The sequence below is a fragment of the Miniopterus natalensis genome, chromosome 21 (assembly GCF_054644295.1).
Source record: "Miniopterus natalensis isolate mMinNat1 chromosome 21, mMinNat1.hap1, whole genome shotgun sequence".
In the NCBI taxonomy this organism is placed as follows: Eukaryota; Metazoa; Chordata; class Mammalia; order Chiroptera; family Miniopteridae; genus Miniopterus; species Miniopterus natalensis.
Genome location: NC_142101.1, coordinates 4342422 through 4562173, shown reverse-complemented (window position 1 = coordinate 4562173; position 219752 = coordinate 4342422). Strand labels below are relative to the sequence as shown.

At 45.4% G+C, this 219752-nt stretch overlaps 3 protein-coding genes across 9 annotated transcripts; 2 read left to right on the top strand and 1 right to left on the bottom strand.

Annotated features, from left to right (window-relative positions):
* Window positions 1-66626: 66626 nt before the first annotated feature.
* EDARADD (EDAR associated via death domain) lies at window positions 66627-116695 on the top strand. Its single transcript, XM_087828893.1, has 6 exons — window positions 66627-66664; window positions 74389-74447; window positions 76366-76405; window positions 81965-82023; window positions 102226-102271; window positions 114129-116695. The coding sequence occupies exons 1-6, from the start codon at window positions 66634-66636 to the stop codon at window positions 114509-114511; spliced, it is 618 nt and encodes a 205-aa protein (XP_087685019.1). The 5' UTR covers window positions 66627-66633; the 3' UTR covers window positions 114512-116695.
* A 10361-nt stretch (window positions 116696-127056) lies between these two features.
* LGALS8 (galectin 8) lies at window positions 127057-158556 on the top strand. 7 transcript variants are annotated; one of them, XM_087829005.1, is made up of 11 exons: window positions 127057-127093; window positions 128485-128634; window positions 135816-135904; window positions 136879-137089; window positions 138526-138645; window positions 144391-144447; window positions 145347-145373; window positions 146077-146165; window positions 147129-147294; window positions 154032-154166; window positions 154626-158556. In XM_087829005.1, exons 2-11 carry the CDS (start codon window positions 128593-128595, stop codon window positions 154752-154754), a joined length of 1065 nt encoding a protein of 354 aa, XP_087685131.1. In that variant the 5' UTR covers window positions 127057-127093; window positions 128485-128592; the 3' UTR covers window positions 154755-158556. The 7 variants fall into 7 exon arrangements, with proteins under 7 accessions (XP_087685131.1, XP_087685132.1, XP_016055355.2 ...); XM_087829006.1 differs by lacking the exon at window positions 127057-127093 and adding an exon at window positions 127140-127157; XM_016199867.2 differs by lacking the exon at window positions 127057-127093 and adding an exon at window positions 127996-128084.
* HEATR1 (HEAT repeat containing 1) lies at window positions 156644-202178 on the bottom strand. Its single transcript, XM_016199866.2, has 44 exons — window positions 202025-202178; window positions 201320-201536; window positions 199411-199552; window positions 197573-197674; window positions 196510-196650; window positions 195072-195283; window positions 194810-194943; window positions 192639-192741; window positions 191599-191709; window positions 191096-191213; window positions 190018-190125; window positions 187716-187811; window positions 187203-187291; window positions 186127-186338; window positions 185688-185809; window positions 184899-185090; window positions 183321-183504; window positions 183040-183176; window positions 182099-182291; window positions 177875-178044; window positions 177399-177557; window positions 175855-176097; window positions 175454-175585; window positions 174543-174646; window positions 174239-174382; window positions 173537-173655; window positions 173316-173437; window positions 171708-171836; window positions 170057-170287; window positions 169184-169310; window positions 167864-168021; window positions 164945-164991; window positions 164715-164838; window positions 163965-164105; window positions 163195-163481; window positions 162243-162393; window positions 161226-161384; window positions 160977-161111; window positions 160742-160846; window positions 160492-160660; window positions 159841-159995; window positions 159192-159350; window positions 157745-157853; window positions 156644-156935 (listed from the first exon to the last, which is right to left on the bottom strand). The coding sequence occupies exons 1-44, from the start codon at window positions 202164-202166 to the stop codon at window positions 156847-156849; spliced, it is 6423 nt and encodes a 2140-aa protein (XP_016055352.2). The 5' UTR covers window positions 202167-202178; the 3' UTR covers window positions 156644-156846.
* Between the last annotated feature and the right edge of the window lie 17574 nt (window positions 202179-219752).

Genomic DNA, 219752 nt, shown 5'->3' with positions numbered 1-219752 from the left:
CCGCGCTCCGGCCTGCGGGGGGTCCTGGCCAAGCCCGGGCACCCCCCCAGCCCCCGCGCTCCGGCCTGCGGGGGGTCCTGGCCGAGCCCGGGCACCCCCCCAGCCCCCGCGCTCCGACCTGCGGGGGGTCCTGGCCGAGCCCGGGCACCCCCCCAGCCCCCGCGCTCCGGCCTGCGGGGGGTCCTGGCCGAGCCCGGGCACCCCCCCCAGGCCCCGCGCTCCGGCCTGCGGGGGGTCCTGGCCGAGCCCGGGCACCCCCCCAGCCCCCGCGCTCCGGCCTGCGGGGGGTCCTGGCCGAGCCCGGGCACCCCCCCAGCCCCCGCGCTCCGGCCTGCGGGGGGGTCCCAGCCGAGGCGCGAGCCGGGCGCCTGTCCCGCGGGCGGTGCCGTGATGCCCCCCCCCCCCCCGGGTAGTCCCCGTGCCAAGACTGCCCCGCGGCGGAGCGCTCGGTGCCCGGCCCCGCGGGGGTCTCACCAAGAGCCTCACCTCTAGAGCCCTCGAAACAGCACCTTCTAGCGTGTATTCTGCACCCACCGCGTCTATAATAAATTGCCACGAGTTTAGCGCTGACACTTACCCCCTTACCCTCCCGGAGGCGGGAGGCCCGGACCGGCGGGCGGGCCGCTCCCTCCAGCCCCTCGCCCTGCTGAAGCCTCTCCCCCCAAGCCCAGCGGCCCCCTCCAGGCCCCTCTCGCGCCGCCCTGGCTGTTCCTGGTGACCCGCGCCTCCCGGGGTATGTTCTGAGCCACCCTGGGCGTTTCCTGCCGTTGTTAAAAGCGGATTATAAATTTTCTTATAAAAACCTCAGGTCCTCGGACGGACCTTTACCCTCAGGCCCCCTCCTGCTGGTGGTGTCAGGTGCAGAATCTGTGGCCTGTAGGCAGAGCCCTGCTGGGGTTGTCACCGAGCGGTCAGTTTGCGCGGTCAGCTGCTGGGAAGGAGACAGCAGGCCCAGAGCCCAGTGCAGGGCTCAGGCAGCTTTTGTCACTGGTTACCTAACCCGGAAAATAAGGCAACAAGGGTACCCTCCCCCGTTTATTTTCAGCTCGCAAGCCTGGCACACACATTTGGAGACGAGTTTTTTCCTTGGTGAGTGAAATTGGAAGTCACAGGTGTTTATCAGCAGATACTGTGTCCCCAGGTTGGTTGGCGATGACGTCTGTGGGGATGTTTCAGTGTGCACGGCTAGACGAGAGCGAGGAGGGGTGGCTCCTTAGGGAGCCCACTGCAGCCCTCCTTGTTCTCTCACCCCGGCCTCCGTGGTCACTGTCCCAGCCCCTAAAACCAGCTGCAGGGGAAGCAGCACTGGGCGGCATCGCGATGTCACCTTCCCATCCCGAATTCTGTGGTTGGGAGTTGTCACAGAGGAAGGAAAGTGTATACTTTAATCTCCTTTGGTTGCAAGTCACAAAAAAATCACCTCTAGCTAAATTCTTTTAAAAAGAATAGCAACTTGTCCTGGCCGGTGTCTCAGTGGTTAGAGCATCAGACTGTGCGCCCAAGGGCGGCGGGTTTGATTCCTGGCCAAGGGCAGGTACCTGGGTTTCAGATTTGATCCTCGGCTCCGGTCAGGGCACGTGCAGGAGGCAACCAACCGATGTCTCTCTCACATCAATGTTTCTCTCCCTCCCTCCCACTCTCTCTGCAAATCAATGGAAAGAATATCCTCAGATGAGAATTAACAACAAACAAATAAATAAAAAAGAATAGCAACTGAGAAAATTGGATAGCTCACAGCAGCGAGGAAGACTGCACCACTCACTCGGGGAAGAACAGTGCCCGGGACAGCATCCGAGGACACTAAGCTGAGTCTTTTCAGGACACTGCCCTGACTGATCAGTTCCAGTCTCTTCTAGTCCTTTGTCCCTTTCTCTCAAAATTCAAGTTCCTTTCAGAGCTCGGCTTGAGGGGAGAGAGCAAGCGTGCAGGGAGCTGAGCAAGAGGTAGACGAGTGAGCGGTGAGCGCTCCACCCTCAGCCATCAGGAGGGGTGCTGCTCAGACAGCAACAGCAGTGCCCGCCAGGAAGCCGCGTGTCCTCCAGAACCCCGCTCGGCTCACTTCTTCTCCACCTCAGCTTGCAGTCACACGTTCATTGACTCATCACGGATGTCCCGAGTATGGACCCGGGAAGCACATGTCAGGACACTGGCAGCCCCTGCAGCGCAGCAGCCTGCCCATCGAGTTGTGTGATTTATGACTTACTGACACCGCCTCGTTGGATGAGCCTTGGAACTGAGGTATAGAAAAATCTGCTGCAATTTTCAAATGAAGAATTTATGGGCCTCCCAGATCAGTTCACCTGAGCAGGGTCAGGGCCAGCTGTGAGGTCCAGCTGTTGATGTGGATGGGACAGGTTACGGGGAGGGGTTAACCCGGAGGAACAATCTTAGCACCGACGGAAATTCCGCTGGGGCCAGCTGCCACTGTACTTCCCGTGATTCTTGATGGAGCCAAACAGCGAGCTGTGGATGACCTCGGTGTGCTTCCTCTCTTCCAGTGAGCAGTGTCCAGTGCGCTTAAGTCAAAGTCAGCCTCATTCGTACTTGGAATGCAGTCGCACTGACCATGCACAAAAACATGTTGATATTCATCGCAGATTCATTCACTTCCTTTCCCTCTCAAACACAAATGATCTCCCCACCCCTCATCCCTTAGTCCCCTACCCCCCTTTCCAGGCCTCTCCCTCTCATCTAAGAGGGCGGCTTCCCTCTCTCAACCTTGTCTCCATGGGGACTTGTCCAGAGTCAGATGGAGCACTAGCAGTCTGCTTCCTGTTAGGAGTCAGCATTCCCTGTACATGTGAGTGTGAGTGTGAGTGCATGTGTGTGTGTGAGTGTGCGTGTGAATGCGTGTGTATGTGTGTGCATGTGTTAGTGCATGTGTGTGAATGTGTGTGTGCATGTGTGAGTGTGCATGTATGTGTGAGTGCATGTGTGTGTGAGAGAAACATCCAGAGTGCGAAGTTTTAAGGGACTCCGTCGTCACCTTCTACAAAATTCTCATTAGTGGGCATTCAATTCAATGAACAGTCAATAACTATTTGTTAATTGACTGTCGTTCATTTGTTAATGCTACTTAGGGCCTGTTTATCTTGAAGACCTCTCTCTCAGAACCAACCCTGCACGTGGCTGCTTGCACAGGAGCATTCTTGGAGCAGCAAGACGGGACTGTGACAAAGGCAGGAGATCACAGCTCCTCAGACAGAGGCGTGTTTGGGGACTATCAAGAAGACGGGGTAACACACTCGTCAAGGGACTGGTTAAGACCATTAACTGGAAACCCGTTACTTCAGGAGTTTGGGGTTTTATCCTCAAGCACAGTTTGAAACGTCTGTAGTTAATGGTTTTGAATCAAAGGCTTGAGAATGGTCTTGAGTAGGTGACTGGGGCGCTTCAGAGACTTGGTGAAGCCGCAGAACTGAACTAAGGATTCACATCTTCACGATCCCATCGAAGCACTGCGCTTCCGCGAGTCTATGGCTTGGTTAGCTTGTGACTTCTCACAAAGGAGGAACTCGCTGGTGAACGGCCCTAAATAAAAGCCAAGGTAATGGGGTGGAAATTTAATAACCCCAGTAATTTTCACGCTGACTTGTGACTAATGAACCTGCTGGGTACTGGCAGTCTGTTGTGTTTAAACAACTGTATTTGTAGACCGTACTGGCGTGCCAACCACTGGCCACGGCAACTTTTTAAAAGTGGATTTCTATTTCTTAGTTACAAAGGGAATTTTTGCTTGATGGCAGGATTTCTGAATTTCCTGAGGGAAGTTCTTCCCCTTTTCTTTTGACAAGTAATAGGGATTAAAATTAATGAATCCAAAGAACTTGGCTGGCCTGTGGCTTGTTATTAGTTATCTTCCTAGAGTATCTGTGTTTTTTGTTAATATTTACTCAGCTGTGACACTCTCAAGCATTCTCACTTAACAGCATTACAGCTGATAAACTTGAGTATTTTAATTTATTTCCATTTCTAAAGGAGTTTACACAGTGACGTGCAGTTTGGATAAACCTCCTTTTGTATAACAAATATATTGTGACCTGCTAGAAGTTAACATATAATATGGTCAGGGGAAATCTATTAAACCTAAATAATTGGGAAAACTGGAATCATAATTCTGCCTATTTCTTCCTCCCTCCTAATTTCTACAAAGCAAAAGACTTCACCGAATCACCAAGTTCTATGTAACCACCTGCATGTTGGGGCGTCTGATGACCCACTGCCCTCCCCCCGCCCACTCCACACGGGGTCCAAGGCACATCACAGTGAGGGCGACACCGAGAACAACAGAAAAACAAACTTCAGGGGAAGTAGAGAGGAACAAGGTTATGGGCACGGTGACTGCAGGTAGGGAAAGCACAGGTCACAGGTGGCCATAAGTGGCTGCTAGCATCCGTGTGGCACCAACTTCCTCCTCCTGCCAGTCTGTACCCACAGTCGCTGGGCTCAGGTGAGCATGTATCCTGCGTCCAGCCAGCTGCTTTGTGCTGCTGTGTCTTCTCCAAGGGTCACACCCACACCTCCTCCCGCTACTGTCCCCTCCTCCCCACCCCCCGGAGCGTGGGGTGTCCTGTGCACACTCCGTGAGCAGCCCCCGGCCCCGGTGCATCGTCCTCTCCGACTTGTCAAATCTTGACTCAGCTTTGGGCTCCGTCTGACCGTCGCAGAATCACACGCTTGCTGGTTTCCATTCTGTGTCATCTCCTTTGTTCTCTTTAGGGTCCTGTCTTCTTGAACTCGAGCAGGACGGCTGTACTGCACTTAGCATGTTACATAAACACCCTGCGTTCTTCTCTGGAGGGACACGCAGAGTGCACACACTGCCAGCCCTGTGGGGCCTCTGACCTAATGGTCCTAGGATTGGGATCCCGGTGCAGTCCTCCTGTCTCTTACTGTCCCCAGTCCCCCCTCCCGAGCAGGACAGCCACCACAGTAAGCATCATTCGGGGGGTTCTTCTAGTCCCCCAGGAACAGAACGGGTGGTTTACACCTCTCCTCTCTTCCTTGATCCCAGGGATCTACTTTCTGTTCTGTTGGACAGTAAAATCAACTTGCTATTTCTTACAAAACACGACCTATTTTCACCAGTCTGCGATTGCCACCAGTTTATAGAACAATCAGAAAACCCAGAGAAAATATTCAGTTTTTCAGATTACTTTACAGTTATCCTAGAGAATCTTTTTCCCCAATTTCCAGGGTTTGTTTCCAAAAATGTCTTAAAATCTGATGCTCCTCATCTGTGGTACTTTTTTCAGACATCCCTGGACTAATTAGAGGGACACTTATGTACAATAATTTATCAAAGAATGCCATCATGGTTTTTAATTGCCAGGTATAAAATTTTACTAATTTATCAAAACATTGCTCTAAGCTTATTAATAAAAAGACCATTTTGGAAACTAGTAGTTATACTTATTTAAAAACTTGTGTTTATATCTGAAAGCTTTGTGGGGTCATTTTTAATAGACTATTTTTTAGAGAATTTTTAGGTTCACAGCAAAAGTGAACAGAAAATACAGTTCCCAGGTACCCCTGCACATGCCAGCCACCCCGTGATCAACGTCCCCCAGCAGAGTGGGACATTATTAGTCAGTGACCCTACACGGACACATCACGGTCACCCAGAGTCCATCGTTTACATTAGGTTCACTCTTGGTGTTATACAATCTATGGGTTTTGACAACGTATAACTGACAATGTATCCACCATTATACTAGCATATAGACTAGTTTCTCCGACCTTAAAATGTCCTGTACTCCGCCTTTCCTCCCTCCCTCCCCAGTGAAATCATTGTTTAGTAAACTTCCTACCCTGAGGTTTATGTCACAAATGGAAAAGTCTGTATCAGCTGGAATGAATTCTAACCGTGAAACATTGAGTTCATTCACCTGAAATGGGTTCACTTCACTCTTTCTGCACGATGTGCTTTTAAGGGAAAAAAAACTGATGAGTAGTTGTGTCAGTTACCTTATTAAACATGAAAGATTGTTAACTTAGTCTTCCAACCAGAATTATGAACCAGAGGGCAAGCTTTGAAACTGCAGCAATCAGGTGCCTGGAGCTAAGTCAGCGACAAGGCAAGTGTCTGCAGCACTGTCAAGGTTGGAAGAAAATGACAGTGACCTTCCTTGGGCGGCTTTGGGGTAGCATCCTAGAACTTCCACTTCCCGCGTCACTCTGTGGCCTCGCCTGGGTAGTGACCAGTGCTTCAGACCAGAATTAGCCTGGGAGTCTCTGTACCTCGAGCTGCTGCACAAGGTATTCACGGCACCTGCACATCCCCATTCTGCATCTATACAGAAAGCATAACTCTGATTTATATTTTTTGAGTAACAACTGAAAAATCTCTTGACTGTCCTGACAAGTTACATGCAATTTATAATAATTTAAAATGGAAACCTACCAACGTGTCCTTGATGGATAATTTCTATGCTATGGAGACATGAAGCAGACACTTCCCTGGACTGGAGCTAAGCAAAGAGCAGATGGCTCTTAGCAAGAATGTTAAAGGGGAGTCTGAACATCAAATGGATGAATGGGCCAGATGATTTTTATGAGTTTTTCAATCCTGACTTTCAATAACCCCACTAAAAACTGGAGAGCTGTACCAAGCCTCTTTTCAACCAGCCAACAGCAAGTCTTTTTCTAATGTATTAAAACATTTAAAAATTATCCCTTCCCATTTTCAGGATGAGCATCAATGTCAGCAAGTCATAAGTGGTCTATTACTCTGTGTTCCCACAGGTAATAGTTGGAACTGGAAAGTAGCTGTAAATGGCAAGTTGAGTGAGTGGAGCCATTGGTAGTCATATTTTACCCATTTCTGAAATAGACTAGACCACACATAATAATGCCCAGGGAACAGGAATGTAGTAAACTTTGAGAAACAAAATCACAAGAAGAGCTTTCTGACTCAAAGATCCAAACTAACAAATAGCTAGTGTTTAATGAAGGGAACTAATTATTGTAAGGTTATTTTAATAGAATTGATTATTAAGGAAACACTTTAAAACATCCGAGTGGCAGTGTCGGGAAGAACTGTTTGGAGAAGCCAGCAGGCGCTCTGGGAGTATTAGCATGCCATTTCTCTCAGTGTCCACAGCGGCAGCCTCAGCAACGTGAGCACTTTCTGATTTTAAAGAAAACCTTTCATCCCAAAGCGAGTAACTCGGCCATCACTATTGTTAACACTTAAAATATAAGTATGCTAACCAAAAACCTTATTTCATTTGCAAAAAGCATATAGAAACCAAAGTATAGCCCTAGGTCTCCCACTACCACATCAACCCACCTGCACCTGTGCCAACCCCCGATTCCCGTTGCCAATCCACGGGCATTTCTAACAATTCTTTCACCTCTTTCCTACATGATCAGTTTCCCACTCTCCAGACTTACTCCATCAATATATAAAAGCATGTTGTAGCTACTCCCATCCTTTGCAAGCACCCTCCCTGCCATGCCTCTTCACAGCACACCCCTGGCGTGGTCACCCGGATTTGCCTCGCTCAGGCCTGCTCCCGGGTCTCTCCTGAACCCACTCTAATCAAGTGTCCGCCTCGCTGCCCTTACCAAGCTCCCCGCTGACTTCTGACAGTGCTGCTGTATCCCAAGGCCAAGTCTCAGGTCTCCTTTACGTGACCCAAAGCAGCACTTGGCACAGCTGGTCACCCTCCCCTTCCAGAATCTGCTTCCCTGCTTCTCCCACCTTAGGGTCGTCCATCTCCTTTGCCGGCTGCTTCTCATCTCCAGGCCTCTAATGGGATCTTCTGTTTTGCCGCTTACTATCGCTCCCGCGGTGACTTCTCCCAGTTACTTTAAATGCCACCCTGTTAGTGACTCCCAAATCTGTATCTCCAGCCTAGAGCTCTGCATTCGACTCCAGACACATGTCCACCTGCCTCCTTCACATGTTCACTTTGGTGACACAGCTCCCGCCTCCGACACGCTCCTCTTGCCATGTTCCCAGTTCAACAAATGGTAACTCCCTTTTCCTCGTTATTTAGGCCCAAATCCTTGGTCTTTTATTGTCTCTTCTCCCTCTCTCTCACCCCAATCTGATCCAACGCTGCTGGCTCTTTCTCACCCCCCTAGATCCTAACTGCTCAGCGAGTCCATGACCCCAGTTCAAGCCCCATCTTTCTCACTGGTCTTCCCGCTGCTCTCCTCACCTGTCTTTAATTTTTTCTCAACAAAACAACCATAGAGCTCTTGTGAAAACAGGCATTAAGTCGTGTCCTTCACCTGCTCATGGCCCTTCAGCGGCTGCCGCCTTGCTCATCGTAAAAGGTAAAAGCCCAGTTTTCACAGTGACCGCGAGGCCTCCTGGAATCTGAGCCCGGGATCCCCTAACCTCGTCTCCATTTGCTCTCCCCTTGGCTCTCCCCCTTCGGCCACACTCCCCTCCTGCTGTTCTTCAGACACACTGAGCAGCCTCCCCTGGGCCTGTGTGTCGCTCTCTGCCTGGCACACCCTCCTCCAAATACCTGCGGGGCCAGCTCCTCTGCATGCAGGTTCCATGGGGTGAGGACAGTAGTTTGACTTGTCCTCTGCTATGTCCTCAGCACACAGAATAGCACCTGACACACAGCGGTCACTCAATAACCGTCCGCTGAATAAATGAGCAACAGTGAAGACTTTATGCCAACCGCTTTCTCACCCACGACGCATAAAGGTCCTGCAGTCCTCAGCTGCACAAGTGGCCCTGTGAGCGGAGAGGATAATAGAGGTGCCCCGGCTCAGAATAAGATCGGGGTTAGAACCTACGTTCCATTAGAACCTACATTCTAATGGAAAAGAAAGGAAAGAAGCAGGATAAGTAAAATATATTGTGTGTCTAAATGGTGCCAAGGAGAAAATAAAGCCGAGAAAAGAGACAGGAAGTGCCAGGCAAGGGGGATTACAAGTCTAGCAGGAGGGGCTCCTGCTCAGAACAGCTAGAACCATGTACCAGAGACAAACAATGAGAGGAACCCACGTGGCTTTCCTGGCACTCATGTAGCAGGAGTCCTGAGGGGAAGTCCTCCCTGAGACACTGACATTCTCCTGCTCAAACTCAAGGCATACAATGTAATGCTGTGGCAGGCGGTTAGACAGACATGAGCAGAGCAAGGACAACGGGCCAGGTACAGAAGGTCATCAGGGTGGAAAGCCCTGGATGTACAGCAAAGGACAATTGTAGAGTGGGGCCTTATCCCCAGGGTAGCCTTTCCTCCTAACATACCGCTGGTCATGCACTGACCTTTCCCCCCTAGAGGTAACATCAAGGCCTCAGTTGTATCTCAGCTCCAGGCCCAGAAAAGCAATAAAACCAGCCACAGCTGACCTCAGGACCAGCTGCATTGGATAATGACCCCCTGCCCTGGTGCCGACTAGCCAATCAGTGGAGATCACAACCCTGAAAGGACACACCTGCAAGCTGCTGAATATTATAATGAGGTCTTCCCCTGGGTCCTCCCCTAAAATCTCCACCCTTAAAAGCCTTAGGACAGAGGACCTAGGGCCCTCTCCCTCCAGAGAGCACACCGGCCTCTTTTCCCTTCCCTTCCTCCCCCAACCCCAGGATAGTTACCATTACCTTCCTCACTCCCAAGCTCCAAGCCCCTCACCCCCTCCTTGCCCCTATAACTTGTTTCCTAAGTCCATTTCTTTTAGGAATTACTTTTTCTATCTCTGTGATTTACCAAATAAATGTTCTCTTACAGTTTGGGTCTTGGCTCTGAATTCTTTCCTAGCCAAAACCCAATTCCGAGGTTGCTGAACCCAGGTCTGGTCTGATCCCATTGGCCTAACACCCTGTGCTGTTCCCACTGCCTACAACAGTACCACATTGTAAGTATAATTAACCCAAAGTTGTCCTTTGTTATCCAATAAATGATGAATGATTCCCTACTGTACTTCTCCAAGTTCTCTCAAAATAGGGACATACAAATTGACCCATGAAACATAGTGACTTTTGCCCAAACTACTAAGCCTGCTAATGGTCCTTAGAAAGCCTCTAAGCATATTTACCTATTCCAATTTTAAAAATATATATTTTTATTGATTTTTAGAGAGAGAAGGGAAGAGAGGGAGAGAGGAAAGAGAGAGAAACATCAATGTGCGAGGGAAAACATTGATTGGCTGCCTCTTGCATGCCCCCTACTGGGGATCGAGTCTGCAACCAGGGTATGTGCCCTGACCAGGAATCGAACTGGCCACCTTTCGGTACATGGGATGACACCCAACCAACTGAGCCACACTGGTCAGGGCACCTATTCCAACTTTATGTCTTAGTGCAAAATTAATGGAAATCTACCTGAACTAGTTTAAGCAGAAAGGGCATGTCAGGCAGAGACATGTCTGCTTGTTGACCAAAGGTGCAGAGAGGCAGCCGGGCTGCAGACTGAACTGGAAGCAGGGACTCAGTTCCTCAGAAACCTCAGGGTTTCTAGTCTTGCTGCTCTTTTCAGACTGTCAGCTTTCCTTTCCCACTGCACAGCAGCTTTCTCTGCTTATCAGTTCACATGCACAGAACATGCAGCCCTTTCTCTAAGAGTTCAGTCTCTTTCTAGAATGGGAATATAATCTCTTGGTCCTGAATCCAGATCCTCAGGATCTGCGGGAGCCTGGTACCCACCCCAAATCACCACATCCGTATAAACATGGGTGCTTTTCCCAGAACTGTGAAGGGCATGTGGATTGGGGTGCAGATCGGCCAAGACAACCCAGCAGATATCTACTGTACTCAGGTCATGGAAATTCATGATAAATGTCCTATTTGCAATACTACCTTTTCTCCTATGCCTGGATCCAGGGCCAGTCTTTGATTTCTCAAGCAAGGCAGCATTTTACAGTAAGATTGCAGCAACCTAGTGAGGTTAAACAAGGAAGAGAGTGGGACTGTCAGGCAGAGACATGCCTGCTTGTTCACCACTAGCTCCCTATCAGAGTGTCAGGCCTAATGCTCTGCTAGTGTTAGCTGCTACTATTACAGTAAAGACTCAGCAAAACTCATTGAATACTGCTGATGAGGAGGGGAAAGGGTTATAAGAGAGGAGAGCACAGGGCCCTCAACAAAAGCCTTAAATAACACAGAAATGCCAGTTGGAAAGGGGACCTGGCCCTGAGGCTGTGTGCTTAGGGCTGGCCGGCACTGTACGGGTTTTGTTGTTATTTTTTTTTAATTGATCTGAGAGAGAGGAAGGGAGAGAGAAAGACAAAAACATCGATGTGAGAGAGGAACACTAATTGGTTGCCTCCCGCACAGACAGGGAATAGAACCCGCCACCTCTTGGTGTCCGGGATAATGCTCCAACCAACTGAGCCACACTGGCCAGGGCATGTGTGGGTTCTTGACTCATGCAGGAAAGATTTCACAAATGAGTCCAGGTGAACTTTAGAGGGTGTTTATTAAAGCTGGGGACAGTGAAACAAGGAAGGGCCTAGGATAACAGGAGAGGGACTAGGTGGGTAAATGAGCCTAGGCTGGGCTGCTTTGGCTCACTAAGAAGTCAGAGAAAAGGGACCTTGGGGAGAGGGTCAAGGGGTTCACCTGGGACTAGCTGCTGCTGCCCATTGCTCGCTGGTTGCAAGTCTCAAGCGGTCCCTTAGAGTTTAAGAGGTGCACGCCTGTGGGGAAGGAAAGAGGGAGGGGAAAGTCCTGGGCATGCTTCTGGGAGGGAGAGCCTCGGGTGGGACCTTCGTTTTTAAGGGGTTGTAAAGGCTGGGAGTTTAGGGGGGTCTTAGGGGAGGATCTCAATAGAATATTCACGAGTTTTATGCTGATGTGCCAAAATCAGGTTTATTCCCTTACCCTCATCTGTTCTTGCGTGTGGCTGGCAAACGGCACTGATTGGATTTCTGTATCTGTCTCCCTGAGCTGGGTGATTTAAGCTATTTACCCTCTGGTTGGGGAGGGGAAGTGCGAACCATTTACTCTTAAGTGTCCCTGGTTACAGGAGATAGGTGTTTACAATTTACTAGATGGCCGTAAACTGCTTGGCCATTTAACTATGTCTCAGTTTCCCTATTCTGGCCACTAGCCTGTCTCATTGTTATAGAACTAAACATGTGGTGACAGCAGTGACAATACCCAGGAGGACTTACTATTACCAGGATCAGTAGGAATAAGAGAAGTTAAGACAAACAAGTATAAATAAAAAGCCAGATAAAGAGGATCCCTATTACCTTAGCTACAGTGTATTTCAACAATCGTAAATAAACTTGTCAGCTCCCAGTCCCTCGCGTCCATTAAACCGTATCTCCAGAGACCACCGGGGTGTCAGTTTCTTTCAGCTCTTCCAGCCAGTTTGTGGTCTGAGATGGGATTTTCGTTTCCCGAAATCTTGTAGCGCCCTTATCACAACAGACAGGCGTCTGAAACAGCAGATCCAGTATCACTGGCGGCTGCCTTGGCTCAGTTCCCCTCTCACGTTGCCACATTGACAGAAACAGAAACAAAACGATCCACTGTTGTTTCACTTGGGGACAGGAGCCCTTACCAGGAATTCACAGTGAACCTATTGCCGCTGCGTCACCACCCTGTCCCCCGGCTCAGCAGAGGCTGGGTTGTGACCAGCCGAGGTGCTTCTGCCTCGCTCCGCTTTGAGATTCTCTATCAACATACTCTCTCCACGTGCCTGCTTTCGGGCCCTGCTTAACCTTTCCTCAACACCCCCCTCCCTCCCGTCCCCCCTCCGCACAGGAAAGGGAAAGCGGCTTCTCTAAAATCCAAGGTTGGAGAACTCTCATGTACTCGAAACAAAACAAGACGAGGTCCTGTGCTCTGAGGAAGAGGGAGGGTCCTGTGCTTTAGATTGTGAGGAAGTTATTTCAGCCCATAGACTGGGAACCAAGTGCTAGGTTTGGACAAAAGCCTAATGTTCCTGAGGGCTCCCCCCGCCCCATGTTCTGTTCGTTATGCTTGACAACTTTCACTCCCTGCAGGAGAGGGGATCTCAAGTCACAGTGTGTTCCTCACACTCAATAGCTTTCTACTCCCGCTCACAAAAACCGCACCGGAGCCAAAAAGTTCCCTCCCCACACCCTACAAAGAGATTTCCTCCCAGCCACGGGGCTGATGCCGCTTGGAGCTCAGCCCATCCGAGTGCAGGTGCTTTAACCATCTGTATCCAGATGCCCTGATAAAGTTGCCTTTGCCTCTCATCTGGCCTCGTGTGTTCCTCCTCAGCAAGCCTGACACCAACAAAAATGAAGATATTAAAAGGGCGAGCGCCCTGGCCGGTGTGGCTCAGCTGGCTCAGTGTTGACCCTGCACCGAAAGTTCGCCAAAGGTCGCTGGTTTGATTCCACGTCAGGGCACATGCCCGGTTTCGGGGTCGATCCCTGGTAGGGGGTGTGCAGGAGGCAGCTATCAATTTCTCTCTCATCAATGTGTCTCTCCGTCTACCTCTCCCCTCCTCTGTCTCTCTCAAGTCAATAAAAACATATTTTTAAAATAATAATAAAAATAAATAAAAGGGCTAGTGAGTTGAAAGCTGGCTGATGACAACAGAGCAAAACAGAAGTTGTGCTTTCCCTGGGCAACTGCAGGTAACTTTGCTGTGGTTCGCAGGCGAAGCCCCAGGCCGGCGAGTGATGCAGTTCAGTCGAGTGCAGCTCAGTTCTGAGAAACTCGTCCTTAGGTCATTTTGTCCACGTGCGAACATCACGGAGCGCACTCACCCCCCCACACGGTGCGGCCTGCTGCGCGCCTGGGCTATATGGTGTATCTGCTGCTCGCAGGCTGCGAACCTGTGCAGCGTGTTGCTCTACTGAATGCTGGAGGCAACTGTAACACCATGGAAAGTACCTGTGTATCTGAACATATCTAAACAAAGAAGCAGTTAACTTCCACTATAATCGTACGGGCCCACCGTCCTGCACATGGTCATCAGTACACGGTGCGTGACTGAGGTCCAATCGAAGGCTCCGCAGTTAGCCAAGACCCTCAAATGGGACCAAAGTGACAGCGTGTGGTAGTATCTCCTGCTCCTGGTAGAAACAAACTCGAAGGCTCACTTGGACGAAAACCGCTCCGCTTTAGGCATTCTGATTCCCACAGCTTACCCACAGTCAGGCAAGAACTCACAATTTAAAAAAATCAGCAGTCGGGAATCTGATATTAGTAAAAGTCAGCAGAAACAACAAATAACAGATTTAAGCCTCCGAGGACTCCAAGTATGGGAATTGCCAGATTCTGATGTGCAGCAGCTACGTAAGACATGGGGAACGCGTGATCAGATTTAAGGAAGACCGAAAGTTTAAGACGAGCAAACAAGGGACGATCAAAACTAATGTAAAAAAAGAAAATAACATTTAAGAACGAACAAATATAATCATGGATATTTCAAACTCAACAGATAGATTAGCAAGTAAACTAGATTCAGGTGAGAGAATCAGTTAACTGGAAGATAATTCTGAAGAAACCACCAGGTTTCAGCATAGAAACTAGAACATGAAAAAGGGGTAAGAGACATGAAACCTGGAGGGAAGAGGCCCAGCAGACACCGAATCAGAATCCCAAAGGGAGAGAGAAGAGAAAATGAAAGAAAGGCCATGTTCAAGTAGCGAAAGGGCAAGAATTTCCAAGAAATGATGAACGACATCCACCCATCCACCGATTCAAGAACCCAGCGAATGTCACAGGATGGGTAAAGGGACATCCTCACAGACGCCGCAGTGAAATTGCAGGATAGAAAGTTAAAAAAATAACCTTAAAAGCAGCCGCAGGGAAAAGGCAGATCGCTTCGGAAGGAAAGACAATTACATATGCAGACTTCTCGTAGCAGCAGTGTGAGTGAGATGACAGCGGGGTGAACGCTTCAGCGTCTGAGAGAAATAAGCGGCAGCCTGGAACGAGGTCCCATCAAACCCATCTTTCAACAAAGGGCAAAATAAAGACATTTTCATATTAACTAAAAAGATGATCTCTTACTGATACTAAAAGAACTCAAACAATATACTTTCAAAGGAAGAAAAAGTCTCACACACAAGAATTAATGATGAGGAAAGAAATCGGTAAATACAAATTAGGGTGAACACACTGCATTTTTGTGAGCATCAAGGTACACAGCTATGTGTTTCCCACTTCTTAGGCATATGTAATGCTTCAGGAAACGTACACACTTACATGCATACGAATAGATATCTATTTTTCTTTTATACATTTTTATTTTTAAAGAAAAGGAATACTCCTACATCTGGCCAGTTGAAAAGCAAGTTCTACCCAACTGGAAAGGAACAGATCATTCCAAACTTCTAAAGCCTCTTCTAGAAAATAAAGACATTCTGTTTACCGTAAAGCATTAATAGTGGCCCTGGCCAGGTGGCTCCGTGGGGTGGAGAGTCATCCCGATGCACCAAGGCTGAGGGTTTGATCCCTGGCCTGGTCAGGGCACATACAAGAGTCAACCAATGATGCATAAATAAGTGGAACAAATCAATCTCTCTCTAAAAATCAATAAATAAAATTTAAAAAACACATTAATAGTAAAACTAGACAAGGGCATCAGGAATATGACAGGCCAGTCCCACTCATAAATAAGGTGTCCAACATCTCAAACCAAATAGTAGCAAACTGAATTAGAACCAACACCATATAAAGAAGACGACATAACTGAATTTATTCCAGGTATATAAACGTGGAATAACACTGGACAACCGATTAATGCAGTTCAGTGTATCATCAGAGTAGAGAGAACCTGTGTGATCAATAGATGCAGAGAGTATTAAAGCTCGATAGCTATTTATGATGAAGGGGGGAAAACTCTTAGCAAATTAAGAATAAAAGGGGCCATACTTTATTCAACACATTTTACAAACCAAAAATACTGCAAACATTGTACTCAGAGAATATTTACTTCCCCCCTTTAGAATAGTAAGACAAGAAGACAGTTGAAGGCGGCTGCTGTTCAACACAGTGTCCTGAGGTCCTAACCAACGTTACCTGGCAAGGAAAGAGATAAAGGATGTCCACTTAAATAGAAGATGGTCCAAGGAGGGGGGGAGGGAAGGAAAGATATCCCATGATTTTGGATAAAAAAATATCAATTATTTCCAAATTAATCTCTAAATCTAGTTCCATCCCAAACGAAATTCCAGTTGGATTTTTTTTCTTGAAAAACTTGTTCTAAATTTTACATATGTACATAAATAGGGGTCCATCAATAATGAAGTCAATCTTTAAAAAGAAAAGTCAGGGAACTTACCCAGAATTTATTGACATACTTTGAAGCCACTTAAATAAATTTTAAAATGGGGATAGTGGCCAAAGAACAGATAAATAGCCCAATGGAGCAGAAGAGGGAACTTGGAGTAGACTGTGTCCAGAGGGGAACCGGCTATACCACAGAAGCGGCTCCACAGATCGGTGGAGAAAGGACAGACTGCTTACTACATGCTGCTGGAAAAACTGGTCTAGTGATGGAGAAAAATTAAATTATTTCTATACAAATCCATACAAAAGTGTTTGGGATGAATTAAATATCTACATGTGAAAGACGGAACTATAAAATTCATAGAAAATGATATAGAAAAACATCTTTGGAACTAAGAGCTAGGAAAGGAATTATTAAACAGAACTTCAAAAACACAAACCGAGTTGATAAGTTTTGTCACAACAAAACTAAGGGCTTCTGTTCCTTGAAGGAAACCATGGGCAAGGTCATGGACTCAACAGCACGGTGGTTACATGTCACAGGGCGAGGCCATGCTCCTAGCAACAGCCCGGGGCCTGTTCACTGGAAGGTCCACGAAGACATTTCCTAATGCCAAGCACAGCAGGCACTGGTCTGGCTCAGCCTCCCAGGGGAACAAAGACTGAAGACAAGACCCAACCCTTGGTCAAGGAGAGGCGTGCGACGTAAGCCCACTTGCTCATGCTCCTGTCGGGCTCTGGCACAGACTCAGGTGGTTATCGATGGCATCACCTGCCAGCTAGGAAGTGCCTCAGAGCCACCACGCTTGGGCCAGCGTTCCCGACAGGAGGGATGGTGGCGAGGAAAATGGGACTTAGCGCACTTGTGACTTAGGCCACTGTTAAACGGAATGATCGCCTTATACAAAGTTAATGTGAGGCAGCTGGAGACTAAAATTAAAACTGCTGGGAAAGGAGTCTCTCAACCCACACACTGCATAAGAAGGGGCCTGGGGCCTGGAACGCTTCCTTACGGAGAGAGTAAAGAGTCTCCGCCTGCGCTAGGCTTGTCCCCTGTGCTGGGCTTGTCCCCTGGGTGGGCGGATCGGCTCCCTTTCAGACTCAGTGTGTACCTTCCTTTGTTGTGCCTCGTATGGCACTGGCCCACCCACTGCTGTGTCTATCCAGGGTGGGGTACGGGTCCCTCTGCTGCAGCCCCAGAGGGTGCCTGAGAGCCAGGGGCACGGACGCCAACCGCCCATTAAAGCTGGTCTTGCTCGGCCTTGTCTCTGTGTGAGCAAAGCTCCTCCATCCGGTGCCTGACTTGTGTTTTCTTTGGCGACTCCGAGAACAGTGGGCAGAAGTGCTCAGGCTTCTGGTAATAAGCAGCTGAGGACACTTGCTCAACAAAAACAAACCAACCACAGGCAAGTACAGGTTGTCCCCCCAAAATGTGTATACACTGTAACAGCTGATAGCTCAATTTTGAAAATAAAATCTATTTTAATAAATACTGCCTTCATGATTATTCAAAGTGTGTGTATTCATTTTGGGGGGACACCTTGTATATTAGACAAATCAGTGCTCTCCAGACTGCTGCCTGGAAACTCTCAACTATCATCACTATCAGATTAGGAGCTATTATCTTATTATTTATTGTCAAGTCAGGCGAACGTTGGCCCCCTATTTTTAATTTTCTCTAAATACGGACTGAGATGAGAATATACTGTGTGCCAAGAAATCCCTCACTCGTGTGTATCTTTCAGAAGGGAAAATCAAGGAGAGATCCCGCCATGGGATCTGGGAGCTACTGACATAAAGTTGCCAATGAGTGAATCCCAAGGCACTGCGAAGTGTTTTAGCCTCCGGCTTCTCATACTCCATGAGCGTGGTCACTGGGGAGTCGTTATAGTGGGGCCAGGACGCAGGAGGTCTGCTCTGGGCCTGAGAATCTGCATTTCTAACCAGCTGCCGGCCCCTGACTGCTCTCTGGAGCCAGGTCCTAGCCAGTCCTGCAGTTCTGGTTTGGCCAGTTGTGGTCTCCAGCGGCCTGAAGGCCTGTGAGAGGCTCAGCATGTAATGTTAACATTCAGTCTTTTTGAGGAACAAATCTGAAATCTTGTGGTGCCCTTGAGACTACAGTAAGGGCGAGCTGAGGTGACATCTCCGGGACCCTCTTCTCGCCACATGACATGCTCCTTGGGGAAGGCAGACCGGGGCTCAGGGCACACGCTTTGTGAACACCAAGCTGTGCTGACTTCTTAAATATACACCTTTTGTGCTTTAAAAATAATTTTTGTAACTGAGGTGTAATTGACTTCTACCATTACATCAGTTTCAAGTGTGCAACATAAAGATTCGATACTGTTTACATGGTGAAGTGGTCAGCACAAGGCTAGTTAACACTAGGCCCGTGGATTTACATCCTGAAGGAATGAATGGCCATCTGAAACTGGAGGCCCTGGTGACAACAATGGATTGTGGCATCGCTGGCACACCGGGTCCTGGTGTCCTCTCATGCTGAACGTGCCTTTCCTATTAAAATGGCTATTTTCCATCACGGAGCTACGTAGGTAATTTATTACAAGACCACAAATGTTCAAAAGTATATATTCTGATGAAAACAACAGCTCTACTGTTTTTGCCACTTTTATAGGACTATCAGTGTTGTACGAGAGCATTTAAATCAATCTTTCCTTTAAAAAAAAAAATCTTTAGGCTAGTTTTAATGGTCATTTATTGCCTCCCTTCCCCAAGTGCTTTTTCCTTGCCCTCCTTCCTCACGTAACCTCACCTCCAGGTACTTCCCACGTCTACACGTGGAACGGTGACCACCTGTCTCCCATGGCCTCTGGCCCACAAAGGAAGGAATTTCTCACAAAGACTTCACTCTTCAGTTCATGGTTCAAGTACAGAGCAATGGCCTTTGATTTCCCTTCCTTTAGATCAATCTTAAATCTTTTAAGGAAATAAAGTGAGTGGTTAAGCCAGCTAGGGTATTATTTACATACATTTAAAAAAACAAAGGTTAAGTCATGATTTAAAATGGCATATGGCATTTGTACACATTCGGGTGAGATCTGGACAGAAAACATAAAAATGAAAGCAGTTTGATATGCTTGCAAGAATGTAAGTACACTTAAAATTTTTATTTAAATTTATTTACCTTATATAGAAAATAAATCTGTAAAAACAATGATGTTAGTAATGACACTCAAGATCTACTGGGGAGGGAGGAGGGGATGGGGGTAGGTGGGTGTGCAACCTACTGGGAGTCTCAGGCGACAGGACTGTAGAATCAGTATTTTGATCATTTAAATGGGCCAGAGAAACCTTTCTCCAGCTTCTAGTACCCACTGTGAAAGCTGAAAATCAGCACCTTCACTTCTCCTTCAGCCATGCCCTGTGGGGTGGGAGTTTTTCTCAGGATCTCCAGGTCCCCAGCACAGCAGGAGATTTGCGGTGAGAGGGAGCCGGCTGGGAAGCCGTCTGGGGAGCCCGGGCAGGGAATCCAGAGGAAGAGGCACCACCGCTGCTGCTCTTGGTGGGTTCTCTCCCCTCTGCCTCCAAAGATAGAAATTTACCTGTGCACACAGTCAGGCTACCCACTGAACCCCTATTTGCCACCCACTCTTCATGGACGTGGGACCCCTGAGTGAGCCTGTCCCACCATCCAGGCAGCCCAGGCGACACCCAGCAGGTGGGACTCCCCAGCTTCCCTGGATGCTCTGAGCTGATGTGAGGCGATGAAGAAAAGTCTGGAAGTTCCTGTCTTTCTGTGTCAGCCCAATAAAACAGTCTACTCGAGCCATCTCTTTACTAAGTGGCCAGTATGTGACTGTACAGCCAATAGCGTCACCAGGTGCCAGGCTTTCCGAGAACTGCGTCTGAGACCAGCCATGTGAGGCCAGCGCTCCTCTTTCTCCTATTCATGAAATGAGGAAACGGAAGCTCAGAAATCGTCCTTAACTCCCCAAAGTCATAGAGTGATGAAGAGGTGAGGCGGGACTTGGCTCTGGCGCTGAGTCCAGAGCCACGGTCCTAACCACGGACACAGGCTCCTGGAGTCCAGTTGTCACTCGCCACAGCTCACTGTGTGACCTTGTGCAGGCCGCTCATCTGTGTGGGTCTAGCTTCCTATTTGCTTTTAAGCTGCTTTTGAGCCGAATTTCTATTATCTGAGCACTCGCTGTTTGGAGGGATGGCAGACAGGACTGGGTGAGTGAACTTCTGGTGTACATGCACATTAATTTTGCAAGGCCACTTAGTCAGGAGGCTGCTTTACTGCCCAGCTCACTGCGCACCCTGAATTGATCTACTACATCCCCAAACAAGTCCTGGAGATAAGCTTTTTGTTTTCTCTACCTTTGGCCGAACCTTTTTATTTGGAGTCCACTGCTTCTGGGAGACTTTTCTCCTCTGCCCTCTGGGTTACAGGACCCATACCAGCTCTGCCTTGTGAAACTTCCCTTATTGCCTCGAACTCAAACTTAATCATTTAGAAGTCTACTCACCTAGAAGTGTCATCAACTCATGAACATACTGAACTCTAATGCAACCAGGAATTGCTGTAAAACCTGGTTATTTACAAATCCCTTGTATTAACCAATCAGACAACCCAACGTCATGATGAGAAAATGTGGGGTTGGGTAAATAGACCAGAATACTGTAGTTAGAATTAGGGAGACTGGAGGTCAAACCCCAGCACCTTTTTTTTTTAAATTAGTGTGACTTCAGAAAAGCCTACTGGCTTGTCTGAGCCCCCGTTTCCTGTGCTTCCAAAATAACATTTTTTCCTATAATAGCAAAAACCGTACGGCACGCTAAGTATTCATTTATTAAATCTTCATAGCACCCTCACAGGCAGGTATTTTATTACCCCCCTTTCACAGGTGGGTTAGGCTCTTAGGAAGTCCTCGTGGGTCAGGCTTTGAGCCAGCGGTGGGCTCCCGCGCTCAGGCCCTCTAACCACAGCTGACCCTACAGCGACTTATCGGGGTGCAGACTCCAGTTCCCGGCTCTCGGGCCGATCCCCCCTGCTCCCCGAGACCAGTCACAGAAAGCAGGACCAAGGGTGGAGCAGGCTCTGGGCAAGGGACTCCGCTGGCTTTAGAAACGTGGACGGTGCCGGCGAGGGGCCCAGCCCAGGAACACGCGGGGTGCAGAGCCCAGAGCGGGGTCCACAGGCTCTGCTGTGAGGGCTTCAAACCCGGGGCCCAGGCCTCACATGGCCCCAGAATTCACCGCTTGACTCGCAAACTGCTGACCTACAGGTTTTCTAATGTAATTAGTTGTCCACACTTAGCAGTGACAAGCATTCACATTTATGACTGAGAACAAACAGTCGCTGCCGCCTTGGAGGGGCACATGCACCCCTTCCCTGCAGCCCCCCCACCCCCACCGCCCTGCAGCCCATTTCACTAATGTCAGACCTCCCGGACTCTAACAGCAGCTGAAGCAGCAGCCCCTAAGCCAGCGCCCTGGGGCCTTTCCCTGACATCAGCCCCTTTCTGGGTGCAGGCTGCCTGTGTCAGCGGACTGGGGACTATTTCCAGGTTAAAACATAACTTAGTCCTGCTCCTTAGAGGAAACAGGATTAATAATGAGGATTTCAGGCATCCAGAAAACCCATTTTATCAAATGGCCTCTTGGCAGGGCTTGCTTGAGAATAAATCATCTTCAGAGCATAAAATATATATATTTTAAGACTATAGTTTTTTTAAAGTTTTCATTTCACAAATGAGCCTTTTGAAAAACGAGCAAGTCAAAATGCCAGAATTACATCGTTAACATGCTCCAAAGGTCACGTCTGCAGAAAGGCTGCAGCTAACTTACAAAGGAACCGGTTCTTAAAAACCCTACACATAATATGTACATCAGTGAGTAAGACAGAACCTTTCATCGAGGGCATTCTCTTCATGATAACTTTCCATGAGAAAATTTTCAAACCTCCAAATTAGGATATGTGGTGTGAGCTTCTTTTATGAATCGGCACTTCCTCAGAGACGATCCTACTCTGGATTACTTTTAGACGTACTTTACAGCTCGTTCCGCTGAGTCAAGATCTCTGGGAAAATAACTATAGTCCCATGTGTAACGAAAGCCCATTCAGATGTAAGTGGATGCGAACCAACATAGCAGTACCAGCAAAGCCACCGTTGGGAATATCGCTCCTCCAATAATTAGTAATTACAGATTTATGTCCCATTCAGCGCCTCTTAGAGCACACAGTGCAGTGCACAGAATAAGAAGCACTATGAGTTATCATTCCCCCAGTAGGAGGAGAAAACAGTGCTGGCAAGAAAGAACAGAAGTGCCCACGGTAGTGTGAAGTCTTGCACTTTCCATTCTAGTCCATGTTGTTCCACATTTGACACAGTTAAAACTAGTTTCTGTCCTTTAAATATTTATAAAACAACTCATGGTCTTTGTTTACCTTTAACTTTTACAAAATACTTTAACTATAGTACATCTGAAAAAAAGAGGGGGAGGTCTGCTTATAGGACACCCAGAGCTCTCTGCAACTTGGCATCACTAGGCTGAGAGTCCCTGAAGTTACAGCTGTAGGAGAGACACAATGCCACCTCTCTTATCTTGGTGTCATTTCAATTCATAATATAACTTCTCTGAAAAATATAACATCCATTCATGATAAAAACTCTCAATAAGGTGGGGATATAGAGAATATATCTCAACATAATAAAGGCTATAGATGAAAATCCACAGCTACTATCACACTCAATGGTAGAAAGCTGAAAGTTTTTCCTCTAAGATCAGGAACAAGACAGGTATGTCCACTCTCACCATTCTATTCAACATAGTATCAGAAGTCCTAGCCATAGCAATCAGACAAGAAAAGGAAATAAAAGGCATCCAAATTGAAAAGAAAGAAGTAAAACTCTCATTATTTGCAAATGACATGATACTATATAGAGATAATCCTAAAGACTCCACCAAAAACTATTAAACTAATATAGGAATTCAGTACAGTTGCAGGCTACAAATCAAAATACAGGAATCAGTGGTGTTCTATACACTAATAACAAATTATCAGAAAGAGAAATTAATAAAACAATCCCATTTAAAATTCACCAAAGGACCCTAGGAATCCATTTAACCAAAGAAGTAAAAGACCTATACTAAAAAAACTGTGACATCGATGGAAGAAATTGAAGAAGACACAGGTAAATGGAAGGCTCCATTGTATTCATGGGCAGGAAGAATTAACACCATTAAAATGTCCATAGCACCCTACAGATTCAGTGCAATTCCTATCAAAATTCCAATGACATTTTTCACAGAATGAGCACAAATAATCCAAAAACTTATATGGAACCACAAAAGACCCTGAATATTGAGAAGCAAAAGACTCAAAGCAATATTAAGAAAGAAGAACAAAGTTAGAGGTATCATGCTCCCTGATTACAAACTATACTACAAGGCTACAGTAATCAAAACAGCATGGTACTGGCATAAAAATAGACTCATAGATCAACAGAACAGAATAGAGAGCCCAGAAATAAACCCACACTTACACGTCAATTAATATATGATAAAAGAGGCTGGAATATATAATGCGGTAAAGACAATCTTTTCAATAAATGGTCTTAGGAAAACTGGACAAATACAAAGCAGAGAACACCTGGAAGAAATCATAGGCAGTAAACTCTGATATCAGTCTTAGCAATACTTTTTTTTTTATAAGTCTCCTTAGGCAAGGGTAACAAAAGCAAAAATAAACAAATGGGACTATATCAAACTAAAAAACTTTTGCACAGTGAGGGAAACCATCAACAAAACGAAAAGACAACTTACTGAATGGGAGAAGTTCACTGCAGCACTATGTAGCCAAGATATAGAGGCAACCTAAGTGCTCATCAGTAAATGAATGGATAAAAAAAGTGCTCTAGCCCTGGCTGGTGTGGCTTAGTTGGTTGGAGCGCTGTCTCATGCACCAGTGGGTTGAGGGTTCAATTCCTAGTCAGGACACATACCCAGGTTTCAGGTTCCATCCCAGATGGGGCTCATGTGGGAGGCAACTGATTGATGTTTGTCTCTCACATTGATGTTTATCTCTCTCTCTCTCTCCCCCTCTCCCTTCCTCTCTCTTTAAAAAAAAAAAAAAGAAAATGTGTTACATATATACAATAGAATATTACTCGGCCATAAAAAAAGAATGAAATTTGCCATTTGCAACAACATAGATGGACCCAGAGGGTATTATGCTCAGTGAAATAAGTCAGAAAGAGAAAGATAAAAATCACATGATTTGCTTGTATTAGGGATCTTAAACAACAACAACACACCCAAGAAAGGAACAAATTAAACAAAACAGAAACAGATTCATAGATACAGAGAATAAACTTATGGCTGACGGAGGTGAGGGGTGGGGAGTTGGTGAAAAAGATGAGGGGATTAATTAAGTATAAATTCTGGTTTTAAAATATATAAGTGATAGGTTTGTAATGTATAGCATAGGGAATATAGTCAATAATATCTTAATAACTGCACGGTGATGGATGGTTACTAGACTTATTCTAGTGATCGCATTGTAAGGTATGTAAATGTCTAATCACTATGTTGTACACCTGAAATTACTATGATATTGTGTGTCAACTATAATAAATAATTTTTTTTTTTAATCTGCAGACACTGCCACATTGACAACCACTGTCATGTTAAGTGATTTCTTATCGATTTATATAATTTAACACGGCACCATTAGGTCCAAGCTAGCAATAACTAACTAACCCAGAAAACTGTTGACATATTAGGATTAGCTTACTAAATGCAGACTGCGGTGACAATACTGATAGCTGTTCATTTACCTGGACTCAAAAATATGGTCCTCCTGGTAAAACACCTTCAAAATCCAAGTCCTACAGATATCCCCCCAATTTCTGAGAAGTAAATTAGGGAATTCTTACAGTCTCTTTTTTCCTGCTCCTACTCCGTACTCTTGCAAACCTTCCCCACGCCACGCCACGCGGAGACTGAAACCGGCTTACGCGGCGAGCGCCACTTCAGCTGCCGCAGCTGCCGCTGGCTCTGCCACGTGCCAGGCGCTGTTCTGGTCACTTTATAAGTATCAACACACTTCATTCTCCCAACACCCCAAGGGGCTAGTCCGACATACCAGGAAATTAAGCAAGTCGCCCCAAATCGCACCACAAACGGGTGACAATGCAGTGAGCGGGGCACCATTTGCCTCGTCTGGTAAAAAAGCAACTGCTTGGCCAGCAAACCGTGTGGGTGACAGGAAAGTGATGTCTCCCTCCTGAGTCCTCAACAACGAGGGGCGGTGAGGTGTGTGTCCGGCAGAGTTTGTGCAATGCTTCCCAGAATCCTTTAATTGGATGATTTTACTTCTGGAACCTTAAATACTCTTTGTTCCAATCATGGCTGATACAATCGTGGCTGAAGTCTGAGCCTGCAGATCTCTAATTAGCAGTTAAGGAAATTTTTTGGAGTAAAAATGATCATTGACCCAGGTAGTGTTAAGAAGACGAAGCTCTGAGCAGTGCTGCAATTTATAGGACAGTTAAGCAGGTGAAGGCTAGGGATTTTTTATAAGACTTGGTGAGAGGAAGATCATCAATCCTAATGTACATTGAAGCAAAGCACCGGATGTGGGGGAGGGTTCAGCTTGGACGTCTGGGACAGGAAGGAGGCTGGGGGTGGGGTGACTCGACTCTGGCCACAGACATTGCCCTGTGGCTCTGGATGGGGCCAAGAGATCAACCACATATGCTTCACTTTTCTTTCTCTCTCTTTTTTTTAAATCCTCACCTGAGGATCTATACTTATAATTTTAGAGAGAGAGGAATGGAGAGGGGGGGAGAAAGAGAGAGAGAAACATTGATGTGACTGGGGATCAAACCGGCGACCTGGGTATATGCCCTGCCAGGGAATCGAGCCTGCACCCTTTTTGGTGTACGTGACGACACTCCAACCGAGCCCCCCAGCCCGGGCTATGCTGCACCTTTCAAATCCAGCTTCCAACCTGCTAAACATACTCCAGTTCACTGAAGATCATTTCTCTGGGACTCTCTCCCTTTCTCCCCCTTCAACATTTGGGGTTCCCTTCCCTCCCTGGCCCTTGAACCCTGGTGCTGCAAAGCCCAGCTCACATGCACCTTTACCTGAAGGCATAGCCAACCTCTGGGCCGGGGCCAAGCAGTCTCTCTCCCTCCCTCCCTTGAAGTCCAGGGGCACAGGAGTGCACAGCATTCATCCAGCACTCACCAGCACTGCTCAGGATTGTGTGTGTGAGTGTGAGTGTGAGAGTGTGTGTGTCACAGCCCACTGAGACTGCGACGTCCTTGAAGAGAGAATCCCTCACTCACGGAAGAGCTCCTGATGGCCTCCTGCAGTAGGTACACACAGGAGCCAACAAACATTGGTTGACTGAATCGTTGATGTTTGAACTTTCCATCTGATCCCAAAGGATATCCCAAATGACCAGACCAGAATTGGTGCCCCTTTTGGAAAGAGAAAATTATAAACTCTAAATACTTGATTTTGCTCTTATTAAATTGAAGCCATAGGCAAAAAAAATAAAAGTGAGTATGATATTTCCTTGAGAGGATAAGAGGAGCAATGATGCAGCACTTATGAGAAACAACACGGAACCTGTCATCACCACTGGCCAGAGAAAAAGGAGAAGACTGGGAATATTTACCCATCAGTCGCCATCGCGACACAAAAACAGAAGAGCACGAGCAAGGGGGCGAAGGGGGGCCGTGTTCTGATTTTGAGCATTTCGGAGTTCAGTTCTTGGCTAATTTTTTTCTGTGAAAGGCAAAACATTCTCCTGTAAGAATCTATTTTTAAGTGCATGTTTTTTTGCCCTCTCTCTAGAATTAACCCTTAACCTTGAGTTTAGAGTTACAAGTTTGTTGTAAGAAATGTACTTATTATGTGTTTATTATTAAAAAATAGAATTTAAAATTTGTCATAGAGATTTAATGATCTCGCCCAAGCTTTGTGTACATGACTCAGATGGTCAGTTTGTTCCGTAACTTTGCCAGTGTATGTCGCATAACTAGGATGCTTTGTCTTGACATCCTTTCTCAGGCCTGTTCCAGAAAAACACATTTTATGCTTTTAACAGACTTATTGAAGTAAAACGTGAATCTTGTTTCTCCAAATCCTGAATAGTTCTTTGAAATGCCTTAAATATGGCATTCCTTGAAAAGGCAGTAAGATGGAAAGTGATCTTTCGTGAACAAAGGATATTATAGCTTCTTCCAAAAAGGTCATCAGAGTCAAATGTCTAAGCGATTGTCCTATATGTTGGTAGCAGTGCCTGGCATGCTGCCAGCTCCAGGCTCCCTCGGGAGCATGATTTTAAATGGCTTACGGGTGTTTTCATAACCAAGGCTTTGTTGCTCCTCGTGAGATTGCTACAGTGATAAGAGGTGGCGTGAATTAGGCTGACTGTTTGCATTTCCATGACGCCAGCAAATGTCCTGCCACTCTACCGTGACTGTTTCGGTTGACTTGCCGTTTTAATAAATGAGGAAACAGTTGATGAACAATCATATGTCAACCTAAGGAGGTGGGAAATGCAACAACGTACTTTGTATTTTTAATGGCAGGATGCACTTGTGTTAATGAGCCAGCTGGGTAGTGGTGCTTCCAGCTCTGCGCTTTGTTTCTTAGACTTCTATCCGTGTCTTATGTCAGTGACCTGGGGCTGGACATTAGGTTTCCTGGCCTTTTCTGAAGGTATTTCTCTTTCTTTTGAAAAGGAATCAGAATAAAAAGTTACAAAGAGAAGAAAAGGAAACCCTTTCCCTCCCGAAACATTTCTTGAGTGTTTTTTTCTTTATCATATAACATAGAAACATGTGAAATAGCTCAGAATCAATAATAACGCTGAGATTTTATATAATGAAAAATGTCATGGGGAAAAAGATATTTTTTGAAATAACCAAGTTATTGTGCTTGGCTAGAGTTCAATGTGCTAGATACGTTCAGAAGTTGGAGTTAAAAAACCTGGCAAAACTCATACCACCAGCGTCTGCCCCATTTTTTCACACATTAACTTCTACAATGCAGATCTTAGTGAGGTTAACAGGCACCAAAGAGTAATGTAACAGAACCAGCATATTAGGACACCTTTCTTGTCTTTTTCTTTTTAATATGTTTATTTTTTAATTGATTTCAGAGAAAGGACGGGAAAGGGGGAGAGCAATAGAAACATCAGTGATGAGAGAGAAACATTGATCGGCTGCCTCCTGCACGCCCCCCACTGGGGATTGAGCCTGCAACCCAGGCATGTGCCCTGACTGGGAATTGAATCGTGACCTCCTGGTTCATAGGTCAGTGCTCAACCCTGAGCCACGCTGGCCAGGCTAGGACCCCTTTCTTAACTCCTACGAGGACCCTGGGAAGCCACAGTGAGGGCTATGCCACTAACATTTAGACAGCGTGAAATGAGTGTCATGGGAGTGGCTGGGGAAGGGGTCGTGGAGATGGTGCCTGCAGACAGCCATGCAGTCAGAGGAGGAGATTTTGTGTTGGGACTGAGTCTCTGCCTCCTGTCCATCTCCCCCAGGCACTGGGAACCTCGCAAGGCTGGGTTCTGCACTAGCCTGTTAGTTCAGTGCCTTTTCCCTGAAGGCACTTGGCTCATTCACAGCCACCGTTACTGATTCCACATGGGTCCCCCTTTTGCTTTGTGCTCCTCTTCTCCAAGGGTCAGGTCCATCGCCCCTGCAGAGTCTGGTGCCTCCTGTACGGTTCAGGCTCAGTGGGCAGGTTTCTGTCCCCAGACACCCATGCGTACCCCTCACTCGGGGTCAGCGTCCCTCGGCCCCTGCACAATCCTCCATCACTGGTTTCCATCCTCTGACTCCCTTTAAGGACTCCCACCTTTCCTTAAGAAGAGCGTAGTTTACATTTCATGGTGCGCAAATCCTATGTCACGTCTGGAAGGAAAGATAGCAGAGAGCGTGTGCTGCACGTCTCTGAGATAGTCCCCTCCACCTGGTCCTAGCAGGGCGCTCAACAGGGTTTCCCTCCTTCACATCACTAATGAGTGTGGCTCCCAGGCTGGCCCAAGTGCCGGGCCCGGCATGTCCCCCAGTGTGAAAGCAGTCCTCTATGTCACCCCTCTCCTCCCAGGCTCTCCGAACATCAGTCATCTAGCACAATCAATGGATGATTTCTAATCTCATTATCTGGCTCTTTAGCATATTTAAAGCATGAATTTTTAAAACAAAAATGTTAGTCTATTAAAAAATGCATATACAGCCCTGGCCAGTTGGCTCTGTGGGTTGGAGCATCCTCCTGTGCACCAAAGGGCCGTGGGTTCGATTCCTAGTCAGGGCACATAGCTAGGTGGAAGGTTCGATCCCCGGTATGGGGTAAGTAAGGGAGGCCACCGATCGATGTTTCTCTCTCTCTCCCTTCCCCTCTATAAAATCAATAAACATATCCCTGGTGAGGATTAAGTTTTTTTTAAAAGATTTAAAAAATAAAATAAATATACAGAAAACAAAGTATCATGGTCATGTATTACACCATTAAACTATATGTAACACTATGTATAATTGTTATATATTATGTGTAGCTCTGAGAATTATCACATCCAGTTCTGTACATTGTGATTTCGCACACGTACAATCAGAGTGAATGCCCTGTACGCTCGGCGATGGAAGCAGCCTCCTGGGAAGTCAGTGCAGGACGGGCCATGGGGAGGACCCACTTTCAAGGTGCTTCCAACACTGCTGGTTCTGACTGCGACGGAGCTCACAGGAGAGCCGGCCCGTCCCCGGCCGATCTCGGAAAGGCCCCGTGCGTGGAGCCGTGGTGGGGAGGGCAAGTGGCACAGACGGCCCCTCGCCCCCCCTCTGGGCGGTAAGGCTGGGGGATCACTGGCAACGACGGCTCTCAGCGTTTCCCGTGTGCCAGGCACTGCTCTTAGCGCGTTACATGCACTGAAAAACTTAATCCTAGTGACCCCAAGGCTTCTCCTTCCTTGGAAGAGTTGACTTGCCCAAGGTCACGTTCCGAGTGAGTGGCGGGCCTGGGTTTGTACCAGGGAGTCTGGCCCCGGTGTGCCTGAGCTTTCACGTGGCGAATCTCGGTCATCGCACCTCCACGCTGTCACTTTCCCCCCAGGGAGTGGTGGAGAGAAGGTGCTTAATTCCCCAGCTTGGGTGACGCACGGGTTGACCAGCCCTGACTGAGAATCAAAGCCTTCCCACTGTTTCCTCTTCAGTGTCCAGCACTCCTCCTGCGCTCCAAACCTGTCCCCTCACCTCTCGCCTCGGATCAGCCCTTTCTGCCCCCAGTCTGCAGGCAGGACCCAGACGCCCCCAGGCTGCTCTCGCCTCCCTTCTGAAACCCACCTGTGGGGGCACTGCTTGGCATCATTCCAGGTGCTCAGCGAAGCGACTCTGACGGGCTCAGGCGGCCGGGTGTCAGCTTCTGCAGAGCTGGGCCGGAGGCAAGGCTGAGGGACCAGCAGGCTGCTCCCTCAGCAGACCGGAGCTGTGAGTGGGCAGTGTTCTGAGAGGGGACAGAGGTGGGGTGGCAGTGGACGGGAGAAGCCGACAGTCCAGCAGGTGTCCACTCCACTTGGATTTCGCTGACACTCCAGTGAGAAACCATTTGCAGACCCCATGTCCCCCTGGGCCCGTCGGCTTGGGCCTGGCTTCGAGTTCACAGGGTCGGCAGTGGTTTTTCCAGTGCGCTCATTTTACCCCGAGGGCCTCGGTGGCGTAACCTAGCCAGTGAAAAGCGAAGGGACCCCGGCGAGCACAGCGAGCTTCATTAGGTTTCCTTAAGTGGGAGGTGACAGTCTGGTTCCCTTAGAAGCCCGGCTCCCAGAGCCTCCCTGACACGCAGTGAACAGTCAGTGAAGACGTTTTCATCTGCGCGAAAGGCACGACCTGAACGTACGAAATGTTGTTGAAGTGGCTGCACTGGGGTGGCTGCTGGGGCCTCAGTTTTCTCAGCACTTTTCTAGACCAAGGGCCGTTACAGACCTAACAGCTGAGCACACTCAGTGAAACTCAGTATTATAAAGAACTAGTTCATCAGAATAAGAAAAATTAAAACAAGGAGGCAGCTATAAAAGTCCAAGATGCCATAAACCATGTTTTATGTTAACATTAAACTCATAGTAGCCTCTTTAACTACGGAGTGCTTCCTTCTAGTAATCTGACATCTTTTTACATTCAGCATGTCAATCTTTTTAGTATTTTAACATCTATTTATATGAATTCCATAAAATTCTTATTATTTGATGAGATCTTGAAGCATTAATGTCACAAACAGTTACTATCTAAAATTTAAAAGTGAATATTAGTTTAAAATATTTTGAGTCTCTTGCACATTAATTCAAATAAGTTGCAAACAGTTCCCAGGGCAGTTGTCTTATGAACAGCAGGCCGAGGCCTATCGCTGTCATCCTTGCCTTCTCCCAACCCTGCTCTGTGTTTGGTACGGATTCTGATCAAAGTCCAGGTTACAACTAATGGTGGCACCTTCCGCCCTCCACCACTCGGGGACAATGACCTCGTCCTCCCTGAGACCAGGCATTCCGCCCCCTCTCTCCGGGTGAGAGAAGCACAGCTCTTCCTTAGCAGTGAGCTCTGCTGAGGTGAAAGGCTGCTGAGCTCCTGTCTGCCACACATGGAGGAAGCCACTCCGACTAATCGATAAGAACCAAGGGATGTGGGTACTGGGCACGGCTGCCATAAACGAATAAATCACAAATTACGGACAGGCCAAGGTCACGAAACCAGTTAGAGGAACTTCTCAGGATGCAGTTGACTCCAAATGTCCTCTTAAGCCCACCTTCTATAATTTTTTGGGCCCCTGGCCTTCTGTTAATTATTCAATTAAAAATTGCCCTAAGTTGCCAACAATTACTTGGGCTTCCCCTAGCCTAGCCTCCTAAACTTCCCTATCCTGTTCATAGCCTTCCCAGCTACCCTTGCCGAAAATTAAAAATTTTCAAAACCAAATGACAGGCCAGCCAGTGTTGCTCAGTGGTCGAGTGTGCACCCATGAACCAGGAGATCACGGTTCGATTCCCGGTCAGGGCACAAGCCTGGATAGCAGGCTCGATCCCCAGATCCCCGGGGGGGGGGGGGGGATGCAGGAGGCAGCCGATTAATGACTCTCTCTGATCATTGATGTTTGTATTTTCTCTCCCTCCCTCTTCCTCTCCCTGAAATAAAAAACACATTTTAAAAAATGACAGCAAGATAGGTATATTAGTTTTCAGATGGGGACAGTGGCACAGCTCAGATCTCACTCAGGCCAGAAGCAGCTCTGGAGTGCGGTGTGGGCACCTCGGCGCAGGAAAGCTGCAGGGAGACTGCAGACCCATGGGTGCTGGGGCAGGAGATACAGGGCAGAGGAGCACAACCAACTGTCTAAGGCCCTGAGGCGAAGGTGGGGTGAGACTCTTGGGGAAATCAAGACATTTAAAAGTAACTACATACACAGAGGAAATTAAAAAAACACAACAACCAACACAGGCCCAGTCAGAATGCATGTCCAAAAAAGACCTGAGAATTCATTAAGCTTTCACACTGGGTGGACCCCAAGGCTCAGAACCTGCCCTGCTCATCAGTAAAGGTCTCCCCTGGCTCAGAGCCGGGCTGCAAAGATTGGGACAGGCGGCTATTTTCTCAAATGCCCAATTCTCAACAGAAAAATTACAAGGTATACAAAGAAACAGAAAGACATGGCCCACTGAAATGGAAAAAAGACTAGAATCTGCCATTGAGGAAGCACAGCATTGAATTTCTAGCTAAAGACTCAGACCAATTGTCTTAAATATGCTGAAAAAACTAAAGAAAAATGGACAGAGTCTAAAGGAAATCAGCAAAACAATATACGAACAAAATGAGAATAGCAACGAAGAGACAGAAACTATTTTTTTAAAGGAGCAAACAAATTCTGGAGCTGAAAGATCCAATAACTGATTTGAAAAATTCACCAGAGGGGTTCACCAGCAGGCTTGAAACACAAAACAACGCATCGGCAAATACGGAGACAGGCCGTCAGGAATTACTGAGCCTGAGGAGCAAATGAAGATAAAAGAATAGCCAATTGAACAGAGCCCGGGACCTGAGTTCCCGTCTCCCCAGGACTGCAGTCCGTGTTGCTTTCACACAGTTCCTGGGAATTACTGCCTCATATATTTTGTCCAGTTTTATAGGATTTCCTCTTGTTGGAAGAAAATAAAATTTTTTAAAATTCTGTTTTTAAAATCTTGGTGAGGTCTAATCCTGTCATGGGCTGTCCTTGAAATAAGCCCACAATTCTGGGGATATTACAAAAGAAAACAATCCACTTGAAGTACAGTAAAATAAAATGGAAATATAACATCCCAGCCTGCTGGTTGGAGCCTTACATGCCCTCCTCACGTGGTGCTTTCCCACAGGACAAGGCCTGAGCCGCGGGGAGCTCTGCACGCCCCTGGCTGTCTACTTGAGGAAGCCCCACTCAAGAGGTACGAGCAGACTGAAGAACTCTGACCTCAAAAAAATCTCAATTGTATGTGGATTTGGAGAGTCGTGGTACTGATAGGACTTAGACTAATAATTGCATTTCATCAGTGTTCGGATATTTTCATTTTAAGGGTTGGTGTTACAAAAGCTTTGACTAAAACCTGGGAAGATGGATGACCCTCTCATTGCTGGTTTAAGTATCAGATTGAAAATAGGAAAGAATATTACATATAATTATCTAAAGGCTACTCTTATATCTAAAAGATGATTTGCCCCAGCCGGTTTTGCTCAGTGGTTAGAGCATTGGCCCACAGACTGCAGGGTCCCAGGTTCGATTCTAGCCAAGGGCACATACCTTGGTTGCAGGCTTGGCCCTGGTCAGGGCGCATGCAGGAGGCAACCAATTGATGCCTCTCTCTCACATCTATGTTTCTTTCTCTTTCTTTCTCTTTCTCTCCCTTCTACTCTTTCTGAAAAGCAATGGAAAAAATATCCTCAGGTGAGTACTGAAAAAAATATTAAAAGATGATTTAAAAGAAATCAGGGTTTTTTTGTTTGTTCTTTTGTTTTTTTTGTTAATATTCACCAAAGAATATTTTTTCCATTGATTTTTAGAGAGAGTAGAAAGGAGGGAGAGAGGGGGAGAGACAGAGAGAGAGACACATCCATGTGAGAGAGACACATCAATTGGTTGCCTCCCGCATGCACCCTGACAGAGGCCAGGGATCGAACCTGCAACCCAGGTATGTGTCCTTGACCCAGAATCAAACCCGTGACCATTTGGCGTACAGCCCGGTGCTCTAACCACTGAACACATTGGCCAGGGCAAGAAATCAATTCTTTATATTTGACGAAACAATCATTTTTGCATGATAGTGTCTATAAAAAAGAAAGTCCAGCTTAATATTTTTATGCTCTTCTTTGACGTTCCCAGAACATACACCTGTTTGCTTCTCAGTCATGAAGAAGAGACAGTGAAAATTTGTTTTTTCAGGCACATCAGATGATCTGTTATCAGCACGACACAAAAGCAGGGAGCGTGCACCAGTCATGCTTTGTGCCTCACTCTGAGCTGGGCAGCGTCACGGGGGGTCTGTCTTCAGGCAGCTGTTCCCACACCACCCTCAGGGGTGTAGAGACGAAGGCGTCTGGCTATCAGGGACTCTCAAGCTCAGATTTGTTAGTAACCAACCATCACAAACACCTGAGGAAAACCAGCATCATGAGAGACAGCAATCTCTTTAATACAGAGTCTTTTTTAAAAAAGCAGAGAAAATATAAAACTAAAAATAAAAACAAAGAAAAAAATTAATAAAATAAAAAAGCAGAAGGAGCTCTGAAATGACGATAGCTAATGCTTTTATAGGGCCTAGAGACAATGGCGCCTGCGGGAAATAACCGGGTGTTGAGAAAAGATCTTACAAGAGAAAAATGGCTTTTAAAGAATGCACCGGACAGGCTAACTGGCAGGAAAGACACAGCTCACGAGCAAACCAGTGGGCGGGAATACCAAGCTAAGGGCTTCTTTGAGAACACAAGGCACAGAGAGGGAAGCTGTGAAGAGAAGTTAAGAGACATGAAGGACAAACTCTAAAGTTCCAGCGCCATTCCCGGTTGTTTTATTTATGTTGCCGTCACCTCCTTCCTGTCTTCCTTCCTACTGCCGCATAAATCACCTTAGCCAGGCCCTCCCGCCAGTCTGAGGCACCGCACAGCACACCGCCGGGGCGCAGGAGCTGAGGCCACACCGGAGGGGGTGCCCTCCTGTGCCCCACGGCCTGTGGCAGTCCCTGCCTCGGGATCCCGGTCAGCTTCCTCCTTCCAGAGCCCAGGTCTCACGCTAAAGATTGCTCCTGGAAGAGCACAAGGAAAGGAGACTCGGGAGAGTTGCCCTGCAGGGCATCTCCAAAATTTCCCACCTAAAATCCAGCCTGTCCTGCGAGCCTGCAGTCCTGGTATTTGGCCCACACTTTCAAAAAACAGGGAGGGAGGTGGATTCCCGCTCTCTCTTCCTCTCTTTCTATCCTCATACCGACTGGGAGTTCGTCGAAGTTTCATCAGTGACTTCCAGGTGTAGCCTCTGCACCATTTTCACTGGAAACCCAATTAAGGACTTTCATAATCACCACCATTCAAACACACACGTGAGCAATTAAAACTTAAATAAACAAGCTGATGTCCCTGAACCCTTTGGCGGCAGCACAGGGTGTGAGAAACACTGGAGCTCCCTCCCCTGCCAAATCTTGACAGGGGCCGGGGTTCAGACCTGGGATGCTGGACCTTAGGCAGTTTCCATGACTGCAAATACAAATGTGCCAAAAATCTGAGGGGCAACAAACTACCTCTGAAAGAGTGGAAATTTGTCAGGGCTGAGAAGGCAGCCCTGTGAAAATCAGGCTGGGGGGCAGACTCAGAGAAGGGGCCTGCACAGGCACGGGAATCGTTCCTCTGGTTGCTCACACTGCAGCTGGACACGCCAGGACGCCTTCTTTAACTACTGCCTCCTTGACGACGACACCCGGACCTGCTTTGCTCTCCCCATTGTTACTGGGGATACCCAGCTGCTAAGCCGCCCTGTCCTCGGGACAGCACCTGTTATGGGCTGAAGGTTTGTGTCACTTAAAACTCAATGTGAAATCCTAACCCCCGATGTGACAGGATTAGGAGGTGTCACCTTTGGGAGGGGATTAAGTCCTGAGGATGGAGCCCTCATGAATGGGATCAGTGCCCTTCGAGGGAGAGGCGCGGAGCTTGCTCGCTCCACTGTCTGCCGCGTGAAGTTGCAGAGGAGGTGGCCGTCTGCAGAGCAGGAAGCAGGCCCTCGCCAGACATCCGACCTGCCAGCCCCTGGACCTCAGCTTCCCAGCTTCCAGAGCCATGAGTCATAAGTGCTTGTTGCTTAAGCCACCGGTCTGTGGTCATTTGTTAGCAGCTGAATTGACCAAGAGGGCACCAGGTCCTGACGAATCTCTGCTTCTACGAATCCGCCTGGGAAACAGCCCCCAACCAGCACTGACCTGGGTGTCCCTCAGCCCTGCCTCAGACTCCTGGGGACCGAACCTCCCAACAGACGCTTTCTCCTCCCACCTGGCCAGCAGCATCCTAGGGCTCCTGCGGAATGTCCTCCGCTGTACAGAGCCAACAAGTCGGACGCTAACAGACCGCAGGCTCCGGGAGGCTGGGCTTTGGCACCTCCGAGAGGGCCGGCCAGTGGCCTCACGAAGCGCTGAACTGCTCCCCCGGCTCCTGTTCCGCCCCCTCTAATCCTGGCTGTGCAGCCAAGACAGCCCTCCCAGGTGCGGGTTCTCACTGCGCTCACTGTTTGGCTTAGAAGTTCCCCATATGACAACTCTGCTCTTATCAGTTCTCGGCAAAGGCAATGAGTGCAAAGTGCACCGATAAGCAGTGAGAGGGAGCAGGTTTTGAGCACCAAGTGTCTGTGTGTGTTTGCTAAGCCTAGTGGTACATGACAAGGCCTGAAACATTCAGGGCCCAGAACAAGCCCTGATGACGGGTACTGCTATTACCTCCATTGCCTAAATTATGAAACAGGGGCGGAGAACAAGCAGCAGAAAGAACCGAGAGCTGAGTCCCTGTGCCAGCCTGACACCACAGCCAGGCTCAGCCAGTCGGCACAGGGCCCCGGCTCTGGTTTCAGCTCTGCTGTCACCTGGTCACAGCCATGGAGAGCTGCTCATCTCTAAGGCTCAGGCTCTGAGTTACGGATGCTTCAGGACACAGCGCTCCCAGACCACTCCTGTGAGCTCCTTACCTCTACAGTCACCTGCCTACTGGGCTTTTTATCCAGAACTGTGAAGGGTCTGAAGTTTTACCCCAACTGCAAGCTGAGAAGCCTGCCATAGTCTCATGATGCTGGCAGAAAACATAAGGTATTTAGGTCAGAAACAAGAACATTATTACTGCCCTGGCCTGTGTGCTAAGTGGTTAGAGCTCAGGGCTGTGCACCGAAAGGGTCACTGGTTCAATTCCCAGTCAAGGGCATGTACCTGGGTTACAAGTACCCTCCCCAGCCCCAGTTGGGTCATTTGTGGGAGGCAATCAGTTGATGTCTCTCTCTCTCTCTCCCTCTCCCCCCTTCCTCCTCCCTTCCACTCTCTGAAAAACAGTGAAAAAAATGCCACGTGAGGATTAACAACAACAAAAACCGTTATTACTCATGGAGCAGCAAGTAGCATGAGCTCATGTCCATGGGTGCCGCGGGCATGAACGGAGCAGGCCAGGCAGATGCTGCACACACAGTAGGTTTGCATCACAGCTGAGGAACCCTGAGCATAGGGACCCAGATCCTTTATAGTAAGCTTGGCTCATCTTCCCTAGACGGCGCCATTATCTTTATTATACCAGACAGTAAGCAGGCCTGCCCTCTGCTCTGGAAAGAAACACTCCCTCTATATTTCAGGAATGTTCTCCACATACCCATCCTTGAACAGACAATCTGGAACCAGGTCCTTGAGTCCTGTGCAGAAATAAAGGATGCAGAACTGTCTCCCAACAACACTCATCCTCACCGCTGAACTCGCTGGCTTCCTGGGAATTTTCTAACAAGTCAGGCACTCTGATGACTGACCAACCCATTCATTTTTGGGCCATAAAGCACTTAAAATTACTGCTGACCAGACCCAAGCAGCAGGACAGGGCCAACCTGAGCTCCACCATGCCCTCCAGGGTCCCAGACCCAGGCAGCTGAGGGAATCTGCAGTTAATGTTCTGTACTGACCTTCCCATGTGACACAAGGCATGACCCCAGGTGCATCAGGGAGATGTCACAAGTGTGACATACAGCACAATCCCAGCCAGTGGGCTGAGCTGACCTGACTGCCTCCTGGGCCAAACTGGTGACCACTGCATTAAGTTAGGGACACACCTTTTCTAACTGGATGACTCCCATTGCAGGAAAAACTGCCTGCGAGGTGCACAAAGAATGAGTCTGTCACCCCCTTGGAAGTTTCCCGAGTAACGAAAATATGCTCACTTTGCAGAGATCTCTATGATCACCTTAGGGCCACATGCCCTCCTACGGTGTTCCCTGCAACACCTGGAGGTCTCCTGGGCCCAGCCCTGAAGAACAAGGCTGTGTGTTTTTGGAAAGAAGCAGCATCAGGGGTAAGGGTGGGAGTGGGGGTTCTGACTCCCCAACTGGACAGGGTTATTGCCGAAGGCAGACCTGGGTGATCAGATATGGAGGGTGTGGGATAAGGAATTTGATCAGATATCAAGGGTGGGGACTTTCTGATGAACTGACTCAGCAGGATTGTTGCTAAAACTGAACTAAAGGACAGAGGCCAAGGTTAGCACCTGTCAGAATGAGTACTCATGACCTGAGTCTTTGTCACAACCCATGCTACCTTTTATCAAACATAGTGAACGAAAAGCACTGAAACACTAATAACCACTAGTGTAAGCTCTCTGGCAGAGCAGGGGCAGGGCTGGGATGTGCCTCGCCAGGCTGAATGCATGATTCTGCAAATGACTTACCACTTGACTAGTTATTGAAATCAAGATCGCCAGGCTGGGCATGGCTCAGCGGTTGAGCATCGCCCTAGGATCCAGGAGCTGGTGGTTCGATTCCTGGTCGGGGCACATGCCTGGGTTGCAGGCTCGATCCTCGGTCTGGGGCGTGCAGGAGGCAGCTGATCCATGACTCTCTCGTCACTGATCTTTCTATCTCTCTCCCTCCCTCTCCCTTCCTCTCTCTGAAACCAACAAAGATATATTTTTTAAAAAGTAGCATAACTTACAATATGTGTGAACTTTCTAGACCTGCACCACCCAAATACTGTGGCCAGTAACCACATGTGGCTATGACCCCTTAGAATTTGGCTCATCCAAACTGAGAAATACTGTAAGTGTAGAATTTACACTGGCTTCAAAAACTTCGTATGACCCAAAGTCAGACAGATGCAACTCCAAGGTCGCAGACATTGCGAGTCATAGATACGGATGGGAGTGGGACCGAGTGTAGGAGAGGTCATGACATCAGGAAGGCCAGGGGATGCACTTATAATCCTGGAGGCAGTGGGCTGAGGCCAGTCAGGACGACTTTGTTGTGTGATTCTGTAGATGGATAAAGAGAATTCATTATGGACCACATGTGTGTACCTTACATTTTCAAAGGAAAATTATCAAAATGTGTACAGAGCACAGCCATAGAGTAAAAATGTTTAAAAATGTATTTAGATTTAGACCCACCCTGACCCAGTGAACTGCATCCTTCACAGTTTAGCAGCTAATTTTGCTGATTGGCTCTTCCAGTTCTTAAAATCCCAGCACAAATCCTACCCCTTGCCTGAGGACCAGGAACTACCTACCTCGCTATCAAAAGCCAAAGTGATTTGCTCAAGACAAATTCATTTTGAGTGGCTACAGTGTGCCAGCTGCTGTTGGGGGTGCTGCTGGCACAACAGGGACTAAAACAGGCAAAAACGTTGCTTTCACAAAGCCTAACATCAGTGCAACATCAGTGCTCTCGTCCTCTGAATTTATTTTTTTAGAGAGAGAGAGGAAAGGAGAGGGAGAGAGAAACATCGATGTGAGAGCAAAATTTTGATCAGCTGCCTGCTGCACACCCCCTACCAGGGATGGAGCCCACAACCTGGGCATGTGCCCTGACCGAGAATTGAACCAGCAACCTTTCAGTGCACAGGATGGTGTCCAGCCAACTGAGCCACACTGGCCAGGGCTCCTCTGAATTTTTATGTTTATACTTTCCTCTGTTCCCCAGTTGTTCTGTTTTGTTTTGGTTTTTAATTATCTCTCCTGATATGTGTGTGTGTAGTGTTATGGTATTAAGGGGAAAACCCTTTCCTTATCAGTATTAATAGACTTACTATGGACGTTGTTTAGAATTTCCATTTTATCTTGGGGGTATCTCAGGTGATCACATTGGAGGTGGTTTTCCTAAAAATTCCCATGGAGAATTGGTTCAGCCTCCTGTGCCAGGGGCTTTTCTGAGGACAGTAACATGAGGGGTGACAAAACTGACATTGTCTCCTGAAGAAAAGGTTGATGATGCCTTGAACACAGAAATGCTGTTGAGCTGTCAAAAAGTCCACAGGCTGCCAAAGGTGTGTGGCCAGCTCACGGAGACTGCCGTCCCAAAGAGCATGGGAAATTTCTCTAGTTAATGACTCTCCTGGACCGAAGCTTGACAATGGCCTTGATTCATTTACTGTGATGTTTAAGTAATTGTACAAATTAAGAAAATTGCACTGGGCACTTACATTTCCACAATACAATCAAGGATATTGTTTTTCTATTAAAATTTTGTGGTTCCTTAGTTAGAATTCAGTTTATGAACAATTCTACATCAGTGTCAAGGTAGTGGAATAGAAATATAACAATTATCTGTCTTCTGGGAGTAAGATGAACTGTGATTAATAAGCCAGCTGGGCTCTGATAACTACTTCTATTTATAGGACATGATAGAGACATGAGAAGGTGGGTAAAGGCTTCTAAGGAAGCTGGTGATTTATTTACTGAAGAGCATCCTGACTTAGGTACAAATTGCAGTTTGTGTTTAGTGATAAGGTTTCTGATATTTACTTTCTCCTTTCTTCAGCAAGTCATCCATGGGTCACAAGATAAGAGAGGCCCTAAGGAACATACAGTTTAAAATTACTGGATCTTCATGGGGTGCTTGAAATTCTTCTACCTCAGCGAGAGTGGGTCCTTGGGAGAGTAGTAAGCAGGGACTCACTCACCCATCCTCTCTGGATGGAAGATTCTGGGTCCACAAACCTGAACTCCGGAACTGACCAACAGCATCTAGGCTGTTGGCAAGTTCAGACAGGAATCTGACCTTTTTCTTATAATCTCACTTCTAAAATGAGAGTAGAAACACTAGTTCTCTTTAACCCACACAAAGCTACTACTTCAAGAGTAAAAGAATGTAAGATAAACAAACGTGAAAAGTTATTAGCACTATTATTGATGACGTAGTGATACTGACCTACTGGCCTTTTGCTCACAACTCCTTTTGTGATAATAATTTTTACAATGATCATTTGTATCATATGGCACTTGCTGAAACAAAATCATAAGACATGTAAGAACAGGAGACAGCGTGCAACATGGAAAACCGTCTTCACCTGGCCTTGATCACAACAGTATCCCAGCACCTAACCCAATTCCTGGCACTTAGCAAGCATCTAATGAGGACTTGTTGGGGGCATGATTGAATGAAAGAATGGACATGGAGGTGGTCTGATATTTTTGTGCGAAATAAAACTGACACTGAAGGTCTGAATACAAGACTGTTCTGCCTGAAGTGGAGGGCAAGTTAATATGAAGAAATCCTGTCTGCTACTTATAGGTCCAGAATCTATGTGCAATGCTTTAACACAGAAGCCATATCATGCCTACATATGACAAGGAAATGGCTACCTTGACTTCACCTGGAATTTAATTCAAAGAGAATTATGCAGAATTAAGAATGGTGGCTCCTAAAGCCATTGAAGGTGTTACTCTTTAGTCTTTTCAACTATATCAACGCACAATGGAGGAAACATCCCTGTCTCCAGTGCAGACTGGCAATGTTTCTGCTTCACTCCACCACTGGGCTGCGGGGGAAAAAAAAGGCCATGGTAAAGTCTGAGCTAAATACACCTCTCCATCAATTATGTTCTTCTAGCTATTAGTATCAATAATACTAATTAGTAGTAATTAGCTATTAATATTTTTTTATATCTTTTATGAGTTGGTCAAAAACCCAAGTTTTGCTGGGCATAGTTGCCTTACCTGTTAAAAGAGATGGGGAAAGTGGGAACCACAAAATAATTAAATTTTGAAGTGGATGAAGTCTGTTCTGTACTGTACTGAGCTGAGCCTGGCAGAACTTCCTACCTCAGGTGACGAGAGCAGATGCACAGGTGTCAGAGTGAGGGTGGTGCGTGTTACGCGTATGCACACGCGTCCATCTGAGCGGGCCGTACTTCAGGATGGGAACGCAGCATGCCACCCCGGGTGTGCAGCAGCCTTTATATGCCGTAATCATTTAATTATTTTTTGCCTAAAACTAAAAATAATCCTTATTTTTGTGCCCAAGGGATGCTGGGAATCACAGTTGTCAATGAAGGGATTAAATGCTGAAAACAACGACCCTCTAATTTCTTGATTAGAAAAGTAAATATTCAAATTTAAAAGTATGCTCATTAAGCGCAGGAGTTCAGGGCACAGACAGGAGTTAACCTAATAGTTGCACTCGATCGGCGTTCTGGTTTTACCTTATTTTTTTAATGGATGGCATTTCCTTATATGGGATATGGATAACCAGCGTGGCTCTGTAGTGTACAAACATCAATGTTCAAATGATTGCCCCCAGCAAATTCTTTTGTTTAACATAATGTTGATTTTGAAATCTTTTTAATATGCAAAGAATGGATATTTTGTCATTTCTGTGGTAAAGTTATTGCTGGTATTGTTGTTCATTCATCCTTGAGAGTCCTGGTGAAGATGTTTGGTTCCCTTCTAAGTACTGAAAGAGAGATGCTAAGTACTCTTAGGAAGGTCTCCTACCATCCCCATTTGCACATGAGGAAAGGGGGCCGACAACCTGGAGGGTGCGGTCCGGGGACATTTGAGGGGTCACTGGCTGAGCGGCTGGAACAGGAAGCTTCACAAAAACAGCATCGTTCAGGAGACGGAAAACGGGGTCTCCGCTCCAGCTGTCAGGGGAGGGCACGCGAGCGTGGGCCGCGCGAACACGCACACACACTGATGATCGGGCTCCGGCGGGGTGGCCCCCAGGCCACAAATCTTGCCTCTTGCCACCTTCGTTAAAAAAAAAAAAAGAAAAAGGTCCTGCAGCGCCCTTCTCCTTGTGGCCCTTCCCCTGCAGAGGGTGAAAAACGGAATCTCAGGCACAGAAGGATGCGTGGACATACGCCCGCAATCACAACCACTTAGGAAAACCAAACCAAGAAAACACACACACAAAACTCAACAACTCTAAATTTTCTTTCTTTCTTTTAAGAGAGAATTTGTACCTGAGGGAACTTTAAAAAACTGATCAGAACATTAAAATCGGTGTAATTAAAATAATCGTAGGGATAAGCAAGCCTATCAGGTCATGAAATGGGAGCAGGCAGTTATGAGAGCAGGCACTGAAATAAAAAGGCGCCGTGGAGAGCGGGCTGAGAACCAGCCCCGGGGCCCCCGGGGCCGCGCGCGGCGCCGACCACGGGCGCTGCGAACCCCGGCCCGGCCCGCGGCGCGTCCCGCCGGCTCCCGGATCAAAGCCCGACCCTCGGCCCCGCCCCGGCGCAGGTCTGGACCGGGTCTGCCCCGCCCGGGCCCCCTCCCGGGCCGCAGGCAGGCTCCCCGGGGAGCGCGGGGCCCCAGCGCCAGGGCCTGGGGACCAGAGGCCCGGACCCCAGCCCCGCGGGGACCCCCGCCTGGCCCCGCCCCGGCCCCTGGCCCCGCCCCGGCACCCTGGCCCCGCCCCCGCCCCCAGGCCCCGCCCCGAGCGCGCGGCCTTGTGGGAATTGTAGTCCCGGCCGACGGCGCGGCCGCGACGGGCCCACCCGCGATCACTTCCCGCGGGGCCGCTCCGCCCCCAGGCGCGCGCTCCGTGGCGGCCGAGGAGTCGGGGCCCCGCGGGCACCGGAACACCCGGGGGGGCGAGGAGGGGCGCCGCCCGGCCTCCCGCGGCCCCGTCCCAGGCCGACCTCGCGCAGCCCCGAGGCCAGTTTGGCCCATTTTGGGACAGGGTGGCCCCGCCGTCGTCTCCCCGCGGCTGCTCGCCGAGGGGTCGCCCAGATTACACCCGCTCGCGGACTCTGCTTGGGCGCAAGTAGGCGGGTGCGTTCGGGCGCCGGGCCCCGCGTGCCCCGCGTGCCCCGCGTGCCCCGCGTGCCAACAGCCGCCGGCCTGCAGGGTCCCGCTCGCCCGCCCGGGAGCCCGCGCCGAGGCGGCGCCCTCCCGGCCCCTCCCGCACCTGCTCGGCTCAGCGTCTGCCGACCGGGCGGAGAACGAAGTGGCCCGGGAACCGCCTGCCGCCCCCTCGCCCCCGGCCCGGCCCCGAGGGCTCGCGGTGCGGGGCAGCGCCTGCGGCCCCAGAGCTGCGCGGGGGCGGGGACGCTGCGGGGCCTCCACCCTCCACGGCACTGGGCCTGGACCCTCCGTGAACGGCCGCCCGCGGAGGAACCGCCCGAGGCGGGTGGAGGCGCGCGGGGGTCTCCCGCACCCGCGCCGAGGCGGGCGCGCCTTCCTGTCGCGTGTCTCCCGCCAGGCTGCCGGCGGCGCGGGGTCAGCTTCGCTCCGGACGCTCGGGGCAGCCAGGTCCGCGTGGGGTCCGAGAACGACCCCACAGCCCCACGGCCCCGAGAGGCCGGCCCGCGAGACCGCCTGGGCCACGGGACGCGGTGCGGGCGGAGCGGGACGCGGTCCCAGCCGGCGGTGCGAGGCCCGGAGACGGGGCGCAGGGAGACCAAGTGGGCAACGGGCGTCGCCCAGCTCCCCGAACCCCGAGCCGAGCGGGTCAGCCGCAGGCAGTCCGGCCTGACCCGCCTGGCCGGGCCTTGGGCTGCTGGCCGCGCAGCCTTGCGGCGGAGGCGCCCCCGTGGGGCCGGGCGAGGCGTCTGGGCTCCTGGCACAGCCCAGCCAGGCACTTGCACGGCGAGACCAGAAGGTGGTCTGTCACCACCGTCTCTGGGCACATGACCTTCAGCAGCAGTGAGCCCGTGGAGATGGAGGCCCTGGTGGACACCGACCCCTTGCTGGACGACGCGCAGAGGCCCTGCGGGCCGCCAGTGCCTTCCTCGCCGCCGTGCCCCTGAGCCAGGCGGGCAAGGTGCCGCCCGTGCCTGGCTCCTGCCCAAGACTGAGGAGAAGCCTTTGGGGAAGGGAAAGGGCAGAGCCTGCAGGTGAAGGTGAAAGGACAGGGCCAAGGGGAGCCGCAGCCCTGGACGCCCGCTCCTGCCGCTGAGCCTAAAGCAGCCCCAGCGACTGATCACTTAGAAGTTAATCCCTTGCCCTGGCTGGTGTGGCTCAGTGTGGGAGAGTCCCCCCTTACACCAACGGCGGTGGGTCCGGTTCTGGTCAGCGCACAACCCAGGTTGCTGGTTCAGTCCCTGGTCCTGGTGCATGCAGGAGGCAACCAATCGATGTTTCTCACGTCCATGTTTCTCTCTCTCTCTCCCACTCTCTTTCACCCTCCCCTCCCTTTCCTCTCTCAAAAATAAAAAGAACTTAGAAAAATTAGAAGTTACCCCCTTGGTCAAAAACCAAATCCACATTGAGAGCTGGTGTTGTGTGCAGTGCTGGTCTGGCAGTGTTACCTTGTCTTCCCGAAAACCTGTACCCCAAAGCTTTATATCATTCCAGTGTAAGTGTTACACAGTATTGTTCACGGCGCACAGAGGCATTCCCTGGGCCCTGGGCAATATTCCACACGCACTGTACTGCCTGTGAAGACTCCAGCATCACTAATAAAGCTGCTGTTTGGCTGGAAGAAAAAAAAGCTCAGAAGTTTCTCCTGTATCATCCCAATAAACAATCGATTTTAATCAGATTGTAGGGGGCAAAAACACCTTTTCCTTCTACCCAACTAGGGTCTCCAGCTGGAGGTCTTGGAAATAAAGCGGACAGAAGACATTAAGACATGGAAATCCCACTGTGAAATGTACTCGGGTGGCACCAGTGATGGAGGCTTACACAGCTCAGCCATCGCTTCCCATATTTCTTCTTCTTCTGATATTCCCTTAGACATGTGTTAAACCTTTTGCAGTTATTTCATGGTTCTTGGGTATTTGGTGTCGACCCCCCCCCCCCCCCCCGTTTTCTTTCCCGTTGCTTTTCCATTTTGGAAGTTGCTAATGACGTATCCTCAAGCTCAGAGATCCCTTCCTCAGTTGTGTCTAGCCTACTCAAAGGCATTCTTCATTGCTCTTACAATGCTTTTGATCTCTAGCATTTGTTTTCTGTTCTTTCTGAAAGTTCCCACCCCTCTGTTTACATTGCCCATCTGTTCTTGCATGCTGTATATCCGTTGGAGCCCTTAGGATATTAATCATAGTTATAAATTCCCTGTCTCATAATTCCAACATCTCTGCCATCCCTGGTTTTGATACTTGCTCTGTCTCCAAGTTGTGCTATTTGCCTTTTGCTACGCCTTGTAATTTTTTCTTGATAGTGGGTGACTGAGCTGCAGTAAAGGCGCCTGCAGTGATGTGGTGGTGTGGTGGGGGGGAGGGGGCCTTCTACACTTCTGTGATTAGGTCCTTGTGTTTCGGTGAGCGGGTGACCCTGGACTGAGCTTTACAAATGCTTCTCAGCCCCCTCTCCCTCCTAGGAGGGACGGGATTGCTATAGCCACCTGCAGTTGGGTGTTTCCTTCCTCCAGTTTGGTTAGGCTCTGATAAAACCCCAGTAGTTTAGGCTCTGGTAAAATAGTTTCTCTGGAGGGCAGGCCGTAAGAAAAACACAATGCTCTGGGTCTTTCAAAATGGTTCCTTTCCCCCTCCCCCTACTGGTAGTCCCTGTGAGAACCTGGTCCAGCTCCTCGAGGTGAAACTCCAGGAGTGTGGAGGGTTTCTCTCAGTCTTGTCCACACGGAGCCTTCAGTTTGTCAGTTACAGCACTGGTTTCCCTGCCCTGTACTGGTTCCCAGAGAGGTTTTTGCTTGTGGGTTTCTGCCCTGGGACGTTGCGATTCTCTGTATCCGCCTGCTGGGCTCTAATTTTGAGGGCAGCAGTTTGCCCTATGACATCACTTCTCTGGTGGGTCTAAGAAGAGCTGTTCTTTTTCAGCTTGCTGAGCGCTTTACTTGTTAGGAAGGAGTGACGACTCCGAGCTCTTACATGCTTGCCATTCTAAAGTTTTTAGTTGTTGGAAGCAAAGTAACTTTTATTGTTGTAGGAATATACTTTTGTGATCATCATTAGTGTACCATAACTCAGCCATGCACCATTGGTGCTACCACTTCCTTATTTCTTATTTATACTTTATTACTTAAAATGATTCTTTCTGCACTTAAACTTATTCTTCTTTGGGGTTATTTTCTTATGTCCAAAATTCACATCCATAATCCTCAATCGCAAACTCCATTTAAAAAAAAGTGACGTAGTGTTCATAACTGATTGAACCCTTTGGTGGAGAGAGGGAGGGTTGGGAAGGAGAGAGATGGGGGTTGGTCCTCTCTCCAGTGATTGAAATGGACGCTGAGCATCATAGGAAGTTGCCTGTTGAGACAACTAAAGTCACAATGCCCTTTCTCTACAAAAGAAATAAGTAGCCCTGACACTGAGAGAGCATTTATTGAGATACAAGTTGTGGGCATTTCTAAAGTTCAAGTTCTTATTTGACCACAAAAATAAAGGTCAATTAACCTTTGAGAAAGGTTAACCTATGAGAAATTATATCCTACAATGTGCAATTTAAAATTTCCCTTGTTTCACCTGAATTAAACTTTTCTCCGTGCTAATGGTGCCAAGTGTAACTTACTGACAAAAAAGTACAGGTTTCTTCCCCGTCACTGCTGTTACAGGTTTTGGCTTCAGCTTGTTCCATCGCAAGCCTCCACTCCGTGTGCCTTTGGCGCCCCCTACCTCCCTCTCCGCGTACTTCCCTCCCTCCCTCATCTTTCAGAATGTTCCCCGTTCCCCCAAGAAAACCTGAGTGATGGAAATAATTATAATAGTATAAGATTTGAATTTTAAAAGGGATCAAAATAGTGTGACACAAAGGAGTGAAATGCTAATGATGTATATCAGATAGGAAAAGCCTCGAATCATTTGAAATATGCTAACCACAGTTTATTCTGTAAAATGGAAAAAATCAACTATTACTTTCATATTTAATTGAACATTGTATAGTCTAGAAATCTGCAGACAGAACAGTCTGTGAAACAATGTGTGGGTGGGGTAAGCAGGTCAATACTGATTTTATGAAGCTGGCAGCTTTGTGAAAATAACTTATAAATTTTCTATTTAAAATTATTTTAAATTAAATAAGATATAAATAAATAACTATTCATATGTAAAATTAGAGCATTAAAGACAAAGCTGAAGTCTCTTTAAGCATTACCCTCTCCTAGTCCTGGCTCTTCCTTCATTGCCTAGAGAGAGCCATTATCAGACATGGTTATGAGTTTAGCATGTATCCATTCTTTTAAAAAACTGCTTTACTAAGGTATAATTGTCATAGAAACAACTGCACATACTTAAGTGTACAATTTAAGTTTTGACATATGTGTAAACCTATGAAATCATCATCACAAGCTCTGTATGGTGAACGTATCCTTCATCCCCCTAAGTTCACCCCTGTCCCTTTGGGGTCATTCTTCTCTCCCAATCAGCAGCTCAGGCACCCAATGATCTATCACTGTAGATTAGTTTGCTTTTCAATAGGTTTATGTAAATGGAGTCACACAGTATGTTACTTTTTTTCTGGCCTCTCTCAGCAAAACCGTTTTGCGATTCATTCACATTGCTGTGTGGATCCACAGTTCCCTCCTTTCATTGCTGAGTCACATTCGTTGTAGAGGCTTCCCACCGCCTTTACCCACTCACCTGCTGGTGGACATTTGGGTTGTTTCCAGTTGGCAGTAGTGCAGATAAAGCTGCAGTGAACGTTTGTGTATGAGTTTTTGTACTAACATGTGCTTTTCAAAAACGCATGTTTGGGTAAAAACATGGGATAGCAAGATCATGTGGTAGGTATAGATTTGAATTTTTAAGAAACTGCCAAATGGTTTTCCAAAGAGGTTATACCATTTAACCTTGCACCCGCCGGGTGTGGGCGTTCCAGCTCCTCCTCATCCTTGCTACACTTGATGTGGTCAGTCTTTTAAATTTCAGCCATTCTGTGGCGGGCAGTTAGCTGACATGAGCAGAGCAAGGACAGGAGATCAGGTACAGAAGGTCACCAGGGTGGGAAGCCCCTCCCATTCTCATGCCTAGCAATGGACCTTACCCCCAGGGTTACCTTTCCTTCGCTAGCATATCGCTAGTCATGCAGTTTAGACCCTCTTGAAACCACTGTAATTAGCTAATTAATAATAGGAAAGGAGCAAAAGGATGGCTAGATATAGGCATGTTATTTGGACAGCTTCACCAGGAAGCTGCAATTTCACACTCCCCGGGAACCACCAGCCCATCCCTTGTAGATTACTGGGGGAAGTGACTGCACAAAGGGGACAATGGGTGCCTGTGCAGTGAGTTTGAGTGACATCAGGAATCAAACCTGGGAACAGGGATCACTTGCCCGGGGGGGTGGAGCTGCTACCAGCCCACAAAAACTTGGGAATACATAACCCCGTAGACAAAGGAATTCTCTCTCTCTGGGTGCTCTTGGCGTTTGGCTCTCTGGTTCCTTTGGCTTTGCTCCTGCCCCTGTTCTCTCCACAGCCATGTGGCCCCTTGGACGCCACATACAATGGACTGATGGACTGCCACTGATGCTGGACTGGACATTGCTCCAACATGGACACTGGCTTTGATCCTAGCTTTGCTGAAGCCACAGCTATACTTCTTCCTTGGTGGAACAAAGGGAAATGGGACCTTGGAAATTCAGGGGTGTAATTCCACAAAAGTAAAGCTTAACACAATATCTCATCTTCCTGTGGTGGCCTCTGGAAATTCTTATTTCAGCAGCACCCCAAGAACCCCACATTCCCCAGCAACAGGTGGGGATGAAGAGTTCTCCCCACCAGTAACACCCTGGCCTTTCATATCACTGGTCACATGGTTTAGAGCCCATGACTTTCATATTTCTGCTCATGTTGTTCGGACCCTCCCCTGGCATGTTGCTAATCATGGGGGTTAGACTTCCTTAGAGGGGGAACCAAGGAGGTCAGAGACTAGCCCTTAAGCATTAGGCCCCCAGGACAACAATAAGGCTCTGACCTGCATCAAATACATCTAGGCCTTGTATAAACCTATGTTTTAGTTCCAGGCCCAGAAAATCAACAAAACCAGACAAGTAACAACATGACTGACATCAGGACCAGCTGCAATGACTAATGACCCCCTATCCTGGTGCTGGCCAATCAGTAGAGACCATGACCCTGAAAGGACACACCTGGAAAGCTGATGAATATTTTACTGGGATCCTCCCCTGAGACCTCCAGATAAATACTCTCAAGACAGAGGACCCAGTGTCACTGTCTCTATGGAGCATTTGACTTTCCCCACCCCTTTCCTCCAGGCATGTTTTCCTTGCCTCTCTCTCCTGAACTCCAAAGGCCCATCTTTTGCCTCTGTAACTTGTTTCCTGAGCCCATTTCTTCTAGGGCTCACCTCTTCTACCTCTGTGACTTTCTAAATAAACTTTCTCTTATAGTTTTTTTAAAAATTAATTTAAAAATTTTATTTTTGTTTAAAATATTACAGATGTCCCTTTTTCTCCCCAATGACCCGTTCCACCCCATCCCATCCCCCTCCCCAGTCCCTCTCCCCACCATTGTCCTTGTCCTTGGGTTGTGCATATATGCATATAAATTCTTTGGTTACTCTCTCCCCCTCCACCCACCTGCCCTCCTCCATCCCTCTACACTCGTCAGTCTGGTCTGTGCTCCATGTCATTGAATCTATTCTGTTCATCAGTTTATTAAGTTCTATAGATTCCATGTATAAGCGAGATCATGTGATGTTTGTCTTTCTCTGCCTGGCTTATTTCACTTAGCATAATATTCTCCAGGTCCATCCATACTGTCCCAAAGGGTACGAGATTCTTCTTTTTTATAGCTGCGTAGTATCCATGGTGTGAATGTCCCACAGCTTTTTTATCCACTCATCTACTGATGGTCACTTGGGCTGTTTCCAGATTTTAGTTATTGTAAATTGTGATGCTATGAACATCGGGGTACATATATTCTTTCTGATTAATTTTCAGGATTCTTAGGGTACATTCCTAGGAGTGGAATCACTGGGTCAAATGGCAGCTCCATTTCTAATTTTTTGAGGAACCTCCATCCTGTTTCCCACAGTCGCTGCACCAGTCTGCATTCCCACCAGCAGTGTACTAGGGTTCCCCTTTCTCCACACCCTCGCCAGCACATGTCGTTTGTTGATGGAGCCATTCTGACAGGTGTGAAGTGATACCTCATTGTGGTTTTAATTTGCATCTCTGATGATTAGCGAGGTTGAGCATTTTCTCATGTGTCTCTTGGCCATCCCTATGTCCTCTTTGGAGAAGTGTCTATTCAAGTCCTTTGCCCATTTCTTAATTGGGTTGTTTGTCTTCCTCTTGCTGAGTAGTCTGAGTTCTTTGTACACTTTGGAAATTAGTCCCTTATCAGATGCATCCTTGGAAAATATGTTTTCCCAGATTGTGGGGTTCCTTTGTATTTTGAGGCTGTTTTCTTTTGCTGTGCAGAAGCCTTTCAGTTTGATGTAGTTCCAAATGTTTATTTTTTTCTTTTGTTTCTCTTGCCCTAGGAGATGTATCACTGAAAAATCCACTACGTGGGATGTCTGTGACTTTACTGCCTATGTTTTCATCCAGGATTTTTATGGTTTCGTGACTTACATTTAAGTCTTTTATCCATTTTGAGTTTATTTTTGTGTATGGTGAAAGTTGGTGGTCTAGTTTCACTTTTTTGCAGGTATCTGTCCAATTTTCCCAGCACCACTTATTGAAGAGACTGTCTTTACTCCACTGGATACTCTTGCCTCCTTTGTCAAATATTAACTGACCATAATAAAGTGAGTCTATTTCTGGGGTTTCTGTTCTGTTCCATTGATCTACATGCCTGTTGTTGTACCAATACCAGGTTGTTTTGATTACAGTGGCTTTGTAATACAGTTTGAAGTCTGGTAATGTGATCTCTCCCACTCTGTTCTTTTTTCTCAAGATGGCTGCAGCTATTCAGGGTCTTTTTTGGTTCCATATAAATTTTCAAAATGTTTGTTCTAGGTCTGTGAAATATGCTGTTGGTATTTTAATAGGAATTGCATTGAATTTGTAAATTGCTTTGGGTAGTATGGACATTTTAATGATATTAATTCTTCCAATGCATGAGCATGGTATCTTCTTCCACTTGTTTATATTTCCCTCTATTTCTTTTTTCAGTGTCCCATAGTTTTCTGAGTACAGGTCTTTTACATCCTTGGTTAAGTTTATTCCTAGGTACCTTAGTTTTTTAGTTGCAATGGTAAATGGTATTGCTTTTTTAGTTTCTCTCTCTGAAAGTTCATTGTTGGTGTATAAGAATGCCATTGATTTCTGGATGTTGATTTTGTATCCAGCTACCTTTCCAAATTTGTTTATCAAATTTAGTAGTACTTTGATGGAGTCTTTAGGGTTTTCTATGTACAATATCATGTCATCTGCAAATAATGACAGTTTTACTTCCTCCTTTCCAATTTGGATACCTTTTATGTTTTCTTCCTGTCTGATGGCTATGGTGAGGACTTCCAGTACTATGTTGAATAAGAGTGGTGAAAGTGGACATCCCTGACTTGTTCCGGTTTTTAATGGAAATGGTTTTAGTTTTTGCCCATTGAGTATGATGATGGCTGTAGGTCTCTCATATATGGCCTTTATTATGTTGAGATATGATCCCTCTATTCCCACTTTGCTGAGAGTTTTTATCAGAAATGGGTGCTGGATTTTGTTGAATGCTTTTTCTGCATCTATTGATATGATCATATGATTTTTGTCCTTCATTTTGTTTATGTGTTGTATCACATTTATTGATTTGGGGATGTCGTTTCAGCCTTGCATCCCTGGAATAAATCCCACTTGGTGATGATGTATGATCTTTTTAATGTATTGCTGGATCCGGTTTGCTAGTATTTTAGCGAGGATTTTAGCATCTATGTTCATCAGGGATATTGGCCTGTAATTTTATTTCTTTGTAGTGTCTTTATCTGGTTTTGGGATTAGGATGATGCTGGCCTCATAAAAAGAGTTTGGGAGTTTTCCCTCCTCTTGAATTTTCTGGAATAGTTTGAATAAAATAGGTGTTAATTCTTCTTTGAATGTTTGGTAAAACTCGCCTGTAAATCCATCTGGTCCAGGACTTTTGTTTGCAGGGAGTTTTTTTAATTACTGCTTCAATTTCATTAGTTGTTATTGGCCTATTCAGGTTTTCTGCCTCTTCTTGATTCAGCTTTGGAAGGTTGTATGTTTCTAGGAATTTGTCCATTTCCCCCATGTTGTCCAATTTGTTGGCATATAGTTGCTCATAATATTTTCTTACAATCCTTTGTATTTCTGTTGGGTCAGTTGTTACATCACTCTTTGATTTCTGATTTTATTTATTTGGGTCCTCTCTCTTTGTTTCTTAGTGAGTCTGGCTAAAGGTGCATCAATCTTATTTACTTTTTCAAAGAACCAGCCCTTGGGTTCATTGATTTTTTGTATTGTTTTTTTAGTCTCTATGTCATTAATTTCTGCTCTGATTTTTATTATTTCCTTCCTTCTATTTCCTCTGGGCTTTTCTTGCTGTTCTCATTCTAGTTCTTTTAGTTGTTGTGTTAGATGATTCATTAGATCTTTTTCTTGTTTCTTGAGATAGGTCTGTAATGCTATGAATTTTCCTCTCAGGGCTGCTTTCGCCTTGTCCGATAGATTTTGGGTTGTTGTCTGTTCATTTTCGGTACTTTCCATGAAGTGTTTGATTTTTTCCTTGATCTCATTGGTAACCCATTCATTGTTTAATAACATGCTATTTAGCCTCCATGTGCTTGAATATTTTTGAGTTCTTTTATAGTGGTTGATTTCTAGTTTCATGGCATTGTGATCTGAGAAGATGCTTGATATGATTTCAATCTTCTTATATTTGTAGAGACTTGCCTTGTGCCCTAACATGTGGTCTATTTTTGAGAATGTTCCATGTGCACTTGTGAAGAATGTGTATTCTGCTGCTTTGGGGTGAAATGTTCTGTAAATGTCAATTAAATCCATTAGGTCTAGTGAGTCATTTAAGGTCTGCAATTCCCTCTTGATTTTTTGTCTTGATGATCTGTCCAGTGCTGACAGTGGGGTGTTAAAGTCCCCCACTATGATTGTATTGCTGTCAATCTCCCCTTTAAAGTCCCCAAGAAATTTTTTGTATATTTAGGTGCTCCTATATTGGGTGCATAAATGTTTATAAGGGTTATTTCCTCCTGTTGGATTGATCCCTTTAGTAATATGTAGTGACCATCTTTGTCTCTTGTTATGGTTTTTATTTTGAAGTCTGTTTTGTCAGAAATAAGAATTGCTACTCCAACTTTCTTTTCCTTTCCATTTGCATGAAATATTTTACTCCATCCCTTCACTTTTAGCCTGTGTGAGTCTTTTGCTTTCAGGTGGGTCTCTTGTAGACGGCATATATTTGGGTCCTGTTTTCTTATCCATTCAGCTATCCTATGTCTTTTGATTGGACCACTTATTCCATTTACATTTAAGGTTACTATTGATATCAACTTATTTAATGCCATTTTCCCCCTTTATGCTGATGTACCTTTCTCTCACTATTCCTTCTTTTTCTTAAAGCAGCCCTTTTAGCATTTCTTGCAATGCTGGTTTGGTGGTACTGAACTCCTTTCACCTTTTTTTGTCTGGGAAGCTCTTTATTTCACCTTCAATTTTAAATGATAGCCTTGCTGGATAAAGCAATCATGGTTGCATGTTCTTGCTTTTCATTACTTGTAGAACTTCATGCCACTCCCTTCTGGCCTGAAGGGTCTCTGTTGAGAAATCAGCTCTCAGCCTTATGGGGGTTCCCTTGTAGGTCACTGCTTATCTCTCTCTTGCAGCCCTTAATATTTTCTCTTTGTCCTTGACATTTGCCATTTTAATTATGATGTGTCTTGGAGTGGGTCTCTTTGGGTCCCTCTTGTTTGGAACCCTCTGTGCTTCCTGAACTTGTGTGGCTTTCTCCTTCACCAGCCTAGGGAAGTTTTCTATCATTTCCTCCACCAAGTTCTCTATCTCTTGCTCTCTTTCCTACCCCTCTGGTTCTCCTATAATGTGAATGTTGTTTTGCTTCATGTTGTCCCAAAGCTCCCTTAGACTGTCCTCATGCTTTTTAAGTGTTTTTTCTTTTTGCTGCTCTGATTGTGTGATTTTTTTCTACCCTGTTTTCTAAGTCACTTATTCTATCCTCTGCTTCACTGAGCCTGCTTTTAATTCCTTCCAGTGCATTCTTGATATCAGATACAGCATTCTTTATCTCTGTCTGAGTTTTGTTTGTTATGTATCACTTTCTTCATGTTTTCACTAAGGTCCTCGAGCTTATCATCTAGAGTCTTCTTAAGTTCTTTGAACATCTTCATCATCAATACTCTGAACTTCCATTTCTGATAACTTGCTTAACTCCATCTCATCAAAGTCTTTTTCTGGTGATTTTTTCTTTTCTTTAAGTTGGGGGTTTTTTCTTTGTCTCTCCATTTTGGTAGGTCTTAGTGTTTGTATCTATATGTTAGATATATTTGCTGTCTCCCAGTCTTGTGGGTTGGGATTTTGTCTTGTGGGTCCAGTGGAGCCCAGAGGTGTGTTTTCCTTATACTTCTGAGCTCTTTGCTCTAGGCATGTCCCTCTTGTGGGTGTCCCTTTTGTGGTTTCTTTATGTTCTCCTGTTGTGGTTGGGTGACCAGTCCTTGGGAGGACCCTCCTCTCAGGTTGGCTAACTGTGTCTCAGCCCCAACCTCGTCATGTAAGCTGTTGTACGGGTGCTGGCAAGGCAGGACAATACACAATTAAACTTCCAGGAAACAAGAGGTATCTTACAAAATATCTTGACAGTCACAATGAAAACAACCCACATGAAAATAGAACTGGGAGAGTGAAGGGAGAACACACACAAAAAAAAAATGCTTAAAAAAAACAAAGAGAGAAAGAAAAAGTAAAGCTTAGAGAGAGAGAGAGAGATGTATATTGTTGTTAATACTGGTGAAAATTTAGAAAATAATTATAAACTAAAATGTAAAAAATAGAGAAGCCACTGGGAGATAACAGAAGCAGAGAAAAGACTCTGAAAGAAGGGCCAGCAAAAAATTAAGGGAGAGAATAGGAATAGGGGAATAGTTGAAAATGAGAAAACAAAAATACAATAAAGAGAATAAGAGAAACTAACAATCAAACAAAAAGACAGGAAGACAGAAGGGAGGATAACAAAAGAATGAAAGAAAAGTAGAAAAAGAAAAAAGAATAAGAAAAAAAACTTATGCCAATGGATCGAGAGGAGTGAGAGAGATATAGCCCAGGCAGGGAGGGAGTCCGGTAAGAGATTTGGTGGACACTATAGAGGAAAGCTGTAAACTTGGTTATAATGATAAAGTCCCAGTCGTTAAGCAGGGATATCAAGAAAGTCTTGATAGTAGAAGCAAGGATAAAATAAAACAAAGCAAATAACCAAAACAAAACTAAAAACAAGCTAAGCAAGACAAAGTTCTTTTATAAGAAAGAGAAAAAATTTAGTTAAAAAATGTTAAAAAAAATTATTATAAAATTTAAAAAAGAAAAAACAAATTTTCTCCCCTTCCTAAGGAAAAAAGGGAAAAAACAAATAAATACACAAACAAAAAACCAAATCCAAAAAAACCCAAAACCAAAACCAAACAAAAAAACAGAATAAAAAAACGTAGTCAATCAGGTAGGTTTCTTCTGGGCAGCTTGTGTTGTCTGAGGCTCACTGTTTTGTGTGCTGATTTCCGTTCTCCTGGGAGGTGCTTGTGTATCACCCAATGTGAGGAGCGTCTAGGTTTGGCTCTGGTGTCCTTAGATAGATGGCTGATCTGAGGCTCTCCGTGGGCCACCTCCTCTTGTCAGCTATTTTGCAACCTTGTAGTGGCCTGGTCTTGCTCCAGAGTCTCCTGTGGAGTCTTTAGGGTGCAGGGTGGCTAGTGTAGCCCAGGGTGTCACTCCCCTTAGAGGTGTCGCTGTCAGGTGCTCACTCTGCGGGAGTTAGTCTCTGCTCCACCGCCAGCTCCTCAGTCCCCTGTCCTCTGGTTCTAGTTCCCCAGGCTCTGTCCTGATGCAGCTTCAGATTGATTTCAGCCGGTTGCCTTTCCTGTCTGGGCCATTCCAGCAGCCTGAGCTCAGTGGGTTCGAATAAAGAACATTCCAGTGAGCCCTTTGCCTGCCCAGTCCCCAGCAGGGTTTTCAGAGTTTCCTCCAGTTCCCAAACAACAGTCCCTGAGAATCTTATTCTTGTAAAGTCCTCCTGTGAGCTGCTCTCCCTTCCCCCTCAGGACTGTGCCCTGCGGGTGTGTCTGGGGCTTCAGTGAGCGGGATCCTCCCCTTTCCTGTTGGGGGTGGTGCTCCCGGCTGCAGGAGAGGCCAGCGGGCCCCGCCCCTCCCTGCTCCGCTCTGGTTGGCTGGTCGAACCAGGCCCGCCCCTCAGACCATCTACTGTGCAGACCCCAGTCCCAGCCTCTGCTGGTCTGTCCGTGCAGTGCACGCCGGGAAGGTGGGAACCAGTTCTGCAATCAAACTCACAAACGCACAAAGCAACACACAGGCAGAGAGTCCGCCCTGCAAGGTCCCGCCGCCCTTGCTCCAAGGTACCCAGCGGGAGGGGGCCCAAAGTCAGCTCCACGCAGCTCCCTGCACCGCTGGTCTCAGCGAAGCTGGGGCGCCTTCATGCGCCACCATGGCGCCCCCCAGGGCTGGTCACTGATCCCAGCCTCTCTGCACCAGGAGCTCAGAGCCACCACGGCGCCCCTCAGGGCTGGTCACTGATCCCAGCCTCTCTGCACTGGGAGCTCAGGGCCTGAGGACACCCTCAGGGCTGGTCACTGATCCCAGCCTCTCCGAACCAGGAGCTCAGGGCGGGAGGGCTCCTCCCCTTCCCCGCATCGCGCAGATTCAGCGCTTTCTGGGGCTCAACACAATGCCCCACAGGGAGGCAGAGGGTCCCTGTGTGTGGCTGCTCAGTGCAGTCCTCTGGTCCCTTACCTCTTGGGTGCCACAGACCCTGGGACAGCCTTCCCTACGGTCAGCACCCTGAGCACTAGACTCTGGTAGCAGCCGCCACTAGAAGCTTTGTTTCCTAGGAAGGCGTCGATCCCTCCAGGACTCATCACTCCTCTGGGCCCCTCTGCCCTGTGTGTGGGGCACTCCTTCCCCTCTCGGCACTCCAGATGTGGGATCCCCGCTTTTGTCGTAAATATATCTTTATTGATTTCAGAGAGGAAAGGAGAGGGAGAGAGAGAGAGATAGAAACATCAATGATGAGAGAGTCATTGATCGAGCCCCCAACCCGGGCATGTGCCCTGACTGGGAATCGAACCCTGATCGCCTGGATCCTAGGTTGACGCTTAACCACTGAGCCACGCCCGGCAGGGCGGGATCCCTACTTTTGGAGGCTGTCCGCACTCCCGAGGGGAGGGAGCTTTGCCGCCTCCAGGTCTCCGGGCTTGGAGCCCAGCGCAGGCTTCAGGGGGGACACCCCCTTCCTACGCCCCTGTCTTTTACCGGACTCCGTGACGTTTCTTCAGTGCTCCCCACTCACACTCCGTCCACTCAGGTATGTTTCTCTGGTTTTTCCAAGCTGGCTACATAGGATTTAGGAGTAAATAGAGTCCGTGGCTGGGAGTGGGGGGCCTCTGCTGCTTCTCACAGGGCCACCATCTTCCCTTCTTCTCTCTTATAGTTTTGAGTCTTGCCTCTGAATTCTTTCTTAGTCAGAACTCAAGCACTGAGGCTGCTGAACCAAAGTCCAGTCTGACTCCCCCAGTCTAACACCTGGTGCCATTTCACTGCTGCCAACAATTCTAATAGTTGTTGAGTTGTATCTCATTATGGTTTTAATTAGTAATTTCCAAGAGACTAGGGATGTGGGCATCTATTCATGTGCTTACTTGCCATCTTCTTTGGTGAAGTTTTCTTTGAATGTTTTGTCCATTTTTATTGAGTTGTTTATTTCCTTATAATTGAGGTTGAGGGCTCTTTTCATATTTTGGATAAAAATATTTGCAATATTTTCTCTAGAAAAGCAAAAGTTTTAAAATTTGATGAAGTCCAATTTTTTATTTTTATAGTATCATATTTTTGGTGTTGTACCTAGCATATTTTTGCATAGCACAAAGTCACAAAAATTTCTTCTATGTTTTCTTCTGTATGTTGTATAGTTTTAGGTTTTACATTCATGTACAAGCCTTTTAAATATGCTTTCATTGCTCTTGGGTGAATAACTAAGGGTGGAATGGCTGGATCATCTAGTATTTGTACACTTAATTTTTAAAGAAATCACCAGGCTCTATCATTTCTGACTTCATTTTATCTCCATTATTGGCTTATTAGTTATAACCCTTATTTGTGTTATTTTGGTGGTTGCTTTAGTTTATTGCATACATCTTTAATAGATCTCAGTATATCTTTAAGTGATATAATAATTCATACCTAAGAACCTTAGAAGAGCATACTTTCATTTCTCCTCTCCAGGATTTTGAGCCATTGTTGACATTAATTTTACCTCTATTTCTATTATAAATCACACATACATTGTTACTATTTTGCTTTAAAATCTATTAGCTTTTAAATACACTTAAATAATAAGGAAGAAGTCCTTTTCTATTGAACCATGCACTTACCATTTCTGGTGCTCTCATTCCTTTGTGTAGGTCCACATTTCCACCTGGTGTCCTTTCCTGTCTGCCTGCAGGACTTCCTTTAACAGTGTCTGTAGTGCAGGTCTGCTGCAGATGGACTCAACGTCTGTATGTCTGAAGAAGTCTTTACTCCATCATTGTTTTTGAAGGATCTTTCTACTGGGATACAATTCTAGGTTCACAGTTGCTTTCACTTCTTTAAAGTCATGGCTCCCCTGTCTCCTGGCTGCCGTGGCTTCCTATGAGAGATCTTTGCGTCCTTAGTTTTGTCCCTCTGCAATGTCTTTTTTCCTGTGGCTGCTTTCAGATTTTACCTTTGTCTATGACTTTGAGCAATTTGATTATGCTGAAGTTTGGTGAAGCTTTCTTATGTTTCTGGTGCTTGGGGATTCATTGAGCCTTTGGATCTGTGGGTTGAAGGTTTTCAAGAAATTTGGGAAACTTTCGAACATTATTTCTTCAAACATTTTTTGGTCTCCCTCCTTCTTTGCATTTCAGGGCATTTAACATTGCACCACAGTTCATTTTTTTAAAAAAATTTTTTTCTACATGCCCCGGCCGGAGATCGAACCCACAACCTGGGTATGTATGCTGACCAGGCACTGAACCAGGCGCCTTTTGGTGCACAAGACAATGCTCAAACCAACTGAGCCACTCCAGCCAGGCCCATTCAGTGCACATTTTATCTCATGTATTATAGTTTTAGTCTCTGAAAGATCTATTTTCATTTTTTAAATATTTTCCATTTCTCTACTTAGCTTGTTGAACCTACTGGATGGAGTTATAAAAAAAAGCTCAATGTCCTTAATTCTAACATCGGTGTCAGTTCTGGGTCAATTTTAATTGATTAATTTTTCTCCTACATGAGCCTGTATTTCCCTTCTTGAAAGCCTAAAAATTGCATCCCAGACACTACGCATTTACTTTGTGAGTACTGGGTGTTTCAGCATTTCTATAAATCTTCTTGAGATTCTTGGGATATAGCTAAGCTACTTGAAAGAGTTTGAGCCTTTGGGGTCTTGCTTTTCAGGTGTGTTAGGTAGGACTAGGGCTAAGCCTAGGCGGATTTCCCCAGGACTGAGGCAAGACCCTGTGAGTCACCCACCTGTGTTCTCCATTCTCGGGTACAAAGCACAGGAAACTGCTCTTGGTGCTCACTATGTAGTTTTTAGTTGGTCACTGATAACACCAGGCCTCCTTCTCATTTGCCCTTTTCTCCTAATAGCAAAAGCAAAAGAAAGGCTCCCCTAGTTGTTAGTGAGTTGGGTTTCAGATTTTAATACATAAAGTTTATCGCTTTGAACAGATTTTTCCTCAAAATCTGGAGCAGATACAAATTGTTACATATGAAGATATTCACGAAGAAAGCAGCTGGAAATGGTGCTGAGATCAGGCACCAGGGCCCACCTGAGAGTGGCAGGTGCAGATCCTGGGCTGCAGGGGGGTTTCTAGAATAAAAGTGCTCCCTGCACTGCTGCACCTCTTCGCCTGTCTCTCCTGTCCTCCCCAGCTCCCACTCCCCACCCCATGGTACAGCACTCAAACTGGTTTTCTAGCCCATGTGTCTTTTTTGGTCTTTTGTGTTTTATTTTTATTTTTTATTTTAGAAAGGGCGGGTGGGAGGGGGAGAGAGAGAGAGATCAATTTGTTGTTCCACTTATTTATGCATCGATTGATTCTTGTATGTGCCCTGACCAGGGATCGAACCCGCAACCTTGGTGTATCAGGACGATGTTCTGACCCACCGAGCCGCCCAGCCAGGGCCAGCCCAAGTGTCTTCGTGGTTAAATAATTCACAGTAAGCTGGTAGGAGTGGGCAAGAGTGGTTTCACCTCCTGCACTAGAAGGGCAGTGACTGCACACGTGAGAAGTAGAGAAGCCTTCAACAACGACTCACACTCACATATGTGCACCAGAAGGTTGTGTCCCGCAAACAGAACAGGACTCAAAGCAGCAAAAATGTTAATGTTTTACTTATTCAAGTTTTTTTAGTCCCTCTGTTAACATTTTGGAATGCATCCTTGTTACACATTCACAGGAAACAGTGAATGCTTAGAAAGGCAAAGAAAGAATATTTCACATTTTTAAATCTGCGTTTCCCTCACATTTGGACAAGGGTGTAAGTTGAACTCGAGTAAATTACAGTGTATTGTAAAGAGTAAATGGCCTCTCAGCCTCGTCCTCTCCTTGCTCTGTTCTCCTCTGCACACAGCTGCCAGACTAATCCTCCAAAAACACCAATTTTCATGCCCCACTTCTCAAGATCTAGCTTCCTGGCTCCCTGGTGCCTGACAAATCGTTCCCAGTGCTTTTGCTGGTGGTCAAGGCTCTCTATGATGTGGACCCTCCCAAACCTTTCAGTCCTGCTCAGTTTTTCCACCAAGTACCAGTTGTGTGATCTTGGACTAGTTATTTAAAGACCCACCTTCTAACTGCCCTGGCAAAGGTCCCATGCGCCTCCTAGGCTCATTGCTCATTCGGGAATGCTCTGAACGGCCAATACTGGGTCTCATGCCAACCCCTGGAGACAGGGGCCGGGGGTGATGTCGCCACCATCTAATCTCATGGACTAAGAGTGGGAATGGTGGTTTTCCAGAAGCAAGCTGGGGTGTTATTCTGAGAAATTATATGGCAAAACAGAGATCCACTACAACTGTCTTCACAAGTTCTGGACAAAATTTAACAAAATGAGTCTCCTATTTCAAAGATGAGGAGACAAACGAACCCCTTAACTCCCATTTGGGCCTCTTGCCAACCACACAGTTCCACTGGGTATATCAAGCAAATTCACCTGAGGCACTGTCTCATTCTGGCACATAAGGAGCCCCCTGAAGTCCACACATGACCATTGCAGATCTAGCCGCTTTTATGTAGATGAAACCCTGCTGGGGAGCCCTATTTGCTGGGTTCATTTGTATACAATGTATGAACCCTTTGAAATAATGAAGTATGTGGTTCAATAATATAACTTTTAAAAATATATATTTTATTGATTTTAGAGAGAGAGAAACATTGATGTGAGAGAAACACTGACTGGTTGCCTCCTGCACACACCCCAACCTGGGACTGAACCCACAACCCAGGTATGTGCCCTGACTGGGAATTGAACCAGCAACCTTTTGGTGCACAGTTCAATGCTCAACCAACTGAGCCACACCAGCAGGGCAGTAATATAACTTTCTATTTCAGGTTGCATAAACTGAAGTAACACCTAAAATGATATAAAAATGAACAAAAACAACATATTCCATGATGAATCAAATAAAATATATTTTGAGTTGTAGTTTCCCCTATTTGAAGATAACAATGTTCCTGATGATTGTCATGATCTATTTGTGAAAAGATACAAGACCAACAGTTTTTCCCCACTTAAGGCTGCAGCCAAATTGTCATGAATTAAGGTCTCAGCATTTGCCTGAGAGCCTCCATGCAAACAGGCAGTCTGAGGGTAGTCACCACCAAGCCACTCGTCTTCTGTACAACCTTTCTTCCACACACACACCCTTCCTGGTTTAAACTTTCATTACCCCAGTCTACAGTGAAACAATATTTGCAAATTTCTCTCAGTCATAAACTCCTAGGACTCAGGCCTTCTCCCTTTGGTTTCCCCAGGGCTTGGCATTTTGTTTGGTTAAAAACTGCATTCATGAATGTGACGGGTCAATCCACTGATCCATGCTCTATGCAAAAACACTATAACAAATACTGGTTTGTTTCTTGTAACAGAGGTGATAAGAGCCTTTCTCAAAAGACTAAATTCTGAGGAAAGAATGAAGACAGGAAGGTAACTAGTTTATTTATACCTACTATGTGACAGGTCACATAGTACAATATTTCATTGAATTTTCACAATCCTGCAAATTCTTATAGACTCCAAATTTTGGTTACTTGCTAAAGTAGCACAAACTTATGGCAACAAGCCTATGAGTGAAATCCAATATATCTGACTCCATGATTGCCAAGTCTGCAATCCCCAGTTTTGGAAAAAGAAAAACTGGGGCTGCCTGGTCAGGCGTGGCCCAGCAGTTGAGGATCGACCTAGGATCCAGGCGATCAGGGTTTGATTCCTGGTCAGGGCACATGCAGGCTAGCTGATCAATATCTCTCTCTCTCTCTCCCTCTCCCTTCCTCTCTTTGAGATCAATAAAGATATATTTAAAAAAAGGAAAAAAAGAAAAACTGGGGCTCATCAGAGAGCAGTGCAGCAATGGCAGCATGAAATTTAACATGTGATTCCAAGATCCAAGCATGCTTTAGGTGCTCTTAAGAGATGCTGAAAATGTCCATTTTAAAGAGTGTTTTAAAACACTCTGGGCAGCAATAAGTTGCTCTTATTGCAAGAGGCATAATGTGACAACAAACAGATTGTGTCTAAACCCTTTGGGAACTCCAGTGCTTAAGAATTCTTGTTAAATTACCTTTTTTTTTTTTTTTTTTTGGTCAATTGCCACAATAATAGCTTCCATTTGCATTATACTTTATAGTTCACACAGCTCATGAGAAAAAGAAAGGTCATTATGGGTATGGTTGCAATTCATAAGCAAGGATGGTACCATGAAATGGAATAAAAGGGGGAAAAAACCTACATAGAGAGCAAGCCAATCTTCCTTTAAAAAATTTAACCTTAAGATGCATTTCTTCCACCCATCTTCTATTTGCTATAATAAAGAATGCGAGTGATAGCAAGATGAAATATGTAGTCCGGAGCTTTGAAAAACACACCAGCTTCAGAGCAATGCTCAGGTTGCTGAGGTCCGGTTGCTAACCAGAGAGGCCAACTTGGTAGGTGGTTCCTGATAACCAACCTCAGAAAATAACTCCACCATCAGATGTGCAGAAAGAACCACAAACCAACCTCGAAGTGGATGCTAAGAGAAAATACCCTTACAAAAGTTTCCCGTCTAACCAGAGGGCAGGCCAAGAGGAAGTTTACCGGTCCACCCACAGATTTCCCCAGAGAAATTTCATCTGAAGGTACTTCTCCCCTCAGGCACCCGCGGGACTCTGCTCCGAGTGTCTGGTGTCTTCATGGCACGTCTCAGAGAATAAAGCCAGTCTGGAGAGTGCCATGGGCCTCGGGACCACCAAGCAGATGGGGAGAGGCGCACAGCCGGGCCCTGGTCGCCAGGAGGGTACGTAGACTTTTGCTGCGTTTCTCAGAGCTGAGTTTTTAGCCAGAGGCTGCTCCTTTTGGTTGAACTGCTAATATTGTGCGCTGAAAGCTACTAGTTGTCTCTCTCAAACCAATTCCTATCTTCCTATTTTTGTGTGTTGAAGGCAGATTATCTAAAAGCCCTTAAGAGATTCCTTTCCAATGTAAGCTACCCATCACTTCTGTATAATAGATTTGTGATTGATGATAGGTTTACTTAAAGTATAACAATCTTAAACAGTATATTCTTAGTAAACTTTCCCGGTCTGTGCTCACGTAAGTAATCGGCATAAAATCCCTATAAATTAAAACTTAGTTTAAGAACCGATCCGCGGCTATTCCTCCGGAGGGGCCCGCGCGAGCCCGCCGCTGGGGCGCGACCGCCCGCAGAGCGCTCGGCCCCGGGGTCGGGAAGGGCCGGTGCCGGGCGCCCAGAGGGCCGCAGGCGCGCCGCCCGGCGGCATCCTCCGCCTGGCCCGCGCGCCCGGCTGTGCGGGCTGAGCGCCGTCGGGGCGGCCCGCGGGGGTTAAGGCGGGTGCCTCCGCTGCCCGCGCGAGCTCGGGGCCTGCCCGGGACCTGGGCGCGGGCGGCAGGGACGGGCGGGCTGGGGCGCACGGGCACCGGCACCGTCCCCGCGCCCTGCCCGCCCGCCCGCTGCAGGAGGGACCGAGGACGAGGCGAGGGGGCTCCGTTAGGGCGCGCGGCAGGAAGTGAGCGCGAGGCGGAGGGCGGGGGAGAGGAGCAGGGAGGGGTAGGAGGAGGGGGAGGGGAGGAGGAGGGGAGGGGAGGAGGAGGGGAGGGGTAGGAGGATAGGAGGAGAGGAGGAGGAGGGGAGGGGTAGGAGGAGGGAGGGAGGAGGGGAGGGGAGGGGAGGAGGAGGGGAGGGGTAGGAGGAGGGGAGGGGGGAGGGAGGGGGGAGGGGAGGGGAGGAGAGGAGGAGGAGGGGAGGGGTAGGAGGAGGGGAGGGGAGGGAAGGAGAGGGGGAGGGAAGGAGGAGGGGAGGGAAGGAGGAGGGGACGGGAGAGGAGGAGGGACGGGAGAAGAAGGAGGAGGGGAGGGGCGGGAGGAGGAGGGGACGGGGGAGGAGGAGGGGACGGGGGAGGAGGAGGGGACGGGGGGAGGAGGAGGAGGGGAGAGGGGGTGGAGGAGGGGAGGGGGTGGAGGAGAGGAGGAGGAGGGGAGGGGGTGGAGGAGAGGAGGAGGAGGAGGAGGAGAGGAGGAGGAGGAGAGGAGGAGGAGGGAGGAGAGGAGGCGGAGAGGGAGGAGCGGCGGCCGGAGCGGGAGGAGGGGCGCAGGCCGCGGCGGGAGCTGCGCGCGGCCGCACCGCGGGGCTCCGGGTCCGCGCCGAGCGCTCCCTGCGGCCGGGAGGTGCCGCCCGCCCGCCCCATGGCTTCTCCGGAGGACCCGCTGCGCGCAGGTAAAGTGGCTTCGCGCCGCGCGCTCACCTGGAGGCGTCCGGCCGCGGCGGGGGGTCGGGGTCGAGCCTTCAGTGACCCGAGAGAGGCGCCCGTCCAGGGTCAGCGCGGGGCCCACGGGGGACAGTGGCACGAGGTCCGCCGTCCCCCTCCCCTGCCCCCATCACCCACGGGTGCCCCGGACGCGCCTTCCGCTCCCCACCTTCCAGCGCTTTTGTTCTGGACTCCGCCAGGTTGGGACAAGTCCTCCAACCCCTGGCAGAGAGCGCGCAAAGGGTGGATACCCCGTTTCCTCTGGGCTCTCCCTGTCTCCCTCTCATCGGCCTTATCATTTCTCATCTCACTTCGCTTCTGTTAAATGGGTTTGTTTTAAATACTGGCCCTCGAGCTATTTCATACATTAGCATCCCCAAACCAACAGCCTGATCCACCTGGGGGACCCCACCTATGGGCTCTCTGATTACCTGGGTCTCTAGTCCTGTCTTTACTATAAAATACTGTGTTTGTACGTAAGGCCAGAATCTGGATTTTCTCTAATCTCACCCGAATTTTAAAACCCTCCTTAGGCCTCTCCTTTCAGGAGTTCCCTCCCCTAACCCTCCCCTAACCTGGGCCCTGTATCGCAGTGAACGTTAAACACTGAATGAACGAATGAATGAATGAATGAATGAATGAATGAATGAGGACCTGGAGGCTTTTCTGGTTTTGTGGAGGTTGAAGAGGCCGGGGGAGAGCAGATCCCCAGACACAGAACCCCATATAACTCTAAGTAACCAGATCTCCTATCGTGTTGCTTGGGCTTGGGCAGAGCTTGAATGTTCCATCGTTCGTTTGTGGCTTGGGCAGTTAGGAGGAGGCAGTTTCTGGAGGGGGGTGAGATGACAGCCACATTGGCATGGTGATGTGCTGGGTTTGGGAGTTTCTTGGACATTTTGAAGAACCATCTGAACTCTTCAAGTGGGGAATGGTAAACATTTTTATTGAAGGGAGATGGCCTTCCCCTCCCTCATACCCATTGTTTGGAAAAACAGAGGGGGACATAAAGGGAGAAATCCACTCACTCCCACTCCCCATCCCCACCCTCACCCCTACCTCCCCTTCTGAGAACCTAATTGACAAGATGCAGGAGGCCTTAGGCCAGACTTGACTAACAGTGGTCTCAGGTCTCATTAAATGATGCTTGTGAGGGGAATTCAAAAGGATCTGGATAGGGATCCATTGAATGGGGAATAAATGTAAATCTGCTTGCACCCCTCCCCTCCCCCAGTCAGTGGCACCAGGGAAGGCGGGTTTCAGGAAACAGCTTCATCCTCACACAATCTATAAAAAGCCACAGTGAGTCAGTAGTGTGATGCGACCACCACGGTGGAATCCAGACTCCGTGATGGTCTCTGAGTCGCCTTCGCCCAGCAGAACAGGGGCTTCCAACCTGGAACACAGGGGCTAGGATGTCCCAGCAGGTGTGGCCTGATGGCAGACTGGGGATGTGATGATAGCGGGGCGTCTGCGAAGGAATATCTCCTTGACTTTTTGAGGCAGCACCTGGAGGTGAAATATTTGCCTCCTAAGGTGGAGTTGTCCTTGTCACTTGCAGAGATGTTGAAGAACATACTCAGGCATCTGGAAGATGTCCTCGGGCTCATGCACACTCTGGAATTTATCAATAAGATAAGGGTTCCTCCATTTAAAAAAGATTTCAAAATGATCTCCCCTCTAACATCTCATTTAGTTTCTGTAACCTCAAGGGCACACGCACCTACCCTTTCGGCTTTTGTAACGAAGCCACAGGTGGCGCCAATAGCTGGAACTTGGTAAATGGCACCTTCACGTCCCCATCCCACACTAGGTTTCCACCCTCTCGCCTGATTTCCCTCGCTCATCTCCCAAATGGTGTTTCACACCCACTCGTGCCTTCCCTCAACCATTCACCACAAGGTGGACAGTGACCTTTTCTTTTCTTTTTAAATATATCTTCACTGATTTCAGAGAGAGGATGGGAGAGGGAGAGATAGAAACCTCAGTGGTGAGTCATTGATCGGCTGCTTCCTGCATGCCCCACGCTGGGGCTCAAGCCTGCATGTGCCCTCACCGGGAATCGAACTGAGATCGATGCTCAACCGCTTGCTGAGTCACACCGGCTGGGCCAGAGTAACCTTTTCAACACGATTCAGATCCTGTCATTTCTCTACCTAGAAACCTGCACTGACTTTCTGACAAATCCTCAGTCCTTAAATTGCTTCCATACTCTGGCCTCTACCTAGCCCTCCAACCGATGGCCCTGTTCCGTTCCTGCAGCCACACTGCCTCCTCGTGTTTCCTTGTGGGCCCTTGTGCCTCTTGCCTCCTGGCCTTTGCAGAGGTGTTTCTGCCCCCTGGCAGGCTGCCATCACCTGCCCCACTGCAGTTACCTCAGTCAGCTTTCAGCTCAGAAGTCACATAGATCGAGCCCAGTGTTATACACCTTCATGGGCCCCGGACCTTCCCATTCGAGTACATGTCACAATTTTTAGCTGTGATTATTTCACCACCCCTGTTTGACTATATGCTCTTGGACAGAGTGTACATCCGCTTTGCTTGGCAGATACCTGAAACACCTGTGCAGCACCCAGCACATAGTAAGTGCTGGCTAAACACTCTGCCTCAGTGAAGGACAAGAGAGGCAGTGTGACCACATATGCTCCAAACTCTGGGCCCAAAAACCTCTTCCCATATTGGCCCCCAAGGAGCTCATTCATCAGGTTAGATATGTGAGCTGAGTTCACCTTGTATAAAAACGTGTTTGTATATCCACATGCATGTAACGAAGGTATGTATGTACGGTTATACTTTGTTCTGAGCTTAGATAAATCAGTACCTTTTTACTAAGAAAATTGACAAAGATTGCTGAGGTCATGTGGGAGGAAATGCTCGTCACAGTGGAACCCTTTCACTCTCAACAGTCCTGTGCAGAGGATGTCAGAATTGCCTGTAAATGGAAATAAAATCTGGTTCATGTTCATACAGAAGTTGACAAGGAAAGAGGCTTTGAAAGGCTGGGCGGAGGAGGTGGTACCTTCACTGCAGTGAGAAGAGTGCCCTGGCCACGGGGTAGCCATCTCCTCTGCCCCCTCTTCGCCCCCCCCCCCCCGTCTAGTTCTAGAGACCAGCTCAGATCTAGGGTGGCAGCTCATCTCTCACCCCCCAGCCCTCCTGTGTGCTTAGATGGGTCCGAGGTGCACCTGCCCCCTTCACAGACCCTGGAGCAGGGGAGCAGGAGCAGGGCTGCATGGGAAACACTGCAGGCAGCCCTCATTTGAAAAGCTGGACCAGCCAGTTCTCCAGATCCAACAGGGTGGTGTGGGCTGTGGTTTCCCCTCCCCTCCCCTCCCCTCCCCTCCCCTCCCCTCCCCTCCCCTCCCCTCCCCTCCCCTCCCCTCCCCTCCCCTCCCCGTGGGTTTTTCCAGTGCCCCCCTCTTTTCTTTTCTGTTCTTATAATGCCTATGTTTTCTAAGTTTTCTCCTCTTACCATTGTCTGAACCTCCTCCTGTGACCCTTTGTCCCATGTCTTCCCTCCTCCCCTGCCCTGTCCCTCTGAGGCCCCACTGACATGACTGACACATCATGTCAGTCATGTCCCATCTGATACCAGAGCCCCCTTGCTTGATCCCTGGTCCTTTCTCAGCTTGTTCAGCCCCTGCTGTGAAATCTGAGGATGACCGAGGGCTGTTAAAAAAACAGAGGAGGGTAAATATCTCGGTGTCAGCACCACCCACAGCAGTTCTGCACTGAGAGCTTTTGTAATCCCAGGTCTGGTTAGCATGCTCCGAGTTTTTATAATCAGTAATGCAAACAGCTGTAGGTCAAAAGAAAAGCTATTGCACTCAAAATAATAACACGAGAAATAAATTAACTCTGAAATCACAAGGTCAAAGAATTGCCTTAATTCACTAGAAAGCACGAGAGGCCCCCACCCCTTTGGCTCAAGATGCTGGGAATTTGGGAAACTGGTAGGCTTCCCTCGTTTTCTCTGAAAGGACACCATTAGAGTAGATCTTTGAACTTCCTTGAAGAAACTGTCTCTAGGAACTATTGGCCTTTGTCTAACGTGACTAATGAAGGCAGATTTAGGAATGTGACAGTGGCTGCTAGGCAGCTCACCAGCGTCTGTTCTGGGCCACACGTGGTTACTCCTGGAGAGGCTGCCGAGTGCCCCGTGCGGTCCCTGGGCTCCTGAGGATCCTGATTCATAGATGATTAGATTTGGGTCTTTGAGTGGATGATGAATAGATGAGATTGTGGATTTAGGGTTGATGCTGGAATGATTTGGGGGATATCGGATGAATGTATATTACATATGGGAAGGACATTAATTTGGGGGGCCAGAGAGCGGACTGCCATGGGTTGATCCGTGTCCTTCCGCCCAATTTTATTGGCATCCTAACCCCCAATATCTTAGGGCATGACCTTATTTAGAAGTAGTCTTTACAGAATTAATCAAGTTAAAATGAGGTTGTTAGAGTGGTCTCTAATCCAGTATGACTAGTACCCCAATAAAAAGGGGAAATTTGGACACAGATTCTCCCCAGGAGAGTCTGTCAGGCAGGTGGCCTGTGTGTGAGCCCCTTCTGGAACCCTGAAGGTAGTGGGAAATAGGCAGAATTTGAAGGCAGAAAGTCCCAGATCCAAATTCTGGCTCTTCCATTACCCCATGACTTTGGGCACTCGATATGTAAAAAGGGGGACATTGTACCTTTCTCAGGGTTACCTAAGGATGAACTGAGACTGTGTGCAAACTATGCCACACAGGTGGGCACCAGGTAGGTGGGAGCTTTCTTGTTATTGCTGAGATTTGGGTGTTTGAGTGATGAGTAAGTGCCGTTACTTATGTCGTAGTAACTTTCAGCCTGCAGGTGCCCTCTTACCTGCCGGGACCCTACTTCTCACCATTCATGACTTTTATAGCTGGACAGACCCTCTGAGACCTGCCCAGCCATCAGAGCTTGGTCAGCACCCAGGGCCACTGGCAGTTCCTTCTGCCTGGTGGTTTCCAAAGCTGACCAGAGTGGCAGTGATCTGCCGAGTGTGGGCACCAGAGGCCTGAGCTCCTCGCCTTGCAGAGGGAGAGCGTGAGGTTGCATACACTCCGCTCCATGAGCTGTGCAAGGTCACACCGCCGGGCAAGTCCAAGGCCAGACCACTAGCTCACAGTGGCCCGCAGTGCACCTTCCTGTTGACCTGTTTGCGTCCCCTCTGCTGCCTGTGGTACAGGTCTGCCTCCCCAGCCATCTCCTCCATTGGCCTCTGTGTCGCTTTCTCTTTCCTTCCTTTCATACTAATGTGTATGTGGGAAACAGGACTAGCTTGTCGCGGACACAGTGGGCATAGCTGCCCAGGGTCATTTAGAGCCCCCCTCCCACCCACCCAGCACCCTAGTCCTGCACAGCCATTGACCTGAGCCTCCACTGTTCATACCTGCCCCAGCACTGCATCCCTGGCAGGGGAATGTTTTCAGGTGATGTCATCCAGGTATGCTTTAGTCAAAATGAAGCAGTTGACGATGCTGTGACAGGAGAAGGGGAGAAGGGCTGAGGCTACTGAGTGGTGGCTCCCACCAGCCTCTGCCCAGCCAGGAGCCAGGAAGGGAGAAGTAGGGGAGGAAGAACTGAATGCAGGTGTGACTGTGACTGGCTGGGCCTGTTTGAAGCACATGAATTGTCATGTCCTTTCTCATCTCTAGGCCTTTGCCCATGCTGTTCCCTCTGCCTAGAATGCTTTTCCCTCCCCCCTTCTCCTGACTAGCTTCAAAACACATGAATTCCTCTGCAGGCTCTTCTCCATCGCCGCCCCTACCTGCCCCCAGGCTGGGCATGCACTCGTCTTGTGTGTTTCCATGTCCTTAATCCAAAGTTCTCATGTGGCAATTCATTGCCTGTTATGTGGGTATCGGGAGTCCTGTAAACTCAGGGGGGAGTTAACAACACAGTTTGTTCTTATTTTCTTTATACTGATTTAAATCCAAATCTGAGTCTATATTCCACTGGGCTGGCAGGGATTCCATTTCAGTCCGAATTGGGGGCCCAGCCAGCTCCTTGGGGTCAGCAGGAATCTGAGAGGGTGATGTTGTGCTTGGAAAACAAGGGAGGGGTCTAGACATTTTAGTGCATCAGGGTGGGACTTGACGTTTCTGCGCCAGGCACAAATCATGGTCTGTGTCCAGGCTGGGACCTGGGGACCCGTGGCTGGCCCCTCTCTGCACTCCCTCACGTGGTCTTGCCACCAGTGCGCTCTGCTCGTGAAGCTGCAGGTGCCTGTCCCTTTCCGTGGGAGGACAATGGCAACGCCCTCTCCATCCCCCCCACTTGCTGGGTCACCTCCTTGAGCCTCCCCAGTGACTGTAGGGTGTCACACAACGGATGTTCCCTTCATACCGCTTCTCCTTGACATTGCACGAACTGTGGAAAGGCCACTGTGATGGGAAACCTGCCTAGACAGATGGCCGCGACGAGTTGTCTTGCTCCGCTCGCTTGGATCCCCAGAGCATTCCCGGGACGGTGCCTGCGCGGCGGGGCGTGTGAGGACGGGCGAAGGTGGGAACTGGCCCTGGGTGGGCCAGGGCTGCCGCTTAGGCTCGTGCTGGTCACACTGTGCAAGTCCAGAGGATCCCACTCGGACAGATACGTTCTTTATTAAGGTAGCTTCTGGCAGGTGTTCTGTCAAGTGTCTCGGGAAGGAGGAACTTTTTCTAATTTGTACACATTCATAAGGTCTAGTGGTAGCCTGTTCCTTTTCCACAGTTCCTCATTCAGTTCCTTAACAAGTGATAAGACATAAACAAAATATTGCAAAATCCACATCCCTTTTTGTTTGATAAAGATTTTGTGAGGTGCCCTGGTGCGGTGGCTCAGGTCCCGCACACCGAGGTTGCGTTGCCTCGCCGGTTGGGGCACGTATGGGAAGCAGCTGGTAGATGCATCTCTCCCACACTCATGATCTTCTCTCTCCCGTTCTCTCTCTCTCAGATCGATTAAAAAATATATCCTCAGGTGAGGATTTAAAAAAAATTAAAAAGAAGATTCTGTGAGGTGTTTTTTTTTTGTTAATCTTTACCCAAGGATATTTTTTCCACTGATTTTTAGAGAGAGAATGGAAGGGAGGGAGGGGAAGAGAGAAAGAGAGAGAAACTCCACACACGCCCCGACCGGGACCAGGGATTGAACCTGCAACCCAGGCAAGTGCCCTTGACCGAAATTGAACCCACAACCCTTCTGTGCTAGGGCCGACGCTCTAACCACTGAGCCACGTTGGCCAGGACGTTAGTAATTCACACGAACCACATGCAGACACTTAGCATTTTAATAAGATGAAAACGGATTGCAGAAGCGCAGGAAATCGGGGAAGAAGAGAAGCCCAAATTAAATTATTCCCACTCGAAGTTATAATCCAGCCCACTATGCAAGAGAGTCGTTCCTGTCATGTTTGCAGGATTTGTGGTTATTTGTAACCCTGAGTATTTGTAGATATTTATAAATAAGTTGTTCCAAAGTATGGTTTTGAAAAAATTAAAGTTTGTCTAAATCCCTTCCTGATGCAGTCTGAACCCATCCCTTCTTGTTTGACCTCCACTGATGACTGGAGTAAGTTTTTCTTGGCCTGACCACGGTGGCGTCGCCTGCGGGAAGACAGTTCTCGAGGACACAGTGGTGCTTTTGCATTAAAGAAAGCTCTCCCTGCTTGTGTTTTCCTGCAGATCGCGTGGCAGAGGAGCCAGTGGAAGACACAGACCCTAGCACTCTGTCCTTCGCTGTGGTAGGTTACAAATTTCACACTGACCGTGAGGACTCTGCTGCTCTTTTTTCAAACCCTGTTATTTCTTTACCTTTTTTATTACCCCGTATTTACAGGAAGATCAGAAACCCCAAAATGAGATTCTCCCTAGATGAACGCCTTTATCTTGGTAATCAGTGTGACTGTAAGCTTCGGGTTTCTCCAGCTAGAAATGGCTTTAGACTCCGCTCTTGTCGTGGCACCTAGCAGAAGTGATCTCAGATTATGCGAGGTCTTTGGCAGCTCGTGTCCCTTTAATGCTGCTCTGTTTAATTGCCCCATCTTCAAAATTCAAAGTGTCTAATTGAGATTGAAGAAAAAGTAGGGACAACTTACAGTGGCCGAGTACTGCCCATATGCCAGATGGGCACTGGGTTTAATCTCCACAGCCACCCTAGAGGTGGGTGCTGCCCACTGTATAGATGAAACAGGCACAGGGGCTGGGGTCAGCTGCCCTACTTGGAAGCAGCTCAGGAGGGACTCGACCTGGCCCCGGGGTTCTGATCCCTACCCCACCCTCCCGTGACCACTCTGCGGATGTCTGCTGCCCCAGTCTGCCCTGCCCTGTACACCTGCCATGCCACTCTGCCAGCCACCTGGCCGTGCTCCTCCGTGGCCACCATCTGCAGGCACCGTGTCCTTCCTCTTGGTCCCCTGGGCACCCTCTAGGCCTGGCTCAGATGTCAGTCTCTCCAGGAAACCTGCTCTTGCCCCAGCCTGTTCATTCATGCAGGCACTTGCAGATGTTGAATTAACACTGAGTCAGAATCTGGGACACAGAGGTCATGGTCCCTTCTCTGTCCCTTGAGGAAACAAATACTCTACAAAGAGCCCGGGAAGTGTTGTAACACAGGTGTGTTTTCTGGGGAGCAGTGTCGAGAAGGATTTAGTCCAGGGGAAAGCTGTCTGACTTTTAAGTTCTCTGTGATTGATGATTGATTGATTGATTTCTTTTGTGGAAGGGGGTTGGAGGCTTGTAGAGGTACTGAAACTTGACTGCCCAGCTCCAAAGAAACTCCAAGGAAAGACATTTAAAGCAAAGCCTTTGGTTCCACATTTGTTTCTTTTTTCCCTCCATCCACAGAAGACATGGGTGAGGCCCACGGGAGAGTTGGGAGGTGCAGCTCAGTTCAGGCTGGAGAACAGCGGAGACCCAAAGGCCCAAATGTGGGGACAGTGGGAGCTGAGCTGGGTTAGGGGACTGGATGGGGGAATCGGGCTCTCTCTTCTCATGTAAGCTCAGAGAACGACTGCATTGTATAATCTGAAGTCAGCGTTTCTAGAACATTAGACACCTGCATGTTTGTAGGTGCCTCCAGAGAAATATGTGAGTGTAAGAGCATTTGCTGTAGAAACTTTCCTGTAGCAGTGCTGCCCTCAGAGAAGGCCCTGGGGACTGTGTGTATCTGCACGGTGACTGACCGATTTGTGGGTATAATTCGTAGGTCCTACTGGAGTAGGTGGGCCCTTAATCTAGTGTGACTTGGAATCCGTTTTAGTTGACACAAATGAATGCCTCAGAAATGGTGGGACAGAATGAGTCCGTCCCCATAATTCATGAAAACAGATGCTCCTCGTTTTAAACTACAGGAAGCAGGGAGGGAGCACAGCACTGCAGACAGGCGAGGAAGGGAGGGCAGTGGTCAGAGCTGAGGAAATTAGGAAGGCTTTTTCTGTTTCATGGTCCAACACTAGCTTCTCGTCAACTTGGATTTCATTTCTGTAAGCTGAGAACACAGACAAGCTATGGGTCAGCCCTAATGATAAGTCCAAGGCTCAAAATGTGCAAGGTTTTAAATTAAAGTCATGACTTTCCCAAGACAAAGCTTTCTTTTCACTTTGATTGTACAGTGGACTGTGGTGTTTAAAAATAACTTTCCTCTTTTGTTGGTTTCTGCAGTCAGACAAATATCCTATTCAAGACACGGGACTCCCTAAAGGTAGGTACAATTAATATAACTACTTGAACTTGTGATTATTTTAATATCTTGAAAGAAGCACTAGTCAAAGTAATTTTTCATTATTTAAAATTGTGAAGCAGAAACATACCAGTCATTTAGTTCATGGCTTTTTTGATGATTGTCTCAGGCACGAATTTCCTTATTAAAATCTCTAAACTACTTTATAGCATTACACATGAAAGTCCTGTGGTGTTTTTAACATGCATAAAATGAAGACACCCAGGATTCTGGGTTGCAAGTGACAGAAACCTAACTCAAGTTCATTTAAAAAAAGTGGGGAGAGACGTACTGGCCTAAGGCCTTTGGCACTGCTGACCCCAGCATTTGCAGGATGGCTCTGGCTCCCTCTCTTCCTCTCTCACGCTGTCTTCTGTCCTTGGCAGGCCTTCCCCATGTGGTGGGAAAGATGGTCCCTGACACCTGTAGCTTCCCCTAGTGCTGCTCAAGATGGTGGAGAGAGAGGGACCTCCCCTCAGCACCCATAGCACAATTTTAGGGACATATGTGACATGAGCAGTTTGGCCACGTGGCCATCGCTGAATCAGTTGTGGTCACCAGGATGCTGGAGGACTTTGGCTAGGGCTGAGCCTTGAGGTTGGGTGGCTGGGGAGGGGGTATACAGTCATTTCCACCCAAACCACAGGAAAGCCGTTTCTGTTACCAAAGGAGGGATGCTTGTCAGCCCCAAAGCAAAAACAGGCCTTTCCTAGCCCATAGGGGGATGCTCAGGGACGGTGCAGATACAAAAGGGGCCTGCCTTTGCCTGTCCTAGTCGCCCTGTGGGCAGCCTGTGGGGCTGATGCCTCTTGGAGGCCAGGCTGCTGGCTGTCACGCTTTACCTTGTGCTTTCCTGACAACCTGGAGAGGAGGGAAGGGGAACACTCAGATCTGACCAACTTCAGAGCTGCCCCTCCTGCCCCCACCTTGCTTCCTGGAGAGGGAGGGCTTCCCAGCACACGCTGGGGGTTCCCAGCAGTGCCTGTGGTACTGGGTATCGGAGTCGCTGAAGCGGTGGGCAGGAGCTCCTGCCGGGGCCCACCTGTGCTTAAGTTGGGGCTCTGCCAAGTCTCCCCACCCCTCCAGTCCCTGCTCCCTAGACCTTTCCCTTGCTCCCTGAAATTACACCATTAGTTTTATTCCTTGTGCCTCCGTGGTGTCCCAGGAATGGCAGTGGTGTAGGAAAGACCAAGTGTGAGCCCCAATCCTGGCTATTAGGGAGCTCTGGTGAGCTCACTACCCCTGCCCCCCTCCGTGGGTGACTCTCAGTGTCCTGAATCCCGCAGCCTATGGTTCTCTGGTTCTCAGGAGAGTGGCCAGTGCAAGCCTGGCAGCCAGGCGCAGATAGGAGGCAGTCTTGGGTAGCACTGGAGACTTCAGGGTGCAGCGAAGAATCATCTGGGGAGTTTATTTAAATGCAGATCTGGGCCCCGCTGCCCGCAAATCATGAGTGGTTCTGGGGTCAGGCCAAGGAGCCTGCATTTTAACTCTTGCCTAAGTGGCTGGGACCCAGACCTCACTTTGAGAGCCAGACTGAGGGGCTTCAAGAACTTGATGAGGCCTGTGGAAGAGAGATCGGGACTCAGCCACACTGCCAGCCTGAGTGGGCTCAGCGGTGCCTTCAGGCCACAGGGCCTGTTTCCCGTCTGTGGCCCAGGGAGGACACGTTAGCGTCCACCTCCCAGCGTGCTTGTGAGGAGTCAATGGACTGTGTCTGTGACGGTGCCTGACACACACGAGCATCAGACGGGTGGAGGGAATCTGGCAAAAGAATTGTGAAAATCAGGGTCGAGGGCTGGAGAGCTCTCTTAGCCGAGTGGCAGAGGGGGACTGTTTTAGAAACAGAATGAGCTACAGCGACTCTGGGAAGGCTCAGTCATGGTTCGATCTGTCTAAAGATCTTTTTATCACCCTTGAACCAGATTTCCTGTTTTGAAAGAAAAAGATTGTTGCTTAGCAACCCTGATACTAAAGGAACTACTATTGGGTTTCTCCTAGAATTTGAGTTTTGCAAAACCTTCATTAAAACGGTGATGAGTTTACAAGCAGTGCGGTTGCAGATACCATACACTAGATCTTTCTTCTGCTCTCATTCATGGGGAATCACATTATAAAGCACATAATTCCTTATCTCCAAAGAATTACGTCATTTTCTATGTAATGAGCCATGTCCAGAAGTTTAAACAGCATTTGCGTTCAATAATAGAGCAATTTAATGTCTGCTGGCATTTTTTGAACATACTGTAATAGGGCCGATATCATCATTAAATGTTTATGGTAATTTTCTCATTGAAGTTGTTTTTAGGAAAGAAAATCTATATGAATTAGTAAAGAGACTAATTTATAGATTTAAAAGTAAATGTATTCAAATAATATTAAGGACAAACTCTGACTCCAACTTTTAAGTGAGCTTTTGGAGGGCTACTTATTTAGTAAACGAGTCATTTGTAACTAGCTTGAGCAATTTCCATATGGTTACAAAGTCCTAAAAATTCATTTTCTGAAGCAGATGAAGCATGTTTCACAAAAACTTCACTATACTCCTAGTATGGTCCTACGTGTTCACCGACAATAGAAAGCTAATTCCTTAACGCGGTCCCAGCTGGAGTGATTTTGAATAATGTGGTTTTACTGTAGATCAGCTGTGGAAATCTAGTGTTGTTTTGGTGGTCAGCCTGTTTAAACATATCATTTTGACTGTTTCCTCATTGGGGACAAGTGTGTAGCTTCCGCCTCCCCTGACTGCAGAGATTCCTGGGGTTCACACTGTCAGGCCTCCTTTCTGGTAGGACACGTGTCCTGTGAGCATCTGAGGCCCTGAACTCAGGCGTAGTACAGGGTCGGGCAGCCGTCCTGGTCTCTCGTGGAAGGCGCTGGCTCAAGCGTCTGAAGGGAATGTGACTCCACATTGTGAGAGAAAATGCCTTTGGAAAAAGAATTCTGATTTTTGAGCCCCACTCTCTGTAATGAGGGGAAATTGCACATAAACACATCATAAGTCAATCTGGGTTTTAGCATCTTCATTTTTTTCTGGTGTTAATGCTCTTTCCTTTTATAGTTCAGAATTTTTATGGTGAATTTAGAGTTAGAAGAGAAGTAAAGTAGACTGATTTTGTTTTTAACACTATTGAGGAATTTGAGCTTAAGCATAGATGATATTTGGGGGCCTTCAGAACAGTTTGTTAACTGAATGTAGAAGTAGTAGTTCAAGTTGAAAAAGTCAGAAGATAAACAGGTGCTAAGGAAATCACTAAAATAATTCAGAAGTAAAAATGTCTGCCCTAAAACTAGCAACTGAGCTGTTATGTTTCAGACGCTTTCTCCCCTCGCACAGGGACAGCATTTTGTTAATAGGTTTTCTTGTTCAGGCTCGGAACTGGGCACCTGACCACCCGCATGGGTTGCTGTGCGTCCGGGTCCTGCTCATTCCATACACTCCCTCGCACCCTTGACCGGGACTCTCTTGGGAATCCATTACAATAAACCAACCCCCCCCCCCAAATTATGACTTGAATAATTTGCAGGAGACCCTTCTGCAAATTTTTTCTTTTGCAGAGGGCAAGGGAGAGGAGAGGGTACCACATAAGAGAATTTGCTATTTAAATACAAGTTACCATTGTATTGGGGGAAAATACTCCACTTTTACAAAAATGCCAAGTTGACTGTTCTGACACGAGCCACTGTGAGGGGTCACATGACCGAAGTCACAGGTCTGGGATGCTTCTGTGAAGACGCACTTTGGTCAGCGCCAGGCTCCGTGGAGTGCTTGTTGGGTGTCAGGTTTCTGGGACGTCTGAGATTCCATAAGGCCTGGGGTGCAGCCCAGGAATCTGCATTGTTAACAAGCAGCCCAGGTGACTGGGGACTGTGCCTTGGGAAACGCAAGCCTGGGCAGGATCTCTGCTGCTCTAGCCCAAGAGATGTCACATAGAATCTCAGCAAAAGGCCACGGTTAGTTTAAATTTCTCAGATAATACTATTAAGAAAAAAAAGTCCTTTTCTCTAGTCACAATTGTGCAGGAGGAAGCGAGTATAGCCCCTTATTTGAACGAACCTGGCAGCCAGCCCTGCCCACAATAGGTGAATGAATGTTAATGAAAGTAAAAAATAAACGGATGAATCAATCTTTCATTCAGTCTCCACTTTTGAACCCTGAGTTAAATGAGTTTCTATTTGAGGCTTTATGACTAAAAATGCACACACACAAACCATTTCTTTTGTAACACTCTGCACTTCTGAGGTTAAAGAGAAAACTCTGATGGGGCGCCCTGGCCGGTGGCTCAGCGGGTTGGAGCCTCGTCCTGTGCACCAAAGGGCTGCGGATTCAGTTCCTGGTCAGGGCACAGACCTAGGTTTCGGGTTCGATCCCCAGTTGGGCGAGTATGGGAGGCAACCAATAGATGTTTCTCACATCAGTGTTTCTCTGTTTCTCTTTCTAAAACCAACAAACATATCCTTGGGTGAAGATAAAGAAATCTGATGGAGCAAAATCGTTTTTTGTTTTTTTTTTAACCTCACGGAGGATATTTTTTCTGTTGCTTTTCAGAGAGAGAGAGAGAGAAACATTGATGTGAGAGAGACACATCGATCGGTTGCCTCCCGCACGCGCCCTGACCGGGGCTGGGGATGGAGCCAGCAGCCGGGGCGCGTGCCCTTGGCTGGAATCGAACCTGGGATCCTTCAGTCCGTGGATTGATGGTCTAACCACTGAGCCAAACTAGCTAGGGCACAAAATAGTTTTTTAATACGTCTGTACAAACGTCACCATGTGTTGGGGACCTCTGAGGTTAACACACGTAGGACAGCCTGGGGGTGGAAGTTCCTTCCTAACCATGCATGAACTTTGAAAGGTGTAGACATTGGTTCACACACATGTCATGATCCTTTGAGCTCCCTGGCAGTCCCCACTTTCACAGTAGAACGGAAAGGGCTGGGCTTTGGGGGATGAGCTAGCAAGACAGGTATAACCCCACTGCCTGCCACCTGAAGGGCTTAGTAAAATGTCAGGTAGGTGAGTGACACAGTGAATTTGACACTGTCCATCAGAGGGGAGTGTGCTTTAAGTGCCTTTTATTTGCCCAGTCTGTGAGGGAGGGCCCTGCCTTGGGGTTATGGAGATGGCCAAGCACATGACACTTGACACTGGACAGGTGACGTCGATGGCCATTTACCAGTCACATCTCACAGCCTGGGGGAGACACTGCACACTATGCTGTGCGACAGTGTGACCGGCCAGGTGCTGTGGGAGACAGACCTGTAGTGTCCGGCGGGTGTGGTGTCCCCAGTCCCTGAGGGAGTATGGGTCAGTGTCTGAATAGTTCTGTGGGCTGGCGGGGAACTGGAGCCCACCACGCAGAGGTGGGCGGGGACTGTGCTGGTCTCCTGGTCACGAGTGATCTTTGGCGAGGGGCCCTCCGTGGAACCAAGAGCCATCCAGACCCAACTGATTTTGCCAGATGTCAAGGCAGCAGGTCATACGGAGTCTCAATTAGGCCTCTCACCAGGACCATACTTCTTACCAACCGTTGTGTCTTTTCCTAGTTGAAGAGTGTGAGCCGATTCCTTTGAACTGCGCAACAAATTCTGATGTGCACCATCAGGTAAGAATACTTTCAATCATGTCTTTACCCTCAGATATCTATAATCCAACTAAGTTTTTAAGGAATTGTCTTCTACAGCTTTAAAAATAAAGGAAAACCGGATTTTTACATAATAGGTTTGGAAGTGACCTTTAAGTGGCCCAGTATTGTAGCATATCCCTGGAACTTGTGTTACTTGGAGTCACTGTGGCAGCCTGAACCCCTTCTGTGGAATAAATAAATACTTACCTATGTGCCAGAAACAGCCAATGTCAGTGAGCTGAGAAGGAGGGCTGCTTTCTTTCACAGGTAGTGAGTGGGAACTCTTTATTAAGCTACAGCAAAACTGGGTAGTCTAATAACATTTTTGTAATGTCTTATAAAACATTTACTTTTTTCAGATAGCAGAAATCAAACTAACATATTATTTTTATTGCCTTTTTCCAAAAAGCAAATACATTTATTGTTTTCTGGTTGTAAAAGAATGGTGGTTATTTTAAACTTCAGATAGGACAAAAATGCACACAAAAAAGGAAATTGCCTATCATTCCACTGTTCACTTTTTAAGGAACATTCTTCCAGAACCTTCTTTGGGCTGCTGTGTGATTCAGTTACTGTCCAGTCCATCTCTTTTACTCGCTCAAATCTCATTCGGAAATTGCATAATACCTCACATCTGCTAAATTTAGAGCGTTAAGTGTCTCAGAAAGCATGTCTTGCTTCAAGATCGGTCCTCCTCTTTCTGTAATACCAGGTTAATTTTTTTTTAATCCTTACCTGAGGATTTGTTTATTGATTTTAGAGACAGGAGAAGGGAGAGAGAGCGAGAGGGCGAGAAACATAGATCGGTTGTCGCCCATACATGCCCCGACCAGGGATCGAACCCCCAACTTTTTCGATGTACAGGACAACACTCAACCAACTTAGCCACCTGGCTGGGGCCCAGGTTAACCTTTAAAAGACAAAGGTGAAGTTCTGTTCATCTGACCTGTAAAACATCAGCCTGTAATAAGTCATTGGATAGCCAAGTCACGTTAGTAATGAAGTGAAGTTCAGTACAGTTGATGGGACTGACGGTTCGAGTTATAAACGCAGCTCTCTTGGAAGTTGTCAGTGATGCTGCTTTCACCTGATTTGTGGGTCTTCCGTCACCCACTGTGCATCTTACTCGTCTTTGTTAATGTTGACGCTTAGCGTTTTCCTTGGAATTACAATCCAGTGGTTGACTTTGACACGGAACATGAATTATTTTAGTAAACCTAATGTATTCCTTTTTCCTTTCTTACAGTTCTTAATTTGTTTACCAAAGTTTTCTTCACATTTTTTGTGACATGACCCAGACTCACTTGTAGATACAAGAATGCTACATTGTTTAGTTTGCTTTCAGGGATTTTCCAAAGCCATTTAAGATTAGGTGCAGAATATGCGTTAGGACACTGTACAGTGTTTTTTCTAATTTCTGTGTTCTAGTTCTTTCTATGTGAAGTAAAGACATCCTAAAAGATGAAAAGGTACTTATCAACTAAAAAAAGCGGGGCGAGGTCCCCCCCCAGCTCTGTTTTAAAATAGAATGTCTTATATTCCTACAAAAAGTAGGCCTGTCCCTGGCTCCTTCAGGTGGTTATTTCTTTGTCTAATCTACGGGATTTGTTCTAACGGCTCGATAGCCAGAAAGATTCTTTGAAACCAACTTGGCAGCCAGAACAAAGGGGACTCACTAGGGGAGAAACGTTTAAAACAAAACAAAACAAAAAACCCACACTCCATTTTCTGCAGCTTAGACAGTGAAAGCAAGCTGAAAACATGTTCTTTAGAGTACTGAATATTTGTTGTTTTAATCATTTTTACAACTTAAAACCTACAGTCATCTTCTACAAAGACTGACTTTTAGCTGCCTTGTGGTAATAAGGCAAAGGAAGAACGTTTCGGGGTCAAAAATTAAAGTCTGACATCTCAGACAAGATTTCATAAAGAACCCTTTACTTCCTGTAATTTACAAGCGATGCCCATATACGAGGGCTGCCCAGCGCCTCTGATTTACTCCAGCTGGTACTTACTGTGCTCTGAGAGCAGCCCGACTGGGTGCCCTTGGGCATCGAAGGAGCCAGAGGCGGGGAGAGGGGACAAGACCCCAGCAGAGCTCACAGGCTTGCTGAGAAGCCTGCACACAATATTTGATTCGTGTGTTTAGAAATTCCAAGGGCACTTTACATTAAAGAAAACATTTCCCAGAATGTTTGTCAACCAGTAAAGTTTTTACTACTGTAACTACATCACAACTATATGGCAGTGATAGTAAAACCAAGTTCCAGTGTAGCCAGGAATCCACATCAAGGAGAGTCTGAAATTATAAGAAAAATAGTAAATATTAGTTTGCTAAGTTGGGGTTACAGGTAATGGAAAGAATGACATTTCCTCTATTCATGTTGTTTATTTAGTTCTACCAAACTAATGCTTTTGTGTTGTTGTTGTTTTAAGTTTTCAAAACCACATTCAATTCTTGGCTCACTTAGTTGTGACAAAAGTGCAGTACTCATGTAAGATGTTAATAAGGGAAACTGGGCGTAGGGGAGGCTGGGACTCTCATACTCTCTTTTCAAATTTTTTGTAAATCTAAAACTATTCTAAAATAAAAATTAATTTACAAGACCACACTAAGTAAACTTTAGAATCTAGGAAAATGAAAAAAATCACCCCCAATTCTAGTATTCCAATATAGCTATTTTTTATGTATTCCCATGTGCAGTTTTTTATGGATAATTATAAAAACTGGAAATAAGTGTGTATCTTGCTTTTGTTACATAAAATTATCTCATAAGCATTTTACCCAGTTTGCTCCAAGCCCTCACCTGCAGCGGGAAGGGCTGCATGGTGTCATCCCTGACCCAGAATCAGGTTCCAGGGAGTGTCTGTGGGCAGGGGGCACCTCTGGGAGGAGGAGTGGTCTCAGCCAGGCCAGGGTCAGCCAGTGTCAGAGTGAGCACCTGGGGCTGAAGTGTGGGAAGATTGTATTAAAAAAATAAGTTGGGTCCCAGGGCCTAGAATGCCAGAGACTGGATGATGGAAGGTACTGGGGTCTTAAGTGACAGCCCCATGACCATACCTGGGACCTGGGGGAACTCAGGAGAAGACTCTTCTAGCCTGTGATGGGGAGATGGGTGCAAGTGGAGAATTCTGGAAGATCATCTGACTTGTGTAACTGTTAGTATTGCATTTGTTTGTTTACAGGTTGTGAGAGAGGAGATAAAGGTTTGTGGAGTTTGGGGTGTGTGAGATTTGGGTGATGTCCAGTAAGTGGTGGATGGTGCAGCCCAGGTCCTGGCTCAGGGCTCACGTGTCAGGAGGTTGCAGGTGAAGCCCTGGGAGTGGATGAGACTGTCAGGGAGGGAGTCCTCATAGAGAAGCAGAGAGCCAGGGATGGCACCTTGAGGATCATCCTGCTTTAGAGGTCAGAGGAGGTGCAGGAGCCCAGAGGCAGCGGAGTGGCCAGGGCAGGAAGCTGTGAGGTCTCGTGCTTCGCTTCATAGTTTTAACTTCTCCACTCCCAGGGCACAGTTACAGGTGTGCGGATGATTTCATTGCCCCTCCCAGGAATTAGACCATGACCCACGAGGGCAGAGACTGCTGTGGATTTTGCTGAGTTGCAGCCTCGTTGCTGAGTACATAGTAAGTCTCAATAAATATATTGAGACAGAATAAATAAATAAATAAAGACAGAAATAAATAAAGACAGAAAAAGGCCAGGATTGGGCATTGCTTCAGGTGCCAAGGACAAGACTCAGTATCCTAGGGGCACAGCATGGCCAAGGGCCATGACACACTGGGTTTGTCCACTCAGATGTCGCTGGGACCTTTCGGTCGTAGGTACAGAACATAATGCCAGGCTCTAGGGGTAGGCGAGTCATAAGAAACTACTGTCCTGTCAGATCCATTAAGGTAGCAAGGAAAAATCCTAACCTCTCATTTGAGGGTGTCGGAAATTCCAGAAAAAACTTTCGTTTTTGGCCTGGGAAATGTCAGATTTTAAAGGGTAGGGTGTCACTGGGAGTGGAGAAGTTAAAACAGATGAGGAGAAAAGTGGAATAATTAGCTGGTTTACTTTCCCTGTGGATGGCAGAGAGGATTCATTTTCTTAGCAAATATTTATTGATAACATACTTAGCAGTGTTTTGTGGAGGACACATGACACGTTGGCCTCCCTAAGGGACCTGTGATCTGGCAGGGAAGTTAAGATGTATGCACACAGATGCCAGATAAATAAAGTTATCAAAGGCACAGAGAAGGGAGCTGGAGTTTTAAAAGCAAGAACCTCCACTCTTTTTTAGAGACAAGACTAAAGGAAGGCAGGATGGGTAAAGATACAAACTTTTTTTTAGCTATGAAGACAAGAAGGCAAGTTAGCGACGTCCAGTCTGAGCTGAGCCCTGAGCGATGACATCTGGTTGGGGCAGGAAAGGAGGAAACGCAGCAGAGATATTAGGGAAGAAGAGCTTGTGCTGTTGGTCCAGTGGTGAGGCCACAGGCCCTGGGGAACTAGGCGGTGGGGTGATGGTGCTCGATAAATTGTAAATGATTACAAGGGGGCAGAGGAGGAAACCTGCACGCATCCCTCCATCCATCAAGGGGCTGAGAGCCAGGAGTGTGTAGGTAGCACTCGCGCGGGTGCTGGGATACAGTGGCCGGTGCTCAGAGCTTACGGTCCCCGTAGCAGCTGCCGTCCTGCCAGGAAGGCCGGGTGGGCGTGTGCATGCTGCAGGAACAGAGGAGGCTGTTTCTCGCAAGGAGGCTGAGAAATGCTGCTCAGGTTCCTCGGAACCTCAGCATGTGCACGTGAAGGACTGAGTTCCTGCACCAGGGAGGCCGATGGCTGTAATAGAGGCTTGTTACTGCCACCCGCGGGTACCGGTCAGCCCTGTACCCGTGCTCCTCTAACCCTCTGGGACGGGTGGAGGGCTGCAGGGCCAGGCCTGAGGTGGGGCTCAACCCCCAGGCCCTGGGGGGTTCCTGAAGGAATTTTTCCGGAGCAGCCTTCTGGGAGGGTCACCTAGCAGTGGTTTGCCAGGGGTGGGTAGGAGAAAGCCCGAGTCCCTGAGACCCCAGGTGGCTGATGCAGACACTCAGGAGTATAACCCTAAGGGCTGGGCGCAGGTGGGAGAAAGAACAGGGCAGTTCAGACACTTGCACTGGGTCCCGGGGGCCTGGAGCGAGGGGCCAGGAACGTGGCCTCAGGCCTCAGGTACTGAAACGTGTGTGTCCCGGTCTGGAGCCTGTGAGCCAGAGATCCGGGTGTCCGCAGGCAGCTCCTTCTGAGGCCTGGAGGGGAGTATGTTCCCGGCCTCCCCCCTCGGCTTGTGGGCCTGTCTTTTCGTCCCTTCCCGTCACCTTCCCTCAGTGTGCCTGTCTCTGCACCGATTTCCCCTTTTCCTCAGGTACCAGTCGGTCATATTTATTGGTTTAGGGCCCTCCCTTGGAACCTGGCTTTACCTTGATTTTACAGCCACACTCGGGTGGGGGGGGGGGTAGGCAGGCCTTCAGCGCATCTCTTTCCAGGACACAGTTCAACCCCAACAGTGTTTGAGATAGAACAAAACAAGAACCAAACAGCAACAGCACATGAAGGAGGCATGGAAAGGATTTGGTCTGACAGGACGTGGGGCTGAGGGGGGAAGGGTTGAGGTCCCGCTTCAGAGCATCCCAGCTGGCCACCAGGTGCCTGGCAGGCCACGCTCACCAGCAGGAAGGTAGCCCACTGGGGCAGTGGGGGGAAGTGAGTTAATCTGTTTAAAGCTCTTATAATGTCACGGAGCACATCACACATGCTTTATGGGTGGGTGAGGGGATGGGTTGAGCTGCCATCTGCAATAGGAACGGGAACCAGCCTATGCTCAGGCCCGGAGCTTGAGCACCCGGGGGCTCTGGAAGGTGTGGAAGAAAGTGAAGGTCATCAGTGTGGAGAGTCCCCAGGCTCAGGAGCTGCGCTCTCTCAGTTCAGCAGCCTGGCCTCCTCCGCCTCACAGGCCGTGATTGGCAGTGTGGTTGGCAGGGAACCCATAGCCCACAGGCCAGGTTCCTCCCTCTAGAAACCCACAGGCCCCGGAAACGGGGACACACCTGACTGTGGAGCTCACTTGGGCACAGGCCAGGCCTCTCCTGAGGTGGGTCAGTCCTGTTGTTTGGGGGAGGACTGGGACAGGCCTCAGAGAGGCCACCGTGCTACCATGGTCGAGGGGCAAGCGAGCACAGGAGAGGCAGTGGGCCAGCTGCAGGAGCTCGAGCCTCCAGAACAGCTGGAGGAAAAGCAGGGCCCTCGCAAACTGGGACTGGTGACTCTGACCCCACCCCTCCCGCAAGTAAAATCATTGAGTGGGAGGGATGAAGTGCGTGGTCACAGGGTAAATGCACCAATCCACAGCGAGGTGACGTAGGAATAACTTCAGTTAATGTTAACATAGACCTGGGAAGCTATGGTGAGATTAGGCTTCGTCTACCCTCTTGACCATTTTGGGATAATCCATGAGCTTGGAACCTCACGTTGCACATAGAAGGTGCTGGAAAGGGACAGGAAACATATTTAAATTTTCTTATTAAAAGTTGTGACTGCCCACCTGTGACTTGCTCAGACCAGTGGCTCTGGACTAGAGTCCCACCCCCAGAGGTTCGAGCACAGTGGTCTGGGGTGGGCTGCATGATCTTTCTTCCTGCCCCAGGACTGACCTGAGTAGCAGAGTGAGGCAGGCAGGTGAGACCTGTGTCCTCAGGGTGGACGAATCCAGACACGCCCACCACACCCATGCTTCATCGCCACACGTGCCAGTTGCTGCCACCTGTCACCAGGTTTGGCCCATTTGCTGAAGTAGAATTGGGGCAACCTGGGTGGGCCCGACCCTGCAGCCAGCCCCTCACTGTGGTCAGAGCAGGCACAGGGGGACAGCCTGCTTCTGGTGACGAGTGTGGCAGGGAGGAGCCTTTGACACCCTAATAATCCTCATGGAAACGCTGCTGCCAGGTGCTTCTGAGTGAGCGGTTAGGCTGTTAGGTTTGTCCTTGCCTGGCGTGCACTGTGGATGAAGATGATGCAGCCTTTCGTGGCTGTATCATTTGGTCCATTTCTCACTTTATAGATCAGAGAGATTCTGTTTTCAGAAGCAGTGAACATGTCACGTACATGTTGGTTTCCTAGGATAACCTGGTGTGCTGGCCGTCTTTGGTGTCCCTCGGTTTCTAGAAGCTCTGCCCTGATTTCTGCCGGTGTTCCCGTGGCGTCCCCCCCCGTGTGCCTGCCTGTCTCCAAACTCCCCCACTGTAAGGACACAGCTGTGCTAGATCAGGGCCCATCATGAGGACCTCACTTGAACTTGGCTACCCCTGTAAAGACCTTATTTCCAAATAAGGTCACATCCCAAGGCACTGAGACTAGGACTCCAGCATATGAATCTGAGGTCAGGAGGGGGACACAGTTCCACTCATCACAGCTTGCGTGACATGGTGTTGACTATATTGCAGCACTTACCTGGAATCGAATGCTCAGTAAGCATTTAGCAAGTGGCACGACGGGTGCTTACGTAGCTCCGAGCTTCAGGACGCCGTGTGTGCTGGCAGTCGGCCTGTGTCAGAAACACGCCTGACCGTCTACTTTCTTCTCTGAGCAGAAGACCAGGGCTCCCCACAACTCTCCTCAACGCTTGTGGATAAGTTTGCTTTATTTGTCACCCATTCTGCCTGTGAAGGTCACATGAGCACCTTTTCCTGTGCGTTTCCTGTTGTCTCATCGGCTGGGTACGTTGGCGCATCCTTTGCCAGATCACAGTGCCTTAGGTGTGATGGGCATTCATCTGTTTAATGTTAAGGGTAGCTGTGAGCTAGGGACAAAAAGTTCTTTCTGTTGAATGATTACTTTTCCATCATAGAAGGAATGTTCTTATTCAAAGAAGGTAAGGGACATATTAGTTCCTTTTTCTCCTTTGCATGGGAGTGACTGTTTTTTGTGTGGTCATCATCACATTAGTAGACAGTGTTTTGTTTTCCTTTCTTAATGTGCACAGTATCAGAAGCATTTTGTATAAGGAGTTAATATGATGTAATCAAAATAATTATAGTTAAAATTTTTTAAGGCTAAGTGTTGTCCCAAGCACTTACCTGTTTAATTTTCATCAACTCTCTATGGGATGTACTATTATTATGCCCATTTTGCGGGTGCACACCGAGGCACAGAGAGGTTGGATAGCTTGAGTAAGGCCACACAGCTATGGAGTAGTAGAGCCATGATTTAAACCACCCAGGCAGTCTCCCTGCTTGTAGATGCTCTGGCCTCCCGATGGGCAATGGAACCATAGAGACCGGCGAGGCCCAGAGTCCTGCCATTAGCCATGCCACCTTGGGCTAGTTACCTAACTTCTCTCAGTCAGTTCCCTCCTTTGTAAAACGGGTGTAATAATGCCAGTCTCCTAGCACACAGTAGGTGCTCAGTGAATATCTTAGTATTGTATTAATGCTGTGAACTCCATACTGTACTTACAGCTCTCATCCTGTTCAGAGCTTCTCTCCTCACCTGACTCGGGCCTGATCTGAAATTTTGATTATGTACCTCTGACCTGAGCAGGTAGACGTCTTGAGCAGGGTCCTTTCAAGATGGCTCTGGTCCACTTCTTCATGGACAGCTCACCCCCTTGTCCACCCTCAGGGACAGTTTCAGTTAGCTTCTCGCTTCCTCGTACAGACGGCTAGGATCTCCCAGTGGCCGGCTGGGCCTAGAGTATCTGCACATCAAGAGGCCTCCAGCTGAGGAGTGCGAGGCCGGCCTCCCCCTTCTGGCAGGTGCCCCCAGCAAGTGCGCTCTTGCAGCCCCTCTCCTGGCCAGGTGGGAGACAGCCGCCCCTTCCTCCTGATGGGCAGAGGAGGGGAGCAGCCGCAGTCTCATTTCTTCCACTGATGCCTTTTCCTCTTATGGAAGTTACGGTGGGGTTGGGGCAAGAGTCATCCCACCACTTTTGGCCCCCACTCTGCGGGTCTTTTAGGCTTTTCCTAGCACCTCTCTGCGGAGTGGATGCACGCAGCTGTCCTTGGCATGGAGCCCCAGTCAGAGCTCTAAGGCACGAGGGAAACATCCCATCTCATATCCTGTCATGTTTTATTCTGTGCCTCAGAGTTACTTAGAAAGTTCCCTATTGTGGGACTTCGAGGTTGTTTCAGCTCTTTTGCTGTTCTAAATACAGCTGTGGTGAAGGGCCAAGTGCCCATAGCTGCCCCCCGCCCCCCACCTCCCGCCCCCACCCTTGGGCTGTTTATTGCTTAGATCACAAGGACATCTCCACTTGCAGGCCTGGCCCAGCAGGCAGATTGCCCTCTGTTCTCCCACTGAGCAAGTTGCATGTGCTTAAGGTCAAATCCTAGTGATAAATGCCACCAAATTAAAGAGCTGCTGCTTTATCTGCTGAAGGCTTATTAACAGCTAGTTGATTTCTTTGAAATTAAGTCTTTCAAAAATAAAGTTCCACATTGTGTTACCCAGAGTGAATGGGGGGCTAGGCCTGGGACTCTGAGCAGGAGCGCACTGCTCTGTCGATAGTGTTACAGGAAGTATAATGTGGAGGCCCAGACAGGAGTTCCCAGCCCCTGAAAGCCAGATCATGACCTTAGTTAATGATTGATGCTAAAGGAACAGCCCAAGAAATCGTGGTTCATTTTCTACCTTGTTTCCAAGAACACACATTTAGTGTGTTGGGTGAGACTCTCCTGTGACCGTGACCCTCACGTGCCATTGGTACCTTCTTCTTGGATCTCTGGACTCCCTGCTTCCTCCTAGCTCCCCGCACCCCTGACATTCCCCCTAAGCCCAGTGACCTTGGCCTCCATCAGAGGTCAACTTGGTATTGCTAATCCGGCAGCCGAGAAAGTGGGTTTGGGCCCAGATGCCTACTTGACAACTTGGTGTCTTCAGAGCTGAAGGGGACCTGAGAAATCATGCTGTTGGTGATCTGAGGGGCAGAGTTGGGACCTGGGACATTGTCCCGTGGCACCCCACCCCCGATGCCCAGTGTTTTTCAGCTAGTAGCAGTTGGGTGGTACCAGTTGCTGTTGGGCCTCTTGCTTTGCCTAAATCTAGGGCTAAATATAGAATTTTCCATATTCTAGGCAATATCAATCTGGCAGGCTAGCATGGCAAATGCCACTGGGACAACATTGGTAAAGGGAGGGTTGCTCTTTTTGTTGAGCTGAACTGAGAGGTAGTCGGAATGCGGTCTGGCAGCCTCATTGCCTTGGCAGAGCAGCCGCCGCCAGGCCATCTGCAAACCTGTAGCGGTCTGAACATCGTAACAGCAGGGAAGGGACCCACACAGTGCGGCTGTGGGTGAGTCAGCCCAGCAGGCCCCTGCCTGCCCTGCTGGGTGCACAGCAACCCTTGCAGGATCCAGCATGCTCTGTGCGATAAATTGGCATGTCCTTGACCCTGCTCACACTCCAGGGAACATCAGGTAGTTCTGGTTTTAGGACATTCCCAGTGGCTCCTCACCTCTTCCCTGATGTGATGTTTAGAGAATGTGGAACCAGGGCAACCAGGTGAAACCAGGAAACTCCCCAGAGCCTGCCCTGGAGTTTTTAACTCTGCCAGTCCAAACAGACTGAGGTTTCCTGGCCTAGCGCTCTCTGGGCAGTCAGAGGGGGAGCAGGAACTTCGGGGCTTGGTCTCGCTGGCATGGAAATCACCCCTTCTGTCCTGTGAACGCATCTTTAAGGTCTCGGCCTGTGCTCCTCACTCCACTGGCCCCTGTCTTCTCCATCTGTCTTCCCATCAGTCTCTGGAGTTGCCCATGTCACCTCTAAGGAGGTGATGGACAGTGTCACGACTTCTAGGGAGGTGGTAGACGGTGCCATGTTAGAATAGGTGGAGAGATACACTAACTGCTAGAATATTAAAAATAAGTGTAATTCTAGGTAAGTTGAGGAGGGTCTTTAAGAGCCATAGATCTTCTCTTTCTTTGTTTTGACACCCTGGCCAATTCTGCCTAAACCAGGTACTGATCTGATTCTATCTCCCATTTGGCACATCACTTCCTCCAGTTAGGTTATCTTCCTTCTTTTGCACTAAGCTGACTTGCACCAGACGGTGGCTGTCCTGCTCTCGCTCATGCTGCCCATGCCTTCTCATAGCCCCTCTCCCTGGATCAGACCCCAGCCCAGACTCTCAAGTCACCCTTTGACACCACCTCATCCCCCTTTCCCTTTTCTCCCTCCCCCGTCCGCCTAGCAGGCATTGGTGGAGCTCTGCTGATTTGGGGTGGAACTGCCTTGTCAAGCCCTAACCAGGACCACATGCAGTCTCTGTTTTTGATTGTTAGAGAAAATAAAATAAACAGCTGTCCCCTCCACAAATTCATGCTTCCCAGGGCAGTCATCATTTCAGGGACATGAGTACTTTTTCTATAATGAACTTCCCAGAAATGAAATTTTGAAAGAAGAACCATGGTACTCTGATTTGATGTAGTCTACCAATGCCTCTGTCTTTGACTTCTTTCCACTTTTGGGCCAAGTCAAAATAAAGTATTTGTGGTAAGACATGTACAAGCCATATGGGGAAATGCTGCTTTCTAGCATTTAGTAGCTGTTTCCCTAAGAGCAGCGTAAAGAGGTTTGTTTACTCATCATTAAATTGTACAGTCCTCTATTTTATCGGCTCTAACTGTTTCACTTTGTGGCTTCTGTTCTTATTATATATTTTAATTACATGTGTATTCTCATCTAGTCTCACTTAGTGCTCTGTTGACTGTAATGCCCTTGAATTCTCAAAACTTCTGGTTGGTGCAGGGGACAGGGTGCCACCACCTCACACACAACTCAGTGTAAATTGATACGACTCTCAGAAGGTTATTTGGCAGCCTCTGGCTCGCATGGACCCAGCAGTCCCTCTTACGGACTTGTCCTGCAGAAGTCATAGCATGGTGGGTGGAACTGGAGAAGATCACTTACCGTGCAGGAGAAAGCCAGTGGGTGAATGTTGGGGCTGTGACAGGGTGCAGTGCTATGAAACCATGGAAAAGACGAGTAACCGGTGGTCTTCCATTAACGAAGCAGCTATTATCACCATATTATTAAAATAATAAAGTTGGAGAAACAAGATGGCGGCGTAGATAACAGCTGCACCCGCCGCCTCCCGCAACCACATCAAAAGTACAACTAAAATACAGAACAACCATCACTCAGAACCTCCTGGAATCGGGCTGAACAGAAGCCCCACAACCAGGGAACTGAAGAAGCATCGAGACCGGCAGGAGGGGGGAGATGAAGGCGGATCGGGGCCGAATCCTGGAGACGGGGCCTCGGGGCCACACCGGGTGCCGCGGGTTAAACCTGGGACGGAATCTCCGCGGTGGAGTTTTCCTGGAGGAGCGAGGGGTCCCAGCCCACAGCGGACCCCAGCCCAGGGCTCCAGGGCCGGGAAGAGACGTCCCCACAACTCCGGGCTGTGAAACCAGTGGGGACTGTCACTGAGAGTCACAGAGGCTGTGGGAGCCCCAGGCTTTCCTCTTAAAGGGCCCGTGCATGGACTCACTCGGACGCGCTCCCTCTGAGCCCAGCACCGGGCAGCAGCTTGAAAGGAACAGGAACTGGGGACATTCAGGGAGGAACTAACCTGCCTGAAATTGGAGTAGGACGTGGAGGGGCAGCTTTCTCTCAGGCAGAAGAGCTGGCAGAGGCTGATTTTGCACCTCCCGGGAGGCCCCAGAGACAGTGCACCTGGTGCTCAGACTCAACCACGCTGGATTACAATCCTACCACATCCACAAGTGACACACTCAAGGGGCGCACTTGGTGAACACCAAAGCTCCACTGAAGTAAATGCTGCTCCATTAGGAGTGTCTCCAGCACAGCAGCTCTTTGGCTGTAGTTGCAGCTGGTCCTCACAGCTGATTGGCCGGGGGGTCAATTCCTCCCAGTGATGCCAGCAGCCACCAAGGCTCAACTACAACAGAGCACACAGCCCACACGGGAGCACCTAGAAGGTCCAGCTCAGGTGACTGGGGAGGCTGAGCCGCTGGACCCTACAGGACACCTACTACACAAAGCCACTCTACAAATTCCAGGAGACATAGCAGCTCTACCTATTACATAGAAACAAACACCTGGAAGCAGCCAAAATGCAGAGGCAAAGAAACATGTCACAAAGGAAAGAACAGAAGAAATCTCTAGAAAAGGAACTAAATGAAATAGATCCAAGCAAGCTAATAGATACAGAGTTCAGAATTTTGTTTATAAGGATGCTCAACCACATTATTATGAAAACAACTGAGAAAATCGATGAAATAATAAAGTATCAATTTGAAATGAAGGCTACATGAACTGAAATGAAGAATAATTTAGCCCGGCCGGGTGTAGCTCAGTGGTTGAGCATCAACCTAGGATCCAGGAGACCACGCTTCAATTCCGGTCAAGGCACATGCCTGGGTTGCGGGCTCCATCCCCAGTCAGGGGCGTGCAGGAGGCAGCCGATCAATGACTCTCTCATCATTGATATTTCTCTCTCTCTCTCTCTCCCCTCCCTTCCTTTCTCTAAAATCAATAAAGATATATTTTTTAAAAAAGAAAAAAAGAATAATTTACAGGGAATCAACAGTAGAGTAGAGGATGCTGAGAATCAAATCAACAATTTGGAACATGAGGAGCAAAAACACCCAACCAGAAGAGCAAAAAGAAAAAAGAATCCAGTAATATGAAGATAGTGTAAGGAGTCTCTGGGACAACTTCAAGAGGCCCAACATTCGCATTATTGGCGTACCAGAAGGAGAAGAGAGCAAGAAATTGAAAACCTATTTGAAAAAATAATTACAGAAAACTTCCCCTACCTGTGGAAAGAAATAGACTTACAAGTCCAGGAAGCACAGAGGGTCCCAAACAAGAGGAACCCAAAGAGGCCCACAGCAAGACACATCATAATTAAAATGCCAAAGGTTAAAGACAGAATCTTAAAAGCAGCAAGAGAAAAGCAGGTAATTACCTATAAGGGAGCACCCACACGACTGTCAGCTGATTTCTCAACGGAAACTTTGCAGGCCAGAAGGGAATGGCAAGAAATATTCAAAGTGATGAAAAAAACATGGAACTACAACCAAGATTGCTCTACCCAACAAAGCTATCATTTAGAACTGAAGGTCAGATAAAGAACTTCACAGATAAGAAAAAACTAAAGGAGTTCATCACCACCAGACCAGCACTACAGGAAATATTGAAGGGTCTTCTTTAGGAAGAAGCTAATGAACAAAAGAATCTGACGAACTAAATAGATCCAGAGACATTGACGCATGTAACAGACGATCGTATTTCAGAGGGAAGAGGGAAGGGGGGGTGGAAGGTGGGAAGAGATTAACCAAAGAAGTTAGAAGCATATATGCATAACCCATGGACACAGACAATAATGGGGTGAAGGCCTGGGGAGGGGGTGGAAGCGAAGGGGAGGGGGTCAATTGGGGGGGAAAATGGGACACCTGTAATACTTTCAACAATAAGGATAAATTTAATAAATAAAATAATAAAGTCATAGACTAATATGGTTTGAGGCTAAAAATATCTCCATCTAGGTTCCCATGACTGAGGAATTGGCAAAGATGTGCCCAGACTGTAGCCAGGAACCTCTGGGAGGGAGAAGGGACCAGAGATGGAGAGAGAGATTTTCACATCTCTTTATGCTTTTAAAAAACAGTAAGATTTCGAACAGCATGTTTTGGAATTTTTATTAAATTAAAAAGAAGAAAAGCAGTGGAATAAATCATCCAAACATTTAGGTGGCATTTAGACTCAGTAAGCTTTTCATGTGTTGGCATTTGAAGCCAGGCGTCATCATTTGGCTCACACATAATTAGGCACCACAGGAAGATTCCTGATAAAACAATGTGCTAGTTCATGACCACATGTCCTTATCTGCGCCGCCCATGGGCCTGGTTGTCAGCAGCGCCTCTCCTGAGACCTCAGCTCCTGAGGGAAGGCAATACAGGCAGATTCCTGCCTCTCTGTCACACCACGTCCCCATGTCCGCTGGCCTCTGCACGTGTCTGTCACACCACGTCCCCGTGTCCTCTGGCCTCTGCACGTGTCTGTCACACCAGGTCCCCGTGTCCGCTGGCCTCTGCACATGCCAACTGTAAAGTACTAGCGATGTTTCTGGACAATAACCGACGATCCTCCACACACGAGGGAAAACCACCCACTTCCATCTCCGGCCCCGAGCGAAGGTGTGACTGAAACCTGAGCGGCCGCACAGGCCGGGACCACGGTGCGTCTGACCGCCTCGCACCCAGAGTAGCAGGGCTTCCTTGTAATCAGATAGAAAACCCACTGAGGAGAAAGATCGAAATGTGCAAAACCTGCAGGTTTGCTCTCATCCAGCAAAGCTCTGCAGCATTTTAATCAAGTTTCTGGTTTTCCGAGTATCCTCCTTTTATCCTGATGAAACGCGCCCTGTTTCTTGGACACACTCGAGTCCAGCTCACATCTGTGCTTCCCTGCACCTGTCTGGGCCTTTCTAACATGTTATTCCTGTGGCATCGATATCTGTGCATGTCTTCTTCCATTAATGCATTGTCATCTGGAGGCAGCCGATCTGTTTCCTTTGTCCCCACAGTCCAGGCCTAGGAAGTCCCCGACACAGTCAGTGCTTGATAAATGTGCCCTGAATTAAACTCATCTCTAAAAGCCAGTTTCTGCAATACACTTTTAAATAAATAGGTATGTCCAGTTTTCTATGTGTATGTTCATCTTTGATAAAAAGTCAAAGTAAGTGCAAACAGTTATCATAATAATATTAATTTGCCAAGAAAGAACTGTGTATAAATTGCTTTAGAAAACCCCAACAGGGTATGCACCATCCATCCAGTATGGGAGCCAACAAGCGGTTCAGGAGAGTTGGCAGATGCCCAGCTGCCTTGGGATTCCTGCTGAGAGCTGCTGAGAGCTGCTGTAGTGTGATGGCAGGGAGTTAGGGACATCGATGCTGGAACGGCCAAGGCCCTGCTGTCTGAGCTATTACTGTTGCACCTGAGTGTCTAAAATCACATTTTCAAAGCCATTTACTGACGGATTTTCTCAAAGCAGAGAAGTCAAGTTGTCCTCCTGGAGACGCCTGTTTTCTGCTTTCACTGACCTGGTCCCTCGAGGGCGAAGTTGTTCACAGGAGGCCTTTCTCCTAGGGCTCTGCCTGCAGTGTCAGTTGCTGCCGCCCGATGGGCTTGGTTTTAGTCTTCATGGTGGCTTCCAGGCAGACCTGGGCTATGATCAGGTTAACCAGCCGGTTGGGAGCTCTGCCACTCAGCTGCCCTCCTCTTAGTTTGCAAAGTAATAAAAGTGGAGCCCTGTGTCGGTAGCTAAGCACAGAAATTTAACGATAGACTCAGTGGACTAGACAGAAACGGAAAGCCGGCCCTCCTACGGGTGGCTGCCTCCCCACCAGCCTCAGTGTCCCAGCCCTCAGCCCCTCCCCATGTGGACTGCACGTGGAGCTCGCTCACTCTGAGGGCAGTGTCCCCAGGGTGTTTCCTTGGCCCTGGGGTCTCCAGAGCCTGGTGTGAAGTCACCAGGTGTGATCTCTAGAAGGGGTCTCCAGCCCCAGTGCTGTCAGCTCCCTGAGCAGAAGTGGGACCTGACGACCGACGCAAAATCAGAATTAGTGTAACCAGCCAGCTTCTTTCTGCTCAGAGGACTTCAGGGAGCAGCAGTTCATCCGTTTCCCCAGATAGCAGGGAATTCCCTCACATTTGCAGTGGGGAAATTTTACTAAATGGGGTCGTCTTTAGCCCACTCAAGTATATAAAACACTGGTCTCTAACCTTGCAGTGCCCTCACACTGAGGAGATTCAGTTGTTTCATTGTGGTGAAGCACATCTAACGTGCGATTACCATCTCGACCAGCTGCGCAGCGCTGAGCTCCTCCACCCTGTGGTGCAGCCGTCCCCGCCGCCGTCTCCAGAACTTCCTCATCTTCCCAAACCGAAGCTCTGTCCCCGTTGAACTGTAACACCCCTGCCCTGTCCCCGTTGAACTGTAACACCCCTGCCCCAGGTCCTGGTAATCAGTTTTACTTTCTGTCTGTTCAAATTGGACTCCTCTAGGCACCTCACTTAAGAGGAGTCATGTAATGATTGTCCTTTGAGACTGGCTGCTTTCACATAGCGTGATGTCCTCAGAGCTCATCCATGGTGTAGTTCATCCATAGTGTCACCGTTTCCGTCTTCTTTAAGGCCGAATATATTCCACGCTTTGTTAACCCATCTATCTGGTGATGACAGCTGGTCTGTTTCCATCTTTTTTCTTATTTAGACCTTTCTCTTTTGGGCACAGACCCAACCATTCTGTTCTCTCCCACAAAGCCAGGGCGGAGTGGGGCCCACCTGAGCTCTGACATGTGGGCTCATAAATGCTTAGAGCTAGGCTGGTAGGTGGAGTTCATCCAGAGCTCAGGGCTGGCAAGGGGCCCACAGCCAGAGGACAAATCTAGGGCATTTTTAAACACATCACTAATATGCTTGGCCATGACTAAGTGGACAGGATCCAAGAGAGACCAGAGGATGAAGTCGGGGTGGAGGTCACCCAACTGGTGACCGAGGAGCTGAGGCCAGAGCAGGGTGGAGGGGAGGAGGGCGTGGTGGGGAAGGGCAGTCCCTCCCCAGGTGCTATAAAGATACGAGAAGGTTCAGCAGAGAGAAGGGCTGGGGGAGCTCGCATCCAGGCAGACAGCCACATGTCCTTTCCGGCCACTTCCATGTCCCCACCGCCCGCCAGCCTAACTACCTTCAGAAATCCCCACTCAGCTCCTCACTAGCCTTTGTCTCCACATGGTCCCAGAGCCCCTGACCTTCCCACAACTTTTGACACTGTCACTTGTTGCTGTCTGCTTTCCTGTCTGTGTCCTTACCTGCCACCAGATGTGGGTGTTTGGGCGTCCTCGAGGCTGTGGCCTCATGTCGGGCCCTCCATCACATGTCCCTTCTTCCACAGTCACATCACCATCTCCGTCTCCTGCCCTGGCCTCCCCACACCGGCACCATGCTCTCACCTCCACGAGACGTGTCATCTTCTCCATCCCTCTCGAGAACCTGTCCCTCACCTCCTTCCCCACCTCCCAGTGGCTCCACTTCTGCAGTGGCTCCAGCTTTGTTCCTTCCTCTCCCAGGACAGCGGTTTGGGGTGTCGCCCACCCTTGCCTGTGGGTGAGTGCTGCTCTCCCCGCCGGCCTCCACGCCGTCCCGGACCTCCCAGGAATCCCCACACGCAGTGGGGCGCCTCTGCTCCCTGGTCCCCAGCTCGGAAGGCACCCTGCTCCGGGTGGCGCCCTGATGACGGGCACCTGGTGGCTCTGATGCGCAGCCCAGCTCCTTGGTCGGGCTTCCAGGCCTCAGTCCAGCCTCAGCCGCCTCTGCCATCTTGTCCCCCTCTGGACCACGCTCGCTGCCTTTGCTCACGACAGGATGCCTGACAGGGCCCATGCTCCCTTTTTCCTTTGTCAGAAGAAACCTCCTCTCTGAGTAGCTGCACTCCATCGGAGCTCACCGCCCTCTGCCTGTACTTTAGTGATTCGGCGCATCTCTGTCCCCAGCGTGGCTGAGGGCAGGCCCCGAAGTCAGGGTTCAGGCGGTTTTCCTTGTCAATAGGTCCCGACGTGGGAACAAGCTGCTCAGTAAACAAATGTTGAATGAAGGGTGTGGTTTCAGTAAGACCCTAAAAACCACAAAAATAAGTCTTTTCTGATTGCACCCTTAGAAAACTAACCTAAACAGCAGTGCCATAATCAGAACAAAGCACGTGGATGTGGCCCTAAGTGCCGTCTTCACCAAGTAATTCGGGGTCGTGTCCCTTGTCTGCATCATGGGACAATTCTGGTTTTGTTAAAAATTTTCTCCAGATTGTGCAAAATGAAGCCAGGCATGCCATGGACGTAGTCTTAAAGGGAGGGCCCTGTTTTAGTGGGCCTCAGCCGGACCATAGACCCTTCCCGTGGGACACTGGTGTCTTCAGGCCGCCACAAAGGTCCTGTGTCTGCTCCCCCCGGGTCCAGCGCAGGGACAGAGCGTGACTGTGGCGACAGCGCCCCCTGCCGCCCCTGCTGGTTCTGCACCCTGTTCCGCCGGAGGAGTGAGGCCCAGCCTCGGAAAAGGGGAGTTCGCTGTCTGTCCAGGGGAGAGAGGGGCAGAGGCTCAGGCAGAAGTGGGAAGTATTTAGTGAGGGGAAAATCCAGCTGGTGAGACGTAGGAATGTGACAAAAGTCAAACTCATAATTAGACAAGTGTGCGCACACCGCGGAGACACGGGAATTCAGGAGCTTGGAGCGAGGAGAAAGGCCTCGGGGAAGACTGAGAGAAAGACCCTTTAAAATGTTTGACACCAGGAGTTAGCACGTCTTTAAGGGTGACACTCACTGAGCACTTAGAGACAGTCTCTCGTCTGTCACCCACGCGATGCACAGGCTGGGATGGAGGCGATGGGGAGTGTTGTGCCCGAGCTGAGGAGGCTCTGACCCAGCCCTGGGGCTCCCTACTGTGGGCGGGACGTCCCAGCAGCTGCCGAGAGGGGTGCGAGTTGTACAGAGATGGAGTTACCTAAACAAACATAGCCTGGGCTGCTCTGCTGACCTCACTGTAACACCCCCCAAGATCAGAGCACCTCCCCCCAGGGGCATGTCCTGTAGCGTGGCCTTGATGGTGAAAATAGAGCCCAGTGACATGGGCAGAGACACTACCACCGCTTGAGATTTGGATGCCGCTTTTTTCTAAAACAATTTGTCTTTGTTGCTTTGTAATGTATATTTAAAAAGTATGAGACATAAAGGAAAGAATTATATAACTTGGGTTGACACACAAGCCCACCAAGAAGTAGATGAGAAACTACATAGGGAAAGTAATCCATAAAGTGAAACAAAAATAAAACGCCAGCTCACTGTTGCCCGCATTGATACTTAAAACAACGTAGGGACAGTAATTCATTTAACAAACGCTGTTGAGTGTCCTCCGTGGGCTTGGCGGTTCTGGGCACCGAGGACCCAGCCTGGGGAGCAAGTAGACAAAAGCCGTCCAGGAGCTTACATGGTGGAGGGAGGCAGAGTTCACGGCCCAGCAAAATGCCGTTCTTAGGACCCATCACCCCCGCCCCCAGGTTTTGGTGGAAGTTGAACTAAATTGGAAAATTGATAATCTCTCCATTCGTACCTGGGTCTGATTTTAATGGGAGTTGGTTTTTGGTTTCCAGGGAGAAGAACACGGCTTTGCGGACAGTACTGGAGACCCCCTTGCAGGTAAGTGATTGATGCTAATGACAGCTGGTGGCAGAGGGGGGACGTTAAAGATAATTGGAGACCATGTTTATCACTAACTTTAAAAATCTCCATTATAGAGAAGAGACGCTTTCCAACCACATGCCTTTGAAGAGTATTTTCCCTGAGTTCACCCTGCATTGCTGTGAGGGGCTCAGGGTTCTCAGCTGGACAGGTTTAGGGTGGGTGATGGTCAGAACTGGGCAGCCCGCCCCCATCCCAGGGTCTGGGAGCCACGGCGTTGGCAGAGAACTTAGCAGGCAACTTGGGCAGGTGGGAGACAGCAGTGGGATGCGGGCAGGGCCAGCACAGCCACCCTCCACTCCCTCTGTGCCTGGAGCACTGAAGGAACCCAAGCAGCCCCCCTCACAGCCCACGTGCCGTTCCGCACCCCCTCCTGCTGGGTTGTGGCCAGTGTCTGCTCTGCAGGGTTTGTTGGATGAACTGGCCAGAACAGATCTAGGTATATTTTGTCTTTGAATGAGAGTAGCAACTTAAGTAAGATTTATTTTATTGTTTTATACGCAAACACTAATTTAGCATCTTCTTTGCACTTTACACACGTGCCTGGACAAGAGCACTCCTGCTGGTCTGTGTGCAGGCCCGGTCATTTCCTCACCAGGTGCGTGTGCAGAACAGCCCTGGGCACGTGGCCGGAGCTGGTCACCAGGCCCGGTGGGATTCCAGCCCCGGCTGCCTACAACCCACTCGCCTCCACCACACCAGCCTGCCTCCCCTGGCCAGTGAGTGACCCGTGTAGCACACACTGAATGCTTGAGTGTGCTCAGAGGTGCAGCTGGAACAAGCGCAGTCCCGCTGCCCCCAAAGGCAGTCTTCCCCAGAAGTTTGCTGCTGCCCCTGGGTCAGGCCCTTGGCCTTAGCTCAGCCTTGTCATTTGAATACCATAGTATCTGTGATCCAGTTTATAGCTGGTTAAGATAAGCAGATGGGACGATGCAGGGCACTAGACAGGAGGACGGCGTAGGCAGAAGGAACGGGGTGACCGTGGTAATCAAGAAAAAGAAAGCAGTTCAGAAGCACTGCGCTAGGAAGCAAAGGCCCCTGTGGGACCACTGGGCGGAGAAGCAAACGCCGGGCAGAGCACTGGAGGGGAGTCTCCACCACTGCTCCCGGAGTCCACCGCCAGTTGGTCCACACACCCTGGTAGAGGAGACGTCAACATTTTACAGTGTTTTCATGCAAAGCTCAGAACGAAAACATTCGGACATTAAAGGAGTAAGGCTCAGTTATTTAAAACATTCCCCAAACTGGAGAATATGAAACCTCTGCTCTGGTGGGGATCACATGGGCCAGGACACTTTCAGCAGCTGCCTGTTTTTCAGGGTCAATTTTCTGACAACCTTGTGTAATTGGCACTTGCCTAATCAAAACCTAATTTCCCCACAGAAATTAATGTAAAATAAGATTTTCATTTGTTTCAAATTAGGCCCATAAAGTGACATTGTGTTAATATGTTTGTGTCATATAATTTCACAATTCAAATTCACATAAAGTTCTATGCCGAATTTTAACCTGGGTTCTTTCTTACAAAAGTTTCTTTCTTTCTTTTTTATGTTCCTTCCACATTCCAGTTTTGTTTGATGATAAATTGAGACTCAGCTCAATTTAGCAGCCTAGAGCCATCCAGTTTGTCAGACTACCCAGTGCTATTGCCAATGTAGTATCTCCTTAAAAGGGTGTTTTAGAGAGAAAATGAAATCATACTGTTTCTCCTGTTGGTTGAGATCAAACGCCCACCAAAAGCCCTTGGGTCAGTTTCTTAGTAGATGAAAAATAGTTTTTCATTTTCCAGCTCTAAACATTTAACTACCTACCTTTGACAAATAATGTGGTGTGTGTGCACCTCAGTGACTTATCAAAGCCATAAGCTGGCATTTTAAATTTATTTCCAACCACAGTGGAAACCACAGAGAAAGAAAGATGAATTTACACCCTTAATAAACACAAGTGCAGAAGTGTTTGACTGTCCCATAGCACAATGAGATTTTGCAGGCTCTAGATCTGATAATTTACAGACACCTGGGATGGAGTTAATTTCAAGACCACGATATTTTGCTATTTGCAAAATTGCCAGTATAAAATGTTTACTGGTTAATTGTTTGAACAAACTTGAGACGTAGTTATCCTGAGGACATTCTTGTAAACGATCTGAGAGCTACCGGTGGTACCGAGCCCATAGGAGGAAAACACCGCGGGTAATAGCACCCGAAAAGCCCAGCGTACAAGACAGGGCGCACCTCCCCGCCCAGGGGGACCCAATTAAGTCAGCCTCTGATCCACTGCCAGCCCCCCTCCTGGAGCCATTCTCTGGGCTCAGCTAATCACAGCGTTTGTGAATTCTGAATCCAGTTCACAATTAACTGTTAATTGACTGGTAGTTTATTACCTGCCAGCCCCAAACTTAATAGTGAGATGCCACACCATTGGACACAAACTGTTTCTAACATTGTTTTAATGGCTTAGACATACCCTGTGGAAGAGCCTGCTTGATTCCTGAACTCTTCTCTAGGGTACAGCTTAAAGGGTGTGTGTGAGAGACAAGATAGGGGAGAGGAGCACAAACGGCCCAGAGGAAAATCCATCCATCCGTGCTACAGACGTGACATCTCAGAAGTGGCTGGAATTTCAGAGCCCACTTCCTTCGGCAGGCCCTCCGAGCTCTTACTCTGTACGTGTTTTTAAGGCGATGCTTTTCAGCTCTGGCCGCACATTAGAATTCGCAGGGGACCTTTTAGAACTTCGCATGTCCTGCCTGCCCCCAGACCAAAGGAATAAGGGCGTCAGTGGGTAGGACCAGACGTCAGGATTCTGTCGGCCTCTGGTATGCTGGGGCTGGTGCAGGGCGTCTTGCAGCCAGGGCTGAGAACCACTGCTTTTCAAAGGCCCTTGGTTGTGATTCCTCTCCCCAAGCTGCAGATGCTTGGCTGCTTGCTCACCCTGCGCTAGGATGAAGCTTTAATGGGTGACCTCATTTAATCCTCTCAACCACCGAATAACAGCCGTGTCCCTGTTTCTGCCCCGAGTGAGGGTGAAGCCTTAACAAGCTCGGCCACCTGTCCGCACTGCACACCTGCACGGTGCTAACAGGTGTTGACAGCTGGCAGCCTCTGCACTCCTGTTGTTGATCTTGGTGGTATATACAGTGCATGCCTTCTCCTTAGCAACCAGCACTCTTTCTTCTGCTTTGTACATTCTCAGCACTAGAAAAGGTCCACTGGGCTTGAAAATTTCTAGATAGTTCTTTATGGACTGCCCAGAGGTTTCTAATTTGACTATCTCCTTGGGTCACATTCTTCATTTTATTTACTGAACAAATATTATTGAGTGCCTACTGTGTGCCTGGAATGGAGCAGTGGCATCAGATATTAAAATCCCTTTCTTCTTGGAGCTTAGATACTAGTTGGGAGTGACAGATAATAAAAAGTAATTTCACACACAGCGGTTGGTGCCTCGAGGAAAATAAATGAGGGTGATGAGACTTGCCTGTCAGGGCAGGCTGCTGCTGTAGCTCAGGAGGCACACAGGGACCTACTGCAAAGGAGGCAGCCACGTGGACAGCTGTGGAAGGAGGACTTCAGGGAGACTAGCTGGTGCAAAGGTCCTGGGGTAGAGCTGCGCTTAGTGTTGTAGGGACTAGTGTGTGCAATGAAGAGCAGTAGAGACAGAGGTGAGCTGGGAAATGTGGGCAGAGGCCAGACTACATAGGCATCCTCTTCTTTCCATCTCCTTAGAAATGTCAATGTAAAACCTAACCTCTTCAAATAACATTTACGAGACCTGACAAGAATGCTTTCACAGCATTTATCTGACTTAATTCATGAGACACAGGAATTATCATCAATTTGATTTTATTAAAAAATTTTTTTAAATTTATCTTTATTGAAAGTATTACAGATGTCCCCTTTTCCCTCCCATTGATCCCCTCTCCACAGCACGCCTCCCTGCAGGCCTTCACTGCACTGTGGTCTCTGTTCATAGGTTAGGCATATGTGCATATAAATTCTTAGGTTAATCTCTCCCCACCCACCCCTGCCTTCCTTCTGAGATTCGTCAGTCTGTTCCATGCTTCTGTGTCTCTGAATCTATTTTGTTCATCGGTTTATTTTGTTCATTACATTCCACATATGAGTTAGATCATGTGACACTTGCCTTTCTCTCTGGCTTATTTCACTTAGCATAATACTCGCCAGGTCCCACCATGCTCCAGGTCTCAAAGGGTAAGGGATCCTTTTTTTTTAGAGCTGCATAGTGTTCTGTGGTATAAATGTCTCAGAAGACCCTTCATATGATTTCAATCTTCTTGAACTTGTAGAGACTTGTTTTGTGTCCTAACATGTGGTCTATCTTTGAGAATGTTCCATGTGCACTTGAGGAGAATGCATATTCTGCAGCTTTGGGTTGAAATGTTCTCTAAATGTCAATTAAATCCATCTGATCTAGTGTGTCATTTAGAGTCACTGTTTCCTTGTTGATATTTTATCTGGAAGATCTGTCCAATAAAGTCAGTGGAATGCTAAAGTCCCCTACTATGACTATATTGCTTTGAATCTCTCCTTTAAAGTCCTCCAGATTTTTTTCAGCCTGAATGAGTCTTTTGCTCTAAGGTGGGTCTCTTGTAGACAGCATATATTTGGGTTATTTTCTTACCCAGTCGGCTACCCTATGTCCCTTGATTGGAGTGTTTAACCCATTTATATTTAAGGTTATTATTGATAGGTACTTATCTATTGCCATTTTATTTCTTTATGCCTATGTTTCTCTCTATTTCAACTTCTAATTACAGCAGACCTTTTAACATTTCCTGCAATGCTGGTTTGGTGGTGATAAACACCTTTAGCCTTTTTTTTTTTTGTCTGAGAAGCTCTTTATTTCACCATCTGTTTTGAATGATAGTCATACTGGATAGAGTAGTCTTGGTTTCAGATCCTTGTTTTGCATTACCTTGAATACTCCATGCCATTCTCTTCTGGCCTGTAGAGTTTCTGATAATAAATCAGCTGACAGCCTTATGGGAGCTCCTTTGTAGGTAACAGATTGCTTTTCTCTTACTGCCTTTAAGATTTTCTCTTTGTCTTGGATGTTTGGCATTTTAATTATGATGTGTCTGGGCTTGTGCTTCTTTGGGGTCTTGCTTGGGACTCTCTGTGCCTCCTGAACTTGTGTGACTTTTTTCTTGACCAGGTTAGGGAAGTTTTCTGCCATTATTTCTTCAAACGGGTTCTCTTACCCTTGCTTATTCTCTTCCCCTCTGACCATCCTGTGATGTGAATCTTGTTACACTTCATGTTGTCCCACAGCTCCCTTAAAGTGTTCTCCTGTTTTTAAATTGTTTTTTCTTTTTGGTTCTCTGATTGAGTTATTATTTCTACCCTGTCTTCTGATTTGCTGATCTGATCCTCAGCTCCCCAAGTCTGCTGTTTATTCCTCCCAATGTGTTTTTTTTAAATTTTTTAATTTCTATGTCATTCTTAATTTCTTTCATAGTTTCCATTTCTTTTCTGATGCTTTTGAGCATCCTTATGATCAGTATTCTGAACTCTATATCTGATAGATTGCTTATCCCCATTTCATTTAGCTCTTCTTCTGGAGATTTCTCTTGTTCTTTCATTTCGGGCTTGTTTTTTTGTCTCCCCATTTTGGCTGCCTGTTTGGGTTTGTTTCTATGTATTAGGTAGATCTGCTAGGACTCCCAGTCTTTTGGATGGTCTCTGATGCAGGCCAATGTCAGATGCAGTTTGTGACTGGTCCTGAGTACCCTGTTTGAAATTTTGCACACTCCACAGCTTGTGGTTCCCTCTGCTGGGGCTGGGTGTGTTTGGACAGGACCAAGATACACACCAAGGTCTTCTTTCCCAAGCCCTGGGTCCAGAAATAAATCAGGCAAAGACTCAGAGCACCCAGGGGCTGGTTGTTATTCAGTATCTTAACAAACCTCAGGCTATAGAAACTCCATAGAGTGGGATGGGAGGTTTCCCAGCAGGGTGGGGCAATTTCTTTCACCCTCAGGCAAAAGCTGCTTGGAAGGTAAATGTCTGCCTGAGAAAGATGTTCTCTGCAGTATGGGGGAATGACTCAGGAATCCAGAGGTTGTGCCCTCTGAGCTCTATCTCCAGAGCCCACAACCCTAGATTCTCCCCACACAGCTCCAGTCCACTCTGCCCTCTCTCTGCTGGAGCCCAAGGTGAGTGGCTGCTCATGAAACTGTGTGTGTTGGCCCTTTAAGAGGGTGACTGTATTTCCAGCTGTCTCTCCCTGGCAGACAGAAACCCTGCTGCTTTTCACAGCCAGATACTATGTGGGCACCTTTCTCAGCTCTGGTGCTCTGGGCTGGGGAGCCCAGCCTGGGGTTTAGAGCCAAAGTTCTCAGTAGGATACCTCACAGCTGAGATCTCCCTCTAGACCTTTAGCTGCTGCCTGTGGGCGCCCAGCCAGCCCTCTCACGCCTCTGCACTTCCTACCAGTCTCTGTGGGGTCTCCACTTTTCCTCCTTGGTCATGAGGGTGCTCTCCAGCTCGTCTTCAGTTGCAGTTGATTCCAGTTTTGTCCCAGGAAAATGTCAGTGTAGCTTCCACTCAGTCCTCTGCCATCTTGGAATCTCTCTAAAATTTTATTTACTGATTTTAGAGAGAGAAAGAGAGAAACATTGATTTGTTGTTCCACTTATTTATGCACTCATTGGGTGATTCTTAAATGTGCCCTGACTGGGGATCGAACCCCCAACCTTGGCATCCTGGCACAATGCTCTAACCAACTGAACTATTTGACAAGTAATCTGAAGTCCGTAGATGTTAATGCGGTGAGAAGTCAAGCTCTAAGGGGTTGGAGCACCTGGACTTGATGGTGCAATTCAGGATCCTGCATGTGAAGGACGTAGCACAGGACTGGTTATCCACTGGCACTTAATAAGTGACACTGTGATGATGAAATCTGGCTCTTCCTCCAGTCAGTTCTTCATTTACGCCAGTGCTCAGACTGAACCTGCAGTGAGCAAACCCTCCAGGGTTTGGCTCTAATAAGGCATCATAAACCTGGTGTGTGTTGTTCTTGCTTTGCGTAGTGGATCATGCACAGGTCAAGCGTCAAAGTATGTCAAGCGAGGACACTAATTATTAGAGAATCTAAGTAAATTTTTGTATATAATTAACTTCTTTTTCTTTTCTTTTCAATAACCCCCTCCTTTCCTTCCCAGATCTAGAATCATTCCATCTTTTTGTATCTTAAGACCAATTCTGCACTATTTCCCACGAATATCAGTTTGCTGCCAGCAGACACCAACAACATTCTATTTCCTTTCCTAATCTCTATTCAGGTTCTAAAACTCACCAAACAATGATAACAAATCTCCCCTGTCCCCTGTGGAGACAGCGCAGTTCTCATTCATTCATATGGCAGTTTTAAATTTCTACTGCGTGGCAACCCTGTGCTTATCACTTGAGAGGCATCAGACAACCCCATTTCCCCCATCTCTGATGAAATCCTCTTTGGTCCCAAGTCTCTCTCCCAGGATTGTTTCTTCCCCAAGTCCTCACCCGCTGTCCTTCCTTGGGTGCTGTGACACGACTGGTGTTTACAGAGGGCGGGACAAATGTATTTGGCAGGAAAAAAACATGTTTTCCTGCTCGAGTCCCCCAGAAAGCTAATTACTGTTTATGATTCAAAAGACAGCTTTCAGTTCACCAATGTTGGCAGTTTGGGTAGATTCCAGTTCAGTGAATGGTGTCATTTGTGTTGTTGAAAATACAAAAGGAAGGAAAACATCAGTGGACTTTGGGCACATCATTCACTGATAATTTTGTCAATGCCATTGTTCAAAGAAACCCAACCTCTTCACCAACTAGAAGGTTGAGAGGAGCTTCGGAGAAACCTTCCCGCTGTTTTTATTGCTGAGACCGAAGGAGGGGACAGTGCCAGCTCCGAATCTCAGAAGTAAGAGAGACCGGACACCAACCAATACCTTGAATCCTGGTCTTAGAGCTTATATCCTGCTTGGCTTTTCTGTGACATTTAAAAAATACTTTTAAACTATCCCAATAAACACAACAATTATAGAAAATTAAGAACTATCCACTTTGTAATACACGCCAGGTTTTTCTCTGGGCCTGTGAAGTGTGGATAATGTGCTTTACGTGAATGTGAATGACTGTATTATTTGTTTTTACAAAAACTGAATTGTATGTACTCTTTGGTAATCTGCTTTCTTTCCCAGTTGGCAGATATTGTTAATTTGACCCTATATTTAAATAAGAGCAAAGTAAATTCAGTTGCCTTCACCATTAGCAGATTTTTTAAAGGCTAAATTAACTCTGCCCCACCCTGCAGCTGAAGCCTTCCTTTTCCATACACCATTAATGTAGCTGAAGAACCACTCTCCGTACATTACATAGAAATGTAACTGCAGGTTAAACAGGTGTGGCATACATTGCAGGTGTTGAAGGTAAAATTAGGGACAGGAAACCACACAGAACGCTTCATGCAGAGTCAGGACACGCAGACATAACAGTGGGGTCCAGGGAGGCCTCGGGCAGGAGTAGGAGGGCTTCATGGAAGAGGGGAGATCTCAGGTGGGTTTTATAGGGTGGACAAAGGTTGCTAGTGGAAGGAAAGTTCAACAGGGAGAAGGAGAGGGAAAGAAGAGAGAAGACGGACCAGAGGAAGCCCCAGGAGAAGCATAGGGTAGAAAAATATAAGGTATACTTTCCCACCTATGAAACGGACAGATTTTCTAAAACGAGAGCTTGGTGCTGAGACAGGGGCAGGGAGAGGAGCACCGTCCCTCACTCTGGTCCGAGTGTGATTGGTTCAGCCGCTGTGTCTGGAAAGTGGTTGGGGGGGCGGTGTTCACAGCCTTCAACCTTCATACCTGTGGCCCAAGAATCCCATGCAGGGGTCTGCATCACACTGTTATTCATAGTCATGAAGTCGGGAAACCCAAAGTGTAAAATAGTTTATATACAAAATTTATCATTGCGTATAATTTCTAAATTTCCTATACTGAGCTTGTATTAGTTATACTTTTCTATACTGAGCTTATGTTAGTATTTAATTTTATTTAATTGCACTTTAAAAAAAAGTGCTGTGGCCCCAGCTGTAGCTCAGTTGGTTGGAGCATACGCCAAGGCTGTGCACTCTCTCTGCCCAAGGCACGTAAAGGTCAACCAATGACTGCAGAAATGAGTGGAGCAACAAACCGGTATTTCCCTCTCTCCCTTCTCCTCTCTCTTAAGTTAATAAATAAATTTTAAAAGAACAAGAAGAAAAATGTTGTGTGTTCAGGGAACTGAACGGCTCGTCTGGAGCACAGGTTATGTTGAAGGAAGTCACGGGACTAGGACGGGAAGAGTGGCCTGGAGCTTCCCGCGGAGCCCACGGCTGCAGGAACAGGTTGGGTAGAGTGAAAACTGTGGTGTAAGTCGTCGAGGTGCTTCTGGTGCATAGGGTAAGAAATTCAGTAGGATTTTAGGTCCCTTTAGTGGGAGATATCATCTGAATTTCCTGAGGGGCTTTCCAGGGGTCGGTTCTGGAGCCCGGGAGCGGGCAGGGCTGGTCATTCCCTCATCCCTCGTGCACTCACTCTCCCATGCAGCTGGGCCGGGTCCTGCGCGTGCAAAAAGAAGGGCCTTACATCCTTGTGAGAGCCTGTCGAGGTTGCTGGGAGCGGGGGAGATGACCAAGGAGAGACCCCGGGCGGGAAGTCTCAGGGCTAAGGACAGGGCTGGAGTAGCTCCTACTACTCCCGGGTGAGACTGGCTGGGGTCTCCCCAGGTCTGGCTGACAAGGGAAGGGAAGTGGCCGGGACATGGCAGGATGTGCCTGGAGGACCGGGCTTGGCTGTCAGGAGGAACCCTCAGGGAGGAAGCAGCCTGCCGTGGAAGGGACAGTGTCCGAAGGGACCTCAGAGCCTCGGGCCCAGTTCCCGAGGCAGCCGTATCCAGGGCAGGTGGCGTGATGGGGAACTGGCAGCAGCAGGTCCCGTGATCCTCAAGGTCAGGCGGGAATCCGTTTGTCTGTCCTGGGTTTCCCTGCCCGGTCAGAACTGCACTCCGGCCAGCAGTTGGGGTGCAGGGGACTGAGGCCAGTCTCCACGGGGCTTGGCGGGAATGAGGCCGGGTCAGCTGCTGCTCGAAGCCAAGATGAGCACGGTGAGGCGTCGGAGGGAGCGGGCTTTGAATTCTCTTTCTAGAAGTTCAACAGTGAATTATAAAAACAGGAAGGGAAAGTGGCTTCAGGAAGTTATGAAACCAGAGGACGGTGGTTTGAGGTCTTTATTTTTTACAGTAGAGGAGCCCTTATACACGTTGGTGGGTAAAGTAACGCAAGTCAGTAGAGACGGGCCGGGGGTGAGGGGAGGAAAGATGTTTGGTGAGACATCCTGGAGAAGGCAGAAGGGGGGGCTCAGTGCATGGGGAGCTGGGCAAGGAGGCGGGGTGCTGCACTGGCCAGTGGTCAGTCTCTGTGCGAAGCTAGATGGCGTATTTGTTAATGTAACACATTATTTTGGTTGTCACATAAATATATGGTTTTCACCACTGGAGAAAGTTTAGAAAATATAAACAAAATCCCGCCATATCAATGCAATAGCTATTATTATTTTTGTACATTTCCTTCCATGGCAATAAGTTTTCAATATTCTAACCATAGTACATGTGTGCTGTGCCTCAGGCGTTTTTTCACGTGCCGTCGTGCACACGCTTGCTGTAGGTTGCTGTCTAGTCTTCATACTTCCGTAGACGACATTCCATCAGGAGGACAGTCATGCCGTGTCAGTCGTTTGTAATAAAAAGGTTCCCATACGCACACATTTCCGATGATCTCCTCAGGCTGGACGCTCAGAAGTTAGATTCGTAGGTCAAAGGGCAGGGGCCTAATTTTCATAGCTCTTGTTACCTATTAATATGTACTTGCCCCCAAATTGCTGGTTTTCAACCTAAACCATCAGCAAAGTGACTTCCTTTTTCTAAATTGGGAAGTCCACAGCTTAGTGTGGTTGAGGTCACGGCGACTTCCCAGGATTTTCCAGGCCAGTGGTCTCCGGTGTGGCCTGTGGCTGTTAAGCTCTGTCAGAGGGCTCAGGAGGCCCCGTGCTGGCACAGAAGGCAAGTCACTCAGGTGGCCCACTGCGCAGACGCCGCCCACAGCCTTCTTATGAAGGACCTGCCAGCTCCCTCCTCCTAACATAAGGTGCTCTGAGCGCCAAACCCAGGCTGCAGCTGCCCGCCGCCGGGCTGGGGCGGGGCTCTGCTCCGTGGGCCTCAGCTCTGACCCCCTGCACACACCTTGGGGTGTTGGCTCCACTTCAGAGGCAGCCCCAGGGGTGAAGAAAACACAGATAAAGGCAAAGGGATGGTAAGGTGACCCTACATTTAAAAAACAAGCTTTCTGGTATTATCAGTTACCACTCATTTTCAAATATGTGTATGGAGTGGATATTCCAGTTTTCAGTGTGTGTTCAAAGACCTTCTGAAGACTTGTGCAACCTTTCACACCCGGACGTGCTGCGCTTGGCACTGAGACTGTCAGGGCTGACTCTGCCTTGGAAGGGCTGAGGGCTGAGGTCGGGGCGAGTGGGAGCTGGTTTGCTCCGGCTGGCAGTCCGACCCCGCTGGGCTCATTCTGGCCTGTAGTTGCACGTTGAAAACAGTCTCAGAAAGAAAGGGAAACGGGCCTTGTTTATCAAGTCCAGCCTGCCCTTGGCTACAGAGAGCCCATCATGGAGTGAGTCGTAGTCACCGACTACGACAGTTCAGATGGAAAGTAAGGGACTGAGGAGGTGAGGTGTCCCGGCCTCTTGCTGACACACACTGTCCTGTTTGTTCCCCAGATGTAAGCAAGGTCGAGTCCTGCCAGGACAACTGCACCTGCTCCTCCTGCTTGCTCCGGGCCCCCACCATCAGTGACCTGCTCAATGACCAGGACTTGCTCGACGTGATCAGGATAAAGCTGGACCCGTGTCACCCGACAGTGAAAAACTGGAGGAATTTTGCCAGCAAGTGGGGCATGCCCTTCGACGAGCTGTACTTCCTGGAGCAGAGGCCCCAGAGCCCCACCCTGGAGTTCCTGCTCCGGAACAGCCAGAGGACGGTGGGCCAGCTGATGGAGCTCTGCAGGCTGTACCACCGCGCCGACGTGGAGCGCGTGCTGCGCAGGTGGGTGGACGAGGAGTGGCCCAAGCGGGGGCGTGGAGACCACCCCAGGAACTTCTAGACCTCTGCTCCTCTCGGCCTCTTTGAACATTGAAACAGCCCAGGCCAGGGAGCAATGTGAATCTGTTCTTTTTCAAGATTTTAGGGTAATGACGTGGAACAGTGGACACTGGTTTTCCCCAAGCTGATGGTTTTGGGGAGGGGTAGGTTATGTTTTGGTGGCGGATTTTCGTTTGTTTAATTTTGCACATGTTTTAATTTAATATTTGAATCTGGAATTGGGAGAAATATTTTGTAGGCCACAGCCTACCATCAGAATGGATTCATGCCGTGATGAAAATAAAATTATCCTCTCCCAAAATTCTGCCGACGATTGAAGTAGGAACTCAGACTGTGACGGCCCCAAGCAGTCCTTGTCCGTAGGCTCCTTCACGGCCAGTAGCCCACGGCTCAGAAGAAAACAGAGAGAAGTTAGCCTGGTGGGTCTGTGTGTTACTTTTTGTTATAAAGTTCCCGGTGAATTATGTGGTGATACCTTTCAGAACACAGGTGCCCTCTTTTTATTCAAATGCCTTTATCATCTGTGCACTATCAAAATGTCATTTGCTCGAGTACTTTTGAGAGCAGTACAAAAATGGATGGTCGTTGGGAGGGCAGAGTCAGGAGTTCTTGGGTAAAAGGAACATGGGATGTCGGACTCGTGTTGACGAGAGGACGCAGAATGCCCTTTGGTCACCCATGGCTTTAAAAAATTCGCTTAAAATTTACTTTTACATTTTTTTACATAAGGTTGGCCGTCTCACCCCTGAGATGAAGCTCTGTTAATAAAGAAATACAAATCACCTGGCCCGTAGGCATGCCCCAGTCTCTCCAGCGCTTACTCTCCCAGCTTAAAACAGCCAACAGCACTACACAGTGGCTTAGCCAGCAAGGGGGACCCTCAGTGGTGTTGCTGGGAGGGAAGGTGTGCGTCACAATCCAGATTCTAAACCAAGTGAAAACTTGTGTCCAAAGAGCTTCTAATGCTCTTATTTGATGATCATGGGGGAGGGAAATCGTGGGAGATAGAAGGGTTTGTCATTGGAGAGACCAGATACTCTAGGATTTGGGCGGGGAGAAGCCTTGGTTTGCTTGACAATTTCATAAAAGTGCTATTTAGGTTTGGCTGTGGTTTTAGAAAATTAAGGCACTTTGTTCAATAACAGGGAGTGGGGGATTCTGTGTAAATCCCTGATTAAAATAAGCAAAAATGATGAGTTAACTTTGATTGGAGTATAAGAAAGATTAGTATTAGCCCAAAAAAAAGTTATTTTCTAAGTCAGCAGCATTCTTCCCGCGAATGGTTACAGGGGTTTTTGTTAGGCTGCGATAATGGAAAGTCAGCCTCACCATCAGATGCAGACTCTGGACTAGAAACTCTGGAGACTTTTCACCTCTGATTCAGGGTCAGGCACCCCCACTCATCTTTCCTTGCCAGATTTATCAGATAAATGTCAGGTTTATTGCAAGACAACTGATAGCCAGTAGTAAAATGTAGAGTTTTAAAAAATAGATATTTTTGCACATTGGTGTCCAATGAAGTGGTTGTTAAGTATTTACTCTCAGCCATGTTCCGGGCACTGTACAGGGGCTCCAATCGCCCAGGAAACAATTTTATGTGCCATGCTCTCAAGGCCAAATTTACTGTGGGAAAACAGATGAGCTTTAGGCATTCATTATAGACATTTTAGGGATTTGGAACTAAAGGGGTTGTGATTATTTAGTGTCGCTTGGCACCAGATGGTCATCACTCCTTGTGTCCTGACACCCCCTTGGGATATAAGGAGTGGGTCCCAGCCTGACATGTTCTGCTACCTGCTGCCTAGCCAGGCGCCACCAGAAAGTCCCTTCCGTCCCCAGGCTGCTGGGGAACTCCCTCTGCTCCTTCCTTTCACATTCCCTCCCCCATGGCCACCCAGGCAGACGCCACCTCAACTCCACAGCAGCCTGCAGGGCCTGTGACCAGCAGAGGCAGGAGGGGAGAGGAGAGAGGATGGGAGGGAAAACCCCTCCCTGCTCCCTTCCTCACCCTGCTCCTTCCTCCTCCCACCTGGGGCCCGAGCCTCCCCCAAACAGAGCCAGAATAGGAGGGCAGGTGGTACCTCCACCCCACCCAGCCATCGCTCCCACAAGGGGGGTGGCAAGGGCTCCCATTTCCAGAGGCTCCCTCCACATCCACTGACAAAGGGCACCCTGAGGGGGGAGAGGGAGGAAATAACACCCCCGCCACCACCCTGCCCCGGCCCCTGCTGCCCCACCGGCGGCCCTGGGCTCCTACCAAGTTCCCAGCCCAGTGGAGGCCCCGCTCCCTGAAAGCCACTCTTGGTGTTGGCCAGCAGCTCGGGAAGGTGGGCTGCTAACCCCTCCAATAGGACCACAGCTGCAAATAATTTTTTTTTAAGTTCCTGCTGTCTCAGATTTTAAATCTGGAAAATGTGGTGGGAATCTTCCCTGGAAACGCTGTTACACATGGCGGTGAGGTTCTACAGAGCTGTCCTTCCGTACTCCACAGTCTGTGAACTGAAAGCTCTGCGGGCTGTGGGCTGGCTGGGGAACGCTGGTCCCTGCTGGCACTGCTTCTATGGGACATGTTTCCAGAATTCCAAACTCAAAATTCCAATCTCCAAACTGACTTTTCAGGGAACGTATCATCATATGCATCTTACAGGTAGCTGTTCCTCCTGTCAGCAGACTTATCTTCAAGTTGGTGAGAAATGAGTTCAGGCGGGTCCGTATGGGCAGAGCCGAGTGTGCCCCTTTATCTTTAAATTCAGGAGACACAGGAAAACTGTGCGACCACAGAGCATCACCCGCTCATCTCCCCATTTGGCATCATTATTTCCAAAGTCCTAAGGGCTAATGATTTCATAGCCCTGGCTATGAAAGCCACAGATTCCTGTTATACTTGCCTGGGGGAAATGCCCGTGTGGGGGGCTGTGCTGTTTCGGTTTGACTCTGCCGTTATTTGCACGTATTGCCAATGATGCTAGTAGGGAGAGATTTAACCAAAAGATTTTAAAAAATAAAGTTCATTCAGACTAGACTTTGAGTAAATGTAGGATGGCTTTTATCTGTGTTACATACAGAAATTGCAGAGCAATTATCAACTGCAGTAGCACTAGAACTCAGTTGTGTAAATACCCAAATATTTTTTTTAAAGTTAATTTATAGCAAATACTGTAATAAGGTAAATAGGCTGAGGCTTTACAAGGGCAAGAGTGAGAAGGAAGAAAAGTTTGACTAATTGATGAAACTGTTACAGTTGAAGCTCATTGATACAAAAGAGCTTTGCTCAGTGCTCTCTGTAGGGATCCATGTTCAACTGGCCACACTGTGGACTAAAGCGCTTATGCTGAGTCGGATGAAATCTCTAAAGTGAAATTCTTTTAAACAGAACTCCCACTGCAGTGTTATATGACGAGGCTCAATGTAATGTGCATTTTATTTGGCTGCAGTAGAAAATCACCACATGCAGGGGAGCGAAAGCTAAGCTGCCTTAGACTCCCCACCCCCAGGACGCGGAGACACAGGAAGACTCATAAGAGGAGGGGTCTCAAATAAGGCACGTTATTCCAAATTTTAAGATATAAAATTGTTAGGGCTTAATTTGTGTGCTAGGATTGGCCATCAATATTCAAGATAACCCTATGAACGAGCCCCCCATTTGTGTGACACTAAATAACAATTATTCAGTGCTATAGGAAATGTGTGGTACCAGACGAAAGATGCTGTGCCTGGTTCCTTCCCAGCAGCTGCGTTGCGGTGCTGCCCTCTGCTGGAGCACGAGGCCCGCGCGCCTTTCGGGTTTGGCCGCCATCCAGGACCAGCCTAGCAACAAACTTTTTAAGTTATTGGTTGTATGTTTAAAAGCTTAAAAAGTACAGCACTGAGATAGCCCTTACAAGTAGCCATGCAAAAAAATAGGCACTGCACAGCTGTTTCATAACTGGGCAGGGTACGTCGAGTGAGGGCTCCAGTCCCCTGCAGGTGCCCACATCACGTCACCCATCATTCAGATCAGTGTGTGGCAGTCAACTCTACAGAGTTCTGTACTCTGGCAGTTGTTTTAAACACTCGGTGGGGCCTTTCCTCCATGCAGACCTATGGTTGGCCATTGTGGACACTTGGTCTGTCCCTTTCAGTTTGGCTCGGCTCTGACCCCCGTGGTTAAGTGCACGTGGACCAGCAGCACCAGCTTTCCCTCCTCCTCTGTGATACATACATAAAAACATGTTCTTCCCAATGCAACAGTAATAAATAAGGTCCAGCACACTTCCTTTCCCCTGTTCCAGATGAAGAAATGCTTCACTTAGTCTTGAGCCCAGCTATCCTCCTTGCAGCGTTGTTAGTCTCGGCCCTGCCTGTTGCACACTTTTCCTCTCCTCCGTCCCTGCTTCTGCTCTTCCTGCTGCTTACTTAGGCCCTTCGCTCATTTCTCCCGTCTGATTCCCTCCATATGCCTATGGCCTTCTCTCCCCACTACAGGCCGGCGCCGCTTCTCCTTTTCCCCTACGCGTGCAGAGGCAGTTTGTGGGATTGTCTTCCATAGTTAATGACACTTTGGGCTTAATAATGTTAAAATTGTTTTCTACACTTGTAACGGAAACTACATAATGACATGCGTCCAAAGAATTAGCGAGACCGTCTGTCTGCTCCGTGGGAGCTCGGGCTCCCTTGGAACCCTGTGTACCCCGCTACGCATGCAGGAGGGCAAGTCTCTCTTCCCTGGTGTGTAGAGCATCGTGGCCGTGATGCTCGGCCCTGGGCTGGGTGCCTGGAGCGCCAGGCGAGCGGGTGCCGCACCTGGTGGTCTCCCCACTACAGGAAGACCCTCGGCCCCCGTGCCTCCCAGAATCAACCTTATATTTAAATTGAGGTGCAGCTTGAAGTACTGTTTACCACCCCTTTTGGAAATATAATAAGAGGGTAGCTCCCCATGACTTGCTAAGCCGAGCCATGCTCTTCTGTTGTATGTGACAGCAGTGACCGTTTTCCTTGGATGTGTGTCCTCAGAAGCCCCGTGGATGACTTTTCTTCAGCCATTGAAGGCAACGCTTTTGGACTACTGAATTTTTGTAATACTCTGTGTTTATATATCTTAATGTTATACTTTTTAAGCTGCCTTCATTTGATCTCCTGTATGATTTTATATTTTTCTTAGAAATAAAGATTATTTTTATGTTATAATAGGTGCTACAAAATTAAAGATTGATGTCAACAACTATCTCTAATTGGTGCTTTTATGTAGATTCTAACACAGCCATTGATTCTATTGGTCGATCAGAAGTCTAGTGAATTTCTAAAATGTGTCCTGGACACTGAGGAGGCAAAGACAAGCAACACCTTCCACCATCAAGGAGCCTGTGGACTTGGGAGAGTCATTGCATACATGAGAGACGTTCCTGGTGTACAGTCCAATAACAAGTGTATTCACACTGTTGTGCAACAAACCTCCAGAACTTTTTCATCTTTCAAAACAAAAACTCTGTACCATTAACTCCCCATTTCCTCCCCCCTCCGCCCATGGCAACTACCACTCTTCCTGTGTCTATAAATTTGACTACTTTAGACACCTCATATAAGTGGAATCATATAGTAGTTGCCCTTTTGTGACTGGCTTATTTCATTTAGCGTAATGTCTTCAAGATTCATCTCCGTAGTAGCATGCGTAGCAGGTTTTCCTTCCTTTTTAATGCTGAATAATATTCCATTGCATGTAAGTATCACATTTTGTTTATCTACCCATCTGTCAATGGACACATGGGTTGTTTTCACCTCTTGGCTATTGTGAACAATGCAGCTATGACAGGTATAAAAATCCCTCTTCCAGATTCTGCTTTCAGTTCCTCTGGGGTGGGATTGCTGGGTCCTATGGCAGCTCTATCTTTAATTTTCTGGAGAACCTCCATACTGCTTCCCACAGCAGCTGCACTTTATATTCCCATAAGTAATGCTTCAGTGCATAGCCCTGTGCTCTGACTTTGACGTCCCTATGTCCTTGCCAACACGTTATTTTTTATAAGAGCCTTCCCAGTGAATGTGAGGCGGTACATCACTGTGGTTTTCATGTGCATTTACCTAATGATTAGTGATATTGAACATGTTTCATATACTTGTTGGTCGTTTGTGCGTCATCTTTGGTGAAATGTCTGTAAAGTCCTTTGCACATTTTTGAATTGGGTTGTTTTTGCTATTGAGTTGTAGTAGTTCTTTATATATTCTGGATAGTAACCCCTTATCAGATAAAGATTTGCAAAATATTTTCTCCCATTCTATAGGTGACCTTTTCACTCTGTTGACTGTGTCCTTTATGCGCAGAATTTTTAGGTGTGATGTAGTCCTGTTCATCTATTTTTAAATTTGTTATTTGTGCTTGTGGTGCCATTCCCAAGAAATCATTGCCAAAATCCAATGTCATGAAGTTTTCCTTCTATATTTCCTTCTAGAATTTTTATAGTTTTAGATTTTATGTTTAGATATTTAGCCCATTTAATTTTTGTATGTGGTGTAAGATAAGGGTCAGACTTCACTCTTTCGCATGTGGCTGTCCACCCATTTTCCCCAGCACCACCTGTCGAAGGGACTGGCCTTTTCCCATTGAGTGGCTTCGTCATCTCTGTTGAAGATCATTGATCATCTATAAGGGAGTTCACTTTAGGGCTCTTTATTCTGTTTCGTTGGTCTATCTGTCTTCTTGCCAGCACGACACTATTTTGCTGACTAGCTTTGTCATATATTTTGAAATCAGAAAATGGGGGAGCTCCAACTTTTGGTTTTTTCAAGACTATTTTGGATATTTGGGGCCCCTTGAGATTCCCTGTGAATTGGCTGTTGGGATTTTGATAGTGATAGCAATAAATTTATAGATCGCTTTGGATAGTATTTTCACGTTGTTTTAGAACATAAACATTTGATTATCTCTTGTGAGATATAGCCTAAAGACAGAAAGCTGCAAACAAACCTTGATTTTGTTTTGTAATTACATTGTTATGATAATATTTATCTTTTTATCTTGAAACTATTATATATAATGGGATAAAGCAAGCAAGTAATTATGTTCATGTTGTTAGAAATCAAGATTTTTATAAGAAAAATGAGGTATAAATATAAATTTTAAAAAGCTAAATGAAAACATTGTAACCCTGAATTGAATGAAAAGAAATAAGTAGAAACTCAGATATTTAAAACAAATTTTTCTAGCTCCACCCACTGAGGAAGCTTAGAAACCAACCCAGTTGCCACGAGCATCCCTAGTCAAAATTGTGGTCTCTGTATACCATTTCCCACCAAAAGTTTCCTTGGAGAAATTGCGAAGCCCAGGTTTGGCAGGAAATAAAAATGATAGCTTAGGACATCTTGTCATACCAGAAAGCAAGGAAATTAAGATTTGTGTCCAAAAAACACTGAGGTGAGTCAAAGGGTTAAAGATGGGATAATTTAAGTACCAAAAAAAGAAACACATTAAATATATTAATTTTCATGAATTCATAATGATTTTTTTTAAACCAACTTATTGGCCATCTTTTGTGGGTGAACCAGAAAATGCGGAACCAACTTATTAAGAAAACCCCTAAGTACAGAGAAAGGATCAAGCATCTGCCCTGCCTTCCTGGCATAAACTTCACCGTGGAGTCATCGAATAGTTAACGAAGGAAACAGTATTTCCTTATAGGAGAATTAAATATGATGGAATTTATATATCACCATTTTTCAATTCCTAATGACATAATGGATCTAGGCAATGACCATCAACAGCTAGCTGCTAAAACTTTGGTACAAAGGCGATGAAAACTTTGTAATAGGTGGATCAGGCTAACAACAGCTGAAACCACTGACCAGTCGTGATATCATACAAAGAAAGACCAGACTGCAAGTGCCTCCTGATGACCTGCGCCTGGGAGTACATACCACTGTTGAAATCTTCTGGCCAAAAAATTGAACCGGATCTTATTAAACCTGTAGGTAGGTCTAAAGACCAGTTTTGAAGTTTTTATAGATTAAATGAAGCCTGAGATTTGCTTCAAAATGAGCCAGTGGTGGGAGGGTCTGGGTGGGATGAAGATGAAGCAGATGGGCCACATTGGTCATGGCTAGAGCTGGACAAAATGCAGATGGAGATCCATCACAGTCTTTACTTATGTTTTAAAACTTCCAAAATGACGTTTTTAAAGAAGTATTTGGACTCAATAACATTTTTTAATTTGGATAAACCACCTGGGTTTTTTGCTTGCTTCAACCTGTCACAAACTCTTCCCTTGAGGTGTCACTTGTCACTTTATTTTACAATGAGCTGTGTCAATACGAGCGGGCAGGGAAGTGCCATGTGCAACGAGGGCTGGCCAAGCCCTGAGACGGCTGCTGAAGGAGGCCTTTTACTGGTATTAAGAATCTCAGCAATTTTGCAGGAACCAAGATTATAATGATTAGTAGTTTCTAACATCACTCTTTTAAAAATACATGTAATTACTTAAAATCGAACCCCCACTAGATTATGCTCCAGGAAAGCTGTTTTTTACTTACTGTACCTATAGTGCCTAGCATGCTGCCTGGTCTGCTGGAATACACCTATTTAAACTTTTTTTTTCTTTCTATTCTATAGTATTCAATCTTGTTTTGACTTTTTAAATTCACCTAATTTCAGAAATATTTCTCTCATGTCAAATAACAATACACATTCACTGGTTAACATGCTATAGGCTGCCAGGCCATTCAAGAAAAGTTTTTAAAAAATGGGACAGTATCTCATTCTTTGAGCCATTGGGATGAGTTAATTTAATTTTCACTCTGAAGATCTCTCCCATCTCCAAGATTCTTTTATTTTATGACAAAACCATAGTTCTAGAAGCTTGATTCTCACACCTGAAAAGACTAGATTTGGGACATGATCCTGTAGAACATAAGAGGTAAGCCTGCTGAATCTGAACATAAGGCGTCTTGGGGGTGAAAAAAGAGGTTGGTGGTGCTGGTGTTGGATGTGGGAGAGGATCATTCACATGAGCACAGTTAGTAGTGTCTTGGTAAATGTTTAACATCTGGCGGGGGGAGGGGCAAGCAGCTCTAAATTGTAGCAGTTATCCATTTCCATGGTGTAAATACTCCCATCCTGGCCAATTTCAAGATGCATAATTGGCTCTCACAGGTGGTATGAGCCAGTTCCATCCAATACTCCACCAACCCTGTTTTTCAAGTAAGGTCATGACCCATTGGTGGGACTTGCAAGTATTTTAGTGGGTTATAAGCAGTATTTTTAAATGTAAAGTTAGAATGCTTCACACATAACAGGAGTATTGCTTTGTGAAATTTTAGTTTCCATAATTTTAAGTATGTACGTAACCAGTCACAGTGTAAATGTAGTCCCTCTTGTAGCTTACTTGGAAAAAGTCTAAAAGGCACCGCTGTGGTATCTTCTGTCTTTAAAACAAACAAAAATAAAAACAAAATAAAAATCTCCCCTTTACCCTGCTTCCTTGGCTTCCACACTCTGCTCCTCTCCACAGCAAACCTTCCTAAAATATGTAGTCATTATCCCCACCACTTCTTCCCCTCGCATTTCCCAGCCCACTTCAGTCACAAGTGTTTTTCAGTCACTCCGTGTTTCTAAGTCGTTGGTACTTCTGTGTTCCTTGACTTCTCAGCAGCATTTGGCACAGTTGGCCGTTCTTTCTCAAGACTTTGTCTTCTGACACCTCTCAGCAGGTCTCCATGGCTGCCCCTCCTCAGTCTCCCTGGGTTTTCTGGTCTTAAGTCCTAGGTCAGTTGTCCAGCTAGCTACTCTCCTAGGTGACGTCACTGAATTCCTTGACTTCACCTCAGACCAGTCTTTCCTCGTCTAGCCCCAGCTGTACAACCAGCCTCTGTTCCCGAGGGCACTAAATGTGTAGGAGCCTTGGGTTCTTGGCACTAAATGTTCCCTCAGCCTAGCATGCCCTTCCCCAGATCTTCATCTGCCTCCTCCCTCCATTCACCAGCAACTTAAACTTCACCTCTTCCAAGAGGTTTCCCCTGGCACCCTACTAAGGTGGCCACCCAAGTGCTCCCGATTCCACCATCCTCTCTTAATCTCGAAACACACCACTATCTGTGTGTCACGCGGGCGTGTAAGTTCCGCTGAGGCGAGAACAGTTAAACACTTCCTGTCCTCCTGGAGCTTATACTCGGGTGGGTGAAGTCCAATAAAATGAAAAGGTAAATTATATAGCATATTAGACTATGACAAGCGCTGGAGAAAAATAAAGCAAGGACGAGGGGTAGGGATTGTGTGTGTGTTTCAGGAGGGTTTCGTCATTTTAAATCCGGGGGCCAGGAAGAGCCTCGGGGAACTGGTATGTGGGAGCCTGGAAGGAGGCAGGGAAACACCCAAGGCGGAGGCGGGAGTGACGAGCTGGCCGTGGAGGGCCAAGGCCAGCGTGGTTGCCTCCGAAGGAGGGGAAAGGGAGCAGGAAAGGAAGCCCGAGTGTGTGCGGGTGGGGGGCAGGCGGTGAAGAGCTCCTGTAAGAACTTGGGTCTTGGCTCAGTGGAGGAGCAAAGCTAGTGGGAGGCTTCAGGAGCAGCAGCATCGTGCGGATTATGCTTTGTCATCACGCCTCTGGCTGCAGGGGGCAAGGGCAAAAGCAGGGAGGCAATTAGGAGGCTCTAGCAGTGACACAAAGAAGTGATGGAGGGTTTCGAAATATTTATGTCTCTTCTCTGCATCTAGAAGGGTCCCCTGAGGCAAGTACAGTCGCTTCCCCTTATCTGTGGTTTGTTACCTGCTGTCAGCTGTGGTCCAAAAATATTGAATGGCGAGTCCCAGAAACAGACATTTCATAAATTTTAAATTGCATGAGGTTCTCAGGAGCATGACGCAATCGCCAGGCGTCTTCCTCCGTCCTGCCCGGGGTGTGACTGTCCCCTTGTCCAGCGTCCCTGCCGGTCACCTGGCAGCCACCTCACTTATCTGACCGACGGTCGCGTGACGGCCGACGCCCTTACTCTAGTCTTTCATTGCGGCCTGGTTGTAATTGATCCATTTTATTGTTGTTTTTCGTCTCCGACGGTGCCTCCTTTGCGGGCTTTATCACAGGCGTGCGTGTGCGGCACAGCGCGCTGGCTGTGCGGGTCTGCAGAGCGGCCTCCGCGGGGTGCTGGGGGTACCCCGCCGGAGAAGCCCTGTGTGTCCCCGGAACCCGTCACTGTGCCCGGTCCCGGCGGGCATTCAGTACGAACTTGTTGATTTCGAATGACAAAAAATATGCTGACCTCCTTAAAACGGACCAAAGAGGGTCATTTCTAAATACGTTATCGGGACTTGCGCGTCTTCTAATCAGGAATCTCTTCAACAGCATCGGACCCTGGCCCTGACTCGGGGCCACGCACCCAGCAGACCACGCGCGTTTGCTCCCACTCGGCCTGGGGACGGGCGCTGGAGCCTCCGGGCCGCAGAGTCCCGCTCACTCGGCGCGTGGGTCACGCACAGGCCGCGCCTCCCCGCACCTCCCGCCCGCAGCGTCCCGCTCACTCGGCGTGTGGGTCACGCACAGGCCGCGCCTCCCGCCCGCAGCGTCCCGCTCACTAAGAGCGTCGGTCACGCACAGGCCGCGCCTCCCCGCGCCCCTCCCCCGGCAGCGTCCCGCTCACTCGGCGCGTGGGTCACGCACAGGCCGCGCCTCCCGCCCACAGCGTCCCGCTCACTCGGCGCGTGGGTCACGCACACGCTGCGCCTCCCGCCCGCAGCGTCCCGCTCACTCGGCGTGTGGGTCACGCACAGGCTGCGCCTCGCGCCCACAGCGGCGCCAGCGCGGAAACGCAGAGCCGGGAGCCCGGGTGGGGAGGCGCAGGGCCGCGGGCCTGGTTCACTGCGTGGGCCGTGTCAGGAACCTCCGTGGACACTAAACCTACAGGACGGCCCATCGCGGTGACACCAAAGCGTGTCCTTTAAGCGAACGCGGATGGAAGCCGGGCAGAGACGGGAACAGCGCGAGCCGGCGGCCGGCCGCCCGGGGGCTGCTTCTCTCCGAAGTTCCCACGGCAGCGGGTCCAACTCGTAGTCGTGGGGCCCCCACTCGTGCTCCCTGCGTCTCCCGCAACGCGCACAGGGCTGGCGACGGGGGCGACGGACGCGCTGGGGCTGCGGGTCGGAGACCACGTGGGGCTGCGGGTCGGGAAGGGGCGCTGCCGCCCTTCCCGACCCGTGAGGCAGCGGCACCGGCCCTCCGGCCGGGCGGCCTGACCCACAGCTGGGACTCCGGCCCCAGGCGCCCGGGCGGGGGGCAGGGCGGCCCAGAGCCTCCCCGGGGCTGGCGCCGGCGACGCCCGGCGGACGGGGCACGCACGACCGGGAGCCGCGGGCCTGCCCTCCCCCCGCACCTCCCTCCGCCCACTCACGGCGGGCGGGGGCGGCAGGGCCGCCGGGGGATTTTGGACAGAGTCCGCCCGCGTGCCTGTCACACGCAGCCGGTCGCGGGCGGAGTCCGCAAAGGCCGTGCGGAGCCGGGTCGGGGAGACGGGGCCGCGGACTCCGCGCCCTGGCGGCCGCAGCCGCGGAAGCCGGGCCGGAAGCCGGGCCGGAAGGGGACGGCTCGCCGCGGGGGACACGCCCCTGCGCCGAGCTCCCGCGACGCCGGCGGTGAGTGCGTTGCTCGGCTCCGGGGGCCGCCGGGAGGGGTCTGGGCGCCGCGACCCGTCAGCAGGTGGGTGGGCTCGTCTGGTCAGCCGCGTCTCCGGCTCCCTGCAGCCGAGGCCGGCGACCGGGGAGGCTCCCTCGGCCGCCGCTGCCGTGACAGGGTCTCAGCGACAGACCCGCGGCCGCCGGCGCCCGGCTCGCTGGAGACACTGTCCGCTAGACGTCGGCCCGCGCAGGTTGCCCGCATCGCGCCGAGGGCCCCTGAGCCGCAGCGAGGGCTCCGCTGCCTGCGAGGCGCGGTGTCGGTGACCGCGGGCCGGCCCCCGCGACACCCGGGCCGGCGGCGCGGGAGCCCGGGCGGGCGGAGGGCGCGGGAGCCGCCCGGCCTCCCTGCGGCCCTGGGCGCCCCTGCCCGGACCCGCAGCTCGTCACGCGCGGGAGCGAACCCCGCAGGGGCGCGGCTTTCCCACGGGACCAGCTGGCGCCGCGACTGCGCGTGAGTCAGGAAGCTCGAGTTTCGGTTTCGCCCTAAGTTCCTAAGTCGTCTTCCCTCGACGGACCCTGTGGAAAGTCGCAGCGGACACCCGGCGTCAGCCAGGCCCGGGTGTGCGACGGCCGCCCGCCGCCGGGAAGCGAGGCCGCGCCCGCCGGCGCCCTGCTGCGCCCGCCGCCCCGCGCCCGCTGCTGCCCCGCCCCCTCCGGCGCCCTGCTGCGCCCGCCGCCCCGCGCCCCCCGCCGCCCCGCGCCCCCCGCCGCCCCGCGCCCCCCGCCGCCCCGCGCCCCCCGCCGCCCCGCGCCCCCCGCCGCCCCGCGCCCCCCGCCGCCCCGCGCCCCCCGCCGCCCCGCGCCCCCCGCCGCCGGACCGCGACCACACGTTTGTCTTTAACGCCGTGGCGGATGCGCCCCCTTTGTTTAGCCACAGGGAAAACCATCTTATTAACATTCAAGAGACTGGATTTTTCCTCTGGGACTTGAGCCGTCTTTTCTATGAACGGTAACGGCCAAAACGCGCAGGGACTGACTTGTCCTACGAATTCTCTCAGTCCTCAGAACAGAGCTGTGAGGGGAGTGCTCTTCTCATGTTACAGATGAGAAAACTGTAATGAATATCTGATGGTTGTACTGGAGTATTTGCTATTGTTTTAGTATTTTTAATAAGTTCTGTGTTAGAAATTTTCTGATGTAATTTTTAAACCAATATTTCCTGCATTCATAATCCAAAATTATTTAGTATATAAGTACACTAGGTGAAAATTGGGGTCAGCTCTTTGATTGTAATAGCATCCTGTTGTTTCGTAAATACCGATAAAATAATTTATAATTTAAATTTAAGAATAGTTATAATATGAAGAAAAATGATGCATTTTCTTTCCCTCTGTTTTGATTTTACACAGGACAACGGCCTCATTTTCAATCGGGGAAGCCTTTAAATGAAACTTGCTTGAAATTGTAGATCATACGCAGAAGAGAGACCCCAGTCAGCAGTAAAGTGGAAAGGAAGGATGTTGTCCTTAAACAACCTGCAGAATGTCACCTATAACCCGGTAACTGATTTCTCAGAAATCACTTTTTACTTTTGGCAGGATTGAGAGTAAATCCAGTGGGATAGTAATTATTGGTGTAGGAAGGCGTCAGGAATAGAATTCAGTACACGTGTGTAAAGCACCCTGTGTTACAGGGACTGTGGTGGGTACTGGCTGGAAACAGACCCACCCTTGGATCTGGTGGAGGACGGGTCACCCTCACAGCACAAGGTGCTGAGAATGTTGTGAATGGGAACATGGAACCACAGGGGAGGGAATGCCAATGTGGGTGGTGGTAGGAGAGTACAGATATCATAAGACATAATTTTAAAAGGAAAATGGGTTTCTTACTCTACAGGTTTTAAATTTCCTTTTTTAATTAGATCTGTTCATGAGAAGTCTCAGTTTTTCTCTCTGCCTTTCAAATTCTGCTTGTTACTTGAGCAGGGAAATGTCAAAAGCTAGGGGTGAGATGGAGAATGAAAAAAATTAAGGGTCTTGAGGCTCAATTGCTTAAAATTTCAGTGTACATCCTGGGAAGTAACGAACTTGGTTTAGTTTTATGTGGTGACACAGTTTCATTGTATCTGGAGCTGAATCCTGTATTTAGGTCTGAGATAGAGTTGCTGCTTTTTTCATACTCCCCCCCCCAAAAAAAAAAGAGACTCTTGGGCAATAGGGAGGGTGAGGGTCCTTGAAGTAACAGACCCGCCCTTGGAGCTCAGTCTTACTAGTGTGAGTTCACTATTTAGTTTATAGATATAACTTTTTCTCCTAAGTTTTAATGTCATTGTGCAAGAATCAGGTATGACCACCATATCAAAGCAAACTCAATTTTAGCAGAAATATAATTAAGTAGTACTAGGTTTAAAAAAGACGACTTACTGAATTTGAAGTCAGAGACATTAAAAACGACTTTATGCATCTTAGAGTTAAAAGCATCTCAAAGTTGTAGACTGACTTTCTGCAGAGATTTGAAAAAAATAGGCTGCCTGCCAAGGGTGACTGAAGTGTAACCTTGACTGGAGCTAGGAGGAGGAGTGGGCTGTCGGGTTACACTGGTCAGTGCTGGCCGTTGTGCACAGAGATGCCTTATTGGAATGGTAAACTGAAAACCATTTTCTAGGTTAAAATCCCTGCATATCTTGACATGAGCATAATGATGACTCCTGTGACTTCTGGGAGTCACAAACTGTAGGGTTGGAACAAAAATAAACTGATTCTTATTTCCTGAAGTCATGCTGCTTTAGAGCAGTAACTGCATTCAGGGCTCCCAGAGGACCTCTCTCTGTTCTGAGGATAGTTCATGATAACAAGTTTACAAAGTAAATATTTTTTAGCACATAGCTTTTTTATTTATTTTTTATTTTCTTTGTTTTATAGTCAGCTCTCACAAGCAGAAAAGGGTAGAGGTAGAAAGACTGGCCTGAATGGTAAAACATTTTGATGTGTCTTTAAATTTCACTTATTGTTAAATATTCATAGCATTGAGTCCCCATATTGCACTTTAGCTCGTTTAGTTTGTAGCTAGTTGCCCTGCAGTATTCAAAAGACCATGGGGAAAAAAGGCCATGAATAACTTCGATATTTTAAGTTAATTAGGATACTGTACAAGCTAGGCTTAAAAACTTTTCTTACATTATGGTTATTTTGTTAATGATCAGTGGGAAAATGTTTATTGATTTTCTACTGTATTCTTTATTAAGCATTCTAAAGACAACTGCTACCTTTTTATTTTTATTTTTTTATTTTTTTTATTTCTATTTCTTAATGTTTCTAAAGTTTTGGTCACTGGTGGTAGAAAGATTCTGTTCATATTACCTTTTCTTGGAAAGATAAATTGTATAACTGGCCTATGTACTTTTTCACATTTAATATATTTCATTTGATAGTTCACTTGATAGGCTTCCAAACTTAAGAAAGTCAGGCTCATTTTCTTTCCACTTAAATTTGGTGAATAATTTGGAAGACAGTATCTTCACTTCATACCAGAAATGCCCTCAGTGAAATACATTGTTTGACAACTCAGCATCTACCTAAATATGTATTTTATTATTTTATTAGTCCTTAAGCTGTGGTTAAGTTGTTGCTCCAATTAACCAGTTGTTAACATTAATCCCACCTGGTGCTGAAAAGCTCATCAGGCCAGTTTCCTTAGCAACCTTGCTTCCTTTCTCCTTAGAAGTCTAAATACCTCCCTGTCTCCCTTCAATTTAATCTTAAACCACAAAACAATAAAATCTCCTTTTTAACCTTCGAGGTTCCTTCCAGCCTTTGCTCCGTTGTTCTTTGACCACCTTCCTGAGAGTCAGTTTCTGCTGCCTTGAGTTTCTTAACACAGCTCAGCCCTCTGATTTTTTACTTATTTGTAATTGCTTTCTTGTCTTCACCTTCTCTCTTTTTTTCACGTCTTCCCTAATCACCTTTAGTTCTTTTGAATAGGTTTACAATCTGTTTATAGTTCCGGCCTTTCATCTGAGGTGAATTTCCAGCTCTCAGATGCCCTGCCAACCTTTCAAGACTGTGTGTTCAGAACTAAACTTGCATCTTTCTCCCTGAACCCACTTCCCCTCTGTGGTTTTCCAGTTTTGCATTTCTGTCAGTATCCTTCTGCCTTTAACTTCCGCCGCCTCCCAGTCGACCAAGCCCTCGATAATTTGAAGATAATCTCTCTTGAAAATTAGAAATCCATTCATGTCAAACCCAGTGGTTTTTCCTTTTTATTATTTTTAAATATAAAGAAAACATGTAACTCATTATTAAAAATTCAAACATTGTTTAGAGTTTTCATTAAAGCAAATTTTCTTTCTACCCTGGTGCTCAGTTCCCCTCCCCAAAGGTGATCATTTTCTACCAGTGTTTTGTATGTCTTTCCTGAGGATGTATGTGAATGTCCATTGTATGTATCACCTTTTAGATATCCTGTTTCTTTACATTCATGTATCAAATAATATGTTCTACACCCTGCTTTTTTCCATTTACATCTTTTGGAGATATCTGCAGGTTTAGAATCTCGCTTACTTTAATGGCTGCATAATTAGTTCATTGTGTGTATTTACATACATATGTATCGTATTTCACCAGTCCCCTGTTAAAGGACTATTTCCTTTTGTGATTGTATCCGGTGCTATGATGTACATCCTTGTATGTGAATCTTTGTGTGCATGTGCCAATAATTCATAGATAAATCCTACATTTTTTACAAAGTAGAATCATTGGGTCAGAAGATATGATACCCACTTTATTTTTTTGATCTTGCTTATTTTTCCATGTTAACGATATTGCCAGTCCCCCCTTATTAAAATTGGCTTCCTTGATATGCCTGATCCTTCTCTCTTCTGTCTCTTCTCACCCCCCATTTTGAAGTTTCCAACACACCCCAGTTTTGATTCACCAGCATAGAGTCATACTCATGGCTGTGGTTTATTACAGTGAAAGGATCTGGAGCAGAATAATAAAGGGAAGAGGCTCATAGGGCAAAGGCCAGGGGAACCTCCTAGTGGAGTCACAGGGGCGCTCAAACCCCAGCACACGTGTGAAATACTACCTACCAGGGAAGCTCCTTGGCTTACTCTTAGGGTTTTTACTGGGGGCTGGTCACGTAGGTTGCCCACCACGTACCAAAATTCTAGACTCCCCAAGGAAGCAGATTTTAGCATAAACCATGTTGTTTGCACAGACAGTTGAGGTGCAGTGAGCTACCCTTATCAGTTAGGGTGGTGGGTGCTCTCCCAAATTCCAAGTTCCTAGACATCAGTAAGCCAAGAGCCAGCCTTGTAAGAAGGTCTTCCAAGGATAGCAGTCAGGTTTGCTTTGTTCACTCTTTTCTGCACACCCCCTAATTTTACAAACTATTGAGGCTTTTTCCCTGACTCTTCCTCTCAGTTTATCTTCTTTGTTATAATCATCTTTACTCTGACCTTTAAGGATGAGTTTTGGCCACTCTGTGTGGTCCTGAATCTCCTATGTCTTCCACTCTGTTTGCTCCTATTGTCCTACCAACCCTTCTCATTAAAAGTGTTCAAAATTAAACTCGTCTTCCATCAGAAATCTATTTCCTCCCGTTTTACCATTTTAGATGTTAACCCTATATAGATAATTTCCTTTGAAATACCTTTTGTCTGTCTCCTGTGACCTCTCCCCCAGTGTGTCCTGCATCAGCCAGGATACGTCATTGTCGCCTTACGTCTGCCTATTGGAAATACTGTCTCCAGGTAATGCCCTGCCCACTGGACTGTTGTCCCAAACCCCACTTTCATTGTATCACTCTGAAATCTGATCCTGACTCTGTCTTTCACTGCTCCTTAGTACTGTCTCCCAAATATGTTTTGTCTTTTCCTGCCTCTGCTTTTGTAGACTTATATTTCTACCTGAACTGACTGACTTTGTCTGCCTAACACTGTTTTCCCAGCTCAGATCACACCTCTTTCGTTACCTTTCTTTGGCCAGCTCAGTTAGGATTCTTTATACATTTTTCTGACACATTTATTTCACACTGCCCCATTATTTCAGATGTTAAATTAGGGTTTGTAGCTGCAAGCACAGAAGCCAGTCTCTGCTGAAAAGAAATTTATGAAATGATAATGAATAGTCCTCAGAATCTCTAGCAGGACTGAAGAACCAGGCTTGCCAGCTAGTCACAGCACCCAGCAGTGTACTGTAGGACTGTTCCCAGGAAGAGACATCTGTAGCCACCGCTGACCCTGGATGTAGCCGCTACCCCCTTGCCAGAGAGAATACTGCATGATTCTGGCTTCTTGTCACTACTACTACCTTCATGTCTGAGCTGGGCGTGCTGACTGCCAGAGCTTTGTCGGGGGCCCTTGCCCTCGCTGCAGTCTAGGTGAGGCTGGTATTCCTAGGGAGGGGCTTTTTTAGGCAGGGAAAGAGATTTGATTTTGAGCAGCTAAACGAAGTATCCCATTTCCACTCATTGTCTTTCCACAGGTATTGACCTCTTTCCTCATGCACAGGACTCTCGTACTCCTTTCCAGCTGTGGTCTCCCTAGGGGAGACCCTTGCACATAAGTCATAAAAAAGTGAATCAACTAGGAAGTTCTGGCAAGTAACACCAAGCCTGAGTAGGGCTCAAGCTTATGGTACTGTCTCCAATGTGATCATATCTCTTAATTTTTTACATAAATCAGTTCTTTGTGAAACATAAAGCACCAAAGCTTAGAGTTGCCTAGAAAACAGCTGCTTCTCTTCCTTTTTCACAGGAGCAAATAACTGTGAGCTGAGCGAGTGGGCTGCAGGGCATTTTGTCTCATTCATGGTCCAAAAAAGCTGAGTATTACTGATGTAATTTAGGGTACTTGACTAAGTAGAGAGCATTAATCCAGGCAATTAAAATGGCAAATGGCCAAAATTTTCAGCTTTCCAACCCTAAAATTAAACACATGTTTTAAAAAAATCTGTGGTTATAAAAATATATTTATTATAGAAATAATTTTTGGCTTATTTCTTTATAGTGTTTTCTCTGTTTAATGTTTATTAACTTAGTTAAGATTATATTGTGCATAGTTTTGTAGGCTGCTTTCCCACTGATACTTATACCGCTAACATTTCTGTGTTATTAAGTAGTCTGCATAAATATAACTAGAACATATATAAAATTTGAAGTTACAAAAACTTCTCATTTTATTAAGAGATTTACACTGTGGAAGATGCTGCTATCTATTTTTCGAATCGGCTGTGGTCTGAAAGATCAGTGCAAGGGTGTGACCCTTTACACATACTCTGCTTTGTGTACAGCCATGCTCTGTACGTCTGTTGGTGTTTTTCAGTTTCTGTTGACTTGGGCTCTGTTCACTTCCCTTCTCCCTGCCCCGCCCTCTGGGATTGTCATAACACCACATGTTAACTGGCTTTGGAAATGTCTGCCTTACTGCTTAAGGCAGCAACAGCAGTGCAGCAGCTGCTTAGTTGCCGCTCCTCAGCATGTGAGAGGCCTGCCGCAGCTGCTTCGGGGTAGTGAGAGCTCACTCATTCACCATGTAATCATCAATCATCTCTGGACCTCTGTCCTGGGGATGTAAAGGTGATGACCCCATGCTGCTCCATGCAGCTCACAATCCAGGCAGAGATGTGTGCAATAGACAGAGCACACAGTGCTATGATGGCCTCTTAGCTGGCCCAGGGAGTCTGAAAAAGGCTTCACAGAGAGGAGTGTGCTTGAGCTGAGATTTTCAGCTAGAGCCCATTTACATCAAGCCCCTCTTGTTTTATTTATATCCTGACAATCAGAGCTACCTTGGATAGATTATAGCATATAAGTCATAACTTGGATGAGCTTGGTGGAAGACTTGCCAGATGCTCCTGAGTGGAAGATGGGGGGAGGGTTGTGAGGCAGGAGACGCAGCCTATATAGCACAGGTCCCCAGCCCGTGCAGTCACCGTAGGTAAAGGGGAGTGACAAGGTCTGAGTGTGTCAGGCTCCAGACAGAAAGGCTGGGCTCCAGATGGTGGGTGGGCAGGTTGAGACCCAAATACTGTGTGGGAACACCCGTTGGAGCCCAAGCTGGTAGATAGCCTTGAGAGATCCACAGGCACCCAGAACTCATCCTAAGATCACAGAGTTCTCTGATGTCCAGAAGTGTGTTGTGGGTTGCAGTCTGGAAGCCCAGATTCGGCACTCGCATCTCAGGTGTGGATAAGTCCTCTCCCCAGGCAGTGAGTATCCTCACCTCGGTCAGCATTGGCTTAGGGCCTGGAGCATCTTGACTCTGCTGCTGAGTGGAACGTTGAGGAGGGGAGGGGCTGCCATTGCAACAAGTTGTTTTTTCTATTACCAGAATTATAATAGGAGTGGAATTTCTATTTCATAAAACCCCCAGAGAAATAAAAAGTATTGCGACTAGTATTTATCTTTTGTCTTTTCCAAGTGACTCAGTTTGCAAATATTGTTGAGCTGGTTTTTAAAAATTTTTATTTATTGATTTGAGAGAAACTGATTCGTTGTTCTACTTATTATGCATCATTCATTGCTGCTTATATGTGCCCTGACTGGGGATTGAACCCGCAACCTTGGCGCATCAGGACGACATTAAACAACTGAGCTACCTGGCCAGGCCTGCAGATATTGTGTAGCTGTTTGAATACTGAGGACAGCGCGGAAAGTGCTAGGTTGAGATTTACATGTGATAAAAACGTAGCTTTTCAGTTTTATGTAAAAGTACATTTGTTAAAATTATTTTTCCTAGATAATCCCCTATGTTGGGACCATTCCTGAGCAGTTGGAACCTGGAACCTTGATTGTCATTCGTGGGCATGTTCCTGGTGATTCAGACAGGTAAAATCGTCGTATCAGATGAAAAAGAACATGAATAAACTGTCTCTTTGTGACTGTGGGACAATAACAAAAAAATAATGTGGGAGAGACATTTTGGTATGTGAGGCCTCATCTTGCTTTCGTCAGCATCCTCTCCCAGGTGCCGAGATTGGAATGAGTGACTGAAATAAAGGTTATTCGGGTTTTTTAAATTTTATTTTACTGCTATAAGTCTGATCTCATTATAAAGAATTGGATATATAGTTAATGAGGGGAACTATGGTCAGATGACAGGGACAAAGTCCAGTTACAGGGTCACAGTCCCACAGCATCTCTTAAGGTCTCTTGTGGGTGGTTTTGTCTAATGCTTGCTTTAGGTACAAACTGGATGAGTCCGTATCTATTAGAGTTGGGCTCAGGTCAGTGTGGCTGTTGCCCACATAACAGTGGTTCAAATGATAGAAAGTCAAGTCTAAAGGAGACGGCCCAGGTGTTTTCAGGCAGCTCCATCAAGTCTTAGAGAAGCAGGCCTCTTCTGGCTGGCTGCTCTGCTGTCCCAGGGCGAGGTCCTCTTTTCTGTGATTCTTGGCGCTAGAACTGCAGCCCTCACATCATGCTTTGGGTAGCTGGGCGCATGTACTGTTTGTGGGGAGGGGTGGGGGGGTGGAGAGAAGGCTGATGCCACCTAACTTTCAAGGCAGTTTCCAGTAATTTCCCTGAACACTTCGCCTCCACCTCAGCAGAGCTTTACCACATTAGCATGCCTGCCTGCAAGGGAGGCTGAGGAATGGAGGCTCCTTCTGGACAGGTGGGGTCCCAGCTACAGTTCAGGGGTCTGTTACTAAGGAAGAAGCAAAGGCAGGGGGTAGTTAGGGCATGTGGGTGTATGAGCAGAGGATCAGTTATGTGATTCAGCCTGGGTTTTCGGGCTTTTGGGGCCCTCCTTGCAGCCTCCCTCCGAGTGCTCAGGTGGCCCTTGTTCCTTCCTCATGCAGGTTCCAGGTGGACTTACAGTGTGGCAGCAGTGTGAAGCCTCGCGCTGACGTGGTCTTTCACTTCAATCCACGTTTCAAAAGGACCAACTGCATTGTTTGCAATACTCTGCAAAAAGAAAAATGGGGGTGGGAAGAGATCACCTATGACATGCCTTTCAAAAAAGAGAAATCTTTTGAAATTGTGATTATGGTGCTGAAAGACAAATTCCAGGTAGGTTTTGGAGAATGAAAGTTGAATCCTCATTCATGAGAGTAGGCGTACAGGATGCTCTTTCACAGTGGTGAACTCACCCTTACATTTATTTCTTAAATCCAGAGAGAATTTTACTTTATAATTTTTCTCAGTGTAGGGGCCGACAGTTACCTATAGGTGAGATGGTTGCAGCTCCTGTCCCCTGCCAATGGTGCCTTGTAGAATTGGGGTCCTGGGCAGCCACAGCTCTTTATTAGATTATGTTTCTCCTAGCAGGACTTAGTTCAGTTCTGAATTGGCACAGCACTATATTAATTATGGGTTAGTAAATTATACCCACCATGACCCAAAGTGTAGGGAAATCTGGGACTAAGGTGGCGAACCCCAATGTAGAATTCAGAATCCCAGTGTGAAGTTTGTGCCACAAGGTGGTTCTTTAAGGTCATTAGATTTTAGACCCAAGGATCTCAGAAATCCTGTGTGTAGTAAATGCTGTCATTGGCTTCCATGAGCATTTCATAGCTTGTGCATGTGTGTGACCACATGTAGAATTTGGTCCCAGAGGCTCTTTCCCTGCTCAGCTTCACGCCTGTGGAGCCTCCCAGACTACAAACCCATACCCATCAAGAGAAGAGTCTCCCATCCCTGGTGCAAGCCCTTCATGGCCTCAGGATCCTGCTCCCACCAGAACATTGCCCCTAAATCTCCTGAACTCTGGTCACCCCTCCCTTCTCTGGCTTTTGAGCACTTATTCCTGTACTGTTGTGCTTTGGTTTTGTTCCTGTACTTACTTTGCCCACCATTAGAATTTTAAGCTCCTTTAGCTTAGAGGCCATACTGTATTCTGCCTGTTTTCCCAACATTCCCTAATACAGTACCTGGCATTTGGGAAGGAGGGAAAAAAACCTTATGTGCTGTGCACCTGCTCTGCATCAGGCCGTGCTGGGACTCAGCAGTGGCCTCATCTCACAGCAGCAGCCCTTTGCGTGAATTTTCCTGCGTACAGACAGCAGTCTCAGAGAAGTTGGGGAACTTGTCCATGTTCATTCATTCACCACATGTAACAGATGTTGACTGGGTGTCTACCATGTGCACTGTGGTCTCTCTCAGGGTGGTGAGCTTGCAGGGCCAGTCTCTCCTGGGCTTGCAGGCCTCCAGGGCATTGAGGACTCTCAATTCCAGGTGTCTCATATTTACACCCAGAAACACATGCATCTGCACATATGTGCCTGCATGCATGATTGGTGTGGAGAGAAGCATCCATGGCATTTAATCAGATCAGGAAGTCAAGAGAAGATACTGCTGGTGGTGTGATGCTTTCAGTCAGTCTCGACAGACACATCAAGTGGAGCCCTATGGGATACAATTAAACCCAAATAAACAGATTTCCATTTGGGTAAATTAGTAAAATTAATTTATTAACTGTTTTTGGGCTGTCTCCTGTGTCCATCTAGGTGGCTGTAAATGGAAAACATGTACTGCTGTATGCCCACAGGATTAGCCCAGAGAAAATAGACACTATTGGCATTTATGGCAAAGTGAATATTCACTCCGTTGGTTTCAGCTTCAGCTCGGTGAGTGCCCTTCCATATGTGGGGCCTTCTTTGATGATGTTTTCTGATGAAATGGAAGGAAACATCTTTAACATCTTCTATTAAGATAAAATGAATATCTCCATTAGTGCATTAATTGTTGGAAGTAAATCTTTCATGCTGGTAGAATTCTATGTATTTTCTGTGAACTTACTTTGTGTAAATTAGTCATTTAGCAAATTGACCTGCTTCTGTATGAGGCCTGTTATTTTTATTTTTATTTTCTAGTTCTATAACCCAACCTTGCCTTCTTTAAAAAATTATTTTATTTTTATTTCCATCACCCTGTCTCCCTCTCCTTTGGCAGCCATCAGTTTGCTCTCTCTATGGTCTGTTTCTGTTTTGTTTTCTTTATTCATTTGTTTATAGTCGGTTTTTAGATTCCACATAGAAGCGAAATCATATGATATTTCCCTTTCTCTGCCTGGCGTATTCACGTAGCATAATACCTTCTAGATCCATCCATGTTGTCACAAGTGGGAAGAAGATTTTATTCTCCTTACTCTTCTTTATGGCTAAATAATACTCCATTGTATATATGTACCCCTTCTTTACCCATTCATCTATCCATGGACACCTAGGCTGCTTCCATATCTTGACTATTGTAAATAATGCCGCAATCAACATAGAGGTGAATATATGTTTTGGAATTAGTGTTTTGGGTTTTTTCGGATAAATACCCAGAACTGGAATTGCTGGGGCACATGGTAATTCTAATTTTAATTTTTGAGGAATCTACATACTGTTTTCCACAGTAGCTGACAAACTTACAATCCCACCAACAGCTCACAAGGGTCCCTTTTCCTCCACATCCTTGTCAACACTTGTTGTTTGTTGATTTATTGATGATAGCCATTCTGACAGGTGTCAGGTGATATCTCACTCTGGGCTTAATTCGAATTTGCCTGAGGATTAGTGATGTTGAGCATCTTTCCACATATCTGGTGGCCATCTGTACGTCCTCTTTGGAGAAGTGTCTGTTAAGTCCTCTGCCCATTTTTTAATTGGATTGTTTGTTTTTTTTGGTGTCAAGTTGTCTGAGTTTATATATTTTGGATATTAATCCCTTATGGGATATATCATTTGTAAATATCTTCTCCCAGTTGATAGGTTGTCTTGTCTTTTTGTTGATGGTTTCCTTTGCTGCGCAAAAACCTTTTAGTTTGATGTAGTGCCATTTGTGTTTTTTCTTTTTGCTTCCCTTGCCTGACAAGACATCCAAAGAGAGGTTACAAAGAGCGATGTCAAAGAGTTTACTCCTTATGTTTTCTTCTAAGATAATATGGTCTTGGGTCTTACATTTTAAGTCTTTAATCCATTTAAGTTTATTTTTGTATATGATTTAAGAAACTGGACCAATTTCATTTTAGTGCATGTATCTGTCCAGTTTCCCCAACACCATTTACTGAATGGACTTGTCTTTACCCCATTGTATGTTCACACCTCCCTTGTCATAGATTAATTGACCATATAGGTGAGGACTTATTTCTAGGCTTTCTCTTCTACTCCATTGATCTGTAGGACTGTTTTTAAATCAGTACCATACTGTTTGGATTATTGTCGTTTTATAGTATAGTTTGATATCAGGGAGCGGGATACCTTCCACTTTGTTCTTTCTCAAGATTGCCATGGCTATTCAGAGTCTTTTGTGATTCCATATAAATTTCGGATTAGTTGTAGTTCTGAAAAGAATGCCATAGGGATCACATTGATTCTTTATATTGCTTTAGGTAGTAAGGACTTTTTTTTTTTAATTGTTCAAAATACTACTGATGTCCCCTTTTTTCCTCCCACCCACGCCCACTCCCTGCCCTAGGCCTCCACCACACTATTGTCGATGTCCATGGATTATGCATATATGCATATAAATTCTTTGGTTAATCTCTCCCCCCAACCCACCCACCCCTGCCTTCCCTTTGAGATTTGTCAGTCTGTTTCATGCTTCTGTGTCACTGAATCTATTTCGTTCATCAGTTTGTGATATTCTTTTTTTTTTTTTTAAATATATCTTTATTGATTTCAGAGAGAGGAAGGGAGAGGGAGAGAGAGAGAAACATCAATGATGAGAGAGTCATTGATCAGCTGCAGCCCACAACCTGGGCATGTGCCCTGACCTGGAATCGAACCCCGATCGCCTGGATCCTAGGTCGACGCTCAACTGCTGAGCCACGCCCGGCCGGACTATGATATTCTTTAGATTCCACATATAAGTGAGATCATGTCTTTCTCTGCCTGCTTATTTCACTTAGCATAGTTTTCTCCAGGTCCATCCATACTGCCCCAAAGGGTAAAGATCCTTCTTTTTTACAGCTGCATAGTATTCCGTGGTATAAATGCCCCACAGCTTTTTCATCCACTCATCTAGATAGTAAGGACATTTTTACAATAGAGTAATCCTTCCAGTACCAGTCTTTCACATCTTTGGTTAAATTTATTCCTAGGTGTTTTATGCTTTTTGATACAATTGAAAATGGCATCGTTTTCTTGATTTCTCCTACTGGTCGTTTGTTACTAGTGTGTAGAAATGCAACAGATTTCTGTATATTGGTTCTGTATCCTGCAACTTGAATTTACTTGTTAGTTCTAACAAATTTTTGGTGGATTCTTTGTTTTTCTATATATAGTATCATGTCATCAACAGATAATGAGACTTCTACCTCTTCCTTTCCAATTTGGATGCCTTTTATTTCTTTGTGTTGTCTGATTGCTGTGGCCAGGACTTCTAGTACTATGTTGAAAAGAAGTGGTAATAGTGGGCATCCCTCTCTTGTTCCTGATCTTAGAGGAAAAGCTCTTAGCTTTTTACCTTTGAGTATATTAGCTGTGGGTTTGCCTTTATTATGTTAAGATATGTTCCTTCTATGCCCACTTTGTTGGGAGGTGGTTTTTTAATCATAAAAGGATGCTGAATTATGACAAATGCTTTTTCTGCTCTATTAAGATGATCATATGGTTTCTTTGCTTTATTTTGTTAATATGATCCATCACTTCATTTATTTACAGGCGTTGAACCATCCTTTCATCCTTGGGATGAATCCCACCTGGTCGCGATGTATATAATCCTATCAATGTATGGTTGAATCCAGTTTGCTAATATTTTGTTGGGAATCTTAGTCCATTTACATGTCACGAAATTATTGATAATTACTGCCATTTTGTTCATTGTTTTTCTTCTTTTGATCTCTTCCTTTGTGGTTTGCTGTTTTTCTTTATGTTTTTTGGGGTCCTTTCTCTTAATTCTTTGAATATCTTTTGTTGGTTTTCTTTGTGGTTACCATGAAGTTTATGTATCTCATTCTATATCTACAGCAGTCTACCTTAATTTGAGAGGCATTTAAGTTCTAATATATTCTGTAAGGACTACATTTTTACTCCCCCCTCCACACTTTATCAATGTCATGTTTTAGATCTTTTTGTGTTGTGTGTCTCCTAACCACTTACTGTAGTTTGAGGTGTTTGATACTTTTTTCTTTTAACCTTTGTAGTAGCTTTTTAGATGTCTGACCTGCTGTATTTATTGAATATTTGGCTTCACCTGTGAGACTTTTTTCTTGCTTGCTATGGCCTGTCCTCTTCTGCTTAAAGAAGATGCTTTAACATTTTTTGTAAAGCTGATTTAATGGCGATGAACTCCTTTAGTTTTGGCTGGTCCGGGAAACTCTTTACTCTCCTTCAGTTCTGAGTGTTGACCTTACAGGTACATGGTTGTAGGTGCCTTTCCTTCAGCACTTGAACGATGTCCTGCCTCCCTTCTGGCCTGTAAAGTTGCTGTTGAGAAATCAGCTGATAGCCTCTGGGCTTTCTGTATGTGTAACTCACTGTTTACCTCCTGCTTCCTCAAGGTTGTGCCCTTAGCTTTGACTTTTGCCATTTTAACTATAACCTGTCTTGGTGTGGGTCTCTTTCTTTGGATTCATTGTGTTTGGAACCCTCTGTGCTTTATGCACCTGGATGTCTATTTCCTTTCCCAGGTGAGGAAACTTTTCAGCCCTTATTTCTCTAAATAGCTTTTCTTTCTTTAACTCTTCCTCCTCCGGTCGGGGTCTATAATGCAAATGTTTGCATGATTGATGTTCTCCATGAAGTCCCTTAAACCATCCTCATGTTTTTTATTCTTTTTTTCTTTCTGTTGTCCTGATTGGTTGATTTCCCAGAGTCTGTCTTCCAGGTCACTGATCTGTTCCTCTCTATTAGCTGATCTATTATTGGTTCCTTCTAATGTGTTTTTCATTCCGCTCACCGTGTGCTTCAGGTTGGCTTGGTTCGTTGCACTTCCTCTTGTTGAAGCTCTCCCTCAGTTCTCTGTCGCACTCCCAGGTTTGGTGAGCATGCTTATAACGCTTCTTTGAAAACTGTATCAGGCAAATTACTTATCTGTTTCCTTAGGGTCTTCTTCTGGAGGTTTTTCTGGTTCCTTTATTTGAGAGATACTGTTCTAACAAAACAAAATACCTATCTCTTCCAGTCTTGAAAAAGTGCCTCATGTTGATGTGGCCTCTGTGTAGGCTGTGCGCCAGGTGGTTTTGGCAGGTGAGAGTCAAGTGGATGTCTACTGTGTCCCAGGCACTGACCTATGGAGCTGGAGTGGCTCCATGTGCGGGGCCAGGTCTGTCTTGTCGATCCTGCGTGCTCCATTTGTTCAGGGCTGACTGGGCTCGGGCGATGTGTGTAGTAAAGTGCTATAGTGACTTCGCAGGTAGAGCACCTGGATAGAGCCCCCACCCACCCTATGGAGGTGGAGGGGGATGGACACAGTGGCCCTTTTGGGCACTTCTGATGCCAGAGAACTTGTGTAGTCCCAGAGAGTTGCTCTGGCTCTCAGCCTTCTCTATACCGTGTTGCTCTTGTTTGTTGTACAGAAAGTGGTCTTGTGTAGAAGCGACCTGTTTGTGGGCTTCATGTGCCAGGTCATTTTAGAAGCTGGTTGGTGCCAGTTAGTTGTTAACTGCACCTGGGGCACTGGCTTGCTGGGCTGGAGTGGCTCTCAGTAGGAAGGCCAGGTGTGGCGTGAGACACTCTGTTGTGCCTGCTTGCTCCCTGTGTTCAGAGTAAAGGCTCCGAGGGCCCTAGTAGATGGGGATTTGCTGTGGTGCTCCTGCAGGTCCACCTAAGCACCAGAATAGAGCTGCTGCCCTATTAAAAGGGAAGGGAAATAACAGTGGCATTCCTGGGCTCCTCTAGCTCTGGGTTCCCCCAGCTCCTGGAGGCTGGTTTCCCAGCCTCTCTATTTGGTCTCTCTCTCTCTTCTTTGTTTAGAAGCTGTTCATTCTGCCCTCAGTTGTCTCATGGGAGTCACTGCTCTCCATATACTTGTGTATTTGAGTTTGTTCGTGAGAGGGGCTATTTGAGTTTGTTCATGAGAGGGGCGATTTCAGCATCCTCCTGTGCCGGTTCCATCTGGATCTCCTAATGTCATTTATTGTCTGTAGGATTTCAGATCTAGTGTGGTTCTCACAAAAACCCCTTTTTAGCCAGATGAGGGTTGTTTCCTTGACACAGGAGTACAGTAGAGTATTTCTCTTAAGATAGTTTCGTGGAGGTGGAATGTTTGAGCCAAGGGTTATCTGCATATTGTTATGGTTGATACTGCTACTTGCCTTCCAAAAGGATTAAAGCATAATTTTCAAGCATATCTTTTTAGTCCTATTAATAATTCTTTTTGATATGTCAAGCAGGTTATTCTTGGAATTTGATGGATGTTAAAAATTAATCTTATCTTTTCTTCAGGATTTAAGAAGTACGCAAGCATCTACTCTGGAACTGGCAGAGATAAGTAGAGAAAATGTAAATATTAAATCTTTTAATGAACCACCAGTTAAAAAATATTCATTTAGTTGCCATTCAGGTGGCAGGCAAGCAGAATTTTTTATAATTATGTTTCAATATGAAAAATTGTTTTTAATATTAATAGGCTGGAAGTAATCATTTGAAAATTGAGGCAACTTCTGTGGTGCCCAGGCACTGTAGGTTTTGCTGATGCTTAAACCATCAGCGTACCTGCCACTGCCCACCATCCTGTGTAAAAAGGACCCTCCTAATGTTGAATGAACATTGCGCTGGCACAAGTTACTGAACTATCTGTGCATCTTCTGCCCGTTAGGAAAAAGTACAACTTAAACATTGAGTTTCTGCTATCTGTTATTAATGGAACAAGTGAGTCTTAACTGATTTCAGCACATTTGTACCTCATAAATAGAATTTAAGCTCAGCATTTGGGGAGTACCCTGGAAAGAATAAAATTTGTTTGGCCCTGGCCAGATGGCTTGGTTGGTTGGAGCGTCACCCCTTACACCAGAAAGGTTGCGGGTTGGATCCCCTGTGGGGGCACATATGAGAGGCAACCGATATTTCTCTCTTACAGTGATGTTTCTCTCTCTCTAAAATCAGTAAAAACATACCCTCGGGTAAGGATTTTAAAAAATGTGTTTGAAGCTCCTATGAAAAATTATTGACTTATAGTGGAGGATACCTGATTCAGACTGTACTCCCAGCCTGAGGAGCCCTTTACTGCTCCAGACCATGCCATCATGAAGCTCTGGGGCCTGTGTCACCCCCAAGGCAGAGCAGGCACTGTAGTCCCAAGCTCTGGTCTGGCTCAGTACAACCAGTAAGATCCAGCTACTCATAGAATACTATAGTTCTTCTCTTTCAGGCATCATCAGTTTGTCTTTCTCTTCCAATAGGTACAAACTGCTGGCATGTCACAATTTGTAAGTATTTTTGCCTATTATATGTACAACATTTTATAAAATTGCCCAGGAAGCGAATACTTTAAATGTTGGAAGCCAGCATCATTCATTCCATACCTTACTGCAGAACTGTTTCCCTACAGCCTAGTAATAGAGGAGACATTGGTAAAATCGTACCCAGAACTGTCTACACCAAGACCAAAGGTTCGACTGCCAATCACACTTTGACTTGCGCCAAAATACTACCTATCAACTGTTTGTCAAAGGTTTGAAGAGCCCAAAATTTTCTTAATTCTATATGACAAATTAAGTTTTAATTTGCTGGTAAATATTACCTGTGGAAGCCTAAAGCAGCCACCTGGCATTTGTGTGCTGTCCCTGGACAATCATCAGTCACCCAGGCTCTGTCTAGGAGCCACTAGTGTGTATTTCCCTGGCTCCTTCCCTTCAGGCAGAACAGGAGCAGTGCTTCAGACCTCAAGCACAGGCCTTATCACTCATACGAAGGATATCAGGTCCCACTCCACATCTTTTCATTTCATCGAGTGTTTCCTGTGAGCCAGGCAGTTTACTGCTGGGGACCCATCTGGGACCAAGGCAGACACAGACTGTCCCATCATGGGGTTTACAGTCACGGCCTTTAAACATTTCCCCGTGTTTGGATAGTTTCCCCGTGAGAGCCCATTCTGCAGGCTTCCTGGTGCCGACTGTGGTTTCTTTTCAGACTCTGCCATTCGTTGCGAGGTTGAACTCCTCCATGGGCCCTGGACGGACTGTCGTCGTCAAAGGAGAAGTGAATACAAAAGCCAAAGGGTTGGTATCACCGAGTTCACGTGTGTCCCTTCTTGCCTTACACCCCACAACAGTCTTGTGAGATACAAGTAGGGTACTGCCATAATCCTCATTTCAAAGGTGAGACTATTAAAGCATGAGGAAGTTAGACTGTTAACTAGTTGGTGGAAGAACCTGGATTAAATTCTAATGTGGTTTTTTTTTAATCCTCACCTGAGGATTGATTTTGAGAGACAGTGGTGGGGGGGAAGAAACATCCATGTGGGAGACATTGATTGGTTGCCTCTTGCATGCACCCCAACCAGTACATGCAGCCCAGGTATGTTCCCTTGACTGCGAATCGAATCCGAGAGCCTTTGGTCCCCTGGCCAACACTCTGATCACTGAGCCACTCCTGCTGGGGCTAAATTCTAATGTTCTGACCTAGGCTTTTTGTGGCCAGGTGAGAGGGTGGCATTTTTGTCCACAAGGCCCCTCCCCTTGAACTCCAGGGCAGCCCTGCGAGATCCTGTCATTTTTGTTGGGGCCCTCTTGTCATGTAACTTATAAAATGCCTTCTTTAAGAGCCTTCTCCAGAGATGTTCAGATGTCTGAAAGCTTGAAATTAGGTATTTCCTAGAAAAAAATACCCTTTCAAGAACAGAACACATAAATGTTAGGAGAGAATCCTTGCTTGAAAGGATGCTGCACTCCTGCAGCCTGACGAAATCCCTTGGTTTATTCTAACCCTTCAGTTTCCTCCCTACCAGATCTGTACCCTCAGTGTTGATTTTAAAGGGTTTTCTTTAATCTTTATTTTGCAAATAGCATACTAATATCTATGGAATGCTAATTTGGAGTTTAAAGTTTCGCCTTCCTGTGTCCATATGCATATTCAGGTTTCGTGTAGTTATAACCAGAGTTCAGCCCTGATTGTTAAAGTTTCAGAAACTGTGCTGCCCTCTTCTACTTGGTTAATTGGTGTGTTTTTCTCTCTCTTAAAAGCTTTAATGTTGATCTACTGTCAGGAAAGTCAAAGGATATTGCTCTCCACTTGAACCCACGCCTGAATAGTAAAGCATTTGTAAGAAATTCTTTTCTTCAGGATTCCTGGGGAGAAGAGGAGAGAAATATTACCTGTTTCCCATTTAGTCCTGGGATGTACTTTGAGGTAAGATAATAGTTTTTGACAATGGGACAGGGAAAAGAATCCTGGGAGCAGGGGTAACATAAATGGTCCATGCAAGTTCAAGTCCTACTGTGAAGATTTGTGTGGTTTTTGTTTATTTTGAGACTGTATTTTGAATGCCCCTTTTATAAAATAGTGCAAATGGCAAAGCCAGTAGAGTACCACAGTATTTACATTGGAATTATTTGATATGTGTCATATCAAAAACTGTGTAGCCCCATATTGGTTAATAGGAATTTTAGCAGGAAACTTGTCTCAGTACAGGAGTAATAGGTTTAATACCCAGCGGATGTGAAGACATAGGAACTGTAAACTGCCTGCACTGTCATCTTCCATGTTGGTTATATACAGCTTTAGGTGGCAGTCCTTCCTTCCAAGAAGTTAATCCTGTTTGAATATATTCAAGAAAAGATATGTTTAGACCATTGGAACTTGAAGGCATTGTAGTCTTGAGCCCCCAAGTATGTATGTGAATATTATGAAAAATACAGTCCCCAAATGTTTCTGGAATATTGAGCATGTGGATGCTGGGTGGCTGGCTAGATTCACTCATTAGCTAGATTCACTCTCTGCCTCATATGGCATTTTAGGGTTATTTTAAACAATCTTGGGACCATTTTTCTTGAGGAATCACCAAAACTAGTTTTTTTGTTTTTATTAATCCTCACCTGAGGATACTTTTTCCATTGAGAGAGAGTGGAAGGGAGGGAGGGGGAGAGAGAAACATCGATGTGAAAGAGACACAGTGATTGGTTGCCTCTGGCATCTGCCTGACCAGGATGGGGAGCGAATCTACAGCTCAGGTACGTGCCCTTAACCAGGAGTCGAGCCCATGACCCTTCGGTGTACAGGATGATGCTGTAACCACTGAGCCATACCAGCCAGGGCAAAAACTAGTTTTTAAAAGCATAAATATCACCTTGGCCATTTCGCTCAGTGGTTAGAGCATCAGCCCTCGGGCTGAAGGGTCACAGATTCGGTTTCCAGTGGCACATACCTCAGTTGCACGTTCCCCATCCCAATTGGGGTGTGAGCAGGAGGCAACTAATCAGTGTGGTCCCTCTCACATCCATGTTTCTCACATTGATGTTTCTCTCCCCCCCTTCCACTCTAGAAATTAATGGAAAAAATATTCTTGGGTGAGGATTTAAAAAAAAAACGTAAACATCAAGGCTGCATAGAAGATGGCAATTAGACATTAATGTTCCTTCCTAAGTTCCAGTCCAGCACAGTGCCCTGGTATGTGGAGCGTGTAGAAGTTGTGGGTACTGGTTTGGAACTGAGGGGGATGTGGGCAGTGGGAGGTCAGGCAGGGTTCTCCAGATTCCGAGGATTTAAGAAGTCACTGGAGGAGGGAAGGGTGGCATATGACTCATCAACGTGGCAGGAGGAAGATAGGGGTGAGTGCTCTGGAAGGAAGTAGGTCCTTGTGGTTGGCCACAGGAGCTAGTGACATAACTTGTTTTCTCACCTATCTGAGCCCCATTTGAACTGTAATGAAATATGAAAGGATAGTGATAACTCCTAAGTGATCACCGTGTTTTTATTTTCTTCAGAAACAGCTTCCTCTTGTTGGATCATTTTTGTCCATTTTTTATAGTGTTAGATTTTTTCCAGTTGTTTCTAATTTTTGCCTTTTTAATGTGCTTTCATTGAGATTCTCAGATATCTTCATTATGCCATTTCTTTGATTCCAAACAGTGTCTTCTTTTCTTTGCTGTTTCCAATTTACATTAAAGTATCTTTGTTTCGTAATTTCACCTGTGAACATTTTTATCAATTTGACGTTCTCAGGAGCTGTCCTGTAACAGCAGGCGGTTGTGAGGATATTGTTGTTCCAGGTTTTCTTCCAGGTTATATACTTTTCTTCTGCTTTTTGTACGTTCACCTGGGCATGTGCCACATTTCCATTTGTTCGCCATGCACTGGCTCTCTACTCTCTGATACAGCTGACTCTTTCCCACTGCATCCACCTGATGCCAACTTCTTTTCCCTTCTGAGAGCATAAGGCTATTTTCTGGTCTCCTGAAATTGTTAGATGTACCTTACCAAAGGTCCCTTCCACCTGGTCAAAACTGGGATTTCCACCATCACTATGGATATTTTTACCAATTGTCTAGGTAGCCCCAGAGCCTTCCTCTCTGTCAGCTCTAGGTTCTGTGGAACTTCCCACTGTTTCTACTAGTCCCATCAAGAATAAAGATACTCGATTTGCTGCTTTGCAGATAAAGATTTTGTGCGTGAGCCTGGCCTCTGGGTAGTAGCAAGGCTCTGCTGCTCCTCTCTGATCTTCTGCAGCCTTGATGGAAGCAAGAACCACAGGGGACACCATGCAGGCTCACCAAATGGGCCACTTCACTGTGGGAAGAAAACAAATGGAAGCAGCAGGGGCTAGATTGGTATTGGGATGTGGTATCAGAAACATGAGATTTAGGTGTAAAAGTGACTGAAAAGGATAGTAGGGTTTTTTGTTTTAATGTTTAGAGTTTTAGGCAAAGAACTTGAAGGGTGAACACCAGTGATAAATCTGAACTGAATGTCTACCAGAATGTTAATTACTCCATAGACTCATAGACTGCTGAGCTCTGAAGAGCTTTTGAGAAACATGGAGGCCACGATGTGCTGAGCTGAGATAGAAGTCAGGGCCCCCAAGTGGCAGTGTATTGCCTAGCAATTGTCCTTCTGAAATTTCTCATTGCCTGATTGGTCCAAGATCCTAGAGCTTGAGGCAGAAAAGGAAGGATCTGTCTCTCGTTTCCCAGCCTCTGAGTTGGAATCACCTCTTCCACAAATGAGGGTCAGATATCAGCAGTTTTTGGAGTTCCAAGATGGCGGCAGTGTAGGACGTTGCAGAACTTGCCCCATCCCATGAGCAGATGAATATAAAAGAGCAGTTACTCCTGTGGGACAGCTGAGGGCTAATTGAACACCTTCTGACCAACAAACGAGAGAGAGACTGAAACCACAAGGAACCGTCCAAGAGCCGCAGGACCTCTCCTGGCTGGAGGAGCTGGTGAACACCATTGTTGATGCCCCTCTCCACTGGATAAGGCAGTGTTGTGGGCTGCCTGCGGGAGCAGTGCACCACCTTCCCAGCTGCTTTGCTAGAGCCCTTTGCCTCCATAGGGAACAGACAGGCACAACCGGGTGTTAGCATGTGCCTGGCCTTCCTGCTGAGAGCCACTCCAGCCCGAAAATCCAGTGCCATTAAATGCCTGCCCGGCTTCAACCACCTTCCAAAACGACCTGGCACATAAAATCCACACAGGTCACTTCTGCACAAGACCACTTTAGGTACAACAAATGAGAAAGACTGTGCAGGAAGCTGTGGGAGCTGTGGGAGCTCTCTGGTGTCAGAGGTGCCAGTGCAGCCACTATTTATGCTCCCCTCCTCCTCCATGGGGTGGGTAGCAGCTCTTCCCAAGTGCTCTGACCTACCAACAAGCACCCAACTGACTCCTACTGAACTGCCAAAACCACCTGGCGCGCAGCCTACACAGAGGCCACGCCAACATGAGGCACTTTTTCAAGACTGGAAGAGATAGGTATTTTGTCTAATTCACAAAAACACAAAGTCAGGATCTCTCAAAGGAAGGAACCAGAAAAACCTCAAGAAGACCCTAAGGAAACAGAGGTAATTTGCCTGATGTAGTTTTCAGAGAAGCGGTTATAAGGATGCTCACCAATCCTGGGAGTGCGACAGGAACCGAGGGAGAGCTTCAGCAAGAGGAGTGCAACGAACCAAGCCACCTGAAGCACACGGAGCAGAATGAAAAACACAGGAGGAACCAACAGTGGATTGGTTAGCTAATAGAGAGGAACAGATCATGACCTGGAGAGCAGACTATTTGAAATCAACCAATCAGGACAACAGAAAGAAAAAAGAATTAAAAAAAAAAAAAAAAAAAAGATGGCCCTGACCAGTTTGTTCAGTGGTTAGAGCATCAGCCCATGCACTAAAGGGCCACGGGTTCGATTCCCAGTTCTGATCCCCAGTTCCGGTCAGGGCGCATGCAGCAGGCAGCTAATTGGTGTCTCTCATCCGTGTTTCTCTTTCCCTCTCCCTCTCCCCCCACCTTCTGTCCCTTCCACTTTCTCTAAAAATCAATGAAAAAAATACCTTCTGGTGAGGATTAACAACAACAAAAATAATCGAAGAGGAAGGAATACTTCTAAACTTATTCTACTAATTCCAGCATCACCATGATACCAAAAACAGATAAAGACATTACAAAAAAAAAAAGTACAGGCCAATATCTTTCATGATCACAGATGCAAAGATTCTCAACAAAATACTAACAAATCAGATTCAACCATACATTGAAAGGGTTATTTACATCATGACCAGAACATCTGCAAATAAATGAAGTGATGGATCATACTAACAAAATAAAGCATAGAAACCATATGATCATCTTAATAGATGCAGAAAAAGCATTTGTCATAATTCAGCATCCTTTCATGATTAAAAAACCACCTCCCAACAAAGTGGGCATAGAAGGAACATATCTTAACATAATAAAGGCAAACCCACAGCTAATAATACTCAAAGGTAAAAAGCTAAGAGCTTTTCCTCTAAGATCAGGAACAAGAGAGGGATGCCCACTATTACCACTTCTTTTCAACACAGTACTAGAAGAACAACATGAAGTAAAAGACATCCAAATTGGAAAGGAGGCAAAAGTCTCATTATCTGCAGATGACATGATACTATATATAGAAAAACAATCCACCAAAAATTTGTTAGAACTAGTAAGTGAATTCAAGTTGCAGGATACAGAACCAATATACAGAAATCTGTTGCATTTCTACACACTAGTAACAAATGACCAGTAGGAAACATCAAGAAAACGATGCCATTTTCAATGGCATTAAAAAACATAAAATACCTAGGAATAAATTTAACCAAAGAAGAGAAAGACCAGTATTCTGAAAACTAAGGTACTGAGGAAAGAAACTGAAGAAGATACAGATAGATACCATGATATACCTTGCTCGTGGACTAGAGGGATCACTATTGTTAAAAAGTCCTTACTACCTAAAGCAATGTAAAGAATCAATGTGATCCCTATGGCATTCTTAGAACTACAACTAGTCCTAAATTTATATGGAATCACAAAAGACCTTGAATAGCCACAGCAACCTTGAGAAGGAACAAAGTGGAAGGTATCCCTGATATCAAATTGTACTATAAAGTGGCAATAATCAAAATAGTACGGTACTGATTTAAAAACAGTCCTCCAGATCAGTGGAGTAGAACAGAAAGCCTAGAAATAAGTCCTCACCTATATGGTCAACTAATCTATGACAAAGGAGGTCCGGAAGTCTATTCAGTAAATGGTGTTGGGAAAACTGTTAAGATACGTGCAATAAAATGAAGTTGGTCCACTTTCTTAAGTCATACACAAAAATAAACTTAAATGGATTAAAGACTTATGTAAGACCCAAGACCATAAAACTCTTAGAAGAAAACAAAAGCAGTAAACTCTTTGACATCGCTCTTTGTGATCTTTCTTTGGATTTCTCGTTAGGCAAGGGAAACAAAAAACACAAACGGCACAATGTCACACTAAAATGTTTTTGCAAAGCAAAGGAAACTATCAACAAAAAAGACAAGCTGCCAGTTGGGAGAAGATACTCACAAAGGTTAATAATATCCAAAATATATAAAGAACTCAAGACAACACCCAAAAAAACCCCAATCCAATTAAAAAATGGGCAGAAGACAGGAATAGACAGTTCTCTAAAGAGGACATACAGATGACCACCAGGCAGGTGGAAAGATGCTCAGCATCACTAATTATCAGAGAAATTAGAATTAAACCTCACACCTGTCAGAATGGAATCAACAAACTAGTGTTGGCGAGGATGTGGAGAAAAGGGAACCCTCCGCACTGGGGGTTGATGCGATTGGTGCAGGCACTATGGAAAACTGTAGATATCCTCAAAAAGTTAAAAACAGCTGCTGTATGTTCCAGTAATCTGTTTCTTGGTATTTATCCAAAGAAAACAAAATCACTAATTCAAAAAGTAGTGTTAACCCTGTGTTCACTGCAGCGTGACTAGTAATAGCCAAGACATGGAAGCAGCCTGGTGTCTTTCTGTAGACGACTGACTAGGAAACGATGAGGCACACGTGTAAGGGGAACATGACTCAGCAGTGAAGAACGAGATCCTGCCAAAGTGAAATAGGCGAGACAGACAGCGACAAACATCATATCCCACTTATGTGTGGAATCTAAAACAACAGATGAATAAACTAAACCGGCCTATAGATACAGCGAGCAAGCTGATGATTGCCAGTGTGAAGGTTGGTGGGGTGATGGGAATAAAATAAAATAATCAGTTTTCCTACTTCATCCGAGTTCCTGAACATTGGTGAGGTAGGCATCTTTCAGTTTGCCGTGGAGCAAGGGGCAGGAGAGGGTCAGGTGAGGGAGTGTGCTGGGGAAGGAAGGCCAGATAGGCCCTGGGATATGTGAGGTTCCAACCACTCCTGGAGTCATTTTCCTTAGTGGGACAAGGCAGACGGTGCCATCACCAGACACACTTTAGTTAGAGGAGAGTTTAGAAATCAAAGGGAAGTGAGCAGCAGTAGGCTGGAGAATTCTCTATAAGGAAAGGTAAATGGTTTACTTTTTTTTGACATTCTTAGTGCACAAGAAACAGAATTTTTAAACCTAGGGGAAGCCCTAATGATGTGTGTACTTTCCTTTCAGATGATAATTTATTGTGACGTTAAAGAATTCAAGGTTGCGGTAAATGGTGTACACAGCCTGGAGTACAAACACAGATTTAAAGAGCTTACCAGTATCGACACACTGGAAATTGATGGAGATATCCACTTACTGGAAGTAAGGAGCTGGTAGCTGACATGGCTGCTACAAAAACAAATACAGAATGGCTTACGTGACACTGGCCTTGTTAAAATGCCTCGCACGATCATACTGCTTATATATAGTTAAAATGAGCTTACACAACATGTAGTCCTACTGGGTAGTCTCAGACCTTGTGCAGTGTGGCTTTGTCTAGGACAGGAGGAAATTCAAGGCAATAGCAAGTTATCCATTACTAAGGCCTTTCTGGCCCGCCCCCCCCCCCCCGCCCAACCCCCCGGGGCCTCATTTATAACCCACTTCACAGTTGACAAGTACTTTTGAAGTGCCTACTCCCAATACAGCAGCTAACACACATGGAACACTTACCTTGCCCAGCACTGTGCTGGGAACTGGGGATGTACATACAGTGGTGCCCAGACCATGTTCCCTAAATGCTTCTGTGCTCTGCCCTTGGTGCCACTGTTTCTTCTGCAGGTTAATATAAACTCACCAGGGACTTGGAATTACTCAACTATTAAATCACCTGAAGATACTATAGAAGACTCGACTCCTGCCCCTGTGCCTAGGGTCTCAAGGAGCCTTCCGTCATATCCCCACAGCTGAGTTGTTGATGCTGACGTCCACCTGGCAATTTCCTTTAGCATAAGAACCCAGCTCTACTAGCTATGAACACTACCCCACTCTTTATGAAATCTGAACACAGCAACAAAAACAAAGCCAACAAAAACAAATGGTGTTGCAATGAACTTGATGTCAATCACACGACCCCTGTACCAGTAAGTGGTCATTTTAGAAGATGAATTGAGGGTGAGGCAAAGGTCTGCATCGACCTCTACAGAGTTTAAGGTAGAAGCAAGAGGAATTCGTTTGCAAATGTTCATGGGTAACAAAGCAAAGTCAGGAGTTGACTTAATGATTGTTTATAAAATAGGCCCTATCAGAAAGTAAAGTATACCAACCAACACCAAAGTAGAGACAACATAAACACCTGTTGGTTGTCCGCATGCAAAGCAACACTGCCTCTCTGCTTTCCTAAAGATTAGTCCATCATCATCAGACTGAGATCAAACATTGTTCTGCTTTAAGTGATTAAAATCAAACCTGTATCAGCAAGTTAAATTGTTGCATTTCTGTAATTTTTTGTTATTCTTTGAAGCCAGTTGGCAGAAGTTCTTTGCAGAATTCTTACAGGTCAGATCTTGTTACAGATTTCAAAAGACTTGGGAGAAGGGAGGTAAAAAGCTACACCAGTCAGATCATTTTATTATGTTAAATTGCTGGGCTGGATTCTGCCAGGATTTAAGAGTATTTTCATAACAGATGTTTGTTATTTTTTGTATCCGTATACTGAAAAGAACTATTACCAATATGTATTTTTTAAAGTACTCAGTGTAGGAACTTCTAGCACTTCTTTCTCAGGTTTTCATGTTAATTTATTGTGCTGGGGGGGGGGGGGGCAGTGTTAGGACAGTTGTAGGAGGCAGACAGACTCTAGAATCCCCCAGGGTTGTTTTTTCTTCCTAAAAGATTGATTGCATGACTGAAATTTCCCTCTAAATCTTAAAAAAAGTTCATTTTTGTTTTACATAGAGATTGTAAAACAACAGACTGATTCTTTGATAGAGTACAAAATCTTAAGATGTTTTTGAAATGGAGCTGTTAGCATTTCTGATGAAATCTTATTGAAACATTTCTTGAAGAGAAATACACGTCTTTGAACTGCCAGTGAGACTTTGCTGCTCGTCACAACTCTGCACTAAATTTCTTAAATTAGATCAAAGGCTTCAAACTCAACTTGAACCTCCTATGGGGCTGTTCTTAGATGCATTAAACTTTAAAAAGGCAAATAAAATAAATAAATGGCTGAAAAATAAAGGCAGAATTAATTTAAATTGAACCCTCACTCTCCAGCGTCACTGTGACATAGTATAGAGATTAGAGAATGTCAAAGCGCTGAGAAAAACCCAGTACTCTTTCTCATAATTCTTGGTTAACCAGCAGTGGAAAAGTGATCCTGCTCCTGCAGGGGGCTCCTTCATGCCCCTTAGCATTCCTGGGCCCCTCCTGTTTGTGGGATCTGTCAGGGGTGGCCTGTTGTATAAACACCCTGTTGCCTCCACCCCTTCTATCCCCCCCAAAGACTGAAGGGTACAGGAGACAATCATTGTCCTGAGTGAAAAATACATTCCAGCACGTTTGCCTGCCCTCTATGGGCACACACAAAAATTAAGGCTAAAGTGTTTTCTTCCCAAAACATAAGATAAAAACTTAAATGGCTTTACAGTCAAAAGCGTTCCTGTTGAATGCCGAATAACTCATTTTCTTGAAGTAAATTTAACACTTGGAATGAAACCTGACATGGATGCCATGCACAGAAGACATTGTTTCACAGAAGAGTTAAGGCTTTACAGTTGGCTGCTGAGGTCAAACATGTCTAAATGTAATGACACCAGTCAGGAGCGACTACAACAAATGTGGAAACAACACAGCCATCTCTATCAAACCAGGTATCATTTACTCCTTTTGCAATTCTATACAGATGGCAGGAGGGGCTGAAGGGAAGCACAACTGGGTAGGAATTTTGTCAAGTCCACATAGGTGTTAAGGTACCAAAAGTAATATGGTACCAAACACCCCAAAATAAAAATATAAATCCGAACTCTGAACAGAGTATGAAACACCAAATATCCAAGTTTTAGAAGTAGCTCTGGAGCGGTTCTCCGAGGACAGCTTCCAGTTGCTGAACTGTCTTTTGACACTGACGTTCTACCTCTTCACATTCATCTGAAAAATCAAGGTTACAGTAAGTCCTTCTTCCTGCCGCACCACCGCTGGCCTAATTCTACACGCCTTCCATCTCTGGCCATCAGTCAGCAGACAGAAGGGAAGTGCACCAAAGCAGGAGGCACCTGGAAACCTCCGCGTCCCTCCTGTCCGCCTTGCTCCCTTCCCATCTTAGGCTTGGAAGCTGAGGAAGACGGCCCACAACCAGGTTCTGAAATGAACATTCCCAGTGCCTGGTGATGCCACACTCCAGGACTGAAACAAAGGTTCTTTGTTTAGATGAGCAGTAAATCACACACGGGAAAGTGTCAGCCTGCTCTCCTCCATCACCCAGCATCACAATAAGCCCTACGGTCACTTCTCGGGCTGTGTTGTGGCACGGTGCTTCCTGTGCCCTACATCCCCCTTCCAACTCTCACGCTTTGTTAGTTTATCAAGTCACTTAATCCCATTAAAACCTCTAGTTCTTTCCTTTATGAAACGGGACATGGCACACACCAGCCCTGAGGGTGAGAGCACCCATGCACAGCACCAAGGAAGTGCTGGTCACTATTAACAGGAAGTGTCCTGTGCAGCCTCAATGCCCCTGACACTGAGAGGAGACCTCCACATCTGCGGGCCACAATACTCGCGTGAGGTGAAGGGACAGTAAAGAGGGCCATTTCCTAATATGCTCCACCCTCCTCCCAACAGGAACTCGGCCTCCTTCAGTCTGAGCCAAGGGCTTATCATATTGTACCCAAATTTCATTTCCACTGGGCACATTTTCATGGAATCGTACTGTAATTACTTAATAGCGTGGGAATTACCTTCCATCAGTTCAGCTAAGAAAGGAATGGATTCTGGTAGCAAGACAATATAATTCTCCTTCAGTGCTTCAGCCAGTGCTAGCACGGCAATTAGGGCAGCAAATCGAACCTGAGGTAGCAAAAAGGTAAAGGTTGGTAAAAACTAGTATTGCTTTTTTTACTATCTTAAAATCTAATCTGAGACAAGCTCTTCACTTTTTAAACTAAATGTTATTTAACATGAGTTTATTTCGCTTTACGTCCATTCAACTTTCATCTCGGGATGCCAGTTTACTTAACAGTTTGGAATCTGTGCAATACAGGCAACCTGACCTGGGCTCCAGCACTGCAGACCTTTAAGGGCAATGCCTTTTTATGACATCTCCCTTTAAAAACTCAATGAAATGAAAAGCCACTTGTAAACTCAAATGCGTCATCCAACCTGAGTGCGTGGGGGCACCAGCTCACCTGGCTGACAGGTAAGGCCAGCCCCCCAGGACAGTGTCCTGCAGCTGTGTGAGGGGCCTGGTTACTGGCTCAGGTCACTCATCTCAGCACTGAGTGAAAAAAAAATACTCATGCGCCACACATCCTGGTGTGGAACTTAGTTGGGTGTTTCTCCTGTGACTGGTCTGACGAAGAATGCAAACCGGTTCACTGTGTTAGTGACCCACAGAAACGGTGCTGGTCCTCTCCCTGGTTTTGGATAATTTAAAGAACATTTGGATATAGCAAAGTAAGTTATTTAAAAAACGTGTAACTACCTTTGTTCAATCGGGATTTTCTGGATATTGTACAATCAAAACAATAAATTTAAAGCAACTTTCTAAGAACCTACAATTTAAAATTTGGGAGTTTATCCAATTAGCCCCATTGTTCTCATTATTTCCTAATAAATATCACAAGTTTCAAGTAATAAATCTATTATAAATTTCTGCTTTTGTCTGCTGTCTCCAGAGGTTCTAGAAATGGCGATTCAGTGTGGAGCTGACACTCAGGTACGGAACTCTAACCTCCGCTGGTCCTCCCCCACCAGTGGGTGTCGAGTGACCACCTGTCTACCTTTTGATTCCACAGGACCCTAAGCCTGCGATGCTGCACCCACAGCAGTGTCTGGACAAGCTCAGGGCATCAGTCTCTAGGAACAGACGCTTAAGAGGTGCTTGAAAAGCACAAGGGATCACTTCACGTCTTTTCAAGATTTAAAACTGCAAATGTAGAAAGTATCTGAGTGCTCGTGTCACATACACACTGTGGGGGTGAGGGGTCGGGGGAGGACTGCTCTTATTTCTAAATAACCTGGAAGTAAAACCCAAAAACGCAGGCATAAACACCTGTCCACTACGGCCAGACCTCTGGTTCTAGAAGAGGAGCAGCCATGCTTGTCCTGCTAGTTACCACGGTTGCAAAGCGCCGGGGCCGAGTTATGGTTGTTTGGGCTACATGGCTGGTCCCCGCAGCTCCTGACCTTGGGTGAGGAGTCTCTTGTCTTCAGTAGAATTTGGTAGTTCAGTGGTTTCCACAGAGAGTCGTCAGCCACAGCCACCGAGAACTGTGCAATGCACGGGATCAGGTGCTTCGTCACCCGCTCCTGGAACTTCTCTTCTCCACCAAGCCTGTTTTCCAGCTAGTGAGTGAGAAAAGGACTTTGAGCAACAGGTCTCATTTCTGTTTGAAAAAATACCCATGGTATAAATAACCTACTATCCTTCATGATACTAGCAGGCTCAAAAACCAGGTATTGTTCTAATACTGTCTCTAGAAATTCACCACCTTCTGGAGCTCACAGCCCCTAGCATCCCCCTCCCTCCAGCAGAGCAGGGCTGTTCTTCAGAGGGAGTCATGCCCTCAAACATTTTCAATGAAATCAGTTTTTAAAACTTAAAAACTTCACCATTAGCCCTTATATCTTTCATTTGAAAAATTGCAAAGTAAACACCCCTATGAAGATAACTTAAATCCACAAAAAATAAGAAAGCAATTTTGAAATTAAAATTTTGTAAGAAAGAAGAAAAAAAAAAACAAAAATCCCAGCAAGCTCATTTCAGGTATAAAACCTGCGAAGACTGAGCGGTGCCGGCTCCCCCGTTTAACAAAAGGTGGTTTTCCTCGGTTACCTGATCCACCAGGGGCATCATTAAGGCTTCTGCTCTCTCTTTACTTAAAAAGTGCTGGGTGTCAAAGAGGAAGATTTTATGTAAACAGTTCAAGATGAACTGTAACAGCAGGCAGCACTTTTCAGGGTCATTTTCAGAGTCAAAAAACGCTTCATCTGTAAGATGGGGGAGAGTAAAAATGAAAAATAAATCTCACAATTTAATCTCCAACGTTTAAATTCAAGTCACTATTAAAAGAACTACAATCAGAAGGGTATTTCCACAACAGTCTAGAAATCGAACTTAGGATGGGGGTGGAACACAAGTGGACGGCCTCTCGGGTGACTCCTTTCACAGTGAAGAGATTTGGTTGCTAAGAGACTCAGTTTGCAAGTTAAGTGACCAGTGTCAAAGAGCTGCTTTCCAGCATCAATAAAGCACCTTAGTGTTAATGTTTTAAAGGTACCTGCAATGACTCAGAGTGATGCCCACTTTAGTCTTTCTCCCAGTGAGTCAATTCACGACCCGTTTTTCATTACACTATAAAACAGGAGCTCGGGGCCTGACAACCGACTACAGAATGAAACACCCTTCTTAGACTTACTATACTTACTCTGCCTTGTGTAAGGCACACAGAGCAAGGTGTCAACACAACTGGAGTTAGCTACCAACCTGTTTTGGAGATGTTCACCTGGTTCAAAGTGTCAGCAAAAGGCTTCACTAAGTGGCCAGCGAACAGAGTAAAAAGCCCCTTCAGTTTTTCGGCAATGCAATCTGCCAAGTTGTAAAATGTCAACAGTCTGTCCTTTGGGGCATCCTCTGTCTTAGCCCAATCAAACAGCTAGAAAGACGAAGAGGAGTTTATTCTACATGTCTCATTACTTCTACGAGTAGGAAGGAGATGGGGAGGGAGAGAGCTCACCTTGAAAAACAGGGGTCTGAATGTGACCTCAGAAAGTTTTACAACCATAGCTACTAGACAGTCAATGATATAATTTTCTGTTTTTCCAACTTCTTCCAGATCATTCTGAAAACAAAAGAACTGATTTATTAGGCAGAGTTCTGACATCCAGCTCTGTAAGTAGAACAGGTCACATAGCTGGTTCTTCTTGGCTCTTAGATGAGTTTAGGATTTGGGGAAGTGGCAATAAGCTGACCTCAGGGTGCTGTGCTCGGAAGTCCAGGGCCTCCAAGAAAAATGCGGTGAGTTGAGACTGATGGGAGGTGAGCTCTTCCTTCTTCATGACCCCAATGTGCGCTTGCAAGATGCTCATAAATGGACCCATGTAATTCTACCAATAACAGCAAAGAGAGGGGCCCGTTTTTAACATTCCACGATTTCATTAGTGAACATGGAAACTGCAGTACCTTCCCTCCCCAAAGACTAATCCCTGACATTCTCTTACCTCCCAGTGCTTCTGGATGTGCCTGTATGTACTGTTGATGGCTGGTAGCAAGACACGGGGTGACAGAGTGGTGGCTAGTGTCTTTTTGAGAGACATGAGACGGACATTAGCCTGGGAGGCTGGACCCATTTCACCTGTGATTTTCTCCAAATGAATCACCTATAAAAATACAAAAACAGGGACAAGGGCTTCTGTGGCTATCGGTGATAACGTCTGCACATTCAAAGATGGCAACGCAGGAAGTCACCCAAATGCTCGTGGCTGAAGAACTTGGTACATATTGGCTCATAGAATTCCTTTCAGAGCCAACCCTGCTTGTCTGGAGATAAAAATGACAGATACTTCTTTCCCAACTGGGAGCCTGGGATGTGGGTAAATGGTGCGAGGACACAGAGCATTCAACTTGTGACATTCTGAGAAGACAGGAATTCAGCTGTCATGAGGACTGGAGTGCTTCCCTGCTGACATATCGGATGCAGAGGACCCTTTCTGTAAATTTCAAGCACTGGCTGTAGCACACATGGGTCACTTAAGTCATTTGCATAGAGGAAGTTACGGATCCTAACCTTATAAATGGGAAACGATCCATAAAACAGAACAGAACGAGGGACCATTCTCGGGCATTTTCAGTTGGAAATGTCACTTGCCCATTGTGTTTGCAAGTAGGCACTGCACTGTGATACAGGAAACCCTCCAACATTAGAAACAGAGGGCACCCCAGTTTCTACAAGAAATCATAAAAGGCAGCTCTGCCAGCTCGATTCCAAAGGTCTCAAGGGAAAAAAGAGCAATAAAATACACTCTCAAAATCAAAAAGACCAGCCTCATGACAAAGCAATACCACATCAACGTTGGGATCAGGCGGGAGGGGAGAGAAAGGCACACACTAGGGAATAACAAGCACTTCTTTTCAGAAAGAACCTTCCTGCCAAACAGAAACTAAAGACATAAAGAATAAAACAAGTTTGCAATTTTCCCCTGAACCCCAAAGAGCATGTTGTGGCCACAATGGCTCACCTGTGAGAGAACACCTTCTAGATAGGGGCTGATGAAGTGGGGCAGCGTCTCAACCACCTTCTGCAGGGCGGCCACGGCGCTGAGCAGATAGACGTCGCCCGAGGCCAGCTCGCTGGTGTTTTTCATTGTTGTCAGCAATGAGGGCATCAGACTAGAAATAAAGATCCAGCTTTAGAGTAACTTTACGCAGAAACGGTAGAGAATGGAGTACAAGCCATTATGAAAAAATCCAACACTGGTGCCCACATGACACACTGTGCCTGTCAAGGCCTACAAAACTTCGTCTACAGTTTACGTGACAAAGAGCACGAAATTTCCCAGTGCCAATAGCACCACACAGCACTCAATTAAACATAACGTCTTTCAACTTAACACCTGCTGTGTGTCAGACTCTACGGAAGAAGCCAACATTCCATACTCTGCCCCTGGAAGCCCACAGGTGGGTGGTGTCTCAGTTTCACAGACAGTAAAGCTAAGTGACCTGCAAGGCTGCACAGCCCTAGAGTCAGGTATGGACTCTCCCCGAGTGGATGGCCCCTCTGAGGAGCCTCACCTGTGGCTTCCTAATTACAGCTTGTCAAAGATCAATTCTTTAAGCAAATCTAATTAAAAAAAAAATCTTCACCTGAGGACATGCTTTTATTGATTTTAGAAAGGAAGGGAATGGGGTAGGGGAGGGGCACGGGATGGATCAAGAAACATCCATTGGTTGCCTCCTGTATGTGCCCAAACTGGGGATGGAACCTGCAACCTAGGTATGTGCCCTGACCAGGAACTGAACCCGAAACCTCTTAGTGTACAGGACGGCGCTTCTGACAGAGCCACCCGGCCAGGTTTTAGCAAATCTAGTTTGATGTAACTTCTACTTATAGGCAAAAAGGTGACTGAGGTATTATTTTCATTTTGTACCAGAAGCCCCATGTGATGTTCCTGCCCAGGTCTCCCAGTGTACCTGGGAAGCTGGGGGATGGCCAGTGCTCCCAGGGTAGAGGCCACCTCCGCCGCACACAGCAGGGCACTGCCCCGTACATTCTTCTCGCACTCCTCCGGGGCGATCAGGGTCACGGCCATGCTCAGCACTGGCACAAAAGGCTCCGGGTTTTCTGCACCAAAGTTCTTGCACAGAAGCTTTAGGGTATACAGAGCTGTCTGCCTGTTTACAGCTTGTTCTTCTGCCCCCTTCTTTTTACGCTGCACAATGGCCAAAAGGACTGGAACCAGTTTTAGGAAATGACAAACCTGAAGAGGACAGTCAAAATTCTCAAATAATTACAGCTGCAAGAGCACCGCTAGTCCACTTTCCATGGTTACTGCTGACACTGCCTGAAAGGAGGCCCCACCAAGAGGTCCTGACCACATGATCACACAAAATAACCTCCAACTACTTACTGGCACTGAGCCAATGCATGTGCTCCTGATCAGTCCTGATTCACACGACTGCCTACTGGTTTGCAGAAAGGGTGGATAACAATCATCCTAAAGCCAATGTGTGGTCCACATTAAGCAAGAATTCCAGTAGGGCTGAAATCCATTCTAAGAGCTCTTACAACATATACCTACACTCCTACTAGAATTAACATTCCATTTGAAAACACTTACGTCACAGCATTATGCTCATATAACAACCTACTTATCTAGACTGTACCGTGGAGACGTCAGGGAGTTTAATGCAGCTCCTTGACAGCACGGGGCAGGGGTGGGTCTGATGCAGTCTCCACTTACGGTTTTCTTCTTCCAGGAGGCTTTCTGCTGGAGCTTGTTGTTCAAAAGATCCATGGCTTTCCGGCGAACAGATGGCAGTGGGTTCCCCAGCAGCCCTCGAATCACAGGAATGAACGTTTCTGTGGGCAGCAAGGAATTGACCTGGAGAGCAGTTTACATTTAATGAAAAGCGAAATTAGAAAAAGGGAGATAAACGCAGATTCAGACAGACCTCTACTGCTTGCATCCCTTCCATGTGCCAGGCATCTTCAAACACATTTTCTTATTTAACTCTGACACTAACCTCTCAGGGAAGCATTCCTAATCACGTCTACTTAAAAAAACAAAACAAAACAAAAACAACAGCAAAAAGAACTGATTTGAACTGATCACTGCCAGGCAGCCCAGCAACTCAGCCAGATTCGAGCAGTGGTCCTTCTGTCAAGGCCAGCGATGCTGCTGAGATCAGATGCCACCTGACAGGTGCTTTTCTTTCATTCCACATGAGCAAAGTGGAACATTAGAGAGCGTTCCATGAGTGAATATTGAAAGCATGGTATTTAGTAAGGCACATGTTCACAAAATCAAAAGGGAAACAATCGTCCTTCTGACAAAATTATTTCTAGTCAAGAGATTCTTTTCCAAGAAAAACCTGAACTACATAATATTAAGAGAAGCTATTGGTAAGTTTATTCTTAAAGTAAAACTATGTTTCATACTGACATAAAAACAGCAAGGATGCACAGAAACTGGGGAGAAAGGCAGACCCACCTTGTCTAGCATGTCGTAAGCTCTGCTAAGGAGCGCGCGCCAGAACTTCCCCGTCAGCCTGTCTGCATTTCTCTCCACGGACTGGGCGACAGCATTAATGTAGCCAAGGACACCTTCCAGCAGCCTAGGACACAGGAGGCGCATGAGAAATCTGTGTGCTACCCTTCCAGCTTTTTGATAAAGCTTGAAATCATTTCCAAATAAAAACTGAAAAAGGAAAAGTAACATACCTTTGCTCGAGGCCTTTTAAAACTTGAGGACCACCACTTTCAACTACCTAATTTTTAAAGAGGCGGCATTAGAACAGCATGGAAGCTGGTAATAAAAAAATCACTTGCAGTAGGCTATTGGGTTCATCTAAGACTATTCAATTCAAACTGCCCACAGCAATGTTTTCTAACATTACAGCCTAATCCAGTTCAGACCACCCCACCATACAGTAAAAACTCTACTTCCTTTATTTTAATTACATTCCACAGATATTGGTAATAACTACAAAGACTCAGAAAAATACAGCAAACAATCAATACCCTACTAATTATGAAGTGCTGACCTTTCTTTAGCTCATACCTGATTTTAAGATGACCTATTATGGATACAGCTATGGTCCCCTATGGACTGCTCCCTAGCTCCACTCTCCCAAACCCACAAACTTGAATCTGTCAGCAGCACACTTTTCTGGTAATGTTGGATTTTTGAGATCTGTCTTGCTCACTAGTTTTAACTGCACACAGTATCCTCTGTAAATAAACAACTTATTTATTCGTTCAGCTCTGTTGGCAGACATGTAGTTCAGGACCATTTTTCCCCCTTTCACTAACAATGCTAAACAAGGGCATTTTTATGTCTCCTTGAGCATCTCCACAAGTTTTTGCGGAGCATACACCTGAGAGAAGGAATTGTGCACCTTTCACTTGGCTGGCTGGGCCAAGGGCTCCCATAACACACAGTACCCATCCCCATGGACAGAAAGGCCCGTGTCCCCACAGCCCTGCACTTCTTGCTATTAACAGCTTTTCACTTTCGCCGACCTGACAGACCTCACAGTGGCATCTGTCCAATGTGCACTTTCCTTCTCACCACAGAAGGGGTTTTTCATGCAGTTATTGGCCACATGTGAATCCTCCTCAGTAAATTCATATTCTTTGTCAGTTGTTCTAGTAGAAACTGATGTTTCTGGACTTACACACAACCACCTTCTCTTACTCTGTGGCTTTCATTTCTTTTTGTTGAATCAAAGTTTTTAAGAAATTCTTCTCCAGTCTTTGGTCACAATATTCCCCAATTTTCTTCTCAAAGTCCTAGCCCTGCCCAGTGTAGCTCAACTGGTAGGTGTGTTGTCCTGTGCACCGAAGAGGTCCCAGGTTTGATTCCCAGTCAGGGCACACGTGTAAGTTGCCAGTTGGATGCCCAGCCCTGGTTGGGGCATGTGCAGGAGGAAACCAATTCATGTTTTCTCTCTCCCCCCCTTCCCTTCTCTCTAAAAGTCAATGAAAATGTCCTTGAATGAGGATTTTTAAAAAAGTTTTAGATACTGCTTTTTGCACTGAAGTTTTTAATCATCTGAAACTGTCCTTTGTTTACAATGTGACACCCGTCTTATTTCCCCACATGGAAAATAAACTGTGCCAGCTGTGGTTGTTGGAGGTCTCCCCCTCCCCCCTTTGTGATGCCACATAACACATTTCTTACATGCATACAGGTGTACCCAAGCTCATGTCCTTGTACCACCATCCTTGGTGAACCTGCCTCACCCGCCTGGGGACAGAGTTTATAATGACCCACCTGCGGACAGCATCTACACTAACCTGCCTGCGGGTATCGTGTACACTGATCCCTATCAAGCAAGGTTGCTGAACTAGTACTAGTGCTATGAATTTTTTTATCTTTTGATTCTTACATTTGTTTTGCCAAATAGGAACATAAGCAGAGAGCATCCTTGCTGCAGAATTTAATGGCACCCCGCTGATGTCCACCGTGAAGGGTGATGAACTGCAGGTTCTGACAGCTTTCTCGGGCCGAGCTCCCAGCCATTTTGCAATGCTAAGGGGATTATTTTTCTTTTCTTTCTTTTTAAAATATATCTTTATTGATTTCAGAGAGAGGAAAGGAGAGGGAGAGAGAGAGATAGAAACATCAATGATGAGAGAGTCATTGATCGGTTGCCTCCTGCACACGCCCGACTGGGGATTGAGCCCACAACCCGGACATGTGCCCTGACCAGGAATCGAACCCCAATCGCCTGGATCCTAGGTCGATGCTCAACCGCTGAGCCACGCCCGGCCGGGCGGATTATTTTTCTTAAATCACAAATAAGTACAGGATTCTGGACTGTTTCTCTGTGACTATTTCAGTGGTCACAGTTTCCCCTCCTGATCTGCTCAGTCATACAGCATGTTCTCTGTGGAGCTATCCTGTATCCCTGGTCGTGACTGCCCCCTCTCCTGTGGTTTATTTCTCGTTTTGTTTCTGTCTCCTTCTCTTTCTCATTGTTTCAAGTTCAACACACAAACAGAAAGGTGCACAAATCCTACATGTAGAATTCAGTATTCAGGTAAAGCACAGCATGTCAGAGCCTCTGAATCCTTCCTCTACTTGACCTCCCTACGACCCTCTGCTCCTTCCAAACACAAACACTATCCTAACTTCTAAAACCACACATCTGCTTTGCTGTTTCTGAACTTCATACAACTGGTATCACAGGATGCACTATCTGCGCCTTTCTTTCCTTCAACACTGTTTATAAGGGTCGTCAGGTTCGCCCACGCCCCTTTATGATGTCACTTCATCACTCCATCACTCCACTGTTGATGGGCACACAGATGGTGTCAGTTCTGGGCTCCTATGAACATTCCTGGATCTAACATTCCTAGACGTCTTCTGGCACACACTTCTATGGGGTGCACGCTTCTATTGGGTGTCTGCTGCTTGAGGGTAGAATTACAGAGTCATAAGGTTTATGTAAGTACAACCTTAGTAGATTATGCCAAACAATTTTTTGTGGTGACGGTACCATTTTCTCCTCTATCTTTTAAGTCATGCCTCTTGTTCGCATGCAGTATTTGCCAAACTCTTTTTACTCGTTTAACATAGTTCCTTTAGAAAAAGCACAATCACTGTATCATAAACATATTTAAAGAGCACATCACCTTTCTGATAAAATGACTGGAAGCCAGGAGCTGAGACATAAAGGACACGGACAGAAACTTGAAGTGCCGCAGCTGCTTGCTAGTGTGGGTGTCCACATCAAAGACCTGCAGCATCTCCTGGGATTCACTCGCACTAGGTGCCGCTTTGGGAACAGATTCTGAAAAACAGCAACAAGCAAGTGGCCACACTCACCTTCGACCTTAGTACACATACAGATATAAGGAACACAGGAAATGGGATGCAATTTTCAGAGATTTGTTAAGCTATGAGACCCAGTTTTCCCCCTTCTAAATTAGTGAAAGGCATGAATGTATTTGCCAAGGAAGGAACCAGCTGCCCTGAGAAGACTGTAAGACCAAAAGAAAAAAACAAAACCCGCCACATAGAGGGCAGCTGAGACATTCAAATGGAAGCCATTCTACTGGGAAAGGAGACTTCACCTCACTTTTGAGGCCTCAGCGGCATTTACAGGGTGCCCACAACAGGTCAAAGTCTTTAACGGTCAATTCTAAAAAGTTGGAGAAGTCCTGAAACTTTGTAGAACCCCATGTTCAAATGGATCTAATATCAAAGGGCTGGTGCAGTAGTTGGGGGTCCCGGATGAGTCACTTAAAACCCACTGTCCCAGAGGGACTCAAAATGAAGACTCTTCTAGCATGTCCCCACACACAACTCTCTAGGCACCTTCCACTCTGTCTGGGCCGACTCCAAGGTGAGGCAAGTCACAGCCTGGCCAAGCAGGGAAGACAGGGCCATGGCTGGCCACACTGGAATCAGTCTTGCAGAGTCCGAGGACCCGCCTTTCAAATGCACCTGTTCTGCTCTGAGAGGCAGAACTAAGACAGGCAGCACATCAAGCCAATGCCACTGGTGCTACACACAGTGGCATTTTCTCCAGGACTCCTACGCATGGCAGAATTTCAATGTTTAGTCACCACTGCTTTTCTTCTTGTAAAGGTCTTCACAGCCATTTTGATGGGAAGCCAAGATACAGCTAATAAGGCCCTGGTAACCTGCTGTTACGTTACCATAACTCACCCAGATACTGCAACACTCCCCAGCCAACACATTGGCGCAGAGACACAGACGACAATGTGTGAGGAATGACCAGGAGAAACCCCACTCACCTTTCTTTCCATGAAGATTTGAGAACGTACGCAATCATGTGCATGAGTGAGAAGTTACTCACTGTTAGCAGTCCTTCTAAAGGTGTTCTCTGGGTTCTAAAGATAACCTGCTCCAAGGGTCTCTGCCCTCCCCCCCCCACCCCAAGCTTTCAGGTTCAACAGGAAGGACTCCTGACGCTTGCTCACGCTCACCTTCCTTTTCCTCAGGCAGCTTCAGTAAGTACTGGAGGAGACTCATCAAGCTCTGTATCTGCTCCTGGACACTAAATTCACAACAGACTGAGATCCAAAATTCAGTGTCTGCTTCCAACATGGCATCCTGTATAGAGAAGAGACGTAGGTAATAAACTGAACCTGTCAAATTTATGTTAATGCAAATATGGGAAATGTCTTAAAAATATTCCTGAGCGCACAGTTGTTCCCACATATTGTTCCCACAGTCACATGTATCACCAGAGGAACAAGCCAGTGAGCAAGTGCCTTACATACGTGGCCGGCTTATGAGAACTACATGGGCATAATTCCAGGGTGACCTGCACCATGATTCCCGGCAGAACTGAGCCCTGCTTTACTAGAGCAGGTCCAGGCCTGTTGCCAGACCCTAGGTCTACGACATCATCTGAAAACAGTCCTGACTCCTAAGTGCTTCCTCGTCTATCCCAGCAGGGCTCCTCAAAATACTCACTTGTGTCTCACAGGCTTTACTGATCCCAACACTCCTCCTTTTCCCCAGGAAATGCCTTCAAAGCCACTTTCAAGAGACGCAGTTTAATTACTTCACTGCTCTACCTTGTTGGGCTTAAAAGCAGAGCTGCCCAGCAGCGCACCAGACCTGCTTCTCAGAAAAGTCAAACAGCCCTCAGGAGATGTCTGTTGCTACCGTGGAATTCAGAACCATAGGCTCCGAAAAGGATTTTAAATAACAACAAAAGGCCTCTAAAAGCAGTTCTGTGCCAGCACTGTTTAAGTAACGGCATGAAGCATCACCAAAACCCATTTAAGATGGAAAATATAAAAAAACCTGTGAAACACCATTTCTTTCTTATACCCGCCCTGTATTCTGACCTTTTCTCCGCAGGCAGCTGCCAGCACTGTTTTAGTGACATACTGTTCAAACAGCAGGACGAGGAGAACCCAGAGGAACCTTTCTGCGCCCAGCGTGTCCACGAGCTGAACAAGGACGGGCAGGCGCCGGTGCTCCGGGACATGTGGCAGTGCATCCACGAACACATTCATGATTTTCACTACGATCTCCTCCACATTCCTTGTGACGTCTGCAGAGTCTCCACCGTCAGACTGCAGAGGGGCAGGCAGGGGCAGCAAGTAGAACAAATAACCCCCCACAAAACTGGCTGTCAGTGGACAGGACAAGGCCTTCACGTGTGCCCAAAGTGATCAAAAGAATTTTAATAATCAAAACCAATCAGTAAATATTCGATAAGCATAAGTTATGTCCCAGGCACTATTTGGCCCTGAGGGGAATACGATGTGTAGGATGTGAGCTCTGCCCCAAGAAGACTCATCAGAAATGAGACAGGTGTGAAGAGATAACAGGAGGCAGTAAATGGCAGACGCCAAGTGACAGGCACTGAGAGCAAGTCTGCGCTCAGGACGCCGAGAAGCTGCCACAATCAAGCAGGATTTGTGCTATGCTCGAGAAGAATGGGTACAACTGAGGTGAAAGAGCAAAGAAAGGCCAAGAGCTCCCTCCCTATTGCTTTCAGAATAAAGTTCAAACCATTCTACTCTGCTATTGGAGCTCAAAATAAAACTGTTCAATGAACAAAAGAATAAATGAATAAACCGGTGCCCTGTACTTCTGTCTCGATTCCCTGCTCCCTCCCAAATCATCTCCATCACATTCACACCCTGCACCTTCCCAACCGCCTCTGCTCAGGCTACTGATGACGCTGCCTCTTCACTGGGCAAATTCTTCCCTTCTTTCATTCCACTTTGCATGGTTTATGAAACTGTGCTCAGGCTAACCCATGTGACTTCCCCTATTCTGGACTCTTCAGCACTTACCTATCTTATTGGTATATACAGTATCAGACAGTTATTTTTCTTTGTATATACACGTGTCCTGACTCGCCAATGTGTCAGAAACAGAGGATACCAATCTAATACTAAGATGAGAAGGAAATAGTGCTGAGTACGGTCATCCCTGGAATGGTCCAATCAGTAACGTAAGACCAACAACAGTGGAGGTAAACAGAAAACTCAAGTAGATGACCAACCTCTTTCATGTTTGAGGCCACTTTTAGTTTCAAATCGTCCATCCCTTACTGGCAGAGACTATGTCTCACTCCTCTCTGAGTACTTAGCTCTTAGAGAGTGCTTGGTAAATGTCTGCTGAATTGCAAATTAACTTTGCCATAGTAGCTCTAAAGCTTCCTATCTTCATGGACCTACACAAGAGTATTAGCAAACTGATGCAATGTCCTGAAATACACAGTAAATGTAAATTCACATTGTCAGGATAATGCCAAGGCACTTTTGTAGTTATATCCTTATAACACGCATATTTATTCACATTCTTGGAAAAGATACTATTTCCAAGAATCCTTCTTAGCCTCATCATTTAAAATTTAAATAAATACCAGAGCATTTCAGAAAGGCTGTTAAATGTCATTCATTTACTACTACTTGGACTTCATACCATGTAAAATTTTAAAAATTAAAAAGTAATACTAGCGATGGTCTAAGGACAGCTCACCTGAATAAGAGCTGGAATAACCATTTTCACTGTCTTGTTAATAACTTGAAAACTGTAAGTATCGTCTAGACGCATGACGCTGGCTCCCATAAATGTGAAAATAGACATAATATTGTGTAGAACTTTATCCTGAAAGAAAATACATCTTTCAACATTTTCTATTTTAAACACATCAAATATCAATGATTCATTATAACTCAGTTTAAAAATGGACAAAGGATTTGCAAAGACATTTCCCCAAAGATAAACAGTCAATAAATACATGAAAAGATGCTCAACATCATTAGTCATTAGAGAAATGCAAAATCCACAAGATATCGCTTCGCACCCACTAGGATGACTGTATTAAGACAGCATAACAAGTAGCAGCCAGGGTGTGGAAAATCAGAGCCCTCATACACTGTTGGTGGGCGCCAAATGGTGCAGCTGCTTTGGAAAATAGTCTGGCAGTTTCTCAGAAAGTTAAAGTTAGCAGATGACCCAGCAACTCCACTCCAAAGAGAACTGAAAACATGTTCAAATAAAATATCATTTACAAATGTCCAAGGCAGCATAATTTTACCGTAATAGCCCAAAAGTGGAAACTTAAATGCCCTTCAACTGATGAATATATAAATGAAATGTAGTATATACATAAATGAAATACTGTTTAGCCATAAAGAGAAAACACCAATTCAAGCTTCAACAGATGAACCTTGAAAACACTGTGCTAAGTGGAAGAAATCAGACACAAAAATGGCCACATACTATGATTCCATTTATAGACTGTGCCCAGAATAGGTAAATCCAGAGACAGAAAGTGGATTAGTGGTTGTGGTGAGAGGGGGGAGGCGGGGCAGGGGTGATGACAGAGAACAGGAGTGACTGCCAGTGGATGATGAAAATGCTCTGGAGTAATTATGATGGTTACGTAAGTTTGTGAAGAGAGTAAACCCACTGAACTGTACACTTTAAATGGGTGAATTTTATGCATCTAAACTATATTTCAATAAAAGCAAAGGAAAAATATCAATGATACTTAACCCTTTCTGGATTATCAACTCCCGAGAGCTATACACTTTATTCCAAGAAAAAAAAATCCCATACACAAAGATTATGCACATGGTTTTAGCAGATCAGGGAGAACCCCGGGTTAAGAACCTCTGACAGAAATCTCTAATATGAAAGTAGTGTCAATCTCCTCAAAAACCTTCAAGTGACATATTTCTGTAAAAGACATAATTTCTTTAGCTTAAGTTAGTTATAATCAAATTTATTTTCTTGGTTGAAAGCTGTTTGAGGACTGATGGGGATAGTAATTTTTTCCAAGTAACACGAATTCTACCACTTAACTGATAGCTACGTGTGCTAGGCACTGCAATGATGCTCACTAAATTATTCAGTCATGTCCTCACAATCACACTATGGAGAACGTTACTACTATCCCCACCTTACGAAGAGGAACTGAAGCTTAACAAAAATCTGTCTCAGCTAGTGAGAGGCAGGGCTGAGAGGCCTGCCAGCACTGTAAGATCCCAAGTCCACTGAGTTCAAACCCGTGAACACCGCACGTCCACGGAAGACAGAAATACTTGAAATATCTACTTAGGCCACGTCATTAGTACTTACAGGAAATATTCCAGCCACAGTCCCCAGAAGTAAAAGAGCATGGTGATGGGTCTGAGGCATCTCGGACACGCGGATGCACTGGACGATCAATTCCACATTGAACTTCTCCTCATCAAGAACATCTGAGGTGTGAGTAGTAAACACTCTGTATGTAGTAGGCACCATCCTCCCTGGAGTGGACAACTCCCCCACTCACCCCTTCCAACAAAGCACACACATACCTTTTGGTATTTTGCCGCCATCTAGAGAGAGTTTTTGGCAGATGTTGAGCAAACAACTGAGAATTAACTGTTTGGTGTACTCCATGTTTCCCTGCTCCGGTGGCAAAGGCTCTAAACACCTGCAGGGCCCACAGGAGAAATGGCAGGTGTGAAAGCTGCAGAATGTCAGGAATGCACCAATGACCACTGTCCAGAACACGTTAAGTAAGGGATGACTAAACACTAACATTAAGCATCAAGTCCATTTACAAGGTGAAGGTTTCTAATTCTAACTTCTTTCTCATACAGGCAGGTGGCGTGTCAAATCACCTCTCCTCTACTGCACTTTCCATTGGTCTGTTTGGAATCTCAGGTGAAAGAACACGTCCACAAGTCAATGGCATACGCTGCGGCTATCTATGTAATAATTTATACCTAAAAATAGAGTGGGAGTTGCCCTGTATCTTTAAATACAAGTGATGCTGCCCTAGGGACATGGTAGTGAGAGGAGGAAAGCAAGCTGTCAGGTGAGTGGTCACCTACTGCACAGCACAGGTGATGGTTAGTCTGGGGCACTGGCAATGGGTACCTAAAACCATTCTTTTAATCTTTCAACAACAGTTCTTAACTTGCTTTATTTTACAGACCAGTGAAGTAAGAAGAATGTTAAATAATTATAGATGAGTGAGAACCCCTCCTCTCCACCAAAGGTGGGGTCGTTACCTTGACAACAGGCTGAAGAGAGTTGGTATCAATATCTGAGGGTTTTTGAGTTTCTTTTTGTGTTGCAGTAATTCTAGGATGAGGGTTACTCTTTGCCAGTAAAAGCCTCCAACTTCCTGAACAGATTCTAGTTCTTGTGATTTTCTGGGAAACAGATATGACAAAAAGTTGGAAAAGCAAATTACTATCAGTGCTAAGAATAAATACACCCAATCATGCCAAATTGACGGGTATGAAAAAATCGCAATGACTCCTTAACATTCAAGGCCCGAGAGCAGATGCTCTCCCTGCATCCACAGCTTACTTCTGCTGCATTTTTTGCCTTCTTGTTTGCTGAATTGTGCCCAAGGACTTAGTTTTATCTGGTGGCTCCAGTTCTATTCTGACTTGCTCAGCGTTAACCGAAATCTGAAACATGAAGAAAACACATTGATGACATAATTCATGGGATAAAATTAGAGGAGTGAACACTGATTAAAAGAGATGCAACGAAAATCTCTATGTTCACTTTTGTGTCTCCCTATGACTCTGGAACCCAGGCCAATCCCCAAAGGCAAACACCACTGACAACTTATGTATTCTTTTGAAAATTTCCCGTATACCGATAGCTGTATAAAGACTAAAAAAAACAAAACAAACAGAAGCATATGATATACATTGTTTTGCACCTTGTTTCACCTCATTTATCTTAGAAATGTAAGTGCCTATATGTTAAAGTCTGAGAACTGCTGGACCTGGACACTGGGACTTGACTGTGCTTTTGTCCTTTTGTGAATGTGTTTTCCAACACAACACAGAGCAACTAGGTGGCTATTCTGATGTAGATTTCAGTGCACATACACCAATGAGAGGTTCTCAATGTCATTATAATGCACCATTAGACAACTACTGAAGTGAGGCCGAATCAGCTGTTATCAGCTAAACACCAGGCCACCAAGCATTCCTATCCCATGCACAAAATAGGCAGATCCCCACTAACATGAGTAAAATCCAACTCACACACCCATCTGGTTAAAACCATAACCATTTCACACACTAAAAACAACAGTGAAGACTTCTGATTCTGATTTAGCGCTTCTCCTTGACTGATTGCTCCATGGTCTTATCAATGGTAACATTTGATTTTCTAAGAGCACTGTACACTGAGGATGCTTACACAAGGTGTTACTTGGAAGAGAACAAACCTTAATAAATTATAAACTGTTTGCAACTTACCCCTTTGAAAACACTGCTAACAGTCTGAGCACAGTGTGTGTTTTTACAGTTCACCAATAGATCAAACAATGTGTGCAAAAGCTTCTGCTGCACCTTTTCATCTGATACAGCAGCAAAAAATGGCTTTGTAATCTAGAGGAGGCAAAAACAGGCCAGAGCTCAAACAAGCATGAATTCAAAGAACAATCTTTGTATCATTCTCTTACAATGTAAAACTGTTTCTAATTTTGTTGGTTAAAATGCAGTATTTTTAATGACCCACGTATATTCAGTTCTGCAAAATGGGTCAAACAAATCATACTCCTTTAAAACATGTCCAGTCCACTCCCTCTTCTCCAAGTAAAACATTATACATTTTTAAAAACTTAAATGTGCTTTAGTTCCTGAAAAAAGTCGCTGACCTTTTCGAGGGCTGTAATCTGAATGGTTGGCATCCCTGTGAAAAGTTCCTCTGTTGTGTGCACGGCTTTTATAAATAGATCTAAACTCTTTGGGTCCTTATGTAAAAGGGAAGCTGAATATTCATTGTATTTTCCCAGAGTGAGATGCAGAACGGTGGCCTCATCTTCCAGGACTGCTGAGGGCTCCTTCTGGATCTTTTCTAATAGCTGTTCGACCATAGGCAATAGCTGAGAAAGCACCATCTAAAGTTTGGAAAATTTATTAGAAAATAGTCTTTACACTGGTATATGTTTTTGTTTTAACACAGACCTCCAAAGATATCACATAGGAAGACTGGGAGCTTAGCCTGCAGGAAAACCCCCCCCAATAATGACCTCCTGGACGTGGGATGACCATTAATCCAGTTAAGCACTCAGGTCCCTTCTGATAGTTTAGTCTATAATGGACAAAAGCCCTAAACCCTTCAGAGATGAGTGGAGAGATGTGTGAGTGGCCCAAGACTTTTTGAAAGCAGGAAACACATACTAAACTGAAGTTCTGGACTATAAACACAAATTTTAGCTTTCTTTAAAACTGCACACTTCCCTAAACGTTTACAACTTGGTATACTTAATATTAATTCAAATGATGAATGTAAAGTCTTTAATAATTAAACCAGGTGCCAGCAAAATATGGCTTGTGGGCCAGATATAGGGGCCACCTGTTTTTTAAATCTTGCTCAATGACACACAGCCAGGTCCACTGGTTTACATGCTGTCTCCACTGCTCCTGCCACAGGGGGCAGAGCTGAGCAGCTGCAAGAGCTTAAAATATTTACTACTTTGTCCTTTACAGAATAAGACTGTCAATTCCTAGTTTAAACTAGAACAGGGATGACACAGAACTGATAAATGCCATCTGTGTGTTTCCACAAGGAAAATACAATCAAATGCTTTTCACCCCTTTCTACCCATTTTAGTAAATCTCCATGTGCAGTCAGAGACTGGTGATGCACACGAGCATTTGGACACCAGGACAAGGAAAGTTTCCTCTGTGACCAGCACTCTGTCACATCAACAAGGCTCTCATAACCTCTCTCTTTTGTACTACAGGTTTCCTTGACAACGTAATGCAAGCCATGGGGTACCCCCCAGAAAAGAGTACAACCGTGTACATTTGAAAAGTGAGGAAATGGTTCTGGAATGCTCAGTCTTATGTCCAAACTTATTACCTCATGGGAGGTTTTCACCAGAAGTACAGAGGCAACCCAGCAGTGTTTCCGCAGCACATCTTCAATGTTTTCCCTGTGTCATTTTAAAATCCATTTACAATCAAGTGAGTGATTAGACAGGGATAACACACAACTTTAAAATGGAAAGAAACTCACCAATGTTTGCTTTTTGTTTCCTATCTCTCTTTCTCCACTGCGATGCTTCCCCTCCCAAATTAGTATGGAAATTTTCACTCTGAGTACCTGTGTGATGGCTTGGCCCCGCCTGCACAGGAGTGGTCACAGTGGCCCTCAGTGACACCAGGGGATGCAGTCCTCTGACACTGCACTCACCTCACTGTGGACTCCCTGAAGCACTTTCATCAGATCTTTTGCAACGTAAGATGGGCAACTTGATACACAATAAAGCAGGTTTTTCAAAGTTTCAGACAACTTCTGATGAGATTTCAGTTTCTTTTCTCTCTGTAGTTCATCAAACAAAGTAGCCAAATCCTAAGGTACCAAAAAGAAAATTGGATAAAAAAGAGGTAAGGAATTATAAAGGTTAAATGTCCTAATTATGGTGGGTCATTTCTTCTTGAAACCTTAATAGGAAAGGACATTGGTACCCTTTGGTCAGTTTATTCTCAAAAGCCAGACACTGGTCTTCTAGCAGCTATCTTTCAAAAACGGGGGAGAAAGATGTGGAAATACTGATATATCAGCTTCTAAATTCAGAGACTAAAAATCAAAATCCTTACAAAGCAAAAGTCAAGAACGGAGGAAACTGCTCATGTGCACACATGCAACTTCCTGTGCTGATGAATTACCTGAATGATGTAGGTGGCATCTGAGGTGATCTCCTCTGCCTTGGGAATCACGTGCTCTATCACCAGGTGGAACTGGGATGCCACTCCACTGAGGGCCTGCAGGCAATGAACAGCTGCCCTCCGTACTTCCTTTACAGGGCTGCCCAGATTAAGGAGTAGAGACGCCACCACTGAAACAAGAGGAAAAAAATTAATGATTTAAAAACTGAAAGTATAAAATTTAAATAGTATCCAAGGGTACATGACAAAAAGTTTTACTCCCAACTCAAACTCCCTCTCCGAAGACCATTCACTGTTTACTATTCTAGAAAACTAGACATACATTGGTAAAGTTTTTCAAAGTACGCAAACGAGAGCACAGTATAGATGCACTGTTCTGCAGAAGCTGCTGTTGCACCTCAAAACATTCTGGAAGTGTTTTCCATGAACTAAAATAATTCTTTTTAAGTTGTACAGGTCTCCACTGACTTTCCATCTTTTTAAATGAGTGCCTCACTGGAGAAAGTTTAGGTTGTTTCTAGACTTTCGGCATTAAAACTGCTGTACACACCCCTGTATGCACCCCCCTGCACAAGTGTGTGGAGGAAATTACCCATTTGTGCATCACACTTTGCAAAGACTTTGTCCTGAATTGATGGTTACTGTGACTTTACTTTTCAATGCAGAAATTTTAGTCAAATTTTTCTTCTAGTTTGTGTGTTGCGTAGAAAGACCCTCTCCACTCTGAGTTTAAAAGTATCAATCTGTATATTTTGAGATCTCATGTACTCCATGGTTTTTGCTAATATTAGAGCTAAGTTTTTTCTGTGAAATCTTTAGTTTACGAAAAATATTTGTCTGAGGGATGAGACTGGAGTCAAACTTCAAATATTTCCAAAGGGCTGGCCAGATGTCCTAATTGAACAATCCACCCAAGAAGCCCACAGATCTGAGGTGTCAGCTTTATCTGAAACATCTACTTCCGCCAACAAGTACTTCCAGAACTCTGTTCAGTAACAGTGAACAACTCAGTAGGAATTCTTTTGCTTCTCCAGCTATGCAGTGAAAATGTCAGCTTTTCTTTTTTTTAATCCTCACCCAAGGACATGGTTAGAGAGATGAGGGAGAGAGACCCGTGCGAGAGAGAAACATCGATCGGTTGCCTTCGGTACCTGCCGCCACCAGGGACTGAGCCTGCCACCCCAGTATGTGCCCTGACCAGGAAAAGAACCTGCAACCTTTCGGTGCATGGGACAATGCTCCAACCAACTGAGCTACTCCAGCCAGGCAAAAATGTTAACTTTTGATACGAGAAGTATTTTCATCAGGTTACTTGGATTTTGCTGTCACTTAATTAGGAATAATTACCAATTTTTATCTAATGCGATTTCAGATCTTTGGAACATGATATGAGTTTTCTCCTTCAATATTGATATGGCCAATTATGTTATTTTGAGCCCATTTTGTATTGTTGAAGTGAACTCTATTTGGGCAAATGGTCGTTTTTAAAAAATAGACTGAACTCAATTTGCAAATATTTAGGATTTTTGCATTACGATTAAAACCCTGGACTATTGTTCCGTCAATTTTCAACGATACCCTGCATTTAGACAAAGAACTTAGTAGCTTCCCTTCATTCTATGCCCTGACTAGCTCAACAGCATTGAAAACCTGCTTCAAAGATATAACAGATGTATCTGCAAGATCAGCTGGATGGGGAGGCTCCTGAAAAGATGTCTCTGGGAGAAAGAGATGTCTAATTTCCTTGTATTTATCAGTTATTAAGCTTTACTTCATACTATGTACTGGAGAATGTTTGTTTTTAATTTGCTAGGAATGGTCTGTTCTACATTCTCTACTTCTGGGTGCTAAGGAAGAGCTCGACAAACTTTCAGACTTTCCTGAGAAGCTGGAAATCCTTCCTGGTCCCCATAACACTAAATTATAAAATAAAGTCAGAAACAAACACTTGGAAAGCTGAACTTACACAAAGGGCAGCTTCAGGCCAAGACACTTATTTGCTAAAAATTCTCTGTATAGTAGAGTAGAGCTTCCAGAACAATCTAAACTCAAAAATAAATTCAAAGTACTCCAACATCATCCCTCAGACCCCAAAAACTGGTTTGAATTGTGTGGGTCTATTTATATATGGACTTTTTCAATACTGTAAATTTTCTCTTCCTATAATTTTCATAATGTCATTTTCTCTATCTTACTTTATTGCAAGGATACAATACATAATACATATAGCATATAAAATGTATATTAATCAACTTTACTGGTAAGACCTGTCAAAAGCAGGTTATTAGCAGTTAAGTTTTTGGGGAGTCGAAAGTTACACATGTGACCCAGCTGGCGTGGCTCAGCGGTTGAGCATCGACCTATGACCCAGGAGATCGCGGTTCGATTCCCGGTCAGGGCATATACCTGGGTTTCGGGCTTGATCCCCAGTAGGGGGCATGCAGGAGGCAGCCGATCAATGACTCTCTCTCATCACTGATGCTTCTCTCTCTCTCCCCCTCTCCCTTCCTCTCTCTGAAATCAATAAAAACATTTAAAAAAACAGCTGTGTGTGGATTTTTGACTGATGGGGGTTGGCGCCCCTAACCCCGTATTGTTCGAAGGTTAACTCTATATAAGTAGTATGGTTACCATATTCAGACAAGGTACAGGAACTCAAGGTAAGTCAAAGCTACATTATTTAAGTAATCAGCTTTTAGGAACGTCTCCCATTTAAAAAAATCAATGTGACTTCATTCTCATTTTTTTAGATTTAAAATAGCATATTTTACATAAAATTGAAAAAATACTTTTTTCCTTTTAAACATGCAAATAAATTTACTATATTAATCAGGCAAAACAAACCAAAGTCACCCTCCATCTGAAAAATGATGTTAAAGGTCTATTCATTTAACAAAGACTTATATGCAAGATTGAGCTGGAATACGTATCTGCAGAAAGTAATAAATGGTAGTTAGATTCCCAAACCACTGAGAAAAACTTAATTCACATAATATGGTATTACATTATTATAACAGGCAGTAATTTCCTTTCGAACAGCATAACGTTTTTTAAATAAATTAAGACAAACACCAGGCAACACCTCCTAGAGCCCTCACGGAAAACGTTTGCTAGATGCTCACTGCGGTCGGGTTCAATGACTAAGGGGCCTTCTCCTTGAGGCCCTCTGGGAGTCCAGGGTACAGTTCCTGAGCTTCCACATAGAACAAGGTGTATTGCTCCTGTTTTTAATGGAGTACTGTGACATGTCCAGGCAGCATAAATGCAAAGGTACTTTAGGAAGGGGCCGGTGACAGATGACAAGGCAGCAGGGCTAGGCAGGAGCCTGTCTTGAAGGAATACCATGGACAAAGTGAAGTCCATTGGTCCTGCTACAGATAGACAAGAGACATATTCCTCAGGGGCCACTGCCTTTGATGCCTAAAGGATAGTAAACATTTCAGACCTGATAGAAAATTGGAAGAATTACAGCCTCTCTCTCTATATCTTTTTGAAAACTAGTTTAACAGGAGATAACCATTTAAATAAATTATGCTATCTCCATTAGCTGAAACACTCTGTGGACATTTTAAAAAGACAAACTTCTATATTTATTAATATAGAACAATGCTTGTAAATAAATAAAAAATTAAGAGTTAAAAGATGTAAAGAAAGTTCTCATTAAAAAATTTAAAAACCTTTCTTAAAAGTAAATCTACCTTGCCCTAGCCGGTGTTACTCAATGGTAAGAGTGTCAGCCCACCCACCGAAGGGTCTTGGGTTCAATTCCCGATTAAGGGAACATACCTGGGTTGCAGGTTCAATCCCCAGCCCTGGTCCGGGTGCATGTGCGAGGCAACCAATCAATGTGTCTCCCCCTCTCCTTTCCACTCTCTCTAAAAATCAATGGAAAAAATATCCTTGGGTGAGGATTTAAAAAAAAAAGTAAATCTACCTAAAACAAGGGCTGCAATTTTATAGTAAGTAGTGGAGAAATACATTCATAGGATTTTATTTTGAGTAAAACTTGAAATTATACATCTACTTTACGTCATATTTGATAAAATTTTGGTTACAATTATAATTCTGTGCTCTTCCAAGAAGTTAATAAAAGACAAATACTGAGAAACTGTTCTGGGAAAAGTGTATGATCAGTCACTTTGCTTTCACAGAACTTTTTTATGAACAGCGAATTTGCAATTAACAGCCAGTCACGACAGAACATAGCGATGCTCCAGACAGTACCTGGGGAGGACATGGATGCCAGCTGGGCTTTGCACTGGGACCTCTGCGAGGACAGCATCGCACAGCCCACATACAAGGCTTGCGTCTGCAGCACTGTCTTCACGCTGCAGCTCAGTGGATTTGAAAGGCTAGAACCATAGGTCCATAAAACAGAAAAGAACTTGAATAACTGAAAAACATCTTCTAGATGTACCTAAATTAAAACAAAAACAAAAACAGTGAACTTCAGTTTTTACTAAATATAACACAGGCTGGTTCCAAATCCTTTTCTCTAGTACACTTACAGAAAATGTTTTATTACAGTATTTTGCTTTGTCTAATCACTGGAACATCTTCTACACTTGGTATTTTTGTAAACTGGGATGCAAATGAATTCAGAAGATTAGCTGTAACTCTGCACTTGAACACATTTAACAAACAAACAAAAAACCAAGGACAATAAGCTGAACACCAAGACGAGGCGGATGCGGGGGAAGCCTCACTAAGAAAGAACTTCCAAGATGAGTGAACAAGGTGAAGTGTGGCAAATGCAGCTGAGGCCTGTCAGACAAGGACGGACAGACAACTGACTGCCAGACCTGGGATGGTGTTTTAAGGGCAGCGCGGAGGTCACTGGTGCTATGATGAAGTTTCCGGACTGAATTACTACATATACTAAAACTCTCTGAACATCTGTTTCTCACTGGCGATGGCATTAACCCACCAAGCATACTGACTAAACACGTGAAGAGGCCAAACACATCAGGAGGCCTGTGGCAACGCTAGGCTCTGTCAAACCTCCTGCCTGGGGTCATGATCACAGCCCTGCTTTACAGTGCCTATGTTTACTATCAAATGCTCTTCACTGTTTAAAAGTCTCCTTTCATCCCAAACTGTCGTAACTAAAATAATCTGCGATACGTGCAAGGGAAGAATGTGCCCGAAGGATAGGAGGCTCATACCTTTATGAAGAGTTTCATTAGCACCCTGAAGTGTGAGGTTTCAACACCACTGAGAATAACCTCAAAGAGCCCAACGAGCAAACGCAGGTAGTCTCTGCCATCTTCTTCCAGTCGCTCAGGATTCCACCACACACCATCTATGCGGACAGGAGAGAGACGATGCATGACTTATGTGAACACTCTGCTGGAACTTCTCACTCAACACAAAGAACGGTCATGGAGCCAAGAATTCAGGTTTCCAGGGTATCTATCACACTCAAAAGACTCACACCTTGTCATACCTTTAGGAAAAGATTTAGGAGCCTTTAGTGCATGAATAAATTTTTTCAGCGAAAACAGGAGTAACATCGAGTCCTCCACAGCAACCCTCTGGGCAGAGTTAACCTGCTGTATGTAATGTGCCCACAGCTGCACTGGCATCCCTCTGTCTATCACCAGCTCAGCATGCCATTCCAAGGGGACTTCCTGAAATGGGAAGGAAACAAAAACAGCAGAGATTTAAAGAGGTTCTGAAAATGGGTTATATAGGTGGACTGCAATGATGTATGTGATTGATCATAAGCAAGATTCTGTCTGTATGTGAATTTAGGTGAGAGAACAACTCTAATCAGATTTTTAAAGAAGAGACAGAAATGAGCTAACCATGGATTCATTTTATGTTTTCTTAAAATACCATCCCTAAAAAACATTATTCATATAAACTGTGTTTATCAAAAGGTGCATTTCTAAACAGAAAGAGGAGGAGTTGGGTTTCCAAGAGATTGGTAAAGGGACTGTTCTCATCGCACATTTTTACTGCTAATCTAAAGGTACAGTAGCTGATTCTCCACATCTGCAGATGATTCTAAACAAGTAGCAAACAGTTAAGGTGTTTAGAAATTATACTGCCAATGCCAAAAGGAAGCATGAAAAAAGATGTGGGGAAATGACAAACGAGCCTGTGCACAGAGTAATAATTTAGAAGAAAAACAGTCCAAAGCCAGACTTAAAAGACACTGTCTTTAGGGAGCTCTTGGCTCAACGTGCTGCCACAGCCAGAAAGGTGCTCATGACTCTTAGAGGTGATTAAATATAAAAAAAAATAAAACTACACGTATCTCCGAATATATAAAGCACTCAATTTGTCCACACTTCTAACACTGAGAACAAACACAGTTCAGGTTATCATACTTTTACAAAAGAAAAAGTTAAAAGGGCCTGTCTCGGCTACTTTTTAAAATATGAAGATTTATTCCTTTAAAGTTTACATAACCTTAGCTATCAATGGCGATGACCAGAACTTCTGAAATCCTAAGGGTATGTGTAAATGTAGAAAAGATGTGATTTGTTTAGTAAATCCTATGAGGAGCCCTCTGAAGTTTAGAGAATAAACAAAAACAAAATACTATTACACCTGGTAGGTATTAAAGGAAATAAGTATTACCTCAAGGTGTGGTACTAGGCAAAGATATAAACTAGTAACTTAGTAACACTGTCAAGAGTAGGCTTGTAAGAGCCAAATCTAATGTACTATTAAAATAATACAAAAAGACCTATTTTTAGTAAACAAGAGCATGAGGGAGTCTTTTGTTCAGGCACTGACACATGTAGTAAACTCTCCATCACTAAAGGCAGGTAGAGCTGACACAATTACCCTATAAAGATGACACAGACACAAAACAGTGCAACCCTGAAATAATTCGATTAATTTTCTGCAAAAGAGAGCACCGATTCACTCTCCACTGCTCCCAAGGTGCTTCACATTCACTCCAGACCCAAACACCCAGCACCTCGGCCTCAGACTGTCAGCTCTGCCCTGACGAGCAGGCCGCTTCCACTTCACTCATCATGCAACCTTCCAGGGACCGCACACTGCTTACCACGGCAGTAATGACACTTTCAAGCTTCTTTATTTTTTTCTGCAACAAACTGAAGACTCTTATCGCAAATGGAAAGTGAGTTCCTTTTAAAGATGAACAGCAAGAGACAAGCACGGCCATGATCACGTGGAAAGTCACTTTCTGCCTCAGGTTAAAGGGTTCCTTCTCTCCAATGTGGATTAAATGCTCCACCTGGAGAAATAGACACGGTCCATGACCTGCAACTCTCGGTTGGTTTGCGCCAAACAATTTTCTCTGCCTCAGGCCCCTCTAGGTATTATGTGTTTTACATTTCAAGTGAGATGACAAATACAAAGCCTTAAGAAAGTATTAGGCACTGACTTCTAAGTACTTATAAAAGTAATTTCGGAAATTACAATGAACATAACTGTACTTGCCAACTGGATGTCTTTAAATCACGAACCCAACACCTTCGCAAAGGCGTATTTACTACAGCAAAAGGAATTTTCTCCTCCTTTACATATTTTGCTATTTTAACAAAAATATAACTTTAATATTTTAAATGAGAGGGGGAAAAAGGAGATGAAAAAGTACACATTATTCTTACTGGTCCAACGTAAAACCACAATGAAATAAATTGTATAAAATGTTAAGGATTTCAATAATCCACAGACTATATGATACAACACTATACGTGTTTAAAGCAAAACAAAGTACTCAAGAATGCAAAAGTTAATTTTAAAAAAAGAATCTAGTAAAGTGAACACCAAGAATCTAGTAAGATTACAAGAAGGAAATGTGGGGGCTGGACTCCAGCAGTATACCTACCATCTTCAACATTGAAGACGGGTCCCCTGAGTTTATATTGCCAGCCAACAACTCAATCATCTTCTGATTTGCTACACCAATTAGTTTGCCTGACTTTGTGCTTTTAATCACATTTTCGAGAGCTGTAAAAAAAAAATTAAACACAGGTCTCTTATGCCACCAACACTCACCTAAAGAGTCACGTAGAATAAGGAATTCAAGCAGAAACTTTACAATTTTCCTACAAAGGTTTATTTTTCCTTTTACCCAATTATAAATTTGTCTGTGGGTTAGTTTCTTTCTCAGTGTATATTTTTTATCTTAGGAAAAAGTTTTTAAATCTTGCTGGCATATACCATAAACATGACTTCAAACAGGTATAGCCAATTTTTAATCGTACTTACCTTCTTTTTAAAGTGTTACCTGTTCATTTTTTCTAAAAAGCAAAGGAATTTCTCACCTTCTTTCCAGCCTCTTAGCATAGGATGCAGAGAGCAAATTCCTGATTTGGATAAATAAACAGCGAGTTTCATCTCGGCAGACCCTAGATCATCACTGTCAATGACCATGAAGGGAAGCAGATGTACCACCACCTGATTTGCCAACTCGTCATTTCCACTCAGCATCTCTTCTTTAATTAACATATCTGCTGCCACCTCAAGTACCTCATACCTAAAACATATAAAAGCACATTTGGTTCAGAGACACATTAGAGACGTCAATTCATCAAAAAATCATTACATTGTTCCAGCTCAAGTGACACCCTGGTCTCCTCATCAAACACCTTATTCAGAGACACCAGATGATCACTTAAAATCCATGCTAATAAAGGAATTATTTGGGACTAATTTTAAACTGCTCACTCGGTCAAATCTTTTTTTTTTTGATAACAATCACATTAGGTTACCTGTAACATAAAACGTATCACACTACTTAACTCCACTAGAAATAAGATTTACTCATAAGTTCGAAAATTATCTGAACACATACTATATGCTAAGAATTAAACATGATAGATACAAAAAACTGTAAGACATGCTCTCTTCCTCTAAGCTTAGTCACTTTTCCATGCAAAAAGCTTAGGTGCCAAAAATGAAATAACCAGAGCTCATCAAATATTTACTATAGAGATATCATGTGCCTCTTAGCTTATTTTACTTAATATATTTTTAAATTATAAAGTAATATATAATCCTTGTAAAAAAAAACAAAAAAACAAACCCAAACTTATAGGTTTATATAAAATAGAAAATGAAAGCTCCTTCCCATCCTACTTTCCAGATTTCAGTACATTATACATTATATACACTTCTTTTTCCACTTTATTAAGAAAAATTTCAAACAGAATAGTATTATGAACCCACACAAATCCAAATGGATTTTTTATAATGCAAGAGCATTGCATTAAGATCCATTTCATTACTATGATCAAAGTATCATATAGCTTAATTATAAGTTGCAAAAAATATGAAAAGCAAAAGAAATTGAATATAATTTCACAAATTCAAAATAGTATGAGGAGAAATGAATACATACCATGCTCTATTTTTTGAAAGTTCTGCTCTTTGAAAGAGATTCAGAAGATTTGAAACTGTCACTTCTGGAGTAAAGTGTCTCTTGAAAACCTAGAGAAAGAAATATCCTGAGTAAATTTTTACTTGCTTCAAATATATATGGTGCTTATTAAATGAACTTTAAAAAACAATGAATTACAATGAATTTATCTCCCAGGAATCCTGGTATAATTCAGAAATTTTGTGAGAGCAATTTCTCAAAAGTGGCATTCATGAGCCAATTTCCCATGACCCAAGGTAAGATCCACAAAGTACTTCCCCTTTTCAAAGAAATTCCACATGCATAAAACTGTGCAACCTCATTACTCCCATCAGCTTTGCCCAACCAGGCTTATGTCTGTGCTCTCAAGAGAACTAATTTACAATGGAAGAGTAATTTTCAAATATATTCCTGCCTAGAACAGAGAATCACATGAGAAGGGCAAGAAACATTTACCAAAAAATGTGCATTTCAATGAACAACAAACTCACTCACCTCAAAAGCATTTACAGCCGACAAAACAACGTCTAGACTATCATCGCCTAATCGGGTTAAAATAGCTGCTTTGATGAAAGACTCATCCATACTCTCCTGAGCAAGAGGAAAAAAAAATTAATTTAGTTGTTGCTAAAACCTTGTAAGCTTGGTTTTGTGAAAAGCACTCCAGAACACCAGTCAAGGAACACAGGCTCTGCCCTGAATGCAAATTCAAATGCTCTAAGCACACTTGCATTGATCTGGATAACCTCTAAAGGGCCTTTTTAGATGAATAATTGTTTGGTACAAACCTTTTCAAATTTCCATGGAATACAATATGTGAAATCTAAATATAATTTTGTATTAAGGAGTTGATCATGTTAAAATGAGTGTGCCCAGATACTGAGAATGCACAGACTAAAGAACAAGTATGCCTGGGTTTCAATCCCGGCTCTACCACTTACTACCTGTGTGTCCTCAGGTAAGTTACTTACCCTTTCTAGGCCTCACTATTCTCATCTATAAAACAGAACTAATAACAATACCTGCCTCAAAGGGTGTTATAGGATTAAATAATGCATGTCAGTGCTCAGAAGAGCGCCTTACCCACAGTAAATACTATTAAACATACTATCATTATCATTGAGGCTTTTACAAGGACAAGGACATGCACTGAAAAACCAGTCCGTCAAAAATTTAAAAAAAAGAGAGGCCCTATTTTTTCAATAACAAAAGAAAATAAAGCACATAATCATTCACAGTAACAGAAAAATAAGACTGCTAATCAACCTGAATAAATCCCTACCTGTAGGTGATAGAAAAGCAACTAAATAATCCTACAAAAAAAATAAGAAAAATAGGTCACTCTGTTAGGAGATAAAATTAAAAACCTCTAGAATTCACAAAGCTGAAGTCAAAGTTTCATGTATCAAATGCCACCAAAATTTTCTCAAGAGCAAACAAGTAGCCAAATGTCCCAGCCTGAAATTCCAAAAGAGAACCTATAACACTGCGGCCTGTAGGCTGAATGTACACAGTGCCCTTCACCAAAAAACCAACCCCAGAGGTGGACGGGGGAAGAAGGGGTGAAAGGAGGAATCTTCCTATTACAACAAAGACCAGTATTCAATGAGTGTAATTATCCAACAAATCATAGGACAAACTGATCAGCAGCTTGTGAAAGAAACATAATTTATGCCAGATTGGAAATCACATAAATTTCAAACTTGAGTATACACAGGTCAACCATTTTTACAGAAACATTCTCACAGATCCTAATGATGCTTTTATTATTTATATACCAATAAACTTAAGTATAACTCCTTTAATATATAAAAAAGTATGTTAAAATATAAAACAAAAAATTTACAAGTCAAATATTTAAAAAACTACAGAATTCAGATTGAGCTGAATGTAATGTGGTAATTATGATGAGCTGAAATTAAATTCTACTTGTAATGTGAATTGGTCCTAAGTGCACGACACCAGTTCTAGAATTCAGCATGCTTATGCTACCATGCGCTACGGGAAAAGTATACACTGCTATAGCTCTTCTCTATTCCAGATATTTTTCAAATATGCAAAAAAGTAATACATGAAACAACTTTAAATATTATACAGATGAACATTCTATTTTAGTCATAGTAACTATGTTACAATGTATACACAACTGACACTTCAAACCCATGATTTGAAGACTATGTAAAAAAAATTAAGAAGCTAAAGAAAAATTTTAAGTAAATAGTATCAGTGGTAAGCTAACACAGCAAAAACTGTGAAGACACTGCTTAAATAACTAAAGTTAGGAAAACCACACTCTATTTGAATTATTGCAAAGTCTTTGTAAAATATCATGTTGTTATAAAGGCAGAATTTACAATGTAAGTCAGTCTCTGTGTTTACTATTTAGAGCCACCAGAATTTTAAACACAAATACGACTGCAGGTACTGACGTGGAACACTGCTCCAAAAGTAAGACAATCAAAATCAAAATTCAAACTAAAAAGTTTCTGATAATTTGAGAACCTCTGCAAACTGATCTATAAATTTCGGTTTGAAAAACACTGAACTACAGCTAACTTAATAACCTGCAATGTGGAAACAAGCAAACAGTTGTTATTAGGGTATATCCAGGTCACAATGGTGGCTAGAGCATGTCTGGTCCTAAGTCTCTGTCCCATGAACTCTCATCTGCTTTACTCAGCTTATCTCTATAATTACACAATATGATTCTGGGTGGTGACTTCAAGTTCTTATTCTAGAATTATACTGTTCACCAAAAGGATAAAAACATCACAAATGAAAGCTGTCTGACACAAACCTTTGATGTTTCCAGGATATTTTTCAGGTGATTAACGGCCAAAAGTCTCACAGGGGCAAGTGGATGATTCAGACTGAGCATCAAGGAAGTATCAGAATCTGCTAAAAACTGTAGGATTCATCACAATTACCAAATGATTTCACCACTAAATCTGAGCAGCATATGATCAAGAATAAAAACCAGAGAAAACCACCCCAAACTGCCCTACACATTCTGTTACTAATTTCACAAACCAAAAAGGAAAGCAAAATCTTTATCTCCAGAATATGGTATGAGTTATGACAGATGAAAAAATGCGTATTGTTAATGCTGAGATTTCCTGTATACTTGTGTCTGTATATAGGTTTAATTTAGTAATTCTGTAAAGTAACTTTATTTACTTTATATATATGATTCCAAAGGCAAATGCAATTCCTCTAAATGATACAAGTGACACTCAAAATAGTAACAGCCTACTTGGCTTATGTAAACAGACTAAGGAAATCTGTATACCAAACTAAGATCTGGAAATGAAAAACCATTAAAGACACAAGTCTAATTATGAAAGAGGAAAACTAACAATCATGTTTGTCCTGATAACATTTACTTTCAAGGCTAATTGTAAGAACTGCTTAAATGTTTAATTTCTAGTATAAAGATTTAGGGTGAATCACAAGAAAATTACTGAAGTTCTAACATGATCACAAAATAAAAATCCACCTCCTTTATTCTGACCAATGGCTGAGCCACCAACGGTTGGCTGCGCCACACTGGGAAGTGCAGAGGAGAAAGGGAAGGACACTACAAGCCTCAGTGAGGCCACCTTCTGAAGAATGCTAATGCACATCATATATACAGTCTCCAAACAATACGTTTCCTGAGGTAAGTACCATATTCAGTTCAAGTCCTGTACCTTTCTCCAGGTATTCAATCCCTGCCTCACAGCCTTACCTCAGATAACCAGACAAAACTGTGTAAAACCACCTCTCCATAAAACACTTCAAAGACAGGAATAAAGTAGCATATTTCCTTCTGGAGTTCTTCAAGGACCCACACAAATATACCCTAAGTTGTCTTAACTCCTCTGAAAAAAACTTACCTGATACTTTCCTCCACTTGTAGAGAGAGAGATAAACTGGTGAAAAAGCTCTTGTTTTTTCAGGTCTGTAATTTGCTTTAGGTGTTCCTCTAAGACAACATCTAATGTTCTGGGATATCTGGGAAGAAATTAAAAGAGTTAATTCATATAAAAAATTATACAAAGTTATTAGCCACACACACCCTACATACACAAAAGACATAAAGTTTTAAAAATTACCAAGATTAAGACTAAAATTTTAACAGATGGAATATGTAAAACCAACTGATATTAATCAAGTTTGTTACTATGACTTACAACAAAAGAGTCTCTCTATAAAAAAATTATGCTCTCCACAGTCCCCACACAACCTCCTCTAATATTTCAAATATATTTAAATCCTGTACCTGTACTTCTCTTGAAGAGGGAAAAAAGGACAATCTCTTTACAATTCATTTACTGTATTAAATTGAAACAAGAGGTACAGATTAACAAAACAAGAGGCACAAACTCATGTAACTTACTTGCTTTCCAAAAGTCTGATAAGTGGAAGAAACTGTTCATTAAGCAAAGATACTTTATCAGGATCAATTTCTTCCTGTGAGCTATATGAAATATACTCTTCAAAAAGAAGGCTGCAAAACAAAACCAATATTAGCAGACATGAAGGTTATTGTTTGCTGAGTACCTATCACGTTCTGGGTAGTTTAGAAATATTATCTCTACCCTCATACCCTACTAGGTAGAAAATTATACTTATTTTACAGATACAACAAACACTGGGGCTAAGAAATATTATAATCTGAGGTCAAATGAGACCAGAAACAGCTGTTGCACTGGTGAAACCTACTGTGCCATACAAAGATGAGTGGGGTTTTTAGCTCCGGTCTGATTCTAGAGCCCAAGCTCTCAACTACTTCACGTGTATACTCCCTTAATTCTCAAGCCAACCCTGGGAGCAAGCAGCACAAATGACGACACACCAGCAAATGGGCACCCGCCTGATGTCGCACATGGCAAACCCAGATGCAGGCAGCCTGGCCTTCAGAACTTCCTACTCTACTCTCCTGGAAATGACAGAGGCAGGGGTCAAGTCCATGTCTGACTGCAATGCCTATGTTCTTTGCATTGTATCCAGCTGCCCTTTAAGCAAGTAAATAAAATGGGAGACTGAACTATTTTTACAGAAAAGAAATAACCTTCACTTTATGCCAGCCCTAAGTATGAAGCTTCTAGCTGATATTTACTGAATACCAACTATAATGTTTTGTTTCAGGCACTTTGGTCCATTTATTATTAGGAAACTAAACAGCCACCATTTACACGTAGCTATAACCCAAATTTAGCTTAACTATTAACTTTCCATGATCATGTGTAAGCACTAAAGCAAAAGAAATTACTTTTTATGTTGTTACTATTACTGGACTACTTATAATTAATAAGTTGATATGGACAACACAAGAAATACATTACAAAGGGATACTGGAAAACTGCTAATCAATCCTGAATAGTACACTAAGCCACAAAAATACAAATCAGAAGCCTGTTAAAAATAACTGCTTACCTAGCCAAAAAATGGTCTAAGTTGTTCTTCAGTGATATACGGGTAAGAACAGCTTCCAAGTGTTTCCTGTAGATCTGACCATCCACTCCTTCAGCTTCCTCTCCTTAGGACATACGACAAATAAAATGGATTGGGGAAAGAATTTCGGCACGCTTACACTACTAAATTCACTCACAGCAGAAACTTTCCTGCCGGAATAACTTTAGAACAAGACACTAAAACCTGCTTTTGGGTTTTTTAACCTATTTTCAAAAGTGTATTTCACCTATTTGGTCATTTATATATTTCAAAGCATTTTTACTTATATTACCCTCATTTATCCTTTACCTGAAATTCCCTGAATTCTTAAAAACAAGTGTGACTACAACTACCTCATTGATGACAGAGAAGTCCAAACACTAGTCTTCCCCAGGTCAGTTACAAATAGTTGAAGCTGGGACCTGAACCTAGGTCTCGTTAAACTACAGTCATCCCCCTTTATCCATGGGGATTATGGCTGAAGACAGCAGTGCATGCCCGAAACCTTGGACGGTGCCTGAACACTATATATAAAGTGTTTTTCCTATACGTACATACCTATGATAAAGTTTAACTTATAAGGTAGGCACAGAAAGAGATCAACAACAAAAACTAATAAATAAAAGTTATAACAATACACAGTAGTAAGTTATGTAAATGTGGTCTCTTTCTCTCAAAATAATCTCACTGTACTGTACTCACTCTTCTTTTGGTGATGATGTGAGATGATAAAATGCCTTATTAAGTAAAAAACTTTCACCTTTTCATTTAAAGTGCTTTTCGGCTTCTCTGGCAGATCTGACTTCTCAGCATCGCCATTATTAAGTGAAATAAGAGTGACTTGAACACTAGCACTGAGACAGCTGATCTGATAATGAAGAAGTGACTAAGTGACTAACAGGTGAATTAGCATTTATCGTGCAGAAACGATGGAGAAAGGGATAACTCATGTCCCGAGAGGGACAGAGCAAGACTTCATCACGATACTCAGAACCACACACAATTTAAAACTAATAATTTATTTATTTCTGGAATTTTCCATTTAATATTTTCGGATCATAGTTGACCACAAGTAAATGAAACTGTGGAAAGCCAAAGGGAGGACGACTGTATCTCTGAAAATAGGCTAAACATTTGTCCCAATACCTCCTTACTGAACCAAAAGTTGTCACCTATTTCAGATTCAGTGAAATAATGTATGAACCAGAATTTGGCCCTACCTTCAAAGATTGGGATCACATTACTGATCACCATCAGAATAGGAAAAATACCCATTCATTTATGCTTAGTTATGTTTCTGAAACATATTTAAACAAAGATTAGGTTAAGCAAACCTTATTTTCTAATAGACTAACATGTATTTGGAGATGTCTTTCTTAGTACGTCTTTCTTAGTCCAAGTAGCAATAGGACCAAAGCCCAGCTGGTGTGGCTTAGTGGTTGAGCATCACCTTATAAACCAGGTCATGGTTCTGTTCCCTGTCAGGGCACATCCCTGGGTTGTGGCTCGATCCCTACTACGAGGCATGCAGGAGGCAGCTGATCAATGACTCATCACTGATGTTTCTCTCTCTCTCTCTCTTCAATGAAATCAATGAAAACATATTTTAAAAAATTAAAAAATATGGACCAAGTATTTCTCCCTTATCTTTCTGTATTTATTGAAGAATAAAAACCATGTAATACAAGCCATCACTTTCTAATTAATTTTGGATTTTTATGCATGAGATTTTCTTGGTCTTATATTTTCAATGATTCAAGGGAGAAAAACTCTATAGTGAGCAACTGGATATTTATTGTGAATGAAATCACTAAAATTCATCAACTATCTAAATGAGAAGGGAAAGTTTTACTCAGCAACATATTTTAATTGTTTTAAAGTAATTTCATAGCCTTTCCTGTAGAAACTGTGTAAGAACGTACATTTAAAAAAAAAAAAAGAATTCTGAGCATATCAAAGATTCTATTTTCTCCAACCAACCTGCTCTCCACTCCAAAGGTATCTCACTTAAGAAAAATAGACAAATTACACAAAAACAATTGGTTAGCAAAAACTTTTAAGTATCTTAAAGATATGAGCATGGGAATGGCTCCTATTTTAAGAATCAAATATTAGAAACCAAGTTTTTGGATGTAAAATGTAATACCAGGTACCTGTAACATGATTAATGATAGAGACGACCAGATGGGGGAGCATGTAACGCAGAAGAGGACTGACGTCGTATGTCTCAGAAATCCCGTGCAGTATTGTAATAAGATCAGGAACATTACACAAGTGAGGAAATGGCCTTTGAAGAAACAAGTACATAAAGTTATTACACAATGTTATACAATGAATGGCAATTTATCTTTAAAAAAATTATTCAAAATAATTTCATTCACCTCTAATATCATTTCTCAATTCAATTGTACGTACTTTTTCCCAAGGCTCTCTGGCTTCTGTCTCTGCAGGAGCACTATCAAGCAACTCAGTCCATCCTTGATCAAAGAGGGAGTTTTAGTCAATGTTTTGATAATCTGTGACGCCAATGAATTGACGAAGGTATCTTCCATTGTCACTTTCACAGAAATCTGACATATTATCATATATGTTGCAGCTCTGTAATCTGGTAAAGATGATTTCAATCCCTAAACATTTTTTAAAATACAAGGGAAAATAACAAACTATATTATTTTATTCTACATAAAATATTACTTTACCTTGACAAATTACACATGCCATAAACTAGAGATTAATACTACCTAATGCACACTCCTCAGAAGTGAAGCACTAAGATGCTGACTCCCTTTCCTGGGTGGACATAAAGAAGAGACATGTCTCTTGGACGAGAGGAGGGATCCCAGAGGGTCTCCCCACTCAAACACACACCACACATCCTAACAGGAGCCAGGGAGCTCTTTTTTTATATGCAAACTCCCACCCATGTAAGGGAAACTTCAATCAGAAACAAAGAGTATCTGAGTGAAGACAATGATCGTGGGACACTGGTGGGAAATGAAAGCAGTACCTCCGTGGGGATCTGGGAAGGTGGCAGGCACCAAGGCAACTGGGAAGAAGAAACGCTAAGAAGCGGGTCAGTGCAAAAAGAATGACGAGAGCCTGTGCTTTAAAGATTCTCTAATCCAGTCTTTCCAGTGAGGTAACATGACTACTAAGAAAAAAGACCTGGGAGAGAAGACCACCATGTGAAGGTGGGCAGAACAGGAGTTATGCTACCACGAGGCAGGGAGCACCAAGGGTTGCCAGCAACACTGGAAGCTAGGAGAGATGCCTGAATTCTCCCTCAGAGGCTCTAGAAGGAACAAACCCTGTCGACACCTTGATTTCAGACTTTTAACCTCCAGAATTGCAAGACAATAAATTTCTGTTTACGCTAAGAAAAAAATAAAAAAGAGAAAACATATATATCTGGGAGACAGGACAAGGCCAAATATCTAACATTTATTCTTTAAGAAGCCCTAATTAAGATCTTCCTCTGGCTCTGGGGTTTGAGCATTAACCCATAGACCAGGTGGTCAAGATTTGATTCCGAGTCAGGGCACATGACCAGGGTACAGGCAAAATCCCCAGTAGGGGGCGTGCAGGAGGCAACTGATCAACGTTTATCTCTCATCATTGCTGTCTCTCTCTCTGAAATCAATAAAAACATACGTAAAAAAAATTTTTTTTTTGATGATACTACTCTGGTAAGTTTATAAGACAAAAACAAGTCATATTTTTTACCTAAAAATTAAATCTCGTCAACCATCTGAAATTGTCAATTTCAGAACATTTACGTCTAAGTTAAAATTTTAAAAGCAATAATATTCCTTCAAGTACAAAATAATCTATTATACACTTGAGCAGGGCCAACCTTTTGGACATAAGGAAATAGCTTAGCAACTACATTGTCCGATATGTCCTCGGCAGCCACCAAAGCAGACACGATGGTAGAGGCATAAAAAGTTAACAGAACCCTTAACTGTGCTGAACTCCCAGGATACTCAGCAAAAGCCTGGAACAAAAACACAAAACACATTTAAGGAGTGAAAGGCCAATTAATAAAAGTATAAAAATATTTACAGCTCTCAATTACCTCAGGCTGATATTTAAATTTTTATACAACACTAAATACACAAATTCAATGGTTCAATTGAACATGACAAGGCTGACTGAACAAACTTCCTGACATTTTTAGGTTGTCTCTTTAAACTGTTTCAACAATCATAAATACAAGGTGTCCCAAAAACATGTATACACACTTTAACAGCTGATAGCTCAACTGATGTTTCTTTTCACCCAGACTAAGCTTTGAACAAAGGAAATTCATTCTAAAATGCTGCTGGAAGTTTGAAAACGCAGTTGAAGTACAAACACTGCCTTTATAATTTTTCAAAGTATGTAGACATTCATTCCAGTTGAAGCCAGACTAAGCTTTAAACAAAAAAAATTTATCCACTAGACTTTTTTATGGGGATATATAAAAGATAAAGTTCACAGTACAAAACCAGCAACAGTCAAACAAAATGATTTTTATGTTTGCAATTTCATTGCTTTGAGTTATCAGCAGCGCCTGGACCAGAACAGTCAGCAGTTTCAAAACAGGCATTCACAAAACAATTATTCATTTCTGCAGATCCTTTTAAATTTTGAAAATGAACTATATGTTAATAAACACTGACTTTATAATCATTCAAAGTGTATATACATTTTCTTGGAACACCCTACAGAATTTGGCAAGGAATAATTCATTTTTGTAGAAAAATATCTTTAATGATGAAAGACTGACCCCACTACTCACTTTCCTGAACAGGCCATTTAACAAAAGGAACTTCCTCCAAGTACCACTGTTAATAGGGAAGGCCTCAGTACGTTTTCTCCACTCAGAGCAAGCAATCTTTTAATAGAATTATACATTCATAAAATACACTACTCACCTTCACAGACTTTGTTACCAGACTACAAATGAAATCCATGAATCCAAGATCTTTGTAGCAGTGGGTAACCAAAGTTCCCTTAGCTAAGGGTACGCCCGATTGCTGTCAGAGACAGAGGGACAGTCAGTGACTGGTCGTTACCTTTAACCCTCACCTGAAGATACATTACTATTGATTTTAGAGAAAAGGGAGAAACACTGACATGGCAGAGACACATCAATTAGCTGCCTCCCATACCTGAAACCCAGGCATGTGCCCTTGATCAGGTCGAACCCATGACCCTTCAGTGTGCAAGCCAATGCTCTAACCAATTAGCCACACTGGCCAGGGCATGCTGAGTAGTTTGAATAGAAGCTTTATCAAAAGTTGATCTTCTCTTATTGAACATTCTTCAGTTCAAATTCTTTACATCCAAACTCTTTCACTTTCCTACTTAAAAATTCCCATACCTGTGCTGGCCAGTGTTGCTCAGTGGTTAGAGCACTGGCCCTAAGACTGAGGGTCCCAGGTTCAATTCTGGACAAGGGCACATACCTTGGTTGCAGACTCAATCCCCGTGAAACACATGTGGGAGGCGACCAATTAATGTTTCTCTCTCTCCCTTCCACTCTCTCTGAAAAGCAATGGAAAAAATATCCTCAGGTGAGGATTAAAAAAAGAAAATTTCTCATTCCTGCCCTGTCCAGTGTGGCTCAGTTGGTTGGAGCATCACTGTACACCAAAAAAGGTTGGGGGTTCAATTCCTGGTCAGGGCACATACCAAGGTTGCGGGTTCGATCCCCAGTTGGGGCGCGTATGGGAGGCAACAGATCAATGTTTTTCTTTTGAATTGATGTTTGTTTCTCTCTCTCCCCTCATCATTCTCTAAAATCAATAAACATGTCCTCGGGTCAGGATTAAAAAAAAAAAAATCCCATTCCTTCTTATTGTAATTCAGACCCTTGGCCTCACTGTCATAACCCATACAGTTAATTCTTCCCAGTTGTACCACCAGTTAGCCTACTTTTGTCCCCACTGCCCTCCTCCCTTGCCTGAATCGCTATGCCCAAAATTCAGTAAAATTCCTACTGACAACACAAATCTACTTTCCTCTATTGTATGTTGCAAACAAAGTGGTCATGGCAAATCAGTTGTTTTACTACAAAATCATTCTACCTGACCTTAGCCAGACCCATCCTATAAAGCAACCATCTTTTATTCATCTGTAAATTAATTCCTAGCATCTTCCTTACAACTTTAATACTTTCTTAAAGTCCTTCAAGTTTTCCTCATCCTTTTGATTTTTGTTAAGTATTTTCTGCTTTTCTTCACCTCCAACTTTTTTTAAGCTATTCATCTCCAAAATTTAAAATACCAGAGAGTATAAAATAATGGGAAGACAAGCTTTAAAATTGGCTTATTCAAATCCCAACTCTCCCACTTTATAGTTATGTAAGCTCTGGCAAGTAGCTTATTCTCTGAGCCTGTCCTCATCTGTAAAAATGGGAATTTTGTGAAAACCCAAGATAATATACAGGGTGTGGCAAAACTAGGTTTACAGTTGTTCATACGGGAAATAGTACAATAATTAATAAATAGCACAAGAATAAACTCTGTTTCTCCCACTCACAACTGTAACCCTACCTTTGCCCCATCCTCAGTGTAAATTGCCTAGCCTGTATCAGGCATGAATAAAAGCCAGCTGTTATCCATGAGTTTAAACTGGAAGTTAAGAAATAAAAGTGATGGAGGTAATACTTGGACCACCCTCAGACGCACTAATGACTTTTATTTTTTCCAAACTACATCTCCTAATCAAGATTTGTAATAACCAGATACGTGTCATTCAACAATCATACCTTAACTGGAAACAACCAGAACCATTTGTGCTTTGAATTATTAATTTTTAGAAGCTGTATAACCCGCACAAATATTCTTGTCTCATGGTATGGTAGAACACAAGCAATGAGGCTATCTTGATTATAAAGATGGATGTGGAACCTGGGGGGGAAAGCAAACAATTCAAGTTGACACTAAAGTTACAAGCATATATTTCCTTACATGTCCAAATTGTGTTATCACTGAGCTAAAACTACTCAGAATGAATACCAGCAGAAACCACCACATACATAAGCTCTATTTTGTACTGAAGTACTCAACAAGAGTCGGCCAATTCTTATGCAGTAATACTTTTAATATTCGATACCAAAATTTATATCCCATTCACTTTCTCTCAGCTTTGTTTCAACCTGTTATTACATTAACATAACTGTGGGATCACTGCAGTCAAACCCAAAGAGAAGCAACTGGTCCACCAGGCAGCAACGCTCAGCTTCTCTTCGTGCTCTAAAGTTCACTTTCCACAGCTGCCTCAGTTTCCCTTATAATAATTCTAAAACCAAAAGACAGACTAAAAATAAGACATTACTTTCTTTGAGTTAAAAAAATTACCAAATCACAACCCTATATAATTTGTCCATGAACTTCACAAAGCTTTGTATTGGTCCCTCCACCTTAATAACAAAAGACACTGTCACATACAGGAAATCCTTTCTAGCCTTTAAGACTTAGCTCAAATGCTTCCTTTTCCAAGCTTTTCCTAATTCCCCCAGCCAGTGATCCCTCTTATATCTGTCTACACTCTACTTGTATCTTTCTCAGAGCACCACACCACACTGAATTTTCTTAGTTTTATATGTAGCTTGCTTAGTTTTGTATGTGATGTTACTACTTTCTCCACTAAGCTTTCCTCAACTACTCAGGTAGTCCTACAGGCCCCAAACTTTGCATACACCTTTACTGAAGCATTTATTTCTAACTCAGTGTTACATGAATAAATGCAGAACCAAATGTAAAAAGTGCTCCTTACATTAATTGATCTATTTGGGGGAAATTAAGTTCTAGAAGACAGAGAAAAATATTATAGACTTGATTCTTTTTTGTCTGATGAGTCTAACATTCTGATAATCAGAAGCCCCCAGATAAAATTGTTTTCTTCATAACTCACTTGCTTCCTCAAGGGAAGTCACTTTACCACCATCTCTCCAATTAATGAAACAGAAATCTTTCTTCTCTTAAAACATATATATGGGTGAATAAACAAAAATGTGTAAGCTGTGATGAGATGCTAGTGAGAAAATAAAACTGAATAACCTTACTGAGACAATTCCTGAAGTGGATGAAATACCAGACCTTGAACACAAGCTTGTATCCAGCTTACTAGGTATACGACTTAGGCAACGTAATTTCTCTATGCCTTAGTTTTCTCAATTATAAAATGGGGACAAGTATCTTCCCATAGGAATGTTGTATGAGACAATGCACGCAAAGTGCTCACTCACCACGGGGCCTGGTGGGTAAATATTCAATACAGGATAGCTATAATGGTTTTTCTAAAGTTATGGTATTTTAGAAGATACTATTCCCCTCTCCCAAACCCCTGATTTTGGTATTTTGACAAGAAAAAAGTCCCCTTTGCTCCAAATACGCAGTAACAACTGGTAATGACAAAGTGACATGAGTGCCTTAGAACTAGTGAGGTTTATCCTCAAGATCTTCAGCGGTTGTTTCAGTATTAACAAAAGCGAGTTTAACGGCAGAAGGGCATGCTCATCTCACCTCATCATGCTTATCTTACTGCATCTCCAAACATCCTGCTAATCTCTTACCTAATTTTTCAGCTTTAAGTTGACAAATGCTGTCATTACTTAATTTTTTTAAAGATCAAAGTTGTTAGCCCATAATTATTCCTGTAATTCCATTTGCTACCTGTGAATCAACCACTCCAGGCACTTCTGTGCTGGCTTCAGCAGGAAGTAAGGGGACAAGTGAACAAGGAATAGTGAAATGTTTTCATCCAGCTGTCTGTTCACTGCTTTGGTCTGAACGCTGCGCTCCAAGGTCTTTGCTAGCTGGCTGAACAACGGTGCTTCAAACTGCTCAAAGGAAGGATCGATTCCAAGCAGCTCCTCCAAGCCAGTGCATCCTAGGAAAAGGCCAGTTTATTTAACAATTCTTTGCAAGAAAACTCATCTCACCCCTCTTTTACAGTTTTACTCACCCCTAAACAAATTCTCTGAATTCTTTTAGCATGTATAATCTGTAATACAGTCCCAGTTATATTGCAACAGCCAGGAGAAGAAAAAGAACTTCCTGGCAGGGCCGTTTTTTTCTTTGAAAATCTCTCCTACAACAAGACGAGTCCTCTGGAAAGGCTGCTCCTCCACCCAGCCACTGTCTCCAGTCCTCCCTGAGTTAGATGACGTCCCCAACCTTGTTTCCTCTGTGAAACTCAGATGCCTACCGACATACATTTCAAGCACCTAGCACGTGGTTGTCATTCTCTTTCCCTAACAACGTAAATCAATAAGTTATAAACTGCTAAGGTAGAGGGCAGGTCAGGAGAGAAAAAAAGAAAGTACAGCAACATCCAGGAAACAAACGCTTCACAGGGCTTTCTAAAGGGCGGCTCACCAATGGCAAAGGCGGTGTCCCTGTCGATGGTGGCCGCTTCCTTGGGGTCAAACAACAAAGAGGCAACTTCATCTCTGGATAAGAGGCTGGGGTCACTCTGAGGGAGGGCGAGCCGCTGGAGCTGCTGGGCCAAGGACGTCATCTCTCCCGCTGCCGGGTGTCTGAAACGCGGCGGGAAACACACGCACCGTGAGCAGCTCGTGCGGAACTGCCAGCAGGTGACCTCCCGCCCGTCTGCCGCCCGTCCAGGCAGCGTCCCGCCGCCCGCCGCAGCCGCGGACACGGAGCGGCGGCCGGGACGCGGACGCAGGTGCCCACGCCAAGGCAGCCGACAGCCCCTGCAGTCTCTCAGCCCCGGCGCGCCTGCCGGCCTCCCTCGGCCGGCGCCGCAGACGCGGGACCTGCCGCCGCGCCCAGCCTGGCACACCGCCGCCCCGCAGCGCCCGCTCACCGGGAGGGCGACCGCCGCACGACTCGGGACCCACACCCTCACAGCTGCTCCACATGGAACCCCGGCCGGCGCTCGCCCGGAAACCCCGAGCACGCCTCAGCGCAGCTTCCGGTCCCGGGCGCTACGGCGAGAGAAAACGTCCAAGCTGCTGGAAATGCAAACGAGGGCTCCGCCTCCCTGCGGCGGAGCTCCGCCTCCGTCGGCCCAACTTCCGACTCCGTGTGTCACTCCCTTCAGGGGGTCGGCCGGCCGCGCAGGTCGGCCGCGGGAGGTTCCGGTCCCTGCGTGCGCGTTGTGCGTCGGTCGCTCCAGCTACGCGCGGGAGCAGAGCCGCTCGGCGGGTGCCGGTGCCGCGTCCCCGGCGCCGTGGTGCGGCCCTGGAGGTGTCTGCTTTTAAATGTACCCTGTTGAGATATAATTTACAAATGAAATTACTGACGTCTGCTTAACAGCTCCACGCGTTGTACCCAAGACTATGTCTGTGTTACTGTCGCCCCAGCAAAGACCTAGGGCCTTTCCCTGACCCCCCAGCTCCTCCCGCCCCCCGAGTCCCCGAGGTGAAGCTGCTGAGACGGTCCCGTGCGCCTGCGCCACTGTCTCCCCAGGCGGGGTGCTGGGTGCTCAGAACAGTCAAAACCCCCGGGGATTTCTGCCGACAGCTGACAGCCTTCTTTTCTGCTCTTGCAGAGAAGCGGCGATTTGAAAGCGCTGGTGTCTGCCTGCCTTCCTCTGTGCCCGGACTTTCGTCTCCCGAAGCAATTAGCTTTGGGAGAAATGAAAGCGGTGGGGATGGAAACCAGGCCTATTTTATCCACGAGACATATTTGCTTTTTTGCTTTAAAAAGATATTCAATATGTTTTTAAAAGCTTATCAAAGCGAAAGAAAAAAACCGCCCGCCAGGTATTTGGTTGAACCCATTCAATGTCAGTTTCAATGGAATTTGGTGCCACGTGGAATTTGACGTTGAAGTGCTCTAGGGAACTAGCTTCTACATCAGAAGACAGCAAGCCCGAGATTCATAATAATTTTTTTTAAGTTTTGGTTGAAAAAAATTATACCATGGTCTTGAATTATATCTTTTTCTCCATTTTAAAAGAATTCTTTGGATGTGTTCCTGACTGTTTTCTGATTGTTGCCTCCTCGGTGTCGTGATTACATGCCGGGCTCCCTGTTTGACTATTTATTCAATCCAGGACCAGAGCAAACTTACTTTCTCAGCTGTTACTTGAATTTAAAATATCAGTTATAGATTAGATGTGGCTCTGTAATTCTATCTAATAATCTTTTTCTTGGCTTTTGCTACTTTGCATTCATTAAACCCATAACTTTAGCTATAACTGATACATATTTCTTAACACAAGGATAGACATTGTTTCCCAGGTGGTGTTTTAACCACATGTTCTTTCACCGATGGGGACTTCAAACTTCAGGGTGATGAATCCCACTCCTCACGTCAATCACTGTTTATGGCAAGGACTGTACCCAAAGAAAGCAAATGTGTAAGAGTGATTTGAATGAATGAGTTGTTCTTTAAGGGATATTCTCGCTCCCTCACCCCTTGTAATTGGAAGTACAGATGCTCTGATGGGTTCCATGTGTGCTTTACCCCAGACTATGTATGTGGTGGTGAACACAACTGCTGAGGTCTCTGCCTTTGTGTACCTTTTATCCCACGAGGTACTGTGACAAATAACACAAAACCATATGATGGGTGTGGCGGAGGGAGGGCATCGTTTGTTTGAGCGGCTGGAGAAGGACTCTGTGAGGAGGGAACGTTCAAGCTGAGACCTGAACGAGAAGTCTTGAAGAAACGGAGCTCATCCCAGACAGGACTCTACTCCAATCATCACAGGCTCCTTTCTGACCACCAAATATACCAAGCTTGTATTTTCTTTATAGCAGTTATCACGACCTGAAATGATCTCTTTAGGTTACCTATTTATTTCTTGTATCCCCTCACTAGACTACTGTCTGCATGTAGGCTGGCATGAAGCCTGTCCAAGATTTGAGGAGCCAGGCAGGAATACATTTGGAAACTCACCTACTGTTGGTCTGAATATTTAAAACTTATAAATCAACCTAATACGCCATCAACTAAGAAATGTTATAACCCCCAACTTTGACATGTGAACATTTATGATGACAAAATAAAAATATTTTTATATGGATGAAAGACAGAAAAATGTGAAAGATGACAGCACTTAATTATTACTATACCCATCTGGGTAAAATGTTGATTAGCTAATGATTTTGGATGAGCAATGAAAATATAAAGGGCTAATATGTTTCCTATATATTTAGCCCATAAAAATTTGCCTTCATTTCAGGAAAACACCAATTATGTTGTTTAATCTAGATTTTCACAAAGTGTTATAGTGACAGAAATTATCAAAAAAGATTAAAAACTAAAATTTAATTATATTCAAAATATACAAGATTTGAATATATTCTCATAAAAATATAAATTAAGTAAAAATTCAATACATTATTTTCACTTGTTTTCAAAAGACATCTAAGAAGGCAAAATACAGATTATAATTAGCAATAAATTTTAAATAAAATTAAAGCTAAAGTTTAAACAATTTTGGTAAATCTTATTACCTTCTTAAATTTTCATCAAAAGAAATTATTCACAGCTTTACCATTCAGTGTCCAACTAGTTGCCCATGGAAAGAATCAATATTACCTATCATTCATGTTATACCTGTATCTACCTGTTTATAAGTGAGTCAGATCAATTGTTTAATATTGTTAAATGATCCTCAGCAGCCATATCCAATTGTTGAGAATACATCACTCATGAGTACATCCAGAACCGTAAATAGGAAAACAAAAGAAAACAAGAAATCACATGTTTGAAACTACTCAGAATTAATACTTCATTATGCAAAACTCTATCATGTTCATACAGTCTGAAAGAAGAGTGTATCAAGCTCGAGTTGTCTTTCCTCCTACCGAGGCATCTGCACCTTCAAATCCTCCCTGCGTGCTGCAGCTGGGCCCAGAGCACCGCAGTCCACAAACCCTCAGGGCATTCAAACAGGGCTGTCCAGGGGGGGTTGAAGACAGGGCTTTCTCACCTTCACTGCCGAACCCTACCACAAAGAAAAGTGCCTGGGACATGGGTGACAATAAGTATTAACTGGCTGAACAAATGCATGTAAGTTGTGTAAGCTGTACCTGTCTCTCTTTCCTGTTCAAGAAATGCATATCAGAATACAAGTGAATGAGAGTAGCATTGTTACAGGGATAACTGAATTACTCTAATGACAATAAAAGTAAATTATTCAGAAACTTCAGAATTTTATTATTACGGGATTATTCGTATCATACAGGAAAACTGATGGCATAACATCTACTTAAAATATATCTATTGATGGAAATGAAATAAGATGTATATCATTAGCAAGGTAAATTCAGTGTGAAATCTACATTTTAGTCAAGTGCCAGCAAATGCATGGCTAGTTCAGTGATTGAGAAATTAAGTAGCTGTTCTCCATATTGTGTCCCTAAGTCATTTACATAATTATGAATGTGATGATTTGTGATCTCGTCATCAAAAATTACAACTGTCTTTCTGGTTATTTTGAAATAACTAGTAGGGAGCTGGGAGTTGGAAAAATAGGTTTGGAAACCCACCAGAGCAGTTGCCTGCTATATACTGTGGGAGCCAGCAGGTGACATCCAAGCATTTCCTGATCCCGAGTGCACCCCACAGTATCCTGAGCACCTTAAGTGCAGCAGCAGTTTTCAAACTTTTAAAATTTGAACACTGTGTACAATTATGCAAAAATTGGATCAAGTCTTCCATATATTATAAAAGGCAAGAGAAATAATGCTTTTAAGTGCTATTTAGAGAACCAAAGGACTTTAAAATGTTTAGGTTTTCTTAGCTCATTCAAAAGTCATCTGTTTAATAAATACACTAAGTTGTAGGTGTGAGTAGCCTGAATCCCTTCCCCATTCACCTCATTTGAGTTAATTTCCATTGACTATTTGCCCCTGGGGAGAATTTTGTGTTGGTTAGGGTGATGGTGAAGTAGAGAATTGGGGAAGTCTGCAAGATGCAATTAATAGGAATATAATGGCAAAGAATGATCAGAAAATCCAGGAAAGTTGGGGGGCCGGATGGCTTTATGTGAGAAGGATTTGAAGAATTTGGGGTAGAGAAAGGAATAAATTGAAGAGTAGGGCAGCTCCTGTCTGTGATTTTAGATAGACAGGAAATAGATTTTAAAAAATAGAAGGTTTTGCTTTGTGTGACATTTGGATTCTCCCTTTGGTATTCTGACAAGACTTGTATAAAAAGCCCAACTCTAAGTTCGTTTGGGAATCCGACTAATGTTTCTTGTATAACTCTATGCTGTAGCTACTTTCAAGACCCCGGAGGCCGGCTAGTTTTATGTGGGTTATTTAAGTATTATAAATACAAGAGACAAAAATGCCATTACTTCCTGGTGACACAATTTTATACCTAGAAAAGCCAAGGATCCGGTTCTAAAAGCAACTGCATATAGTGTGGAATATAGGAAACTGGACAGGTGCAAGTGTACACACAGACACACATACATCCATGTGACATCAATAACGTTTTATCTGTAATTGTGGGAAAACAGAAAGGAGAAAGGCCAATTTCTACTAGCAAAACACACACAAAGTACTTGAGAAAGAAAGTATAAGATCTCTGTGGAGAAACTATAAAAACTTATGGAAAATTAAAATAAAAGATTTGAATGAGTGGGAAAGATTGATAGACATATATGCTCCTGTATAGAAAAAAAATAAAATATCTGTGCCATCCCCTGGTTAATTTACATATTTATTTATGTATTTATTATTTTTTAACCCTCACCCAAGGATATTTTTCCATTGCTTTGCAGAGAGAGTGGAAGGGAGAGAGAGACAGACAGAGACAGAGACAGGGACAGAGACGTTGAAATGAGAGAGACACACAGATTAGTTGCCGCCCGCAAGTGCCCTCACCGGGGCCAGGGACGAACCTGCAACCGAGGTGCTCGTTCCCTTGGCCAGAATCAAACCCGGGACCCACACTCTAACCGCTGAGCCAAACTGATTTACATATTTAATTCAGTCTTAAGAAAAAGCCAGAATGGTGTTTTTAATTTGACAAAATGTTTCTTAAATGGATACAAAAGAACAAGTATAACAATAGAGTTTTTAAATTCTCAGAGGGGTACAATGGAAAATATATAATAGGGGAAATTAGCATTATCAGTTACTAAAAATAAATGACAAAGCAGCTACTGGTAAAAGAGTATAGCTCTGGGGCAAAAACAGGCAGCCCCCATTCCAAAGAGCCAACCCAGAAGCAGACCCCAATATATGTGAGTATTTAACACAGTACAAGGCAAATATAGGAAACAATTGGGGAAGAAAATAGTTGCTAATTGATGTTGGGGTGATTTGGATAAGTAAAAAAAAAATCAAAATAGATATTCATCTCAATCCATACTCAAGAATGGATTCCGGAATACATACAGAAGTTACAGTTCTGACCAGAATGGAGTAACAGGCTCCATGTTTACATCAAAATACGGACAAAATATATGAAACAATGGCTTTCATGATGCTACATCAGGTGACTGAGTCCCCAGTGATCCCGCAGAGGCCTGAGGGCCGTTACTGCCCCGAGAGGCTCCGGCCACAGCCCGAGGAGAGGAAGCCCGGGCGCAGGGGACACTGAGCTGAAGACGTGGGACTGAGTCCGGGAGACACGGCAGCTACAGCTGCAGGACAGAGAAGGGAAGAGAGGCTCTGGGGACCTGCTTGTGAGGAAACCGCCTAAAGCTGAAGAAAGAACCATCTGCAAAGATTGGGGGGAGGGACCCCCGCATTCCCACCCGGCCGGAGTCAGGTCTGTTCCCACCACGAGGTGCGAGCCTCGTGACTGGGTCTCGGCCACAGAAGGGCCTCAGAAGTGGGGACTAGTTGGCCTGACCCAGCACCGCTCTAGTCCCTGACACGCCTCAGCAGCAGGACAGGGAAGATCAAACTTTCCAAGTGGCCTGCCCGCACCCAGAGCACAATTCAGCAGCATCTGGAGGAATTCAGAACCAGCCAGCTCCCACGAGGGGGCTGCACAGCGCCCGGCGTCCAGAGAAAAGTCATGCGACTGCAGATGGAGGGAAATTCAGCAGGTCAGAGGGGGAATGTCAGGTGAAACAGACCCAGAACTAACAGATGCTAGAATCAGCAGACAAGGACAATAAAGAACTGTTATAACTATACTCCATATATTTAAAAGTTAATGGGCATGGAATTTTTTTTTAAAGACTCACACTGAACTACTAAAGAGAAAGGCTCCAGTGTGTGAGACAGAAAACAAACTGCATGGGGTCCATGGCTCAGCAGACACCACAGAGGAGAAGATCAGTAAACTGGAAGGCACAGCAAGAGAAACTGCCCAGGGAAAAGGGGATTTTAAAAAATGGACAAAGCCTTGCTAAGCCATGGGACAACATTAGTCACATGGACTAATGTGTTTGTAACTGGAGTCCCCAAATGAAGGGCCAGACAGAAAAAATGTTGGAAAAAAAACAATGACTTGATAGATCCAGGGAACTCAATAAGCACCCACACAAGAAACTGGAGGAAAATGACATCAGGTTTCATCATAACCAAATGTTAAAAAGTATACAAGAACTTAAATGGTAGAAAAAACAGAAAAGAATAGAATTGCATATTTATCAATTTGGGGGATGATGTAAGAGAGGACTTCTTAGAAGGTTCAGAAAATAACTATTGAGGAAAAGATCAGCAGCTCTAACTACATATAAACCACAAATTCAAGCATCTTCTGCCTTTTTAAGTCATGCATAAACAAACTCAAAAGACAACAGCGAAATGACAAACATAGAAAAGGGTAATATATGTATATATGTATGCAAATAACACATATCTCATAATAATGAGGAAGGCACTAAGATTTCAATAGATAAATGATAAAAAAAATAAATAACCAAATGATTCATACACACACAAAAACCAACTATTAAATTTACAGGAAAATGTTCAACTCTGTTAGAAAGCAAACAAATGCAGATTAGAATAATGCACCTTATACCTACTAAGTTAGCAAATTAAAAAAGGAATATTGTTTATTCCTGGAAAAAAAGATTTTAATTCACATTTTCATGCATTACCAACGATACTTTAAAGTGTCACTCTTTCAGAAGCAATTTGGAAATATGCAACAGGAATTCAAAATATGTTCATACCCCTTGCCTTAGGAATTCCATTTCTGGAAGTCTCTGCCAATCCAACATTCCACAGCCATAAGCAGAATGTTACCACTTTATCATGTGGGATGGTGGATTTTAAAAATACAGTTATATATAATTAAATATACCTACAGTTAATATAAGTACGTATTTTCAAATAAAAACTTTTAAAAACTGTAGTTTGATAGTTTTAAATAAAAATAATCAATGCTTTTTTTCTAACTGATCCATGCATATCGACACTTTTACATGGTGTCATGTTCCAGTTTAAACCAGCTTCTAATATTTAAACTAATAAATATAGTTAACATTTTTCTCCATAAATAACTCCATGTCCAGCTTATTAAAGATAATATACCACCACCACCAAATACCAATGCACATTTGGTTATGCTATTTTAAAGGCTTTTCTTTAGTCTGGTACCCAGAGCATCCTTTGAAGAAGACATTCAGTTCTGGGAGTCCGGTTTCTATAACAGGAGTAGTGGAATGAATTCACTCTGTTTAATCTACTTATAGAGACATTGTGAAATTTCTCGTTGTGGTTATCAGAAGACCTTTCTTTGAAAGTCTTTATATTGGTAAACATTTTAAGCTCTAGATAGAATTGCACATATTAAAAATGTAAGGCTTTAGATTAAAGAGTGATATGATTATATATAAGGCAGTTATTATTTTGGACTCTCAGAAAGCTAAAAAGGGGATGCATTCCTTTAAAAGCCCCACCACTGGTCAGGTCCAAATTATTGGAACATTTTGAAGTTAGAAGGCTGATGGCATACTTTTAAAAAATTAATTGATTAATTGGGTGGACACAAGCAAAGTGAGTCCTATTGTACTTCACACACGTTGCTGGTCTTGTGTTTTCGTTGAATGTACTTTCAGACATTGCAAAAGATCTCAGAGTTCCCAGGGAGCCATGGCTATTTACACAGCAAGTATGCTCAACACTATAAATATCCCAGAATGAAACCTCAGACCTCCCTCTTCCAATAAAGAGTTTGGGATCACGGTGCTCCAGTCACGATGGTAGTGGTTTGCATAATTTCTGAGTGTAGCTTATTTGACAATGCTTTGTTGGAACTTATGAGGTCATCAATACAATGAGTTTCCAGATAATATCAGGCTTGCTACTATCTCATTCAATTCCAGTCAATTCAATGAACATTAACTATGTCTCCACAGTATGCCTGGCATTTTGAAAAATGATGGGAATATGAAGGACCCACAGAGCCTGTATTTAGCCAGAAAGAAGCCTTAGCAGAGTCTAGTACAAGGGGGCCACTGAAAATCGCCTCTGCCTTCTGGGTAACAGGGCAGATACCAGAGGGCACCAGGGGTTGGCTTCTCCTGGGGAATTCATCTTCTGGGGGACGGGTCATTCGGGGCAGCCGTTGGCCTGTGGAAAGGCACAGAGCGGGACTGGAGCGTGGGCTGTGCTAGAGGAACAGGCAGGAAGGAGGTGGGAGCGGGAGCTGGGGGCCAGGCTGAGCAGGGAGGCTGTGGGTGGGGACTCTGGCCGGGGCGGAGGTCAGGTCAAAGGGGCAAGGCTGGCAGTGAAGACCAGGAGGAGGTGACACTGAGATTATGTTAACATTTTAATAAATTTCCCCACAAATGCCATTTAGAAATCATTTCCTCCCTTATCGTATAATTGATTTAAACCCAAAAGTTAAAGGTTTTTAAACTGCACACGGATTTTATGAAATAAAAAGAGCTACCTGAAAGAAAGGCATCAAACAAAACCAATGGTAATTAAGGAGCTCACATGGGGGGAGCTCACTAGAGCCTTTAAGCTACGAGGTGGCTTCTAAACAGCACCAAGAAGACATAACTCTTAATGGAACAACTGAGTGCTGAAGCCAGAAGGGCGCGTCAATCAAACAAACCTTCCTGGTGGATTTTCCATTGCTCTGTCATAATCTTTTTTTTCCCCTAGGGCTAACTGAAAGGTATTTTTTTTTTTTTTTTTTTTAGCATTAGAGCAATATCTACATATCCAAAATTTAGACAAAAAGAAGACATCAATTGAGGTAGTTTCATGGGTAGAATTATTATTAATAGTTACAGAGTCCTGCCAAATGCTAGATTTTAAATACTGAGCTTTTGTCCTTGCTTTACATGTAGTATTGAAGGATTATGTATTTATTTATTTTTTGGAGGTGGGGGTACTATGCTTTCTCCCTTTTAGTTAAAATTGCTGGAAATAGCACCATTTGTGCTTCACCTCAGACGAGATTGACAGGTCCCACACCTCTAACTGGGTGTCCCACCTCCCCTGGAACCACTCACCAGAAACTCAGGGACTGAGCATTAGAACTTTCCAGAAGGGCAAGGAAGGACCCAGGGAAGTCCAATATGATGCCAGACATATATGTCTTCAGGTAAAGCAATCATGTCCCACATAATTTTAGAACCCAAAGTGTCCTTAGAGATTATGCAATCCAGCTCTTCATTTTATAGATCAAGAACGTTTCAGTAAGATTCCACTTTCACTGATCCGATTGGCAGAATACGAAAAGGTACATGAGGCTTGATGGGATGGAGGCGTGCTGGCTGGGGAAGCACCTCGTGCATGTTTTTGGAGGGCAGTTTGGTGCTCCTCATAGAAATTTAGAATACATAAACCTTTTCACTCAGCAATCCCATTTTAAGAAACTATCCTAACGAATAAAGAAACCTAATACACACACATGACGATGTGTGTACCTATATGCTAGTTGCAGGTCTTTAGATGGTGAAAAATAGGGGTCAATCTAAACCTCCATCGGCACTGGGAACTGTTAACTGGAGGAGGGCATCTCTGTACCAGGAACTATGTAATGCTGCAGTCGGAAAGACTGACCGGGATAAGGGGGGAAAAGCAACTTAGAGGACAATTTATGGAGTTTGATCCTATTTTTATTAAAAATATATATTAAAATGCTTATAGGGAAATATATAGAGGGATGCACACCAAATTTTAATTTAAAAAAAATCTTTATTGATTTCAGAGAGAGGAAGGGAGAGGGAGAGAGAGAGAGAGAAACATCAATGAGGAGAGTCATTGATCGGCTACCTCCTGCACACCCCCTGTTGGGGATCGAGCCCGCAACCCGGGCATGTGCCCTGACTGGGAATTGAACCCTGATTGCCTGGATTCTAGGTCGATGCCCGGCCAGGCTAATTTTTAAAATTTTAATCATTTTTATTTTTCAATTACAGTTGACATCCAATATTATATTAGTTTCAGGTGTACGCTCCACTGGTTAGACATTATATAACTTATAAGTGATCTTCTGATCACACATAGTTGTTAGAATATTATTGACTGTATTTCCTATGTTGTGCTTTACATCCTCATGGCTATTCTGTAACAATCAATCTGTACTTCTTAATACACACCAGTTTTTTTTTAATCCTCCCCCGAGGATTTTTGTTTTTTATTCATTATAGAGAGAGGGGAAGGGAGAGGGAGAGAGAGAAGCATTGATGTGAGAGAGAAACATGGATCCATTGCCTCCCGTATGTGCCCTGACCGGGGAACGAACCCACAGCCTGGGTATGTGCCCTGACGGGGAATCAAACCCAAAACCCTTAGTGCTCCGGATGATACTCCAACCAACTGAGCCACCAGCCAGGACCACACCACGTTTCTAACCAATTACACCATGGAAGAGGCTTAGAAAGCAAGGCAAAGTATATTTTTACTTTATATTCTTAAATATTGCTTATTATTTTTACACAAATAGTATGTATTACTTTTACCAGTTTTTAAGGAAGAAAAACCTGAACCTCAGATAAGTGAAGCTGTTCGGATCACTCAAATGGTTAGTTAGAATGACAGGCCCAGGGCCCAGGCTCTCTAATCCCATTTGGGTGCTTTTCCTACTAAAAGCAAATCCAGCTTCCTGCAGACCTAGTCATAGCCCATATCTCTTAAGAAAGTAAAATGTAATTTACTGCTTTTATTAAGGCAAATATGTTTCTGAGCCTCTTGATAAGCAACACAGTCTTCTCCAAGATTTTTTCTTTATATATTATTGCAATCATCTTAGAAATGTTCATTTAGAGTTACTATGCAAGCAATTCTGACCGCTTCCTTAACCACTGAGCCACAAAGATGGGACTGAAACGGATTTGGAGTTATTCCACACTGAGCACAGGCCCAGGCTTTCCCACCGAGCACGCACGTCTGTTACCGGACGGCAGAGGAACTCGATATCGTGTTTCTTTATCTTTTCTTAGAACATCTCCTATAGTCTTACTCAACCACAGCTGTTATTTTTAGCTGCATAGCATTGGTATTCACGATGCATAGCAACACTGCACTCCATCAAATGAAATAAAATAAATGGAAGTTTTGTTTATCATAGTATGTATAGCAATATTAGCTTTTCCATATGTTTATTTTTTTGTTTAATTTTAGTAATGAAAAAATTCGAAGTGTAGGGTTGGAATTTTCAGATTTTAAGAATGCTCATATAATTATTGGTTATATTAAGTTATTGATTATATTAATCATTAGTAAACTATATAGATCATTAATATATGAAGGGAAACATCTGGAAGCAATTCAAGGGTAGATTTTAAAAAATAACATAAGAATATTTAATTCTGTTGGAAAATGTCACAATACTATGCTATAAAAAGAGAAATAAACATGTGTATCTCAAATTATGCCTACTCAGTAAACATATTTTTATGCGATCATATGTGCAGAGCTTACAAATTGAAAGAAACGTATGCAAGTATTAACTCTGGGTGATGAGGCTCTGATTCCTGTTTTCTTTTCCATACTTCCTTGTGTTTTCTTATTTTGTCAAGAGTGTTTACATTTGACATCAGAAAATTTTTTTAAAGATCTGGAAGCCAATATAGTCTACAACAATGCTTCCTGAATGTCCTTTTCTGTGACTAACAATTTTAGGCAGTCCTAGAAGAGTGACATAACCTCGTATTAATTTATGTGTACACGTGCTGGTGGAGAAGTTGAACTGAAGGTTGATCTTTTCAAAGGAAAAATGGATTTTAACAAAGAGAAAAGGAGATCAAAGGGCAGGAAAAGAGAGAAAGGAGGTGAGTAGGCTGCCTGCAGATTCTCTGCTGGAGCTCAGGTTTCAGATACAGAAGGTAGGAAGCCAGGGGCCTCCAACCCGGGACCTGATGGGAGAAGCTTAACAACAGAAACAGAGAAAGTGCTACAGAACGAAAGGAAAGGAAGCCTCTGGGCACAGGAAAGGCGGAGGCAAGCGGGCTGCCTGCTCCGTTTTCCTCTCCTCACCTCCGTCCTGGGGACTCAGCACCGGCCCAGCACAGGCGGCCTCTGCGTCTGGTTAGGATGGTGAACGGGGAGAGCCCAGCAGCGGTGCGAGCCCGGGGGGGCTGGAGGCTGGGGCCCAGGCACGGGAACCCCAGCAGCTTGGGGCGCACCAGTGAACCAGCCGCATCCCCATTGCCGGCGGGTAAGGTCCTTGCTCACTGAGATCCCAAGAGCCTCTCACTGAAAGCACTCGGGTCCTGGCATATCTTTTGGGCAAAGAGTAGACTAATGAGAAGAAATGGAGCCAATCATCATAAAATATTAGAAAATCAGAAAGAAAACAACAATTATCTAATTAGTTATTTCTTGTTTTACTTTCCTAAGGACCAAGGCGAAGAGGAGAGAATAGAGATGGTGGCCACAGCACAGAGGTTGATCCGAACCATTAGTATCAATCGTTGGATGGGCCACTTTCCAAACCACCTGTAAACCTTCCTAAGCCTCTTCCTGTGCTTCAGAGCTCCCCTGTGCAGTGGGATTCAATCGTCCTTGCCTCCTTTCCTTAAAAAGCAGAAGGAAGCAGTAGAGTGCAACGTGGGAAGAACACCAGAAACACCGCGATAGGTTACCATTTAGTGTTTTGGGGGGAAATGTCTTACCTACTCACTCCCAGTGAGTGACAGTTTATTTTGGGTGAAGTCAAAAACAGTGAGGAATTATTTAAGGTAAATTCCCAATATTATAAGGGTTATTTATTTGGTCCTTTATTTTTCCTCTCCTCCAACCTAAAGTTCATAGTCAATTAAATGCTCATTACCAACTCCTCCAGTGGTGGTTCAAGATCAGAAGTGTGTTGACAGCTCCATCCATTTGTCTACCTATCATTACTCTTTTCACAAGTCATATCAGGGAAGATGGTGAAACTATAGGTTAAAATTAAATGTTAGATTATCTGTGAATGTCACTTGTTTAAACCATTCTTCACCAGCAGATATGCCATCTGCCACCCTTACCGCCCTCACTATGGACTGGACTGGGGAAGGTGGAGTGGAGCTGGTTCCTAAGAAGTGGTGGAGTGCAGGTTTGCGAGATTTTGTTTTTGTTTTATTGGTAATCGTGCATATAAATTAGTATTACTTCCATATCCCCACAGAATATCTTGAGATCAGTTTTAAATCTTCTGAAATGCATGTTTGTTCAAAAATTTTAAGAGCCTAATCTGTCAAAGGGAGTTATGCTGGGGGCTAGAAACACAGAGATAAATATCACAGACCTTAATCTCAAATAGATTACACTCTAAAATAAAAATAAGCAAAAACTTGTAAAGCTTAGTCCTTTAATATCAAAGTAATATATTTCATTATATTTTTGATATGGTTAAGTTAAAGGAAGAAATATAAAATCACTCATTACCCTTACCCCCTGGAGATAACCACTTTTAACATGTATACACAGGTACATGCATATATTTAAAAAAGAATCAGGCCCAGCTGGGCGTGGCTCAGTGGTTGAGCATCGACCTGGATCCAGGGGATTGGGGTTTGATTCCCGGGTCGGGGCACATGCCCGGGTTGTGGGCTGCAGCTGATCAATGACTCTCTCATCATTGATGTTTCTGTCTCTGTCTCTTCTTCTCCCTTCCTCTCTCTGAAATCAATAAAGATATATTTAAAAAAAAAAAAATTAAATAAATAAATAAAAAAGAATCAGGTTTGAACTAGCTACAGTTTTTTAAATGACTTCCCCCCAGAATATTTTTCTAGGCTAAAATTTCTGTTGATAGCTACATAATTTGAGGGTACTGTAATGTACAGGTGTCATAATTTACCATATTTAAATAGTTTCCAAACACTCAGGCTGTTATAAAAAAGGTAGACAGCAGGGGACTGTGGGATGTGCCATCTAAGTGAGGCTCACTGGCTCCACTGCCTGTGACCAGCAGTCCCAGCGGCAGGTAGGGGAGGCAGGCCCTGTGCTCGGTGTGAGGCTGCCTGTCTCGTGCCGGGGAGGGCGCAGAGGCTAACAGCATCTGGAAATGCTTGCACGAATACCGTGAGGCGAGGCTTCTTGGTAGAACATGACCTGCTCAGATCTATACACCTCCTGGGGTGGGGTGACTTCGATGCCTGACTGTATCTAGTCTTCCTGGCCCCAAGGTGCTGAGAAGAAACTCATGGTAGATGGACTGTAAAGTGTTCGTGCCTTTATCTAACCCCTTTCTTTTTGTGGGGATGGGCCCTGTGACTTGCTTCCAACCAATAGAATGTGGTGGAGGTGACACGATGTGTGACATTGGTCTCGCCAGGAGTCTCGCTTCCTTCCTGGCTCCAAGGAACAAGTGAGCTCTGGGAAGGCCCACAGCACAAGGGGCAGAGGGCAGCCCCCGCTCCACACTGACACCCAGGAGGAGACAAAGGCCCTCAGCCCTGCAGCCCACAAGGAACTGAATGCTGCCAACAGCCGCATGAGCCCAGGCACAGGTCCTTCCTCAGCTGAGCTTAAATGATGCCCCAGCCCCAGCTGAGACCCTAATTGCAGGTGTGTGAGATGCTGGAGCAGATGACTGGGCGCCCGACCCACAGAACGTGTGAGATAATAAACGTGTGTTGTTTGGAACCACTAGGCTCCCAGTGATCCTGTTACGCAGCAATGCTTACGGATACAAAGCTCAAGTGTTCGCCGATCCTGAGGCCAGGAAAGTAAGGAGAAAGTGAGAATCCAACCTTGTCTGTGATCGTCAGCAGAGCTGCTCACCTGCCTCCTGCCACGTTGCCAGCCCATAGGAGGAGCTGCTACTCTCACCACATGAAGGAGGGCTACCAACCTGGGCCATCCAGCATCAGACCAGAGCCCTAGTGAGCCAACAAAGGAAAATGCATCTTAAGGAGGACCACTAACCAAGAGAGTTAACAAAACACATGCAGAGCGAGGGGGATTTGCTGAAGATGACAGACAACCTCTTGAAATAAAAAATAATAGCAGAAGCCTCACTTCTAGTCCTGGTATAGTAGCTAGGATGGACTAATTTTCTTGCAGATAAAAGTAACAGAATCTTCACAAAATATAAAAAGCAGTAACTTAAGGTACTAGCAATGGCCCAAAGCAGACAGACACTGGAAAGTTGTTCCTTGAATGATGAATTGTGTACCAGTAAGATCTCTTAATAGGATCTCAGCCCCTTTTCTCATTTATTAATTCTCTACACAACCAGCCAGGCTCTGCTGAGCCTCCCAAGTCTGGCCTTTCCCTGAATCTTCTTGTCTCTGTGGACTCAGAGCCCCACCCCCACCAGCCAAACCCGTGGTCCAGGAGTGGCCCCTGCCCTTCCCATCTCAGGTGTCCTTTCCTCTTCCCTCAGGGCTGCAGCGCGCTGCTCTTAACAACTACCAAATTACAGCCATCTTCCTTGTCTGCACGTCAGGTGAACTTGGCCTCTGAGCATCACCATCTCAGGTTAGTACAGCCCTATGACCTATTATATGTAGGTCAATGACCTCGAAGGCCGACGCCTGTGTATCTCTTTGACCCCTTCTCTCTGCTTCTCCCTCTCAGCTGCAGCCACATTGTCTCTTCCCTGCTCAGTTTTTCTGACATGAGAGGCATACTTCCACCTTAGGGCTTTTGCACTTGCTGTTTGCTCTGGCTTAAATGCTCTTTCCCCCATGTATCTCCAGAGCTCTCTTGCTTTCTCAGGTCTTTGTTCAAATATCACCTTTTTGGTGAGTCCCTACCTGGAAATCCTACCTAAAACTGTCAATCCATTACCCTTGTTATGACAGTCCACCCGCCCTCCCTTAGCATCGTTCTCTGACCTGCTAGATGTCTTACTCATTTAGCTTGCCTACTCTCTGTTTCCCCATGTAGAACCTAAGTGCTGTATACTCATGGCTTTTATTTTCACTTGTCACTTCTGTAGTATTTGGAACACTGACCGACACACATTAAGCACTCAACAATTATTTGTTGAATTTCTCAGTTTGGCTTAAGACTTTTTTTGTGTGTAGTGTAATTTCTCCCGTGGACTGGTGGGCTGGTACTAAAGGGCAGTGGGGTCTTGATGATTTGGTGATCCACATCGTGGTTTTAATGTTTCCTTCGGCCAGAAGAGGTACTTGTGACTCTTGGTGACTAACACCGAAGGAAATGCAGCTAGGGCTCCCCAATGTAAAAAAATCATGGGTACAAAAGTTTACTTATAAGTAAATTGTTTGGACATCCTGAACTTATTTTCAGAACATGATTGGGCACAGCTAGTTAACTGCAGGGAGTCTGAGAAGAGTGGAAGGTGCCAGAACTTGGAACCAGACCTGCTCACCGGGATGGGCAGGCCAGGGAAGGACAGGAACAGGTGCACTGAACTCTGATGGCGTTCAATGCAGCCAGCAGGAGGTACTGTCCCGAAGGCAAGGACACAGGCAGCAGGCAGCAGGAGAGAGGGCCCAGAGGAAATGGGAGACCCCACTGGGAAGTAGAGATCAGCAGTTGGGTCACCTAGGAGTAGTGATACGTAAAAACAAGTTTATCGAAAAACACCACTAAGGCAGTGCAAAGACAAGCCAAAGAACAGAGAAAATATTTGCAATGCTTATATTTGACGAATGACTCATATTTAGGATACTTAAGGAGCTGCTTTAAATAATAGAGAAAAGCCAGTAGAAAAATGGGCTCTTTGAACAGTCATTTCAAAAAGACAATATCTGAATGTCTAATCAACATATGGATGTGTTCTCAGCATCAGTTATTAGATGTCAAATTAGAACCACAATGAGATTTTACTACACATCCAAGAGAAT

Bases quoted from the DNA above. Each gene is read 5' to 3' on its own strand.
- HEATR1 (XM_016199866.2), bottom strand. From the start codon at position 202,166: ATGACGTCCTTGGCCCAGCAGCTCCAGCGGCTCGCCCTCCCTCAGAGT. The intron at 190,126-191,095 runs GTAAGTTTTTTT...TGAATCCTACAG, and splicing joins CAAGTGGAGGAAAGTATCAG to TTTTTAGCAGATTCTGATAC. The intron at 161,112-161,225 runs GTAAGAGAATGT...TGTTATTGGTAG, and splicing joins ACATCCAGAAGCACTGGGAG to AATTACATGGGTCCATTTAT.
- EDARADD (XM_087828893.1), top strand. From the start codon at position 66,634: ATGGCTTCTCCGGAGGACCCGCTGCGCGCAG. The intron at 74,448-76,365 runs GTAGGTTACAAA...TGGTTTCTGCAG, and splicing joins GCACTCTGTCCTTCGCTGTG to TCAGACAAATATCCTATTCA. The intron at 76,406-81,964 runs GTAGGTACAATT...GTCTTTTCCTAG, and splicing joins AGACACGGGACTCCCTAAAG to TTGAAGAGTGTGAGCCGATT.
- LGALS8 (XM_087829007.1), top strand. From the start codon at position 128,593: ATGTTGTCCTTAAACAACCTGCAGAATGTCACCTATAACCCG. The intron at 137,090-138,525 runs GTAGGTTTTGGA...GTGTCCATCTAG, and splicing joins TGCTGAAAGACAAATTCCAG to GTGGCTGTAAATGGAAAACA. The intron at 147,295-154,031 runs GTAAGATAATAG...CTTTCCTTTCAG, and splicing joins GTCCTGGGATGTACTTTGAG to ATGATAATTTATTGTGACGT.